The 288,358-nt window shown below is 39.7% G+C and overlaps 2 protein-coding genes across 5 annotated transcripts; one reads left to right on the forward strand and one right to left on the reverse strand.

The window, feature by feature from the left end:
- Positions 1-221: 221 nt before the first annotated feature.
- On the reverse strand, positions 222-188,786 carry EXOC2 (exocyst complex component 2). Of its 4 annotated transcripts, none has more exons than XM_073332187.2 (29): positions 188,672-188,786; positions 168,452-168,611; positions 159,097-159,273; positions 157,448-157,574; positions 146,306-146,419; positions 142,077-142,201; positions 122,703-122,783; positions 118,668-118,813; positions 118,481-118,562; positions 117,384-117,486; positions 113,687-113,805; positions 97,028-97,153; positions 92,735-92,859; positions 84,530-84,598; positions 83,633-83,790; positions 80,014-80,135; positions 69,821-69,882; positions 66,719-66,799; positions 65,415-65,474; positions 64,347-64,408; positions 62,999-63,065; positions 60,359-60,475; positions 53,425-53,566; positions 16,649-16,704; positions 12,012-12,134; positions 8,496-8,557; positions 7,410-7,469; positions 4,843-4,887; positions 222-2,024 (listed from the first exon to the last, which is right to left on the reverse strand). In XM_073332187.2, exons 2-29 carry the CDS (start codon positions 168,567-168,569, stop codon positions 1,934-1,936), a joined length of 2,820 nt encoding a protein of 939 aa, XP_073188288.1. In that variant the 5' UTR covers positions 168,570-168,611; positions 188,672-188,786; the 3' UTR covers positions 222-1,933. The 4 variants fall into 4 exon arrangements, 3 of the variants coding, with proteins under 3 accessions (XP_073188288.1, XP_073188286.1, XP_073188287.1); XM_073332185.2 differs by lacking the exon at positions 188,672-188,786 and adding an exon at positions 175,926-176,431; XM_073332186.2 differs by lacking the exons at positions 4,843-4,887; positions 188,672-188,786 and adding an exon at positions 175,926-176,430.
- A 142-nt stretch (positions 188,787-188,928) lies between these two features.
- On the forward strand, positions 188,929-191,797 carry LOC144930158 (uncharacterized). Its single transcript, XM_078851300.1, has 2 exons — positions 188,929-190,453; positions 191,146-191,797. The coding sequence occupies exons 1-2, from the start codon at positions 190,057-190,059 to the stop codon at positions 191,343-191,345; spliced, it is 597 nt and encodes a 198-aa protein (XP_078707426.1). The 5' UTR covers positions 188,929-190,056; the 3' UTR covers positions 191,346-191,797.
- The last annotated feature ends 96,561 nt before the right edge of the window (positions 191,798-288,358 follow it).

The raw sequence follows: 288,358 nt of genomic DNA on the forward strand, positions 1-288,358 counted from the left end.
AAGACTCAACTAAAAGCAAATGGCTTGGCTTAGGTTTGAAGAGAACAACCAATCTCTTGTTACATAAGGTGACCAATATAATGACGCTCTGAGGGATGTTTCTTACTTGAGCATAAAAACTTCATAAATGTTGCAACCTAGCTGATGCAAATATAAAACCTCACATATTATGTAAAGAAGGTCATAAATTCTTCAAAAATAAATTCACAGAAAGTTAATGGTCATCTTGCTTAAACACCACTTTATTATTCTGAAGTTAGTGCCTTTACAGGTCTAACAAACTGTACAATCAAACCAGAAACTGTGACTATAAATTTATATAGTCAGCTTACGTTAGATAACATATTTAGGAAAACAACGGTGGTCCAGGTAACTGTTTAATACTCCCCCAATAAGCATATACATTAAAAAGTTTCAGATTTTCATTAAAATCCTCTTAATGCTTATTTAGCCACATATATAGGCATCAAACTGTTTCTTACAATATTTCATAGTTTAATATTGAAGCTCTATATTTTATTTTTAAAGCATTTAACTGTATTGGCAAGATAAAGAATTTCTGGTGATTCATTAAAAATGTTTTGTGAATTCAAATGATGGCTTCTGTAAACCAGGCCAAAATAACTTTAAATGCATAAACAGCAGATAAGTATTGGCCATTATTTCTTTAGTAGATCAGTAAAAAAACAACAACAACCCCCCCTCCCCAAAACTAATAGCCTATACTAACTAATATTTGTTTTAGTTTATGGCATCTTTATTTCCTGTACTTTACATCAAGTCACAAGATGTGAGTCTTTAGGGTCAGTAGAGAAGCCACAATACATAGAGCTTCTAGGATTATACACCTATGGTAGTAAGAGCAGAATTTGTCTTTGGCCTGCCTAATTTCCACCCACTCACAACAGGAATTCAGTATTTCCTGATGAGAATGATACAACCAGGGAGGGATGGCAGACAGAGGGAGTAAGTCTAAAACGAGGAGGAAAGGCAGGAGAGGAAGTGGGAAGGAAGCAGGAAAATCCAGTGGCCTACACTACACTATCAGTAGCTCTTTTTTTTTTTTTTGACTATCTGAGAAGTTGTTTGCTCTTCTGGACCTTAACCAATAAAGAATATTTGATTTAGTGAAGATTTAGATGTATTTAAAATACTGCGATGCTTGCATTTACAATGCAGAGCAGTCACTAACTGTTAAGTTGCCACTGAAAAGTACTGCTATATTTCGGCTATATATTTCACTTTGACTTTCTGACTGAACTAGAATAGAGAACACAGTATTGCCCGGCCCAGGAGATCAGCTGAATTTAAAAAAAACAAGAAGTCAGATTTGTGAGCACTTGAAGACAATGGCAGAGAAATTACCTAAAGTGTTAAATTTTTCAAACACGCAGCCCCTTTCCCCTGCATACTATATTTGAATGTGTATTAGAGCCATCTGCAGGTAGTAACATTTGTAGTATGCATCTGGATAGTTTATACCAGTTGAATCTTACAACATGCCAATATACACATCTGTTCTCGTCAGCATTCCTGTGCGACCAGGGAGCTTCAAACTGAGATATTCAGAAATGTCTAACATGCCCCATTTTCAAAAAATATTTCTAACAAATGAAATATACTTTGCGGCATACACATGAAGATTTCTCTATAAACATACAGCTATGGAGAGGATATTAGAGCAAAGTTCGTCTAACAGCCTTGATAGGATGAAAAACAATAGATAATTTTTTTTTTTTTTTTACTGTGGCATTTCTAATAATTTTTCTTATTTTGAAGGATAACCACAGGAATCACACTATTGCTTGCCAGTAAATTGAACCACCACTCCAATGATTTAAGTATTCTGCTCAGTGTTTAAAGGAAACAGCTGGGAGTAATGGGAGTACGTTTAACTGTGTTCTTTTGTGTGATGCTTGCGTTTTGCTGTTGTCTATGTTTTCATCATTGCTGAAGAAGCTTGAAAGCAGGTGAGCTGCAAGTGCATACTACTTTTAAATTTGTTTAGTAGCTCTTCTAATAACCTGCAAAAAAGAAAACATTTTATAACTTTGGCAATTTGGAGTTTACAGATTTGGGGTGTTTCAAGTTAGGTTTATCCATTTATTTAGAAGGTAATTAATGTGGCATATATCACAAGCTCTCTGACCTTGGACACATTAAGGCAGTAATATTTCGGTATACATGAAATGTTAAGTTTCTCCAAGATAGCATATCAGGAGCAAACATGCCCTACTACAAAAGCAGGTACTGTAGATGCACACCTATTTTTTTAAAAAAATCCACTTATTGTGAGTAATGCAAGGAAAATCTTATTTTGTTGGGTTCAAGTTCCTCTAGTACTTTCTTATCCTCCCACAGTGTCATATCAGACAACTGGGTGCTCTGAAGTAGTTTTACATCCTTTGGTAACAGATCCTGTATAGACCATGGTTAAGAGACCAGATACTTGAACAGAGAGACTGCTGATTCGTTCTAGTATGAAAATTCTTATAATTTCTCACAATATCGCAGGAAAATGACAAATTCCACTGCAGTGACACCAACAGACACATACTGGAAGCAGCAGCTTTCAGAGAATCAGTAGCGGAGCATTGGGAATGTTAGGACCACACTGTGTTAACTTGACACTTTTTCTTACAATCCCACAAGCTTGTTCTTTTAGAATGCATCGCAAGGAGCCTGTTTTTGTGTGGTTGAATAAGATAAGAGAAAACCCTATTGAAAGCTTTAGCAGTTATTTCTGTGTTCTCAAATACATGGTCAACTTAAATCAAGTCAAATGCTGGCACTTGTTCACAAATCCATATATAGCTGATGTTTAGATGTACAGCAAGCACAAGTTATATTTAACCTGCTGCATAATGGGACAGCAAAAATTATGTGCTCATGGAAGAACATAGCCTCAGAGGTATTATCAAGTTGTATGCTTTTGCCTTCATATAAATGATATCTTCAAAAATAAATTTTCATTTAAAAGGTGACCTGCAAAAGAAAAAAGTGGGCTTCTTTCTGCCAGCCTCCCCCTCTTCTCCCCTCCTTATGGTCTACATCAGGGGTGGCCAACCTGTGGCTCTTCAGAAGTTAATATGCGGCTCCTTGTATAGGCACTGACTCCGGGGCTAGAGCTGCAGGCGCCAACTTTCCAATGTGCCGGGGGTGCTCACTGCTCAACCCCTAATTCTGCCACAGGCCCTGCCCACACTCCACCCCTTCCCGCCCCACCCCCTAAGCCTGCTGTGCCCTCGCTCCTCCACCCCCTGAGCCTCCTGCACACCATGAAACAGCTGATTGAGAGGCGCTGATCGGCAGGGCTGCCAGTGGGTGGGAGGTGCTGGGAGCGGCGGTGCGGGGCGGGGGAAGCTGATGGGGAGCTGCTGACATATTAGTGTGGTTCTTTGGCAATGTACATTGGTAAATTCTGGGTTCTTCTCAGGCTCAGGTTGGCCACCCCTGGTCTAGGTCTATTTAGACTGTAAACTCTTTTGGACAGAAACTGTTTCTTTCTCTGTGTCTGTACAGTGCCTACCACCCTGAGAAAACACACACACACAAAATAATGTGGTCTGAGCTTTTTTTTTCCTTTTTAAAGCCTGGTTTGCTACTTTGGAAGACTCTGGTGCCGAGAGACCTAGTAAAATGGCAACATCACACAAGTCAAGAGATTGAAAGCTGAGCAAATGCAAGGTGATGAGTTTTGCCATCAGGCTATTTAAAACTTTTTTATTGTTTATGTTACCACCTATTGAACTCAATGAAAATATTTGTGTCACAGGCATGACTAGAGGCCTCAGATGAGACTAGGGGTCCCACTGCACTAGGCACTGTACATACATGTAATAAGAGACAGTTCCTACATCAAAGAATTTACAATCTAACACTAGCCAAAGGATGGGAGAAAGGAAGTACCGTCACCCCCATTTTACAGATATGGAACTGAGCCACAGAGCGGTTAAGTGTCTTGTCCCAAGTCACACAGGAAGTCTGTGGTAGAGCTGGGAATCGAAACCTGATCTCCTGAACAGTAGTCGAGTGCCTTAACCACAGACCATCTTTCCTCTTCAGCTACAATGCATATGGAGATTTTTGTTAAAGATTCAATGCTGTCATCCCTTTAACTAGGTCACACTGAGCATCTCAGATTGACAAGAAAACCTCCAGCAAAACCAGGGAAAATCAGAATTCATATTTCTAAGGTAAAACTAAGCATTTTGGGGGAGGGGGAAACCCCAACACTTTTAGGCCAACATTGAAAGAAGCAAGAAAGGAGAGCTCACACAATTTTATAAAATCCTTTGCAGGCTTCCTTTCAGCAGCTGCCAATCATTTCCTCCCAAAAACAAATAATACGTTGTGTACTGTAAAATTAACAAGTGTGTGTCTTTCCCAGGATCAGCGAGTGAAAGCACAAATAAATGAATACCCACTTCCCCAATAGCCCTTCTGGGAAGGGCTACTGAGGACATCCATCATTCACACGCAGGCAATATTTCAATATTACATGGAGTGTGCTATTGGTAACACCAGCAGCTCTAAATCATTCCATAAAAAATACATTTAACATAATTATTTGTAATTTTGTCATGAATGGTGTGGGAAGTTTACAGATGTAGTGGTAACATACATGAGAAAATAATCTAAGGTATAGAACACATCCTTAACTCTCTGGGCCTCAGAGCTGCCCTCTGGGTGGAGGTAGAGCTGTAAAAACTGTACCGTGCTTTGTTTGTGAACCGCCCTCTGTAATTCAGTGCACAGTGGTTGGAAACATACCAAGCCTTATGGTTTTGTCTGAAAGTTTAATTTCGATGAACTCCAATTGCAAAGGGGAACCTTCCTTACCTTTCGTAAGGCTCCTTTCGTATCTTCAGACCCTCCTGTAGAGCTCTAAAAAGGGGGAGAGGTCTTGAGGCTTGTGGATGACAGGAGCAAGGAGTAATTGTTGGATAAATGGATGGAGGCCCATTGCAGGGAGGCCAGGTTCACAAATTTTGTAGCTGTGCAAGCATCCTTTGCTCGTGTCTACAGAATATTGAACTAAGGTGATGTCTGAATGGATTCCGTGCAAATGTTTCACACATCTTTGGTTTCATAGACAGAACACAAACCAATACCAAGTTTGTTTTTCTGAGATGTGTGTGTGTGTTGTATGTGTAAATACATTCGTTATGGGCTCAACATTGTAAGGTGCTGAGCACTCTGTCCCCAAATCAGTGAAGTGCTAATTACATACTTCACCTTAAGTGTGTGAGTGGGCCCATTTATCACATGGCATTACTAACATGCTTTAATCTAAGAACATACTTAAATTCTTTGCTAGACTGGGGTCATAGTGGCCATCATCTTCAGATCTGAATCCTTCTGGGCCCGTATCAAGGGCCCTTGCATAATACAATTAGGAGATGGTATCAGTGGCTATTTTAAAAAAAGTTATTAGTTTTTAATTATATTCCAGAATCTAAGCTTTCATTTAGGAAAACAATAAAGTTTCTAGCCCTTACAGTTGTGAACAAACAGTGGAAATGAACACAGCAACATTTGCTTGAATTTGCTGACAGCCTGAAACAATAGGTCTGGAGACATGAATCTGTCCATTCACCACAATGGGTGTTAACTCTGAAAGTTAATTATGACAATATAAATGTCAGCACTATTTCTGATTTTAGTATAAACATCAAGCTAATGTGCTTATCCACCACTGCTATATAGATACTGGTTTAGATGTAGCAGGGCAGAATACCTTTGTCAAGGGCTGCTGGGATGGGGAAAGAGGAATTCAATTTCCTCTTCTAAATTTAAAGGAGAGCTACATTCCCCTCTTATTTAAAGCCTTTGGATTACAAAACCAAACAAAACTGTCTTCCAAGTTCCCCAAGACACCAATTGTCAAAACCTTCTGTTTTCCTCCCTATTTTTCCAATGCAGTTATTGGTATTCAATAGAATAAGACAATGCAGCACACTGAAACTTGAAAATTAGCATGGAAAGCTATAATTGACAGTAATTCAAAAATAAAAGGAGTACTTGTGGCACCTTAGAGACTAACCAATTTATTTGAGCATAAGCTATCTTGAGTTACAGCTCACTTCATCGGATGCATACCGTGGAAACTGCAGAAGACATTATATACACACAGAGACCATGAAACAATACCTCCTCCCACCCCACTGTCCTGCTGGTATTAGCTTATCTAAAGTAATCATCAAGTTGGGCCATTTCCAGCACAAATCCAGGTTCTCACCCTCCGCTCCCCCACATACAAACTCACTCTCCTGCTGGTAACAGCCCATCCAAAGTGACCACTCTCTTCACAATGTGTATGATAATCAAGATGGGCCATTTCCAGCACAAATCCAGCCCCCACCCCCGATGTTCTGGTTAAACTTGGATTTAAACTTGGAGAGTGGTCAGTCTGGATGAGCTATTGCCAGCAGGAGTGTGTGTGTGTGTGTTCCGGGGGGCGGGGTGGTGGTGGTGAGAAAGCCTGGATTTGTGCTGGAAATGGCCCACCTTGATTACCATGCACATTGTAGGGAGAGTGGACACTTTGGATGAGCTATTACCAGCAGGAGAGTGAGTTTGTGTGTGTATGGGGGTGAGGGGGGGGTGAGAAAACCTGGATTTGTGCTGGAAATGGCCCACCTTGATTATCATGCACATTGTAGGGAGAGTGGTCACTTTGGATAAGCTATTACCAGCAGGAGAGTGAGTTTATGTGTGCGGTTTTTGGAGGGGGGTGAGGGGGTGAGAGAACCTGGATTTGTGCAGAAAATGGCCCACCTTGATTATCATACACATTGTGAAGAGAGTGGTCACTTTGGATGGGCTATTACCAGCAGGAGAGTGAGTTTGTGTGTGGGGGGGCAGAGGGTGAGAAAACCTGGATTTGTGCTGGAAATGGCCCAACTTGATGATCACTTTAGATAAGCTATTACCAGCAGGAGAGTGGGGTGGGAGGAGGTATTGTTTCATGGTCTCTGTGAGTATATAATGTCTTCTGCAGTTTCCACGGTATGCATCCGATGAAGTGAGCTGTAGCTCACGAAAGCTCATGCTCAAATAAATTGGTTAGTCTCTAAGGTGCCACAAGTCCTCCTTTTCTTTTTGCGAATACAGACTAACACGGCTGTTACTCTGAAACCTGTAATTCAAAAATGATACTGTATTGATTAGACTGGACTAGGGAACAGAGCGGTGACACATAAAGCCAAAGTTTCTGCTGTATAATTTAGGTCCAATGTGCCACACTGAATCAGAGCTTTGTCCTGAATCAGGGCTGCCATTCTGTGACTCACAAAAGTCAAATGCCATAACTTATTCTTCAGCACCACTATTTTGGTACTGCACTAAAAAACTAGCGCTCTTGAGAGTGGTATTATAAATGTTAAAGAAAGTGCAAGTACACTTACTTTTTGTCTGCTCCACTTAAGAGTTGCGGCAGGGCTTCCAAAGCTTGCTTAAAGCTTGAGCTGTAATGCAAACATATTTAATATTTCCCAGGCATAATAGCTCTCTCTCACAGCTCCCTCCGTATCTTCATAAATAGATACTTTAATTTATGAAATGTTTTGATTTAGCTAAATTAACACATTATCAACTCAACACCTCAGGCTTATGAATAATTTGAATATAGCCAGCCATAGGCTCAGGTAGACTTCTAGCCTGAACAAATTCCACAGCCACTGAAAATACCTGATACCAGATAAACCCTGGAGACGGACAGCAAAAGTATTTATGTAGAACATAGTCGTTGTGAGGGGCCACAGAGAAAGAGGAAGTCTCTGAAATAACTGGTCTTAGTCATTTATGGTACTATAGACAATAGTTAACAATCTGAATTCCACCCATAAGTGAACAGGAAAAAAATGAAGTACAGATGTATATGCTCTCACTGGCTTGCTGTACTTAAGAGACAGGCCACTGCATTCTATACTAGCTGAACAGCTGACTGGCATTCCAAGAGTCCTACATCCAGAGTGTTACAGTAGTCAAATGCTAAGTGGACAGAGCTATAGGTAACAGTGTCAAAATCTGCATTCAAGTGGGAAGGATACATTTTGGCTAACAGAAGATGAATGACCACTTCTTCTAGCGGGGATCCAGGAACCAGGAGGAGTCTAATGAGACCCAGAGACTGTGAATCACTTTGTTTTGATGGCAACAAGCAGGATTTTCATTTTATCAAATCTGTGTTTTTGCCAAATTGTTTTCATCCAGATCCCTATCTCTGCCAGACACTTGGAGAGCGGGGAAGTAGTACTCCCAAAATTAGATGAAAAGATACTGCTCAAAATGTTATCATAAAAGTAACAATATTTCCCATTACCAGAGATAAGCTTAATAACAGAGTTTTCAAAGTATGCCATTGTTTGAAATTAATTTGAAATAAAATTACTTTAAACAAATATTTAAGCTATATTTAGCTTATTTTAGTTTTTTCATATTTATCAGGCATTTCATTTTAAATCAACAGCACAAGCTACTTAGCATCTTACTTGCTTTCTGGCGTTAGGTATATGGCCACAGCATCTCTCAATGCACAAATTTCAAGCCTTGCCTAGAGACAGAATGTAACCATAGTTACAAATTTAAAACATTCTTTGGTTAATTAAACATATATGTCACAAAGCCTCTCGCCTGTTTTCAGAAGCAAAATATTACTGCACACTGCACCTTTAAGCAGCCTTAATAACTTCAATAACTTGTTTCCTGTATTTCTGGTTACCACTCTGCCATGTCAGTTAGGAAGTGCTGCAGGAACGATTACAAATTTGTGAAATTGAAGTCAAATTGTTTATCCAATCACTATGAAGTTGTCTCCAAACAAAGAGCCGTCTCCCAGTAACAGTACCAAAGCATGAATTCTGGTGCTCCTTTTCTGCTCTGAGATAGCATTTCTGTGCTTTTATATCTGTAGCTATTGCTTTCTACAGGTCAAGACTAGCTCTTTACAGCACAGCTTGGCCAGAGAGGAAGAAAACACAAGAGAACAAACATCGGTTAAAACACATTTTAGTCTGGGTTTTGCTGCTGAATTTATTTTCTTCTTCAGATGAGGAAGTAGATGGTTCTGCTCCACTTATCTCATCTGTCACTTTGCTGCATATACAGGCTTGGGGATTTTACCTCAGCAATGTACCTGTGTGTCAATTTCCAGCTAAGCAGGCTACGATGGAAAATGAAGTTTGGGTACATTTCCGAGGTAAAAGTGAATCAAGCAGGGTATAAGAGATCTTCTTTGCTCTCATTGAAATCATTTCCACCATGGATTTTATGTGAAGATGGTAACACCATGAATTTGATCAATACTTAAAAAAATATGCCATTTACACATTTCTTTCTAGAAATGGATTAGAGCCACAAACTTCACCATAATTCACAATCGGCTTTGGTTCAGCCCATTACAGAGATTCTGATGGATCCAGCCATGAAATGCAGAGACTGATCCAAACATAACCAAAGTTAATATAACCACATCAACTCTCTAATTAAGCTTTTTAAACTCTAACATACATATTTATTTTCAACTGTAATGAAGGTTTTTGTTTGGGAATATCTTATACATATATCATACATACAGTTTTTATTTTTCCCTGCTGGATAGGCAGCCAGCATAGGTTTGTGCTTTCAGGGTGCAGGACTTCCTGGCAAGCATTAGGATTTAGCTGACCACCAATTTTATGGTAAAGAGAAATGTTTCCCTTGTAGGAAAATGGCAAGCATAGATCGGCCTTCTCAACTTTCCTGAACATCTTGTAGGTTCTTTCAGGATGAATGGGTTAGGATTTTTGAGAGCTGGGTACCTTAGGGGCTTTTAGACCCTGGTTCTGCCACCAATAAAATTTTGAGTTACTGGGTTTTAGTGTAAAACTAAGTTGTGTAGTTTTGTTTCAGTTTTAAGAGGCAAAAGCCCACTGTGGTAGCGGCACATTATCAGAAGCCATAGTTTATGCCTAACATCAAGCACAAGGCTGGGAAGTGAGCGAAGCCTGGATATGTAGGGGGTGTCTAGATCAGGGGACTGGCTGTTAAATATAGATTGAGGCGTCTCTTGTCAAAGCTCAGTTCTTTCCACAGGGTACGGGTATTTTTGAGCAGTTTGGTCTGGTCCATATCCTACCGGTTTTGGTACAATCAATCTATCAATAGTGAGGGTTGATTATGGCCAGAATGATAGAAAGGGACCACAACTGACAAATTTTTCTCCTGGGAGAGACAATTCTTTCAGTTATGGGTTCAGGTAGTGAGTTCAATAAAAGGTGGGCTGCTTATTCAACTCAAAAGTTAATTGTGTAGAGCCTTTATTTACCAACTTTACCCGGCTCTGACAAGAAGTCCTTCCGACAAGAATTCTCCCTCAAATGATACTCTACTAACAGTACTTGGAAAGTATTACAAGTACATTTAAAATCAAAACTGTACATAAGGTTTATAATATGGTGCAATTTAATATTTAGGTTTCCCCCCACCAGATGCCAAGTCTGCTGGAGAGAACATGAAATGGCAGCTGGTTGTTCCTGCAAGTCCTAGAGAGGCTGTACGTCGGAGAGAGTACCCGCTGAGTCAAAGGGAGCTTTCTTTTTTCTTTAGACTTCTCTAGAACTAGTTCAAACGACTGGATCAATCAGGAGTGAGTAGGGCAGTGTTAAAATATCTGTTTTACCCACTTCCACGATCTGAGTTCAAAGCAGGCATTGCTACAATCTGAAAGACCCTGCCACACAGTATAGTTCATTTGTTTAAAAAAATCATAAGCTTGGTTTAAAAACAAAACCCAAATATTTGAATATAGTCCTGAGACTCTGCATTTAATAACATTATACAACTATTGTGAGTCAACTCCTCATCCCTCCAAAATCCCTTTTGGAATTTCACTAGGCTATGGAGTCTTCTGCTCCAATTAAGTTTAATTGCTAACTAGAAAGCATAAATAGTCTATGGACTCTCCTCTTTAAATGTTAAGTTGATAATATTCTACATTGTATCTTCATTACAAAGAGTGTAATATATTTTTAAAAATAACCCCATTTTTGTTTAGATTTTCAGCTGCTTTACAATTCTAAAACAAAGCTGAAAAAACAGTAAGATGGGTGTTGGCTGCAGATTTCCATTTCTTTTATCTGCCTTATTAAGAATGGATTTTAAAAGCTAAACAATCTTTTTAAATACAAGACATGGAAGAATTGAAGTAAAACCTGAATATGACGGTATTTTAAGATGTAAAATTAATTGACTGGATTACAAACAATTCACAGACCATATACAGCCTATAGGTATTCCTCAGTCAAAAGATTCAAAAGCACTGACTTAAGAGTTTTGTCTGAATAAGGACTATTGGATGTGATTCTATGAAGAATGTGATTAAACCATGTATTCTATAAATAAATGAAGCACCATAACCAGTGTTATAATTATTTACAAAACCCTAAGAGTTTACCCTTCCTTGAACCCCTTTGGGAATCTTAATGTCACAAGAAAAGCACTCAAAATAAATGGTTAGAAACAATGGGCCAGCACATATTCCCGCCCACCTCTTTTTATTAAAATACTCTGGTCACCGTTCATTTGCTCATTGTTGTTAGTAGTGGTTCATCTAATCTGAAATGGGAAAGGCAAGACTTTTGATAAATGGATCTTTAAGACCTTCTTTAATGGTAATTTTTGCAAGTGTTTCTGTAGTGATGTCATTTTGCAGCTTCAGTGAAACAGCTATGCCTTCCTCTGGAGTTGTACAATACAGGAAATGTTTTTATTCTCTCTCCAGACATTGGAATAATATACCACTATGACACATCACTACACTGGCCTTTCCACACTAATACCAATAGATTTAAAAACAAGCTATAAAATACAATTAAAAACATTATTAAAACCAAAATCTTTGCAAACAAAAATAAGAACACATTCAAAATATTTAATTGGCTGCTGTAAAATAATGGGTAAAAATATAACTTCTACAACAGCTGTTTGTTGCATTTGAGTACAAAGAGAAACTCAGAGTCTTTATCTACCTGTAAAGCTCCATTTTTACTGAACGATGACACACACTGCATCAGTCGACTTAGTTCTTCAGCAACAGATTCCACAATCTTTGACAGTACTCGAGGCACTAATTCCTTAGAGATAGTGAAGACCTGCAGGTTTTAAATCACAGTTATGAATTGGGTATCTGTATTAATATTTATATTGCACCTTAGTATGGACATGCAAAGAGTTAACCTTGATTGCATGTTTCGCTGCTTTTCCCAGAAGCACCTTATCTTCTTCCCACTGCTCAGCCAGTTTGTTCCACCTGTTATGGCTTGTCATAAACCTAGACTGAAAACTCTCTTGGACTGTCTTTTTTTATTACTTGCTTATATAACACTGAGATCAATAGTGCCTGGATTCCCAATTAGGGTCCATAGTTGCTGCCATAATAATAATACAAAATCCACCTCCTAAGAAGCTTACAAAACAACAGAGTAATAAAACAAATAGATAGGTGCTGAAATGAGATCAAACAGTGTCAGAGACCAGAAGCTTGGCAAAAAAGTAGGTTTTAAGGAGAGATTTAAAGACAATAAGAAACTGTTAATGCACTGGAAGAGGGATAATGTCTCATATAATTAGGAGAGAGAATTGGGCAGAACACGGGGCAAGAGATGGATAAGAGGAAATGAGATCGGCCCTGTAGGTAGAGCAAAGTTGTGTTAAGCCTTGACGATGAAAATGAGGAGCAGTGTGGATTACATGTGGAAAAGAGAGGGGAAAGAAAAAGGGATGGTGATTTGAGGAGGAAGTGATGTGATCAGAGTCATAAGAAAAGATGATGATTTTGGCTAGAAATTTAATTATTCATTTGTTCAGATTTCTTAAAAAAACAAGCAATCAACAACAAATGATTCGGTCTCACTTTTGCTACAGGACTTTTGCTTTATGTGAAAGTTAGGAGTGTGTCCGATTTCACAGTGAAAAACTGCTTTATAGAAATGCATAATCAGTTGAAAATACTTTGAGAAACACCAGTATGTGGATGAGTAAAACTCAAATATGAATTTAGAAACCATACCTGATTTTTCATGATATATGTGAGAGTGATGTGTCATGGATCTCACAGACTAGACAAACAGTAATATAACAGATTTGCACCACAGCCAAGGCATACTGAGCACACACATGCTGGCTATCAGTCACTCACCCTGTTAGTTCAAATAATCATCTTGCTTTTAACTGCTTTGACCCACAAAAGCCAACAGTTTTGGTCACATACAGAGAAAAATGGTAAAAGCAAAATGGGAAAAAGCCATTTCATGCAGGTGTTGCTGAGCAATACAACACAAGCATACCAAGTAAACGGTCAAAACCTTCTAATAAGAAGAACGTATTTGTACCCACAATGGCTGTTCTCAACGTTACTTTTTAGAACTCAGGAAAAAAATTCTCAGCTATAGTACATCATCACATTTTTGCAAAAACTATACTTATTTTGGTTTCAGTTGAAATTTGACTTTTAGTTAAAGTAACTATTTTTTTCACCTCAGAACCTGCCTATTGCACAGCTGATGGTTAACTATTGTTGTTTAAACTATGGAAATCAGCAGTGTTGCTAGCAAAATCTAAGACTGAGCCAGATTGGCAAAATTTCAGCAGAAAACAGTGTTACTCTTGTGGAAATTGTAAAATTTCACACCAGTGATCAAATTCACATAGTTCTGCAAGTACTTGCAAAAATGTCATTTCACACACAGAAATTCATGAGGCAAAACTGAACATGGGAGAAACAACTCGCATCCAATTCAGTAGGGTATTTACGCATGTGCCCTAATTTTAAGCAGGAGTAGTCCAATTGACACCAATGAGACAACAAACTCTTTAAAGTTAGTCATATGCTTAAATCCCTGTCTGAATCAGGACTTTAATCATCATACCTACTTAAAAGGACACAGCCAAGTTAAAAATCATTTTAAAAATTTCGTTACTTGTGTTTATTAAAACAATTTAGATTATTTTAACTGAATTTAAAAGAAAAATCTAACTTATTTTGTTTGTTCCTTTCATGTAATTTACTCATCTTGGAAAATGAAAATAGACTAATCATTTTCACTGTGGTTTATAGTTATGTTAACTCCTTCATTCTCAGGTACTGGCACAATGCTGCAGTATTTGTGCTACAGACACTGGAGGTAAATACCTGCATCAAAGCAAAAATCTGTTTTAATTGGAATTCCAAAAGCCATGAAAATATTTCAATTAGCATTAGTGTCTCTAATTAGAGAAAATATTAAAAGGAGCCTAGAATACTCAAAAGCCAATTTAAACAAGTAAAGAGGGTCTAAAGACAGAACAGTGTTATTTGTGCTATGTGAAAGAATGGTTTTGGTAATACTAATGAGAAAATACATTTTGTGATAGAGAGGGATGGGATTATTTCGAACAGGTGCTTTAACTTAAGTACTGTAGAAAATTCCTGCAATAGTCAATTTACACTTAGGTATGCATCTGCAAGTGTGCAGCTCTGCAAATAATTATTTCAATTTTCATCAGAAATTTCACATTTACTTTTTTAACATACACTCCTCCTCTCTGTTGCACGCCATGGCCCACTTTGGAAGTCTAGACGGTACATATCCGCGGTTCCCAAACTGGGGATCATGCCCTCAGCAGATGGGGTCGTGGGCCAGCAGGTCAGATTCGGCTTGTGATCTGACGCTGTCTGCCCCCAAACATATCCAGACTTGCTCCATAAGCGATACACCAGGAGACCGCTATTTTGATCTACAAAATGGTGACCTCCACAAAGTGTGACCTCACACCTACGGTGTGTGTGAGGTCACTCTGTGCAGAGATCACCATTTTGTAAAATAGCAGCTTCCTGGCACAGTATTTGTGGAGCAGGTCCAGACATGTTGGCTGTGCGGAGTTGGTTGTATGGATGCCATTTAACCATTTGAACCATCTGGCTGTGCCAGCATCTAGGGGAGGGAGACTTGAATCCAGAAGATACTTATCTGTGGGCAGCAGTTTTACCACAAGAGCATCCTCTCTGCTTGAGCCAGTAGGAGTCTGTGCTAGCTTTTTCTGAGCTGGGAATCTGCAGTGGCTTGTAAGTGCCTTAAGGCAGGGCCCATATCTTCTTTTATGCCATCCTAAGTATCCTGTTAGTACTCAATAAAGAATCATTGTAAATTGCTGTCTCTGTGCTGTAAGTTACTGGCTGACAGCGAAATTATTTGGCCTCCCACACATGTGATGACTGAGCATCTCAGCCAGATGGAGTAATGGTTTGCATCCTTTTTCCCTGACTTGGACCATTATAAAGTATGATTGGGTGTGAAACCTGTTTGCAAGCCTCATGCCATGGATTTGCCAGCAGCTGAAATTGAACAGCTTATCAACATTTCCTACGATTGATTCTTGGGAGGAACATATGCCCAATTTTCTCTCCCAGAGTTCTGGTTCACCATCAAGAATGAACATCCTGCTTTCTCAATACATGCATTGAAACTGATGGTGCCATTCATGAGCACATATTTGTGTGAAGTTGGTTTCAGCACATTTGTGTCCATCAAGTCTCAGTATTGATCTGCCACTGATGTCACCATTAGATTAGATGTGCAATTTCTACTATGCGGCTGGATTTAGAGAAGCCATGTCGTCACATACAAGTCCATGTGCTCACATAAGAGAGCACTAACTAAAATTCCTTGGATTCCTTGGTTGTTACATTGCTTTGTTGTTGTCTGGGTCACAGGAAACAGTAAGTCTCAAAATGGGGTCATGCAGGCAAATATGAACTATGTATCCATTCCAGATTTTCTATTTGTGCTTGATGAATTTCCATGCAACATGATGTACGTTTTCCCCCTCTAACAGCACATGTTCAACACTTCCCCCACACTCCCATCTCTTGAAGCACAAACTAGTTCATAGAAAGAGCACTGTATTTTTTTAAAACATGCACGGAAAGAGAAGAATTGAGTATTATACTTTGACTTTCCTCTTCTTCAGATTGTTGAAAGAAAATAAAAAGCACACACCCAGGATTTGTCTCCACAGGGAGTTATTCCAAAACTGCTACCCGTGATTAACTCCACATAAGGACACTTATTCCAGAACAAGAGTACCTTATTTTGAATTAGTTTAAACTATATTAATTTGGAAGAAGACACTCTTATTTACTCTTAGTGTGCTTTGACCTACCCTGTTTTGAAACAGGAGCAGATTAAAATGCACTAGGGAACTTTTAGGGCACGACAGCAGGATCCACATAGACAGTTAGGATAGCAGCAGGATAGCACAAAGTAGATTTACTTCCCAGCTTGCTGTGTACTCACTGTTCACATAGGTAAACCAAGTTTAATCCATGCTAATTCGGAATAAGAGTGTCTACACCTAGAATTAATCAGGAATAGTTAATCCAGTTTAAATTCACACGCTACTTTAGTCTGGATTCTCTTTCAGGGTAAACAAGCCCTAAAATGCGATATGTGGTGTTACCGATGGACGTTTATAAAATTTTCAACCACCCCCACCTCTTTAATAAAATTTGTATTTAAACACAAAAATTAAGGTGGCCTGATTTTCAGAGGTGCTCATTTCCAATGAAGTCAGCCAATTTATTTTGTTTGACACTTGTAATAATGTGAATAATCTAAAGTTACCTCACCTCTGCGTGCACAGCGATGATATTCACTAATGCTTCTTTCAAATAGTTTCTGACACCTAAAACAGAACAAAAAAGGACAGTCAATCACGATCACTGTGTTATCTTGACAGAGCTAAGATAGTCTACTGTTCAATTCTATTGCTCAATGGTAGACTTTTTCTTTTCATTTCTTTAACTAACACATTTGCAATGATAGAGGCAGAAAGAGAAAGTTCCACAGCCACATCGCCACAATCTATTTCCTTTTTCAAAATCAAATGGAGAAAGGCACATTTCCTTACAGCAAAAGGTTAAAGAAGCCAGTAGGTTCCTGTTTCAGTATTCTTCTTCTGTGTGAGAGCCTGTCTCTGATAACCTTTCAGTTTACCACAGATCCAATATTTAAAAAAAAAAGAAAATCCCCTTAATGTAAAGGTCCTGTTGATACACATACAATATGGTATATTACATGTGTAACAGGCAAGTGATGTTTTAAGACGCGAACGTAGACAACAGAATTATATAGCTTGCAAGCAGAAGATCTCATTCCTATTTCTTTTGCAGCTTCTTTGATTGTGAAATATTATCATAAATGGAAATAAGAATTCTTGTTTCTATGGAAGTGGTTTTAGAAGATATTACTCATGACACTTTATAGCAGATGTTATGCTTATATAGAAGAAGTTTCTTTGGGGAAAAAATTTCAAGCAAGCAGTTTATTGTCTAACAAAACTTTTACAGTAGCACATAAAATATTTGTTCAGTAAATCTAGAGTAACAGAACGAATCTGGCTCTTTGTGTACATTGCTTTGCAAGCAATGGCAACACAGGGACTATTTTTTTTAACGGTAGTTAATTTGCGACATAAAGGCAAGCAGAATCGTTGAAAGCACAAAAGCAGTAGAGAGAGAGAGAAGGGGTAGATGTACATGATTGGCCAGATTCTGATTTTGTTACACTAACGTAAATCCAGAGTACACTGACCCCACATCGACTTCTTTGTACATACTCCAAATGTAACTGAGATCAGAATTTTGGAGAATATTAAGGTTCTACAGATTGTGAGTTACAATGGATATTAATATTGCTATTATAAAAGTTACATCAAAGATACACTTGTAATCAGTTCATCTCATTCACTCCATCTTTCTTAGATACGTCTCAGTCGTTATAGCACAGTTCTACTTTGAAAAGTGACTCTAAAAATGACATTGAGGGAATCAAAGTGCATTGTCTCTCAACTGTCATTTCAAGTGTACTCAGTTTATAAAATACATTTGTGTGTTTATTTTATTGGCAAGTCCATCTTGAGATTTAAAAATCAGGCTGCACTCTTTCCTTCCTATCAAACCTAGTTCAAACACACCCAGAGTCCCCCTGGCACTCACCTCTGTAATCCTTATCACTCACAGCTTATTATGAAATCTGTATTTTGTGTATGTATACAAATCTATACATTTTCTCCATTATTCATAGATGGACTGAGCTGGGAAGGCTGGGAGGAGGCAGATACAGGAAGGTTGGGAGATTAAGAGAAGAAGAGGTTCAAGAACAGAAACTGCATGCCACATGAAATGGCAGCAAGTAGAGGTGATTGAAAACCTATGTTGGAAGCAGCATGAAGCTGCTGAGGGAAGAAGCCCCTCAATTAGGGAAGGACCTATAAGTAGCCCTGTTTGGGGGCAGGAGTGGCCGCCAGGAAGATAACAACCTCATTTAGGACAAGAGCAGGTCTCCTACATTCCCATACTCTTTAAATCTCACTGCGGGGGAGCATGGTGATGGGAGAGAGAAGTTTCACAGTGCTGGGCAGATCCATACTCTTGGCTAGGCCTTAAGGTCATTGGTTCTCCGGGACAGAGAGCGATGCTGAGCTGAGCTCACTGACACAGACTCCCAACATTGTATGAGGAGGAGAGAGGAGCAGAGCGAGCACATGGAGAACTCTAACTCTCTCCACCTCATTGCAAGGACACTTCCCAACTGCAGAGTCTTTTGAGAGTTCAAACTGGTCTTCTCATCCACTATGACTAGATCTCCATGATTTCTGCAGCGGCCAGTGTAGCTGACCTCAGGGCTGCCCAACCACTGATGGTGTGGCTGGCCCTGGGGACTGCCTGAGTAGTGGTCCTGGGGGTGGCCAGAGCAGCTGCTGCTTGGCAGCCCCCGGCAGCCGGTGGTGCTGGCTCCAGGGCACCCCTCTACCCCCACCACCCCCCAAGCAGTGACTCCCTGCTCCCCCCAAGCAACGGCCTCCTGGGGCTCACCCCAGAGCAGCAGCTCCCCAGTTAAGATTTAGTCAGGTGTATTTTTATGGTCAGTGACCTGTCCATGACTTTTACTAAAAATACTCCTGACTAAACTGTACCCTTAATTATGACCTTTGGTCACATCTGTATAACTCCACTCTCTTCAAATTATACTTTGAATCACACGTGTGCAATACCATCGCTCTTAATGCATTTGCACCGGCATAAAGTAACCGATAACCTCTATAATCAAAACTTAGGAGACAATTATGTTAATTGGGCACTGGACAGAACAATCACTCTTTGTTGGTTCTGAAAGGTTAACAGGAATAAAAAGATATAACAATCTATTTATGTCACTAAAGTCATACAGACGGAGCAGATCTGTTCAGGAAGAAGATTCCATTTTTACATAGTCACTATTTAGGATAGAAATACACTTCAATCTAATGATGTGCCTAGAAACAAAGGGCTTCTCATAAGCTCTATAAGGTAGAAGTGCCATCAGGCTTTTATTCATACCTCCACACATTCTCTTCCCTGAAAAGTTTTTCATTTAAACTAAACAAATAGCAAAAAACAAAACAAAAACTGTAGTGGATTAAAGTTCCCAAATTTCCAGAATTTTATCAAGCCCTCTCCACTTTTGCTCTTTGTTACAAGGTGGAGAGGTGAAAACACTGCAATACAAAAAGTTTTTATGATTTGTGAAACTGGCTGAAATAATATTTTCCTTGTAATTAGCAAACCAAAGTGGTGATATTACACATCACTACCTGTACCCTGTCAAAAGTTCACAGGCTGATGTGAGATTGTGCCATATTCCCTTCGCCTCTTTCCCTCTTCACCTTCCTTTCCCTTCTCATCCCCTACTTTCCTTTCTTAGGGCTCAAATCTGCTGTAGGCTGCATCCAGCAGAGGACAACACAATCACATACCACCAAATATAGTCTGATGAAGTGAGCTGTAGCTCACGAAAGCTTATGCTCAAATAAATTGGTTAGTCTCTAAGGTGCCACAAGTACTCCTTTTCTTTTTGCGAATACAGACTAACACGGCTGCTACTCTGAAATCTGATGAGTTAGCATACTACATCAGTTCTGCCTTAGGAAAACTAGCAAATAAAGAGGCAGACACATTTTTGCAATAGACATTGTCACTGATAATAATACCTACCAGTGATATGGAAATACATGAAGAATGAATACCAGCCACATCAAAGATTGGGATTTAGGTCCCATCACACCATACAGACTTGGGTAAAAAATGTATTTCTTTTTCACAAAGTATTTCTCAATTAAATTATACATTACATTATTCAGAGTAACAGGCTGCATTAAGCAAAGACAAAGTTAAGAAGAAAATATACAAGTTAGGTAGGCACAGTTGAGTTACGTGATGTCAGTACAAACTAGGGAAATGACATGGTGCTTGACAAATATTGTTAGCAACTGGTCCCCCTAAACCAGTACTGAAAATTTTCAAAACTCTTATGGAAAGATGACAAACAGTTTTGCACCTCTTATACTAGTAAAGACCATTTTCAATAGCTGTTCAAGGAGACTTGTTGTGACAACCATTGTCATCAATGAGTCAATTTCCAACTGTACACAGAGCACGAGCAGTTACTAATGTAAAAGGGGTGCTCCTTTTCTTCTATTTCAGGAAGGATTTTTATTTTTTCATGTGGAGACACAAAACCAAATAAATCAGGACCTGCAGGCATAATGAACAGCTACAGTATATTTTGAACAAAAAATAATAATAATCAGATGACTAGTTTTTATATCCCTGCAGCTTTTAATGAGCAACTTCATGGAAGCAAAGCATTAGCTTTTTTGTAGTATAATTAATTAAAAATATGAGCAACGTCATCCAACTGTAAATTTGTTAGGAAATTCTGTTCAGAAAGTAAAATTTCTATGTATATTGTATTTTTGTATTTCTCCAAAACTGCACTGTGACCCACACAATTATAGTTTTGGGATACCATGCTGCCAGTTCTATTATATAGCACTAAAGCAAATGCACTGTATAACCATAGGTTGTAATTAGTAGGCCAATCAAGCGAAATGTAACAACATTCTTAAATTTAAAACAGTTCTTATTTAGAGTACTGAGACAATTTCCCATGGGAAGCAAGACTAAGGGGAAAAACAATAGAAGACAGTTGGCAGTTTTTCGAAGAGACATTATTAAGGCAAAAGAGCAAACTATCCCACTGTGAAGGAAAAATAGGAAGTATGGCAGGAGACCACCTGGCTTAACCAGGAAACCTTCAATGATCTAAAAATCAAAAAAGGAGTCCTTTAAAAAGTGGAAACTAGGTCAAATGACAAAGGATAAATATAAACAACACAAATATGTAGAATTAGAAAGGCCAAGGCACAAAACAAGATCAAACTAGTTAAAGACATAAAAGGTAACAAGAAAACATTCTACAAATACATTAGAAGCAAGAGAAAGACCAAGGACAGGGTAGGCCCATTACTCAATCGGGGGTAAAAATAATACCAGAAAATGTGGAAATGGCAGAGGTGCTTAATGACTTCTTTGTTTCAGTTTTCACCAAGAAGGTTGGTGGTGATTGGATGACTAACATAGTGAATACCAATGAAAATGAGTTAGGATCAGAAGAGGCTAAAACAGGGAAGGAACAAGTTAAAAATTACTTAGACATATTAGATGTCTTCAAGTCGCCAGGGCCTGATGAAATGCATTCTAGAATACTCAACGAGCTGACTGAGGAGGTATCTAAGCCATTAGCGATTATCTTTGAAAAGTCATGGAAGATGGGAGAGATTCCAGAAGACTGGAAAAGGACAAATATAGTGCCAATCTATAAAAAGGGAAATAAGGACAACGCAGGGAATTACAAACCAGTCAGCTTAACTTCTGTACCCAGAAAGAGAAGGGAGCAACTAATTAAGCAATCAATTTGCAAACATCTAGAAGATAATAAGGTGATAAGTAACAGTCAGCATAGATTTGTCAAGAACAAATCGTGTCAAACCAACCTGATAACAAGCCTTGTGGATAGTGGGGGAAGCTGTAGACGTGGTATATCTTGACTTTGGTAAAGCTTTTGAAACTGTCTCACATGACCTTCTCATAAACAATCTAGGGAAATGCAACCCAGATGGATCTACTGTAAGGTGAGTGCAAAACTGGTTGGAATACCATTCCCAGAGAGTAATTATCAGTGGTCACAGTCATAGAATCATAGAATATCAGGGTTGGAAGGGACCTCAGGAGGTCATCTAGTCCAACCCCCTGCTCAAAGCAGGACCAATCCCCAATTTTTGCCCCAGATCCCTAAATGGCCCCCTCAAGGATTGAACTCACAACCCTGGGTTTAGCAGGCCAATGCTCAAACCACTGAGCTATCCCTCCCCCCCATGCTGGAAGGATGTAATGAGTGGGGTCCCACAAGGATCAGTTCTGGGTCCGGTTCTGTTCAATATCTTCATCAATGATTTAGATAATTGCAATAGTGTGTACGTATAAAGTTTGCAGATGATACCAAACTGGGAGGGGTTGCAAGTGCTTTGGGGGATAGGATTAAAATTCAAAATGATCTGGACAAACTGGAGAAATGGTCTGAAGTAAAAAGGATGAAATTCAATACAGACAAATGCGAAGGATTTGGCACTTAGGAAGGCACAATCAATTGCACACATACAAAATGGGAAATGACTGCCTAGGAAGGAATACTGCGGAAAGGGATCTGGGGGTCATGGTGGACCACAAGCTAAATGATGAGCTAACGGTGTAACACTGTTGCAAAAAAAGAGAACATCATTCTGGGATGTATTAGCAGGAGTGTTGTAAGCAAGACACGAGAAGTAATTCTTCCACTCTACTCTGTGCTGATTAGGCCTCAACTGAAGTATTGTGTCCAGCCCTGGGCGCCACATTTCAGGAAGGATGTGGACAAATTGGAAAAAGTCCAGAGAAGAGTGACAAAAATTATTAAAGGTCTGGAAAACATGACCTATGAGGGAAGACTGAAAAAATTGGTTTTGTTTAGTCTGGAAAAGAGAAGACTAAGAGGGGACATGATAACAGTTTTCAAGTACCTAAAAGGTTGTTACAAGGAGGAGGGAGAAAAATTAACCTCTGAGGATAGGACAAGAAGCAATGGGCTTAAATTGCAGGGAGGTAGGTTTAGGTTGGACATTAGGAAAAACTTCCTAACTGTCAGGGTGGTTAAGCACTGGAATAAATTGCCTAGGGTCGGAGGTTGTGGAATCTCCATCATTGGAGATTTTTAAGAGCAGGTTAGACAAACACCTGTCAGGAATGGTCTAGATACTTAGTCCAGCCATGAGGCAGGGGACTGGACTTGATGATCTCTCAAGGTCCCTTCCAGTCCTATGATTCTATGATAACACAGTACTTTTTCTGAATGAAATGTGTTCAAGAATAACCAAAAAAACCCTTGAAATTCTCATGGAGAATTATCAGCCCCTATTGTACAAACACTGTACATTCCACTCCCAAGGTCTTTAAACTGCAAAATCTGTCTAGCCAGAATCCTAGCTGCCACGAGCAATTATTGGTAAAATTACTTGATCAGGAATGTGTGTTTTATATTATGTTCTAAAGACATGCAGAGAAAAGCTGGTTGGGAAGATTTAAACACCCAGATGTGTACGACAGTTTCAACCATACTTTAGCTGATAGAAACTTAAAACAACAACAACACATCTTCCTATTTTGGGCCAACCACAGCAGTTTTGTACTGATGAAACGTTTGGAAAGAATCTATTATCTGTTAAATACAATTTTCCATTTTATGTCTTAAATAGTTTAGTTTGTGGCAAACAAAACCCCCCAGAAAGTTCACTTTTTAGAAAGTTTAACAAAGAATGTAAAGCTTTTGCAATGACTTGTACAAACTCTGAGAAAAACAGAAGGGAAAGATTTGTGGTTCTGAGAAGTAACAGAAACTAAGCTTGCAGTCACTCAGTGGAGTAGTAGTTCAGGAGAGGGTCAGATAAAGTATTATCCTATCAAATGTACTGCACTTGGGTATACAGGTTTAGCTGTAGAAGAACTATATCACTGAATTCTCCACAAACAACCATAAAACACACACAATACTGCATATCAAATCAATTGGATTCTGAGAGTTGGGTTTTCCAAAAGTATTCAGCTAATGTAAGTCCCCCACAAAAAACTGCTGAAAGGTAGAATTTGTGTGGAATGTATACGTATATACAAGTTGCGTATAGTTTTAAAATGATCAGATAAACATGAAAATGTTGTAACTTTTCTACATCTGTGTGCGCAATTTTAGCACGTTTTAAAAAGAAAGCAACAAAAATCTGCATGCACAGTGTGCGCTCACCTGAGCGCACGGAGTATATTTGAACTCATCAGGACATTTTCTCTATCTGCATGCAACAAGCTAGTTCTTCAAGTGCTCAAACATATTCCAGTGTAAACTGATACAGAAAGAGGATGTGAACATCAAACATTTTAACCTCGTCCACAGCCTAGAAAACTCAAAGCTCAAAGAACGTTGAATTCAGCTAAGACAGCAAGAACATACAGGACATTTTTTAACTCAGCCTAGATTTAACGTATTTTAAATGTTTTAAGATTTGAGTTGCTTTAGAAGTGATGTATAATACTGGCACAATTAGGAATTTTAACTCATTTTATTTGTCTCTTGCCAAGTCAGCCAGTCAGATCGTATGCTGTGGGTCAAGTGGTGTGAGTAAAGAAGGGATTAAGATGAACAAGTTTTATGAAAAAGTAGGTGACATCATTAAATAGTTTTGTTCACAGGTAGTAAACCATACTAGTGATGAGGGTTGATGCAATGTCAAAACTTTAAGAAGAAAGATAGAGAAGAAAGATAAACAGCAGAGAAGGACCTTAGGAAAAAAAATTACCTACCTTTCCATAATTTATTGAATGCATACGTACATTCTACTGTAGATGTGTGTGCACCTTGTGCACAGTTGCTGGAAATTTTTTCCCTCAGTAATACCTGTCGGGGTAGCGTGAGCACCCTCTGGTGCCTTGCATCACTGCACGAGTGGTATAAAGGACCTCGCTGGCCCCCCGCAAACCCCTCAGGTCCTTTTGAAAAGACTCCAATAGAGAGGGGAAGGAGAGAGGGTCACGGAATGGACATGTGCAGCACATCTTGAAGAACAGTTACAGAAAGATAGATACGCGTTTTTTCTTCTTTGGTGTTTGCACATGTCCACTCCACTACAGGTGATTCACAAGCAGTTTGAACTGGAGGTGGGCGTGGAGTCTACTTAAACAGGGACTGAAGGACCACCTGTCCAAATCTGGCATTGTGTCTAGATTGATGAGAGATGACCTAGTGAGAGACAAACATATGGACTGACAATCAGATTACTGCCCTACAAACATCTGGTATGGTTACATGAGCCAGAAAGGCTACAGAAATTTGCCTGCAACCTGGTTGAGCGAGCCACCATTTTACTGGCAGTGCAATATCAGCTAATTGGTAGCATAAACAAAGCTAGAAATCCAGGAAGAGATCCTCTGAATAGCCCTTTACTCTGTATGAAACTGCATCAAAGAGCTGAGAAAAAGACCTGAAAGACTTAGTCCAATATAGGTAAAAAGCCAAAGCTCTTCTAATATATAGAGTATGGAGCATTTCTTCCCCTTTACTCAAATGAGGCTTTGGAAAAAAAGTCAATAAACAAACTGCTTGATTAATGTGAAAATCAGAGTACTGCTGAGGGAAAAATCTCCAAAAACTGTGTATGAGGTGTGCACACACCTACAGTGGAATGGACATGTGCAATCACTTGAAGAAGAATCTCATGTTGTTAGGCAAATTCACTGTTAGAAAGAAACAAGATGGGTGAGGTGATATTTTTTTTATTGGATCAACTTCCGTTGGTGAGAGATGAGCTTTCGAGTTCTAGAATTCTTAGAAGAGCTCTGTGGAGTTGGAAAGCACATCTCTTGCACCAACAGAAGTTAGTCCAATAAAAGATACAGCCTGACCCACCTAGTTTCCTCTTACATTCTGGAACCAATACAGCTATAACACTGCATATATATAAGAAAGAAACATAGGCAAGAGTACTAACTGCTGCTGTTTTTCAATGCCTGCAGGCAGGACGTTTTGAGAAAGAACAACTCATGGGAGATCCTACAGCTGTCAACTACAAGACAGTTCTGATAATGTCTAAATCCCCACGGTTAAGGGGAATGAATCATTGACATAGAAATTAAAAGCTCTTCATATGGTTATGTAGTCAGTCCTTTTTTAGACAATTTTCAAGACTGAACTATTTGACATGCTGATGAGAAATCCAAGCCATGGTGAACTGAAGCAGAAACTGAACCTGAGTTTAGAAATGGCTACCAAGTTTTGGAATAAAAAGCACTCGGCTCCAAGGACCCAGTCTTTAGTGTAGGGGAAAGGTGATTCATACTGTAGGTCTATGCAACAACATTGGCCAGTATTCAGCATTCTTTGTGGAAAGGCCTGGTGGCCTGGAGGTGTACTAGCATATGTATTTTGGTGGAAGTAGGAGCCTAAAGATCTGGTAGTATGAAATCTGATTCTAAAGCTCAATTATTATTTGCATAATTCACTGTTCTGGGTTGTCTATGTTCTGAGCACTGAGTTCTGCCAATTATAGTTACTCAGTCTCCCTCTCAGAACTTCTTTGCCTTATTGTTTAATAATTCCCCCCCCCAATTATTATAACAAACACAGTATGACAACCCATTTGAGATGAATGTGATTCATGCGTAGTTGCACTGCTCTGATACTTGACTGTCCTTGGTGGGTTCATATGCTGTCCAGACACAAAATGCAGGACTACCATACCAGAATGTATGAAAGGAGGACTGAATGCATGTCATCATCAGTTCTGTCTTAAGAAAGTCACCTGTTCCTTGTGCTGATCTGATGTAGGTATGACAACTTTTTCCAAAAATTCCAAATAACTTTTAATTAACTCATATTAGTGCCATGAAAAATTCTCAAACTTAATTTCAGATGTACAGTTCTGTAACTTTATAACAAGCCACAGATGGCTTTTTGTCACTCAAGATTTTGTATCCCTGCTCTAAGCATTTGCAATGTGTTATATGGAACCATTAAGTAGCCGTTGGAAAAAACTGCACATATCTATTACAGTCATTAAGCACTGCTGTGTAGTTGACATTTAAATAGAAACCAATGAACGGTATCCACAAGCCATGTAACAGTTAAGATCAGAGCGTTTAAAGGAGTTGAATTTCCTTTAGACGCTGTCTGCTTCGCAGTTCAAATGGTGATAGTAATGAATGCTTAAAAATGGTTGTGGCTGGTACCATTTGCCTGATCATTGTGGACAGGGCATTTTGTTTTCCTTGTTATAAAACTGTACTATAGGCTAGTCAGTAGCATGACAAACTACTATTTATTGTTTGTATTATAGTCATGCCGCGAGGCCCCAACTGAGATTGGTGCCCACTGTACTAGGCAGTGTGCATACTGAGAGACAGTCCCTGCCCCAGAGAGCTTATTCATACAGTCTAAGGCCAGGTGGAAACATTTATGATAAGTCTGACCTCCTGCATAATACAGGCCATAGAATTTCACTCAGTATTCCTATATCAAGCCCATAAATTCTGGCTCAGCTAGAGCATCTCTTTTAGAAAATTTATAATCTACCGAGTTAAGATAGACAAAAGGTGGGAGGGGAAACAGACACACAGAAAATTAAAATGACTTGTCTTAGGTCACAGCAGGTCAGCAGACAGTCAACAGTGTTTGAATACAGAGGTTGCTCATACAATTTTAATCACAATGTGGGCATGTTAGGGTATCTAATTTTCAGCCATCTTCACACAACTGCTTTATAAAGAATGATCCAGCATTACAGAACAATGCCACAAAGCAGTGAATAGGCTCATACTGATACTTTGACATCTTCCAAAATTATAAAAGCACAACTTGCTCTGAAATTCTTTGCATCTGAATCTCTTTGAAACTAGACTGCATGGATATCAACAAAACAGTTTTTTATTTAAACATTTTTCATTCATTTTATGATAAAGGGAAATTCAAAATCAACTGAATTCTACAACATTAACATTTAGACCTTTGTCCTTTATACCAAAGTACTAATAGTCAGTTATGTGTTTATATAATTCAATACACTTTAACACTTCTGCCTATTCATAAAAGGTAAAAAAAAGAAAAGAAAAGATTCACTCATAAGTGAATGACAGGCAATGTTGTGAAAAACACAATAAATGGTAGAGACACACTCTTATACAAAATATTTCACTTCACAGAGTGGCCTCACATATACAAATTCTGAAACATGTATGAATCTGCTCTGATTCAAAGCGATGGCAATGTTTAAATTAAAGCCAGCCCTGTCATGATCAAAGGCAAAAAATTCAGGTGGCACTATAAAGGAGGAAGTGTAAAGAGTAGGAAAAGAAAGAAGGGCAGGGAAGGAGGAGTGGGCTGATGGCTATGGCACTGATAGGGAAAGCAAAGTTTTTCATTAGATATTTGTAAAAAATTGGCTGTTTATATTATCCAAAAGAAAAAAAAAAAAGAAAAAGCCCAAGACTATATTGCCACGTTGGAGTTTCTGGCATCAAAATTCTTTGAAGTTCACTCTCGTGGTTGATGTTCTTACCAAAAATCCCTCAATGTTATTAAAGTCTTGTAGTCTACAGTCACTTCTCATACATGATGTGTAATTTGTGGCATTGCTATCACATCCATACATGACAAGGACTAACAATCGTTTAATACTGAAAATCAGTGTAGCTGGAGACATTGACTGGGGATGGCAGAACTTCATGAGAATAAAGTCAGAGTGGAAGAGTAACTATTTGTCTATTGCAATAAAGTAACAAAAATTAACATGACTATAAATGCATCTAGTTGTTTTGGAGGTCCTTTTTAATACCACAAAATTATGACGTTTCCTTTTGTGGTTTATTAAGATTACATTATAATTATTCAATATATTTTCTCTCTGTGTTTGCATATGATTCCAAATACCTTCCCAAAACTTCCTAGTTTCAGAGAAAATTAAAGTTGCACTGTTAGACACCCAAAAATCAGAAAATGCCACAATTAAGGTTGCTTATAAACTAACTTTTACTCTGCTCCCTAATGCTAGTCTATTATATTACTCTTTAACTGTATGATCACATATTTCTAAAATGCCATATAAATCCTTTCCTATAATTTAAGAGCCTGGATGGCATCCTGTAATATTTTTTCCATTCATGTACACTTCTCATACACTAATTTCATTGCCAACGTTCTACAATATCTGTTTTGACACACTGCGTATATGGTAAGACCTCTTCTCTCTGAGGTAATTATTTTAATAATTTTTTTCAACACTTTATGGTATCCATTTTCTTTTCAATCAGCAGCACAGCCAACCTTTGGTTCACTCCATGGGATGAAGTGGCTACTACCGACATAATTTTGGGGCATATTATACATGCCACCATGTTTTCATTTCATTTCATGCTCAGTAAGTATGGTTTAGTGTACTTTTCATGTAAATGACCTTTATGGAGTCAGTATACAGAATGACTAGATATTATATGTGCTGCAAAGGTCGTACATAAAAAGTGTATGAGCTTATAATGAATTATTTAAGAAATAATTTTTGATCATATAATTAAGTAAAAATTTTTTTATTCTTACCGCTTTCATAGTACTATCAAAGGTTTGAAAACTATTTTCATTGAGGGATTAGACCAATCAGACAAAGGCAGATGTGAAAGATGAGGGTGGGATTCTTTATCAGTGAAGTCAGGGGCAAAGCCCTTGCAAGAAGATCAGACACCCTGCCGACACCAGCTGCTGGGAAGGATGAGGGTGCTAAGATTTGTACCAGGGTGCTGTTTAGATCTCCATCACTTGCATCAGCATCTGTCTAATGTGTCTCATCTGTATATATCCATTTTATGTAAACTAAAGTATTAATTGAAAGGGATTTAATGCATTGTTACTAGTACAATTTAGAAATTTACATTAATTTTTCAAAGAAATAGCATATATTGGCTTCAAATATTTAAGTATGATATCTTAGGAGAGCAAATGTAAAGATAGTTACCATTTCCTATTACATTACTGACTGTGAGATTATTTTTCTTCTGATGCCCTCTTTTAGAAAAATAGCAGTTCAAGTTCCAAGAAACTTGTTTATAATTTCTCAAGGAGGGATCTGGTAGATTTTTAAAAATGTTAATCTATATTTTATTTTAAAATAACTTTTTCTTCTAAAAACCCATAACCTTTCAAGGTATTCTACAAATGTGAGAATAGAATGAGCCCTAAATGTTTGCAGTCATAAGCCTTTCCTGAACTACAGTACCTGCACGTTAGTATGTCATCATATTTGACTGAAGTGCCCCCACCCACACAATGATATCATCTAACCCGCTAGCCTAGCAGCTTGATTTAAAAAAAAGTTAGAGTTCTGACTTGGAAATTCCCCATGGACACAACAAAGCAGCTCACCTCTGCTCCCCACAATAACATGCAGGTTTCTCCTTCCAAAGTGGGCTGATGGGAAATCTGCTTCAACCAATATGTCACCAGCAGTGGCCTATTTTCTTACCCCTGGTAGATAGGCCTGCTTCATTCTAATTACTTAAAATCCATTTTGTCATCATGCTTTTTGACTTCCTCTCATTAGTTTCTTGGGATATAAACTCTTCTAGAACCATGCATTTAAAGCAAGAGAGATGTGAGAAGCTTAAAATGGCATAATTACATGTGGTAGTGACTCTAAAAGTAACACAGGACTCTCAATCAAGGCACCTACTTTACTCTAACTAAAACTCCTCAAGCTATTTGTTAAGATTTTTTTTTGGTTGCTTTGGCCCCTTTTAGATTCATTATTTGCAAACTGACCCTTTTTTTAAAAAAATATGCTACTTACAAGCCGTCACCAAATACTTTAGATGAATAATTTTCACTTAATTGTTTGCTTTGACTATTCACTATGTTGCATTCAATGGTTGGTCACGCTAGTAAGGGAACAGAAATAATAATATATGACAGAGATTGAACATTTTTAAACAGGACAATAGTGCCTAGCTAATGATGAACAAACATAGTTCTATTAAAATTATTAGGAAAAAAATGCATTTTCTTTATTCAGTGCCATACAAAAATATACTTACACTACAAGCATAAGGGGTTTATGCCCCTAAATCACCTAGGTGCTTTCGAAAATTCCACCATATAGTTTTAGGTGGAAAAATCTAAATTTAATCTGAGGTCCCAGGACCATTATACCACACAAAGACAGCAACAAGCAATGGATTATGTTGTTCTTGTATTACCAATGAAACTACTGCAAGTCTAGAGGACCACAGAGGTATCATGTTCAGTGTCTTCAGCAGACTCAGTACTCCATGGATTTATGGTGCATAAGATTTCTTCTACAAATAATATTGTTAGTCTGCTCATTTTGCCACATGCAATTGTGACAGCAATTCATTTCAATATAATTATGATAGAACTATCCACAAATAAGCATAGTTTCATCTAAAAGGAAAGGCAACGTTGGAAGGAATTCAGTGGTCACAACTAATCTGGGTTTGAAAATACAACTACTTTATACATAATTGTACTATTTGCAGGCTTGTAAGAGAGACATAAGAGACACCTGAAACAACCAAAATGCCGTTAGTGCTGCAATTTGATTAAAGCAGAGAGAAAACATTTACAGACAATGACTCCAGAGCATCATTTGAACTTTCTTTTACAAGAATGTAAAACTTTTCTATGAGCCATTTCCTGCTACTGCTGAAAAATATTCCTCCTTTAAACAGAGATGGATTTCAAGGTACTGTACCCAATGTTGTTTTGATAGTAGTTTCAGAAGAAAATGTGAATGTGTGGGTAAGCTCTGGAAACTCTTTGGAGAGACTACCTACTTATCTAACCACACTTCCTGTTTTTAACCCATTTGTCCTAAATCAGTCCCTAGTCTACTGACAAAAAATAGATATAACAATGTGCTATAAATAGCTCATTAGTTCTCTTTGTAAAACTGAAAATGGTCTGATAAATCTATCAATTTTTTGTTCACAGCAGGTCCACATTAAGTAGCACACTGATTAATGCTATGGAAGGTACATAAACTGCTGGTGGTGCACTGGTTTTTGTCATAATTTGGAAAAACAGAAGATGATAACTCAAGGATCAGAGATTCAGAATGCATTTGGGATAGAGGCCAAGAGAATCGAAGGCTAAGCGTGGGTGATCTCTGCATACATTCTGAGGATCTGTACTTTGTTTCCTTTAAATTCTTCTCAACATAATTGACAGTAAGCATGAAGAAATGCTGTCTCCTCACAAATGAAAGTGAAAAAGCCATCAGAATTAACGATGATATAAAAGGACCTACATACTTACTAGCTGAAAGGTAAAGAAAGTGCAACTACCAGCAGACAGATTTGAAGGCTATCTTGCTTGGGCAAAGGCTTTTTTAAGACAATCAAAATGCAGAGAGTTATTAGGGAAAGGGGAATAGATTCTAACCTTTCTGTTGGCCAGGGGTGTAGGGAAAACACAGCCAAGGATTTCCAGAACTGAAGTCGAGTGTGCTATATCCCTGAACTAGTTCTTCCCCACTCACTTTTTTAAAGCTATGACACATTGTATTGATGTGATATATATACACCTTGTGGACGGCAGGTGGACATTTACCAGCTCATTATCACAACAATAGTTTTAAAAAAACATAAAAATGAAAACTATTATTAAGTCTGTGCTTCGTTGTGCTCTATTTTAGTTCAATAATTGAACAGACGATTATTTCAGGGTGCACAAACTAGAGTCTGCATACTTCTGTGCTTGAATTGGCTAGCAGCACCAGCGAACAGTAAGTGGTGACATTGTTGCAGCTAATGTTCTAATCTGAACATGTGCTTAAGTCTAGAGCAGAGGTTCCAAATTGTGGAGAGAGCCAGGCAGCTGTGTGAAAGTGCTGGCTCTGTTCCCTGGTGCCCAAACTAAGAAGCTGTAAAACATGGACCTGGAACTATTCAGGATCTGCTGCTGAGGCTGCTTCATAAAAGGCTTTGCCTCCTACTCCTCAAATCTGACTCATGGGTGCCACTAGAGAGAGATGCAGGGGTCAGAGCCAGACCAGCTGCCACTACCAGATCCTGACTAGTCACCAGGAGAACCACCACTATCACTACCTGATTGAGACCTGCTCCCGCCACTGAAGGGGTAGGAGAAGCAGCACTAGATGGAGGGAGGTAGGAGCAACACCATGAGGGTGCTACAATTTGAAGTGAAAAGCAGCACTGGGAGACTCTGTATGGGAGTTGTGGGCAGGGAATGAGGTCACTGGAGTAGGAATCTGAAAAGCACTGCCGGTGGGAGGAGGCCCAGGCACTTGAATGGTCAGTAGTTATGAGAGAATTTAGTTTTGTTTAAGGAGGTTTATTTCCATCTATTTGGGCAGGAGGGAAATTGCATCTCTCTCTCTCACACACACACACCAAGAATAAACCAAATTTCAATCTATTAACATGGCAACAAGGAATGAACTTGGGGAAAATATGCATTTATGTGCAACAATATATTCTTCAAATAATTTCACAATTTCAAGTTTATAGTTACATGTATAAATCCTCATCCTAACATGTAAATTAGATATCTGAGCACCAATTCCCTATCAAAAGCACCACTTACCCTATTAATAATCCATCTCTCTTGAACACACTGTTTAAGGCACAAGAAATAGGGGCTTCCAATTTTCTTTTCTCTTGTGCTATCAGTCTATTGTTCTAGCTGCTTTTTAAAAGCACTGTGATACTCAAAAATCTTGTCATAGATTTTAGAAGGTATAAGGAAAAGTGCTATAATTTCAGACTCTCTCTCAGTACGAAGTGTCGCAATCCCTTTGTACTATTGCATTTGGTGTGTCCTATGTTGGCTTTTACTGAAAATGAAAATAGGAAACGCAGTAGTAGTAGACTCCTGGCTTCAGAGAGTTTAGGAGTCAAATATGGTTTCTACAGCTACTGTGTTTCTGTTATTCCATTACTTAGGGCAGTGTTTCCGAAATTTTTCAAAGCTGATCCCCTGTTCAGGAAAATGAAGCTAACTGCAACCCTCACTTCAGCCGTCCCATGCATTGTCAAAGGACTACACTTTTTAATTTGCACATCTTCCATACCTTTCTCCCTTCCCAACACCACTTTGGAAAATGAAGACCTAAGGCCCAATCATGAGCCTACTTATATTTGTGGCGAAACTCCAACTGAATTAGTGGTGCAGGATCAGATTTCCCCACCCCCTATGCCCAAATCTGCCCCAATGAAAAAAATTTCTACAAAATACAAACAGATTCAGTGCAATGTAAACCCTGTCCCTTGTTCAAAAGCACTTCATCGACAAAAGAGAGCAGCTGTAGACACACATAACTAGAAGATACTGGAGGCGCAACATAAAAAAATCCCCCAAAATAAATTCTTTATTTAAAAACTACATTAAAAACCATCACCTCTCCTTACCAAAAAACAAAAATACTCAAAAATCCAGAAATCTATACCAATGTTTCCTTTCATTAACACAAACCAACCATAGACTACAAGAATATTCATTTCTTTCTTTCAAATCCATCAGTTTTTGAAAGCATCCTGAAGGTGTCTTTTCATGATTTTATAAAACCTAATATTATTAAAACCCTTCAATACACAAAACAGCTCAAAAGTGATATGTATTCTACTTACAATTCCCAAAGTCATTGTTAAAGTAATAACAACCTGTCATAGCCTTTGTAAGATGAAATGACAGCAATTTCAAAAATGAAAAATGAGTTTAGAGATATACCATGTTTATGAATTTACTTGGGTTGTCACTCAAACATTATGAATATTACTATAAGACATTATCAGAAAATTGAAGCCAATTGATGCAAAAAAGACCTACATCATAGAGAAAATGTATGGAACAATATGGAACTAACACTGGGTGTCTAATTCTCTCCTACATACGAGGCCACCTCAACATCTGACCTTCAAACTATTCAAGATATTTGGCTAAACTTGCTTTTGGCTAAACTTACTATCATGACTTAAGATACACAGCCCAGGTGGCGAAGAAATAGGGGTGATCTCAAAAAAGGAAATGGAGTAGAGCCATCTGGATTTCTTGAAGGGTTTATTTTAGTTTATTTATTAAATATGCAACATTAAAGTTGTCTCTTCTTGAGAAGCAAGGTTTTCCAGCAATCAAAAGGTGTGTATCTATAACTTGTTCTGTCTTTTACTGGGTAGTCTAAGTAATATCCCATTTGAACAATCCAACACATTTTTTGAAGGCTGTGCTGATGGCATTTCATTATTACAGTAGCACTTAAAGGTCCAGCACAAGTCAAGGTTCCTTCATGTTAGGTGCTGCATATGCATGTAGTATAAAAAGTCCAATTCTTGCACCAAGAATTTACAATCTTGGGCCCCAAACCTACAATGGCTTATGCATGTGTTTAACTTTAATGACATGAGCAGTCCCACTGACCTGAAGCAAATAAACAAAGGAAAGGGAAACAACAGTAAACATTTTTTCCACAGACTGGATCTGTGCACAATTTCTAGATTTATTTTTTTTGTTAATGGAGACAAGTGACCAGATCAGTGTCAGTCATCTCAGTTCACCAGCTGTCTAGCCATTATCAGTTAGCAGTGTTCTGTAGGTATTAAGGAAGAACGGTGTCTTAGGGAGAATCTGAAGGAAGATAAGAATCCTGGTTTTGAATTTGGGTCCCCTGGCAACTGCAGCAGAAGGCCATACTGTGACATTCTGTACCTCGTGGGAGCACCCTACACCACCATGTTCATCCTTATACTATGATTGTGTGGTATCTAATGCAAAGTTTGTCAAGTTGGGTGTCTTTGGAAGGCTCATGATATACTGAGCATTGTTGTTATGGTGATGTTATAGTAACTGTTGTTACAGCAATGCTATAGGTTGTAATTTCAAGTATATAGTTATGAGGCTGAAAATGTGTCTTCATGGCTTAAAATAAGCCCAGGCAAAAACGCTCTATGAGCAGAGGGGCAGTTCACACCTCATCAAGGCATGGTATGGGACAAACACAGCCCAGCCTCACAGGAACAAAGGGCTCTGGCCTAGGCAGCAACAAAAGGATCTGTTTGACTCTCGAGTGAGTCACCCCCCTTCCTTTGGTCAGTTTGGGACTGCGATGAGGTAATGCTCACCTTACTCTGAAGGGGGAGAGCGGCACAAAGACAACAGGGAAGAAGGAACAGGATAAAAGGGAGAGACGTTTGCCATGCTCTTCCGCTCTCTTCCAACTCCATCTACAGACACCACCACCAAAAGACTGAAGTGCTGATCAAAGGGGAGAGCCTAGATGAAGGGCAACCAGATAGCCTGTGGTGAGAAGCACCTAAGTTTGCTTTTATTTCATATGACCAAATCTGACTTGTTATGCTTTGACTTATACTCATTTAAAATCTCTCTTTTATAGTTAATAAATTTGTTTGTTTATTCTACCTGAAGCAGTGCGTTTGGTTTGAAGCGTGTCAGAGACTTCCTTTGGGATAACAAGCCTGGTGCATATCAATTTCTTTGTTAAATTGACAGACTCATATGGGCTTGCAGTGTCCAGCAGGCATAACTGGACACTGGAAGACAGAGGTTCCTACGGTTGTGTCTGAGACCGGAGATGTTGGCTGTTGTCGTTTGGTTGCACAATCCAAGGAGCAGCTTACATGCCAGAGGCTGTGCATGAACAGCCTAGGAGTGGGGGTTCTCACAGCAGAGCAGGGTAAGGCTGGCTCCCAGAGTCGAGGATTGGAGTGACCTAGCAGATCACCGGTCCAGATAACACCAGAGTGGAATGTCACACATACTTTCTCTTTTTCTTTGTTTACCAGATTGGAGCATTTAACATTTTAACTTTCTCTGGTAAAACCTAACTTCTTTGTATACAAACATGGTCCCTACTTCAATGACAAGAAGGATAACAATTATTCTGACTTTCACCCACTGTTGACAGCCATTTTTATTCCAGATTTCTCCGTATGATATTTTCAAAATGTAGAATCTGTGTTACAATCAAATGTGTGGTACCAGAGAGAAGGCGTACCAGTAATAATTATTCTCAAGCGTGCAGGCTTTATATTTTGTGATAAACAGCTTCATAAAAACAGCTCTCAATTTTGTCCATGTGCCTAAGAAAAGGCAACAATGACTTTATGCCATACAGCAATAGGAAGACTGTGGCAGTTTTGTAGACATGTATTATATCACTGGAGTAAACAGATGATCCTTTACACCCTCTTCACCACCTCCTCAAAAAAAAAAAAAAAAAAAAAGACAAAAAGAGTTGCTAGGTGTGCAGTATTCATTGAAGTTACACATTTATTTTGCATAATTAGACAGAGGTTAAGAATTCCCCCCCCCCCACTTTCTAGTTTCAGAGAACCTCCACTGCAGCCCTTTATATTTTGAGTGGTATGGTTTTGAAAGTGACCGGGCTTTCTTAGCACATACTGTACAAGGAAGCCTTAAAATTATTAAAGCCAAAATTTAACATTTGGAAACGATCTGAGCTTAGGAGAGATCTAAAGTAACTGGAAAGCTTAAGATTTTTCACAGTTCAAAGTAAAGAGTTTTAATAATGTTGAATTACTCTGATTCTCTGAACAAGTCCAGCATTCTAATCCCATCCAAACACTAATAAAATTTTTAAGTGTTTCATTAAATTTAAATTGCACAGTGTAAAGAAATTTTAAATTAATATAACACTTATTACAATAGGCCTGCTGTATTGTTTAGGGTCTATCAGATTTTCCGATTTAAACCCTTAAAGAGTTTACAACTTGGCTGTAAAAAGAACACATTCCAGATTGAACTTTACATAAAAGTTCCCAGCCAAAGTTTTTAGCCAAAAATTTCAACCCAAAAAATACAGATCAGAAAATGTTAAAGTACTAAGACAGGCACAAGTGATTATCCATATACCCCCACCCACTAACAAACTTTCATATTTTTACACTGATATTTGATTAGTGTCTTTGAGTATTTAAAACAGAAACCATCTTTAACATGAAGTTGCTACTGTACATGGTCAGAATATTTGTGCTTGAATGAGGGTGTATTCCCACTGATAGCTCAGGTTTTGCTTTCTACTTGATCCTGTGTTTGTCACATCACAGTTGTTGCCAGGGTAGTGAATTGTCTAGTGGTTTGAGTAGGGGTATCAAGTTTGCTAGGTTTTAATAAGGCTCTACATTGACCTGCTGTGTGGTCTTGGGTAAACCCCAGCCTCCCTGTCCCTCATTTTCTGCCTCTACAAAATGGAATAACAACTGCCTTAGAGGGGTAGTATACCGCTTAATGTTTTTAAAGCGCTTACAGATCCTTGGATGAAAGATGCTATGTTATTATCAGTGGAGGACATAAGTAAGAGTACAGAATATGTCCACTTTTTATTAACTGGAGATTAAAGGCCTAAATGATGAAACTCCAGTCTCCAGGTATTCAGCTATTACAGGTTTCAGAGTAGCAGCTGTGTTAGTCTGTATTCGCAAAAAGAAAAGGAGTACTTGTGGCACCTTAGAGACTAACAAATTTATTTGAGCATAAGCTTTCGTGAGCTACGAAAGCTTATGCTCAAATAAATTTGTTAGTCTCTAAGATACCACAAGTACTCCTTTTCTTTCAGCTGTTACAGTGATGAGGGCAGTATAAGAATCTAAACAGATAAACAGGAGACTATTCTGTATACTATTCTATTAGCACTTCGGATAGAAAGATCAGGTTATTTTGATATAGCCCACCCCGCTCAGAAGCACAAATTTCTCAAAAGAAGCAAAGACTGTATTTAGCTATAAAATGAGATGACATTTTGACTAAAATGTACAAAAGAATACTGTTCAGCTTAATGATACCATGACTGTGACACAGGGAACACCATCTGTTGGATTTGCCCTATCACTAAGTAGCAATTCTTGGGACTTTTGTTACCTGATCAGCTTTACAAAATGTACCAGGTGAACCATTACTTCCACTTCTCTGCAACTAAAAGCATTCATCCTTTGCATCAAAATAGCTCTCTTTGGTTAATTTCACTTTAACCTCAAGTTCTCTTTCTCTAACTTCACTTTCAAACTTGTTTTAGAAGATATGACATAATTTTCTTGTATCTCTCATTTCTAATAACAAGGCAATATAGAACTGTTGTATGTGCATTAGTGGTTAATTAACGTATAGTATATTAATGCAATAACATATGTACTATCTGAACAATAAGCATTACGAACTGGATTCACTCCAGCAGGTGCAAAGAGATGTATGTTGTACCCTCTTTGCCCAAAAAGAGCTTTGAACCTGATTTCTGTTAGTTTGTGCTTCCAGAACCTATGCCCTTAGTATAGCTATTAACTAGCATTTCATTGCCATTTGGGAATAATCTTCCACATCGTTTCTTATGGCTGGAATAGTCTTTCACTTCTTGTGCACCTGTCTTCATCCAAAACCCTTCTTGCAACATACTTTGACATCAAGCCTATCAGTGATAATCCACTAGAGCAGTAGTTCCCAAACTTGTTCCGCCGCTTGTGCAGGGAAAGCCCCTGGGGGGCCACACTGGTTTGTTTACCTGCCGCGTCCGCAGGTTCGGCCGATCACGGCTCCCAGTGGCCGCGGTTCGCTGCTCCAAGGCCAATGGGAGCCGCTGGAAGCAGCGGCCAGTACGTCCCTCGCTTCCAGCAGCTCCCATTTGCCTGGAGCAGCAAACCGCAGCCACTGGGAGCCGCGATCGGCCAAACCTGCGGACACGGCAGGTAAACAAACCGGCCCGACCCTCCAGGGGCTTTCCCTGCACAAGAAGCAGAACAAGTTTGGGAACCACTGCTCTAGAGAGTGTCACCCATACCGCTGCTAACTTACTTTGCCTCTGTGGCCCTTCAGCTTTTCCCCTGTATTCGCCTGCCATAGCCCCCAGGCAAAATATTTTATTGGAGAGGATGCTTCTGTCCATGTCTTTTGGCAAACACTGTGTAGCAGGTCAGGCTCCGGGAACTCTTCACATTTCAGCACCTCTCCTTAGAAGCTGAAGAACTTCGCTTTCTTTGGAGGCGGTCTGCGTGAAGTAACCTAGTCTGTGAGTCATATAATCACATTTTAAAAACAAGGATTAATTAAAAATAGAGAGGAAATGGTAGCAAAACAAAATAAACTATTTTCTCCCCTGAAAACTTCACAAAGCCTAATGAGACAGGTTTCCTTTATATTAGTTACAGAAAGAAAGGGAAAATCTCGCATCTCTAAAAAGCAAATCCCTCTTATGACCGTCCCTTCTCAGCTTGGCCCAGCCATTCTTTCTGTGTCCAGAGATCTTCTACCTCTTCCAACCTACTTATCAAGTGGTTGGTGTAGAGTTCATTGTCATATCAGGGTGAGGTTACCTTAACATTTGCACAAAGAGTGTTTTATCGGGAGTACCATCTGGAGGGAATACAGAAGTCTTATTTTGTCCCCTATGCAAGAACTATTGTCCCCTAATCACTTTTGGGATGTTCCCCTACTTCTTGACTCCAAGTCTAAAATGTCACAGGCCATCTTGGACTCTCCTCATAGTCAAGATGATTGACTTGAGATTTGCATGTCTCTTTTTCTTATTTATAGTAGTTGAATCACCCTCCTGCCTCTTAAAATCTCTGTTGTCAGTTTTCCATTGCCATGAAATTATCAGAACTCCAGCCCTCTGTCACAGCGGGAAATGTAAATGATATAAAAAAAATATAAAATTCAACTCACAAACACATTCAAAATAAATTATATGATCTGTACATTCCTGAAAACAATGCTGCCGTCCCAGAGCCTGCTCTGGACTTGCACCTGTCCTGGTACATGGAGAAGAGGGGGCAAGGACCACCCCCCCACCCCAGTTCCACCTCTGCACTAGGACAGGCACAATAGTATTTATGTTCTACTGAGAGCAAGCTTCTAGATGTTCCCCTCCATGGCATCCCTGGGGGAACAAATAACCCTCGGGGAACTGAGATCATGATGGAACTGGCAGGATGCAGAGTGGGTAACATGCTTCATCATCCTAAAGGATGGTTCTAGTTCTCTGTAGCTTCTCCCCTGAGTGGTGTAACTATCTGGCACAATGTAGACCCCAGCACTTACTGTTTTTTCTCCCCATACTACTTCCCCTGTATTTGTCTGCCACAGCTGATCACAAGATGTCGTACGCACATGTTTTTATTGGTTCTTTGTTTAAATATAATTTAGGCCCTGATCCTGCAGACTCTTATGCTTTACTGCCATGAGTAACCCCCTTAAAATCAATAGGATCAATCACATCTGTAAAGTTAAACACATGCATAATTGTTTGCAGGATCAGGGCCTTAGATTGCAATCTTCTTATGTCTTTTTGTTTTCCTGTAAAGCACCATGCACACTTACAGGGCTACATAAATAATAGTTGGCAGTATGGTAGATCTGCATCTAATCAAACAGTACAAAGCTGTTTCTAATAAGGTGAGCTTATTACAAAGCCAGGGTTATTCATGTTTGGGTAACTGAAATCCAAAAAAAGGTTTTGCTTTTGGAGGGCAGGGGGTTTCTTTAGTGTTATGGCAACTATTTACAACTAGAGAGTCAATTTTCCATGTTTCACCTAGAAGACTTTTGTTGCTCAGAAATCTAATTTGTGTTATTTAGTCAAATGCTTTCTTCAAAAACAAATGTTTGTGGAAGTGCGTGTTGTCTGATAAACTAGATTTTCACCAAAGTGATACACCTGCTTTCCAGAGCAGAAAGAAGAGCTTTCTTTCTGGGCTCTGTCTCTTACGTCCTTCCATGACCTGGTATACAGTTCTGGGTTCCCAAAATGGTTCCCTTGGAGTACCTAGCCTCTTGCAGACCCTGGCTCCAGGCCTTCCTCAGGATGCTTCCTGTGGTTTGAGCTCACTCTCAGTCTTTTTATAAGGTGTCCATTAATCTATCACCTGACCCTCGTTCGTCTGTCCCCCTCAGGCTGGGAAGAGGCTAATTAATTACAGCACAAATGTAGCTGGCCCTATTTCCCTCTGCATAAAGCATGGTTTCCAAAAAAATTAAATACAATGACATGCACTCAAATGACACACAAGCTACATACTATCTCATGTTTCAGCATGTGCTATCATCTTATTGGAATCTAACATCTTTGTGAGAGTAACCATAAACTCATATAGATTCCAAAGAAAAGGAATTACGTGAGATGATCACAATATGTGATGTAGCATTTTAGTGCGGTTGTTTAATAGAATCATAGATTAGGGTTGTAAGAGACATCAGGAAGTCATCTAGTCCAACCTCCTGCTCAAAGCAGGTCCAAGCCCAACTAAATCATCCCAACCAGAGCTTTGTCAGGCGGGCCTTAAAAACCTTTAAGGATGGAGATTCCACCACCTCCCTAGGTAACCATTCCAGTGCTTCATCTCCCTCCTAGTGAAATAGTTTTTTCTAATATCCAACCTAGATCTCCCCCACTGCAACTTGAGATCATTGCTTCTTGTTCGGTCATCTGCCACCACTGAGAACAGCCTAGCTTCATCCTCTTTGGAAACCCCCTTCAGGAGTTGAAGGCTGCTATCAAATCCCCCCTCACTCTTCTCTTCTGCAGACTAAATAAGGCCAGTTCTCTCAGCCTCTCCGCATAAGGCATGTGCCCCAACCCCCTAAACATTTTCGTTGCCCTCTGCTGGACTCTCTCCAATTTGTCCACATCCTTTCTGTAGTAGGGGGGGCCCAAAACTGGATGCAATACTCCAGATGTGGCCTCACCAGTGCCAAACAGAGGGGAATAATCTCTTCCCTCAATCTGCTCGCAATGCTCCTACTAATGCAGCCAAATATGCCATTAGTCTTCTTGGCAACAAGGGCACACTGTTGACTCATATCCAGCTTCTCATCCACTGTAATCCCCAGGTCCTTTTCTGCAGAATTGCCGCTTAATCAGTTGGTCTCCAGCAGGGCCGGTGCAAGGATGTTTCGTGTCCAAGGCAAAACTTCCACCTTGTGCCCACCCTCTCCCGCCAGAGCCCTGCAGCAGCTCCCCGCCCTGAGGCTCCCCACTGCGGCAGCTCCCCACCACCGCCACCCCCCCTTCCCCACGGCCCAGGGAGCCGCATGACGCAACTCCCTGATGTGCAGCAGCTCCCCTCGGCCCAGGGAGCAGTGCGGCAGCTCCCCACCCCAGCTCACCTCTGCTCCTCCTCCTCTCCCCTGAGCACGCCGCCCCGCTCTGCTTCTCCCGCCTCCCAGGCTTGCGGCGCCAAACAGCTGATTGGCGCTGCAAGCCTGGGAGGCGGGAGAAGCAGAGCGGGGCAGCATGCTCAGGGGAGGAGGAGGAGCAAAGGTGAGCTGGGGCGGGAAGCGGTTCCCCTGCGAGCCGTGCCCCCCTGCCTCGTTACTTGCTGCAGGCAGCGCTCCCCGCGCCCCCCTGCCCCAGCACACCTCCACTTCACCGCCTCCCCGGAGTGTGCTTTTGGCCGCCCCCAACCACTTGGCAACCTAGGCGACTGCCTAGTTCACCTAGTGGTTGCACCGGCCCTGGTTTCCATCCTGTAGCAGTGCATGGGATTCTTCCGTCCTAAGTGCAGGACTCTGCACGTGTCCTTCTTGAACCTCATCAGATTTCTTTTGGCCCAATCCTCCAATTTGTCTAGGTCACTCTGGACCCTATCCCTACCCTCCAGCACATCTGCCTCTCCCCCCAGCTTAAGTGTCATCCGCGAACTTGCTGAGGGTGCAATCCATCCCATCATCCAGATCATTAATGAAGATGTTGAACCAAACTGGCCCCAGGACCGACCCCTGGGGCACTCCGCTTGATACCAGCTGCCTACTAGACATTGAGCTGTTGAACACATTACCCGCTGAGCCCTACAATCTAGCCAGCTTTCTATCCACCTTATAGTCCATTCATCCAATCCATACCTTTTTAACTTGCTGGCAAGCATACTGGGGGAGACTGTATTAAAAGCTTTGCTAAAGTCAAGATGTATCATATCCACCGCTTTCCCCATATTCACAGAGCTAGTTATCTCATCACAGAAGGCAATCAGGTGGTCAGGCATGACTTGCCCTTCGTGAATCCATGTTGACTGTTCCTGATCACCTTCCTCTCCCCAAGTGCTTCAAAATGGATTCCTTGAGGACCTTCTCCACGATTTTTCCAGGGACTGAGGTGAGGCTGACCTGTCTGTAGTTCCCCGGATTCTCCTCCTTCCCTTTTTTAAAGATGGACACTATATTTTCCTTTTTCCAATCATCTGGGACCTCCTCCAATTGCCACAAGTTTTCAAAGATAATGGCCAAAGGCGCTGCAATCACATCAGCCAACTCCCTCAGCACCCTCGGATGCATTAGATCTGGACCCATGGACTTGTGCATGTTCATCTTTTCTAAACAGTCCGTAACCTGTTCTTTCACCACTGAGGGCTGCTCACCTCCAACCCATACTGTGCTGCCCAATGCAGCAGTCTGGGAGCTGACCTTGTCTGTGGGGACCGAGGCAAAAAAAGCATTGGAGTACTTCAGCTTTTTCCACATCCTCTATCACTAGGTTGCCTCCCCATTCAGTAAGGGTCCCACACTTTCCCTGACCACCTTCTTGTTGCTAACATACCTGTAGAAACTCTTCTTGTTACCCTTCACATCCCTTGCTAGCTGCAACTCCAGTTGTCCTTTTGCCTTCCTGATTACACCCCTGCATGCTCGAGAAGTATTTTTATTCTCCTCCGTACTCATCTGTCCAAGGTTCTACTTCTTGTAAGCTTCCTTTTTGTGTTTTAAGCTCACTGAAGATTTTGCTGTTAAGTCAACGTGGTCACCTGCCATATTGGCTATTCTTTCTGCACATTGTGATGGTTTATTCCTGCGCCCTCCATAAGGCTTCTTTAAAATACAGCCAGCTCTCCTGGACTCCGTTCCCCCTCATATTAGCCTCCCAGGGGATCCTGCCCATCAGTTCCCTGAGGGACTCAAAGTCTGCTTTTCTGAAGTCCAGGGTCTGTATTCTGCTGTTCTCCTTTCTACATTTTGTCAGAATCCTGAACTCAACCATCTCATGGTCACTGCTGCCCAGGTTGCCACCCACTTCTACTTCCCCAACCAATTCGTCCCTGTTTGTAAACAGCAGGTCAAGAGGAGCATGGTCTCTAGTTGGTTCCTCCAGCACTTGCACCAGCATGTTGTCCCCAACGCTCTCTAAAAACTTCCTGGATTGTCTGTGCACCACTGTACTGCTCTCCCAGCAGATGTCAGGGTGATTGAAGTCCCCCATGAGACCCGGGGCCTGTGATGTGGAAACTTCTGTTAGTTGTCTGAAGAAAGCCTTGTCTACCTCATCCTCCTGGTCTGGTGGTCTATAGCAGACACCCACCATGACATCATCCTTGTTGCTCTTGCCTCTAAACTTAACCCAAAGATTCTCAACAGGCTTTTCTCCAGTTTCATTCTGGAGCTCTGAGCAATCATACCGCTCTCTTACATACAGTGCAACTCCTCCACCTTTTCTCCCCTGCATGTTCTTCCTGAAAAGTTTATACCCATCCATGATAGTGCTCCAGTCATGTGAGTTACCACACCAAGTCTCTGTTATTCCAAACACATCATAGTTCCTTGACTGTGCCAGGACTTCCAATACTTCTTGCTTGTTTCCCAGGCTTCTTGTGTTCGTGTATAGGCACCTAAGATAACTAGCCGATTGTCCTACTTTCTCAGTATGAATCAGAAGGGATGATCCATTGAGTAATTAAATTTTAAATTACCTGTTTGTCATCTAAACCACAAACATACATGTAATTGGGAATCAGACAATGCTATTGCTAGTTAAGTCGATAAGCACTTTAGTTTAAGGTAACAAAATGGTCAAGAAACCTATTATGTATTTGGAAGCCATAAATACATCACAACAAACAGAGAGAGGACTAGCTACTGATCAAACACTGCCCGCGTGTTTCATATATTCAGGCCTCTAACCCCCTCCTGAAGTCCCTTCCTTACCAGATCATCCATCATAAGAAAGAAGCTTTTGGTCCTGATTTTCAAAAGGTGCTGCCCACCTGCAGATCACATTAACTTCACTGCAATCTGTGAATGCAAAGCACTTTTGAAAATCAGGCCATTTATTTCTTATATTCCAGAGAATGGTATAAGTAAGTTTTCACTGTTCACATACACTGTTTTGTTTCCTTTACATTTCCCTCTGTCCAAAGTGGCACAACTCCTCCCTATTAAAGCATGCAAACTGTCCCGCCACAAACACCAAACACCCAGGATGTCATCCCTGATTTGATCTCAATGTACAGACTATTATTAATTCCAATAGATAACTCAAAACATTCATTTAGCTGCCAGAAATGGCATGTTCGAAGCAGTCTAAAGATTATGGAGTTTTCCAGCTGAACAGTATTCTTTTGTACATTTTAGTCAAAATGTAATTACCTACTTTTGAAAAAGTGCATTCTTGCCATTACATTCTAATGCAGGGGTGGCCAACCTGAGCCTGAGAAGAAGCCGGAATTTACCAGTGTACATTGCCAAAGAGCCACAGTAATAAATCAGCAGCCTCACATCAGCTCCCTGATCCGCTCCCAGCACCTCCCACCCACCAGCAGCCCCACCGATCAGCACCTCCTGATCAGCTGTTTCGTGGCATGCAAGAGGCTGGAGGGTGGCAAGGGGGAGGAGCAAGGGCACAGCAGGCTCAGGGAGTGGGCGGGAAGGGATGGAGTAGGGGCAGGGCCTGTGGCAGAGAAGTGAGCACCCCCCAGCACATTGGAGAGTTGGCACCAGAAGCTCCAGCTTCAGAATTAACTTCTAAAGAGCCACATGTGCAACATGTTGGCCATCCCTGTTCTAATGTGTTTAAAATTTAAGTCTCCTTGTCATCTAAAATGTAAACACAGAGTGCTGATGACCCAGCCTAAACACACACACACAAAGTTCAGGTTGACAAGTACTTCACTGGGTAAGTAAGTAGTAATAAAGCTGAAATATTGACAGATTTAGACTATTGATTAGCCCGATGAATAAGATAGAACTGCTATAAGGTGTTTTTTTTTTTTTAAACCAGATTTCAACTTCAGGTTCAGAATGGATATCTAAAGCACAAGCATTATGTTGAGAATTTGTCTTCCATTTGGTAGGGTGAAGCCATCTCATACACTTCCAATGCAATTTGCACAGAAGTTAAAGTATGACAAAGAGTAGCTGATGCTGACTCCAATGAAATACAATGGAATAGATATTTTTAACTGCGCTTTAGACTAATCTCTGCAAGACAACCTGAGCTTTGGGTGAATGCTGGCTAAATATTTACTGTATAGATACTTGCATTTCAAAGCTAATTTGTGAAGGGAGACAGCTATTTGGATATTCTAGAATGATTTACTTGGAGACTAAAGGAAGGAACATTGACTTTCTAAGTAGTAAATAAATCCAACTAACTAGAGCTTCAAACAACCCCAAGATGTGTTTATAGTATATCTAAACAAAATATGAGTAGTTTTGCAATGCATAATAAAAAAATTAAACATGCTGTTCACACTAGTCCACTAAGAAGTCTGTTATTTTGTAACAAATTATTTGTGCTTCTACTTTACAATGTCAATGTTCAGCAGTAAACTCTCATATCCACGCACAACATATTTAATCATGTAACCATGATTAGCTTCTTAGAAGAATGTGGAACTTGGAATGCAGAGTATGGAACCCAGTATTAACGATTAGATAAACGATACACAAGGTAAGTATAACAAATTTGATAGGATTCTTTACCAAGAAAGGAAAAACATTTTAGCCTCAAGTGAAAATCCAAGCAAACTGATGGATTAGCCAGGGTTCCATGGTGTGGATGGAGAACACTGAGAATAAAATATATTTAATCATAGACAGCAACTGCTGAGCATTCATTTCCCCCCTCCCCCAGTTCATATGTTTCTCTTTTCATTCCTTCTGCAACTGCATTAGATTAAAAATCTGTTAGGACAATCAATTCTAGAGTGCCCTATGTAAAGATCTAAACTCCATTAGATTAAACTGGTAGCAATGTCACCACAGTAGAAGCCAGTCTTTTCTAGGCTATTGTATTCAATTTCAAAGCTCAGTGTCAATTAGAAAACTCTGTCCTTTGAATCTGCATAATAATAGAAGGCTTTTGAATTAATTGTTAAATGAACAGTAAATCTGTAAATAAATCCTGTCAATTTAATAAGGTTTACTTCATACTGAAAGACTAGCTGTAATTTACATCATAAAGAAGGTTGATCATGCCATCAATGTAATTAAAATGAGTATGTTAATATGTAGTTACTTTTTTGTGTGCAATTTTACTTAATTAGATTTAAAAAACCCTCTACAGTTAAAAGACTGTTAAGGTTGCAAAGTCAAGACACAAAATTTCAGGTATGCCAGAATTAAGATTGCCTTAATCCCCCAATCCTCCTCCTTGTACATATACATTATGATACAGTCTTTAATTACATGATCACTTGCTATTTTTAAACACAGTACCCCTGCAGACACAGAATGGATGGTGCTCACTGAATGAGCAGCGATTCAATATTTTGCTTTTTCCTCATTGTTCAATGTGTGCCCCCAGGCCTTATTTTCTGCACGTTATTCAAACCCTGCTCTGAATTATTAATTTCCTCCTGCACACTTCTATGAAGCTAATACTATGAGTATTTGACAAATATTAATGAATTTATTTTCACAACCTTCTTTGAGATAAGGCTGCATTATTCCCATTTTACAGATGGGTAACTGAAGTTAAGAGAGAGAAAGATCAAAAGTGTACATTGGATGTCCAATTTGAGATGCCTAAGGCCTGATTTTTTCAGAATGCTTTGCATCTTATACAACTTTATATACTCAAAGCACCGTTTCCAGTTACTTCAGTTGCAGTTGTGAGTACTTAGCCCCTGGATCTCAAGCAGAGCACCAAGAAAGAAAAAGGAACACATGATTAGTAGCCACTTGCAAAATGTTTGGTTTAAGTGACTTTCCCAGAATCACAAAGGAACTCTGTGGAAGAGGCAGGGCTAGATTCCAGTTCTCCAGGGCAACACTCAGCTGTCTTAACCATGACACTGTCCTTCCTGCTCCTGCAACCTCCTGCCTCGTTCACCATGCACCTTCCAATTTCTGCAACAAATGAGGCAGGAGTTCTACAGACAACAGCCTTCTTCATTACAAAACCCTGATTCATCCCCAGAGCACCATCCATCCTGTACAATGAATAAGGCAGGGACGGGTGGGGGGGGGGAGGAGGAGGAGGGAAATAGCACGTGATCATATAATTAAAGGCTGTATCACAATGCATATGCACAAAGTGACTGAATTAATGTTGCACAGGTGACCTTAATTCTGGAATTTCCTAAACTTTTGAGGGCTTAACTTTTGCAACCTTAACATTCTTTTAATCTAGGTGTGTGTAACTTCCCTTGATATTTTATAAAAGAAAACTGAAAAGACAGAAAATCCATCACACACTGACTTCTACAAACCAGTTCTTGGAAACAGCTGAACTTTTTTTGCTTAAACTTTAAAATATATATGTATAAAAAGATCAGACTGAAGCAAGCATGCAAAATGGAAAATTTCAGCCCAAACAATTAAATTTTGGCAAAATATAAGCAACTGAAAACAGGGTTTATAATAATCAATATAATAGAATCATAGGACTGGAAGGGACCTTGAGAAGTCACTAGTCCAGTCCCCTGCACTGATGGGATGACAAAGTATTATCTAGACCTGTGGTTCTCGAAGCCGGTCCGCCGCTTGTTCAGGGAAAGCCCCTGGCGGGCCGGACCGGATTGTTTACCTGCCACATCCACAGGTTAGGCCTATCGCGGCTCCCACCGGCTATGGTTCGCCGCTCCAGGCCAATGGGGGCTGTGGGAAGTGGTGCGTGCAAAGGGACGTGCTGGCCGCCCTTCCCGCAGCCCCCATTGGCCTGGAGTGGTGAACCGTGGCCAGTGGGAGCCGCAATCGGCCGAACCTGCGGACGCAGGAGGTAAACAAACTGGTCCGGCCCGCCAGGGGCTTTCCCTGAACAAGCGGCGGACCGGCTTTGAGAACCACTGATCTGGACCATCCCTGACAGATGTCTATCTAACCTGCTCTTAAAAATTTCCAATGATGGAGATTCCATAACCTCCCTAGGCAATTTATTCCAGTGCTTAACCAACCTGACAGTTGGGAAATTTTTCCTAATGTCCAACTTAAACCGTCCTTGTTGAAATTTAAGCCCGTTGCTTCCTGTCCTATCCTCAGAGGTTAAGGAGAACAACTTTTCTCCCTCCTTCTTGTAACAACCTTTTATGTATTGAAAACTCTTATGTCCCCTCTCAGTCTTTTCCAGATTAAACAAACCCAAATTTTTCAGTCTTTCCTCATAGGTCATATTTTCTAGACCTTTAATCATTTTTGTTGCTCTTCTCTGGACTTCCTCCAATTTGTCCACATCTTTCTTGAAATGTTGCACCCAGAACTGGACACAATACTCCAGCTGAATCAGGGCTAATCAGTGCAGAGTAGAGAGGAAGAATTACTTCTCATGTCTCGCTTACAGCACTCCTGCTAATACATCCCAGAATGATGTTTGCTTTTTTTGCAAGTGTGTTACACTGTTGACTCGTATTTAGCCTACGATCTACTATGACCCCCAGATCCCTTTCCACAGTACTCCTTCCTAGGTAGTCATTTCCCATTTTGTATGTGTGCAACTGATTGTGCCTTCCTATGTGGAGTACTTTGCATTTGTCCTTATTGAATTTCATCGTCTTTACTTCAGACCATTTCTCCAGTTTGTCCAGATCATTTTGAATTAATGGAAAGTGTCGAGCAACTGTAACTAGATGACACTACGAATTCCTCCCATGATTCTACTGAGACAGACAAATAATTCTGCACTGCTGAAGTTTTTTCCTCCCACACTCCAATGGCATCAACTTTTGTGACAATCTTGGGTAAAACACACAAAATCTACACATTCAGTTCAATGACTCAAATCAAATTTTTAAATCTGCATTAGTAAAAGATTACTTTTAAAAGCAGATATTAATTTCAACCAAATGTGGTATTAAAAAGTACCATGATAGCTTCATAAATACATTTCTCTCATGAATCACTGGATTAATTAACTGGACTTTTTTAATGATTCAGTATAACAGAACTGCACACTAAGATGTGTCTTGCCAGTTCCCAGTCAACTCGGTACTGTAATTTTATTCTGATCACGCAGGTTTTTGTTTTTTTAACCCCGTACCTGGAGATGAACTGGAAAGTATTAAATACTTTGTAAGTAGTAAAAGGGAAGGTCCTTAGACTAGTATTTCTCTATATTGTTTGGCATCGTTGAACTTTTAAAAATACCCACTAGTATTACTGAAAATCTACAGTGTGTAAGTTAGAGGATTTTTGCATTTGAATGGTGGATATGTCAAATACTCATATTGTCCTTTTAAGGGCAGCTTCTCCTTTTTCAGTTCCTATTACCTACGCATTTTTCTCCATCTCTAAGGGGCCATTTTTCCTGATCACCTCCTAATTTTATCTTCAAGGATAAAAAATATGGAACCAAAATTCTCTTAAATTACACTGAAGTCAGAGTAACACTTTCTCATACCAACCACTTTTCCACCAGAAATACAAAATTATCTGCTAGCAAAAAAAGGCATTACAGGAGTGAGTGAAAACCACAGCAACTCAGTAATCCTGCTCTCCCCCGCCCTCAAAAAAAGCACTGAAAAACAATCCCACCAGCAAACTGAGCTCAGTCAGCGAGAAGCAGGGCACCGTGTGTTAAAGAAAGCTAAGAACTGAGCATATATAGCAACCCATCCCATTGTAGGGGTATGGCACGACAAATGTTCTGGGTTTTCTTCCTGTCTCCATCTGCTACTTGGAGGACATACTGTAATGGCAAGTATAATACACTCCTAGTGTGATCGGCCACTATTTTAGTTCACAAATTTAACAAAGCTTAGTTTGCAAGAGTCTAATCCAAGTTATTTGTGCTATAAGATACACCAGTGCAAATGTCCTGAGTACAGCAATGCCACAAATGACAAATAGGGAGTCATGCTGAAAGAGAGAGAACCCTATGATCTCAGAGGTTCCAGAGCTCAGTGAGCAGCTATTGCAACTCCTGATTCATATATGACAACATTGTAATTTCCTGTTACTGTCTATCAAACTTTAAAAACTACTAAAAAGTCCTACTAAAATCTTCAATTTCAATACAAAGTCTGTATAAAATACTTAGCTAGCCAAAAAGTCCAAACAGCGCTGTCATCAATCACTGATTTACTGAAAACAACTAAAAAGTCACTTTTTAAACTGTGCACAGTACCTTGTTACAACTGGTTTCCATTAGATATTGACCAAGATTTTCAAAAGCGACCAATGATTATGAGTGCCTCAGTTTTGGGGGTACCTACCTGGAGACATCTTCATAGAACTTGGGTTTTCACAAAGTGCTGAAGACACACTTTGAAAAGCAGGCCTCATTAAAGTATCTCAAAAGTGGATGCCCCAAAACATGGAGGCACCCAAAACCATTAGTGACTTTTGAAAATCTTGGCCATTATAAATAATTGCATCTAGGTTAGTTATCACCAGAATGATTAAAGAATCAGAAAAGATGCCATATAGTGATAGACGCAAGGAGCTCAATCTATTTAACTTTACTAAGAAAAGGTTCAGGGGTGACTTGATTACAGTCAATGAATTACCTACATGGGAAATAAATATTTGATAATAAGCACTTCAGACTAGCAAAGAAAAGTAATACATGATCCAATAGCAGGAAGCTGAAGCTAGACAAATTGAGACTGGAAATAAGGGGAACGTATCTAAGAGAGGGTAATTAACCATTGGAACAATTTACCAAAGGTCATGGTAGATGCTCTATGACTAGCAATTTTTAAATCAAGATTGGATTTTTGTTTAAAAGATATGCTATAAGAACTATTTGGGGGGAACTTTGATGGCCTGTGTTATACAGGAAGGAGGTCAGACTAGATGATCACAATGGCCCTTTTTGGCTTTGGAATCTATGAATCCTTCTATGGTTTAATTTTTGTTCTGAACTACTGTTATAATGCTACACTTACACATTTTCTTATAACTTTCACCTTTTCAGAATTGCAGTTAGGGCTGTTAAAAAGTGACCAGATTCTTTACAAAAGAATTCCAAAAAATCCCAATGAATTTCAAAAGAAAAAATGGCAAAGTCGTCTTTCATAATTATTCCTTTATATATTAGCAATGAAGCAAAATAATCACGAAAAACATCAATGATAAAAGATGCTATAATCATTTGAGGGCATCTGAAAAGAGATTCAGGAATTGTAAAGTAAAATATCTGATAAACAACTTTAAATGAAATGTTAAGAAAAACCAGAGGAGAAAACAGTTTGTAATTAAACATCAGATTTTTAAATCTCAATTCATCTGAGCCTCTGTTAGAATAATTATTAAACAGATATTGTACCTGTTGGAATGAGACAATCTTTCCAATCAAAATATCCTGCATAAATGCCAGGTTCTAATGAGCCAACTATAGGATCTGCCTTCAATTCAATGTAAATTTCAAACAGTCTTTGATCCAACTCCTTTAAGGATTCCATACTAATCTAAAATCAAAGCAAAAAGAAAAGTACATTTATCCATTAATTATGAAAGCAAGAATTATCACCATGAATTCATGGCTCGTCTTCTCTTTGATTTTTAGGAAACATGCCATATGCTTACAACCTTATAATTTTAAACAGTATCTCTTTGACTCTAAGAATTTCCATACTGGATCACATCACTGGGCAGACTAGTCCAGTATCAGATGCTTCACAGAAAGATGAAAGAAACTCCATAGTGGAGAATCATGGAATAACCTTCCCATAAGCATAATTTCTTCCTAACTCTGTCATTTAGGTTTTGATCTGGCATCACTGAAGGCAATGGGAATTTTGCCAGTGACTTCAATGGGAGCAGGATCAAGCCTTTAGTGGTTGGCTTATGTCCTGAAACATGAATGTTTAAAACCTTTATCATATTTTTAACCCACCTAATGTAACTGTGGATTTTTTTAATTATTCATTGTATACAGAGTTTAATCCTTTTGAAAAATTCAGATCTGTGACCTCCTAGCAGTTTAGTCAAAGTTCATTTCAAGTACTATTTTAAAGTATCCTTGTATAACAAAACAATAAGCTGCAGCTCTTTTGGCTACTGTATGGAGCAGGGATGTGCTCTTCTTTCCTTTGTGCAAATACAGATAAATACAAGCACTACAATTACTGAAACCTCCAAATAAAGTAACTAAACCGTGAAATGCTCTTACAAAAAGATTAGTCAATGAGATACATGTATGTGTACGTTTCACTTGCTCGCTATATTTAAATTAAAGACTGTACCTCTTTCAATACTGTACAAGTATTTTCTTCTTAATATAACTACACAAGACAGCTACATTTTCTAAAGCAATTCCAGAACATAATGTGAAACCTGAAATGTAGACAATACTAAAAGTAGTAGAAAGCTAACATCCTGATATCACCATGAATGCTACTTAAACAAGTCATGCAGAAAATGACATGGGACCACTTGTTGACAGAGCTTATCAGATTTCAAGGTAAAACTTTTTAAATGTCACTCAGTCACTGTGAGGTTTAGGCACTTCCAGGATGAGAGGTGTTCAGGTGAGAGGAGAAGGCTCAAGACAAACCCAGGAGAACAGAAGTAAAAGGCTGGAGGGGAGGGAAGGGGGGGACGACACCTAGTACTTCACTGCCGTCTTCCCATGCAGACTTATCAGATAGGAATTCCTGTGCAGAAAACCACTCAAAGATTCACTGAATGAAGCAAGGAGGAAATCATTGATGCTTCTGTTGCTCTGCCTTCTCCTTCTACACACCTAATCTGTTCCTGAGCACTCTAAGCACAAATCACTGGGTCTGATGGTGGTGTTGATGGTGAGAGAAGGTCTCTTGAGCTAGATATGGGGAGAGAAACAGGAGTTCTGGAGGGGAATGTGAAATGGGAGAAAGCAGGTATATTGGTGGGGGCATGGAGGCTCCCAGCAGCAGAGGAGTCCAATGGGAGAAATTGGTGCTCAGGAGCAGCATACACTAGTGCTTTCCTGCTTTCTCCACCTAGCAAACCTCCTGAGCTTTGTCAGAAGTGAGTCCAACAGCTGAGAACCACAAAGGATCATAAAAAGGAGCTCAGGAGATCGGCAGGAAGGGAATATTCAGGAGGGCAGTGAGAACTGGGCTTCAGGAAAAGGTCAGGGATGCAATTCCTTACCTCCCCACCACCCACTTCCTGTGAAATTTCTGAAGTTTGCAAAGGGGAGAACCCTCACAGAGACCTACCCCACCTCTTCCTGCTCCTGCCTGTGAGAGTCTTAGGATTGGCAGCCTCCCTCAAGAACCTTTTAATAGAAAAATCTCCCCCACCGTCCCCCATGGACAAGTGGACAAGTCTCTTAGTGACAGGTTACATTTTCAGCTTTAGCTCTGTAAGGAAAAGGGATAGTGATACAAGCTAAGGTCTCTATTTTCATGTCCATGAGTCAGCTAGGAACTTTAGAATCTAAAGAACAAAAGTTTGGTCTTGTGCATAAATCTCATACTTTTATATTTCTCTGGATTTCTGTTTTTTTTTTTTGGGGGGGGGGGGAGGTGGCTACAAAATGGCATACTTACCTAGCCCCTTTTCCACTTCAGTTCATAATGTACAGAAAAATTCTACCTCAGCAGCAGATCTAACCTACTATGAGACTCACAAGGTGTGTGAAGTAATACCTTTTATTGGACCAACTTCTCTTGGTGAAAGAGAAACTTTAGAGCTCCAAATATCAATATTGAAGGACATTATCTTACCCACCTTGTCTCTCTCATATCCACGGAGTAACATGGATACAACAACACTGCAAACCACTAATTATCAGGTAGATATAGTTTTTTAGTGTGGATCTTAGGGTGGAGGTGTGGGGAGTTGGGATTTATAAGGGAAACTCATTTGTAATTTTAATTATGGAGCAACAGCTCAAATTTATATTCCCACTTTCTCAAGAATTAGTTCATTCTGCCTTTTATTTCACCCTCATCTTCATTCTGCAAGCCTTAACTGACTCCATATATTATTTGTTTGCTTCTATCCTTTCCACTTACAGTACAGTTTTGGTTTGTTTTTAGCCATATGACTGTGTTTGGTTCTTTAGCCATGAATTCTCCATTACAAATGCCCTCCCACTTCTGGAGTCCTCAAGAGTTCTAGTCTGGGTCTATGTGATTTGGAAAGCACCGTATACACTTACAAGACTCCATAAGAAAGAGATGTGTGCATTCATCTTCAATTAAAATTATATATAAATATATATGCAAATTAACGATGGCACTCAGGATCCTGGGAAGCTGACAATTCGGCCCTCTGTGCTACAAAATTTGCACATCACTGATGCAGAGCCAGGTTTTTAAAACAGTGGTGAAGTACTTTGACTTTAGTCATTCTATAGGCAATGAATGTTGTGTAACTTAGGGCCTCTCTGATGCCCACTGAACTCAATGGAAAGGTTTCCATAAGTATCTAATACACAAGGGAATACCCCTGACACACAAACACCAGAAAAAAGCATTCATATTCCCACTAACCTATAAAAAAAGAGAAGCATCTTGAAATCAATCCAACTGGTATCATTTAGCGATGAGGTCACCATGGGTGCGATTAGTGAATCTTTTGGTCTTTTATAAAAAAAGAAAGATTTCTTGTGGACAGAAATGTTTTAGACCATTTCCACCTTAAAATGAAATATTTCTGGGTCAATCAAGAAGATAATGCTAATTAGGTTAGATCTTGCACTCTTGACTGAAGTCAGGATCTGGTCTGTACTTCCTAGAACTGTTAAGTTAAAAAAATCTTTCAGGGCTTTGGCAGGTTTCCCATAAAAAGTGTTTACTGTTTTAACAGGTGTAAAACTGCTCCCTGGAATTGCTTGACTATCTCTACAATACAGTATGGTGCATTCCCTGGATTTGACAAAGACAGATTGTGCAAGAATAAATGTTACAGGCTGTGGTTGTTTGTTCTCCCGTCTAAGCTTATCTGTGATACTGCAACAAAACAGTGTAATTCTACTTAACTATAGGAGAAAGGAGATTTGTCAGTACAGACAGTAGCTGTCACTTCCTACACTTCTGTTTATCTGAACTCACTCCTGAATGGCTGAAAATAACACTTCATCTGATAATGCATCTATGTAAACCTATTACAAGAGATATGAAAGACTGAACTTACTTTGAATAAACAGAAAAAAGAACAGTGACTATAAATGTTGAGTGCCTGATGGCATTCACATGGAAATATGACTAGATGAGTCACCTCAGAGACTCATAAATCTTTAAGGTCAGAAGGGACCATCATGATCATCTAATCTGACCGCTAATCAGTCCATGAGGAATTAGTGGACATAGCAACTCCCAAAAACTACAGCTGCAGCCAGAATACTATTCTATTTTCTTTCATGGTATTTGTGCAATAGCAGCATATTGCCTAACCTCCTATAATTTATCTGTTCAGTACTTAATATGAAACATTAATGTTATTCAATTAACACTCAATGTGTGTTTTAAACACTGTTGTTTTCTACACTGGCTACCAAATGAACTCTTAGAAGGATAATCTAACTATCCATCTAGGTACTAATATGGCCCTGATGATCACCCTATGAACATCTATATAATGACCGTGCTGAGTCAGACCAATGATCCATCTAACCCAGCATCCTGTCTTCTTCAGTGGCCAGGGCCTTACTCTTCGGAAGGAATGAGTAGAACAGGGCAATTATTGGATAATTCATCCCTTCTCAGCCAGTCCCAGCTTCTGGCAATCAGAGGTTCAGGGACACCAAAAGAACAGGGTTGTGTTCCTGACCATCTTGGCTTTAGACTTTGACGAACCTATCCTCCCTGAACTTACCTAATTCTTTTTTCAACCCAATTATACTTTTAGCCTTTACATTATCTCTTAGCAACAAATTCCACAGGTTGACTACGCGTTGTGTGAAGAAATACTTTGTTATGTTTGTTTCAAATCTAGGGCCTATTAATTTCATCAGGTGACCTCTGGTTCTTGTGCTGTGAAGGGATACATTACACTTCTCTATTCACTTTTTCCACACTATTCATGATTTTATAGACCACTATCATAACCCCCTTCAGTCATCTCTATTCTAAAGTAATCTTTTTGATCTCTCCTCACATAGAAGCTGTTCTATATCCCTAATAATTTTTGTTGCCCTTCTCTATACCTTTTCCAATTCTAATATATCTTTTCTGAGATGAGACAACTAGAACTGCACACAATATTCAAGGTGTGGGTGTACAATGGAGTTATATAGTGGCATTGTGATATTTTCTCTCTTATTATCCATCCCTTTCCTAACATTCTGTTCGCTTTTTTGACTCCTGTGCACATCGACCCAATGTTTTCAGAGAACTATCTATGATGATTCTAAGAACTCTTTCTTGAATGGTAAACGCTAATTTAGAACCCATAATTTTATATGAATAGTTGGGATTATTTTTTCCAAAGTGAATTACTTTGCACTTATCAACATTAAATTTCATCTGCCATATTGTTGCCCAGTGACCCAATTTTGTGAAAATATTCACAATCAGCTTTGGAACTAATTGTCTTCAGTAATTTTGTATTGTCTACAATTTTGCTACCTCTTTGTTTACCCCCTTTTCGAGATCATTTATGAATACATTGAACAGCACAGGTCCCAGTTCAGATCATCAGGGGACCCCAATATATACCTCTTTCCATTGTAAAAACTCATCATTTAATCCTACCCTTTTTCTTCTACTTTTAACCAGTTACTGACCCATAAGAGGGCCTTCCTTATTATCACAACTGCTTACTTTACTTAAGAATCTCTGCTGTGGGACCTTGCCAAAGGTTTTCTGAAAGTCCAAGTACACTTCATCAACTGGATCACCTTTGTCCACACATTGTTGTTGACCGCCCTTAAAGAATTCTAATAGATTGTGAGGCAGGATTTCCCTTTTCAAAAGCTGTGTTGACTCTTCCCCATCATATTGTGTTCATCATTGTGTCTGATAAGTCTGTTCTTTACTATAGTTTTAGCCAGTTTGCTTGGTACTGAAGTTACACTTACTGGTCTGTAATTGCCAGGATCACTCCTAGAGCTTTTTTAAAATATCAGTGTTACATTAGCTATCTTCCAGTCACCTGCTACAGAGGCCGATTTAAGCAATGAGTTACATACCACAGTTATCAGTTCTGCAATTTCACATCTGAGTTCCTTCAAAACACTTGGGCGAATACCATCTGCTACTATATATACCATCTAGTACTGTATACATGTACTGTATATATAGTACTGCATTGTCCATGGTCATTAAAGGGTTAATATAGATTTTAAATTGTTCAGTTACTTCAATATTTGAATTTTGTTCTTTATAAAAATTTTAAAAAAAGAACAATACTTTGATGTGGCTGTTCAGGATCAATTGCTGAATATATAATGGGCACCTCATTTGCCTACATAGTCACCACACTACCAGTACCTAACTCAGCACTTTATTAAGCATTTCAGTATAGTTGAGCGTGAAGGGAGAAATCTAGAGCAATTCTGTATACTATACTAACAATGCAAATAATTTCAAACCCCATTTGAATGATATTCAAAATTATTCCAGCCACAAAAGTTCAAACACATTCACTGGAACAGCTATGAGAGTTCATTGTGTAGTAGAAGCATCAGTTTGTAGAGAAATACTCTGTACTGGAAGAGATAACATTTTACTTTCAAACAACAAACATTTCTGGAAATAAACCAACTATATGGCCATAAAGATTCTAAGTCATAACATTTCTCATAAAAAATGATTAATCATTACAAAAAGGCAGGAAAATGAGACATCTATTGCCGCCCACCTTGACATTTTCGTTCTTTGAAAAAAAAAAATCCCTGATCTAGTTTATGAACAAGAGCTGTCAAGTGGTAGAGATTACTAGATTATTTAATCTATCAAATGTATTTTGAGATTATGATCTTTTTATTCTTTGCATCAAGAAAACACAGTGACATTAAAAAGCTTTACTCAGAAATCAGATAAACATAGCCTATGAATATACAAGTCTTTAACAAGTGCTCACATTTGCTACACTATTCATTTAAACCACACACAAACACACAGACATATTAATTATTATTATTATAATTATTGCTTTTTAAATTGATGCTTAAAATCCCATTCACTTGTAGGAGGGTTAAATAATATTTATTCTGGTTGATTGTACTAATTCTTAATTTAATACCTGTGACAAGGGAAAAAAAACCTCCCCCCCACAAAGTAATGATAGATCTGTAGCAATTTCATTTTAATATTCTTGCTTACTTGAGTTATTTTTTCAACTCCTTGGAAGCTATGTTTCTCAAAGTGTTCAGCTATATTTATGAAAGTATGACGTTCCAGATAGCAGCAATTACTGAGTACAATTAAAAGCCTTTGCTCCTAAATCAAGAGATGTTTTAAGGAAGAAAAATGAACAGTAATTAGGAAATATCAGGGATAACTGTGCATTATTATGTTTATACATATTTTGATCATGGAAAATGTTTTGTCCACTTGAATGACAACAGTCATATGATAAGCATGCTGATAAATAAAATATAGCTAACAAATAGTTTTGTAAACAAAATCCTAAGAACTGGTTAACTGGATGCAATGATTCAATAAGGGCACTTTTTCTTATGGGCTTTGTTGTCTGAAAGTATTCACTGGAATAATTGTGACTAATACAGATCTGTGATTCAGCTCCCATTCCAAAAATTAAGCCACAAACAGCTTTCCAAGAAGTGGTTTCTGCATTTTACTGTTTTTTTCTAGTAACCTGTTAAAAATGATGACCACCATAAAATAAAACCAAAATCTTCACTTTCATATGAAACTGGCTGAAGAATTCAGTTTTAACACTCAAGCAAAGGAAGCAAAACAGATATTAAACAAATGCATTCCCATCCTCCAAATTAAACTAAATCAAAGACTTACAGAACTCAAAATCATTTCTGCATATAATTTGAAACATTGTAAGTCATCTCTGCTCTCCAATTATTTTGTTTTAAAAATCAAATATGGTTCAAAACAGATATTGAATTAGGTTATATCAAGACTGTTGGTCCATGAGACTGGTGCAACAATAGGTTACCTGGGAGAGAGGCAAGATCTAGTTTTTCTCAGGAGGTAATTGGTTGACAGGAATTCCCAAATTATAAACTCAGCTCTGGCGGTGACTTTTTGTGCAACTGTGTGCAAGTCACTTAAATTCCTCAGTTTCCCTACCTGGAAAATACTTTCCTACCTCAGAAGAGAGTTCAGGACGATCATTTGCAAAGTGCTTTAAAAATGAAAACTTTCTGAGGATAAAAGAAAAGGAGTACTTGTGGCACCTTAGAGACTAACCAATTTATTTGAGCATAAGCTTTCGTGAGCTACAGCTCACTTCATCGGATACATCTTTTTGTGAATACAGACTAACACGGCTGTTACTCTGAAACCTTTCTGAGGATAAATTACCATAGTGAGGTGTGAAGGAAGTCAATATCTTATTAAGAATGAGATCTGCAATTCCTGATAAATTCCCAGCTGTCTTACCAACCAGTAATGAACTACAATGACTCGTGTAATAAATGTGTACCCATTAATCTGCCTACTACTTGAATTAATTTACCATTATTTGTATATACAATATTCAACACAAACAGTCAAAATACAATGAAAAATCCTAGGCTGGTCACTTAATACTCTCTACTCCATAATACTCAGCTACTCCATTTGTAAATGGGGAATAATAACCCTTATTGATACTTGTATATTGATACTTGTAGTGTTTTGAAATCTACAGATTAAAACTCTTTTAAGTGCCAAATATAGAAATTAATACTCTTTCCTACTTTTGTTTATTAATATCTCATTTGAAGCTTCAAAATAATTCTTAACCAAATTTATTTTTCCATTGTATAAGCCATATGGGTGGTCAAAAATATTGGGTTACTGGCAATGATTTTTTTGCTGAAAAAGCACCGAACCATTTGTTTGGAAGGGAAAAACCCTCAAAACGTTACACGGACTTCAACAACATAGGAAAATAAAATAGGTTGATAAAAGTTAATTAACATTCACACAGTACTTGGAGAATTAGAATGATATAAGGACTAAATTATTATTAAATTTCAGAATTTAGAACTCTGGGTCTAATCCTACAAGTCTTTTCTTACTAATTGCAGTTAGACTACTCATGAAAGTAAGGGATATAGGTTGGGCCCTTAAACGTTTCTAAATTCTTCAGGAAATAGATTATTAAAAACATAATAAGAGCTTCAAATTCATTCTTTGAGGGGCATAACTTTATATGTTTCAGTAGCCCTTGTGCTGGGGGTATGTACTCTTTGGGAATGCATTAGTTCAAATAACTGGGACAAAAAAATGCAACATTAGGAATTTTATGGAAAAGCAACTTTTTCTAGTCTCTCATGCACCACAACACATTCTACTATAAGGAAGATGACTTACCAAAGCAAACTATATTATTTTACACATTTATCTCTATGTTCTAAAAATAAATAAATGAAATTTAATTACCTGTCTGACGGATACAGATATTCGCACTTGAGTTTTAACTAAACATCAAGGGCCAGACCCTGAACTGGTATAAATTAGTGCTACCTTCATTGACGTCAATAGAGCTACACCAGTTTATACCCATTGAGGACCTGGCTGCAACAGTTATGTTTTTAAATAAAATTCATGAGTAAGAATCTGTAGGAAATATGCTGAATACCCAACAATCCAAAGCTCGAGATACCATTATATTAGCTTTTCTGATAACCATGCAGTTAGTAAAGTTTTATATTATTTTGTAAAAAGTGACTTAGGAAAACACAAATGCATTACAAAAGACACACAGTAAAAGATAAAAGCCTTATTCAACATTTAATTTTACCCCAATAAGACATTTTAACTAGAAGCCACACTTACGGAAGATAAATTAGAGTCTTCATGAATGCTTCCAAATAAATCAGGAGATGAAATGTCAACTGAAAGACTGAAAATATTTTGAAAAAAAGTGAATTGGAGAGTATTCTTTTTACTCTAAGCATTTACAAATCAGCTATGATGCGTGCTTGCTGGAGAACAACATTTCTATTTCTCAACAACTTTCGAGGTTTTGACATGAGAACAAGGTTCCAAATGGAACAAAACCAAAACCTTTCAAACATATTTGCAAAATTGAATTGGGTTTAAATTCCATTTTTTTAAATAAAAAATATCTGGTCTTCAATTTGGGTCTCTCCCCCTGAGAGTCAGTCAGCCCACCTTGGACCTCAGAGACCTTCTTGTCAAAAATCTCATCAAAATCAATATGGTTTTGATGAAAAATATTTAGTCGAAAATGTTCTGACCGGCTGTAGTGCTGGGTTCAGCTGAAAAGACTATAGAAAAAGTTGGAGTGCTGTGTCACAGCATCTCATACCATGGAACAGAAGGCAGAATGAGCTGTAGAGCTTTTCTAAATCACCCACAAACTGATCAAGAGCTTTGGGAACAGGTACTGCCATTCCAGCAATCATGTTGGGGCGGGGCGGAAGGTGGAGTCGCACCTTTCTGCACTTTCTTTGATTTACAATAAAATAGTTTCTGTTTACTACTTTTATACACCAAATAAAGGTAAACCAAGTAAAGAGAAAAACAAAGGTGGTCTTTCAGGATACAGAAATTGAGGTTCTTATGACTCCTCAGAGCTCTGAAATTAGTGGTTGATGGAATAAAAGCAAAATTGTCAACAATTTAGTAGATATGTTGATAGGAGTTATGAACATGCCAAAGACAGAGGGCAAAGCAAGGAAAATACCATTCCCCATTGGTAGATGTTATTCAATGGCAGTGGCAACTTCTTTCATATAAACTGCTTGGAAGCTATAGCTGTGACAAAAACCACCAGGCACAGATACTAACATTAGAACAAAAAATGGGCTAGTTTGGTGTAACAGTTACAACCTTTAGAAAGATGATTCTCTTTGGGAATCAAACAGAGGGATTTTGAATAAGCTAGCTTTCATTAAGCACTACAATAGCTACTAAGAAAATAACTTTTTAATATTCATCATATTTTATTATCTTATTCAAATCTGTATTTCATTTTTTTTGGTATAAAAACATTCTATTTGGCTCCATGGCATTTTTGGTCAAAGCCAAAATTGTTCACAAAAGGTATTTATTACATATACCTCAAGAATACTGGTGAGGAAAACCTTGTAGTAAAAACCAGACAATTTTATGCTGAAATTTGCAACTTCAAATATTCCAACTGTGTTATTTTACTTACTGTGTGGTATCTGCATCACCATCAGGCTTGGTGCTCAGTTGTTCCAGACAATCAATAAAAACCTATCAAATAATAATAAAAAAAAATCTGAATTTTCCATCAGAGCTGAACTACTGGTACAAAACCTGCAAAATATTTTAATTTTTCTTAACTGAATTTTTAACTGCAGCTCATCTAAGCAGAATAATCACAAATACCCCAATTTTCTTACACCTCAAAAAACTGAAAACAGTAGCATTTTAAATTAAGCCAGGCAATGTTTTCATGATCTTGTCAGCCTTTATTTTCCTGTGGAAAAAAAGATCTGTGCTATTTCTTTGTACTATCTGTCATCTTGCTAAATGACCTCCCAAATCAGAGGACTGGGGGTCCACTGGTTTACAAGGAACATATCTTTAATGGCTTTAAAGTGCTTCAACAGAGTCCCCAAAGCAAACATCTCTTAAGCACCACTACGCATCATTTCTTTGGTCTGATTTGTGAGATTTCACTTGATAACACAATACAAACAATTGTTAAAACTGATGGGTGCTGCTTTATTATCTTAAAAAAAATTCTGAGTTATTAGTTATACATTTAAAATATTACCTCAAAAATTCGTTGCAAAGAGCACTGGTTTCTAATATGAAACTAAGGGCCAGATCCTCAGCTGTAAACTGGCATAGCTCCACTGACTGCAACGGAACTATGCCAATTTATTCCAGCTCAGGAGCTTGCCCTTAGTTTCGTATTAGAAACCGGTGCTCTTTGCAACCAAATTTTAAGTTAATCTTTTACTATATAATTAATAACCCAGAAAATGCTTGAAGTTAAGCTAATGCATCAGGTATATGCTTGAAGCGTTTAGTTTCTCTGATGAATTAGGGCCTTAGAAACCCCAGGAACCATTAAGCATCATTACCCTTAAGAGTTACTGTAATTTGAAGTTAAGATAACACTTATGTCTCGATGATCTGAATTAAACAGTATCTGACATCTTATCACCTTTTATTACTTTTTGGGGAGCAATGAATACAATATAAGCCCTTAATCACTCATTTATGATCCCCAATTCCAGTTTAAAATTACCTGCATGATACCAATGCTTAGCTGGCACACATCCTCCTGTGTTTTATGTTGCTGGAAAACCTGAAGGAACAACCATATAACTTCAGTGGAATAGCTTCAGAAGGCCTTCTTCCAAAGGAAGTGAGGAAAGGGAAGAGTTATAAATATCAAAGCTAGTTTCTCTGTATACACTGCTCTTGTGAGACTCCCCAGGGAATGAAGAGTGGCTGGTAGAACAAATCCTATGTACAAACACAATGGATAGGGCGTGTGGGCATCCTATAGTGAAGGGGAAACACAATGATGGGAACAATACTGGCACGTGATGCTAGCTGGAATTCCAGTTCTCCATACCATGAAAGTGAAACTGTGATTAAAAAAGGGTGGGAGAAAGAATAAGTGAGTGGAAGGGAAAGTAATAGCTAGATTTCCTTCATCCTGTATGTCACAGAAACTAAAAAGGGTGGGAGAAAGAATAAGTGAGTGGAAGGGAAAGTAATAGCTAGATTTCCTTCATCCTGTATGTCACAGAAACTTGGAGAAAAAGGATTGTAGCAACGTGTAGGATGGGGGAAACCTAGTGAAGCTCAAGAGAAAACAGAGAACTGGGCGATAGTAGAAGCTCTTGGGACTTCTCAAGATCATCTTTGTTAGCATGTGAAATTCATCTCATGGGGAGGGATTAATTGTGAAGTAATATCCTCTTTTGGGTTCTTCTGGGGAACCCTCATTGGGGGAATAGGATACCTTTGTTGTACATGGGACAAAGAAGGAGAGAGCAACAGCACCCAATCCTATGAGATGCTAAGCATCTGCTGAAGAATGCTCTTATGTCTTTCTGAAGTCAATGGAATCAGGTCCCGAAGGCAGTAAACAAATGGGGATAACGCTATCATGTGGCATACTGGAGTAGGGAAAACAAAGGGTTGAGTTATGTCCCAAATAAAGTCTAGTTGTGATATGTATTTATAACTGGCTCTCCAGGGTACCTACACCATAAGATCATACCTGCTGCCATTTGAAAGCTACAGGTCACAGCCTTTCATATAAAAAAATTACATTTAAGTACAGTTCACTTTTTGCCCCCAAATCTGAGTGCAATTTGAAAACTGACTGAATATTGCAAGGGCTTTTTTTTTTGGTCAAAGAGCAGAAAAAATATTGTGAAGCTTGAGTAATTTCTTAATTCATTTTATAACAGCCTCTCTGTATTATTCACAAACACTAATAATACATAATGAAAACATATTTATACAGTAATTGCTTTTAAATGTAATAACAATTTACATACAAGGAAAGAAAAAAAAGTACATAGCAAGACTTACACTGGCTTCTCCAGGTTTGCAGTCCAGAACACTCTTGAGTGACTGCAAGGAATGCACAATGCATTGTTCAAACTGGGATGGCTGAAAGTAAAAAGATTTTTGAATTCCTAAATGAATGTGCAATGTATGCTATACAAACTACTAATATACACATTTTTTTTTACAGTAATGGAGAAGATACTCATTTTTTACTGATCCAATATGGAAAACCCCCCCCTACAAATTTCATGATACATATACTACAGAAAGCCCTTGTTTTAATGATGTACTTTCATACTGAAGCAAACAAAAATAATTACACAGATCAATTTCCTTTGTAAGTATGTGAATGAGGGGTTCTTGCATGGTTTCTTCGCCTTAAGCCTGCAGTGAACTTCTTATACCTTGTTTGTGATTGCACAGATGGCTACTCAGGAAAAGTCTGGGGGTAAAATCCTGGCCCCATTGTAGTCAATAGCAGAAGTCCTATTGACTAACAGGGCCAGGATTTAAATTTAATAGGGTCATTCTAGGGCATCACAAATTCACCATTATGATTTCACTATCATGAAATCAACAACAACAACTAGTGGTGGATTGGTTTGGAAGTCAGGCAACCTTGTCTATTCAGAAATTGCTTCATGTATAAATCTAGATGCAAATGAATTGGTAGCATTATCCCTGTTAGCCAATCTCCCCTTATCCCCCTCTCTTGCTCGATATTGTGCCACTCTGGTTTGAGACCACCTGATGGCACTGGGGGGAAATTGTGTTTCCCGAGGGGAACATGAAAGTGAGAAAGCTATCTCCATCCTAGAAAAAGGGACAGCAATCCAGTTGATTTGGCTCAAAAATGGGAGCCAGAAACTTCGAAGTTCAACTCCTCATTCTGCCCTTTACCCTTTGTGTAGCTTAGGGTAAGTCACTTCACTTCCGTTTCCCTAACCTAGGACATCAGGATAACACTTATCCACCTCACATATGTGTCATGAAGATTGATTCATGTCTGTAGAGCAATTTGAAATCTAAAGCACTGTGCTAAAATGCTATTTATTCATTTTTAGAACAAAGCTCCTGAAGGCATACAGCAGAGAAAGAGAGCTAAATTGGCAGAAAAAGGGTTTCAGTGGAAAAGTAAAATGCTGCTCCTTTCATTTTTGTTCTCATGTAGATTTTTATTGCCTGCAAAGAAAATAATAAAGCTTCTCTGTACATTAACCGTTGTGCATTACAGACCCCATGGCTGTAGGTTTCTGACAACAGTATCCCAAAACATGTTTTAACAGCTGTATAAATATCAAGCATGTTAATAACTAATTTTCTTGCATGCATTTTATACATATAGTTTAAGCTTAAGCTGTCTCCAAAGGCCCTCTCTGGCCTTGTTTACCCTCAGAAATTTTGCTACGGTTTCCTATCATTACAACAACTGATTCAGATCCACCAATGGTGGCAACAATGGGATTATTCATATAAACAAGGCATTAGCAGTTGCCAATATTTTAAGCACCATGTCATGCTCTGAGCAGGATTAGATGACACCATACTTAAGATGGTGGCAGCTCCCTAAAGACCCACAGACACTAGCAATCCTCCCACTGTTTCTGCTGCTGGCAGAGCTAAACTGGTGGGAAATTTTTGCAAAAAATCCTAGGGTAGCGATAGCTTTGGAGCACAGTAAAGAAGCACTAATAAGGTTTTTTTTTTTTTTTTTTTTTTTTAGAATTATTAGTTCTACAAAAGAATGACCATGTATGTAAATCTGGATGGAAGAAGGAAATGGGGCACTGGTCTGGACTGAAATGACCAGAGAACGTTGCAATTGAGAATGAAACCCAGAAATCAGGACTCCCAGTACTCTATTTTAATAACCAGACAACACTCCTTCCAACATTATGTATATCTGGAATGCTTCACACCCTCCTACTCAACTTAATTCAAATGTATTTATAGTAACAAACAAGCACAACTTCAGGCGGATGGCCTACCGAGTACTGTCTTATATAATACATCTTAATCCTCCCACAGCCATTTCTGCTTTCTCAGATTGTTTTTAAGTCATGCCTACAATGTGCTTGTCATCTTTTAGCCATTAGTCATTACTATTTCTTTCCCGAAAGCACCTCACTAATTTATTTGAATATGGTTTCAAGTCATTTATTGTTTGTCTGTGAGCAACCTCCTAAATTAGTTGGCTCTCAGTTAAATTTCTCATTATACCAGAAAAGCAACTTTTTATATGTACTATAGTCCAGCTTCCATGGTAACGAACCCACTAAGTTATGAAGCACTGTGACGTGGACCGAACTTGTCACAACCTGAGAAAAAAACCTCTGTATTTTAGCAGAACATCCATAGCTAAAAAAGAAACTTTTTTTTAAAAAAATCTCAACACAACCTTACTAAGGAAGGTCAGTAAAAACTTTATGGGGACACATTAACCCACCCCAACCCTCTCAATTTATATACATACTAGCCTCTTCTCCATGTCCTTCTTTACATTCTACTCATATTAAAGGACCGACTCTAGCAAAGCTTTACTCACATGAGTAATCCTTACTCATGTTAGTAGTCCACTGACATAAATTGCTACTCACATAAATAAAGATTATTCACATATGGCTGTGCAGCACTGGGACCGAAGACACTGCTTTTGAAAACTCCATCTATAAGCTGAAATTTATCTAGTTTTTAAAAAACTACTTTGGACTGTGCTTATGCTGACTAACACATGTAAGAAAATCCACCAGCAGAAAAATAACTCTTGAAAGAGGGAAAAGATGAAAGAAGAGAAAAAGTAGCTTTTGAATTTGTGATAGGATTTATACCACCATGAATATTTGAGAAAGTGAGCAGACAGAGGGCAGAAAGAATTCACTTAGGAGTATAATCTGTCCTCCATCTAAATTCTAACTCACTTTAGATGGGAACTGATTAGTTTTATTTTGTACCATAATTTAATTCTTTTATAAATACATATGCACACATGTGTAAATATAAGTAAATGTATACTATGCTGCAAAACTTTTAACATTAATGAAAAGAAAAATGAAATTTACACAAGTCATGTTTACACCACATGCACAAAAAATGGGTGCCCGGAAACACACAAAGTGTACCCACCAGAGATGTTAAGCCTTCATTATCAATCACCCAGTCTTCCTTTTCAGCTAACCTCTTCACATCTGTAAAAAGAAAAGGTGTTAAAATGCTAGGTTTCATTATAAAAAACTCCTTGAACTTCACAAGAGAGAAAACCACAGGCACCTTAGTGTGATGAATAGGCATACAAGTACATTGGCCATACTTAAAAGATTTCAGCCACTTTTCAAATGACTAAGAATGGCACACACACATAGTTTGCTGCTGCTTTCTCCTTCAGAAGTAAAATGTATGGTGCATGGCAATAGTTGCATAAAGCCCACCTTTTACTGGAAAGCCTGAGGTTAAAGAAATACTGTTACAATCCTCTGTTTTAAAAAAATGGATATATCATGGCTGCGTACCCACCCATAATATAGGCATTATATTTGGGAATTTAAATGCATGTTTGTTTTATTATTCCTTGCTCAATGCAGTTAAAAAAAACAAACCATTAAGTACATAACTTAATCGGAGATCAGGACAAGTATTAAGACTCACATAATTACATTAAATATTTATAATATGTTTGGTTTGAGAGTTTTCAATCAGGATCAGGACTCCATTGTGCTAGGTGTTGCTCAAACATATATGAAAAATCCATCCAGGCTCTGGAGAGCTTATAAGAAGCAAGTGACATAAGAAGGGTAGGAAAGGGGAGAGGAAGAAGAGGAGTATAACGATCAGTTATGTACAGTTTAGGTACTTATATGCATTTGCAGGTTGCCCCATTTACCCTTCAACCTAGTCATCATTAATTGGTAGATTTGATTGATTGATTGATTGATATTATGGCAGAGAAGCATCTTGAAGTACATTCATAGCACTATACTATGCAAAAGTAGCAACTTGTTACCAACAGATCTTCTCCAGAATCTGCCAACTTTATATTTTGTTTTTGATGGTTTATTCCCTTCAGACCTTCAGCTCCAACTCAGATATAAAGGTGGGACCTGAATTACATTCCTTCTTATTCATCATCAAAAGAACTGATTACTAAATTCCAGTCAGTTACACTTGTACAAGCCTCACTGCCTTATTTGGCATTAGCATAATTTAGTTTGCATGACCTTTATTGCCAGTGATGATGCATAAGAAGGAAAGAAACCAGCTTGACTATCAGGTCCCAGGCTGAGTTTACAAGGCTGTCAACTAGAAAAACCCTCTTCCATTTACTTGTAAATTGAACACGTTTATCGTTGAACGACAATAAGCATCCCACAGAACGACAATAAGCATCCCACAGTCATTTCCAGTTTGACAAAACCTCATTCCAGCAAAAATCTATTTGTAAAATAACCACAGGCTGTATCCCTGAAAATAAGAGCTGCAATACAAGGTAAAATTATCTTCAAAACTGAATTTTTTAAACCATTAGATTACTGTTTAAATTGCATTTACCGCTGAAATTTTGTTTGCAGGTCAATAACAAAATAATGTACAGCTTAGTGCTATGACACAGCTTATATAAGAAGAGAACCCCATTACCACTGTACCATGTGGACACATTCTGTCCAAAAAAATTAAATTTTTTAAATTATAGAATAGAAAATTAAGCAGCACTGTAAAAGCACTTTCGTCCACGAAGATGAATAAACTAAAAATTATTCACACAAAGACGAGGCACAGCATAATCAAGCAAGAAAATTTCAGTGTTGTAGTTAATGTTCTTTCTTTAATGCAGATGCATCAGTGGAATAAAATTATGATTGGCATGAAATAGAAATAGGTCTTTTTAATGCATATTGCAAAAGAGGGAACTGAATTACATTGCTTCTTGTGCACCTTCAAAAGAATTGTTTATTAAATTCCAGTCAATTACACTTGTACAAACCTCACTGTCTAATTTGGCATTAGCATAATTTAGTTTGCATGACCTCTATTGCCAGTGATGATGCATGAGAAAGAAGAAACCAGCTTGATTCTCAGACCCCAGGTTGAGTTTACAGGGCTGATGATTAGAAAAACAAATAGATTAAAGCCATTACATCGAATAAATAGGATTGGTTTTCTTTTTACAAGAATATGAAGGAATAATCAATGAATGCATGACAAGGGAAGTGTTCTAGTTGGATTTCATGGGCACTAAATGGACAGTTAGTGTGAGCTAACAAATAAGGGCAACAATGTGAATGTAGCATGAGAAATCAAGAGTTAGTTAAGGGCCGTAAATGATCATCAATATTTGAAAAATATTCTGAAAATGGAAAAGATTATACAGTATAAATATCAGATATGATTATTGCTGTTCTTTTCAGAGAGGTCCAGATTCAGTAAAGCACTGAAGCACATGCCTAACTTTAAGCAAGTGAGTAGTTCCACTCACTTCTCACATAGGATTACTCATGTTCCTAAAGTTAGGCTTAAGTATCTTGGTGAAAAAATGGTTACTCACCCTTTTTGCAACTATTGTTCTTCGAGATGTGTTGCTCATATCTATTCCAATTAGGTGTTTGCGCGTGCTGTGTGCGTGACTGTCGGAAACTTTTCTCTAGCAGGTACCCATCAGGCTGTCTGTGGAGGCCCCTGGAGTGGAGCCGATATGGCGCTCTATATACGACCCTGCTGGCCTGACCCCCCTTCAGTTCCTTCTTGCCGGCAACTCCGACAGAGGGGAAAGGTGTGGGGGAATGGAATAGATATGAGCAACACATCTCGAATAACAACAGTTACAAAAACGGAGAGTGACTGTTTTTTTCTTCTTCGAGTGCTTGCTCATACCAATTCTAGTTAGGTGACTTCCAAGCCTTACCTTGCAGGTGGGGTCAGAGTCAAGGTATCGCTGACCAAAGTACTGCGCTGCTGAAGGCTGCATTGTTCCAAGATTGGTGGACGATGGCGTAGTGCGATGTGAAAGTATGCATTGAAGACCATGCGGCAGCCCTGCAGATTTCCTGGAGAGGTACATGGGCCAAGAAGGCTGTCGACGAGGCCTAAGCCGAGTCATAACAAGTGTGGATACAAACCATGATCCAGGAGGAGATCCACTGGGATGAGACTGGCAAACCTTTCATCCGCTCTGCCAAGGCAACAAACAACTGGGTTGTCTTGCGGAACGGCTTTGTGCAGTCAATACAGAAAGCGAGCGCCCTCCTGACGTCCAGCGAGTGCAGCTGCTGTTTGTGGGGGCTGACGTGGTTTTAGGTAGAAAACTGGCAGAAAGATGTCCTGGCTAACATGGAAGTGGGACACCACTTTAGGAAGGAAGGCTGGGTGAGGACTAAGTTGCACCTTATTCTTATGAAAGATAGTGTACGGAGGTTCAGACGTGAGGGCCTGCAGTTTAGACACGCGTCGTGCCGAGGTGATAGCCACCAGAAAAGCAACCTTCCAAGAGACGCAGAGGAGCCAACAGGAAGCTCGTGGCTTGAAGGGAGATCCCGTGAGGCGGGAGAGGACTAGGTTGAGGTCCCAGGTCAGAACAGGGGGCTTCATCGGGGGATGTATCTTCTCCAAACCTGTTAGGAAATGTTCCACGATGGGGTGCGTGAACACCGAGTGCCTGGAAACGCCCAGGTGAAATGCCAAGATGGCCGCGAGGTGGACCTTGAGAGAACCAAATGCCAGGTGCTGGTCCTTCAGGTACAGAAGATAATCCAGGATACAAGGAATGGGAGCCTGGAGTGGGGGCACCTGCCTTTGGGCACATCAGATAGAGAACCTCTTCCATTTTGCTCTGTATGTGGCCCTAGTAGACAGCTTGCGGCTCTCCAGAAGCACCCGCCTCACAGGGTCCGAACAGGCGAGCTCTGCCTGGTTCAACCACGGATCCTCCAGGCCATGTGGTGGAGCGACTGAAGGTCCAGGTGAAGAAGGTGACCGTGATTCTGTGAGATGAGGTTGGAAGTGAGAGATAGCCGTATCGGTAAGTGGACCTATAGGTCCATGAGGGTGGGGTATGATCACCGTCGAGGCCAAGCTGGAGCCACCAGTATTACGTCTGCTTTGTCCCTGTGGACCTTGAGGAGCACCTTGTGGATGAGCGGAAATGGTGGGAAGGCGTATAGCAGTTGACCGGACCATGGAATCATGAATGCATCTGTGATCAAGTCTGGGCTGTGGCCCGTGAAGGAGCAGAAGTTTGGGGACTTCCTGTTGGCCCGTGTGGTGAGCAGGTCGATTCGGGGAAACCCCCTGCGGAAGATGGAGTGGATGATGTCCGGACGAATAGATCACATGTGCATGAGGAACCATCTGCTCAAGCTGTCCACCAGCACGTTTTGAATGCCCAGCAGGTATGAAGCCTGGAGAAGGATGGAGTGGGCTAGACAAAATTCCCACAGGAGGAGGGCTTCCTGACAGAGAGGAGACAATCAGGCTCCACCTTGCCTGTTTATATAAAACATGGCCGTGGTATTGTCCGTCAGGACCGCTACACAGTGGCCCTGCAAGCGGGACAGAAACGCTTGGCAGGTGAGGCAGATCGCCCCGAGTTCTTTGATGTTGATATGCAAAGCCAGCTCCTCTACCTGCCACAAGCCCTGAGTCATCAGGCTCCTGAGATGAGCTCCCCAGCCCAGCGCAGATGTGTCCATTACCAGAGTCAAAGTGGGCTAGGGAGGGTGGAAAGGAACCCCGGCGCCTACCATGCGGGGATCTAGCCACCAACACAGTGTTGAGGACTCGAACCCCAGACGGCACGGTTCGTTGTCTGACTGGAGAGAGACAGGCAATACCAGCAAGGTCCAAACGCAAAGCTCTTTATTGAAGAGTGCACACAACAATAGAGAGCAGCCCGTCTCCAAAGAGAACCAGCAGCCTCTAAGTAAAACTAATAGTTTTTTATAGACAGTACTGTCGCGTCACAGATTTATTCATAAAGCAGTCCCCCGCCCTTATGTTAGTTAAAATCCTCTTTCTCTATTATGCATGCACTTCTACCCCCTTATTGTAGATAACTTTTAGCAAATCATAATGCTTCACTAACTTTCTTATCGGTATGGGTGTCAACCAGGAGACAAGGAGTTAAGAACAGACATAACACAAAAACAAGGAGTGGAAAACAGTGCCTCCGTATCTCAGCAAGACAGCTCCCAGAACATCTCATACAAAAATGCAGGAATGCAGGCCTCCCCTTTTTTCTCACTCTCTGTAACTTAAACAAGTATTCCTTCATTCTACTTTCAGAGACTTTCCCAGCAGCCTTTCTTGGCCCGACTTTGGTTCAGTTGGCATAACTGCTTCATGTGTAACTTTTCTCACCTAACAACAGGGAATCAAGGGTGTGCCTTGGGACTGTCAGCACCATGTCCAGACTGTCGCGACCCGGGCGGTACACAGACACGAGCCACACTTGCAGAGGCCTGAGTTGTAGCCTGGCATGTTGAACCACGTAAGTGCAGCAAGCCATATGACCCAGCAGCCTGAGACACTGCCTCGCCGTGGTGGTGGGAAAGCTGCAAAGGCCGTTATTATCTGCGAGAGGGCCAGGTGCCGTGTCTCTGGAAGGAATACTCTTGCTTGGTTCGCATCCAGGACTACCCCGATGAACTCTATTCTTTGAGTTGGGGTGAGGACGGATTTGCTGACGTTGAGAATGATACTTAAGTGTTCGAATGTTTCTCTGACCATTTGCACCTGTGATTCCACCTGCTGGCGAGAGCAGCCTCGAAGGAGCCAGTTATCCAGGTAAGGGTAGACATGCACATAGTGGCGGCAAAGAAAGGCTGCCACGCCTGCCATGCATTTGGTGAAGACGTGAGGAACTGAGCACAGCCTGAATGGGAGGGCTGTGAACGGATAATGCACCTTGTTCACCACGAAGTGGAGGAACCGTCTGTGAGACGGGGTGATAGACAGATGGAAATAGGCGTCCTTCATATTGAGGGCAGCGTACCAGTCTCCCGGATCCAGGGAAAGGTTGATTGTGCTCAGGGAGACCATGCGGAACTTCAAGCTGACGATGAACTTGTTGAGCTCCCTTAGGTCCAGAATGGGCCTGAGGCCCCACTTTGCTTTGGGGATGAGGAAGTAACGGGAGTAGAAACCCTTGCCTTTGAGCTCCTGGGGAACCTCCTCCACCGCTCCTAGAGCGAGGAAGGTCTGAACCTCTTGGATGAGAAGTTGCTCATGAGAGGGGTCCCTGAAGAGGAACGGGCCAGGGGGATGGGAAGGTGTGAAGGAGCAGAAGTGGATAGAATATCCTGCCTCTACCGTGCGGAGCACCCACCAGTTTGATGTAATAAGGGACCATGCATGCTAGAAGCGGGATAGATGGTTCAGGAAGGGAGCTTAACTAGCCGGGTTGTGGACTAGTAATCTGTCCTTGTGCGCACCTTCAAAAGGGGTGCTTAGGGCCAGAAGGGGTGGGGGGAAGAGGGGTTGCTTGGATTGCCCCTGTCCCTGCCCAGGAGGAGGGCGCGATGGCCTATTCCGACTATATATGTTTCTCCTACGGGAGAAGTCCTGTCTGGGCCTAGGGGGGAAACACCGCTGCTGGGTGGACTGCTGTTTAAAGGGCTTCCTTAAGGTCGCTGGAGTATGCGTGTGGAGGGACTTAATTGTGTTCCGGGAGCCCTTCAGGCTATGTAGTCATTCAGCAAACAGGCCCTGGCCATCGAACGGAAGGTCCTGAATTGTTTGCTGACCCTCCGGAGGGAGACCAGAGGATTGGAGCCAGGCGTTGCGCCTCTTTGCGATACCAGAAGCCAGAGTATGCGCTACTGAGTCCACGGCATCTGAAGAGCCCTGGAGGGAAGTCCGGGCTACAGCTCTGCCCTCTCCGTCAATGGCCCCCAATTCCGCTCATGACTCAGATGGAAGAAGCTCTTTGAACTTCAGAATTGCAGACCACAAGTTATAATTATACCTGCTCAGGATCGCGAGTTGATTAGTAATCCTGAGAATTAGTAATCCTGAGAATAAACTGAAGAATAAACTTTTCTTCCAAACATATCAAGGCATTTAGCGTCTCTTGATTTGGGTGCAGGGCCTTGCTGACCCTGCCTCTCTTTCTCATTCACCGCCTCCACCACAAGGGAGCATGGGGAAGGGTGGGTGAAGAGATACTCATACCCTTTAGTGGGAACGAAGTATTTTCGTTCAGCCACTTTAGCCGTAGGGGGAATGGACGCAGGCGTTTGCCAAACAGTCTTGGCATTAGACTGGATGGTCTTTAGCATGGGTAAGGCCACCCGAGTTCATATTCATGGCCACCCTTTGGAGGAGTTCCTGCAGGGCCCTGGGTGGTGGTCCAGATGTGGAGGTACCCGCCACCGCTTCGTCAAGGGATGAGGAGGAAGAAACCACCAGCAGGACAGTTACAGCCTCTTGATCCTCTGGAACTGGGTCCTCCCGAACACCGGGTGTAGCCTCCACCGGGGGCGGGGATGGATCTGGATTTTGTGATGGGTCCTGAGGTGGGCGGCTGAGGGTTGCCTCAAGGAGGTGAGACCCTGAACGGGACAGCGGAGGTACGCCAGGAGAGGCACCTTGGGCCTAATGGTATGCCCAAGGGGTCCAAAATTGCCACTGGGGCTGCCAATGGGGCACTAAAGCATCCTGCCTAAGGCTCCCTGGCCCTGATCTGGGTGCTTCCGATGCCCCGCCTGATCTGAGGGAGGGCGATCTGGAGCGTGACGGCCAACAGGGAGTGGTGCGAGACTGCACCCAGGAGGCCGCCTCCTCCTCCAACGGATGGGATGGGTGCCGCGAAGGGTAGCGAGGTCCAGATGGTGACAGGTGGCGCAGTGCAGGGTGGTGCCGCTGCAGGGAATGACGGTGAGATGTGGAGCGGTTCTGGGAGCTCGAGCAGTGCCACGACGTAGAGCTTCACCTTGGTGGGGAGCAGTGCCACGATGTAGAGCGGTGCCAAAGCGGGGACTGGTGTCTGGAGCGGGATCGGGAGCAGTGCTGCGAGCAGGACCGGTGCCATGCGGGGGAGTGGTGCCACGGGGTAGAGCGGTGCCGAGATGAGGTGCGGTGCCACCTAACTGGAATTGATATGAGTAAGCACGTGAAGAAGAAGTGGGGCATAGGGTGATAATCAAATAGAAATAAGGTTGTTTAGAGGAACAGAAAGAGACCCTGCTTGCTCCAGTTTGTTTGCTCCATGCTCCCTGCATTGCTTTGCATATATCAGACAGCATGAGCATCATTACATTGTCTAGCATTCTGCCCATCACAGAATAAAATAAGTTTGATCAAACCAGTGGACACCATGAGCCCCATGTGAGAGAAAAAGTTGGGGAAAGAGATCTCTAGCCCACTGATGCTAATTTTTAATACATCTTGAAAAACTGGGAAAATTCCGGAGGACTGGATGAGTGCCAATATTCAAAAAAGGACAAAAGGTATGACCGAGGTAATTATAAGGCTCACTAGCCTCAGATCAATCGCAGGCAATATAAAGGAAAAATGACTGTGGGAGTCAATCAATAAAGAATTAAAGGATGGGACTATAACTATGCCAATATACATGGCTTTATGGAAAACAGATCTTGTCAAACAAACCAAATTTCATTTTTTTATGAGATGACATGTTTGGTTGATAAACATAACTGCATAGGTGCCTAATATACTTATGCTTTTATAAGGCATTTGATTTAGCACCATCTGACATTTGCATTTAAAAAATTAGCACTATTCAATACTGGTGAAGCACATGATAAATGGATTAAGAACTGGCTAACTGAAGAAGTTGTCAAAGTTGTCATCACTGAATAGGGGAATTTCTGGTGGGGTTCGGCAATGATCTGTTTTGGGTCTGATGCTATTCAACATTTTATGAGTAATCTGGAAGTAAACAAAATCTGCAGATGACAGAGACTGACAGAGCGGTAAATACTGATGAGGAGAGGGGAGTCATACAGAGTGATCTGGGTTGCTCAGTAAGTAGGGCCCATTCAACCCAAATGTGTTTGAATCAACCCAAATGCAAGGTTATACATCTAGGACCAAAGAATGCAGTTCATACCTGTAGAATGTAGGACTGTATCCTGGAAAGCAGTGACTGATAAGGATTTAGTGGGCGAACAACTGAATGTGAGCTCCCAGTGGGATGCTCTGGCCAAAAGGGATAATGCGATCGCTGGATGCATAAACAGGGAAGTAGTGAGTATGAGAAAGAAAATGATTTTACCTCTGTATATAGTGTTGGTGATACCAATACAGGAATAATGCATCCAGTCAAGGTGACTAGATTTAAAAAAAGATGTCAAAAATTGGAGAGGGTGCAGAAAAGAACACAAAAGTGATTTGAAGGCTGGAAAAAATGCCTTACAGTGAGAGACTGAAGGAGCTCAATGTGTTTAACTTATAAAAAGGGTCAAGAAGAGACTTGAAGAGGAAGAAAACACTGAGTAATAAAGGGCTCTTTAATCTCGTGGAGTAAGGCATAACAAAAACCGTATCTGGAAGTTAAAAGCCAGACGAATTTAAATTAAAAAAAAATTGTGCCATATTTCTAAACAGTGAGGATGATTAACTATTGGAACAAACTAACAAGGGATATTGCCAATGCATCATCTCTTGAAATCTTCAGACCAAGATTGGATTTCTTTCTGGAAAACATGCTTTAGTCAAACAAGTTATTGAGCTTAAATACAGGGGTAACTCATTGAAATTCTATGACCTGTATTACACAGGTTAGACTAGATGAACTAATGGTCTCTTTTGGCCTTAAAAATCTATGAATTCACGACCCCAAAGTGCTAAACAGGACTCTAGAGACAGACAATGAGTATCCCTGATAAAACTGTAACTAAAATATTGTGTAATGTTTTTAAGATTTGCTCACTTAGAAAAAAATATCCAAGCTTGAGAATATCCAAGCTGTTACAGAACAGAGTAGCAATAATGATGATTCATTGCATGGAATAGCTGTGTCATGGCAAAAAGCACAAATAAATTAAAGCTTGTCTGGTTTGAAAAAAAAGACTGTAACCTAGTGAAAAAAGTGGCTGCCTTATATTAAAGCGTGGGTTGGGGGGAGGAGAAAAGGCTAATAATACAGGGAACAGTATTGTCAGGCAAGTATTGTCAGGGAAATGATAGAATAACCTAATAGGTCTTGTACGTTGTGATTCTGTGAATTACAGGTGACCTTATTATTCATTCAACTACCTAAAGTGAACATGATCAATTCTAGAACACAGTCTGATTTAACCAAAGAGAAAATAAAAAATCCTAACCATATGCATGTAGGTCTGCACATTTCTTTTTTTTTTTTTTATTACCTTCAGCTGTGTGTTGTAAGGTGACCATTATACAACGTACTCGAAGATCCAAAATAAGATCCTGGATGATATGAAGCATATCATTTGGTATTTCAAGTGCAGTAAGGGACTCATAACTAAGCCTGGAAGGAAAATAAAATAAAATGAAGGTTAGGTTTAAACCTACAGTTTTCTAGACAATACTGCTAAATATCACGAAATTACTTAGGAGTTTCTTTTGCTTATGTATACTATTAGTCTCTTCAACAGTAAGCTTTTTAAACTGTGTGATCATCCATAATACCATAGATATGTTTTACTGTCTAGTTCATTCATTTGTTGAACCCATATCAATGTAGAGCTTCACTGTTGTACTGTATAAACTTGACAAAGTTTAGGCCACTGATGTGCCAATACCACTGCATATCACAGTGACCAATACTGTCTTGTCGTTTCTTTGTAATTCTCCACCTGTCTGTATCCATCTGTTGTCTCTTCTTTTATACTTAGATTTAAGGCTCTTTGGGGGCAAGGACTGTCCTTTTGTTCTGTGTTTGTACAGCACATCACACAATGGTGTTTTGGTCCATGATCGGCACTCCTAGGTGTGACCATAATATAAATAGATAAAATAAATAGCAACAGAGCCTGGAGTAAAGGTAACGTGTAGATATACCACCCTAGCAGGGCATAATGGTTTCAGTGCCAGTGGGGAACACAGTTACTGTGCCACCTCTAACGACAGTACAGCATGGACTCACCCAACCCACTTAATTTCCACCAGCCCAGCACCACTGACTGGTGTGGAAGGGGGTGGGGTCATGCCTTATTCTCCCTATGAGGATTGTAGCACCCTATATACTTGTAAGAGGCAGCATTTGCCATCTTAACTGGAGGGCTGTAATTGTGCCCAACCTTTACACAGGGACACAAAGGAAGACCGGAGAAGAGTTAAGAACATAAGAATGGCCATCCTCAGTCAGACCAATGGTCCATCTAGCCTGATATCTTGTCTTCCGACAGTGGCCAATACCAGATGCTTCAAAAGGAATTAACAGAACAGGGCAATTATCAATTATCCATCCACTGTTCTCCAGTCCAAGATTCTGGCAATCAGAGGCTCAGAGACACCCAGAGCATGGGGTTGCACCCATGGCTATTTTTGTTTATCACCATTGATGCATCTATAAGAATGGCCATACTGAGTCAGACCAAAGGTCCATCTAGCCCAGTGTCCTGTCTTGCAAAATTGGCCAATGCCACGTGCCCCATAGGGAATGAACAGAAAAGGTAATCATCAAGTGATCCATCCTCTGTCACCCAATCCCAACTTCTGGCAATCAGAGGCTAGGGACACCATCCCTGCCCATTCTGGCTAATAGCCTCCAGAAATTTATCTAGTTCTTTTTTGAACCCTGTTATAGTCTTGGCCTTCACAACATCCTTTGGCAAGGAGTCCCACAGGTTGACTGTGCGTTGTGTGAAAAAATATTTCCTTTTGTTTGTTTTAAACCTGCTGCCTATTAATTTCATTTGGTGGCCCCTAGTTCTTATGAGGAGTAAATAACACTTCCTTATTTACTTTCTCCACACCAGTCACGATTTTATAGACCTCAGTCATATCCCCCCTTAGTCGTCTCTTTTCCAAGCTGAAAAGTCCCACTATTATTAATCTCTCCTCTTACAGCAGCTGTTCCATACCCCTAATAATTTTTGTTGCCCTTTTCGGAACCTTTTCCAATTCCAATGTATCTTTTTTGAGATGGAGCGACCAGATCTGCAGGCAGTATTCACGATGTGGGCGTACTATGGATTTATATAGAGGCAATATGATATTTTCTGTCTTATCGTCTATCCCTTTCTAAATGATTCCCAACATTCTGTTTGCTTTATTGACTGCTACTTCACATGGAGTGGATGTTTTCAGAGAACTATCCACGATGACTCCAAGATCTCTTTCTCGAGTGGTAACAGCTAATTTAGACTCCATCATTTTATATTTATAGTTGGGATCATGTTTTCCAATGTGCATTACTTTGCATTACTATCATCCATGAATTTATCCAATTTCTTTTTTTACCCAGTTATAGTTTTGGGCTTCACAACATCCCCTGGCAATGAGTTCCACAGGTTGATTGTGCCCTGTGTGAAGAAATACTTCCTTTTATTTGTTTTAAACTTGCTACACTGGCTGCATCTCCTTAATGCTTCCGTATTGGGCAAGAACCAGGCAAATGGAGTCACTGCCATTCTCCCTACCCCTGATCTTGAGCAGGGCAGAAGTATCAGAAATAGCTAGCAGCAGGAACCAGGCTCCAAGTGTGGGCACTTGATAACCCTCCACCAACAACAAGGACTTTTGTGGGGTTGCAAAGCCATCATCTTTCCTGCTCCTCTTTCTGAGCAGAATGCAGGCACTGAGAGCAGCCATCAGAAGGGGATGCGCACAAATCTTCAAACTTTCATCATTCTATGTGCTACTATCACTGCCCTGAGATTCTGGAATGTCATCTGGTAACTATCAACAACTTTGTTCACACCACTGCTATTGTCTGCCTAGCACGACCGCTTAATTAGTTGATTATAAGCCATCATTAGTTCACTTAACCATCTAGGAAATGAGGAATACAAGCAGTGGTCATCTGTGAAAACTCTGGTTTAAGTGACTAGCCCAACATTAAAAAGAAGTACTTGTGGCACCTTAGAGACGAACCAATTTATTTGAGCATAAGCTTTCGTGGGCGACAGCCCACTTCATTGGATGCATAGAATGGAACATATAGTAAGGAGATATATATATACACATACAGAGAACATGAAAAAGTGGAGTAAGAGGCTAATTAATTAAGATGAGCTATTATCAGCAGGAGAAAAAAAATTTAGTGATAATCAAGATGGCCCATTTAGACAGTTGACAAGAAGGTGTGAGGATACTTAACATGGGGAAATAGATTCAATATGTGTAATGACCCAGTCACTCCCAGTCTCTATTCAAACCCAAGTTAATGGTATCTAGTTGCATATTAATTCAAGCTCAGCAGTTTCTCGTTGGAGTCTGTTTTTGAAGCTTTTCTGTTGCAAAATTGCCACCTTTAAGTCTGTTACTGAGTGGCCAGAGAGGTTGAAGTGTTTTTCTACCGGTTTTAGCCCAACACTATATCAGAATTTAAGAGGAGGCAAGGACAGAATCTAATTCTCCAAGATGACACTCAGTTGCCCTATTTATGAGGCCATCCCTTCTCTTTCTTCAATCTCCTACCTCATTTACTATGAACCTTTCAACTTCTAAAACAATTGAAAAAGAGGTCCTACAGACAACAGCCTCATTCACTACACAACCCTGATTCATCTACAGAGCACTGTCCATCCTGTGCACTGAGACAAGAGTCCTGAGGAAAAAATATAGCAAGCAATCATGTAATTATAGACTGTATCATAAAGCACATATGCACAAGTAGGCTGAATTAATCTTGCACAGGCAATGTTAATTTTGACATTTCCTAACTTTTGTGTCCTTTACTTTGCAACATTAATGATCTTTCAGTTGAATGTGCAAAAAAAAAAAAAAAAAAAAAGCACAGTTTAGACTATATTATACATACTAAAGACTCATACCATACAGAACAATAGCCCCAGTTACCTTACAGTCTGGATGACATGTGTTAGCCACTGTCCAGAGAGTTCAGATTTCATCTCCCAGCCACCATACTGTCTCAACTCTCCTTCTCTGAGGCTGAATGGAAGCAAAGCTCCACGGATCAGTTTTGCCAGGGACTGCATCACCTCCTGAATCATTTTCTGTCACAGCATAAAAGAACACCACAAAAATAAATACATAGAAACTGCATCAATATTTTTAACCAGTTACATATTCATCACATAATCTAGTCTGAAATGACAGGCGTACATTTCAAATTTCACTAAGGAATATAATTTTACTTACATAGTAAACATCTACAAAACAAAGCACTACAGCACTGTACAACATAATTAAAACAAATACAATATATAAAACAAAAAAATCACTTTTACATAAACACAAACAACAGGGTCCAAATTAGGAAAGGGAAGGCAATAAACATAGGGCTAATAAGGCTCACTGCAAAAAACAACTGAAAAATAAGAAAGATTTAAGATTTTTTTTTTTTTAAAAGGAGGGATAAAAATAAAATGGATTTCGGGGGTTGGATATAAAGAAAGTGAGTTCCAAGATGTAGGGCCCACCACAGCCAAAGTGTGATCGTGTGTAGAGGCTTCAGATGTGACGGCAGGTTCTTAAATGGCCAGTGATGTGTAAGCATACTTGCCAGTACAAGATATCTGCCTTTTACTTAGATTGTAGTCTCTTGTGGAGCAAGGATCAGGGCTTTTTTTTTTTTAAGCGACTATTGTTTTTTGGGTGCCGAATTTAAAACAGCTTAAAAAAGCCTGATTATTACAGGGTCAACGTTCACCACTATTTGAAAATTAAGCCTTCTTCAGGTGTCTTAATTTGAAGGACCACCTAAATGAAAATAAGTCTGCACACCAAGCTTACCTTGAAATCATTTTGTCTTTGCCTAGCGTTCTTCTTTGATCTTTCCATTTGACCAGATTTTTCAGCAGTCTTGTAAAAATGAGAAACAATTGAAAAGTATCAGTGTCTCGTAACCATGACTTTCAATTTTAAAACCATTCTAAAAACTGTGTATCAAGGTGAAGGGGTCAAAAGTGATTAGTGAGTTTACAATGGGATAAAAGATGCTAACTCAAGTCACATCTACAAGCAAATTCTCCACAAGTCAACAAGTATTTACTTATAGTAGCTATTAAGCTGCTAGTGTTTAAGTGTGGGGCACAATATGCCATAAGAACCTAAAATAAAAGATGGAAGTAAAATAACAATGTAAGAAGTATAAGCTTCATTGAAGACAAGCAATATTTTCCTATTATGATTTTGCATTAACATTGTTAAAAGAGCTCTAAAATCCATGGCTTAATCCTGCAGTAAGTCTGCAGGAAAAGAATCTTCAAGTCCCCAGTAGGTGAGAGGTGCCTGGAGGAAAATTTGGGTCTAAAATAAAATACATTCTTTATAATGATGGATAGTGTAGAAGTACTGTGTGTTCCCCTTTTTCTTTTGGTTTAGTACTTTGTTTCAGAAGACAGAGGCCATTATTCTCCACAGTGAAGAACTAAATCATCTGTAATGGACTTACTACGAAGATTTATCATCATCTTGCTGGACAATTCACGTCTCTGAAAATTTAGAAGCACGAAAGCACATCTGCACTAGCAACTTCGGTTACAGTTGCGTGAAGAAAAGAATATGGCTTAAACAGTGCTCTTACTGTTAGCAGTTTTCAAATGCAAGTAATAATTATATATTTGTGTGTGAAGTGTGCCATAACACAAAGTAAGTTTAACAGAAAAAGCTGTTTAAAAGATTGGATTAGAAAAGTAGGTGGAATTATATAGCTAAGAACATTTGCTAATTTAACGTATGCACTGTGACACCTACTGGACAAAAGATATATTAGCAGAACTGTAGTTTGGAAAAGATACTCTTAATACTGTCCTCAAAGCAGTATATAATCACTATATTTTTTTAAATGACTAAATAAGTTTCATGGTGTTTTTTTTAATAATTCATCATTTGTTAGAAGTTCTTCAGATTATTTTTATGAATGCCAAATAAATTTTGTAGTTAACATAAAATTACCAACAAGAAATTTAAATAGAAAGTAGCTTTTAATCAAAAACACTTTAGAGTTTTTAAATTCTCTGTTTTCCTTTATTATTCTGAACTGTATTATCTTATATTAATTAGAACAATTCCTGCATATTACTGATGAAGCTCATATGTTCTTTTATGCTTTTTTTCTGATAAAAAAATCAATCATATTGAATAAACTTGTCTATGCTGTAGGTACCTTTTAAAATATTACTAAAGTTTTAAAACAGTTTTGATTGCTCCCTTAAAGCCCTGATGTGAAGTTATATTAAAGAAAAAATATAAAAGATCTTAAGATATTTTTTCCCTTAGTGATTTCGTTGAATAAAAATCTTAACCCTTTCCTGCACAGACAGACCAAAACTACTTTGTGGTGAGATCAACGGTTGTATTTCACTGTTTTGACTCCACATATGCTCCTTCATATGGATCTGAGTGGTTCAAAGAGCTGTAAACTTTTTAAGCTGTTAGAAATAGCACATAAATCTTTAACTGACACTATTCTAAGACAAACAGCCTACCTTTTTGCCAAGAAAAATATATATAACTTCACAACAGAAAATAAAACCAGCTTGTTATTTATCACTGGGTTTTTCTTTTGTATTAGAGTTAATCTATTTCAGGCTTCTGGATTTCACTCAAAAGGTTCTCAAATGGTTGTTTTCATGATTTTTTCTCTCTGTCTCCAAAACTATGGTGAACAATATTTTGTTTCTCACATGTCAATAAATAGCAAGGAAACGTAGTAAGGACATCTTCATTGATGCCTAAAATCCGTACTATTGGCAAAATTCTACAGCTTGTGGGGGTGTTGTGGCTGAAGCTCTCCTCAGGAGCGCGTAATGAGGTTTCCAAGGCCCCCATCCATTTTCAGATAGCTAGTGGCAACAAGAGCCTGCACTGTCCACAGAATTTTGGCCATTTCCTACATATGGACAAAAAAGGAGCAAAGGGATGAGGATGAGTTGCTTGTGCAGTCAGAATCTGGCCCTATTGAAGTACAGTATAGGTATCTTAAAAGTATAACATACAAATTAACTCCCAACTTTTTTGAAATGGAAACAATGTTCTGACCAGACATTATACAAGATTGCTGCATTCTCTCTTGCACTTACTCTCATAAGCAGAACTACTCAACTTTGTTTACAATTGTAAACATGGTGTCAGTGTCTCTTGAAATTTCTCACCGAGAGAAACTACATTAATTTACAGTTGAGGGTTTAAAGTCCAAATCCAATCTCTAATAACTGGAAATGTATTATTACCAAAACTGTAGTTATTTTCAAATTAAAAGCTTCAGGAGGATTCTCATTGCCTTCACGAGACTCATGACATGATTCTCTATGGAAAAAACACTGGGCAGGAGTCAAACTCCTACATTTTAATACTGCCTCTACTTCTGGATCACTGTATGACATTGACAAATGCATGTTATCTCTTTCCCTCGGATTTCCATGTATGAAATGAGGAAAACAAAATGCATCCACTTCTGAGGATTTTAGGTGAGCGGCAGACCACACCAATTTGGTTGACTTAATGTACCCTCTGTACACACATGCACATCATACATCATCATTTGGAAGCTTATTAGGTCTACTTGTAAGATGAGATATGATATGGAGCCATCATGTGGTGCTATTACCATAGAAATGGAGGATAAAAATGACACCATAAATATGTTAAAATGATCCCTTTGAAATAATTTGCATTCATTTCTTTAGTTTAATGACACTAAGTTTTACTCAAAGACATAAAATTGGATTTCTTTGTGACCTCAAAGCACCACCACAACAATCTAAACCAGCGTTTCTCAAACTGGGGTCCACTGACACCTGGGGGTCCCAGAGGGTACCCTAGAGGGTCTGCAGGCCCTGCTGATCAACTCCTCCTCCTCCTCCCTTCCAACACCTCAGGCACACTAAAAGTCCAGTTGCGCAGTGGGGCAAAGGCAGGCTTCCTACCTGCCCCAGCTCTGAGCCACTTCCAGAAGCAGCCAGTACGTTCCTGAGGCCCTGGGGGGCCGGGTTGGTTGGGGGGAGTGGATCTCCGTGCGCTGCCCCCACCCAGAGCGCTGACTCCACAGCTCCTATTGGCCAGGAACTGTGGCTAATGGGAGCTTTGGGGGCAGTGCCTGCGGGCAGGGGCAACATACAGGGACCCCCTGCAAAGGAGCTGCAGCCAGAGAGATTTGCCGGTCGCTTTCGGGAGCCACCAGGGGTAAGCACCATCTGGACAGAGCCCTAACCTCCCGCATCCCAACCCCCTGCCCCAGCCCAGAGCCCGCACCCAAACTCCCTCCCAGAGCCCAGACCCCTCACCTCCTCTTGCACCCCAACCCCCTGCCCCAACCTGGTGAAAGTGAGTAAGGGTGGGGAAGACTGAGCAACAGAGGGAAGGTGGATGGAATGAGTGGGGTGCATGACCTCAAAAAGGTGGGTCAGGGGCATGGCAAGGGCTGAGCGGGTGGGTTTGAGGGTCCCCAAAAATTTTAAAATCAAAACTGGGGTCCTCTGGTTGCTAAACTTTGAGAACCGTTGATCTAAACAATTTAAAACAAAATCTAGTAATACATTTGTATTGGTATAATTGAAATGTGATAACGCTGGTGACATTTCTGGGCAATTATCATCATTTTGTACATCATCGTGATCTCTGTCAAGAGTGAGTGGGCTACCACTGTCTTTGTTGCTTTGGCATTTACACACTTTTGTGCAGGCAAGAATGTTATGGCTACAGACACAGTTGATTGCTCAGCAACCCTTACTGGTACAGGCACAAATAAGCTTGTAGAAGGCTCAGATGCCACTGGGCCTTTGAAGAATACAAGAAGCTCTTCATCATCTTCATTTTACCTTCCATGTTGTAATGGTGATCCATTATTTGCTTTACCTATGTGTGAAGACATCCAAACCTTTGTTTGCCAAGATGCTGTTGTGACATGCTCTTCAAAACTCTCCCCACATGGTGGGTTTCTGGCCAGTGACCAGTCCTTTCTGATAGCCAGACTGAGGTGCAAGCAAGTCAGGTCTTTGTGGGGTTTTTTTCACTCTGGTCATACAGGACTACTATCAACTTCCTTGCTGCAGAATCTGCAGCTTGTCCACCACAATCTCCCAATTTGGAAGGCTCTGAAGCAGTACGATCACTTTGTTTAGACAACATTAAACACAGATTTTTTTTTCTCCTATACGAAATAGGTATGTCACAGAGTTACATGCTGTCAAGGCATGTAGAGCAGGACGCATGTTGCAGACGTCCAGCGTGAGTGCATCACAGATTTCATGCACAGATATGAAGAGATATTTGTTAGTTGTGCTGGTAATGATGGTTGTTTCGATCCACATGTTATCTAGGTGTTCTATTTTTGGAAGGTAGTGAACAGCAAGGACCAAAACATCTGTATCAGGTGACCTAATTACAATAGTTCCATTGACACCAAAAGCCATACTGGCACATACATCATACAGAAGCATCCTTGTATCAGCTTTCTCTTGAATACTGTGCAGGTCTTGGGCTTCTTCAACAGCTCAACCGGTGATGGACATTGCTGCTTCACCACTGGAAAGGTGGTATTTGTGTTGGGTGTGCTCCTACACTCAGGTGCATTTTGAACCATACATTCACAGAGGAATTTTGCAATTGAGTGTTCGTTGGATTCCATGTTTTAAAACATTTTCCCATGGAGGCACAGGGTGTCCACCAATCACCTGGTATTTCTTGCATCCAACCTTAGATCCTGTCTGGAGCTATTTTTCTGAAGTTTTCAGAGTTACTATTGTCATACCCCTCAAAGACTCCAATTAAAGAATTAGCTTCAAATCCTTTTAGGACCTGCCTCAAGTACTCAGCAGACAATTTATCAAATGTGTAGACTTTGCCTCCGGCTATCATTTGTATGACAGCCTTGGCATCTGAGAGGTACACTATAATTTCTTTGTTGCATGCTCTTAGCTCATGGATTTTTTTTCCGCTTGAGCTTTCAACAGATGCCCTAATGCAGCTTTGTCTGTTCTTACTGTTCCATCATCATGAAAAAGGGACATAGGCACAGATCCTATTGGGTGACTGAGGGTATGTCTCTACTTAAAAAGCTACAGCGGCACAGTTGCAGTGTTTCAGCTGCGCTGCTGTAACACTTTAGTGTCGACACTCACCACAATGATGAGAGAAGTTGTCTAGTCACTATAGTTAACCCACCTCCCCCACAAGAAGTGGTAGCTAGGTCGATGGAAGAATTATTCTGTCAACCTAGCCATGTCTACACTGGGGACTAGGTCAGCATAGCTGTCTGTCTCAGGGGGGTGGATTTTTCAAACCCCTGAGAGACACAGCAGTGTCAATATAACTTTTCAGTATAGACCATCCCTAGGAACAGTCGCAATTGAAACATCATCTCTCCATCTTGCTAAGGATAGGGCTCTGTGGGAAAACAATTCTGGGACTGAGAGCTGTTATGATTGTCCCTCCTTGCCAGACTTAAATTTAGTCTTCTTGGCTATGTAAGCAAATGTTTTGATGTGAAATTTCTAGACTGGGCTGAAGAAGTTTTGTGTGCCATCAGAATCAAGTGCACCTCTCACAAATCTCTCCATTTGTTCTTCACCACCACCTGCTATTTTCAGTAGTGACTCTTGTAAAACTGATGCTATGTGCAATCCTGTAGATGTGTTGATGAGTGCCTCTGGATGTGATTCAGGGTCAAATTGGTTTCTCATATTGTTGATGACATGGTTGATAAGAGCTGTAACATGCTCTTCATCCCTCTTCAGTACAGAAGCAAGGACTTAATTGTGGACTTTGTCTTCAGTACTTCTGGTTAGGCCCCTTCCTTCTCTCATAGCTTTCGCATATTCAAAATATGAAGCTCTGTACCATCATCTCTAACACTAGTACTGACCCATGCATAAGTGTCACTGAATTAAAAAGCTAGTTTCTAGAATATTTCAAAGGTTAGTACTGCATGCATAGGCAGTACAAATTAAAACCTTCTACCAGGCAGACTAGATACTACATTGTTTTGTACAAATGCTTAAAAATGGGGAAGCATTACATTAGAAATTCACGTATAGTTATATCTACCCACTAGGCAATACAAACTCCGAGAATGCAATCTACTGCTACTGGTGCATAACCTTCGGCGTGAGACTGATCTAATCAGCACATTTCAACTGAAAATATAGAAAACTATTAGAATCACTTGTGAGATACTTTGACAATTAAGAATATGCAACGTGAAAACATTTCATGTTAGTACATTGCAAAATATTGATATTCGAAACTTTTCTCACATGCTAAACAGCTTCATCATTCCTGGAAAAAAAAATTGCCCATGCAAAACCAACACAATCATTTAATACAGTCATTTTTGGTAGCTTTGACCAATAAACACTACATGAAGGTGATGAAATTAATTTAAAACAGTAAAAACTGTGGTCATAGTCATGTTGCAGTGTGTCCGCAACTGTGCAAATATGACACTTTATCATTTTGGGTACCATTGTTTCACCTCACCTACAGGTTTACAGCACCACTTGACAGTTCCAAATCATACCCCATCTAAATGCACTTAAAATAAGCTTTCAAATTATATATAATTTGACCTGATATTTTTAAGGTCAGGCTTGACAAAGCCCTAGCTGGGATGATTTAGTTGGGGATTGGTCCTGCTTTGAGCAGAGGGTTGGACTAGATGACCTCCTGAGGTCCCTTCCAACTCTGATATTCTATGATAATGCAGGTGCATAGGTTGCGTACATTAAACTCCAAAAATATGGCACATGACATTTTTCTAGGAATTAGACTGAAATCAACCATCATATTGGTAAGAACTTCATATACCGCAGCTCAGGGTCTGATGTGAACTGATGACTTAGCAATTGAAGGTTCCCTATTCTATTACCAGCCAATGACTTTCATCATCATTGGATAATGACATAATTATACTTCCTCTTCTAGGGATGCCCCACCCTTAGTATCCTGCTACTGGAAAAATAGAGAAATGGCCAGACCATTTTCAGCCTAACGTTTTCTGCCAAATACACTGTAGTTTTGTAAACTGGTGACTAGCAATTATATAAATCAAAAGATATTATATTCTCTAGTTATAATGGTTATATGACCGTATGCTATGGATATGTGAATAATTACTAAGTTATTAACACTGTCATTTTGGATGATCACTGGTTTGAGTTAGATTCCTTTTGATGATAGAGCTTGAAAAATATTTTCTGTTGCTCTGGGCATGATACAGTAATGTTACACAATTAATGGGCCAGATTTACTTAACACAAGACTGGACGAGGGACACATATAATTGTGACACATGCCACTACAGTTATTTTGCACATAGGTTGGGTACACTTGTGTGTTTGTGTACACACAATTTTAGACTTCTGTCATTTTGAAACTCTGGGTTTAAATCTATCCTCATATCCAAATTCTTCAAAGTCACAAAATATGTATGCCCATTCCAGAGCCAAACACTATCGCTCTGGCTTTGTCTCTCATATCTTTAAGATTCATCTAGTTTATCATTTCTTAAGATTACCAAACATCTTGTCTCCTTTCTCAGGTGTTGCTAAATGTAAGATCCAACAAGGGACAGTTGATTGATGATCTTGACAAGCAGGACTGAAATTATATACATTTCAATGGTTAAGAGTAGGTCACTCAGAGAACTATACTACAGTACAAAATAGTTCCTATTGTGAAGCCTTCCGTTTTTTGTTTTTTTTAAAAATAGCATCCTTACATATATGTTGCTAGGAAATTTACTGATCAGCATTCATAACATACAAAGTAGGTCCATTGCTTCATCCCAAATCAACCACCAATCAGTAGATGTACAATTGCTTATGTCATTCTACAAATCTCTGTAATCCAGAAGCTGGAAAGAAATCTTAGTCAGGCGTCTTCTCCACTGAGGTACTATACTTCTGCAGTTTCAAACTCAAATTTAAATACAAAATAATTCCTATGAGCTTTGTCTATCTGAAGACATTTAGGTTATGTGTATGCATGAACCCATACCTCACTGAAAAGGCTTCCATTCACATAAGAAATCCAAAGCTTCCAGAAGTTGGGGAGCTGAATTACAACGAGTTTTGTCAACTTTTCAACAAATGCAACTTGTTGAGGAGCTTTACAACGCCAAGCTAAGCGGAAAAGAGAAAGAATAAATAACTTTGAATTGATAATAAAGCTATTTTTAACATGCATGCTGCAGTGTGATTAAAAAAAATGGATCTATCATGCATATCTATAATTTCTCAGGTGTTAATGGCAACATTTTACGACTTGGTCCATATGGCATAGAGCTTGTGTACGTGCAAGATTTATTTCCATATATTCTTTTGAGGGGGTTGGTACTTTAAGTATAATATGTCTTCTATATAGAGGTGCTCGTATGGCCCCACTGAATTATATTGTACATCTTAGCAATCCACTATCATAAATCGATCTTTAAACCAGGCTAAATGATAACTGAACAGGGAGGATCAGAGACTTAGCCATTAAAAGATGGGGTGAGGGAGGGGGTGGAAGGAGGCAGTACAATTGTCTTGAAATGAAGGCAAAAGACTGGAAAATGGGAGATCTGAGTTTTATTTTCAGATCATCCACAGACTTCCAGTGTGATCTCACTCATCAACCTCGCCACAATTTCATTAGCAAAGCCTTAGTTTCATTCTCTGTAAAATGGGGATGGATACTGATGCTGTAGGTGGGAGGATAAATTTATTAATATTTGTAAAACAATTTGAGACTCTTGGATGACCAGTACTATTAGAAGTTCAAAAAATCATAATAAAAGTAAGTGTAGCATTTCTCACCTGGGACATGAGACCAAAAAATAAGAGAAAAATTATCTGAAGTTGCATAAACCTCTATATAAGCCTGGTACCTTATCCATCACTAGACATCAATAGAGTCACAACTTTGGGAACACAGGGGAAGAGGTGGATCTTCTCCTGTTTTCTTGTCAGGTGAGAGACGGGAAAGAGGAAATACAGGAGAGGGTGGATGAGCATGGAAAGCGGAGGTGAGATAGGAAACTTCCACCTCCAATCATGTTTGTCTTCTCCATTTGATTATCACAGCTATGTTTCTTAGCAAACTATTCTGCATTAATAAACGTTGCACGCTTTTTATGTCAGATTCCAGCAAACTATGTGGGTGCAAAGAAGCCAAAGACCTTTAAACTGATTACAAAGGGGACCTGAGATTTTTTTGTATAGTCTTAGGTCTTTCACAGATTACACAGTTAACGAGCGTGAAACTACTTTACATGATTCCATGGGAGCATGGAAGACTACTGGATAGCTTATGGTATTTGTCTTTAATCTATTACAAAAATATTGGTCATATATTGGTCATATAGCATAGAAAGTCACCAACTAGACAAACATGAGCCCATATAAAACTGCTGATTAGCACTCTGTGTCAGAGCCCCTGTGAATATTCAGCATAAAAAGAATATGAAACAATGGTATAAACTTGCAGTTAAAGAATAAAGATAAATTACAATGGTAAAAAATAGGGTTGTCAAGCGATTAAAAAAATTAATTGCAATTAATCACACTGTTAAACAATAACATAATACCATTTATTTAAATATTTTTGGATGTTTTCTACATTTTCAAATATACTGATTTCAGTTACAACACAGAATACAAAGTGTACTGTGCTCATTAAATATTTATTTTTGATTACAAAGATCTGCACTGTAAAAAAACCAAAAGAAATAGTATTTTTCAATTCACCTAATATGAGTACTGTAGTACAATCTCTTTATCATGAAAGTTGAACTTATACATTTAGAATTATGTACAAGAAAACTTGCATTCAAAAATAAAACAATGTAAAATTTTAGAGCCTGCAAGTCCACTCAGTCCTACTTCTTGTTCAGCCAATCACTCAGACAAACAAGTTTGTTTACATTTGCAGGAAATAATGCTGCCCACTTCTTGTTTACAATGTCACCTGAAAGTAAGAACAGGTGTTCTCATGGCACTGTTGGAGCCGGTGTCACAAGGTATTTATGTGCCAGATGCGCTAAAGATTCACATGTCCCTTCATGCTTCAACCAACGTTCCAGAAGACATGCGTCCATGCAGATGACGGGTTCTGCTCAGTGACCATCCAAAGCAGCGCGGACCGACGCATGTTCATTTTCATTATCTGAATCAGATGCCACCAGCAGAAGGTTGATTTTCTTTTTTGGTGGTTTGGCTTCTGTAGTTTCCACATCAGAATCTTGCTCTTTTAAGACTTCTGAAAGCAAGCTCCATACCTCGTCCCTCTCAGATTTTGGAAGGCACTTCAGATTCTTAAACCTTGGGTCGAGAGCTCTAGCTATCTTTAGAAATCTCACATTGGTACCTTCTTTGTGTTTTGTGAAATCTGCAGTGAAAGTGTTCTTATAATGAACAACATGTGCTGGGTCATCATCCGAGACTGCTATAACATGTAATATGTGGCAGAATGTGTGTAAAACAGAGCAAGGGAAATACAATTCTCCCCCAAGCTGTTAAGTCAGATATTTAATTAACGCTTATTTTTTTAATGTGTGTCATCAGCAAAGAAGCATGTCCTCTGGAACGGTGGCCGAAGCATGAAGGGGCACATGAATGTTTAGCATATCTGGCATGCAAATACCTTGCAATGCCGGCTACAAAAATGCCATGCAAATGCCTGTTCTCACTTTCTGGTGATGTTGTTAACAAGAAGAAGGCAGCATTATCTTCCTTAAATGTAAACAAACTTGTTTTTCTTAGTGATTGGCTGAACAAGAAGTAGGACTGAGTGCACTCCTAGGCTCTGAAGTTTTACATTGTTTTGTTTTTAAGTGCAGTCATGTAACAAAAAAATCGACATTTGTAAGTTTTACGACAAAAAGATTGCACTACAGTACTTATATGAGGTGAATTGAAAAATACTGTTTCTTTTGTTTATCATTTTTACAGTTTAAATATTTGTAAGCAAAAATAATATTCACTTTGATTTCAACTACAACACATAATACAATATATATGAAAATGTAGAATACCATCCAAAATATTTTATACATTTCAATTGGTATTCTATTATTTAACAGTGCAATTAAAACTGATTAATTGTGTTTAAATTTTTTTAACCGTGATTAATTTTTTTAAGTTAATCACGTGAGTTAACTGCGATTAATTGACAGCCCTAGTAAAAAATGATTCTCCCTTTACTGCTCTTTATGATGTATAAAAGATAGATTCAAAGTTTGTTACCTACCTGGCTTGTTTTTAACTCAGGAATAGAAAGACTTTATTTCTCTGCTTTTGTTGGATATTTAAGCAGGATACTAACACCACAACAGAATGAAACCTTAGCTGTAACTTCCTCAGTTTCTAAGGAAAGGGTGTGGATGTTGAATTTTTATATCAACTGTTCATCAGAATTTGCCCTTACACAAAAACCAAAATAATCCCCCAACCCTACCACAAAGTTTTTAAAAGGCTGACTAAAACTTCTCTTCCCTGTAAGGAAGGCCTGAGAAAGATACAAATTCAAGTTTCTGCCACCTGTGATCTCACTACTCGGGGCTCAATGGGACGTAGACTCCTGCATCATGGGAACTTAAAAAAAATTGGTTTTCATGCTGCCCATCCAGTTCCTGGAAGATAACAAGGAGCTTGGCTATGGACAGCCAGGTAAAACCAAGGCATGCAATCTTATTTTCCCTGGTGGGTTTATAGGATCACAGAACCAGGCCTGGAGGTGTTAAGTAACAGGGGAACATTTAAATGCAGCTGAGGTTCATATTACAGAGACCAACAGACTGATATAATAAAAATAGGAAAGTAGTCCCTAATGTGTGAGGAAAAGACTGAACTCAACATGGAAAGAGACTTTGTTGTCTTGATTGTGACTTGGATTTGGATGTAGTTTTTATCTCAGCAAGGGGAGAATGATTTGGTATGATGTTTTTTGCTTCAGGAGGAGGGGGATTTTTATTTAGGATCTTATCTATAAGGGGAGGATAACTGTCCAGTTGTGTGGGCTCCTCCTTGACTGATCCCATCTTGTAATAAGCACACACCCTTTTCGCTTTGCAATTTACCTTTAAGAAACTTCTGTCTTTATAGAGTAGTAAGGCAGAATATGAAAATAACTTTCATACATATATATTATTCTGTTACGGACTGGTGGCTCATTTTCTGTCAACATACTAAAACAATGAATATGATTACCCTCTCTCATATTTAAATATTTGGGGAACACATAGTAAAATATACCAGGCCTAGGGATTTGTCAGAAGTAGTTTTTTATTTTATAAATGAAACTGATGCTTACTGTCATCACGACCTGACTGAAAGCTGCTGCCCCTTTTCAGCGAAGCAGTCTGACTGAGATGACCGAGTGGAGACGGACGCACATCACTATCCAAGTCTAGCATGGGGCTATGTAGCAATGAATTGCCTGAAAAACAGTGACACAGTTATTAATATATTTATTTTCTTATGAAACCCCAATTTCATTTGCAGAAGGACTGTGCTGGGTTCAAAATTATGTAATAAAAATATGTCTTCAACCTAAGAAAGAAATGATTGTTCACTCTGTGCAGTAAGTACAGTTCTTCGAGATGTGCGGCCCTCTGGGTGTCCTATAGGTGTGCTTGGACTCCTTGCACATCTGATCAGAGATTTCTCATAGCAGTGTTCATTCGGCCTGCACATGTGCTCGTCAGCCCTGTGCCGTTGTTACATAGCACTGTATGAGTGAACCGCCCTCAGTTCCTTCTCTACCATGAACCCATATAGTAGAGAACTCCAAAGCAGAGGGGAAGTATGGCGGATAGTGGAGCACCCATATGGACACATCTCTAAGAACTACAGTTTACTGCACAGGGTGAGCAACCATTTCTTCTTTTTCAAGTAGTGTCCCTATGAGTGCTTCACTCTAGGTGACTACCATGCAGTTCCACTTTAAGGAGGAGGGGGGCTTTGTAGTGGAGTCTAGTATGAAACAGTCCATCTGAGCCAAACATAGTATTGGAAGCAGAGTTGTGAGTTATTGCATAGTGTTCAGCATCATATATATAGCAGCGGATTGACGTATTTCAGTAATAATGGGCATGTTTTTGAGACATGCCATACAGATGGAAATGGACCATGTAGAGAGAGTTAGTATGTCCGGAGGTGCTTGAATATTATGAGATTCATTGCAAGGATTAATGCAGTCAGTTATCTACAAGGAAAATCTTTTATTAGAAATTGAAGACCCTTTCGATCTATCTGCAAGTGAGAAAAAAAAATTTGGGGTCTTTATAGAGGTTTAGTCCAGCTAGAAGGCCTGGGCTCTTCTGATGTCAAGGACGTGCAACAGTGCCTCTTGTTTATCTAGGTGAGGTTTACTGTGGAACACTGGCAGGTGAAAGGGTTGGTTAATATGGAACTCAGAGGAGATTTTAGGTAAAAATTTGGGGTGTGATCACAACATGACTTTGTCCTTAAAAATACTGTGAAAGGGAGGCATGACATATGGGCCCTTATTTCCCCAACCCATCACACTGACACGATGGCTATTGGGAATGTCATTTTCATTGATAAATGGAGAAGTGAGCAGGTAACCATCAGTTCAAACCGTGGTCACATAAGGCATTTAAGATCTAAACTCAAACCCTAAACCGAAGTAGGACGCTTGACTGGGGGAAAAAGATTAACGATCACCCTGAGGAACCTCACTGTCATTGGGTGGGCAAAAGTGGAATAACTCTCTATTGGAGAATGGAAAGCCATGACTGCTGCCAGGTGGACTCTAACAAAGTTCATTGATAGCCCCAAACTTTTTAGTGTTAGGATATAGTCCAGTACATCTGGTAGCGATGAGGTCATAAGTGAAATATGTTTGAGGTCACACCAACAGACAAATCTGGTCCATTTTTGAGAGTATATGTAGTGAGTAACTGTCTTCTTCTGTGTAACAGTACTCTCTTTAACTCTTATGAGCAGGTCATTTCTAACCCCATGAACCATTGACCAATCATGCTTTGAGACTGGGGTGAAGGATCTTCCTGCTTTCCTGGGAGAGGAGATGAGGAAAGGCTCTCCCAGAGAGTGACTGGTGAGCAAATGGCCAGTTGTATCAGGTAAGGAAGCCATGTTTGTATGGGCCAGGTTGGAACTATTAGGATGACTCTGGCTTTGTCCTTTTTTATTTTGAGTAGAACTTTGGCTATTAGAGGAGTTGGTGCAAAAGTGTACAGTAGATCCAGTGAACAGTGAAGGTGAAAAGCATCCCCTAGGGATTGGGGACCCAGCCCACCTCTGGAGCAAAACTTGGCAAATCTCTTGTTAATCGCTGTGATGAATAAGTCTACTGGGGGAGGCACTGCTGGAATATGTAGAGAAACATGCTGGAATCTACTTCCCACTTGTGGTCTTGGAAGAAGTACCTGCTGGGTGTATACATGGTCACACTCTGAACCCCTGGAAGATAGGCAGCTGTGATGACGATCTGATTGCATATACAGGTGGATATGCACAAATTCCAAACTTCAAGAGCCTGGGCGCAGTGGGGAGAGGGGCTCTTGCTCCTCCTTGCTGGTTGATTGGTTGATACAAAACATGTGTGACATATCGTCTGTCAAGATCTTTACGTACTTGCCCCGATTACTGGTAGAAACTGAAGACAGGCGTATTTGATCACTCTGAGTTCCAGCAGATTGACGTGTAGAGTGGTTTCTTGCAAGGTTCACTTGCCCTGGGCTGTGAGTGTCCAGATGTGCTCCCCACCCTAGCAAGGATATATCCATCATTAATATGACCTTTGGGGACTTCTGTTCAAACATTGTAATGGTCTTTCCACCAATTGAGGGATTCCTTTATGCAGGTGGGTATGGAAAGTAGAATATTTAAACTGTGTCTGATGAATAAACAGTCCTGAGACACCCTTGAAGGTAGTCTTGTGTGATCTACAACGAAGGTACCAGCTGCCACATGCCCCAACAACTGAAGACCATTCTTGACCGGGGTTTGAGGGCTGAGCTGGATTGTATTGGTTATCTTGGAAAGAGCCACAAATCTGTGAGATGGGAAGGTAGGCTCTTGCCATTACTGAATTGAGATGAGCTCCTATGAATTCTAAGTTTTGCACAGGGGTTTCAGGGGATTTTTGAATGTTCAATTGTAGGCCCAATTTGAGGAAGAGTTTCATGGCTTTGGAAGTTGCATGTGAAGTTAGTTCCAGGGAGCAACACTGCAGTAGCAAATAATCTAGGGAAGGGAACACTAAAATACTTTGCCTGTGGAGCTGCACCGCTACTATTGACATGATCTTTGAAAAAACCTTTCAATTCCTTCACCATTACAGAATCCAGGTGTTATGACTCTGTAGCAGTGGGAAAGATGGGCAGGCCATGGAATATACCTGGACAACACATCTCGAGGAACCACAGTCACTGTAAGATAAGGAACTGTTTCTTCTTCTTTAAGTGCTTATCCATACTTATTCCACTGTGACTAATTTAACAGAAGTGGGTGCTACCAAATTATAGCAGACTGCCAGGTCTACTATAGTTAAGGTTAAGACTAACTTTCTGTTTCAAGCTCGAATCAGCAAAGGGCTCTAAAATCATCATGGTTACTCAGACTGCCCTTAAATCTGGTTTGCCTCATTGGGGCATATGAAGACCTAAATAGATAATCCTCTGAGAACTGGAAGGAATGCAGTTCAAGCCTGATTAAACTGCTCTTGGTTTCAGAACATTTATATGAAGATGAGCTTCCTGATGAGATGAGAGGACTTGAGTCTGTGAGTTGTCTAGCTCCCCATCCTATATTGGAGGCATTTGTTTCTAGAGTCTTAGATGGTAACAGTGCAGAGAAGCGTACTCCCTTGCAAAGCTTTTCAGAATCCTTCCATCAGTTTAAGGACAATAGGATTTCTAGGGTGACCTGCAACTTCTTCTCTAGGTGATAGGTGATGAGCGGATATACTGACTTCAAATATTCTTTCATGTAACAAAGTCTGGCATGCTGAGTTATGTAAGTGCAGAAGATCATGTACCCTGGAAGCCTGAAGCAAGTTCTCACAGATGTTGAAGGATGTACCTGCAGTTGACTCTCTACTATGCTGCAGAATCTTCTTTGAGGTAAGTAAGCTTTTTGCTGTGGCTGCGTCCAAGACTACACCCCTACAAACTGTATTCTTTGGGCTGGTCTACACTATGGGGGGAGATCAATCTAAGTTAGGCAACTGCAGCTACGTGAATAACGTAGCTGAAGTCAACGTACTTAGATCTACTTACCGTGGTGTCTTCACTGCGGAGTTGATGGGAGACACTCTCCCATCAAGTCCCCTTGTGCTTCTTGTTGAGGTGGAGTACCAGAGTTGACGCTAGAGTGATTGGCATTTGATCTATTGTGTCTATACTAGAGACGATAAATCAACCCCCGCTGGATCGATTGCTGTTGATCCAGCCAGTAATGTAGACATGCCTTTTGAGTGGGAACTAAGAGCAATTTCTCCTTATTGGCTCTAAGTCCTAGAGAGACAAAGAGACAGAGAATCTGCTCAACAGAATCAGCAGCTTGATGAGATTTCCCTTGAGTAAGCCAGTGACCCACAAATGGCTAAACTATGACTCCCTACGTTCTCAGGTAAAATGCCACTATAGCTAGACATTTGGTGAATACCCCAAGTGCCACTGATAGTCCAAATGGCAGAACCCTGAATTGGTAATTGTAGTTGCATACTTGAAATTTTAGATCTCTTCGGTGGGCGGGATGGCTGGCTATATAGAAATAAGCATCCTGAAGGTTGAGAGCTGCATACCAGTCCTGTGGATTTAGGGAGGGAATCACAGAAGCTAGAATTATCATCCTTATCCTGAATTTGCTGATGAAATTGCTCTGATGTCTTCAAATACAGAACTGGGCGCCATTTTCCATTTTTATTTGGTATCAGAAAATAGTGAGAATGTAACCCCTTCCCTGTAAATTATGGTGAGACTTGTTCTACTGGTCCAAGAGATAGACGTCATAAGGAGTCTCTGACAAGGGATGAGGAAAGTGTGGAACTGAATGGAATATCCCACTTCTACTACCTCCGTAGCCCAACAGTCTATCATTATGGTACTCTAAACCCCATGAAAAGGAAAGAGATGGCCTCCAAATGGGGCTGAAATAATAAGATGATCTATTAGAAGTCATTCACAGCTCCAACTGAAGAATAAAATTTGCTGCCTTGAGAATGCTGTCAGGTGTGAAGATTATGCATGGCAAGTCAATGTTTTCCTCGTCGACGCTTTCTTGGAGGTACAGAATGTCTGTGTTTAGGGCAATAAGACTTCCTAGGGTAAGACTGAGGCCTAGCTAGTTTCCTTGTCAAAGCAGGTGTACACCCCCTGAAAATCTCAGAGTTGCTCACAAGTCATTTTAGGAAAGTAAGGCCTCATCTATTTTCTAAGTGAATATGTCACATTTATCAAAAGGCAGGTCACATCCCTCAAAATGCAGACCCTCTATGGTAACTTGTAAGTCCTAAGATATGCTGGACACATGTAGCCAGTAAGACATTCTCATGGCAACAAAATTTGTCATGGACCTGGAGACGGTATCAGATACATCAAGAGTTGCCTTTTTAGAAGTATGTGCTACAAATTGCTTCTCTGAAATCAAACACTTTCTTTCCCTGCTGTAAGATTTGATCAGAAAATTTAGAGATGTTATCATAATTTAATTAATCTTGTTTCTCCAGCATGGGTTGGTAATTGGCTATTCTCATGTGCGACCTGGCAGATCAGTAATTCTTGTATCCAAATATGTCTGATACAAGAGCAAACATTTTTAAAATAGGCATGTACAATGTAAATGCAAACAGTTAAATTGTGCGTGTAAAATATGCAATTGCACAGACAATAAAGATCTGTCCCTGGATATTAAATTTTTGCATTCACAACTTATATGCCTATTATTTTTTTAAAAGGTATACCCAAATATTCTAATTTTAGAAAAACTTGACATCTATAACAACATTTTAGTAACATTTTTGGAATTAAATAATCTGAATGGGGTGAATTTACTCTCTCACACAGAATGAAAACCCAAACAATATAAAGGGGCAAGTACAAATTATGTAATACATTTTTCCCCAAGGCCAAAGGAGGTAGGCTATAACACAGAAGGCGTGAAATTCTAAAAGTTTAACATAATTCTTTGGTATCGGTATAAGCTTTTCCATTGACATTACTTCTAGGATTCAAACAAATAAAAAATTTATGAAATGTCAAGAAAAAGAAGGTAAGACAATTCAAAGTAATTTAGTTGGCATAAATATTTCCAGTTAAACTTAATTTAAAAAATATATTACAAAGCAACACTGTTTTCTCTAACACAGAAACCACTTTTTCATATACAGGAGAAAGTGAAAATTCCATGCTTTAACATATTGAAATAGATTTCCTGCCCTCACCATCCACACACCTTGTAAATGTGAGGAATTTCTTGTAAATAGGTAATCTCTAAAAATGACAATGCTTATTCAATTGGCACAATTAGTTAAGAAAAACAGACCATTTGCAAAATGATCTTTGGGCAAGTTCACTTAAAATAGTGTGCCTGATATTACACAGATATGGTTGAAAGTTGTAAAATTCTATTGCCACTGATACACTACAAAAACCCAAATGATTTATTTGTTCACCAATAGAAGATAGTGTAAAGAATACTCTCTTGTTCCTCTAGAAACCACATCATCAGGTTGCAGTGGTACCAGGAAAAGAAAGTTTAACACGAACTAATTTCTTAATTGGTTGTCTGACATTATAAGCAAGTATAACAGAGCAGCAGGGAACAACAGCAACACATATACCTCCAGGACTAATAAACATCTGGAGTACATTAGCAAAGCCGATCTTGCTCTGAACTGACCAGAAGATAGCGCTTGAAGACTGCATACTCAACATAAATCTTGAAAAGTGGAAGTTAACTTACAAACAAGTTTTCTTCCATATTCAACTCCTCTCTAGGAGCACAAGTACTAGGTTAGCCATGGAATATAACACAATGAATTATTTTAAGAGCAAAGTATGGAATGGAGATATTAATGTTCAGTAAATATTTAAAACCCCAAAAGAAATTACTGTGATTACAAATTTACTTTTTTCACACACATTCTACAATTTTTAACCTGAGATTCTTAGTATCTTATATTTGAATTTCAAGAAATTAAGGGATTCGGACTGCAGGAACAGGTTTTAGCTGGTGTATATGCAGCATAAATACACATTCTTGACATACAATTTTTTTTAATGTAATGTATCACATCTTTGATGGCACAGAAATATTTTGTTCCAAAACATATTATCTGTGTAGAGCATATTTGTTAGTGACTACAGTGCCAAATTGTATATTTAACTACAGGAACACAGAAAAATAAAGATTTAAATTAAAATTTACTACATTCTCCCCACCTACCCATCCAAGCTAACAGACTGCAAATGTAATTAAAGCCTTTTTATATCTACAACTGTAAAACCATGAAAAGATAAAATAAAGCAGAATTTGTAACTGAAGATTTTTATATTAATTACTCCAGGATTTTTAAAGTCACTTTTAAATATTTTCCTATGCTATTTGAATATAAAATATACTATAATATGTATTTTACATCACCTATATTTACAGTGATAAAGTGGCATAACATATGAATATTAGAATGGCTACGTTTGAGATTTACCCACACTTTGTCTGTGCTCAGAACCTCTCAAAATCAGGCCCTTGCATATAAAGCAAGTGTATGTCTTGTGAGGACATCTATTACACTTAGACATACACTTACTATATAGTAAGTAATTATGAATATATTCTTCTGTGCATGCTCCTATAACTGGGAGAAGAATTTTCTCTCTATATATTAACATATATGTATATGCTATATAAACACATTTACATACAGTACGCAATATGGATTATGCATATATATTGTATATCCAGCATGTTACTATCTGTAAATTCATTGAAGCTTTACAGGCAATATACTTAAAAAGTAGTTTTGCTGTAGTCTACAAACTGGTCAACAATTTAAACCCTGTAAACAATTACTTAATTTCTGTATTTTAAAACTTATTTGTGAAACTATTCTACAGCATACATCTGTTTCGTAAAATTCTCTGTACCTTGACTTTATTTGTTCTTTTTCTCTATAAACAATGAGATTTTGTCTCTGAGCCACCTTTAAATGGGGCCTCATTTCTGAATCAAACTGTACCAGGCATGTCATTCAAGTAAAATTCAACTAAAATTCTTTAAAAGGATTTCAGAAGAGGTATTGATTGAAGTTTGGCTCTATTGAGGATTATTTCTCCTTGGATTGAAAAAGCAACTTCTAATGAGACATGTTACAGCTCAGTTTTAGTAATTTTTCAATCTGAAGAATTACAATTTTCCTTTACAGGTTTCAGAGTAGCAGCCGTGTTAGTCTGTATTCGCAAAAAGAAAAGGAGTACTTGTGGCACCTTAGAACCTAACAAATTTATTAGAGCATAAGCTTTCGTGAGCTACAGCTCACTTCATCGGATCCACTGTATGCATCCGATGAAGTGAGCTGTAGCTCACAAAAGCTTATGCTCTAATAAATTTGTTAGTCTCTAAGGTGCCACAAGTCCTCCTTTTAATTTTCCTTTATAAGCCAAAATGCCAGACTATACTTAAACAACAGACTATTGTATATATGGTATGAATATGTGTAAAATTTAAGAGGGCTCTGCACATGTGTAACTAGGTGAATATAGTTACTGTATTTTCTCATCCTTTATGTCTCTTATAGCAAGCTTTCTCACAGGCCACAACAGTGTGAGGGTATACTGATCTATAGCCTCCGGACTCTCTGAAGGGCGGCAGACTTCCTTACCACCCTTAAACACCTTTGAACATTTTTTCCTGTGCACAGCGGGCCCTTGTCCTGTGCTACAGCCCGACCACCCACTGTTGCTTGTTGACCAAACATGCAGTGCCTGGAGCCTGCACGGACACAACCAGGATAGGATTCCTTTCAAGCACACCGCATAGAAGAATTTCAATTTGCTGAGGCAAGAAATTAAGGGAGTAGTACAAATTCCCTTCAAATTAACCTGTATCAAGAGATAAGTTACTCTGTTTTGTTTGCTCTCAATACTCTCTCATATATATTTAGAACTATGACAGATTTCAGATGGTCAGTAAGTAAAAATACAAAACATTCCATTCAAACAAAACAGGAAAAACTAGCATTTAGTAGATTGGGGTTCTCATATATCACAACTACTGATATTTCTGGAATATGTTTAAAAATAAATGGTGCAAAAAGGTTTTATATTTAAAATCGCAATTTGTATACAGAAAGAAAACAGATTTGGCATAACAAATAAGAACTTCACAAATATTTTTCATTTTCAAAACTCAGTACCTAGAGTTAGGCACCTACATAAAAGTGACTTTGTTTTTACTGGTCTATTTTAGTGGAGTTGAAGTTTTTGGCATCCTTGACAGTCAGCCCACTTTTATTTAGTCACCTAAATAAGGATTTAGGAGACTAATTTTGGCACTGGGGGAAATTCTAGAAACTGAAGCCAATGGGACTTTTACTATTGATTTCAATGTGGCCAGCACTTCACCCCAGTTTGTACATGTTCGCCTTGATCTAATTGTTTCTTTTTATTGGCAGACCATTACTGCCTGCAACATAGGTTTAAACAATTTAAACTGATATATAAAGGAATTCTCCTCCCTCCCCTCGCAAATTTCTGCAGTAAGTGTGAACAGTGGACTAACATTTAATAATAAAAAAACCCCAAAACAAATCAAACAAAAACAACAGCCCAATGTCAAACTCTGTAATATTTTAATTTCTTAATTAATAACTCATTAAGAGTTTTGCTGGACATTCACTGTCAAAAGAGTATTTCTACAACAGACAGGGGATATGGTTTACACATGAAATGGCTCCCAGCTGCAAGAAGTCTTCTTCCAGATGTACAGTAAGTGAAGGCAATAGAAGAGAACCAGCTGCTAGGATAACAAATTGAAAAGGCCCTTTTGACACAAGCCTTGCTGGCCTGTCTGCTCTAACAAAGATAGATCATTCATCGCAAGGTGAAGAGAATTCTAGTATGGTACAGAAGAAAGAGCAAAGTGGTCTAAGCATCTGCCTCCTTCCTTCACACTATGTACAGCTGCTATTATTCTGGCATCAAAAGAAAACATATATCCTTAAGACAGCACCCACAGTTGTGCACCATACTAAAAGTGCTGCCAAAATGATACAAATTTTAGCATTAAAAAAAATGGCTAAAAGTGATACATTATTCTGTTTTAAGATAGATAATGTGTTTACTTTGTTAAAAAAACCAACACACAACGTAGACAGGATCTATATAGCAACCACACACCCCCATACTGCAGCAGGCAGTTCACGCTATAATTGTCTTAGCATTTTCATAAGACTCTATTTTAGGGGTTGGAAAAATGGTTATATCTTTGCTCCAATACTGAACAACATCTTATGTGAAGATATTTTGATAAATGAAGATATTAGCGACAGTGATTTAAGATAACATTAGGTTCCTTCCCTGTTTTAGCTCACAGGATCACAAGTCCCACATAACCAATAGCAAAGATCTTCTGCAGTGTCCACAGTATGCATCCGATGAAGTGAGCTGTAGCTCATGAAAGCTTATGCTCAAATAAATTGGTTAGTCTCTAAGGTGCCACAAGTACTCCTTTTCTTTTTGCGAATACAGACTAACACGGCTGTTACTCTGAAAGATCCAGCAATAACTATCAGACACGTAGAAAATATTCTTAATCTCTACGGTTTCTTTCCCTCATATTCACTTTAGAAATCCCAGTACTCACTGTATTTTGGCACTGCTCCTGGTGCCCCTAGGCAAATTTTAAACTAAAGCTTATTTATTTGCCTGCCAATTTACTTCATTATAATATCCCTTATGTTTTGTGTACTACAGTGAGTCTGACTACGAGAAGCCTAAAAAAGTAGTGAAAAACCAAAAAAAGTGCCAAATGGTAAAGGAGTGGCCAAATGCATTTAAATAAATATTGTTTTAGAGGCAGGGGATAACTAAGGTGTCTAAGCACCAGGTTTGAAAATACCTAGACTCCTCCAAATCACAGTAGGATCAAAGCAGACTATCCAGCCCAAAGTGAAAAATCAAGTACTATACAGTTTACTGTGCAGGTAGGTGCCTTTCAGAAGATATGCAAGTCCTGTCCGCTTTGAGCGGACATTAAGATCTCACAGTGCTTTTCACAAGGCAGGTTTTAAATTCAAATAGCAATTAAAAGCCTCCTATAATTCTATTTCTCTCTATTTTGGAGAATCTTCCTTGGGTAAGATGAGCCTATAAACTAATTGAAGGGAGGGACTTTGGCTCTACCTAAAATCGGTCTTTCGACAAATCACTGGCCTGATGCAGTGCTACAAGTATTTATTTAGATTTATAAAAAGGGTCCATCCAATGCTCTGGGCAATTATTCTGTAAATGTAAAATAAAAAATACAAATATAAAGGATTGCTCATCCCACCTTCAGAGAGAGAACTTTTCAAATCATGAAAATAACAAAATAAATCCAAACCTCTCCAATCATCACCCCTTCTCAAAAGCCTAGCAAACATATAGGCTTTGACTGCCCAGAAGGTTAATTTAAGTACAAATCTGTCAGAGGAATAAGTGACTTCACAAGCAGATAAGACGACCTTGATGGGCAACTGGGCCAAAAGTTCCTAATGAGTCTAAAAGGTATTAGCAGGGGCATAGTTCCATGTTTACCTCCTATCTCTGAAAACTTATTGGAAGAGGTTGACTTTGTTTGTGGGCATGAGGTGAGAAGAACAACACTCCAGTGGTTAGGGCATTAATCCAGGATCTGTGAGAGCTGGGTTCAAGTCACTGCTCTACCACAGACTTCCTACATGATGATGGGCAAGTCACTTAGGGCCAGATTGTCAAAGGTCTTGAGGTGCTTAAAGATGAAGATAGGTGCCTAGGGGAATTTTCAAAAGTGCCTAAGTATCTATCCTCCTATTCATTTTTGAATTCTTGAGTACCAAATTGGATTATTCTATGTTTTCAAGGTGATCAGTAGATTTTCCCCTTCTGATGGAGGCACTGACAGTCTCAGTTCAGTTGTAGGCAAAAGGCGACCTTCATGTGCATCCACTAGTCATTAAAAACATGGGTAAACCTTGCACCTGACAATTTGGACATCTCTCAGCGCTTTCAGAAACTGTTTCCACAGCTGTACAAAACTCTGTTAATGAGAGTCATGGGTTCTTGTCATTGTACCAGGCTCTGCAGTTGGGCAAAGATAATTTGAAGTATGTTGCTCACCATCTGGAAAAGTTCCATGGCCTAGTATTTTTCAGAGTGCGTGGTGAGGAGGAGGGTAGTCTCTTGGTCTCATCCACTGTTACGCTGTTAAGCTTTTATGTTGGATTCGAATAATTTCTTGTACTACCTACACTAGCTTCTAGCTGCATACCTCATCAGACACAGGTTTGCTGTGAACATTGGTGATGTGCACTGGAAATGTGGCGGAAGATGTGTCTGGGCTTAATGCAGTGTCCGTTATCCACGCCATCAGTTATGCCTGAGGATTAGCATCTGATCAGTGTTGGGGGAACATAGGATGATGAGAATTGTGGTTCCTTGCAGTAGAAGGACGGGTGGTTGGCAAGCTTACTTTGGTTTGAGAGGGCAAAGGGGAAGTTCTGATCTCCAAGAACTGTCTTACCTGCTGGTAGTAGAGACAATGCTCTAGTACCTGGTGGGAGTGAATATCATTGTTGGGTTCAGTTGAGGATAAGGATCATTGTTTCGTGCATCTATAATTGCTCCTCAACTGAGATAGAGGGCACTGGTTCTGGTCTTTAAGTGTTGGAGAGGGAGCAGAGAAGTGCTGTCATCTCCTCCTGTAATCTGCTTCCCAGCTCTGTAAGCCTGCTGTGAAGGTTGCACTGGTGATGGTGCCAGCCATGAAAGATTAGTCCATTAATTTGCATGGATTTATTTACGTTCTTGTTCTCCATGTGAACATCATTTCTGAGAAATGAACTCAAAAATGCACCCAAGTACTTTAGAAATCTCCCTTCCCCCACATATTTTGTTAAGATTCTCTTTCCCTCATTGTTCCCCTTATCTCCAGCCTCAGAAAAATAAACATAACCATTTACCTAATCACCAGATTTGTGTCGTTTGTATGGAGCCTGGACCCCTCCCGTCAAAAGATTTCTTTAATTATTGCAACTGATTTGCTATTTCAGTTGTCAGCTTCTTCATCCGTGTCAGGCTGCTAAATAGTTTTACACAGTTCAGAGCCTGACATAACTTTTAATTTCAATGGGACAGTAAAATACATAAATTCACAATTTGAGCAGAGATCAGAGCACATATGAAATATGCAGGACTTTTAATTAGCCCTATTTACAAATTCCAGGAGTAAACTTCAGGACCTATATAGTATTCTAAGCTTGCCATCTTTTCCCTCTTTCAGCACTTCAAAGTTGCATTTGCAAGCTCTGCGCTCTGCTGTGGTGGCTCAGAATTCTAGCGCATTCTAGCTACCACTAACCATTACTATAGGATGCAGCTCGTCCAGCAGTGCCCAAGTAAAGAGAGTTTTTTTTTTTTTCTGATGATGGTACTGTTGTGAATCCTCCACTCTCATTTGGGATACAAAATAATATTTAAATATCTATTTAAACTACAGCATACAATAAAAAAGTCAACTACCTGAGCATCTATGACTAACTTCCTTCTCTAGTTATGCTTAGTAGAGGCTTTGAGATTCTTATAATTGACAGCAGGGTAGACTGTCAGGGCAACTCTAGGGAAATTAAAAAAAAATACATGCATAGTGGGGAAGCAAATATAATCCTTGTCTACATCGGAGAATTGTCCTGACTACAGCCACCAGTGGCCCGGCTGGTGTAGCTGCACCACTGAATTCCCTAGTGCAGACAGGCAAATCCAGTATTTACACACGAGGAGCTCTTATAGCAGTTGACACTGTCCATGCACTACAGGTTTTTATTGGCTCAAATACACTGGTGATTGATCACCAATAGCTGAAATAGGAAAAATCCACATTGTGGACAGGTCATAGAATAACGGACATGCTAAATGTCTTGCTCATCCTTGTTAACTGGGGCATTTAGCAAATAATTGTAGTGTTAAACTATTTCCGCAGCATACACCACAACTTGCCAAAAAAAACCCAAAACCCCCGAACAAAAAAACGCAACAAACCAAAACCCCAACCATCTTTGATGATCACCTCTAAAAATCCTGTTTGGGGATGTCAGCAGGGGGTTAACCAAAGGCTTTCCTGGCAGGAAAAGCAAAGGCTTTGGTCTAATTTTGGACCTGTTTCACAGGAATTTAAGAGATGAATTAGACTTGTATTAAGGCAATAGAAAATTCTTCATGTGTAACAATCCAGAGCACTGGTCTGCTTTGAAACAGATACAGTTTAGCTGCAAATTGCTTGTGACACTAACTCACTAAAAAGTTGGGAAATACATCATACTCACGTCTCTCTGTCCCTCCTACTGGTATTTGAGGTATATTTACTGGCGTTTTAACATAGTCAATCCTGGTTCAATTTAAATCTACGTATCAAATTTGTGTTTTATAATCAGTCACTGGAAGAACAGTCTGGAATATCCAATGATTAATGTTGGTGTGCTTAAGGTGCAGTAGTAATCTTCAGCTCTGTATCCCAATGTTTACAATATGAAGAGCACCATCTGCTAGGATAAGTGCATGCTATGCCTGTTAAAAATTGAAACCTCAAGAAAGATCTAATATAGTGTTCAAGAAAATATCAACCTCATGACCCACCTCTGCTGCCAAACACTTGATATACAAAAGAATCTTTATTGGAAAAGGGAGCTTTTAATAGAATACTGCAGTCTGAAAATCTGTTACCAACTTCACTTACAAAATGGCCTCTGAATGCAGTATAAACATAAATAACTTTCTTCTGTCAAAAGCCTCGTTTCTATTTCTATTGGTTGATTAGGTTTCTCAGTTTCATGCATAATCAATTTTACACCTAGAATAGGAAGACACACTTCCTGCTTGAAAGACATTTATTATAGTGTGTTTTAATCTATTTTACGTCTCTGATCACATTCATTTAAGCTCATTTAATATATGTATTGCTTGTTCCAGCCATGAATACATGTATGTGCTTTGCAAACTAAAGTTACATAAATTCCTCCGGTTTGATTCCCAGAAAGGCTGCTAACACAATAAACTGCTTAACATTAACACTGGGATGGGGGTGAATTGCTGTAAGTCCCACACCTTAACAATTCAGATAATAAGGAGGAGAAGTGTTATACATAGGTTAAGATTTTTGAGGCAAGCTAGGAAATTTGGACACACATCTTCTATTACTTTTAATTAAACATGTCTTTAAGTCTTCCAAGCCAGTGTTTCTTAGCCTTTTTGACACCAGGGATCAGCTTGCTGCCTTCCTAAACTGTGTCAGAGAGATCTCAGGTCCACAGATCAGTCGTTGAGAAACACGGTTCTAGAAAGCTTCAGAAAAAAATAGTCTCAACCTCATATTATCTTCCTGTTTTATTTCTCTGGGTAAGAAGCTAAGGGATGATTGCTCTCAATAAGTCCTCAGGTGAGATGAGAAAAATAAAGGCTACAACTATATTTTTATGTGGATCTTGTTACTTTATTTTTTGCACCTAAACTGGTGAATTCCTGAATGAAAATCTCCCCTGCTATCACTGCTGGCATACTGGCACACAGTATCATCTGCTAGGGTGGACTGAGGCTAAAAGTATATGCCGTGCCTGTTCTAACCAGATTTCATGAATTCATGGTTCTATTATCTTCACCATGTTCAATACTTTAAGTACCTGCTGAACCCTATATCTCGCCTGGTAACCTCTTTGGAAGGAGAAACACATCTAAGAGTCCTATACCAGTTCTGTGGAGCATTTCTACAATGGATACAGTTCAATGGAATTCTTGTGGTTCCGAAGAAGAGATACTTTTGGTTTGGGATATGCATGGAGTAACATTAACATGGGAGTTATCTGTCTGCCTAGAAGAGGGACAGATGTTGATATACTTACCTTGAGCAGTATCTTATTAAAGATGCTATCCAATATGTTGGATCCATATGACTATATGGATACTAAAATTTGGCCAATAGTTAATTTTCCAAGTCAAATCAAAGTGTGGTACAATTTTCTTTGGTTTCACACTCTGCAATACCAGCCTTATGACTAGTTTTTCTGGAAAGAATATTATAATAATAGACGATGTTAATTGGCAGTTGTGGTGATAAAACTCCTGGAAGCACTATATATAAAAGCAATTACTTCCAGTAGAAACACCAGTGAAAATGAAGATCACTGAGTAGTTGATGAACCTGTTAGTAAAACTGAGTAATTGGGATATTTAGACACTGTAGTAGGTTGCAGCCAACCTGCCGACCTCTAAACTGAGTCTCAATAAAAATATATGTGCAAATTCAGTATTCCACAATGCTCCGGTCTCCTACATATCCATGCATTACTGGCATATACTCTGACAATGGATATCTGTATTCAGCAATTAAAAATCAATGCGAATTAAACCCTACATGGAGAAATATTTTGAGGGTTGGATCTAACTTTAGCTGAATGGATGAAGCCTAATAATATTTTCACTATTTAATGCCATTAAAGTAAAGTAAAAAGTTGTTACAATAATTAGTTCAAACTTTTGCTCTTGTGTTTTACTACATATAACAGGTTTGGAGTATGAGAACTGCACTCAAATTAATATTTAAAATCAACCTCAACTTAAGTAAAACTGGTGAAACAGAGGGTAGAAAGCAAAACATTTCACATACACCACAGCTTGTCAAATAAAATATAAGAAACCATGTCAAACCCTTATGTGTCAAACCGAAGACTTTCAGTAAAATGCAAAAACATTCTTGCCTTTTTGATCTTTAATGTAACTCTCTTTGCAGTTGTGCATGAGTTGAAGAATCCATTTGTGCTGGGCACCAATACATTGCCACGCAGGGTCCCCAGAAGCATGGAGATCAGAAAGATACCTGTAAAACCAAGTCCAGAGATTGCAACTCAGACTTGACATATTGAAAACTTAAAATACAGCGAAGTTGAATCATAAAGACCCTTTTCTGTACTTCTTAGGGGGAAAAAAAAATCTAAAGAACTAGTAGAATTTTAAATGAGAGACATTTACACTGAAAACTAGAACAAGGTTTGCAGTTTATCTTCCTATTTAGTGGATGCAAAGCCTTATCTGACCAAAAGAAAAGAACAGAAATAGACAGAATACATATAGTTAACAAAACATTAATATGTAGCTTTAGTTATTCCTCCAATAAGGTACCTGAAACCAAGTTCCTTCTTTAATTATCTGTCAAGATCTTAGTTCAATGCTCTGTGTTTTTGTTGCAACCACTGTTGACATCATAAGCACCAGTCTACTGTATTTTCCTGCACTAGTTATATCCTGATTGTACCATCATCTCTTTAATCTTGAATGTGAATATTAATGATGAGTAAAGAAGGAATTATTGGGGGGGGGGGTGGATTGAGAGAGAGCATGTGTGTGTGGTGTGATAGAGACCAGATGTGGTTCCTTTGAAAAAAAGGCCTTAAAGTTCTAGAAAAGGGGGAGCGCATCACTAGGTATCTAGGGGAAAAAAATCAGCTGCTGTGCTTGCATCTGCATGTGCACAAATAGAGACTGCAGAAGTTCATGCCCAGCAATTCTGAAACTAAAGTATTGGCCTTCAAATGTATGTGATGACAACAGCAGCATGTTGAATAACTGAGCTGGCAAAGTGCTTCAAGATAAGTGCTTAAGTATTAGCAATTAGCAATATTATTTTGTATACTACAAAGTTTCTTATACTGTACTACCTAAACACAGAATGGATTTAGCAATGCTCGATTCCCAAGATGAAATACACTGATTTAAGATCATAAGCAGTACTGAAAAGTGCATAACCCTTTCACAAAAGCTAAATTATTACATCTGAGTAATGCTAATTGATATGATTGCAAAATTCCAACTTTCTCAAGAACTGTCTGTGGTACTTGAGACATGTAGACATTGTTTTTGTCAAAGCGGGCTCATCATTTGGACAGATGAGATACTCTTTAAAAATGAGCAGTTGTGTAAGCTTTATAAATCATGAGCTCAACTTCATCAGTTTTCAAAAGGTCTTGAATCTGCATTTGACTCAATTAAGAAAACATTTCCACTTAAAAAAAGCTTTTGCTGGCTTTGGGAAAGATGTTTAACTAACTGGATAAGGGAATTTTGATCAATATGATGCAGATATTAGTCTAAAACATGACCTACAAAAAGATAAAAATGGGTTGACACACTTTTAGTGTCTTTTTGATTAAGGCATTCATTTGTGTTTGTTTTGGGGAGCAGGAGGATAATTTGTAGTGTTTCAGATCTCATTCCCACTGAAATACTCAGGTTGTACAGAACATCAAACGTATCAACGATTTACTGAGGATAAGTGATTTTTATTCAGACTATTTTAAAGTCTTAGGGTTTTTTGTTTGTTTGTTTTAATATCTATGTAACTAAGACCACTTGGGAGGAAAAAAACCCTCTTTTACTCCGTCTACATTAAGGAAATTTGCCCTGGTATGACCATATCATTATAGTTACACCCATATAAACCCCTAACATAAACACGGTGTCCTGTGGTCAAGCAGGGCTTGCACTGGTGCAGCTTCAGCTAGTAACACATCAAATTAACTAGGACTGAAATAAGCCCCATTTTGCACCGATGCGGTGTATCCACATGTGTAACTAAAATCAGTGTAGACATGCTGGTATAAGTTTCCTTAATGTAGGCAGGGCCATTCTTAAGGATTCAACACTTCTGTCCCTTTAATGAGGGCATGAAAAAGCTCCTAACACATAGTTCTGTATCTTCCAAAGAAGCACTCCAAAAAGGGAGTAACATGACTTTCCTTTTTCTAAGGAAGACTTTTTTTAAACTTTCAAGACTATTTTATATATCATTAAAAAATAATAATAAAAGGAACATACTTCTTTGCTCCATGACCCTTCCTTTAAACACTGACATAGCAATTACATACTATTCATATAAAGAAAAGGAGTACTTGTCAATTCATCGGATGCATCCGATGAAGTGAGCTGTAGCTCACGAAAGCTTATGCTCAAATAAATTTGTTAGTCTCTAAGGTGCCACAAGTACTCCTTTTCTTTTTGCGAATACAGACTAACACGGCTGCTACTCTGAAACATACTATTCATATAGCACCCAAAAAGTGTGTTGGTACAATTCAGACACAAGAAGACTGGTCACCGTAAGAAAGAACTTACAATCTAATGATCCAATTCAGTAATGTATTTAGATCTCTGAGCACATAAGTAGTTCTATTGACTTCAATGGCTCATATGATTAAAGTTAGACACTTCCTTAAGTATTTTTCTAAATCGGAGCTTAAAACTCCAATTATGTAGCTTGTTCTGTGCACACAGAGCTCTCTACAGTGGGTATCCTGGGGTTCCGAGACTGTCTCAAGAAGTGGCTGGTGAGGCTTTTGCCCTATGTATCAAGGCGGAGGGTATGTCTACACGGCTCACGGCAACAAGTCTTCCAGCTGGGGTTGACAGACTTGGGCTACTACTACTGCACTAAAAATAGCTATGTAGATAGTGTTTTGAAGCTGTAGCTTGGGCTCTGAAGTCCACCCCACTCCCTAGGCTTCAGAGTCCGAGTTCCAGCCCAAGCCACAATGTCACTACATGTTTTTAGCATGGTAGCATGAGCCCAAGTGTGTCAACCTGAGCTGGGAGGCTCGCTTCCGCAGACTGTGTTGCAGCACCCACAGTGTCTAGGAGTCAGTGGGTTTACAGCAGGGGAACAGGGCCTGCTGCTCTTCCCAAGTCCTCTCCTGAGGATTTAAGAGCCTACCCAAAATAGAGTGGCACTGGCAAAAGGCTGCTGGTATGGGGAGTTCAAAAACACTTTCATGCTGGTATGCACAACATCAGCTTGTGCATATCCTCCCCCCTTTGGGAATGCTGTTGTAGAAAAATGTCACTGACCCTTGGAATTTCTATGCCAATCAATCTATCTGCCCATGTAATATTACTCCTTTTAATATGAACCAGTGGTAAAAGAACCAAAACGATAATCTGAAAAGTAAAACCTTTTGAACAGAAATCCAAACGAACACTTTTTAGTATTGCTAAATCCAAGACAATTTCCTTTTCATGCCGAATCAAGATGGATTATTATTAATGAATATGGAATCCATTTTAAGATCAGTGACTCCTTCAGTTTGGATTCATACTGTGATAGTTTTTATCAGAATCTTGATATAAATACAACTTTGTTTCAAAGCTTTTTAATAACCATTTAATGAATGATCATTGGGATTAAATTTCTCATTCTAGAGGAGTGTCATTTATTACACAATACAATTTATTCTTGCTATTATTTACATAGACTTGAGCCCTGGGCTGAAAAAGATAATCTCAAATTCTGTAAGAAAAAATTCAGTGTTTAAAATGTAATAAAATATTAATTGCATTATCTGGGAAATGCACAGACATGCATCTGATGTACAATATATTTGACAAAGATACTAGGTAAAAAATCACCTTATATAACGTTTTTGATCATGTAATGTTGATGGAGTCTCAAGCAATTTATTCAGAAGAAGTTCTCTTAAGGCTTCAATTCGTGTTTCAACTTCAGCATAATCTATGAAAAAAGGAATGCAGAATTCCAATATACCTTTCTTTGCCTGAAGTGTCAACTGAAAATTTTAATATTTTCTCAGCAAAAATCTCATGGCTTTAGAATAAAACTGATTAATTTTAACAAGTTTTTAAATTGTACCAGTTCTTACAAGATGAATCTTCAAATATCACCAAACTATTATGTTTCTTCTTGGAGGATTAAATTTAGAAGTTGCTTTGTTAGCTCCATGTTCAGTATTCTAGCCTGCACTATTTCCCTGTACATTAGGAGTCAAAACCTAGATTTCTTGTCCTTTTACATATGCAACCACAGGCGCCCCCCCCCCCCAACTACCATATATAATATTTCCTTAACAACTTCACTGTTGTGTTCAATTTGGATTAGTTTTGTTTTTGCAATGTCACTAATTTCACCACATGGGTGGCAACGCTCTCTGTTCATTTTCTTCTCAAATGGATTTTTTTAAGAATTAAAAAAAAGGTTATAAGCGAGTTTTATGTAGAATTGGATCTTTGTTCTCAAGAAATTTCTAGACTCTGTAATTTTGAATTAGATATTCAAAACAATCACTTTGTGTACTCAAGCAAGGTATATGTACTCTTTACTGTAATTTACATCTGAAAGAGTTCTGTAAACAATAATTTTACAAAAAATACAAGCTTTGGCTTTGAAGCTTTTTCACAAGTATGCCAAGCGAGGGACACCCTAAGCTGTATCCTGTAGTTACTGAAACCTGTTTTATGTCTAGTAATACTAAGCCTTTAAAAAAAAAAATTGGCTGCAGGCTCCTATTATATATACTACAAAGTAATATGTATCTCTCAGATGGAAAACTTGCCAGAAATATTGTTTAAAGTAATTGTTCCAAATTCTAAAGAGGGCTTCATATAAACAGAAGCTGAAGCCCACATAAGGCTTCTCACGGTGCTACATGTTCTTTATCTTTCCTGTTAAAAAACAGCAGTGAGTCAAAGTAACGGAACCCAAATCTTACATTTTTTGAACACTTGAACCTCGGTCTTCCCAAACAGTGACTTGGCTTTTTCATAGTCATTAATGACCACATCGTAATCACCCTTTAAAATAAAGGAACATTGGAGATTTGTCACAATAAAAAGATATTGTAGATTGATTTAAGTGGGAAAAACACATTTGTACTTTATTTTTTAAATGCACTGTACCTTTTGTATATTCCTTTCAATATTAAGAGGAAGGTTGAAAAGAAACTTAAAACGTTGAAGGACATTGAGTGCATTTCTTGTTGAATCTGCCTTGTCTTTACGACCCAACACTTCTTGGAATAAGGTATCTGCAGTGTTACTTGCCCCTATTTTAAAGGAGGGAGAAAAAAAAGGAAATAAAGTAATCATTGCAGAATAAGATCACTATATATTCCTCAATAGCTAATCTTTTTTATCAAAGGATACTGGATGTTAATTATAAAGTAGTGAATAATTACAGCTGATTCTATAAACTCAAATTAACACTTTAATGATTTCTGTTCAGCTATATTAAGCACGTCACAATTTACTGAAATACTATTTCAGTGCTGATCGCTTAGCTTTTTAATGTGGTGAGACCTCCGTACAATTAAAAACAACCACATTTTCCTAGTTCAAGTGCTTAACTTCACTGTGGTGATTTTATAGTTTGTTTTGGCCACCAATCTAAATTTTACAGTTAATCTATGCCTTTTAGGCTACTCGATCATCAGAGACTGGCTTTTTTAGAACAGAATATAATGAAATTATACTTGTTGAATTCCCTAGCTTCAAGAGTTAGCATTGCGGGGGAAGGACGGTTTCTTTCTTTTTTCTTTACAGCTATATAAAGCAAGTTTGGGCTTTTTTGAATTCCACTAAGAATTTTTTTACGATGGATATCCTTAGATCTTTGGCATTAAAATGCTTCATTTTAAAAAATGAATCTTTATAGTAACTATAGACACATTTAAGCAATTATATAGAGCTCCACTATTGGAACACCATTATATAAGGGTCTGATCCTGTTTGCATTGCAGTCAACAGTAAAATTCTCATTCCCTTCACTGGATGGCAGATAAAGCCCTATGTTAACAATTTTATGTGAATAAGAATGTCTACATTAATCTATTAACATTTATTAATTTTTTTCAATCAAAACACATTCTAAAGAGAATAAAATTATTTTTCCCCAATCAGACTACAAAGTGTTATATCATTTTGTACTAAAACGTTTCCCATAATTGTTTAGTACAAAATAATAAAATTTCTGTTACACTAAGGAAGATTAGTAGGGGATGTGAAATATTTACATTTTTCAACTTGTGACTTATTTTTAATTAGGCAAAAGGAAAAAAGAAGAACTGTTTTAGCCTTTTAGATCGCTGCCTGTAAAAAGTGTCTACATTATCTGGTCTAGTGACTATACTTTAAGCAAAGATGAAAAAATTACATCAGTCTCACTGGGTGGCTTGCATGCCATTTTCTCTAGTCAACACTGTGGGTGGCCTGCTCAAGTTAAAAGTAGTCTTTGTAAAATAATTGTTAAATCTAAATAATGTTTAAACTGTTGAAATTTTGAAGCTCTGACATAAAAATCTCTGTTTTTTCAGGACAGCCGTTTCTACTACATGTGATTTAATGTAAAATAGTTTAATTCATTAAAAAAAACCCCACAACGTAATATCTAACTGGACACTTAAATACCGACACTGGATAAAGTTTGATTTTTTCCAAATGCCTGTTTTGTTATATTTTCTAGTATATAAAAAGAACCACTGTTTTATTTTAAATCACAACTTGCTTATACATTCACTTAATAGTTAAGCAACAAGTCATTTATTATTTTCTGGTAATTATATTTATAATCACAAGGCATTTTTCACTTACACATAAGGAAGTTTCTTTAAAAGGTGACTAACAACTGTAGAATTGCACATGGATATTTGTCTTTAGTTTAAAAGAATCCATAACTCAAATCCTTGAAGAAATAATATGCTTTATTATTCCTCAGCACAATTTTAAGGCATTTGCATTTCTTTTCTATGGATTATTTTTAAATTATTTTTTGAGAAATATCAAATCAAATTCCTATGCAAGAAAAAGTTTCTTTTTAGTTACACAAACTGAAAAGTTAATCATTGTCCTTTGTTTATGACCTATTACAAAATCTCCTATAATACTTAAGAGTGCATCACCTCCAACTGTACCTGATGCAAAATCCAGTGCTTCAGACCCCAGGTGTTCTTAACCATTAAAAACATTGGCATATTTCAGATTGCCTGGCAGATGCATGTTTAAAAGGAGTTGATATACCTTATAAACATATTTTTTTTTCTCCAAAGGGTTAAGCTTCAAACAATCCTCACATCTTGACCTCTGAGTCAATGGGATTTTTGTCACTGACTTCAATGGGTGCCGAATCAAGCCCTATACTGAAGAAATATACTTAAAAAAGGTGTAACAGACACCTTGTCCATAAGTGCTTCTTACCAAAAAGTAAAGTAGTGACTACTTATCAGTTTTCCTTCTCTGACAGATTGGGAAATAAAAAACTTATGTGGACAGTAGAAAATGACAATCAGGTAGATACCATACCAATAAAAGGAAAACAACTTTTAAAATATACTGAATTCTTTTAAGCTACCATTCTTGATTAAACCCATCCCTTTGCACCGAACAATAAATGACTGTATGTGTAAATATAATCGTTTCTTTGCATAACATTATTCTCTTTCTTTTTAAAGCCTATGCCCTGGCCCATCCAGCCTCCATCATGACTTGCCCACCTTCACAGGGGTGGAAAAGCCACCAATTCTTTTCCACAATAAAGCAAAAGCCAATACCATTCTGAAGTGGCTGGCACAAGCTACTCTAAAAAGCTTGCTTGCAAAAGATGGACTGCATGACTTGCATACAGATTTCAACTCCACTTGCTAAACCAGAGAATGATCATATAGTCTATTGTTAATCAGAGGTCCGTCACAAGCAGTCCCTGAGAGGACACATGAATTAGTCTAAATACAGCATACTTTTGCTGTGTTTTTACTATTTTTACATTTTAAAAATTTACTTTGGTCAAAAGAAAAAAAGCTTGCACTGACTTTACATGTGGTTGGGTGTAAAGTATATGGCATTGTAGGTTGTGCCTAAAATTTTGGCACATGCATGTTTTCCTAAGTGTATCATTTTGCCTGTATGAAAAAAAACAAAACAGATGTGTAGACACAAACTGTTCAGAAAGTAAATTGCAAATACCAGGTTTTGCATGGCCAAGAAAAAAAAAGCTACATGCAAAACTGCATGTACAACAGTGTACATGAAAAGTACTATTATAGAGCCTGGGTGGAGGACTTTTTGAAAAACTATTCCCTCTCCCCCTACCCACACTATCATTGTATATTCACACACCAAAGTATCCTGATTAAAAAAAAAATCTGCTTCCATGTCACTTTTCTGATTTCATACAGCACATTCAGGCTCTCAGACACTGAGTCAGTTATCTGGATGTCATTCCCTGCTTATTGATACAGCACTAAGGGAAACATCCCTTCCTCTGTGGAAAAAAATCACAATGAAACCAAGTAAAATTATCTTGGCAAACATCCAAGAATTAGGAACTGTAACTTTTGTGATCTGGTGAAGCATGTAAAACTCTCTCCCAACTCAATCATACAATATGAGGAATACTTTAACAGGAAAGAGGTTGTAGTTGAAATTTTCAAAAGCGCCTAAGTGACTTAGGAGTACCAGTCCCAACGTGGTCTGAATGACTGAATATCAAATAAAAAATGTATTGTAAATAAATCTTACTAGTGTAAACACTATTTCCAGTGGCAGCTCTCTATTTTTCTTCTGCCACTGCTTTAATGTATTGCATTTAATTCCACTCATTGTCCTAGATACACATTTATTTTTCAAAACGTTTTTGTGTATACTTTTTAAAACCAAGATTTGTCACTTTAGAAGCAGGAAAACAATATTTACCTTAAAAGTCTCCCCTTCTTCCCCATTGTTAACCATAAATCTGATCCTGTACCTATTGAAGTTCATGGCAAAGTTCCCATGGATTTCAATGGATGCTGCATCAGGTCCCAAAAATCATCACTATGCAAGAATAAATGCCAGGACAAAAACTCACTGTTTTCTACTGTGTAACAAATTCTAAGAAATATATTAAAGCTTTCATAAAGTCTGACGTCCATAAATAGTTGCTGGTGGGAGGACAAAACTTACTGTTTAGTACATTCTCCAGTTTTTGCGTCATGGATCCTTCTACTTTTTCCGTTCCATCCGCTTCCAGTTTTTGATGGATTGCTGGAATACAATGTCTAGTTAAAATGCAGATCATTTAAATCAACGGGAATACATTATATCAACGTGACACTTTAAAACAGCTTCTCAAAAATTTTAAATTAAGTGCTATATTTCTTGCTAGACATAAGCAGCTCAAATGTTATGAGAGGCACCATGGTCTAGTGGGCCACAGGGCGAAGAGCCAGACACTCCAGAATTCTAATTGTTACATTGCCACTGTGTGACGTTGCATAAATCACTTAATCTCTCCAGGTCTCAGTCCCCCCAAGGATAATGCTATAAAATAGTATTAATTTTGTATATAGTATTTTGAAAATATAAATACCACATAAATGCTATATGTTATCATGATACTGGAATGTAGTTTGTAGGTGTGACCCTAACAGCATCCCAATGCAAGAGGCTCAATAATATCTGGTAATGAGTTTCAGCTCACCTGACCAGTTCAGAGTACCTCAATACATTAATGTTATAATCTGTATCTCATGTGTGTTATGTGAAAACTACCACCACACTGATCACTAACATTCTTGTGTGGTGTATATACAGTAAGTTCCTAAGGGACCATACATATATGAAAGAAATGTGGAACTAAAATGTGTTTACCAGACAAGTCTGGGTCGTGGGTAAACAGGTTTCTCTCAGACAAAGGATAGGTCAGCACTTCAAGTCAGGTGTCACCACAGGTGATTAGCAATCACATGTCAAGTGGCCATTCATTTGCAATGGAGAGGGCAGGAACAGATCAATTTACATTTTAGCGAACACCAGTGGGGGAAGAAACCAGCATGGAACTTCCTTCACCCCCAGACTACATGTCTCCTTCCTCAGATCTTGAACAAACTTTATTGGGCGGGGGGAGGGGAAGCAGCGGCAGGGGTAAGTTTCAGAAGAATCCATTTCAAAGGTTCACTGGACTGTAAAAGAGAGGGGCAAAGAACTGCAAGTTAGCTTTCACCTAAGACGACAAAGGAACCAAGCATTTTGTGCTAGATTCTGACAGGGGGAAGGGCAGGTGAGGTGAAGTGGGGTCAGCCATCTTGCTGGAAGGAAGTGTGGTAGGAGTCTTACCCTGAACCAAGACTGTAGTTTTGTTAAGTTTCTAGAAAGCATTTTTTACTTTTATTTGCTTGTAACCATTTCTAACTCTATCCTTTATATCTGAACTCATTTAAAATTCCATCTCCTTTTGTTAATAAACTTGCTTTACTTTTAATCTAAATCAACCCAGTGCTGTGTTTCAACTTAAGTGATAAGCTCTGCATTTTGTCTCTTCAGAGGAGCAAACAAACCTTATTATTCCTCTGAATGATCCAGGAAAGAGGTTGGCCATTGCAGAACGTAGTTTGGGAAAATGCAGGACTGGGGAGTGTTGGGGTCACCTTGGCAGGTGTAACCAAAGCTGGCGTATACCAGAGCATGGCTAGGATGTAACAAGCAGGCTGCTGGAATCAGAGTAGCTGACCAGAGCAGCTTAACACACAGACACTCAGTGCTCGCTTGTCTCCTGGCTGTTAGTGTCAGGGCTGCGAGGTAGGATGACCAGTAATAGGTGCCTACAGAAGACAAAGTGCTGAATATCGGGACTGTTCTTTTAAAATCAGGACATCTGGTCACTCTAGCTGTGAGCACAGCAGCAGAGCATTTAAGGCACCCAGGTTTAAAGACACAACCATTCAGTGGGCTGGATTACACCCCAGAAAATGACAATAGATTGAAGCTACAGTTATATTATAATTAAGGCTAAGATTCTGTCATGGTTACTTTTAGTAAAAGTCATGGACAGGTCACAGGTAACAAACAAAAATTCACGGAAGCTGTGATCTGTCTGTGACTTCTGCTGCTGAGGCTCCATGGTTTCCTCCATCACCATGGTGGCTGGGAGCTTTGGGGATCCCACTTCGCCCATGGCAGCTGGGAGATGCAGGGTGACCATATTTCCCAAAGCGAAAATGGGACACCCAGCCGCTTGCCCAAGGCATCCCCCTCTCCCTGCGCAAGGCTTTCAACCTGTCCCTGGAACCCTGAGGCGGGCCCCCTCAGGAGTCTGTCACCTGTCACTAGAACTTTGCAGGGGGCACCCTGTCACTTGCTACTGCTATCGCCTATCGCTGGAACCCTGCCAGGGCCACACTGGCCGTCAGCTCCAGAGTCCTGCAGCACCTGGGGCTGAAGCAAAAAATGTCATGGAGGTCTCTGGAAGTCATGGATTCTGTGACGTCCATGACCTCCGTGACATAAACGTAAACTTAATTATAATTAGGGTTGTCAAGAGATTAAAAAAAATTGAAATTAATCAAAATTAATTTAAATTAATGTTTATAGGGTTAAACAATAATAGAATACCATTTATTTAAATACTTTTGGATGTTTTCCACATTTTTAAATATATTTATTTTATTTTCAACACAGAATACAAAGTAACAGTGCTCACTTTATATTTATTTTTTATTATAAATATTTGCACGGTAAAAATAAAATAGTATTTTTCAATTCACTTAATACAAGTACTGTAGTGCAAGCTCTTTATCATGAAAGTTGAATTTACAAATGTAGAATTATGTACAAGAAATAACTGCATTGAAAAATAAAACAATGTAAAACTTTAGAACCTACAAATCCACTTAGTCCTACTTCTTGTTCAGCCAATCGCTCAAACAAGTTTGTTTACATGTGCAAGAGACAATGCTGCCCACTTCTTGTTTACAATGTCACCTGAAAGTGAGAACAGACGTTTGCCATGGCACTGTTATAGCCAGCATTGCAAGACATTTACGTACCAGATGCATTAAAGATTCATATGTCCCTTCATGCTTCATCCACCATTCCAGAGGACATGCGTCCATGCTGATGATGGGTTCCGCTCAGTAACGATCCAAAGCAGTGTGGACCGATGCATGTTCATTTTCATTATCTGAGTCAGATGCCACCAGCAGAAGGTTGATTTTCTTTTTTGATGGTTCATGTTCTGTAGTTTTTGCAACAGAGTGTTGCTCTTTTAAGACTTCTGAAAGCATGCTCCATACCTCATCCATCTCAGATTTTGGAAGGCACTTCAGATTCTTAAACCTTGGGTCAAGAGCTCTAGCTATCTTTAGAAATCTCACATTAGTACCTTCTTAGCATTTTGTCAAATCTGCAGTGAAAGTATTCTTAAAATTAACAACATGCTGGGTCATCATCCGAGACTGCTATAACATGAAATATGTGGCAGAATGTGGGTAAAACAGAGCAGGAGACATACAACTCTCCCCCAGTGAGTTTAGTCACAAATTTAATTAACTCGTTTTTTTTAACAAGCTTCGTCAGCATAGAAGCATGTTCTCCGGAACAGTGCTCAAAGCATGAAGGGGCATACGAATGTTTAGCATATCCGGCATGTAAATACCTTGCATTTTGGTGTTTTTGGTCCCAGACCATATGAAACCGATTTTTAAAAGACCTGTTTTTCCCCTAATTGTGTTACTACAGGACAGAGAAAATTAAAACCCTACCAGGTTCTAACTCTTTAAGTGCTTTGGAACATTGCAGACTTGATTCTGCTCACTCCTTTGTCAGCTTTAAAGTGGTGTACCTTTGGCTATGTCTACACTGCCCTGCAGTTTGGACTACAGAGATGTGAATAGCCATGCACACCAAAATGCTGCGCTATCATGCCCCAATGTGGATGCTGTGTGCGCGAATTACAAGGTTGCTAGTTTACAGTAATGCAGTCCTGTTTGAAGAGGACTACATTAATGTGACCTATGAACCTTTTAGTTCACACCCACTGCATCCACATGAGGGCATTAAAGCGCAGCATTTTGTGTGCACTGCCATTCACACCCCCATAGTCTGAACGGCGGGGCAGTGTAGACAAGCCTTTTATTGTCTTCAGTGGAATTATTCCTGATTTACACTGGTATGAGATGAGAATCAAGCACTATGAGTTTGGAATGTACTACAGATAAAGTTGTATTCTAAGTTTAAAATTGCCTGTTTGCAGTGTATTGAACAGTATACCAAAAATCAGTCTACATATTTTGATTACACTTAGTAACTACATCCTAAAGTGCAGAGGTTCCCAGTCTGTGGCCCATGAATAGGGCCCTACCAAATTCACAGTCCATTTTGGTCAATTTCACGGTCACAGGATTTTAAAAATAATAAATTTCATTATTTTAGATATTTAAATCTGCAATTTCACGGTGTTGTAATTGTAGGGATCCTGACCCAAAAAGGAATTGTGGCACAGTCACATGGTTATTATAGGTGGGATTACGGTATTGCTACCCTTACTTCTGCTGGTGACAGTGCTCCTTCAGAGCTGGGCAGCTGGAGAGTGGTGGCTGCTGGCTGGGAGCCCAGCTCTGAAGGCAGAGTCACTGCCAGCAGCAGTGCAGAAGTAAGGATGGCATGGTATGGTGTTGTCACCCTTATTTCTGCACTGCTGCCTTCAGAGCTGGGCCCTTGGCCAACAGCCACCACTCTATCGCTGCACAGCTCTGAAGGCAGCGATGAAGTAAGGGTAACAATACCACAACCCTCCTAAAATAACCTTGCGACCGCCTGCAACTCCCTTTTGGGTCAGGACCCCCAATTTGAGAAACACTGGTCTCCCCCATGAAATCTGTATAGTGTACTATAGTGTAAAAGCACACAAAAGACCAGATTTCATGGGGGGAAGATCAGATTTCACAGCCCATGACATGTTTTTCATGTCTGTGAATTTGGTAGGGCTCTACCCATGAACCATAGGTGGTCTGCAGAGCAGTAGCAGGTGATTGAGAGAAAGCTGCTGGTCTGCTGTGGTCTCATTTCCAGTAAGAGAGCAGAAATGACAGAATGAGATTAAATGAAAAGGAAATGCAGATAGTAAATTAGCTATTTTTTAAAAACTTCTTAAAATTAGGGACAGTTAAAAATATCTACACACTTTCCTAGTGTTACTTTTCCATGTAAATCAATTCCTGTAGTTGCCACCGGGAGGCTATGTGGTCATGAATGGGAGAGCAGGTGATCTATGAAACCACAAACAGGAAGGTGAGGGTCCATAAAACAATGTCTAGATGAAGATACAGTCCATACTGTGAAAGTGTTTGAGACCCCTCGCTATAGAGTACCCAAACTTTGAAATTGGTGGCTCTGTGGCTCTGCAAAAGCGAGCGGTCACACAACTGCATTTTAAAAGCTGTGGAGGTAGGGGAAGAGATGAAATCTACAAGGTACAAGTGTTTTGTCAGGGTGTTAAGAGATTCCAGAGCATAAGGAAAGTGTTGTCTGGAGTAACCTGAGATAATGGTGACTGTTTACATACATACCAGTTAGTATTTTTGTTTGGACTAGTTTTGCACAACTAGTCCAGCGAAATTACGGTACCTTAAATACACTGAACACAGTGTAGATATAAATAACTTCTCTATGCACACTCAAACTGGTAGAGAGTACAATATATTACACATGCACAATACACACCTTCACTTTCCCTATACAGAAACCATCTTTACTTTTCACCCAACAGTATTTTCAGATTTAGCTATATGTCCAATGAGGCACGTACCAAATTTTAGGTTCAAGATTCAAACTTATTTTTTAGTTTAAAGAATGTAAAAAGCTTCTGAATGATTTATTAAAATGGTGATTAAAATCATTTTTTCGTTATGAAGTAACTCAAAAATAGCTGAAACATTTTCTTCATTCACAGAAGCTGGAAAAACTCCTATTGCTCAAAGGCCTAGGAAAAGAAGAAGTGCCAGCTGGATTAACTGGATTTCTTGCCTGCCACACAAGAACAACAAAGAAGCTCAAGAATGGGGTAAGTGACACCATGCAAACAAGGGCAGTCAAAGTAGATGCCAATGAGAGGGATAGGAGTAGGCCTCACTGATAAGAGGCTCCAAAAAAAAAAAAAATCCAAAATCTTTCAGGAAAAAAGACACCTGATATGGAAAAATCGGAACCTTGGGGGGAAATGGAAAAGAAATTTTCATATGAAAAAACGTCTCTCAGAATGAACAGTGAAGAATTATTAGAGTAATATATGAAATATTGGTTTCAGAGTAACAGCCGTGTTAGTCTGTATTTGCAAAAAGAAAAGGAGTGTTTGTGGCACCTTAGAGACTAACCAATTTATTTGAGCATAAGCTTTCGTGAGCTACAGTTCACTTCATTGGATGCATACTGCGGAAAGTGTAGAAGATCTTTTTATATACACACAAAGCATGAAAAAATATCTCCTCCCACCCCACTCTCCTGCTGGTAATAGCTTATCTAAAGTGACCACTCTCCTTACAATGTGTATGATAATCAAGGTGGGCCATTTCCAGCACAAATACAAGGTTTAACAAGAACATCTGGGGGGGAGGGGTAGAAAAAAACAGGGGGAAATAGGTTACCCTGCATAATGACTTAGCCACTCCCAGTCTCTATTCAAGCCTAAGTTAATTGTATCAAATTTGCAAATGAATTCCAATTCAATATGAAATATTATTACTGCTGAACTTCAGTCCTTCAAAATGCTTTTTAATAACTAATAAGTATGCCAAATGAAGTTACTCTATTTACTCCATATAACTGTAACAGGATGTGCTTTTCACGGCCTAAACCTGCTTATTAATGATATCATGCAGTTGTGCACATCGGAAGAGATCTATAAAAAAAAGCAAAAGAAATTATAAAATGTTAGAACTACTCATATTCTTTAAGAAGAAGCAAGAAGAAAACATTGTAAGAATAAAATGGTAACACTGAAATATTCTAACAAAACAAGATGGGAAGTATGGGAATGTCATTTGAAAACGTATTAAAACAAAGAAGCTCTTCAAGAAAGAGTGATGACTGAAGATCTTAAAAGTGTACAACACACTGTACTTGACGAGGATACCTTCTGGGTTCACCTGCAGAACACACTGAAGATTCTGCAGCCAACTGCTTCTTCAATCACTGTATCTGAATCAGACAAAGCACTTCTGTCAGACATTCCTCAAGATATGACCAAGATAAAGTCAACTGTTCTGAAAATCTAAGCTCATCTCCACATACAAGTCAGGAAGATGTAAAAGTGAAGGACTTTATATGTAAATGGGAAGAATTCAGCTGTAAAGCTACTGCAAACCACTTAGATCCAAAGTTCAAAAGTAATTATGTTAGTGATAATAGCATTGTTACATCACTTGACTGGATTACTAAACAAGCTACACATTTAAGACTAGATTTTGGAAAAGCACTTTCAAATGTTGCAAAATACAGAACCTCTTCAGGTATTTGGTCCGAGAGTGCAATCGGGGAACCAAGCATATTGCTCCTACAACATGATGGCAAGGCCTCTGTACAGCACAATCACTGACTCCTTTTGCTTCTCATCTGCTTCAGATTCCTCCATCTTCTGAAGCATGAGAAAGATGCTGATCAATGTTTGGAAATACACACACAAAAATCAAGAAACATAACAACATGTGAAAGAGTTTGTTTCACTCCATGCACATCATCAGTTTAATGAAATAGATGAAGATCAAAGTGAAAGTTCAGAATCAGAATTTGTGAATTTTTGAGAGAGAGAGATTCGGATTAGAAAAGTCACAAGAAAAAACTTGAGCTATGGTAGCATTTCCAAGAGTAAATTGGTAAGTAAACTGTTTAAGTTATACTTGTTTATTTATATGATGGCTAGATTTGTCTACAGGTATGACACACTATATATAATGATAATGCACTATTAAAGAGTCTGAAGTTCACTATAAAATCTGGATATACACCCATATTTACTGAGGGTCCTTAATGTTGTGCTGTGTTAACTACACTATAATGAATATATATAAATTAGGGCTGTCAATAAATCGCAGTTAACTCTTGCAATTAACTCAAAAAATTAATTGCAATTAATCACACTGTTAAGCAATAGAATATCAACTGAAATTTATTAAATATTTCTGGATGTTTTTCTACATTTTCAAATATATCAATTTCTATTACAACACAGAATACAAAGTGTACACTGGTCACTTTATATTATTTTTTATTACAAATATCTGCACTGTAAAAATGATAAAAGAAATAGTATTTTTCAATTCACCTCATACAAGTACTGGAGTGCAATCCCTTTATCTTGAAAGTGCAAGTTACAAATGTAGACTTTTTGTTACATAACTGCACTCAAAAACAAACCAATGTATAACTTTAGAGCCTAAAAGTCCACTCAGTCCTACTTCTTGTTCAGCCAATCGCTAAGACAAACAAGTTTGTTTACATTTACAGGAGATAATGCTGCCCACTTCTTAATTACGTCACCTGAAAGTGAGAACAGGCATTGTTGTAGCTGGCGTCACAAGATATTTACGTGCCAGATGCTCTAAAGATTCATATGCCTCTTCATGCTTTGGCCACTGTTCCAGGGGACATTCTTCCATGCTGATGACGCTCATTAAAAAAATTATGCATTCATTAAATTTGTGACTGAACTCCTTGGGGGAGAATTGTATGTCCCCTGCTGTTTTACTCACATTCTGCCATATATTTCATGTTATAGTAGTCTCGGATGATGACCCAGCACATGTTGTTTGTTTTAAGACCACTTTCACTGCAAATTTGACATTGTGAAATTTTTAAGATAGCTACAGCACTCAACCCAAGATTTAAGAATCTGAAGTGCCTGCCAAAATCTGATCAGGACGAGGTGTGGAGCATGCTTTCAGAAATCTTAAAAGAGTAAGATTCTGATGTGGAAACTACAGAACCCAAACCACCAAAAAAAGAAAATCAACCTTCTGCTGGTAGCATCTGACTCAGGTGATGAAAGTGAACATGTGTTGGTCCACACTGCTTTGGATTGTCACCAAGCAGAACCCGTCATCAGCATGAACACATATCCTCTGGAATGGTGGTTGAAGCATCAAGGGACATTTGAATCTTTAGTGCAACTGGCATGTAAATATTTTGCGATACCAGCTACAACAGTGCCATGCAAATGCCTGTTCTCACTTTCAGGTGACATTGTAAACAAGAATCAGGCAGCATTATCTTCAGCAAATGTAAAAACCTTGTTTATCTGAGTGATTGGCTGAACAAGAATTAGGACTGAGTGGACTTGTAGGCTCTAAAGTTTTACACCGTTTTATTTTTGAATGCAGGGTTTGGTTTTTTTTACGTAATTCTACATTTGTAAGTTCAACTTTCATGATAAAGAGATTGCACTACAGTACTTGTATTAGGTGAATTGAAAAATACTATTTCTTTTGTTTTTTTACAGTGCAAATATTTGAAATAAAAGTAAGGTGAGCACTGTACACTTTGTATTCTGTGTTGTAAATTAAATCAATATATTTAAAAATGTAGACAACATCCAAAAATATTAAAATAAATGGTATCATATTATTGTTTAACAGCGTGATTAATCACACAATTAATCTTTTTAATCGCTTGAGAACCCTAATACAAATATGTTCATTTTTAGCACTCTTCTCTAGAAACATGAGTTTCATTTGTATCTGCTTTATAACATCAGATCTCGATTTACATATTATTTCTGAGCCCTACGGATAACCTTCCTTTTTGTTTATGAGTCAACAATGTCGATGCTTTCTATTTTCAACATTTTAATCCCCCCCTCCCATTTTAGAAATATGTCAACAGGTAAAAAAAATACACATGAATATCTCAGCGTGTAGCTCCATCTCTATTACTAGGTATATTTGTCATTATTCAAATGCAAAGAATTTATACTTACTTACTTCATAAATGTAACTAGTAGCAATCTCTATGTGATAACCAAATTATACATAATACATCTCACTTTTAAAGACAAAGTTTCATTTTGATAAGCAAGTAACTAATGCAGATATTTCAAATTTTTTCCAAAATTTGTTTTTTGACCTCTCTTCTCATATGTTTTTTCTTCTATGCTTTCAAAACATCTGGACATTTTATATCTCTAGATTCGGCCACACAAACCATATATATATGCTTGGTTAGGACCATGGCTTACCATGTCTGAGCATCAGCTGGAACATTGTTAGTGCTCTGATAAGAAGTTTGCAGTTATTGGGGCAAGGAGAGACTGAATCTAGGCATTTCAACCACAGTTGAACAGTTCAAAGGCAGTTATCTTTGCCAGAAAAACAAGTGATAGTTTAATCTGGCAACTGCAATAGGCTTTCTAGTAATCTAAACTACAATTTGATTAGTTGCTGTTTCCTAATATTAAATTGTTTTTAACACAAAGAGATGGTTTAATACTTTGTTACAGCTATGCAGGACCAGGCAATTTAAACTTGCAAGTCAATCCTTAATGTACACACTATTTTTAATACCAATTTGTACAAAAACTATGGGTTAAATTTTCAAAAGCAGCTCAGCATTGCTCTAACTCCGCTCCCACTGAAGTCAATAGAAGTTTTACTATTGATTTCCAACGGGAGCAGAAGTAGACCAAAACAGAGCTTTTGCATAGAAACTTAGTTAATTTTTTTTTTAAGTGTCTGGAACACATCAAACCAAAAAACAAACAACTAAAGAAGACAGACTGATTCAGCACAGCATAGTTCTGAAGGCCCTTGGCATAGTATCCATTAAGCCTCTGGCACCAAAGTATGCTAAGGAATAGGAAAAACTAAAATGTAAACACACTTTCCAGAATAAATGGAAACCCAAATGTCCATGGGTTTCATGTCAAAAAGACGAAATAATTTGTGTAATTTGGAGAAAACCTGAAAAGCTTTTTGATAAGGGCATTCCCCCTATGAGAGGTGTAAATTCTTCAGAATGGATCCCAGATTATGTACATGCTGTGATGCTGATCATTTGAAAAAGCACAGAAGTGTGCCACTTTGTCCTCAAGAAGCTATTACTAGATTGCGCCATAAAATGCTAAAAGATCTACAAATTAGCAACATGGTGTACTGTCACTTACAGGGTTCAGAGTAGCAGCCGTGTTAGTCTGTATTCGCAAAAAGAAAAGGAGGACTTGTGGCACCTTAGAGACTAAAATTTATTTGAGCATAAGCTCACTTCATCGGATGCATTCAGTGTCACTAAATATGATTTAATTTTCAGAAATATTTGAAATATTTTGCAACTTGAAGGAAAAACACAGCCTTAATCTTGAATCATATTGCATTAACATCCAAAACATTGCCAAACTAACTACTGAAAAAATATGTTAGCCCTCAAAAAGCATGAGATTTTGAAATAATAAATGTTGGGTTGTGTTTGTTTTTTAAGCTTTTTCATGCTTTCCCCACAACTACAAGGGCAAGAAAAAATATTTATTTATTTATGAAAGTAGAGAGTCTGAAATAATCACCTGACTCCAGGGGCTGGGGTTTTAAGAAAAACACAAACTACTGTGAGACTTGCAATAAAATTTCAACACTTGGTAACAATTCATCCATCTAGGAAGAAACTTTATATGAGCAACCGCAAAGTCTCTCAGAAATGTATGTTAAAAGCTAGGTTTATTACTCTGCTAAATGATCCACCGAAAAATCCACAGCTGCGCAATTCTGGTTATGTCAGGTTTTACAGGATAGGAAAAGTTATACTCTCTTTAGTGAATTTGGGATCTCGGACATCTCGTGATATCACATAAGGCATAAAAGCAGCTTTACAAGTTGTGGAGATAAGGACAAGAAGAGTTTGAATCAAAATTGAAACAACAATATGAATTTAAACTATGTAGTGGAGAGTATAGGCTTTCAAATGATATGTAGGTCATAGTTAGACAAGATATGTTTCTTTTTGTGGACAGCACCAAGCACAACCCTCAGCTTGATATTCTGGTCTAATAATAAGATTATCTATAGCTTAAACAATTGAAAAATAAAATTTGAAAATGGGATTCAAAATAAATTCTAAGTCATAAAACACGACAGTAACTTCAAACAATCTCTGGTGAGTTTAAGGTAATTGGGAGATATTCTGGAGGAATCGACCAAGTGTTCTGTGATCGATCATCAGGCCAGACCTCTGAAGGCTGTCACCAATTTAGAAGACATTAAGTCAGTGGCTGACACAGATCAAATATGGGTCATTCTTAAGGCACTCAAGACATACAGTTTTGGGCACATGTATTTCAGCATGGACTCAAACACCATTCTAACTGAAGTCTCTCATTTTTAAAGGAGAAATCTCTTGTTTGATACTTTGCAAAAGCTAGAAAGTGCTATGCTGGACTTGCAGCAATGAAAAAACAACTTCCCATCTGTCAGGAAGCTTAACTCTAGGATGGTACATTTGACAGGATAAACATTTCTAGAGTTTTAAAGGCAAAGCTGCATTAAGTAAATCAATCAGTCAATCAGATCCATCATCTTGAAACTGCATTTGAATATATGTATGCCAGATTCACTAGGCTGTAGCAACCACCACTCACATGGTTTTAACCTTTGACTCAACGTGATGACCTAACAGTCAAAAAAGAATTGGCCCATTATGGAAATGTAAATGTATATATTGACAATCTGCTATTTTATTAGGTATTGTGCAAAGAGGAGGAGAGTGACCAAGATGTTGGTTTTATCTGAAATGACACCTGATTACCATCAAATCCACAACAAATTACAATGCATATGCATGTTTAATTAAAAGCTTTTAACTATCAGACCATCTGCCTTTCAGGATACACTGCTCTTGATGGAAATACTGTTTTCGTTGTCCTGTAGCACAGCAGTAATAGAGCATGGGTAATGTGCAATACATTTAATAAAAACAAGCCCCACCCCCCAAGAAAGTACTCCAGTACTTGATGTAGATACTAGTGAATGGCCCAAGTGTCCTCTTACTGTCTGTACACTGCCTAGCACAATGTGGCCCCAATCTTGGTTGACCTTTAAGTGCTACCATAATATGAAATAAATAATAAAATAAATAAAATAATAATAATAATAATAATAGATGCTTTACACCCACGCAAGGCTATGCTCTACTACCTTGGTGTGGAACCAAGAACAAAACATTCATTTACAAGAGCACTCAACAGAAGGGACTAGATTAGTGCTAATCTGTATGAACATTTCAAGTCAGATGGATATTGTCCATAATATTATTTAAAGTACTAGGATATTTATTTGGATTTAAAATACACTGTTATACAGTCTCACTTCTGACTCTCAGTCTAATATGCTTCTGCCTAACCAGTGTGAATTTATATTACAGCGAGGCTAAAACTTAATATATAAGACCTAGTGACTTACACACTAAAAACAAGAGAATAATGAGTAACCCTGGGACAACAGACCAAAGCAAAACAAGCAGAATTAAAAGAATGTTACTGTCATTAGACAATAACAGCAGCAATAATATTTAATTTACTTCAGAATGAAACCACAGCATGAAAATTTGACAAACGGGTTTTCTTGTCAGGCAACCAAATTTGAAAGTTTGGCTGCCCATGGACAAGTAGGCAGAACATTTCCCCTTCCACCTTCCCAGCCAGTATACTTTTTTTTTTTTTTTTTTAAAGCTCTCAATTGTAATTCCATCCCAAAATTAGATTGATGAATAAAAACTATAGAAAATGCAGGACTTTAGAATGAATGTATCATGTCAAACACATCTGTTGCATTACTAGCGTGCTGTGAAAATACGCACAACGTACTTGGATAGCTTCAGACTGTCCAACAGGAAGGAACATTTATATGGCAGGCAAACATCAGTTGTTAGTTTCCCAAGACCCCAGACTGAGTCAGAACTGAATGACTACATAGTGGTTTCTTTTGTTTTGGAGAAACTGAATTAAGAAGTAGTAATACCACACCATAAGTTTCCTGACACTGGGCCAAATGGTGGGTTGTGGCTGTGTCCATTCCAAATCAAGGTTGGGGAGAGCAAAGGAGGGCATGATGTGGTCTACAAACATGGCTTTTCACTCACCTGGGATTGGAATCATTCTGCTCTGGGCCTGTCACTAGGTGCAAGTTAAAGTAGCCTAAATGCTGCTCTAACTCATTCAGCAACCAAAGATCCATTATGGACAACAAGGTTCACCAGGGCACAGAGATGCCCTGGCCATGCCCACTTTCCCTTGGCCACACCCTGACTCAGCCATGGGAGAAGGGGGAACCGTACCACCCAAGGATCCCTCTACTCTAGTGGGTTCTTCCAAGGGCCGATTAAACCAGTTTTGCAGCAGAATTGCACTAGATGAGCTGTGCAAAGCTGCCCTAATCAGGGTCATAATCTCAAACGATAACTTATTTTAGAATTTTTCAACAGGCAGGAAAAGGCCTGGAAGAATGATAACTGGTAATGTGACTGTCACACGCTTGCAAATTCAGGTAATGCAGTAAATGCAAATGTGTATTTCTCTAATCTGTACTTAACTAAAAAGAAATTTTGCAGTGTAAAGATTCTAAAGAGTGTATTTTAAAATATATATTAGATTACTATCTCTCCAGAATCTTTTATCGTGGTATGTGGTCTGTCAAAGGCAATAAAACATTATATCTTTACGATGCAATGAACAGTAGCCCCGTTTGGAATGCTACTTTCTAGGTTACCATTAGTATTATGGGAAATAAACCAGCTACATAACTGATGCTGACAAATGGGTCAAGTCGAGGTGAGCCTCGTTCCCCTCAGCTCAGTTTACAGCCTCCTTTCACTGACAAAACAAACTTCCTGTTGAACATCTCCTCTATAGCAAAGTTACTGTCAAACTGTCAGCAAAGCTAACGGACAAAGAGACATGGGGATCTGATAAGGCAATCTTATTTTCCAGGAAATTAAACCAAATAACAATATGTCCAGCCTACTTGACCTCTTATTTTCCTTAGTAAACATTTTCCAAATTGCACAATGTAATGAACAGCTCTTGGTACAACTCTTTTTTACATTTTTCACTTATTTATTTTTTGTAAAGATACATTAAAATTGATGTAAAGATTTCATCAGTTTTGATAGTCTACTTAATAAAGTAAGCAAGCCCTTACTAACAGGACCAGTCACACACAAATCTGTGAATAACTGTAGGCAAGATCAGGCCCTTTATCTTAAAAAACTGTTAAAAATGTAAGCTTAAAAATGTACAAACACACTTGTTCTTCCACTTTATAGTTAAATGAAAATACAAAACACCTGGGGTCAGGTGACATAGCATTCTATTTCTCAATGAAATGTGGTGATTTCTTAATACTGTAGATTTCACAACAAATTACAGAGAGTTCAAGAAAACAAAGCAAAAATGACAAAAAAGACCGATTTAAGAGGAAAAATTAAAAAGAACGAGAAGTAGGTGGCTTTGTTAAACAGAAAAAAGGTGGACATGGTAATAGTTTATAAATAATTGAGAGGAGTAAACAAAGTCTGGGAGAAAATTGTTTGGGGATAATATAAGGGTATTGGGATAAAACTCATAGGGAAAATTTAGACTATCATGAAATGCCTCCTGTGGGGAGGCTATTCCACAATCTAATGGATTTCCTGTCAGGAAGTGGAGGAAATTCAATAAACGCAGGACATTTAGACTGTATTGGCAGAAGAGATGGACTAGATGTGATATAATATGTATTTTCTCTCTCTAGTTCATGTGATACTTTGACAGCTAAATAGTTTAACAGATATTTAGTGAAGCAGTTTGCAGAATCAAGCTTATATTCATTAAGGATTACATTGAAGCCACTTTTCAGCTTTAAAATATCAGCTGTTTCTGATGTAGCTCAGTTTAAAAACAAAAAGACGTGTTTAGAATTTAAAGGAGGAAAAATATTACATGGAAATTCCACTGTACTTGCATGGGAAGACACCACCAGCATTATAACTCCATATGCAAATTAATACCAAATAACCTACAACATCAACAAATAATAATAAACTCCTACATTTAAGTGTAATGGGGCTCTGTAATTGAATATAAACAACTCTGATGAAGAGATTGGGTTGAAATGTTCCATGCCAGGTCTCTGACTCAGGCTGAATGTTTTTGGAAACTTTCAGCCATTTCTGAGAATGAGGCTACAGAAAAATAAATTGTTTTGTCCATGTTAAAAAATTCTGGTAACCTTCTCTTCGAGAAACTCAAGCGCCCCCATGCTTTGGTGCAGGAACTTGAAATTTGGTCAAAGGGTAGCCTTTCTGTCACGGATGTGCCTTTTGCCATCCCTGTTAAAATCCACCCATAATTTGGCCATGTTATATGCCTTTCAAAATTTTACAATTTGCACATGCTCATAAATGCTAGAGTTTAATAGCTAAAATCTCCAAAGATTTTGTCCATTCTTGGCACGCTACTGCTCAGGCCAGCAGGATTATCCCTGCAATTGCAACTCTGGGATGCTGCAGGCTGTTTTGGATTCTGGTCAGGAAATGGAACTGAAAGCCGGGAGGCTCTCTCTCCTGAACTCTGAATGCCCTCCCCTACTGATGCCAAAGTGCTGTACAGGGAGTTGCCTGATTTGAATGCAGGCAGACAGGAGCCAAACCTGCCAAGAGAAGAGTGGGAAAAGGAGTGTGATAAGGAGGGAGGAGACTGGAACTGGAAGCTGATCGGGGTGGGAGAGTAAGACTGGGTATTGGGATGGGGGTACTCTGGTACTGGCTGGACAATGAAACTGGGACCCAAGAAGGAGAAAGATGGAGGCAAAACAGATCTGATGAGAAGCCAGGATGCAGGGGGAAGAACTGGGAGCAGCTGCATAAAGAGACTGGGTCAAGGAACAGCAGCAGAACAGTGACAGACTGGATGAGGAGTTAGTGGGGATGGGGAACATGGGAAGGGAGGCTGACTGAATGCTAGGGAAAGAGAATAGCCCGTAACTAATGCCGGATGGAATTTTTCAGCCAAATCTTTTAGTGAAAAATGCAGATTTGGTGTCATAAACAGTCTGCAGACTTCTGTCAGTTTTACCAAATTGCTTTGATTGGGGATGGGACAGGGGACTAAAAACATTTTAAAAAAATGTTTTGACATTTTTTAAACAAAATGTTTCTATTTTTTGGTTCAAAATAACTTTCAAAATTTCATTTTTAAAAAATTAAACGTTTACATATAGTCACAATCAAAATGAAATTATTTTGTCAAAAGGAAACGTTTTGTTCTGCCCTAAGTGACATTTCTGATTGTTCGAAAATGCCAGCAAATCAAAAACTAGTTATTCCCGTAGCTCTAATGGTGTCCTCCCCAAGAATTAGTTTTAGAAATCAAATACAAAACGTCCTCCAGTTCTAATGCTACAGGTCTAAATGCAAGGACGAGATTCAAAGCCTTCAAGATGCTAATTTTCAACAGCATCAGGGTCATTCTTCTCCTCTCAATGATTTTTTTTTAATTCACTGTTTACACTGGCACAAACTACAAGTCTGTTTCCTTTTGAATGCTCATTAGGGGTCTCTAGGAGGAAGACACAAACCACGTCACTGATGATAGGCACAAAGTGACACCAAGATCTGCAGTACTCTTCTATTTTCAATTCATAGTGCTTATGATACAAAAGCAGCTGCACTAAGACTTTTTTTTAGATGGGGAGATATGCCCCTAAAATGAAAAGAAATGAAAGCACAGAATGAGTTCAGCTAAAACACTCTGAATGAGGCTACTAGAAAGCTGCAGAATACCAGCTGAAAAATGCAGCAAGGTGTTACGCGAGCAACTATTTTTGTATTCAAGCAGACACTTTTTAAAATGAAATAAATGATGCTCTGCAATTTTCCTTTTGTTTGGCTAATATCTGTAAAATTAACTTGTAGTTTGGCTGGCTCTCTGACCTCTTTATCTCTTATGAAACTGGTTTTAAGGAGCTTGGACTCACAAGGAAGGGACAAGAGAAACAACTGCAGACGAGTTTTTGGGTCTTACTGAAAAGACACACACTTTAAGATACACCTCTACCCCGATATAACACGAATTCAGATATAACATGGTAAAGCAGCGCTCCGGTGGATCAAAGGAAGTTCGATATAACGCACTTTCACCTATAACGCAGTAAGATTTTTTGGCTCCCGAGGACAGCGTTATATCGGGGTAGAGGTGTAATGCATTGACTAGTCTGCAAATCCCCACCCAGACTTCACAAATCAGAGAAAAGAGAATCCCCAAAATAGTCTTCCAAGAGGTCACATGCAGAGTTACCATATATCCATCAGGACTAGTGTTTTGTTGTTGTTGGAAAAGTGTGTCATGAATTGTTGAACTGGAGTGGAGTATATTTTGAGATTATATTATCTCTACAGCAAAAAGTATTTGGGTGTAATCATAGGGAATTAAAGTCAAATTTTCACATTAACGTGTAGATTTAGGATTATTTACAAATTAGGATTTCAGATTTGCCCAGGTGATTTCAGATTACTGAAAAAAATAAAATGATCTATCAGCATTTTGCATGTAAGAAAAAGTCTGTTACAGATGTTGTAAGTAACAAGTCCTCTAAAATGACATGTCAGCATATTCTTTCCTATTCCACTTTTGTCTGCAACTATTAAACACCTATGGCAGTTACTAGATCCATAAACACAGTAACACACTATAAATGTTCCACAAGCACAGTGTCACATTTCTGTGATGCACTTCCTAAAGAGAACGAGACCCCTCCCCACCTCTAAAAGCTATTGAAAGCTTTAAATGTGGTCATTAGAACCACTGCAAAGGTAACCAGAACCTGACCAGCAGTACTAGGATCCTTTAAAATGATAGTAGTGTCACTACTCTACTTTTCTCTACTTAGTTACATCATTCAAACCTGCCACCAAAAGATTTTGTCTCATCATTTCTCGTCTTATTAAAATAGCCTTAGGCCAAGATTTTCAACTGAACAGTGATTTGGGAGTGCTCAGATTTGCATGCTCATCTTGCAACACCTTAAAGGGCCCTTACTTTTCGGTGGGTGGATGGGTTCAGCGAAAATACACCTCTCTATCAAATCGGTCACCCCAAAATTGAGAGACTAGAGTTCTTTTTGAAATTCTTGGCCTGATTTCTCAAGTCAGATCTTACTGTACACTTGTAACCATTTCAATCTAAATTCAGGATGAGACACCACAGCACCAGACTATTTTCCTTAAGTCTGAAATTTATCTTCTTTCTGTCAGCTCTGGTTCAGTATGTTTTCTTGCTCTTCTGGATTTCATTAGATTATTTCATACTGTGGATTTTGCAATCTTCCTGGAATATTTTTGATACCTAGCAGGTTTTCTGATGTCCATCTTTCACTGATTAGTACATCTAGCTGGCCAGTCCTATCTTGAGACCTTGATCATTTGGAATTTTAGGTTAGTCATAATCTATTTTCCTTCTCCATACTTTTTTACTTTAAAATGAGTAAGTTAAAATAGATTTTCTATATGAATATTTGATTTTTCCTTTATATTCCTGATGATCATTAATCAATTTACCTGACAGGGCATCTTGTGCTTCAAAAAAAGTGCTGAGACCTCCTTTCACATATGCTAGACTCCCTTCATTTTTCTTGTTTGCCTGCTTCTTCAGATTCATGACTGCCATTTTGAGCTGATCAAAACTGAAATTAAGCAAAGAAGAAACATTGTCATTGATACAATGAAAAGGGATTGATACAATAAAAGTAATGTATTAAAATTTAGCACACAGGACATTGTAATTTACAGTATTTTATATCACAGAGTATTAGACAAGGGAGAGATTTATTAGGTTATCTGGTACACATTCCTGCCAACGAAGAACTGTTCTCCATGTAACATTTCTAGAGTTCTGCACAATCTAGTTTTCCCAAATAAGGGGCCTCCAACTCTTCTCGTAGAAGAGATTTTCCACTGCACAGGTTTCGCAGCCAGGAAGTCTTGTCTGATACTGATCCTAAGTTTTCCCTTTCTAAATTTCACCCTATTGCTCCAAGCTATATCCACTTACAGAAATGTGCCCCATCATTTCTCTGTCAAATCCTACATAATTACTTGCATTTACCTCTCTTCTTCTGTGTACACTTAGCCAAACAATGTACATTTAACTCTTTTAAACTCGACCCCATTCATTTTTTGTTTTTAATTTCCGAAGTCCCTCAAAATTTACCAACATCTTCCTGATAATGAGGTCCCGAACTAAATGCAATTTTGCACCAAAGCCTTCGAGAAAAACACATTCCTGCTCTGTTCCTTTATGCTTTTGCACATGCAGCCTACTGGTTTTTTTTGCTACTATACTGCATTGCATAGTCATGTCTAACTAGCTGTCCAGTGTCACCCCTACAGTAGATATATTTCCATATTACTGCTCCCCAGTACTCGTAGATTTCTTATCCGTTTTTGCTTTAGTGAAATTTTTAAATTGGAAATTTAGTTTCAACTAGCTTTGCTTATTTTCAAAGTAATAATATCTGTAATTCATGATTAACCACTACACAAATACTATTTGTTTCTTGTATTCAGGGAAAAGTTATCACAAGTTATGTTACTTAGTCAGTCACCATTAGTAAGCATGGAAATACCAATTATAATTAGAAAAAAGTGTGATTTTTCAAAGATATTTCAATTTTTTTAAGCAACGACCGCTTAAGGAGACAGTGAGGGATGGAAATTAAAAAATCCACCAATGCAGATACACCTAACACAATAGTACCAAAAACTCCGTCAGTTTAAAAGTGTTAGTAAAGGATTTGTTGAAAGAACAAACTAAAAAAACTAACTAATTTGAGCTCAGGCAGTCAGAAAGTGATCCCCACCTGCTGCGAGACAGGAAAGCACTGGTGCACTGTGCAAAGGCATTTCCCTTTATCCAGGGATGATGTCACAATGTTTTGCTTTATTTCTCGTTTCCATTTGCTGGTCAGAAATCATATAACTCACTGTCTGAAATGGCCTATTTGGGTGTACAATAAGAACTTCTTACTAGCAGCACTTTTAGACTGCTGGGCTCAACAAAATCAGTACAGCTCTCTTTTGACTAATATTTCCCTGTTATTTGATAAATTAATATGAAGTCTTAAGAATTTGTTTATACTTGTTATGACGTTCTGTCAGGAAAATAATTGTAGGGTGAAAAAAATGTGAATTTCCTTCAAGGAAAAAATCATACATAAGCTAACCAAAACATCAGTGTTCCACAAATTCAGAGTTCCCGCTACCTCGGGTTAAATAAAGGGCAGGGACATTAAGGATATGCTGTGTTCTTCTGAAAAACAAAAACACAATCAAACAAAAAAACCACAACAGCACAAGTAAGGTACGTGGGGGCCAAAATAATGCCACCTAGTACTTATATAGTGCTTTTCATCAATAAATTTTAAAGCATTTTACAAAAAGGGATGAGTATTCTCTCCATTTTAGAGATGAAGAAACTGAGGTACAGAGAGGACAAAACTAAAATTTTGAAAAACCTTAAATGACATAGCAACTTATGTCCCACTGACTTTCAGTGGGACTTAAACATCACTTTGGCATTTTTGAAAATTTTACTCTAACTGTTGTGTAACCTTGGGAAAACTAAAGTAGTAGTAGCACAGTTAGAAACAGGCATCAAGAGTCCCAAATCCCAACCTTGTGCCCCATCATTTCTCTGTCAATGAAAGCCTACCCAATGGAATCTTGTTACATTTTTCTTCCAATATTAGCTCAAGGCAGGGATCTGTCCTTGATTATATCCCTCCTTCTTAATTAACTCTTAAGTCTTCTAGTTCTCATTTATGTACTTGTTCTGACTACCAAACAAACTCCATAACTTCCTAGGACTCAATATCTGAAACTCTGATGTTCTGCTCCACCTGGGTAATGTCTTCTTTGTCCCATGTTTCTGAAATTTCTAGCCTTGGGAAAATAGTTACAGATCCAGCAGACTCAGAATTATCCTTAATCCGCAACTTTGTCTATCAATCTATAATCACCTCTGAAACATCACCAAATCATATCTATCATTCAAGTCTTCCTTCTTGTTACCAGTCAAAGAATATTTGCATCTTTGCCACTTTAAATTTTCAGTTTTCCCTCACTTTGCCCTACCCTTGTTCCTTGTTTATACTTATGAGGAGTTCATATGGTTCAGCAAACATGCAAACAGAAAGTGCTTTCCATTTAAAAATAAATCAATACAAAATAAAGGTGCACTCTACCCCCATTCCATTGGATTGAACAGAAATACCTATGAATTATGGCTTCAGTCCAGAGTAGTGGACCCAATGCAAAAAAAACAGCTTAATGGGATACTGTAAATAAAGAAAGCTATACAACAATAATTTGTACTACACTAGAACCATTTTGTAGAAAGTTGTGACAAATTATTTTCGAAAGACAGAGTCCATGCCTTGAATTAATATTGGCAGAAAAAATGTAACATGATGCCACTTTAACATAAGGCTTCACACATGAATGCATCATTAGGCACTGATCCAACACAACAATGTGAAACAGTTAAGAAAGTATGCCTATGTCAAGCTACGTTGTTGTCTATGTAGTTACTTATGTTTTCAACTCAGGGACAGCAGCATCTTCTCAATAGCCACAACTTCAGTATTTTATTCATCAACATACTGTTTTATTGCAGAGTTGATTGTGGATTCATTCTGTTGCTTACATTCCAGCTAAATCCTGGTAAACCAAAAGATAGATTCCAGGTCCTGTTAACAGTTCCTGAATGGTAACCACAAAGACCTATTTTAGGGCTCAAGTCTACAATCTTTACAATGAGTGGTCCCACTGAGTTACTATTCACTATAAGTAAAGATGCCCGAATCAGGCTCGTAGAGCTTAGACTATTAATGAAAAGTCATTTTAGTAATTTTTCCTCTCAAATACTTTTATTTCAAATACACTCTTCTTACACATGTTTTGGAACATACTGTTCCCTTGCTACTGGAACAGCTCTTTTGTCTTACAATTAGAGATCTTTCCGTCATAGTTTCAATTCAGAAGTAAATGAAAAGTATTCTAAGCCCATCTAAACAACTGGGCGCTTTTCATTTAAAGTGTTCATAGCCTTCTTGGGTCCTGGTAAACTGAACACGTTCTCCCACTAAAATGCAAGAGAAAATTACTACACCAAATGAAGTCTTTATTTCAATACCTGGTTTCAAGCTAATATCATTATAAGAATGTTAAAATTCACATTTTTTTAAACAGCGCTCCATCCTCCATTACATCTACTGTAGTGAAAAATTGCAGAATTGTGTATGTTCAGTTGCTTATGCAAAAGCCATGTAACTACCATGATCCTACGCATGACCAAAATTCTATTGAAATCAGGAAACACTTTCCACTTATTTCAATAGGCTTTGGATTAGGTGGCTATGAGAGCAAGTTCTGTGTACACAATTCTGAAGGTCTGCACACAAGCAAAAGCTATAAGTTGTTCTTCCTAAACATTATGATGGAGTCACTGGCAAAAATTTCCAAAACTTCACCCCATGAATCTCACTGGAGGGTCCTACCTTTTTCTATTACAGCATTTCACATTCCTGCTGATTAAAAGCCTTACTGTTTTGTACTACGTGTCTGTACATTGCCTATCACAATGGGGCCCAAAATCTGACTAGGGCCTGTGGACATTACTGCCGTACAAACAACAATTCTTCCACTACTACCACCATTGAGATCTATGATGTACAGTAGCAATACAAATACTGTTGGATGTTTTAAAAACATTGTTATTGTCCACAAACCTTGTTGTTGAATGGTTCTCAATCAAATACCATGCAGCGGAGAAGTTTTCACTAGTGAAATCGGCACTCATCCCAGGAAACAGTACCTCCAAATCCTTCTGGGGAAATCGCCCTCTGAAAAAGGCAAATAATTTATAAAGTAAAGTGTTTACTGCCAAAAGGTTATAAGAAAAATTACTACATAAAACAACGGCCCATGTTCCATTCTTCAAATCATGACACTAAGTAGTAACAGAATAAAAACACAGAACTGTAACAACCTAACAAAATAAATCTGGTACTAATGGTTCTAGGGTAAATCCAACACATCTAGGAAAGAGGCAATTGAAATTAAAACGGTAAATTATTTTTGGATTTTACTAATGTACATTGGAGTAGTAGATTAAAATGGTGCTACACAAGATAGCTGCAATTCTAACAGTAAACAGTATCACCATGAACATTCTTTACAATTAAGTCTGTTACCTCCTTTTTTCACTTTTAAAATGTCTGAATATTATAATTTGCATTTAGAAATCATATGTATGTTTGTTGATGCAAATATTTTTTTCTCCTTTCTTGAAAAAGAAAGCATACGTCAATTTATATGGCCTTTAAAATATTTATGTTTAGTAAAAGGATTACTCTAGTTAAATAAAGACTGTGTGCTACGAAGGCAAGCAGAAACTTCCAGTTTCTTATTTCAAACTCTCTCATAATGCAATAAAACAAAATGTACAAAATGAGTACTTAGCAACTAAACCCCAGAAAAGTGAGAGCAAAGCTCACCTTTTGCTGTAAGTCTTTTATGCCCTTTATTTTTTTCCAATATCAGCATTTAGATAATAGTGACTGGTGGTCCCTAAGGGCCTGATCCAACTCCCATTTAAGTCTATGGCAATGTCTCTCTCTCACGCATTGTGTGTGTTCAGTACGTATAAACACACAGCATAGATATGTATACATGAATGAGTATACACTGCAGATATTCAAACTCACATTACTTCACGTAGAAAAATACAAGTAGAAAAAAATCTTTTATACTCATTTTAAAATAAATTAAGACTTTTGCCTATACCCACAAAAGTATGGAAAATTCATACATAAGGTTAAAACCTTCAACGGATAATAAGCACCATAAGACTAAACTGGGTAGCATTCAAAATGGTGAAAGTTGTGAAATTACACTGATCTTTTTAACCCCCAAAAGTGAATGTCTAGACTTAAAGTTTGCACCAGAATCTAACATATTTTAAATGTGGGTGGTGGGTAGATTTCCCATTGTATGTGTAAAATAATGTCTTTTGAATTTCATAAAAAATCTTCCCATTCCATCCACATTTGTTAGAAGTGCTCCATTTACATGATCTTATCTGTATACAAAACATTTCAATTCATTTATTTTCATTTACAAAACAGGGCCAGACTTTGTGTTAACAAGTTTCAGCCTAAACGGAACACAGACTCACAAAGTTATGAACCAATGGGAAAAAAGTTTCAATACATCTGATTGGTAGGATAAAAATAATCTGAATTCATGGATGTGTTGTCCCATGCACAATTTATTTTTTAAAAATACAGAATGTAGAAGGTTAGAAGGAAACTTCCCTTATGTTCAGGTTATTTCATTTGAGGAGCTTTTTGTTTGTTTAGTTTTTAGGGAGGGAGGTTAACCTTCCTTTGAAGCATCTGATACTGGCCACTGTTAAATATAGTATACAGTATTGTCCTAGAAAGACCACAGACCTGATATTACAATTCCCACATTCGTATGAAAAATCGTGAACACTGACTATCTTTCATGTTGGTTTAATCTATTAAGAGGTAAATCCTGGACTCTATGTCCACCCAAGTAAAGGAGATTGGTGCAGGGTGATGGAATACTCTCTGTAGGCAGCCAATTAAGCAGTAGCAAAATGGCTCCACAACAGCGTTAGTGCTACAGTAGCCAAGTAACTATTGCAACTCATCTCTTTCCCCCTGCTCAGTGCATATTTAGATCATTTATTCTAAAATCAAATAACTTTAAAATCAAACCCATTTTTCTCCCATTCATAAACATGTTCACAATTTGTCAAAAATTCCCAAATCAAAAAAATCACCTGAGACACTCATCACTCGCAGTTCTCTACTCACAGCTGCAGCCAATCATCAGAAAATAATTCAAAACTCTGCCAAAAAAATTTAAAAACTCTTGTCCAAAAATGAAGTAATAAATGCAGACACAGACTTGAAATAAAATCTTCTCTGAAGCATATGAACTAGACAAACTGCTGTTAATCCGTGAAACACACAGTACAAATAAAAAGCACACTTGCAGGACCTTGCACTTAAAATTAAACTGGCAAGATCAAAAGGAAAATGAAGAAGACACTGAATATACAGCAGGCTGTTGGAGAGGATATTAAATATGTATCAACAGCCATTTCACTGGAAATAAACATTACAATGAGAAAGATATTTTAAAAACAAACTATTGGTAAGCATATTTCAAAGAGGAAAGAGGACTACAAAACGTGCTTCCAGGATGAACTGTTCTAACACATTTATTTTAAAAGTATGCTGAAAAGCAAAATACAGATTATAATGAACTAGTGAATCCAAGATAGGTATTTTAAAAAAAGTTGAGAATTGCAAAGAAACGTTATCTTTGTTCCACCATACCTTACATCCTGAAGATTATTAGCACCAGGAGTTGCAAAGGACACCACCCTTTGGCACACATTTTTTTACTCTACTGAATTAACACAACTAGGATTGTCTAAATTATTCATTATTATTAAAGTGATGGGGTGTGGGAGAGAGAGAACATGAGAAGTGGAAAGAAGGGGGGGGAAGTGCGAGAAGTAGAGATTGCATACAACATGGTCCAAATTAGTTTTCTCTACCTTTGGTGAAAGAATTATGTGGAATACAAAAATCCTTATGCGCATGCAGTGAGACGCATTACAGTACTGATATGATTATGGATTTTGTGGATGCTAACTGTACTGCCTGGGAAATGCTGATGTTCAGGTGTACTTGACAGTAGCCCAGTGTTATACGTCTTCAAACAGGAAGGACACTTTAGGATAAGAATTTTTACAGTGGGATGATCACTGAGTGCCTCTTAACCAACAAAATGTATAGGATCACTATAATACAATATAGTGCTCACAAAATACATAAACGTACAATCTCAGCCCTTGTGGTCAAACAATAAACAATCTAGCTAAAGATTCATCTTTCAATGGCCAAGAAAGAGAGTCAAACTAGACATTCAAGTACTGTATCATCTCTTAATGCATACATTTAACAGCACACAGGGAAAACAGGATTTATTCATGCGCATCAAAGTAGGATATACCTTCTGAGAGTGTATCGGAGACAGACATCTGACTAAAAATGAACCAAAAAACACCTTTCAGAGACAATACTTATTACTGCAAAATATTACTGACATCTCCCTTTATATCATACACAAAACCAAACAAACATAAATACTGCTAATATAACCCTTAGCCTTTATTTCAATGTACTGTACTCCCTCCAGTTAGTCTGTTCAGGCTTAAAAAAAAAACAAAAAAAAACCAAGTCCCGCAAATTGGTTTGTACACTCAATAGACAAAGAGCCTGAAAAAACTCTAAAAGTTAGTTGTCTTTTAGTTTATTTTAGTGTGACATTTGGCCACATTGAAAAATTCTAGAAGATTTTTTGTTTGAAATGTTTATTTACTTATTTTGGATTATAAATTAGATACATACAAAGACAACACCACACAAATATGGATAAAACATAGACACTACATATAATAGAACCACAGAAATTAATGGGAGATGCATAGTAGATTAACAAATTTTGCAATTTATAGAGTAAGTTTATATATACTATTAAAATAAGAATACATCATGGAGTACTTTGTCCACTAATATTATGAAGCAGAGTTTAATACATCGTAGTAGCATGTTTTACAAAATATTTTATATCTTTGTAATGAGCAGAGTGCCATAGTAAAGTCTAACAAAACTTTTTTGGGGAAATGGAGTAATATCACTGGCTGTTTTTGTAAGAACTACCAAGTTTGTAGATTAGTGAAGAAGTGAGAATTAGTAACATTCCCGTCTTCATGACATGCTATGATAGAAAAACTGACAATCCAAATAGAACTCAGGAGAATCAAAGAGCAAGGTCTGGGTAGAAGTATCCAAAGAAACTGTCTCTGCACACATATCGTGTATGTTTTCATTCCATTCCATTGACAAACTGGTTTTTAAGGACTTGCTTACTACCTCAAAACACCCTGGCCAGGCAACAAGAGCTACCACTACTGGGAACGGGATATTCCTTTCTTTCTTAAGTGAGGAAAGTAGCGGTGATGACAGCAGCACATTGTGTGGGGCACATCACAAAGGAACATAAAGTGAGATCATGTTGGGACCATATCAAGGTGTCAAACACCATTATGCATCTAATTTACCATTAAATCTAAATAGAGAGAGAGTATGAGAAATAACTTTAAATGCTTTGGTCATTGGGCAGCTGTAATGACGTAATTAACATCCACACACCATTGTAGAGGAGATCACTAGGATTGGGCCTGTTGGACTTTGTCATAATAGAAAAAGAGGGGAGGCGGGTCAATCTTCTTTGATGACCCGCAACTTTTGGATTTTCTCCCCCTTGATTGATATCAAAGTCCTTCAATGAAGGTAAAGATTTTGCTATCAAGGCTCTTTACTCCTACTGAAACACCTAATTTGGTATTACAGCCTTGTTACCTTTTGAAAATAGTCTTTTTTACTGCAGTGCTTGGACTGCTTGGGTTGAAGGGTTTTAAAAATAAAAGCATTACAACTTTATACAGTTTATATCTTAACTAAAACAAAAGTTAGACTGAGATTTGAGTCATCATCTAGACCCCACTTCCCTCAAGTGTGCTGAAAGCATGCTCCTAACTTCTCATAGTGCGGTACAGGTCCTTGCTCCCTGTTAAAATGTATATTCATGCATTCAAAATTGAAAATATGTCTAATACAGTTAACATCATTTATGCCACATCTGCCAAGTAATCCCAATGTTACTGCATACTGCGAGAACAATAAAAAGGAGTTCTTGTGGCACCTTAGAGACTAACCACAAGTACTCCTTTTCTTTTTGCAAATACAGACTAACACGGCTGTTACTCTGAAACCTGCAAGAACAATGTCCACCTAATTTTATTCTAATTTCATGTACCTAGGCACATACAAACTCTTCTCGCAAATTCTGTTACCAAGTTTGTGCATGCACAGACACACAGACTATTATTATTTATAATAACCACAGAGGTCAATCAAGATCAGACTAGGCTCTCTGTAAATATAACAAGTAACAGGCACTGCCTCAAAGAGATTACATTCTAACTTAAAGACACAACAAGTAAGTAGAACAATAGGTGGCAATGCGTACTAATGAACATAGCTAGTCTATTTGCACAACTTAATGCTTCTCTCTCATATTTAGGGGGTTTATTTTAAAGATATTTTTTACAAAGTATTAGCTATCCAGTCGTAGATTTTTCAGCGTACGTAACAATATAAACCCATTTAGAGACTAAAATCAGGCCCAAAATCTGGATACAGTCACTAAAAGGTAACTTGAACTAGATTCCAGAGGACTTCATAGGTCAAGAGGAGCAACTTAAAATAAACACAGATTCTGAATGTCAACCAGCATAAACAAGCCAAAACTAGAGTTACTGTATGAACTTGCTCTGTCTGGTAACAGTCAGACTCCTAGAAGCAGGATTTTGTACCAGCTGTACTCTGTTAATCGTGCATGCAGAGAGACCAGCAAAAAGGACACTGGAGTAGACTAAACAGGACAAATCCAAAGTGTTAACAAGGACCTCTGCAATAACAGGAGAGAGGCCATGACTCACTCTGGCAAAATGTGACACAGGGCTGGTCACAGCACAGACAAGATATTGAAATGTCAGAACAGCTTCTAATCATAGGAGAATGCTGTAAGAGAGACTCAGTGAAAGACTGTAAGAAAAGTAAGTTGCTAAAACTGATGGCTCAATATCATAAGCTATAACTAATATGTTACAATATTTGTACAGCATAATAATACATGGCCACTTATATAGCGCTTTTCATCTGCAGATCTCATAATCTGTATAACTGAATGCGGCAGCTTGCAAAAGGGACAGCAGAAAAATTTAAACTTCCATTGCATATCTGCTGCTGTAAATTTCAATTAGCCGTGTTCAAGGATGAATTTATCCACTGAAACAGCCTTCTCTCATATCACAATAGAAAACTGACATATTCCATTAGGTGGCAGTGTAAGATCAGTCTGTTACATCTTCCCGTCTGAAATGTTTCAGAAGCTGGCCGTGGGAAGATGCAAGCATCTGTACTGAGTGGGTGGATACAGAGCTAATGTGGAATGTACTTAGCATGTCAACATTTGCTTTCATGTACGAGACTGATCCACAGTGACGACCCATGCAGCATGCAAAACAACAAACATTACTCCAAGAGAATTTCTAACCATACTAGATACAGTTAGGTATGATTGCAGTTGTTGCTTTGCAATTGCATTCATTTTCATGGTCTGGCAAAGGTTACATAGAAAAAACTGTAGTACACACTACCTTGTTCAGCTGTTTGGACTAGGTATATCTATTGATAGAGCAAGTAATCATTCAAAACAAGTTGTCTGTAGGTCTGAATTTCATTAACATTTCTCCCACTTATCATGAAATAGATATTGTAAATTCTTTTCTTTTTCTGTTTTAAAATTCTAGGCATTAAATCATTAACCCCAATCTGTTCTTGTAAAAATATTCTAAATGGTAAAAATCAAACATACTTCACCACCACCCCTTTTTATTAATATGTTACTTTTCCCTGTTTTCCAGCTCTAGGCCACTACTTGGTACTACTTCTTCTGCTGGGTTTCTGGCTGCATTTCCATAATATCATAGCCAGCAACACACCTTGGAAAAAAATCAGATCTACTTCGAATTTCAAGCCACCAAATAAAAGTAGAAGACACTTAACTCAATTTCTGTTGAATTCTTGCTTTACCTTTACAAGGTGCTGGCTACACTACAAAGCTAGAATTCAACAAGCAGACTCAATATTTTCAACAAACAACAAAGCCTGGTGAAGAAAACACACTAGCATGCACTTGAGTTCCAAAGCTGGGTAACAAAGCCTCTTCTAGTTTGAACCTGCTTTTATGTTTGAAGTTATAAAAAAAAAAAAAAGACCTGACAACAGCAGAGAAGAAATCGTCTTAGGAATGTATATTTGTTTGTAAATATTGCATCAGCATAATAAAGTCATGACTGTAACTTTTTATCACCAAGTCCTGGTCTCCTTGCAAAATGAACTTAATTTTTTTTAGGCACTTAGTTGCATTTTTATAACTACTAAGGGACCATGTGTACAAAAACAGCAGTTACGACTTTAAAAATATGAAGGACTTAACAGTCAAAGACTGCCAATAAATACCAATTATTAAACTTGCGGGTTGAAAGATGACAGCTTGCATGCTGGGTACACCCATAAAATATTTATTAAATCCTGACTCAAGCAAAAGCAGCAACAACTCTCACTTTCTTTTTCACATTCAGACAGACTGGTCATGAAGACAACATGAAACTCCTACTTATATGTACATTTCTTGTATGTACACTACTGCTGTAAAAAAAAAAGTGACTTATTGAAATCACTGACAGCAGACTCATCTGGCTTCAGAAGGCATTCCCACCACTATTATCAAGTAATTCATTATTCAAAGGCCCTTTTCACATAAATAGAAATAATTTGGGAATTGTTATGGGTTATTAAATTCCACTTTTTCTTATCTGCTGATTATATACCTGAAAGGGGGTTCCAAAGAGGATGGCTCTAGACTGTTCTCAATGGTAGCAGATGACAGAACGAGGAGTAATGGTCTCAAGTTGCAGTGGGGGAGGTTTAGATTGGATATTAGGAAAAACTTTTTCACTAAGAGGGTGGTGAAACACTGGAATGCGTTACCTAGGGAGGTGGTAGAATCTCCTTCCTTAGAGGTTTTTAAGGTCAGGCTTGACAAAGCCCTGGCTGGGATGATTTAACTGGGAATTGGTCCTGCTTTGAGCAGGGGGTTGGACTAGATGACCTTCTGGGGTCCCTTCCAACCCTGATATTCTATGATTCTATGATATACACAAAATCAAATACGTTTTCCCCATTCGTACAGATGGTTAAACATTGGGTTTTTTTTAAAGCTAAAAAGCCATTCCTAGGGCTTGAGATGTTTTATCATTAAAACCTGAGTAAAATATTTGGAGCCATCTTGAAAATACCAATCTGTATGATTCACAAAGCATGATTCATTTCAAAATGCATTTGCATTGGACAGGGTCCCACAAATAATATTTAGAAAACCACATAAGGCAACTTTTTGTTTAAGAAGAAGAAAGCATAATGCCTGTTTTTTTAAACACACAGGGCAGGTGATTTAGTCATTTCACATCATTGAACCAGCTTTTCTGTCTCACATGCTATTCTGGCCTGATCCTTTTTTCCCCTGTGTCTTCACTCTAGTCCTCGTGCTTTCTGGTCCCTCTTCATCTCCTGTTACCCGGCCACCTCCCATTTTCTCTCTCTTTTTCACCCCTTTTCCTCCACAGCTAGTCCTCTTTAAATGCTTCTATTGTCTACCATTATTAGCCAGGCTAGTATGCTGACATTTCCCGCCACCTCTATCAGGCAGCAAGCCAAGCTGCCCACAGAGCATGTAAATTCCACAAAGTCAGACCAGTGCTGCACACCCATGGTACATTCCTAAAGCTTGAAATTAAATCTGAGAAATGCATCCTAACTTGTGTGGGTGTTTAAATAATTTAAGTGAGTCAAAGATGTTGTGTCACCTAGTTCATCTTTCTGTTAATGCAGGATTGTTCTTTATTGTACTAGGCTTACTCCTAGTCCAGTTTTAAATATTCCAAGCAATGGGGCAGCTCACACCACTTTCACTAAGATTCCAAAGCCTAGTAAAGTTTATCATTAGAAAGTTTTATGCTTATAGCTAGTTGGTCTAAGATTTCCCTTTCTTAATTTCATTGCATTAATCCTAATTGTGCCACCTCTCCTCCCTAGATGGTTATGCACTTCCCGTATTTGCAGACTTGTGTCCCCACTTAATCAATGGTTAGCTAAGCTATAACTATATAGCTTTCAAAATATCCTTACAAACCAATCTTTTCAACGTCACAAACATTTCTGTTGTCCTTTGAATATCCTCCAGTTTGTACAAATAAATAAATAAATAAATAAATACATAAAAACTTTCTAGTAAGAGGTGCTCAATATTAACCACAGAATATTCCAGTTACTGTCATGGTTATTACCTCACTGCTGTGTCATGGAATATCTCAACACTTGGAGCCCAAAACTATATTGGTCCTTTTTGCTCAGATGTCTCACTACAAATTTGTTTTGAATTCTGTCACACCTAAAGATAAGTCTTTACCAGCATTATTACTTCCCAGATTCCTCCTCCCCATTACATATCTGTTTTTGGGATTATAATTTCCCAGACGTACCTTGTATTTTTCTAAAAGAATTCACCTCGTTATTTTCTGCCCAGATCTTTTAGATCCTATTATTTTTGTACCACTCCCTGCACACTAGTAACTGTACATTTTATAACATGCTACCTACTACTACTACTACACAATTAAAGAAGATATTAAGTAAGACTGGATCCAATACTAAACTCATCTGTACCCTTCTAGACTCCTCTTTCAATTTAACATTTGTTAAATTACATCCTTTGTTTACACTCCCTTCAGGCAGTTGTCAATCCGTGTGACAGTAATCATAGCCAAGCTGATCTGAATTCATTTTGACAGTAAGGTTCTAAGACTGTATCCGAGGGTTTATCAAAATAAAGCCAATCTTAAAAATAACCAAGTCATGAGCAATAAGCAGCACTGGTTTATGAAGACTAGATCTTGCCAGACAAACATTTGTTTGGATACAGTTACAAAACTGACAGATGAATGGAAAGCAGACAATGTAATAGATTTGGATTTTCTAGACATGTCATGATTACTCTCTCAATATTTTACTAGGAACAGGATTCAGACTCTGAGAGAACCGTAATTGCCAGGATTTAGGGTAGTAAGAATTCAAGTATTTTACAGAAATAATTGTGGAAATGAAGATATTCAAACTTGAATGATGATAATTATTTAACAGAAGATTTTATCCATCATGGCAAGAATAAAGGGACAATATCCTAATTAAATCCCAAATGCATACATAGTCATGATAACCATTTAAAAAGATACACTGTCAAATCTGAGAGACGTCAAAAATTAGAACTTTCAGCTTTCTTGATTCACAAGTGTGCATCATGCTGCCCCATTCTTGTGCGAAGGAGAAGATACTGAAATAGTTCATCTCCTTTGCTACTCTGAAGAACTGGACAGAGAGATAACAAACAAATCATGCACTCCAGACAGAATGGATCCCATAGTAAAATAGTCTAATTTTAAACAGCCTTTGTTTTTGAAGGGGCTGATATCTTACTTCCGAGGAACTTTATTTCTAAATGCTATTTTAGGTTTGTTTATGTTTTGGGCACTGGTAGTGTCCCTTCAAAGTCCTATGATAGATTTATAATAAGGGAGTAAGTTTATTACAGAGCAATTTTATAAAGTCTACAGTATTTGTGAACAAAAGCCAAGGGGTTTGTGGTTAGAAACCAATATTAATGTTTCAGTAAAAGTAAACTAGTTGATGGATACATAAAACATATTTCACATTGCAATACAAGCAAGAGATATCTATCTAAACGTGCTTAAAAGCCCCACAGAACTCAAGCACAACACAGAGTTCTATAACTGCAATGTATAAACCCTCAGACCCTAAATTATTTGCCAATCCCAAAACTGTAAACATCACAAGGTTCAATGAACTAGGCCCTCAGATTATCTGACGTTCTTATCAATCACCCAGTAATACAGACAAAAATTAGGATTACCAAACACCACTGAATACTAGATATTGTGCCATCAGCTAATTGAATTTTCTTGTCTTTCCCCACCCTCTAAGCTGTTAAACTTTTCTGGAATTCATATAATGATGTATAGAAAAAACCACTAAGAAAGTGGATTAAAGGCATTTGGTACTCACTTGTCTATCTCAATACCAAGCGGATTAGCTGGACGTAGAGACAAGGGGGGAATCCCTTTGTTCCTGTCAGTGCGCGTGTCATAATAGTTCATTTCATCAACCCAGACAGCAGACTGATCCAAGATACCTAGAGAAAACAAAGCACATATCCTTAAAACAACAAAGGCTGTCCAGCACCATCAACTTCGGCCATACTGAATTAATTTGAAAAAGCCTGAAAAATATAAAATGCGTGCCTATGTAATATTTTGGAAGATACAGAGCAAAACAACCTGGATACAATTATGCTAAACTATTTGCTTAGAGTAGCTGGAAAGGTATCAATGGCAGGGCATCACATCTTACATCTCACAGACTGCACTGTTCTGTTTAAGATACAAAATACCAACGCAGACAAGTTAACAGGCAATAATAAAATAGCACTTTTCAAAGTCTTTTACTCATCACCTCCAACCCTGTCACCTGCCAGAGACACCAGCAGTTAATGTGGCAGTCTCTCTTTTCATAGATTTTGGGGAAGATTCCTCCTTTTTCACCACTCAGCCAGAACAAAAGTCAACTCTGGCCACAAGTCCCTTAGCTAGCAAGTTCCCCAGTATGTGGCAGTCCTCAATGAGCGTAGAGCAGAGAGAACTGGCTTCCTCCCAATAGCTCAAGCACAGGGAGCATGTCAAGGTCATGGTTCAGGGAAAGGAAGGCAAGGCAGGGCTGCTCCAACCTGCACTCGGCAGAGAATCAGCTCCCTTCTCTGATGCACCCAGCTGAAGCTGGACGCAGCAGAGAATCTGGCCCTCAGTCTTTTGCTGTTTGGCAAACCACAGATTTCTTCCTCCCCCAAGACTTCCCCTTCCCACGAGTTTCTAATAAAGTTTGATATATTAACATTTAGATTGTAAAACATTAGAACAGCTCTGGGGAAAGTATGTGTTATTTAACTGCCATCGGAACCATAGAAAACAAGAACCTAAACTGTTGCTTTTGTGTAGACTCTTATATAAACAGTGCCTGTCCTAATTTCTCAATGAGCTAGATTGAATAAAAAAAATCTAGAATCCAAAGGACATTTTTGACAGGATTGTAGATGAAATTTGGGGTTAGACTACTTGACAACTTTCTTAATTATTAAACAACACACTAGAAATATCCCCAGAAAGGTCTTTTTTGTGTGTCTTACTGAGTATTAGTTGCTAATGTTGCTTAATTATAACAGCGTCCAACATTCAACTCCTTTTTTAAAAGGATTAACAGTCAGAAGGAGCTATAGGTGTACTGTCCACACATTCCTTTTGTGTCTTTTACTGATTCATTAGGCTTAACAGCCCATTAAAGAACTGGGACTATCTTTTTTGCAAGCATTAATATCAATTGTAAAGGGTAGGAGTGTGTGAAGGAAATCAAAAAGTTTTCACTTTCAGAAAAACAGGTGCTTTCAATGACCAATGTATAAGTATACCTAAAAGTCAGATTTCAACCCAAAATGTGTATTGTTAGTATATATTTTGCAAGTACTAAACAAGTAAAGAGTGACTAAGGAACAACTACCAGTGGGTTAAATTTTACAAATAAATGTTATTTACAAAACCCAAAACATCTAGTCAATTTTTTATTATTTAGCAAAAATAATTGTAAGTTTGAATGAGGCAAAATACCTATTTTCTCGGGTTTCAGGAGTTTGAAGGAAACAGTTGAAGTTCCTCTGCCACCGGATTTTGTAGTGACAATAATGTCCCCCTTATCATTTTTAGCTTGTCCCACTCGACACACTATTTTACTGGCAGACATCCATTCAGCAGTCAGGAGACAGTTGTGTCCGCAGATTGTTAAACCTGGAAATCAAAGACTTACTGTGAATAAAACTGAAGAAAATATAGTCTGTCTTATAATAGTTAGTTTTCTGTTTATCTAGACATGTTATAAACAAATAAATGAATTCTGCCAACCCTGTCTTTTATAATTTAGATGGATAATACTGATGTTTATTTTTAAGCATTTTTTCTTATTTTTATGCATTAAACTTTCACAGTTGTGGAAACTTATGGGTGGTGGCAGTCAGACAGTTATTTAATGGCAAATAGATTCAAACTATTAAGTGTTATAAACTGTTAAAATACAAATGGTCAACATCACATGTCAAAATATACAAAGTAAATATCCTTAAATCAACAAATCAGACCCATTATTACTATTCATTCCCTAATCCATTTGTAACAAGTCTAATTCAAAAATCTAAACAATTGGATTTTGGCTCTAATAAGTTCTCAAGCAACATTTTTCATACTTTGCCTATCTTTACATTTTGATTACCATCAATGTAAATATTTGTTGTGGGTTTGTGTATGTACAGTGAAATCAATGTTTACTGACATTTACTGATAAAAATCTAATCCTTCCAAGTCTAGTTATAGATAACTAAAATATAAAATACATCTATGAATATGTAACTCTTCTATACCACTTTGTAGACCCAATAAAGTAAGGAAATCATGAGTATATTTTTCAAAAGCACATAGGTCACTTAAGAACCTAAGTCCTATTGATTTTCAGTGGGAGGTAGGAACTTTTGAAAATAGAACTTAAGCTCCTAATCATTTAGGTGTTTTTGAAACTATTTCTCCCTACGTACTAAGTGCATTGCTGATTGGCCTCTATAGCCTCACAACACCGCACAAATATTAAATTATTCAGTATTCAGGTATAGGTGTCTAGATTAGCTCCTGCCCCAGTACAGATGGTACATCACTGTAATCAGACAATGCCAGGGTTTTGTTTTTTTTTAAATTGGGTTGGTTTGTATTTTCCATTTCTAGAAACTCTTACCAATTTAACAGATACTTAAATGAAAAAGGTCAGCATGTGACGCACAGCCCCAAACATTTCACATTTTCTTTTCTCATAATTTAATTCTCTGACCGTACACAGCGGACAAATTTGGCAGGTTTGAGGTTTTTATCAGATAGCACAACATCTCTACCTGGGCAAATTCATTTTTTTTTAAGGGGACAAACTCTTGTTACCACAGAGTGGAATATTCAGAAAGAATTATTTTTAAAATGTACAGGGATGGTAGATAAATGACATATTTTTTAAAGGTGACCCTCCACTGCCTTCTTCATGCTATTCAGCAGAATGGTAGCCAATACTGATTGCAGTACCTCTCCAGTTCATGCACTGAATGAGAACACCCTTTTTTGACAATGATGCCATTTGTGGAATATTACTAGAAGCTATGGGATACTAAGCTGATCAACATAATAAGGGAGTTTGTATGATGGAAGCAGATGTGCAGTGAGGTCGCATATAGGCCTGGGTGACTATTGTGATATTGTGACTGGAGTTGGACAAGGATCTGTGTTATTTAACAATCCTCTTTGAATTAGCACCTGACTGGGTGACGAAGAGGACAACAAAAGGCACTATGGATGGTGTAAAATAGGTTAGCGGAGATAAATTACATGACTTTGACTCTGCTGATGACATTGTTTTACTAGTATGATGTGGAACTGAATGATCCCCCTTACATCAGATGTACAACTGGAAGCAGCAAAAATTGGATTGAAAGTAAAAAGTTATAAAGGTCAGAAACTGGACAACAGATGCAAAGATGTATGTGGATGGAAAAGAAATCACACAGGTAGAAGAAAAGGAGGACTTGTGGCACCTTAGAGACTAACCAATTTATTAGAGCATAAGCTTTCATGAGCTACAGCTCACTTCCTCAGATGCATATCGTGGAAACTGCAGCAGGCTTTATATATACACAGAGAATATGAAACAATACCTATTCCCACCCCACTGTCCTGCTGGTAATAGCTTATCTAAAGTGATTTCCAGCACAAATCCAGGTTTTCTCACCCTCCACCCCCCCACACAAATTCACTCTCCTGCTGGTGATAGCCCATCCAAAGTGACAACTCTTTACACAATGTGCATGACAATCAAGCTGGGCTATTTCCTGCATAAATCCAGGTTCTCACATCCCCCCCACCCCCATACACACACAAACTCACTCTCCTGCTGGTAATAGCTCATCCAAACTGACCACTCTTCAAGTTAAAATCCAAGTTAAACCAGAACATCTGGGGGGGGGGGGGTTAGGAAAAAACAAGAGGAAACAGGCTACCTTGCATAATGACTTAGCCACTCCAAGTCTCTATTTAAGCCTAAATTAATAGTATCCAATTTGCAAATGAATTCCAATTCAGCAGTTTCTCGCTGGAGTCTGGATTTGAAGTTTTTTTTGTTTTAAGATAGCGACCTTCATGTCTGTGATCGCGTGACCAGAGAGATTGAAGTGTTCTCCGACTGGTTTATGAATGTTATAATTCTTGACATCTGATTTGTGTCCATTTATTCTTTTACGTAGAGACTGTCCAGTTTGACCAATGTACATGGCAGAGGGGCATTGCTGGCACATGATGGCATATATCACATTGGTGGATGTGCAGGTGAACGAGCCTCTGATAGTGTGGCTGATGTTATTAGGCCCTGTGAAGGTCGAAACAGCAGACTGGACTTCTACATAGAGTGCTTCCGCCGACGTGCACGGGCTGAAATTGTGGAAAAGCAGCATCACTTGCCCCATAACCTCAGCCATGCGGAACGCAATGCCATCCACAGCCTCAGAAACAACTCTGACATCATAATCAAAAAGGCTGACAAAGGAGGTGCTGTTGTCGTCATGAATAGGTCGGAATATGAACAAGAGGCTGCTCGGCAGCTCTCCAACACGAGTTTCTACAAGCCATTACCCTCTGATCCCACTGAGAGTTACCAAAAGCAACTACAGCATTTGCTCAAGAAACTTCCTGAAAAAGCACAAGATCAAATCCGCACAGACACACCCCTGGAACCCCGACCTGGGATATTCTATCTACTACCCAAGATCCATAAACCTGGAAATCCTGGGCGCCCCATCATCTCAGGCATTGGCACCCTGACAGCAGGATTGTCTGGCTATGTAGACTCCCTCCTCAGGCCCTACGCTACCAGCACTCCCAGCTACCTTCGAGACACCATTGACTTCCTGAGGAAACTACAATCCATCGGTGATCTTCCTGATAACACCATCCTGGCCACTATGGATGTAGAAGCCCTCTACACCAACATTCCACACAAAGATGGAAGCCGTCAAGAACACTATCCCCGATAATGTCACGGCTAACCTGGTGGCTGAACTTTGTGACTTTGTCCTTACCCATAACTACTTCACATTTGGGGACAATGTATACCTTCAGATCAGCGGCACTGCTATGGGTACCCGCATGGCCCCACAGTATGCCAACATTTTTATGGCTGATTTAGAACAACACTTCCTCAGCTCTCGTCCCCTAAAGCCCCTACTCTACTTGCGCTATATTGATGACATCTTCATCATCTGGACCCATGGAAAAGAAGCCCTTGAGGAATTCCACCATGATTTCAACAATTTCCATCCCACCACCAACCTCAGCCTGGTCCAGTCCACACAAGAGATCCACTTCCTGGACACTACAGTGCTAATAAACAATGGTCACATAAACACCACCCTATACCGGAAACCTACTGACCGCTATTCCTACCTGCATGCCTCCAGCTTTCACCCTGACCACACCACACGATCCATCGTCTACAGCCAAGCTCTGCGATACAACCGCATTTGCTCCAACCCCTCAGACAGAGACAAACACCTACAAGATCTCTGTCAAGCTTTCTTACAACTACAATACCCACCTGCAGAAGTAAAGAAACAGATTGATAGAGCCAGAAGAGTTCCCAGAAGTTACCTACTACAGGACAGGCCTAACAAAGAAAATAACAGAACGCCACTAGCCGTCACCTTCAGCCCCCAACTAAAACCCCTCCAACGCATTATTAAGGATCTACAACCTATCCTAAAGGATGACCCAACACTCTCACAAATCTTGGGAGACAGGCCAGTCCTTGCCTACAGACAGCCCCGCAACCTGAAGCAAATACTCACCAACAACCACATACCACACAACAGAACCACTAACCCAGGAACTTATCCTTGCAACAAAGCCCGTTGCCAACTGTGCCCACATATCTATTCAGGGGACACCATCACAGGGCCTAATAACATCAGCCACACTATCAGAGGCTCGTTCACCTGCACATCCACCAATGTGATATATGCCATCATGTGCCAGCAATGCCCCTCTGCCATGTACATTGGTCAAACTGGACAGTCTCTACGTAAAAGAATAAATGGACACAAATCAGATGTCAAGAATTATAACATTCATAAACCAGTCGGAGAACACTTCAATCTCTCTGGTCACGCGATCACAGACATGAAGGTCGCTATCTTAAAACAAAAAAACTTCAAATCCAGACTCCAGCGAGAAACTGCTGAATTGGAATTCATTTGCAAATTGGATACTATTAATTTAGGCTTAAATAGAGACTTGGAGTGGCTAAGTCATTATGCAAGGTAGCCTGTTTCCTCTTGTTTTTTCCTACCCCCCCCCCCCCCCCCAGATGTTCTGGTTTAACTTGGATTTTAACTTGAAGAGTGGTCAGTTTGGATGAGCTATTACCAGCAGGAGAGTGAGTTTGTGTGTGTATGGGGGTGGGGGGGATGTGAGAACCTGGATTTATGCAGGAAATAGCCCAGCTTGATTGTCATGCACATTGTGTAAAGAGTTGTCACTTTGGATGGGCTATCACCAGCAGGAGAGTGAATTTGTGTGGGGGGGTGGAGGGTGAGAAAACCTGGATTTGTGCTGGAAATCACTTTAGATAAGCTATTACCAGCAGGACAGTGGGGTGGGAATAGGTATTGTTTCATATTCTCTGTGTATATATAAAGCCTGCTGCAGTTTCCACGATATGCATCTGAGGAAGTGAGCTGTAGCTCACGAAAGCTTATGCTCTAATAAATTGGTTAGTCTCTAAGGTGCCACAAGTCCTCCTTTTCTTTTTGCGAATACAGACTAACACGGCTGTTACTCTGAAACAGGTAGAAGAGTTCAGCTACCTGGGGAGTATGATGACATTTGAAGGGGACTGTGAAAATATTCATACAAGATTAGGAAAAGCAAAGCAAAAGAGGTCTTTTACATCAAACTAAACTATGTGACTGTACTGAGCTCACTATTATACAGAGCAGAGACAACGGCTAACACAAACAGATTGATGGGTAATCTCCACAGATGGCTGAAGAAGATATTACACATTTTATGGAAAGACAAAACAATAAATGTAAGAGTAAGGAAGCTGACAGAGCAGGACATGTTAGAAAATATCAACAAAACAGAATTCAGAGCCGTGTGATATATGCCATCATGTGCCAGCAATGCCCCTCTGCCATGTACATTGGTCAAACTGGACAGTCTCTACGTAAAAGAATAAATGGACACAAATCAGATGTCAAGAATTATAACATTCATAAACCAGTCGGAGAACACTTCAATCTCTCTAGTCACGCGATTACAGACATGAAAGTTGTGATATTACAACAAGAAAACTTCAAAACCAGACTCCAGCGAGAGACTGTTGAATTGGAATTCATTTGCAAATTGGATACAATTAATTTAGGCTTGAATAGAGACTGGGAGTGGCTAAGTCATTATGCAAGGTAACCTATTTCCCCTTGTTTTTTCCTACCACCTTCCTCCCCCGCCCCCCCCCCGACGTTCTTGTTAAACCCTGGATTTGTGCTGGAAATGGCCCAACTTGATCATCATACACATTGTAAGGAGAGTGATCACTTTAGATAAGCTATTACCAGCAGGAGAGTGGGGTGGGGGGAGAGAAAACCTTTTGTAGTGGTAAACACCCATTTTTTCATGCTTTGTGTGTATAAAAAGATCTTCTATACTTTCCACAGTATGCATCCGATGAAGTGAGCTGTAGCTCACGAAAGCTTATGCTCAGATAAATTGGTTAGTCTCTAAGGTGCCACAAGTACTCCTTTTCTTTTAACAAAACAGAAGGCTCAGGTGGTTTAGACATGTACAACATATGGAAGATTGGAGCAAGTGTTAAGCAAGCATTGTACCTGTGGGAGGAAGGAGAAAGTGAGGAAGACCAAGGAAGAACTGGCAGAAGACAGTGACCTAGTAAACTGAATGTGCTGGCATCACATGAACTACTACAAAACTAATGAGTGACCGTAATCAATGGAGGAACTGGATTCCCAGATGTGTCAGTGGTACCAGAGGAACTAAGATCTAAAGTAAAGGTGACCAGCAGAGAAATAAACCTTGTCTCTGTGCAGTTGTGTGTTATTGTTTGGGGGCACAGGGAGGTTGCTTTTTTGTGATAAATTAACAAGATCTGAATGAATAAATAAATAAAAAAGAATGGTTTTATGTTTGTGTTTTACCTTCAGAATGTATGAAATATCAAATCTTGTCTTTTCTGGCTTTTGCCCATGGTTTTTTTTGAAGGACTAAAATAAGAGCCTGGAGTGAAACTTTCCTCAGCCCTGACTGAAAGGTGTGAGAGTTGAATCTTTAACAATGAACTTTTTCCCAAGTGTGTGATAGGAGTCTGAATTAAGTAGGTGCTAAAAATTAATAAAGAAATCAGACTTTGAAACCTGGGAAATTGAGAGGGAAAGTGATTTTTAGTCACTGTTTAAAGACACTTGTTTTATGATACAATTGCCCCTAGTTTGTCAAGTATACATAAAGTCTTCCCACAAAACCAGGGTAGACAACACCAGACTTTTCTAGTGTAAAGACTAACAAAGGAAAAAGCATTTTTTTTTAAATTATAACATTCAGAATGTCTTTATATATCAAAAGAAGCAAAAAAGAGCACCCTTTTTCCTCCTTTGTAGATCAGTTTTAAGATTCTCTCCATAACAGTCATTTAATTACTATTTAATTTAACTTGATGGAATAATTTAACTTTGGATTTTCAGTATAACATGCAGGAAACGTTTATAATTGTGCAAAATCGTTTGAAGAGTTCTACATTATTTAAGAGTTTCTTTCCTGCCTTCAATTTTATTTCTTAAATAATTACTACTACCCAGGGAACATGAGACTTAAGAAGTCCACTAACTTAAAAATTAGCTATGATCCGCTTCACATCACAGAATAATAAATGACATAGCACTGTAACGTATGTACTCTTCATTAATGTTTTGCATACCACACTAAATATAGTAATGGCACAGGGCTAAAACTTTAAAGCTGACAAAGGATCTCCCTCGATACATATTTAAATCCAGGAACAAACTTTGTTCCCAAATGACAGAACCTCCTTATAAATGAAAAGTATTTTCTTAAATTTTCTGCAAGTGTTTTTAAAGGTTCATAAGTTTCAAAGTCACGAGTGACTTTCAACCTGGTGGTCTTTAACAGAATGACGTAAAAAGGCATATTCTCTTTCTTCATACATGTGGTACTCAGTTTATTCCCAAGCATACAATATTTTCTACTTTTTATTGAATTGTAACACTTTTTGGCAGAGGGTGGGAAGGAGAGTTTAACTGAGGTTTATAAAAATATTAGGCCTCAATCCAACAAAGACTTACAAGTGTGAGTACTTCCATCGTGTATAACTCTTTGCAAGACTGGGACCTTAGGACTGGAGCACATGACTTATGAGAAGAGACTGAGGGAACTGGGATTATTTAGTCTGCAGAAGAGAAGAATGAGGGGGGATTTGATAGCTGCTTTCAACTACCTGAAAGCAGGTTCTAAAGAAGACGGATCTAGGCTGTTCTCAGTGGTAGCAGATGACAGAACAAGGAGTAACGGTCTCAAGCTACAGTGGGGGAGGTTTAGGTTGGATATTAGAAAAAACTTTTTTATTAGGAGGGTGATGAAGCACTGGAATGGGTTACCTAGGGAGGTGGTAGAATCTCCTTCCTTAGAGGTTTTAAGGTCAGGCTTGACAAAGCCCTGGCTGGGATGATTTAGTTGGGGATTGGTCCTGCTTTGAGCAGGGGGTTGGACTAGATGACCTCCTGAGGTCCCTTCCAACCCTGATATTCTATGTCTATGATGCGATAAAAAACCCATGGCACTGAGTCTCAGAGCTCAGGTCAGCTGACATGGGATCACAGCTGTGGGGCTAAAAATAGCAGTGTAGACGTTTGGGCTCAGGATGGAGCCCGCGCTTTGAGACCCTCCCCACGCATAGGGTCTCAGAGCCTAAGCTCGAGCGCAAGCCAGAACTTCTACACTGCAATTTTAGAACCCTACAGCTTGGGCCCCGCAAGCCCAACTCATCTGATCCGGGCCAGCCACAGACGTGTAGATGTACCGTTCAACACCCCCCAGAATAAGCTAAATGTGAAATAAGGTAAGATAAAATTTACTATGACTTTCAACTCTCCTACATCAACACAGAAGACGATTAGCAGCAAAAATTTGAAAGAAGACTTATTTACACTGTAAAGTAATGCACGATTGCCCAGGTGTATTATTGGAGGGTGTGTGTTGCGGCATACTGTGACTTCAGGTGGCAACACAGAGTCCAGATGAATTAGCTGGAGTGCTAAAAAGTACAACAAAAGTTGTGTATATATAGTGCCTTTTACCTAGATATCTCAAAGGTTTTTTGTTTGGGTGTGTTTTTAAACAAATATTCACTAAGCTTCAACACCCTGGTCAGAGCAGGAAAACATTATTACACTCTTCTTTTTAGATGGCAAACTGAAACAATAGTAAAGTTAAACAATTTGAACACAGCCACACAAGTCATTGACAGAGTAGGGAACAGAACTTGGGAGTTCTATTTTACAATCATAGGGTAAAATCCTGGTTCCACTGAAACCAAAGACAAAACTCTCATTGGCTTCACTACGGCCAGGATTTCACCCATGGACTCTAACTACAAGACAAACCACCTCTGGCATAAGTAATAAGGTATACATATATTTAAAATGTACATTACCAATTCAAAACCATCCTTCCAAACTCATGGGGATAATTGTACTACCCATTGTGTATTTCCTCTGAATGTAAAGATATCAGAATCTGTCACCAACCAGCTTATTGAAGTCTAAAAAATGTGGAATGCATCAAACCATTTCTCTGAATTTACCTATGAGGTCTGTTGGCCCAGTTCCCAAGTTTTCTCCTCTAATTGTGACTTTTGTCCATGAGATGCCTTCATTGGGAGAGATCCCAGTTACAAGAGGGGGCTGGCGTGATCGAGACATGGTATTTTCCTCCTGTGTTTGGAAATCCAGTAATGCAGCAATCTGTTCAACAAGGAACAATAATTGAATAAATATAGTATGTAGGTTTTTTTACAAAATAATTATACCAAAAACTGAAAACATTAAAATTGTAAAACTAAACATCTTTTAAAAATGTTTTTATAAAACATAAACATATAGTTTTCACCACACATTACTAGATGTCCTTGCACTTACACGTATGTATATTCAATAACTCCAGTTCTGAATTATAAATAAGAAAAGAAAAACACAAAAAAAAATACATTAGAAACAAATCCATTAACATGCATAATGGTAAGTCAGAGTACACACGTACAGGGTCATAGTAGTCAGAATTGGGAAGAATCTACTCAATCAAGTCCATCTTTGGCTTAGATCAGAGGTACGATACTATGTACGTTCACAACCGTAACATCTCCCTTCATGGGGAGGGAAAGGATTCCTCAGGAGTAGTTTAGATAAATGATGAGCATTTATCCAAAATGGAAACCATTCTTACGCTGAAAGCAAGAGACAGCTCCCGATACCGACATAAAGGAGAAATCAATATTATCAACATCATCATAAAAAAATCCTATCTGGCCAAGGACAATAGACGCTTTGAATATGTATTTAAACAGCACATGAAATTATTTGAGAATCATTTCCGGAATAGTGTCATTTTGCATTTCAAATCAGGAGCCTGCCTGAATCATTTCAGTTATCTCAGCAGTCATAAACACTAATAAAAGTCCTGTGTCATGCAATTCAGCCTTAATCCAGGATTAATTCTGATACTAAACGTCTTGTTGTTTATTAGTAACTTTCATTTGTGCTGCTTTACAAGCCAAAAAGCAGATGCACACGGCTTGAAGTAACATTAGCTCCCACTGGGTTCTTTCTGCAGCTGCTGCACAGGGATTCAGTCCAAAGAAGCAAATAGGTCCTGTAGTAACTTCAACAGTAGAGAAAGGGGCAAGCATACCTGGGTTCAGGGACAGTCATCCACATATGATAACTCCTGTCTCAAGAAGGATCACTTCATCTATTCTGTGACCCCCTTATCTTGCCAGGCAGGACAATTTTTTTTTTTAAACTCTGAGGGGAAACCTCACAGGATTTAGTCCCCCTCTGCACTCCTTTCCCCAGTTGCTCTTGGGGAGAAGATGATCTGGCATCATGTATTTATAACAGGAACTTCTCTAGTCTAGGCAAGCCAATAACCAAATATGACACCTGAAAAAAATGGAAGAAACCTTTCAGCAAAACTTAAATAGATGCTAGTGAGAATGTGACAGGATGTGATCCATGACAAATGACTTCTGAGTAGTCCAAAAATATATTAGTTCAAGATAATATATTATGAAAGCAACAAAAGCACAGGTACAATATAAAAGTCAGCCTGGTGGCTGTCCAAAATGGATTAAAGCTACCTGTGCAACCTTAATTCAGCCTCTTTGGGCATATGCATTATGACTAGGGCCCTACCAAATTCACAGTCCATTTTGGGCAATTTCATGGTCATAGGATTTTAAAAATAATAAATTTCATGATTTCAGCTATTTAAATCTGAAATTTCACAGGGTTATAATTGCAGGGATCCTGACCCAAAAAGGAGTTTGGGGGGGGTGGGGGGGTGTCACAAGGTTATTGCAGAGAGGGGTTGCGGTACTGCTACCCTTACCTCTGCACTGCTGTTGGCAGTGCGGCTGCCTTCAGACCTGGGCAGCTGAAGAGCGGTGGCTGCTGGCTGGGCAGAGCTGCCATCACCAGCAGCGCAGAAGTAAGGATGGCCTGGCATGGAATTGCCTCACATACTTCTGCACTGCTGCCTGCAGAGCTGGGCCCTCAGTCAGCAGCCGTCACACTCTGGCCACCCAGCTCTGAAAGCAACAGTGGAGAATTAAGGATGGCATAGTATGGTATCGCCACCCCTACTTCTGCACTGCTGCTGCTGGGGCACTGCCTTCAGATCTGGGCACCTGACCAACAGCCGCCAGCTCTGAAGGCAGCAGTTTATCCAATCACAGACTATTTTTTCGACGGGATTCCTACCTCACTCAATGCACAGGATGGACAGGGCTCACTTAATGAGCACCTATTCAATATCTCGTTTTCCCTTCGCTGTTCAATGCGTGACCCCAACCTATGCTTACTACACACTATTCAAACCCTATTCTGAAGACAGGATTATTAATTTCCTCAAAGCCTTTTCTATGGTGCTCAACACTACAGTATCTGAGTGATTCATAAACATTAACTAACTTTCACAACACCCAAATGAGAAGGGGTATTATCATTCCCATTTTACAGATGAAGAGCTGAAGTACAAAGAGATTAAGATCAAAAGTATCCACTAATTTTGGTAACTAATTTGAGATGACGAGGACATGATTTTTCAGAGTACTTTGAACATATGAAGTGCTATTTAACACTAAGTACAGTTCCCATTCACTTCAGTTGCAACTGTGAACGTTCCACACTTCTGCAGATCAGACACCAAGATCTCAACTCAGGCACCCAGAAAATGAGGAACTCAAAATTAGCGACCACCCATGAAAAGTTTGGTTAAGTGACTTGTCGAGCATCATATAACAACACTATGGCAAAGACAGGAATAGAATCCAATTTTCCAGGGCAGCAATCACCCTCTCTCTTTGCATCCCGTGCCTCATTCATGACACACCACCCATTTGCTACCACAAATGACACAGGGTCCTACAGACAAGTCTCCTTCACTACACAACCCTGTTTAATCCACAAAGCAGGCCCATCCTGTGCACTGAATGAGGTAGAGGGTCTGTGGAAAAAATACTATGTAATCATGGGTACAAATACAGAAACTGTAACATGATGCATAGAAACAAGGGGGCCGAATTAAATTAAATATATAATCCAAATTCTGGCATTTCCTAGCCTTTGGGGGCCTGGTGTTGAAACCTTAATTTTTTTTAACACAATTTTTTAGTGTGTAATCGCCTACATTTTTAAAATTTGGGTGGATTTTCAGAGGGACAGCAAAAAGCATATCCCCTTAGAAATTCTCCTGCCAAATTTCAAATTGCTGCAACAAACAAGAAGAGCTAGAACTTCTCTGTCATAAATATAAAGGGAAGGATAAACACCTTTAAATCCCTCCTGGCCAGATATAAAACCCTTTCACCTGTAAAGGGTTAAGAAGCTAAGATAACCTCGCTGGCACCTGACCAAAATGACCAATGAAGAGACAAGATACTTTCAAAGCTGGGGGGGAGAAACAAAGGGTCCTGTTTGTCTGTGTGATGCTTTTGCCGGCACCAGAGCAGGAATGCAGGTCAGAACTCCTGTAAAGAGTTAGTAAGCCATCTAGTTAGATATGCGTTAGATTCTGTTTTGTTTAAATGGCTGATAAAATAAGTTGTGCTGAATGGAATGTATATTCCTGTTTTTGTATCTTTTTGTAACTTAAGGTTTTGCCTAGAGGGATTCCCTATGTTTTGAATCTGATTACCCTGTAGTAAGGTATTTACCATCCTGATTTTACAGAGGTGATTCTTTTACTTTTTCTTTAATTAAAATTCTTCTTTTAAGAACCTGATTGCTTTTTCATTGTTCTTAAGAGCCAAGGGTTTGGGTCTGTGTTCACCTATGCACATTGGTGAGGACGACGTTTCCAAGTGGGCACTTCCCCTGTTCTTTGTGTAACACTTTGGTGGTGGCAGCTTTTAACCTAAGCTGGTAAGAATAAGCTTAGGGGATCTTTCATGCAGGTCCCCACATCTGTACCCTAGAGTTCAGAGTGGGGAAGGAACCTTGACATCTCAATAAAAAAAGGTGTAAGAATTTTTATTAACATGGGCAAAACAATGTATTTTTCACTAGCCTCATTCTCAGAAGTGGCTGAAATGCTTTGAATGACATTTTCCAAAAACCTCAGCCTGAGGAAGACACCAGACATTCATAATTTCAGCCAAAATAGTTACAATTTTGCAAACTTATAACCAAGTACCAAGTGAAAATATGGTCTTAGAATGTGAAATGCAGAGCAACCTTAATAATAGGAGGTGCTCCAAGCTCTGTCTCTAATAAATAAGATGTTCAAAGGTTAAGTACCTGCTTATCCTTCCTGACAAGTTTTGTGCCTATTGCCAAGTTTAAAAATACTGGTAACATAGGAAATTTTGACTACATGGATCAAAGGTAGTAGTTATCATAGGCCCAGATTCATCCCTTTCTGTGGGAACAGATCCAGGGAGAAGACAGTATTGTCAGTCGAGGAGATGGAGTTCCTTCCTCTGAAAAGCTGGCTTTGGAAACTACTCTGAAACTTGAAAGATAACAGGGCCATCTGTGAACAAGTTGTGTGTTGTTGGTCCCTGACAGACTCCCCACTCCTTCTCAGGCCCAGAGTTTGATGACTCCACTAGAGACATACAGAGATTTTTCCAGAATCAAAGAATCATCAAAATGTAAGGATCTCGAGACGTCACCTAGTCCAGCTCCCTATGCTGAGACAGGATAGAAGAGAGCTTGCAGTCTAGGACTGCATTTTTCTCTTTGAGTGATTTCCATAGGGCCAGAAGGAAAATACTGTGCATTCTCCAGTAGCCTGCCCACCTAGTCTCTATCCCCTCCATCCGTGTGAAGAGAGCTCCACAGAGTATAGAGGTGTGTGACAGTGCCATGGAGGTAGCTAAGCACCCCACTTCCGCAGGAACTGGAAGACAGATGCATGGATCTGAGTGAGATCATCTGGACCATTATATTTATTGGACACATTTTAGAGAGATTTATATAGAATTTTAAACCAATGATCAAAACACGGGTCAAATAGGGGACTCTTCAGAGCCTCGCTAGTAATGTGGGGAAAATCTCTAGAAGACAAAATGAAAACTGAAAAAAACTATTTTGTTATTGCTTGATTTTTCTTCACCAGAAAATGTTTCCAGTTTCTTTTTACTGGGGGTAGTGCATCTTTCAAAATATCTGGGTATACAGGTAATGTGTTGGAATTAAGACTAAACTCAAAAGTAATATTAAAACATATTTTGCTGGATTTCAGAAACTAGCACTTGATCTCTTTCCGTGATGAGCTGAATATATGTAATAAAAATGTTGAGCCTTCTGAAGTCTAATATTTTTTCTAAAATATTTCTATATTTATTACAGAACTGCTTTAAAAATACTTCACTGGAATAGGGAGCCTGAAGTAAATCTTAAAATGTTACAGCTGGACTATAGCATTCAGACTGTCTATAGAGTAGTTGAGTTTTTATTTATAACAATTGGCTTCATTATTTCACAGAATAGGTAAAGGTATATAAATATATATCCTCCTAGTGACAAAGATTGAGCAAGTGCTTGGGACCATTCCACTAAAGAATGTTTTGTTCTGTATTTCATAGAATCATAGAATATCAGGATTGGAAGGGACCTCAGGAGGTCATCTAGTCCAACCCCCTGCTCAAAGCAGGACCAATTCCCAATTTATGCCACAAATCCCTAAATGGCCCCCTCAGGGATTGAACTCACAACCCTGGGTTTAGCAGGCCAATGCTCAAACCACTGAGCTATTCCTCCCCCCATTATTATACATTTAGATGTATAATATTAAACAGAGAGCACGAGAGAAAGAGAGAGCGCACACACGTATGAAAAAAAAAAATGTACCTAGGTCTTAGAGCATTTATATAAAGAAACAGAAAGATGAAGAATTGTATGGGTTTGTTAACTACTGGTATAGAAGGGACAATGTAAAATAAAATGTTAAAACAGTATTCTTCAAGGATCCCAACTACTGCACAGATATCTACTAGAAATACCACATATAATATTATAATCAATTTGCCAAATCTCTACAAGTAATAGTTGTCATTGCAGTTAACCTTCCAATAAACTTGACTCGTGAAAATAATACAGAAATTATTCTCTCCATTCTGCTACCTTGGGCTTAAACTGTGCATTTCTAATTCATGGTTCTACTACAAAGTAGAATTCTGGTTTTACTTCCCATCCCCTCACTTCAGTGACTATTTGCCAAAATACCCAATATTTAGCTGACTCTCTCTAAGTCTGCCCTAACACATGGACTTTTATTTTCTAACTGATTCCTTCTGCAAATGAAGACATCATATTTCTAAGATGGATGAAGTGATAATCAAGTAGGGAAAGGTAAGACTGTCACTTTTTAAAAAGGGGACTTAATGAAGGAGGACACAATGGATTGTCAGAAATTAACAAAGAATAAAAATATTTGCATTAATTATTAAAAAAAGCAATATTTTCAGGCTTTCTAGCATTATTGCAAATGTAAAGACCTTCATCGATTGGCACTTATAACACTGACCATTAACATAACACACAGTATACTGAATGGTATTTTTTGGTCAGCATTTCCTCACAGGAAGGCCCTTGTTCCACATACAGCCCAACTGACTAGCTAGTCTCAATGGGGCATTGCGTTGTAAGGGTCATCAGACATGGATCCAATTGCAGGATCGAGCCCCTAATATAGTCAAATCAGCACAAACAAATCACAAACAAAAAACCAACTCAACACCCACTAATCTTCAGAGTCAGAAATTTCCCATCCAAATTCAGTAAACAATGAAGCGCTAACAGCTATATTTGAGATCGTAAGTTCTTCTGTGTACAGTATAAAAGAACTTTTCAGAAGGTCCTGAACAGAAAGTACCTAAGTAGTCTACTTATCCCTAAAACTAGAATAACATGAGCAAGAGCAATGCAAGTTTCCCCACACTGCCCTGACAATGTGTCTTGATTGTTACACACAGGGACCACTTCTACTGGCAAGAAGGAAAAAGAAATTACAGCAGTTCAAGCCATTTGGTCATTGGCATCCTTGCTAAGACTCTCAAGGGTGGTTTGTATGTATGATGTGAATACCTGTCCAGCAGGAACTATCTTGAGACCACCCATTCATGTCACATAGATCAAAAAAGCCGTTAGCTAAAAATGATTCTAATTCAGTAGTCACCTGAATTTGAAATAGTGACCTATAGTTAAAAAACCCAAAAGATCACGGGTGTCCCCAAAATGCTAGTTTCTAATTTTCTACTTCCTTTAACTTATTTTTAAAGAAGTGTAAACTGGAAACTAAACATGACTTTTATAATTCTAGGAAGAAGCACATTAGGAAAATACTAAATCATAGCCAGAGTCCATACCTAGGGTTATAATTATAAATGTAGCCCCAAATAGGAAACCCGGCACAAAAATTAACTCATTTACCAAGTTTATAAACACTGGTTGAAATAGCACAATTCTCTCTCTTTTTATTATATGTGCCCAACACCATGCTGCCAGCAACTGGAAAAAAGACATTTCCCAATTTTGTCATGTTCTGAGCTTTTGTACCTTTGGTAGTCTCTCAGCAACAAACTCAGAGCCATTAAAGACCATTGTTCTTTCCTGTGAGGCTTAAAAAAATATAGCCTCTACAAAAAACCTATTTGACTGAAAAAATGTTCAGCCAGGCTTTTTCCAGCAATAATTATCACTTTGAAGTTTAATTAGTTAATTTCCCGTTGTCTCCATTATTAAAAAAAAAACTGTTTTACAAAACTGCTGTCGTACTTCTGAGAGGAGTGTTATTCATTAACAGATAGGATGTGGAAAGACACGTTTCTCAGCAATATTTTTTGCTGAGGAGTTAGTCTTATTGAAGAAATTTCCTTAGGACCCTTCTTCTTTGTTTGATTTGGACCATATTCCTTTATTATAGCAGTTGTCTCTTTTTTGGTATCTTGAGAAAACAAAGTCACAAAAAAGGTGTAATCACATAGGTGAGGTGGCATACACATCACTTGCTTGATTGCTTTCCATGACTGTTTCCAGATAAGTCTTTTTGATATCATGTTGGCTGTCATAATTCTTGCTGTGAAGTGCAAGGAGCTGAGAACCATCCACTACAAACAAAACTATTGGAGACATCTTTCAAGCTGAGCACAATCCTTTTCTCTTTAAATGAATTTCTCAAGTAAGTTTTCTGATCACAAAAATATGGGGCCCTGGCAAACCACACAGAAATAGCAGAGGCTATCAGATCTGCTAAGAAAGCTATTTAACCTTTGGGACTACTCTGAGAATTCTGATTCACTTTCTAGGACAAGCTGGATGGCCAGATGGCAAGGGATGTGAGAGGATAAAGGAATTGTCATAACTGATCAGACCAGTTTTGTGAAGCAGGATATTGCTGACTGCTCTGGAGGCATTACCAGAATATGAAATAATTTAGTCATAGTTGTTCAGGACTTCGATGTATCATGTCGTCCATTGGATTCACATGTGGACAAAGCTAACATGAGAATGACTGCAGACATTAGAAGGCAACTTTCTGTACCCAACATTGGAAGAGGAGGATTAACAATTAGATTTTTTTGGAGTTTTGTCAATAGAGAAAACACCAATTAAGGTATCATAAAGATGAACTCCAGGGGGGCTTCTGAAAAAATAAAGTCAGTTGGTTCCAATTACTGAAAACCCAGTTAAATTAAAGTCCCCAGCACTTTGCAAGATGAAATTTCTCACAAGCAGTCAACCTGAAAGATTCTCTCTCAGATGGAAGAGTAATACTGGGGTCACAGTGCATTGCTGCAGTCATCCAGCAGAGGGAATCTGAATTCAAAAGAGGAAATTAAAAATAAGCCTTATTTGCCATCATTGTGGTGGAACAAGCACATCTACCGCATAAGCTATGCCAAGACCAGTACATGTTCATGAATGTATTTTAGTCACAAAATACCTAATGAAAAAATTCCAACATTCATAAAAATATTATTGTTCAACCAGTTCTGGTGCAAGGAACAGCAGGTATGCACAGCATGGCATGCTTCATTTTCCAGAGTATTCATCAGAGAATTAGTTCCATTAACTGCCTTCTAATATACAAGGAACTGCAAATTTGGAAGTGATGTGTTAGGGACCCCTAGCTCACTGATATCAATTAGCAGTTACATGCTCTCAACAGAGGCAGACTTTTGAAACACACTTTAAAAAATACAAGCCAAAAATCCTTAACAGATTCCATAAATTAAAGAGTCTATCATCCTGGTTAACTATGAAACATACTTTTCCACCAAACAAATCTAATGTATTTGTTTAATACATAAAATGCCAAGTGTCTCTTGGAGAACACTGTGATACAATAGAGTCAATGAAGAAGCATGGCAAATGACCCAGAGGGGGACACTGAGATGATTTACTAATAAATTCCTTAGATATTTAATTCAAAGTCACTGCAAACCAATGAAAACCACTACTGCACCCTTTTCTGTGCTTTATCTTCCCAGCAATGTAAATTCAGACAGACAAGCTACACAAACCAAGATTTAAAAGTGGCTAAAAAGCAACACAATGAAAATAACTGACATTTATTAACCCCTCTGGAGATCTTCAGTGCCCTAGAATTTCCACAGCCTTCAACACTGCATCAATAATACAAAGTCTAATCCTGCAAGCCTGCCAGAAAAGACTGGGAAGTGAATAAGCTAAACAATGCTGAAATTCCAAGTGATATTAAGAGTCCATGCATGTTTATTTGTATAATAAAAGAAGACTTGTCAACTTAATCAAGAAATGCTCATGAATGTTATATTTTGTGGAAAAAAAGTCTTCAAAACACCGCTAAGCTACTTATAATGAGAAGATGAATAAGTATAAAATAAAGGGTAATATCACCATTACATGGAAATAGTAAAGCCTCATTTGCCTTAACTTGTCATATCTGGCACGTTGAGTCAAGCCAATATTAACATTGACAAACATGTTTATTTACAGGACAATGTCACATACCAAAATCAATTTAGACTTTGAAAATATACATTTGTGGGAAATGGGGGACAAATTATGGAAAACAAAAATGTGATTTTATATTAAATGACCTGATATGATGCCTTATTCTGTTGTTAAAGGAACATGTTTCGGTCACATGATCTAGTCAGCCACCAGATCTATATGTTAGTTATTTTATCTTTCAGGGTAGCCGAGTAATGCCCATTCAATAGTTTTGTTTTCACAGTGTACTTGTATATCTTAAAACTCTTGCTTTACTTAACCCAAAAAAGGTATATCTTCATGGCCATATATCTTGACATAGCGAAAGCAAAATAATCACAGCATTCAGCAATGTCATTAAGATTTCTGAGTCACAAGGGATTAGAAGTCTGGACCTGAAGCAGATGCTGTGAAAGCACTTGGTAGAGGAGTTCAGTGCATATTTCAGACTGCACTGCAGCTGCAAGGGATTGACGCCGTTAACTGTGGAATCAAGCTCAGGAGAAACTCCGGGCATAGTTCCGGCATCCGAAATAAATTAAAGTAAACAGTGTTGCTCTCTCTCATCCACCCTGTTAGCAGCCTCTCTGCCGAGCTGGAGACCACACACCCAGACCACACAGCACCAGCTGAACTCACTCGCACGCAACATCTAGGAGCTGTCACTCTGCTGCGGTATGAAGAGGAAAGGGGTGGGGGGGGGAGGGCGGGAGTGTGTGTGTAAGAAAGCTGCTTGCCTTCTCCTCCTATCCTTGCAGCTGGCTTGTGTGTTGTGAGGTTTGGGGAGGAAGGAAAGGAGAAAGAAGAAATCCATAATCCTTGCTGAGAAAACATACCGATAATGGCCTTTTGTAGTAATGACTTGCACTCCTCTTGTAGCAGTTTAGTAGCTGATGAAGGGTTAACATCAATTAACCTTCTATCACATGTCAAAAAAATCTTAGGCTCATATCAAATACTAAATTGTAAATACTAAATGACTGCAGTATGTGCAACAGATCTATCTGGAGAATGTGTGTCAAATATTCAAATAAAGTACTTGACATGTTTTATATTTGAAAAAGATTATCACAAAACAAACCCCATTAACTAAGGGCCAGATTACATTACCCTTATTCAGGGCTTGTCCACACACAGAAGAGATACACAGCTTTAAATTCCATCAGTTTCGAATCACACCTTTAACTAAAATCGGTCCAATTCTGTTCTTAGACCAAGCCTCACTTTGAATAGTACCTTATACCACAAGGAGTCTCACTGAAGTCATTGGGGCAACATGTAATGCAAGGTGTCACTTAGTGTAAGAATATCTCAATCTGGTCCTATGAGTTAAGGCTGCACAAGGGCATACCCCACCAACATAAACTACTGAAAACAAGGAAATTACCCTTTCAGTGGTCACACTTAGAAAGTGTCTTTTGTTGTGACAGATTCGACCACTTAGCAGATATCCTCTACTGTTTTTTAAGACGTGGGGGATACCACTAAAACCAGTATCTGTCAAAACAGAAAAAACTGAAGTGAGACCATTTAAAAACCTTTAATACCTTTCCACCCTGGGCACAATTCACCTTAATCAATCCCACGTCACCCCTAACTCTACTTCCTATCCACCATCCACACCACATATTCCTCCTCCCTCAAACTCACCAACAAACACACAACCTTAACTTTGCCCATACACACAATCCAACATCCCATATCTACTCAATCATACTTTGGCCCTACCTCAATCACCTGTCCAAATCACAACCTACATACTTCACCCATTCATTCAGCAAAATCACACACACAAAAATAAAGCTCATACTCTTTTATTCTTTCCACACTACAATAAGGCCTATACCACAAAACAAACTCAGTTTCATAAACCAGGGTTATTATGGTTTGCCCTAGCATACAAAATAACCAGAAACACTCACCAAGATTTTATGAAATGCAACACAAAACATACTGCACAATTTATTTCATAAGCATGCTTACTTCCCTAAATACATATTGTCCAGATTTAAAACTTTCAATCCTACAAATATTATACAAAAAACAAAAACATGAATCCCAGTCTACTAACTAGTTAGACTTTTCACTGTTTTGTGTCTGCCCTTAGATAGAGAAACACTTTCACCACTCCTAACCTATTATGACATTTCAACCAAACCAATCCAAATTTGTTTTAAGGCATTCTTCATTGATGCTGAGCAGGCTTGAGAGAAGTAAAGGTCTTTTAAAACTGGTCAAATACTGAACTCAAGTGCCCCATAATCTACTATTTGACTTCCACAAATTTCTCCCATGTTGATGCCACAAACTGTGAAACAATCTCTTTCACAAGCAGAGAAAGAATTATCATCTCAAATCAAGATCATCAGACTATTCCCGACAGTTTACGTTTTACTTTAGAACAGCCTGTTTTCAATGGACATTAGTCCATTAAATCACTTGTTTCCTAACCCTTCTTTTAATTTGTCTGACTTAACGTGTTAAAATACATGTACTGATATTTGGTAATCCCTAAAAATACTAATCACCCATTTAAAGTATTGATCAACAGCTTTGGCATTTACTAGTTAGATGAATTTACACAGTAAATTCAGTAACATGAAGACCAAGCCAGCCATACTGTCAGATAGCTCACAAGCTTTCTATAAATTTCCAGACTGTAGCAAATCAAACCCTCTCCTAATTTAAGACTCCACCTACTTCTCTCCAACATCCATTGAATGTTTATTCCATTCACTAGCCTTCCAGTCTCCAATCACTAGTGATTCTGCCCACGCATCCCCTTTGACTCAAGGCTTCTACAATTCTGTAACTTTCTTACTGTTTCCTAATAAACCTAACAGTCTTTACAAGAATGTTAGTGTTCTCAACAATCTCCTTTCAACTTCTTAAATTAGTTAAACGTTCTTATTCACGGACTGAAATTGGAGCCTGATGTTTTGAGTATCAAAAAATTTCAAACATGTTTATGTAAATATATTAAGAAGTTAAAAAAAATGAAATAAATAAATCCCACTGGGGTGGGTTTTTGTTTGTTTTACTAGAGCAAAAAATAAAACACCAGAGGTTTTTCATAACCTCATGTATCTACATACACTATTCTTCAGCCAAACATTATTAGTCATAAAATAACCACATCTATACAATTAATATGGCTGGAGTAAACCTTGTGTTGGTTGGTGAAGATATAAATGGCGGGGAGGCTGATAAAGTAAAGTGATGATTGTAGTGTGGTGTCATTGGTTCCTTGGTTTTTACTGTTTGCATTGGTGAAAAATGCTCTAGTGTAACTTTAACTTAAAAGTATTTTGCACTCCCCCAATACCCCATGCTTGCTACATGACCCAGATTCAGCAAAGTACTTAGGCATGTGCCTGACTTTTAAGCATGAGTAATCCCTATGCAACATGCACTTAAATGCTTTGCTGAATGTGGGCCTGTACGCACAGATATGCATATATGTTTCCCTGAGTATAACACAGGCAATATGTCTGCATTAATATTGGAGGTGGCCTGTGTGCTCCCAATCTGTAGCCCGAATCTTCTATCTAAAAGCCTATCTCTCATGTGGTTATGGAGAACTGAAGCTGTCTGTGAAGAATGAAAGTTCGTCGCCTTCCGTGACGATGAAAAGGGACTATGTTATGATAACAAAAGCATACCACCCTTCTTTATAGTTTCTTAAGATTATTTGTCAATAACATAATGTTCATTTTTGCAGCATGTACGAATGTGGAGAACCATTTCAGCCACACACACCACCAGACATTTGAAAATTTTCAATAATAGCAATTTTAAAGTAGTTAGATTTTTAAAGAGAGACTCTGGACTGCAAAAATTCTTTTTGAAAATTCAGTGTGTCTATATTCACCATTAGGTACTCATCAGTGGGAAGTTTTTATTTTATTTAGAGATTTAACTTTTGTTTAAGTGAAAAGTCTAACCTTAACTTTGGAGCTGCTATAAGCCTCTTTAGATATAGAGCAGTGGTCACCAACCGGTCAATCGCAATCTCCAGCAGTGTAGCATGGCTGCCGCTAAGGCAGGCCCCCTGCCTGCCCCGACCCCACGCCGCTCCCGGAAGCAGCCGACGCGGTCCTTGGGGCGGGGGAGCAGGGGTCTCCCTCCACATGCTACTCTTGCTCGCAAGCACCACCCCTGCAGCTCCCATTGGCCAGGAACGGGGAGCTGCAGCCAACAAGAGCTGCGGAGACAGTGCTTGCAGAGGGGGCAGCGCGTGGAGCTACGTGCCCTCCCCCTCCAGGGGCCACAGGGTCATGATGGCCCCTTCCGTGAGCAGCGTGGGACCCAAGCAGGTAGGGAGCCTGCCTTAGCCTTGCTGTGCCGACGACTGGGAGACACTCAAAGTGCTGCCCAATGGGAGGCCGCACCCCAACCCCCAGCCCCCTCCCGGAGCCAGCACCCCGCATCCCCTCCTGCACCCCAACACTCACCCCAGCCCTGACCCCCCTCTCAAAGCCAGCACCCCATACCCACTCCTGCACCCCAAGCCCCAGCCCCGAGTCCCCTCTCAGAGCCAGCACCCTGTACCCCCTCCTGCACCCCAACACCTTGCCCCAGCCCAGAGCCCTCCTGCATCCAAACTCCCTCCCAGAGCTTGCACCCCTCACCCCCTCCTGCACCCCAATCCCCTGCCCCAGGCTCAGCCCAGAGCCCACTCCCACACTGCAAACCGCTCAGCCCCAGCCCAGAGTCTGCACCCCCTCCCAAACCCTAACCCCCTACCCCAGCGTGGTGAAAGTGAGCAACGGGGAAGGAGGGAGGGAGTGGGGCAGGGCAGATCCTGGGTTGCCCTTAAATTCAAAAAGTGATCTTCGGCGTAAAAAGGCTGGAGACCACCGATATAGAGTATACTGTTACAGACGTTATAACACAGAGTCAGTAAAGCTCAACCAAAAAGGGTTAAAAATATACCTGTACATACTTCTAGGGGCCTATACAATCATTTAGGTCCCAATACTGCAGTCAGATCCAAGCCCCCAATTCAATGCAATCTGATTCTTGTATACAGTATAGTGCAGAGCCACACTGACTCTGCAGTTCCGCACATGCACAAGGTCTGGCTATATTAATCTGATTGGGAGGTCAGGACCCTATTTTGTTGTCAGTTTTCTTGGATGTTGATAGAATATAGACCTCTTCAGGGCTTTACTTCACCAGGAAGCTCAATCATACTTAAAACTGGGGGGGAAGGGTTATTTACTTTTTTGTTTGTTTTTTTATAAACACAACTGAGTATGGTCCCAAGTGCCAGAAGGGTTATCATGACTACCTGACACTGCTGACCACAACTTGTTTTTGTCTACATTGAACAGTCAGTATCATGTCATTATCTCTATTGTTAAAAAAAAAAAAAAGAGTTTAAATTATTCGGTTTCCTACTGAAGACAGTGCGTTAGACACATCCACAAATAATCTAAAAATGTGTATTTTTAAAATATATTTACTCCAGTTTTGACCTTAAATATATATATACACACACACACACACACACACACACACATCAAATATAGTGGTGAGGAATATAGTGTTGCTTGTTTTATTTTGTTTGTTTTAAGCGTGTTACTGATATGCAGTCTAGGACGTTAAGATACTGTAGGTAAATTGAGCCTTTCCATTATAAGCCTCTAACTTCAGGAATTTGTAATCTAGCATTAAAAAGTGTATCCAAGGCTGACTTTTGGCATGAGATCCCAGAAGATAGGTAGCTTTGCCTCTATCAAATTTTGAGGTTGGGGGAACATGCCGCTGTTTTTGAGATATAGAAATGTAAACAAACAGATTAATTTTCAGATTACTTTTATACTTCAATTTGAAATCTGTTTTATTTTTGCAACTGATAGTTTGTAGGTTGTAAACACAGACTAGTGCCTTTGGCTACACTGAGGTTAGGAGGATGGAATGTGAACTCTACGTCTTTAACTTTGAAAAGTTACCACTATGCATATGCACTACCTAATATCCAAAGAAAAATCATTTTTTTATTTTTAATCACACTTACTTCGTATTATATTAAAATCACTGCCTAGATCATCCCCCACAATCAACATGTAGAGGGAACCCTCCCAGGGCAGTTCTTCTTCCTCCCACAGCACCATTTTGCTTTCACTTTGGAAGGCAATCCATGAGCCCACAATGCACACTGCAAGTGGGGAGTGAAGTAGGTAGGCCAGTATGGAGGGGGGAAAGTGTGGATAGACCAAAGGCAAGGCTAGTGATGGATGAACATAATTTCTCTCCGTATCCACCAGTATATTTAGGGATGGGTCAGCTAAGGCCTGAAGCTCTGGACCTCCAAACAGATGTCCCTGGGGATCCAGTAGATTTGGGGAAGGTGGGCACAATAGCTGTTCCCTGAGTAAGAAAAAGTCACCTCCTCCCAACAGTAGAGGGATCCTCAAGAAAATTTCTTCCTCAGGATCTCCTATCACAGGGTTTATCATGGGAATGGTTTGATCTGGTTCATTGTTGCTACATGACACTGTCGGATACACTATCATATGATGACAAACCTCATCTAAGAACCAGTCCATGGGATCAAACCACTACTTTTTAGAAAAAGCAGCTGGATAAGGCTGCACAACAACAACTAGCTTTTACATAGCATTTTTCATCAATATATCTCAATGTGCTTTTCAGAGCAGTCAGTATCATTATTCCCATACAACAACTAGGAAAGCAGAAAAGAGGTGAAGTCACTCCATCTGTGAGCAACATACATTTAGAGAAAACTGACAAGATATGTATACATGCTAGCCTTTCAGGGTTTGTCGCTCTGGGCAGTATCAATCCTTTTTGCTTTACAGGCCTGTTTTTGCTGGAAACAGAAATGCAGGGTGAATTATAATCCAGGTTGCTTTACATAAATTGACATAATTTAGCAGTTGAAATAATGCAATTTTAAAAACATCTCTCACATTCAACCTTCTATCTTTGTCAGATATTCTGAACTTTATATTTAGAATTTTAGCAATAAACCAGGATTTTTGATATTTTCAGATTTCAGCATAAGTAGAAATACATTTAAAATAAGATTGAAATTAAATCTGATTCATGTTTTTTGAAAATATGCTTCCTTAAACTCCCTGACTTCATAATTATTTAAATATTTTTTTAAAATTAGTTGAATATGCTACACACTGCTTATTTTTTGCAATTTTCATCATGATAGGATTAATGATGTAGACTCTATCATCTAATCACCTATTTTATTTACTACTTTGATCAAATTTACTATGCTGGGTTGTCTAACACAGAAAGGAATACAAAAATACAATCAGATAAAGAAATGTATAAATCTGGACTATGGCAAGACTGTCCGTATATTTTAAGTCTGAAAACCTGTAATATTTGCTTTTGCCTGAACTACTGTCAATGCTGGTCTGTAAACATGTTTTAGGACCATGAGAAATCTTAAAGACCCAAAAATTCTGAGGTTATATCTACACAGCAAATTAAGATGTGGTCGTAAAGCAAGTCAGCATACCCACCCTAGCTTTAATCTAGCCAGCATGAGTACCCACAGTAGTAAAATATGACAGCACAGACTTCAGCAAGGGCTAGCTTACCCACGGTCCCAGCAGGGTTGTATAGTGGCAAGTAGCCTGCACTGAAAGCCATGTCGCCACATCTTTATTACTACTGATACCTACACTAGTTAGATTAAAAGTACAACTTCATTTGCTGTGTAGGAGTAACCTAAATGATAGGCACTTTGTGAACATTACTAAATTAGAGGAACAATATTTTTATTATATTCTTTTCAAATCACAATGTTCTGAATATTTCATGATTTAATACAAAACATTAAAAGCTTTACAAGATTTTAATGAAGATTAGTAACAAGGAGTGAATTGGTGGTTGGAAAAGGAAGAAGAGATACATTCCTGCTTAGCTAGTAGAAGACAAGCTGTTCAAATCACTATTTTCATACAACGTCTCTATAACAAAATGGGGGAGCAATTTGGCCAGATAAGTAGTTTTCTGCCTGAAATTTGTCATGTGCGATATCCTGTCAACATCATTTTTTGGGGTGGAAATCTGGAGTTAATTAGATATAGCATTTTAGAAATGCAGTACTTTGAAAAGAAGCCACTTAAGTTTTGAAAAATTGTACACTGGGGAAGGGGGATTTATCAAAAGATAACCTGGTCTGAAAGACTCATCTATTTAATTCATTGAAAACGATTTCTTCAACATGTTTTCCTGGATGAATGGATAGTTAATTTTAGTTATTTACTACAGTCTTCTAAGCTTCTCAGAAGTCTATGAGCTCACCAGCAGACTTTAGAAAGCTTGCAGAAGAAAAGGTATTTACCAACACCATGAAACAGCCAAGTTTGAAGGACTTTTTAAAAGTCTGCATGTTTAAATGATGCTATTAGAGCAAGCAAAATATGCTAATTAACCCACCTGTGATCAAGGATATAATCTAATTAATACACTTGGTAAAGAATATACAGGGCTACTACCATTTTTATCTTGACAGATTCATCCAAAAAAATTCACACACACACCTTTACAGCCCAGCTCATTGAAATTCTGCTTCACTGGAAATGCCATCATTTCAAAATTTGGTTTTGGTCCACTTCAGACTGAAACCAATTTTTTTTTTCTGAAAAATGGTGTTTCCCAAACAAAATATGCTCCTTGATGCCCACAGCTGCTCAGTGAAAAGGACATAATTGTTTCACCACTGCTATTCAACAGTGGGCATCAGTGAAACTGACATGAATCGTATCAGCAGCTGCTGCAGACCTTGGCCCGGATGCAGACTGCCCAACGGCCAGGGACCTCAGGGCTTTGAAACTCCTGGACCAGGTGACTCACTGGGCTGCCCTGCTCCCCCAGCATAAGAAGTCAGATCCCCTGAGGGTCAGGCAGCCAGCTGGCCAGGGAGTCTGGAAGCCCTGAGAGCAGGGGTTTTCAGAGCTTCCAGGCTCCCTGCTGCAGAGCCAAGGCTCTGAAAGTTTCCAGGCCCCCCATGCTACTGCACGAAGTCTGGAAGTAGTAACAAGGACTCTTCAACTGTAGCTTACAATGAAGAGCAAATACCACTACTTGCCTGTTTACCATGTTTATGGTGCCTTTAGAATGTAAAGTCTTTGTAGTATCAATTATTTCACCTTTCAGTGAAGAATACATCTGTAGTGACCGACATAATAAAAACTGAACAAGAGCTTCCATTTAATTTGAAAACATGTGGTATTTTTACATGGACCTCCAAGATTTGACATCAAGCAGGTGAAGAGGAAAGTGTTGAAAGCATCACAGAAATGACAGCACATTGCAGCCTCAGCTGCATCCTTCAGGTAGCTTCTGCAACACATTGGTCAGTGCCCAAGTTGACAAAATACCAATGATTCTGTAGCCAGCTATAAGGGCATGTCTACACTACATTGTAAACCCAGGTCTGTGGGACCTGGGCTTGTGAACTCAGTAGGTATGTCTATCCTGCAATCAGACACCGGTGGCTGGCTCCTGCCAGGTGACTCACGCTCACAGGGCTCAGGATAAGAGCTGTTTAATTGCAGTGTAGACATTTGGGCTTGGGCCGCAGCCCAGGCTCTAGGACCCTGCAAACTGGGAGGGTCCCAGACCTCAGCCCAAACCCAAACATCTACAACACAATTAAACAGTCCCTTAGCAGGAGCCCCACCAGCATGAGTCAGCTGGCAAAGGCCAGCCACAGATGCTTAATTCCAGTGTAGACATACCCAGTGTTTCCAAGCCAGCGCTCAAGCATCCACACCACCGTGCAAATGTGGGTCCCACAGCCGGACCCGGGCCTCACAGCCGTGCTAACTAATGCACTAGGCAGACCTTCAGAGTCGGTTCTGCGGCTTGGGCCGCGTCCACACGGCAAGTGACAGCGCTCGGATCCGCAGGAGAACACGCTCTGACCCGGCCCCCCCGCAGGGCCCTGCGCTCCTCCGGCCTTTCGCAGGATCCCCCGCGGGGCCCGGCCCAGCTGAGCCGGGCGGAGAGAAGCGGAGCCTCCGGAAGCCCCAGCGCCCCCCCCCCCTCACAGTGGTAGTGGTGTGTGTGGGGGGGGGAGGGGTCCTGGCCTCCCCCGCACAGAGCCAGCGCCCAGCGGGGGGCGGGGTAACGGGCGCGTCCCAACGGCCCGATCCGGATCGTTATTGTCAACGGCGGCAGAGGCAAGGCGGGTCCGCAGTGAGACTCGCCCCCCCCCCCAGGGCAAGAGCCGCAGAGGCACGGGGATGGGCTGCTCCGCAGCCCGGAGGCAGGTCAGAGCCGGCCCGCGCTGACCTGCAGCGAGAGGAGGGGGGAGGGGCGTCACTCACCGGCCGCCGCGCTGTTTGTCACCGGCACGGGGCAGCTTCCCTCCCGGCAGCACCTCCGCCTCTCGCGCGGCCAGCCCGCCGCAGTGGAGCCAGGACGAATCGATCGCCCGAGAGACGGAGCCGGAGCAATCGAGCGGCAGCCCCGCCCCTCCCGCTCGTGCCGCGGCTTCCTTCTCCCGGCCCCGCCCCTGAGCTCGTTCTCCTCCCCTCCCGGCCCCGCCCCTGAGCTCGTTCTCCTCCCCCTCCCACCAGCCGCGTCCCTGCGCCCTCAGGTGCAGGGCGGGGCCGCTGGGGTTACTGGGTTTGAGACAGTGTATGGGGGGCGGGGAGCTGGGGACAGCAGAGCGGGCGCTGTCCAGCCCCACAGAAGGCTCTTCAAGAGATACGGTGACCGAGGACGAGGGGGGAAATGCTGCTTAGAGACGGAATAAAGTAAGAGAAAGAAACAAAGCAGGCGCTGGGCCCCGCTCCTGCCAAGCTCTGCCAGGGCCTGCAGCGCCCGGGCAACCTGCAAAGGAGACTATTGTTTTGTTTCAAACTGGGCGTCTGGCTTGATTTGTATAAACCAAGGCCTGATAAGGGTCCTGTTGGGGAGGCAGGAGGTTGGATTTTTATTTTTTTTTACCCATGTCCCAGTCTTCATCCAAAATTGCACCTGTCTAATTTAGCCATTTTTAAAAAAACAGTTTTACATGAGCCTGGTCAAGCCCCTGTAGGGAAGAGGTTCTCGACCTGAGAAAGTTATATTGGTTTGACTTAAATCAGTTTTTAAACCACTGTCATTAATCTGGTGTAAACCAAACTAAGAGTGTCCATGGAAGGATTTAAGAGGTGCTTATTGTGATTTAGTTTACATTATTTTAATTAAAATAAAACAAAATAAGGCCTTGTCTACACTGGTAAGATTCTGCGGTGTAACTCCCGAGGTGTACACACAGCCAAGACACTTAGTGCATAGAAACTGTGCAGTTGCCGCGCTGTGAAAAAACCACCCCGACAAGAGGCATACAGCTTACTGTGTCGGGGCTACAGCACCACGGTGTCAGTGTAGACACCCTGGTTGACAGTGTTGCAATTGGCGTCCAAGAGGTGTCCCACAATGCCTGTTTTCGCCTGTCGTCATTGGTTTGAACTCTACTGCCCTGCCCTCAGGTGACCAACCCTTAAATTCCTTGGGAATTTTGAAAGTCCCCTTCCTGTTTGCTCGGTGATGCATGCAGTGCTCTCAGCACATCTTTCCAGGTGACCACGCCTGCTCCACGCACCAGGCGATACCCGCTTGGAGCAATGCTGAGCTCCTCAGCATTTGAGCAGAGGAGGCTGTCCAGTCCCAGCTGTGGTCCAGCCATAGGAATTATGATACCTACGGACAGATTTCACGATGTATGGCAGAAAGGGGCCACGACCAGGAGACACTGCAGTGCAGGATCAAACTGAAGGAGTTGCGGAACGCTTACCACAAGGTGCAGGAGGCAAACCACTGCTCTAGTGCTGCACCCACAAGCTGCCGGTTCTACAAAGAGCTGGATAAGATACTTGGTGGCAACCCCACCACCACTGCAAAGACTACTATGGATACTTTGTTGGCTCATGAGCCAGTTGAGAGTGGACAGAGCCAGGAGGAGGAAATCTTGGACAAGGATGGGGAGGGGGACCCAGCAGCAGAGGACGACTCGGAGGTCAGAGGTGCATGCAGCCAGGAGCTCTTCTGTATTCCAGAGGAGGCTAGCCAGTCACAGCTGTCGGAGTTTGGTGAAGTGCAAACAGGAGAGGAAGCCCCTGGTAAGTGGCTTTGATTTTGGGACTCACTGAAGCAAGTTGTTTGAGGCAGGAGGGTTGCAAAAAGCAGGCTTGTGTCTGTATGATGCACGTACTACCGCATGCCTAGTCTGAGCAGCGAAACAGGGTGTTGATTGACTCCCTCACTTCATGGGAATCTGCCTCAGAGATCTCCACGAAACTCTCGTGGAGATGCTGGGCAATCTGCTGCCACAGGTTCTTTGGCAGAGCCGCTTTGTTTCTTGCCCCATTAAGGGTAACTTTCCCACGGCACTCTGCCATCACTGGGGTGGGGACCATTGCTGCACATAGGCAAGCCGCATAAGGGCCAGGGCAGAAGCCGCAGTCTTGGAGAAGATCCTCCCTTGATTCCCTGCTCACCCTCAGCTGCGAGATATCTTCCATAATGAACACAGCCTCTGGAAAATGTGCGGACAGTAATGATTATAAGGCTCCCCCTACAGTGCTGGCTCTCCCCAAGAGGCACATGCTTAGTGTACAGTATGGTCCTGGAACACTGATTGCCCCTGCCTCTGTAGTTACTCACCATTTTGGGGGTCTTGTGGCTCATGTGTGCTTGCCTGGGGTCAGCCAGTTAGTGGCAGGTATGTGAATAGTGGCTGTGTTTTAAATCATGAAATCTGTGTGTTGCAAACAATACTGCTTCTGTAAAATGTTGCATTTTGGCTTCACAGATATGACCTTGGGAGCCCAGCCTCCCCCTTTGTTATCACCAGCTGAACGGCTGCGCAGAATTAGAAAGTGGCCACGAAGAACTAAAGAGGACTTTCTGCATGATGTCATGATGCACTCTGTGGCCAAAAAGCAAGAAATTGAAGGAGTGGCAGGACAGCGAGAGAAGGGACCGAAAGGACAACGTGGCACACCAGAATGAAGTCACAGAGCAGCTTTTAAAGGTTATGGAGCGCCAAGCGGACACGCTCCAGGTGCTACTAGCACTGCAAACTGAGCAGCTCCGCGCCCGCCCTCTCCTGCAGCTGCTGTTGCAAAACACTTTCCCAAGTGCCCCCCCTCCCTCCGAACATCGCCAACACACTCTTATCAACCTCCTGGATCCAGTCTGTACCCACTGCATTCCACTCCTGCCCCGTCACAGTCCAGCCCTGTGGACTCCCAGTACCCATTGCACTCAACACCCCTTCTTCTGCAGTTTAGCCCTGCCGAAGAACATTGTCCGCTGCACTGTACTCCAAAGGACAAGGTTGCATATGATACCTGGACGTACACAAATGTTTAACCGTCCTGGGACCCCACTTCCTCCTGGGACCTTCCCTTCCCCCAGCCCCCATAGTGTTGATGTGTTTTTTTGTTTGTCTCGCTCTTCTGATTGTTGTTTTTCAATAAAAGAATTGTGTTGGTTTGAAAGCAATCTTTATTCCATTAATTGAGAGCAAACAGAACCCTGTAAAGCAACAGGCAATTTTCTTAAACCTTCACTGTGATTGATGCAGACGATACACTATCACCTCCTCGCATTACAAGCACTGCACTCCCGAGCATAGCAACAAATATTAGTGGCTTTCAGCTTCAAATTGCTGCCTCAAGGCATCCCTGATCCTTATGGCCCTGCACTGCGCCCCTCTAAAAGCCCTGGTCTCTGGCTGTTCAAATTCAGCCTCCAGGTCCTGAGTCTCTGCGGTCCAGCCCTGAGTGAAGCTTTCACGCTTCCCTCACAAATATTATGGAACATCCAGCATGCAGCTATAAGCATAGGAATATTGTCATCAGCCAGGTTCAGCCTCCCATATAGGCAGCTCCAGCAGGCCTTTAAACATCCAAAAGCACACTCAACAGTCATTCTGCATTTGCTCAGCCTGTTGTTGAACTGCTCCTTGCTGCTCTCAAGGTTCCCCATGTATGGCTTCATAAGCCACGGCATTAAGGGGTAGGCAGGGTCTCCCAGGATCACAGTGGGCATTTCGACTTCCACTACAGTGATCTTCTGGTCCAGGAAGGAAATCTCTGCTTGCAGCTTCCTGAACAGGCGAGTGTTCCGAAAGATGTGTGCGTCATGCACATTTTCCAGACCAGCCTGCGATAATGTCCATGAAATGCCCACGGTGATCCACATGCTCCTGGAGAACCATAGAGAAATACCCCTTCAGATTAATGTACTTGGTGGCTAGGTGGTCTGGTGCTAGAATTGGAATATGCGTGCCATCTATCACCCCCCTGCAGTCAGGGAAGCCCATTTGTGCAAAGCCATCCACAATGTCATGCACGTTGCCCAGAGTCACGGTCTTTCAGAGCAGGATGTGATTAATGGCCCTGTACACTTTGGTCAACATGAGTCCCATGGTTGACTTCCCCACTCTGAACTGGTTAGTGACCAAACGGTAGCAGTCTGCAGTAGCCGGCTTTCACAATGCAATTGCCACACGCTTCTCCAACGACAGGACAGCTCTCATTCTAGTGTCCTTGCACCACAAGGCTGGGAAGAGCTCATCACGCAGTCCCATAAATGTGGCTTTCCTCATCCGAAAGTTCTGCAGCCACTGCTCATCATCCCAGATGTGCATGACAATGTGATTCCACCACTCAATGCTTGTTTCCCGAGCCCCAACGCAACTTGTTTCCTGAGCCCAAAAGCAACGTTTCACTGTGATCAGCACCTCCGTGAATGCCCCAAGCAATTTCGTGTCGTAGCTACTATGCATGGTGAGATCAATGTCGAACTCCTCTTGCCTTTGTAGTTTAAGGAATAACTCCACTGCCACTCGTGACATGTGAGTGAGAGGGAGTAGCATATTGGTCAGTAGTGCGGGATCTATTCCTGCAGACCGAAGAGGCAAAACGCACAGTACACAAACCATTGAAAGATGGTACCAAATGCAGACGGAAACACAGGGATTGCTGGAATGCAAAGCAATGCATCACAGAGCATTGGGACAGGACCCGGATGGCCCGGAACCCCCTCCGCCTTCCCAAAACTCTTAGTGGTGGAAGAGGAAGAGATGTTCTGTGGGATAGCTGCCCAGAGTGCACCGTTCTGAATACCCCTGAAAGTGCTGCAAGTGTGAACACGCTATTGTGCAGGCAGCTGACAGTGTGAACACACAACAGCAGTTTCCCTTCAGCGCTCTCTGAGTGGCAATGTAACTGCCGGTGATGTAACTCTGCCTAACATACCCTAAGTGTCCACACTCGTTTAACTAAATTTGTTTTAAAATCACGCCAGTAGTTAAACCACTGCAACTTTCTCATGCAGACAAGCCCTTAAATTGATTTTTAACCTGGCTTATATCTATTTATCTTAAATCTTACTGAATAAACTAAATTGATATAAACCAGATTTCAATCAATTTAAGTGTTCACACAGGGATTTGCACCAGTTTAAGTAAGTAGATTTACAATGCTCTTTAATTAAACCAGTATGTATAGACAAGACCTTGGAAGTGTCATTTCTGGGCTTCCACTGGTGAAGGTCTCAGTGAATAAATATTTTCACATCTTAAAAGAAGAGACAGGGCTGTTGAATCCTTAACAGAAGCTTTCTTTATCCCAAATATTAGACACTTAAGTTAAATAGCAGTTAAAAGAGAACAAAAGCAGTTTTAAGCTGTCTGACTAAAAATCCTTCCCCTTTTAAATAAATCAGCTTTCCATCTCTTAGCTTTTATGAAGTCATCATTGCATTAGTTGTTCACTCAGACTTAGACAGGATCTGAATTTCTACTGTTAAAATTATAAAGAAAAAAACCCATCTTCAGGCATTTTTTCCTATATCATAAAGGAGTGAAAAAGGAAATAGGTTCAGGGGTTTTGTATGGTTTATATTCTCCTTTGCAGGTTATCTTTACATTAATGCAAGAACTGAAACTGGTACAAAACACAGCAGCCCACAGGCATAATGCTTAACTTTATGCACCTGAAGGGTCCCATATAATTTCTCAAGTAGTTTAAAGTTAAGCATAGGCCTACACATTTGCAGGATCAGGCCTGTGGTGGGATCCACAAAGGGACTTAGGCATTGCAATGTTGAGTGTCACAGTACCTAACTTTTAGGTACCTAGAAAAACACAGAAACAATAAAGCGAAGTTAGGCTCCTAGGATCCCTGTACAATGAATAGGGATTTGCCTGAGAATGGGATTTACAAAAGCCAGCATGCTAGCACAGGGCACCCTAAGATACGCAGTGAAAGATGCTGATGATAGAGGTGTTTGTTAAGTCCTGCCCATTTCACAGAAATAGGCATCTAAGTCTGGGCTGCATGGAGGTGCATAGCTCTGTGATCCAAGAACAGGGGCCTGCTACGTGGAATTGGACAGCTTAGATGCCTAAACTGCTTCTTGAGGGAGTAAGTTAGGTGTCTGTCTCATGCCACATAAAACAAAGAATGAGATGATGGAGCCCATCATATCACCTGGGACTTGCCTACTTGAGAGATGTAAAAATAAAGAACATTTTTTGGGGGGTGAGATAGGAGGGTTATGTTATTTTCTTTATTTTGCTGGGATTTTAATTGGGCATGTGGTTACAAAAGCCTAAGTAGAATTAAACCTAAACAGAGAAAAAATTAAACTAGAAAGAAAAACAGGAAGAACTGAAAAAGGGAAAAACCACTTAAAGTTATACTACTGTCAAATAAGGCCCAAAAATTTGTTTTGTAAAAAATCACAAAAAAAGTTTACAAAACCTCCTTGGCCTCAGATGCTATCAGGCATAATAATTCCTATGAGTAGTTCCATTGATATTAGTTAGACTTGAGGGTACTTAACTCTTCTAGAGGATTGGGCCACAATAATTCACCTAGCAATGAAGTTAAAATTAATTGGCTGGTAAATTCCTTATTTTGTCCTTTTCCTCATTTAAAGTCCTGTACTGCATCTGCTTTAGTCTAATTTTTTAGTATTATTCTCCAGTGGTCAGTAATTGATTCAATAATTTCTTTCACTATCGGAAAGCTATAGTATTCTCTTTGGTACCTGAGCAAGACAGATCCCTATGATGATGTAACGTAACTTTGGGATTTTTTTTTTAAAGTTTAGTCACCCATGAGAGGTTTCAGAGTAGCAGCCGTGTTAGTCTGTATTCGCAAAAAGAAAAGGAGTACTTGTGGCACCTTAGAGACTAACCAATTTATTTGAGTATAAGCTTTCGTGAGCTACAGCTCACTTCATCGGATGCACTATTACCTTATTTTCAGACTGTTCATCAGTACATTTTGCTTGTTTAAAAGGATGTTGTCCAACAATACCACTATTTTCAAGCAAACCAAGGATTGATTAATCCAGGGACGCCTCCACCCAGTAGACAGCACTTGAGCCCTGATCCTGCAAACTGCTCCATGCAAGTGGACGCCTGTGCCCACAGAGAGCCTCATGGACTTCAGTAGGGCTCAATGCAAGGGTTTGTCCATGCAGAACATTTTGCAATGTTGAATTTAGAATTGAATCAAGCTGCAAACTTTGGAAATGGATCCAAATTCTCCCACAGTTCAGAGTTGTTTGGATCTGGATCTGGATCTGCATCTCTACTGGAAATACAAGTATTCTACAAGTAACTGATTTAAAAAGTATCAGGGGGCAGCCATGTTAGTCTGTATCCACAAAATCTTGTTTTTGATTTAAAAGGGGAAAGGAACTGAATTTCAGAAGTGTCGCGCACTTAACGCCAAATGAATTCTATGAAAACTACAGGAATGTGGAGCCTCTGAAAATCAGATCCAATGTCATCTTCATTTTAAGGTTTATAATAAAATTTGCCAATTAAATAACATTAGCAGCAATTTATGGCCAAATCCATGTCCTGATGTGACAGCAACATGGAATCCAGTCCAAACTGTACAGCCCGGTTGAGCGCTGCAACAACAGAACCCAATGCTAGGTCCTGAAAGGGTATATGCTATGCTTCCTAACAGGCATGTGGCTTTTCCTCAGATATGCAACTTCTCTTGCTCCCCAGGGTGGAATTTATTACTCTGACCCACTTGGGTAACCTGAAAGTATGTCAGTGAAGCACTGTTCATGTACAGTGCATTTCTGACACCCCCCACATGTGGTTTTCCCAGCTGATGGTTATACCCAGAGGAACTTAAAGTGGCCACGTTGTAAGCACCCATCCAACAGCTCCTAAGCAAAACAGCAACGGAATGTAGATAGGGCCTATTGGGCAGAAGAAACCACATCACACATACATGCTTCCAGGACAGATGGAGTAAAACAGTAATATTGACTATCAAATTTAAATTGTTAAAAATACTCAAGGTAGTATAAAGAGATTAATCCTTGTTCTTAAAAATGGGATGGAAAAGTGGCAACTTTAATACACTATATCTTGCTGAACAGTGAAGTCTTACCCCAATAAGGGTTACATAGAACAACAGTTTGCACTTACTGTTTTCTAGTCTGTTTATGTAGATTAAACAACACACTACCTCTGAGAGTTAGGTAAGCATTCTTAAGATTTTTAAGGCCAGAAGGGACCGTTATGGTCATGTAGTCTGACTTCCTGCATAACACAAGTCATAGAATTTCAGCAAGTAATTCCTGCATCAAACTTGTTGGGGACACTGGGGCATGGCCACTAGATAACTCGAGGAGATGGAAGACCACGAGTGTCGATGAAGCCCCCTCGCACTAGGCCCAGGTGTCCTTGTCCCCCAATCCCGCCTGGAGGCACTCGCAGCTGCTCTGCGTACTAGGCCCAAGTGTCCTTGGCCCCCCCGCCTGGAGGCACACACAGCAGTTATGCTGAAAATCTGCAACAATATGTTGCAGAGTCAGACTGCCTGAAACAAAGCAAGGCCAAACAGGGGAGATATGGAAGAACAATGCTGAATAAAGCAGCTTTATGTATAGTTTAACAAATGATACAGAGAACCAGGGAACTAGCAGGGAACTGGATTGGCTAGCTATATGGATACTTGGGGCAGCTTGCTATTGGATAAGTGTTAGCCGACGGCCAAGGATGTTTGGTGAGGTGCCAGCTATGCCCGTTTATACCATCCGTGACTTTAACCGCTAGGACGCACTGTCCCTTCGCGGCGGGCAGCCCGGGCTAGGCTGACGGATGCCCCAAGGTCCTAACCACCCGTGACTTTAACTGCTAGAGCTCAGAGCTCCTTCGCAGCGGGCAGTCAATACTGACTGACAGGTGCCCCAATGGCAGCACTAAGAGCCTCTCCACACCCGTGACTTTAACTGCTAGAGCTCAGAGCTCCTTCGCAGCGGGCAGCCAGGATTGACTGACAGGTGCCCCAAGAGTTTGCCCCGTGGAGGCGGCACAACTCAACGCTAGGCTCTTAGTACTCTCACCTAATGGCCAGGCTTTAGAGCCAAAACGGCTGAGGTTCTTTAATTGTGTTGGCTGCTTTACAGTAAACCAGAGAAAACAAGTCAGGCTTATGCATAAATGGTTACCAAAATTTATTAAGCTAGATTCTAATCATGTGGTTACAAAATTGCTAGTGCCTACTTATTTAAATGTAGAGATGTTACACACACAAACAAGTTACAAAACTGAAGCCACAATCCCAAAGAAAGAAAACAAAGTATAGAGCTCTATTTCAAAATATGTGTACACTAAAGATAGGAGATCAGGTGTGGGTGCTTCTTACCCTCCTTGCATCTCTCGATTCCAGCGGTGCCAAGCCAGGATCGGTCACTCAGTTCCGCGGAAAGACGAATAAGGGACAAGGCGTAGGGACCCTCTTAGCTGCAGAAGCCTTGGGAGGCTGTCACTTATCTGACCAGCAGATAGATAGTGAAAAGCACTCAAAAAATATGGTGCTGTAGGTCCCCTACTTATACCTCTGTACTCCTTTATTCTCTTTCTCCTTTCTTATGCCAAATTGAGGCTGGTCTGTCGGGGTGACGCCAGCTTTTGCAAGAGTAGTTTACACTTGCAAGGGAGAGAAACAATAAGTTTCGACTACTGGACATTTCTTTTATCAGGGTAAATATTTTCCCACCTAGGATGTTGGTGTGTGTGCATCACGCTATTTAGTAGGGGCTAAGAGCCATGTCTGTCACAGGGCCTCTGCCTGCTGTGAACTTAATCGTTGTATCTGTTCCCAGAGGCACATTGTAGCAGCACACCTGTGCTTTCACAGCTTCAAAGGCTGTGCTGGAATATATGTTAAGTGCCCTGTTCCTGCTTCCTCCTGTGTTTCCAGCAATGCTGGTCTGGGGGGGGCGGGGGGCTGGCTGTCTGGTTACAATAAGTATGCTGGGAAAAAGGATTATAAAAGCCTGTATAACTTCCTGCTCTGTGTACAGGATTTGAGATTCAAATCTCCCTGTACCTTTTTGAAGCTTCAAATAAACTTTTCTGCTTCTCCACCCCATTGTGATTATTGGGTGTAGCACACCGGGTAACGAACCAACTTCAGCTGTTGTTTAGCCTCTTGGCACTGGGTGCCGGCAACAAACTCATACCTTATAAGTGGAGCTAGAACCAGTTTCTTAGAAAAACATCCAATCCTAATTTGAAGGCTTCAAATGATGGAGAATCCACCACAATGCTTAGAGAGTTGTTCCAAGGATTAACTCATTTCTGACACCACCACATGTGCAAACTACGGCCCGTGGGCCACATCCTGCCTGCTGGACCCTCCTACCTGGCCCCTGAGCTCCCGGCCCGGGAGGCTAGCCCCCCTCCCCTGCAGCCTCAGCTCACTGCGCTGCCAGCGCAATGTTTTGGTCAGTGGGGCTGCGAGCTCTTGCCGGGCAGCGCAGCTGCAGACCGCGGCCTGACCCAGGGCTCTGTCCTGTGCGGTGGCGTGGCTGGCTCCAGCTGGGTGGCACAGCTGCCTGTCCTGGTGCTCTGGGTGGTGCGGCTGTAACGCCGCCAGCCATTGGTGCACCAGACAGCGCTGTAAGAGGCAGGGGGGGTTGGATAGAGGGCAGGGGAGTTTGGAGTGCTGGTCAGGGGGTGGGGGTGTGGACAGGGGTCGGGGCGGTCAAAGGACGGGGAGCAGAGAGGTTGAATGGGGGCAGGGGTCCTGCGGGGGCAGTCAGGAAGGAGACGGGGGGTTGGATGGGGTGGTGGGGGCAGTCAGGGGCAGGGGTTCTGTGGGTGGTCAGGGTACAGGGAGGGGTGGATGGGGCAGAGGTTCCAGGGGTCTGTCAGGGGACAGGGTGGGTTGGATGGGACAGGAGTCCTGGGGCGGGGGAGCTGTCAGGGCATGAGAAGCAGGGGTGGTCAGATAGGGGGCAGCAGCCAGGCCACACCTGGCTGTCTGGGGAGGCACAGCCTCCCCTAACCAGCCCTCCATACAATTTCAGAAACCTGATGTGGCCCCCAGGCCAAAAAGTTTGCCCGCCCCTGGATTAACTACTCTGTTAAAAAAATGCACCTTATTTCTCAAATGAATTTATCTAGCTTCAGCTTTGAACGATTTGATCTTATAATGCTACTAGCCTATTATCAGAAATCTTTTCCCCATGTAGGTACTTGTAGACTGTGATCAAGTCTTCTCTTAACCTTCTTGTTGATAAACTAAATAGATTGAACTTCTTCAGTGTCTCACTGTAAAACAAGTTTTCCAGACCTCAGATCATTCTTGTTGCTCTTTTCCAAACCCTTTCCAATAGGTCAACATCCCTTTTTGAAGTGCAGATATCAGAACAGTATTCTAGCAATAGTCTTGCGAATGCTGTTTACAGAAGTGATACCACCTGCTGGTCAATATTGCTAGACAGTTTTCAGTTAGAGAAAACTGAGTCATAGAGAAAGGCCTTTGAAGGCTCCAATTTGGCAGGGTACTTAGACCATTGAAACCACATGCTTAAAGTTAGGCACATGGCTAACAAGTACCTTGTGAATCAGGGCCTAGGTAACTTGTCAAAGGTCAAAATGGTAGAACCAGGAATGGAACCAAAGAGCCCCAACTCCTAGCTGCCTGCTCTAAGATATCCATACTTACTGTTCACACATTTTGTGGTCTCACTGGTTTTACCTCTCTGCTTTTTCTCAGGATCAAATATGGAGGGCTAAAACCAGTGTTCTATGTTTTTGTAAATGGGGCTTTCAGATACTGGCATATATTTGCTAGAAAATTCATGGAATATTTCTCCAGAGTCAAATTTTTAAGCTCCCCCCCACCCCGTATGTTATATTATGTTTCCTAGAGATTATCTGCTTTGTGAGTCTTTGTAATAGAAATTGACTAGATGTAAGGCATGAAGCTGATATCCAGGATGAGATTTTTTTTAAAAAAATCTGGCTTTTATTCCTTTTTTTTAAACAAATATGTACTGATAAATTCTTTGACCTTGGCAGTGCTTTTCCCAGTAAATATCAATTTAGGCCAGCAACTCTAATCGTAAAGTAAAATATAGTTATGCTCGTTTAAAGAAAAGAGAAAAAGAAGCATTACTGATCAGTGCTTGCCCCCCAAATGATTTCTGGCATGTTTTAAAAGAAACAGAATATAAATTAATGCACAAGCCATTTTGAATTCTCTTCCTGAACAAGTAGTCAGTTTCTCCACATCAAACAGAAAGCGTAGCCTTTTGCATTTTTAAATGATCTTTAATAGTATACAAAATTCTCACACTGCTTTCCTTTCTTGGTTTGCAGTATACTAATTCTTTCCTTTAAAGACCTATCCAAGGAATCTGTGCACTACTGACCCAGAGGCATTGTTTCTCTAAACAGCATCAACAAAACAAGTTGTTCATTTACTTTGTGCAGCTAAAAATACTGAATTCTGTATACTACAGCTCAGTCAAGAATGTCATTAGTCTATGTAAAGTAGGTTTTATCAGTTCAAATGCTACTTCTTGGAAGCAACTTTCATCTGCAGCCTTTATTTTTAAAGAACAAAGCAGACATATAAAGCTGAAAATACTTAGAAATGTCCCATATTCTTTCCTCAAAAGGGAAAGCCCTACCAAAAAAACATTTCACATTTTGTGACACTGGACCTCAGGGTAAAATGTGCTCCTTCTCCCCTCCTGGTATGCAAGGCCAAACTGTAGCGGAACTGCACCGGTTCCACTGTTACTGGAATAAGCCTGAGAGGGAGAACATTACAATCTTCTGTGCAGTGTAAAGCTGTGCTAGGTGGTAGCTCTCTGAAAGTATTTGCACAGGGAGGATTATGCACAGGACGGGAGTAGAGTGGAGGCCAATTAGTCTATATACTGCAGATCTATTGGCCACAACATTAGTTTTAGGGTGGTGCAATAGTGGCTGCGTTTCGCACAAGTGATGTTAACGTCACTGTGTGTCACATTTTACATTCTTCCTTTAGAAAATAATGTAAGTAGAATTGGGTAACATCTTAATAGCAAAAAATAACTTACTTTGCATAGCATACCATTTACAAACATAACCGTCAAATTACTATGTATCTCAGATTTGTCTTTCCTAATCAGGATTATTTCATAAAATAATTTTCAGTGGTTATTACAGTGTAACATCAGCATCTCAGGAACCTCATACTTTAAAACTGAGCCAGTTTGATTAGGCCTTAATTTTGCACGTGCTTCACTCTACACCCTTTGAACAGTTTCCATGGACTTCATTAACTACTCATAGTTCATAAAGTTAAGTATGTGTGTAAGTCTTTGCAGAATCAGGGCCTTAGGTTGCAAACTCTTTGGGGCAAGGTCCGTTTTAGGTTATACATGTGCAATGGAGCCCTGATCTTTAATTGTTGGTCTGTATGTGCTATCACAATACAAATAATAAATATTTATTACTGAACTCATCAAAAATTGTGTTTTCCTCCAAATAAATAAATAAATACATTCAAAAGAAAAAAGGTTTTGTATTTTGAAAATTTTCCACAAAATATTTTGTGTTTTTGACTAACTGAAATAAAAATGTTGTGTTTAGTACTGAACATTTTTGGGAATTTGGTGTTTCATTTCTCCTTCCCTCCTCTGTCTCCCCCTATCCCCCACTTTAAAAAAGGAGGAAAAAGGAGTGGGGGAGGGAATGAAAATATTCATTTTGGTTGAAAAGTAATTTTTCTTCAAAAAAATATTTAGCTGAAAAATTTTCAAACAACTCTCATATAACCATCATTGTAAAATGAATTTTATAAATATTTATAGGAGATTAAAATGTGTGCCAGTTTGGTATAATCAGGGATCATTTGTATAATTACAAAAAAATTAGAACACATTTAACATTAAAATGTGAAATTGAAACATAACTGATCACAAATTATTACATGTGGGGCCTGATCTGAAGCCCTTAACGTAAATGGTAATGTTTGAGTTTAATGAGCTTTGAATCACACCCTTAATATTATTATTTATTTTTAAAGAGGACCCAAAAGGTTGTAGAACAATGTATATAAAATATGCTTTATTTATTGTTTAATACTCTCAATAAATGTTCTCCAGACTGAATCAAATATGATTTAAAAACTAGAACAGTTGTAATGATCAATTTAATAAACTTTGCTTTAACGCAAATTTAATTTCACCAGAACTTCAGGTCACTCAAGCATTATTTAAAGTTCGATTTCAATGGGAGTTTTCCCTAAATTAAAGACTATAAGATTGGGCCCAAAACTAGAAATGTTGGTAGGACAGCTCCTGCATTATGGGTGCAGGATTTTGTAATGTAATAATTAATTGTAGGTTAAATACAACTCACTATTGAATTCTAAACATAGAACAGACTGTTTTCAAAATGTATTTGAAATGTATTTCTCCATCGACAACTTTTCCCAAAACTCGATGTGACAAACTCATCCCAGCTGTAACTCCATTGAAGTCAGTGGGGGATTAATTCGACACAATCTATTTAAAGATCCAGAGACATTTATATAGCCAATATTCTTTTAAAAATGTGTGTTTAAATGTAGACTGCTAAATCCTTGTTTAGTGCTGGGTCCTGCAAGGTGCTGAGCACTGTGGCCCTGATCCAAGAAGGCATTCATACACATGCTTAATTTTAAACGTGAGTAGTCCAACCATTGACTTCAACAGGATTACTCCAATGCTTAAGAGATTTGCTGGATCGTAGCCTTAAATAAGGCCCCTGTCCTGAAAATGCTTAAGCATGTGCATAACTTTACTCACAAGAATAATCCTGTTGCAGACAATGTGCTTAAGTGTTCGCAAGATCAGAGCCAAAGTGGCTTGATTTTCAAAGGTGCTTAGTGTCCATCGGATCCCATTTAGGAGCCTAAATTTACTTACACATTTTTAAAAAAGAATCCTGGCCATTATTTGGAAATAATTATGCCATATTTTCTGCGTTGTTTGCATTCCCAGTTATTATTACAGGACTTTGTTTTTCAAAGGTTTCTGCTTCAGAGGCCTGATCCATGTCCCCTTGAAATAAATGGGAGTCTTTCGATTAAAATTTGAAAGAGTTGGATTAGGCTCCTGCTGCTTATTCTCAATCTAAAATCATAAAACTCTGTTGGTACCAATCACAGCTGGTTGATGTGGCCATTACTATGAGAAGGCTCATGCTTCAGGTGATGAATAAACGGCAGGAGCAGATTAATTCATGAGAACAATCTCCTGGTCAGTTGCAAGTGTCCATGGTAATAATGAAGAAAACAGATCATATGCAGCATTAGAAGAATCATTTCTAATTGGAATCACTTCCAGGAGGTATCAGCTGCAGTTTAAAAATAATAGTTTTTAAATCTTGATATGTAATCTTAAAATGTATATGATATATGGAAATCACAGTGCAAAAATACCTTTTCTCGAGTCTGTTATGTAGTTTGCAACTTCCAACTGAATTGTAAAAGAATATTAACTGTAGCATACAGAATATTCACAAACTTGACACAGTAATATAAAGTAGGATACACTTGGGTAGGTGGCTTCTTCCCACCTCCGAGCAATCATTAACGGCCACAATCTGCCACTTCTCTGGAGGGCATGCCTTAAGGTATATCAAGTTTCTTTTAAAATAGAGTTGGGCAGTTTAGTTCCAAATCTGAACTTCCCAACTGGGGGGATGCTCAGATCCCAGATTTTCATTCAGGCTCATTATAAAGCAGAAGTGGGCAAACTACGGGCCACATCCGGCCCGCAGGACCCTCCTGCCCGGCTCCTGAGCTCCTGGCCCGGGAGGCTAGCCCCCGGCCCCGCCCCTGCTGTTCCCCCTCCCCCGCAGCCTCAGCTCACTGCGCCGCCAGCACAGTGCTCAGGGCAGCGAGCTCTTGCCGGGCAGCGCAGCTGCAGAGCCTGGCCTGACCCGGGGCTCTGCGCTGCGCGGTGGCGTGGCTGGCTCCAGCCGGGCAGCGCGGCCGTAGCACCGCCAGCCACCAGCGCTCCAGGCAGCGCGGTAAGGGGGCAGGGAGCGGGGGGGGGTTGGATAGAGGGCAAGGGAGTTCGGGGTGGTGGTCAGGGGGCAGGCGTGTGGATAGGGGTCGGGGCAGTCAGAGGGTGGGGAACAGGGAGGTTGAATGGGGGCAGGGGTCCTGGGGGTGCTGTCAGGGGACAAGGAACAGGGGGGGATTGGATGGGGCAGGAGTCCCGAGGGGGGGGCAGTCAGGGGGTGAGAAGCAGGGGGGGGTCAGATAGGGGGCAGGGGCCAGGCCACACCTGGCTGTTTGGGGAGGCACAGCCTCCCCTAACTGGCCCTCCATACAATTTTGGAAACCTGATGTGGCCCTCAGGCCCAAAAGTGTGCCCGCCCCTGTTATAAAGGTATGTAAGTGCAGTGGAGTTGGAGCTGATAAGGATTTGAACTTTCTAATGTGGAAGTGGAGAGGAGGTTGGATCTGGAGTTTTGGTTCAAATCCATCTCTAGTCAAAAATCGATATTAAATTTTGTTTCGTTACCAGCACTATATAAAAATAATGGTCAGTGTCTGATTCAAATCAACACATTTCAGTTATGGGTAAAATTCCAGAATGACATGCTATTAATAATTCAGTGGGGGCGGGGAAGTTTCCATTTTTAATTTTTTTTTATGCATAACCTTTTTTCATCAATTCTGAAATATCTACATTCAGATGGAGGGATCTATTATTTGGACACACTCAGATGCATAACTCCAGTTGATGGCAACTACATTTAGAGTTGAGCATAAATGTAAGAACAGATTCCAGCCTCTGCCTTGTACCTGACATTTTTTGACTCAATCCATCTCCAAGTAAATTGTGAGAGATAAATCAACATCTTAATGGTATATTCGTTGCTCATCTTTTCTTTGCGTCCATAGGCCAGTGAAGAAAGTGTGATTCTCAAAAGGTTGTTTAATGTCAAACATTCCAGTTAGTCTATTTAAAAAAAAAATCATCAGTGAACTGCTAACTGGTGGGCGATTACATTAAATGTCAACTTGATCACATGAACATTTTATTTTTGCATAAAATTCAAGGAACACTAAAGATACAACAAAACAACAGGCAGAAAGAATGTGGTTAAGTAACAAAGACACACACAAAATAAAAAATTGGATAGTTTTTTTTGTTTTGGGAAAGGTAGAGGTGGGGTTACTTGCAATCTAACACACACAAAAGCAAACCTAAAGTAGCAATGGCACTGAAGTTGGCTTTTGTGGAATTACATTCTTGCAGAAATCCATGGAGGCAGAGTCCAGGACTAGGACCATTGCCAGTGGCATATACAGGGATTTTTTCAAGCAAAATCCCAACTATGTAGCTATTGAACTCTACAAGACTTGCAAAGAATATACTGCATATTATCTTTTCATTTCCATGGCATCTGTACATTTAAACTACTCTGTCTGTAGAGATAGTAAATTATAATGATATATGCACATTTAAATTAGTGTGATCTTGCAAGACAAACAAAATACCAATTACTTATTTTCCATTATATTTTATAAAAGGATTACTACAAAAATTAATCAAAGGTATGCTGTCTTTTTTTTTTTTTTTTGGTGCTTTTTCTCATGTTGCAGGTTTTGAAATTGAAACGTTGCACTGCTGAGAAAGTGCCATGAAAATATAACCCACTGCATTCCATGAAAATAAATAAGCAAGGCCACCCAAATTTTCAATTAGTGCTAGTGCAGAATGCAGGAAATGGCTAGAGAACCCTCAAAGGCTGCCTTAGGCTGGGTCGTGGATACGGAACAGTGACAGGAAGGTTTGAAGCAGGAATACAGGCTCAGTGTGAAGATGGCTCTTCTCCAAGGAAAACTGCATGCTAATAGGTTAATACTGATTTCCTGAAACATACAGCCTGGGTATTACAAGCTGGAATTTACATTCTGACAAAGGCAATTGCTGATCCTCAAGACTTTGCTTTTTTGGTGATGAAACAACACTAGAAAGTTCAAGCTGCATTATATATTTTATGTTTTAAGCTTATTAAACATTCAAAGTCCAAACTGTGCACATATTTTTGAGCCACCTGAAATAGCAATAGCCTGGCTAGTTTGTGAAAAATAGGGAACAATGTTACATTTCAACATGTCAGGCTTGATTGAAAGCATACTGTCAGGAGGTATTGACCAATATGGGGCCATGCCACTTTAAGGATCATTCTGCTACAGTGGATGGATGGAGGCAGACCCCAAATATACAGTCAGAGAAGCAGAAATCTAGCATTTTACTTTTAGCAAAAGCTACACACCAGCACATCTGAACTAAACTTAGTTTTTATTGTTTCAATTAAAGAATCGGTCTATATCTATTTTAAAGGATATTGGTATGGAACAACCCAATCCAGCAAAATATTTAAGCACATGCAAAACTAAGCATCTGAAGAGTTAATCACTCCCAATGAAAATGAATGGAAAGATGAAAGATTCCCATTGGCTTCAGTGGGATCTGGACCGGACCATAACTCTGAACGAAACAGGCTTATGCTGAAAGAATAAATTAATATGGAAAGGAATTTAAATGGAAAGAAAGAGGCAGTGACCTCACGGATCTAATTGGTGGTGCTCTACCGTATTCACTCTTACGTTATCATATCCCATTTATGCTGTGCTTATCAACTCGGGCCTACACTGCAGCATTGCATTATAGGAGAAATGGATTCACAGGATACTGCAAATAGCTGTTGAAGTACAAATTTACAAAAGCAGTGCAACAATGGATGGAATCCTAGACCTAATAAAGTAATTGGGAGTTTTGTCATTGACTTCAGTGGGGCCAGGATTTCACCCAATCTGTCTATATGTTAATATCATTAGCTCTATTTATTTTAGGAGGGTTACACCATTACATTGTCTTTTGCCATTAGAATAATGGGGCTTTAGTCTAAAAGTCCTCAGACAGGCAACATTGCACTTCAGTCAATGGGAGTTTGGCCCTTTGACAGGGCCTGGAAAAATTGGGTCCATAGTTACCTTTATACAAAGAAAAAAATAGAAGCTGTAGCAAACTCTTTACACAAAATGAAATCAGGGTGTGACATTGCACTCCATAATGTTTTATGAAAATATGAGTGTAAATCTGATGTAACTGGAATATGCTTAATGCAAAAGGTCTCTTGTAAGGTATCATCACAAAGCTTATGATCTACTGAGTGTGGTCATCCTATTTGTTTGCATGTGTTATTTCTGTGTCTGGAGTTAGGAGAATAAGATATAAACTTGTATTACTGATGTAAACATATTAAGTGGAAGCCATTAAGGGTGCTTCAGAATCAATGAACTGTGAATGGGTTTGTTTACCTGCAAGCCTTCCTGTGTACCTGTGGGCCAGCTCCTAGGTAATGAAGAATGAGGTCTTACAGTGACATGTGATCATGTCACCTGAACTGGAATCCATCTTAAACTTGGTGCTTTTCCATTTAGAAGGAGGGGTAGGGACCCAGAGAGACAAAAGATTCCCACCTTGTGCCAAAGCTATAAAAGGGGGTGGAACAGAACAAAGGGGGTCCCACTCATGAGAAAGCCCCTGCTTTTCACCTAAGATGCCTGCTGGAACTAACAAGGACTGTACCAGGGGAAAGGATTGAGATTTACCTGTATTCAGTTTCTTAATGTATTAGGCTTAGACTTGAGTATTTTGTTTTATTTTGCTTGGTAACTTACTTTGTTCTGTCTGTTATTACTTGAAACCAGTTAAATCCTACTTTTTATACTTAATAAAAATCACTTTTGTTTATTAATCAACCCAGAGTAAGTGATTAATATCTGGGGAGCAAACAGCTGTGCATATCTCTCTACCAGTGTTAGAGAGGGCGGACAATTTATGAGTTTACCCTGTATAAGCTTTATACAGAATAAAACGGATTTATTTGAGGTTTGGACTCCATTGGGAACTGGGTGTTTGGATGCTGGAGATGGGTGCTGAGCAGTTTTTGGTTAAAGTCTGCAGCTTTGGGGGCATGGACCAGACGTGAGTCTGTGTTGCAGCAGGCTAGCGTGTCTGGCTCAACAAGGCAGGCTTCTTGAGTCCCAAGCTGGCAGGGAAAACAGGCTCAGAGGTAAAGTCAACACGTCAGGTGACAGACCACGGGGCGGGGGGGGGGTCTCTGTGGCCGAACCCATCACACAGGGGTTCAGCAATATTGACATAATTGCTCTGCATTTAAGCCAAAGTTTGTCAAGCCTAACAAAAAACAAACAAACAAACAAACACAAAAAACCCTACCCTGAATCCCAACCACTCCCAAAACACAATAACATGGACTTGAGTGTTCTGAGAGAGAGTAAGAATCCATAACATTTTAGCTGGATAGTAAAAAGCCTTCCACCTCTCCTAGGGAAATATGTTGTAAAATAAGCTTTTTAAATTTTTAAATTCTGAAAAGCTTTGAATATTTTGGGTAGTGTGTCATACATTGGATTTTTTTTTAAAATAATTATATTACAGTCTAAATTGCCAGAGCAATTAGTTGAGCAAGGAAGGAAGTGGTGGGAATTGTGTGCGATTTAATTTGTTTTCACATTTAATTATACAGTTTTTGGTTACACATGATAATTATTTAATCAAATGTAATTTGCCTTGTGGTAACTCACATCACATCGAGAAAATAAAAGGGGCTGCCAATCATTGCAGAGCAAACAAAGCCATTGGATGACACAGGGATAGTTTACTTGTCTGTGTTCTTGTTCCTGTGAGCTGCATACGGTACATTCTGAACACTATGTTTATTCAAGTGGCCTAAGGGTAACAAAATGGAACAGGCATCGATTCAGGAAAGCACTTGAACACATGCTTAAATTTTAGGCACTTGCATGGCTCCCATTGACATTAATAATGGAATTCAAGCACATGCTTAACTTTGCATTTGATTACGGGCTATCTTGAATTAAGATGTTTTCCTAAATTGATTGCACAATTTTTATGAAAAGGCAAATATTCCTGATTGCTGATAGGGTTTAAAGACATTCATTACCTTTGTCTTTGAACAGAAGAACCATGATTTAAAAAAAAAAAAAAAAAAAGGGAGATAGAAAAGTCCCTCTCCACAAAGATTCTTAATGTACAGTATAACCACTAAAAACATTAAAAAAAAAAAACTTTAAAGAATCATCACAATGATACAATATAAAAACCAAATAAAATATTAGAAAGCCAAAGTGACATTTGTTTTAGATGGAATTACTGTGGTGTTCCCTATTGTAGAAGTGAAATTAAGAAACTGAAGCTGGAAGAAAATATTTTAGAAACCACCCCCCAAAAACCCTAATTTTCCTGGTTTGAAATCTGATCTACTGTACAGGAGTGTCCAACATTTTAAAAACAATACTTTGAATACCACTGGTTTAATTCTAACCATATTTCTATAACAAAACTATGCAAGCTTCCAAACTCAGCCAGGGGCAGTGGAATCAGGAGGACAAGGAGGCCTAGTGCCCCCTGCAATGGAGATATTGTGGGGGCTCCACCCCCATATAAATTTGTGTGTGCCTGGGGGAGTTAGGGGAGGTGAGAGTGGGACCTAGAGGGGCTGGAGTGAACACTGTGGGGTCTGGGCTGATGCCAGGGAGCAGGTAGAAACCCCTGAAACCCTCCTTCCCCACCTGAAGCCAGCTGCCCCCTTCCCCGCCACAGAGTCTCAGTATATCCCCTTGCTTCTCCTCCTCCTATCCCTCTACCACTCATTTGCAGGGTACTTCTACCCCCCTGAATTCAGCAAAAGACTAATCTGAAGAAAACAGAGTCTTCTGAAAGGCTCTTAGGGCTTGATCCTCCAAAATGCCAAACACTGTGGCTCTGATCCAGCAAAGCACTTAAATACCTGTTTCAATGGGAGTACTAATGTGCTTAAAGTCAAGCATGTGCTTCAATGCTTTGCTGGACTGAGGCCAGAGTGTTCAGTACCATACAGGATTAAGTCCTTTGCTGGCACTCTAAGCATACAGGCTTTGAAAGTGTTAAATACCTGAAGGTCGGCATGGCTAAAACAGACCTCAATCTTCCCTCCAAGGCCTACTTGCTATCTCCTTTCCTGATCTGTGTGGACAACTCCACCACCCTATTTGTCACTCAGGCCTGTAAACTGGCCGTTACAATTGGGTGTGTCCACATTTGAGATGTGGGAGGTATGATTCCCAACTTCTGTAGATATACCCACGCTAGGTCTGCTCAAGCTAGCCTAAAATAGCAGTGTGTCCACAGCTGCAGGGGTGGTGGTTCGGGCTAGCTGCCCCAGTACATACCCAGAGGACTGGGGGCAGCTAGCATGAATCATGCCTCCCAACTCAAATGTAGATGTTCCCTTTGACTCAGCCCTCTTTCTGCGTAACATCTCTAAGATACAGCCTTTCCTATCCATCCACTCAGCTAAAACTCTCATCCAGGCTCTCACCATCTCACAACTCAATTACAGCACCACCCTTTGCTCTGGCCTTGATAAATACAACCTTGCCCCATTAATATCCATTCAAAAAGCTTCTGCAAGGTCATCTTCCTAGCCCATCATTTTGACCATGTCATCCCTCTCTTTGCATCCCTCCACTGGCTCACTTTTAAGGCCCTCCATGGTCTATCCCACCCTACCTCTCATTTGCTATTGAAATGTTGACTCATGCCTCCAATCAGCCCATGATGCCAGCTTCCATCACCCACATGTTAAACAAGCACCTTCGTGCTTTCTGCCATGCTGTCCCTCATGCTTGGGAGGAGCGCCGCATAAACATCCACAAAAGTATTGTCCTAATTATTGTCTAATTATTGTCCTTCAAAACCCGCCTCAAAACTTAATAATGGTGGGTTAGGCTGCTGGTGTGCTGAGACCACTGCCTATCATGCCAATCAGTACTATCTTGTTGTACTCTCCTGTTGGTCTATCTGTAGCCACTCTTGTCTTATGCTTAGATTGTAAGCTGTTTGGGGTAGGGACTGACTTTTTGTTCTGAGTTTGTACAGTGTTTAGCACAATAGGGTCCTGATACAACACCTAGGCGTTATGATACATATAATTAGAACTAACATTTCACATAAAAATTTTACATACCAGCTGTCTGTAGACATAATTGTATACAACAATATTGCACCAGATACCTGCACATACACTTATATGCAGCAATACTGTAATATTCCATATAATGATTTTACCGGTGTATATTGTTATGTAGAAAAACAAAACACAAAATACTTATTTACATATGCATGCCACACCTAAAATCTATATACTTACTTGTATACATTTATCATTGAGTTCCCTATAAATATCCATCTAAAACAGAAATAAGCATTTTTTTTTAAAAAAAGTATGTTCTACACTTGCCATTTACTGGAACAGAAATTGAAGTGGTTGGCTATTTACAGGAAACTGCACGTGATTTTAGAATGACAATTGTATTTATACAGCTCAGAGCAGTATCTGAACAACAGAACTTTTAACTAAAAGTTATTAGGTAAAATCCTGACCTCATTGAAGTCAATGGGAGTTTTGCCATTGATTTCAATGAAGTCAGGATTTCATCATACTTTATTATATAATAGGTTTTATATAGACTCTTCTTCTAATTCAGAATGTGGCATAAGTAACGGTTTCCGATAGCCAGTGTCCAAATTATCCAATAATATCTGCTTAATTCAATCAAGATAAAAGGTGGAAATCATGTTATGTTAATATAAATGGATTTGTTTCCTGAGCTTTAGTCAAATGGAACAAAAGGATCAAATTAACCAGGCACTACATGGTAATAATTGGAAGGCATTATGGGCATAATCCTGCAGTCTCTGCTCAGGTAAAACTCACTTACCTAATAATTGTTCCCACCTTCCCTCCCCATAGTCACCGGATGCCTAAAATAAAATGGAAATGATACATTTCCGCTTTGCAAGATGGAAGAGCTACAGATAAAGGCACTCAGGAATACCCTGCATGCTGGAGAACTTATGGCCCCATGTCTCTTTCTGGCCATGGACACAGATACCGGGAAAAAATCATACTGGGATAGGATCTGATCACAGACAGAGGGTGCATTGCCCCCAAACATTTATATTTGAGTGTGTGGTTGCAGATGGGAAAGGATCATCAACCTGCAGCCTACACACGCCAACAGCAGTCATGGAGCAGATGCACACCAGCAACTACAAGTCGAGGCAAGATTCTGATCTTCAGCTTCACATGCATATGACTGAACACACATGCTATTTAGTCAGGCTCTGTGCTCTTAGAATTCTACCCATTGACTTCAATGGAAGCAGGATCAGAACTGGCGGGAATTTTTTCAGCAAAACATTTTTCAGTTGAAAAATGCCAATTTGTCAAAACTGAAACTGGTTGTGAAACAATGTCGGATTCAACAAACCTCCTGACTCAAAACATTCTGGTTTTCTGGTTCTAAACAAGATTTCATTTAGAAATTTATGATAATTCGACAGAAAGAAACGTTAAAAAAATAAATGTTGAAACAAAATGTTTGAACTGACACAGATTTTTTTTCTGTTCATGAAAGTTTACAAGCTTTTGCCTTTTTGTCAAGATGGGAAAAAGTTTTAGATGGGAAAAATTTTTGATCTCTCAAAAATATTTTTAGGCTAGGAAAACCATTTCTCACCATCCTCTATGTTTCACCTTTTATATTATGTACATTTGTAGACCCAAAAGTGATATGGCACATTTCTACATGAGCTCTGTTTTCAACTGCAAAAAGGCATATCCCCGCATTGAGGCTGGGGAGATAGAAACTTGTTGCTGAGTAACACACTTTCTCTTATGCTCCCTTCTCTCTCTATCATCTGAGGCTACGTGACTGTAATGGCAGTTTGAAGTGAAAAGTCTGACTCTCCATATGTGATGTGATTACCTACCAGGAGGGAAAAAAGAAATCTTCAGTGATATATTCTATAACAGGACATTATGAGGTAATTTAAAGTATGGTTCAGAATTTAAAAAGGCTATTAAGAAACCACTGCATAGTTCATGCAAGCTTTGAACACAATCCTTGATTAATCAGTACTGCATTTTCATTGAAAAAAACCAAAAACCAAAGATCAATTATTGTATTTCCACTAGAGCAAGCATATTTGTTAAATCATTCCATGGCATGCTAACCCCTTTGGTTTCCAATATAAAGCTCTTGGTTTTGAAACTTCATTATCTGGACAGCTTTTCATAAATGCACTGAGAATTAGCATTCAAGACATGGTCCTATCTTCAGATATATGAACGCAGATCACAATAAGTGGAATAATCTTAATGTCTGAAGGGCTATCAGCAGCCTAGCTGTAATGTTTTTGCTTGACTGGAATTCTGTTGTCTCTAAAGATGGATTTAGCATAACTCTGTAGGTCTACACCTAGGCTTTAAGTTCCCTCAAGTGTGTGAGTCTGGAGGGTAATTTGATCAAAAGCCTTACCTACGCATGGGGTGGTCATATTCTACCTTCTGTAATGGATGTATCTGAAATACATTTCTTAAATATAACTATTTCCATAGACTATGTATCCTGTGACCAACTCAGCCATAGGCAGCATCATTTCAATGGGTGGTGGGTTTTTTGTTTTTAAATATGCCACTAGTAGCCACCATCTCCTCTCTGGGCACCTTTACAGAGGGTGAACTGAGGCATAGAGAGACTAAGTGACCACCCCAGGTTACATAGGAAGTCCATGGTAGAGCAGGGAATTGAACCTATATCTCCTAGGACTTAGGCTAGTGTGCCAGCCGTAGGGCCATTCTTCCTCCCCATACACTCTTCTTTCAAATACAGCCTTCAGTAAAGCGGCATATTCTAACCACAGACTTTGTGAGGACATCCAGTAAAGTCAATGGGAGTGCTGTGCTTAGTACAAGAGTATACGGCCCACAGTAAATTGGTAGTTTCTTATATCAACTACATTTCACACATCTTTCAGCCAAGTTCAAAACACAGCCCTTTGAGCGGTCATATGAATGTATGAAAATCTTTGATCACTGTCTATGATAGACATATGAATAATATTAGGAGAGGGTCATATTTTCTGCTTGATCTTTGATTAAGACTCCCATGGACATCAGTGGGCCTTGTGTGTGTAGAGGGAAGAAAGACTAGGGGCTAACATTTTGAAGCCAGGGTGCCCAAAGCCAGGCTCTTGAGCAGAAGAAAATGTGAGTCTGGAACCAAAACTGGTGTGTGGAAAACTAGGCCTAATTGGTGGACCAAATAATGAGGGCATGGACTTTGTGGGGAAAAGACAGAAGAATAGACGGGGGCTACTGGAGGAAGCTTCACCATCATGGCTGCCACTCTCACTGTTTTCTGGAACACAGGGCCTTCATCACCCTGATCCTGAGAGATGTCCTGACCAGATTGGGCCAGAAGAGGGATACAGCTGACATCACTACTTCTACCAGCTCCAACTGAATCCCAAGCATCACCTGGGATAAAACAGGACTGCAACGACAACTCCAGCCCATCTCAACAAACTTCTTCTCTTTTCCCCAAAAGGACAATTATTACCATCTTTAATACTATCTAAGAGACTGTCAGACAAGGGGGTTTTTCTTCTAAAAGCTCTCTCCAGCTAAAGAGAAAGGGAACAAGGGATGATGTTAAAAAGAAAGCCTTACTCAATACTTTACATTTCAAATGCTTTAACTGTTTTTCCTTCTTTTCTGTATCTTTAATAAAAGGTTAAAAGAATTTTTAATGATGTGTTTGCCATAGTAAAAGCAGGCTGAGGTCTCTGTATACCAAACCCCAGATCTTGTTTAACTCTGTTTAACACTGGGCAGTGACTGAGTTATGTTAACACCTTTGGTTCACATAGTCCTTCTAAATTAATGCAACAGCTCCCAGGTTTGAAAATTTTGGCCATGGTTTTTAGTCAGAAAATTAAATATAATTCAATGCAAGTCAGCAACAGGTTTAAAACAGTCTACATTTTATATAAACATATAGGGCCTGGTTGTCCTTTCCCTTATATCTGTCTAAATCAGGAATAGCTCCATTAAGCTCAATAGAGTTACACTGGTATAAAATCAGCATGAAAGCAAAATCAGTGCCATGGTGCATCATGTGTGAGAGAACCCACCAGTCAAACAGCATAACACAGATATTAATAGTAGCCATTTTAATGAAAATGCAGCCACCAAGTAGTTTTAAATGCTTTGCTGCTTCTTAATGTATCAATGTGCACTTCAAGCACTTCTTCATTTAGTGGATACGTCACCTTAGAAATACGACATTTCAGTGTAATGGTTAAGAAACTTCTCCAAGTAAATCTACTACAGAATAGAGGTGAGCAGAGAAGGGGTTACCCATACAGCCATCTACAAGTATATCAAAGATTGTTTATTTAGCAGGTTTTATGATTTTTTGGGGGGTAGAGATGTATGTAATAAATAAATAAATAAATAAATAAATAATACTCAAAAAGAAAAGGAGGACTTGTGGCACCTTAGAGACTAACAAATTTATTTGAGCATAAGCTTTCGTGAACTACAGCTCACTTCATCGGATGCATTCAGGTTCCCCCCCCCCCCGTCCCCGAATGAATCCGATGAAGTGAGCTGTAGCTCACGAAAGCTTATGCTCAAATAAATTTGTTAGTCTCTAAAGTGCCACAAGTCCTCCTTTTCTTTTAGCGGATACAGACTAACACAACTGCTACTCTGAAACCTGTCATTATGCAAGGCACTGAATAATACTCAGTAATGTTCAGATTTTCAAATGGCCACCAGAGGGAGCCCATAAACTCTCATGAACATAAGTGACAGAGGCACATTGAAATGGACAAGAAAAATCTAAATAAAAAAATGGAACATAAAGGGCTACAGAGAAACAATAAACTATTTTCTTTAGTGCGCACCAAGTTCTACACAGCTGCAGAGTTTCTAGAAAATGACAAAGCTGACTGACCATTATGCTGCTAAAGCAATTTTTTAAAAGTTCCATGCTTTTTGGTTATCTATTTTGCCATAATTAGCATTCCTTTTAAAAAATTATATATGTATTGCTTTTGTTTTGGAGAGTGATGTCAAAGCAAGTAGATCTGGATAGAAAACTAAAATGCAGTCACCTGTGGAGTTTTGCATACGCAAATGGATGCATTTTAGGAAACCATTTGAAATTCTGGTTCTGAATGCACCGCTAATTAAATAATAAAGTTCTGATGTGTCAGAAAGTAATCGACCATAAATTAAGATGAACTGATGAATGTTTGAAAGATGAATAAGTCATGAGGACTTCAACAGTCTGGAATTGTTGGTTTATATGATACATAATAACGTTCAAGGAACAGGCTTTCGTGCTCCTTGAGAATTGTACTTCCCAGTGTGAGCTCATTATAATAAAGCAGGTGTAGGCCCCAGTCTTGCCATTTGCAACATGACAGCAATCGGGACTCCACATAGGTGCAGGGCTCTATATACAGGTTATAAATTGTCACATTGGGCCATAGTAACTAGTAGAGAAATTTAGATTCTTTGGATAAAGGGATGAACACAATCCTACAGAATGCTGAGTCCCTTCTACAAGATGCTTAGCACTCTTAAATATCATTGACTTCAGTGAGTAGTGAAAGAACTCAGTTCCTCAGGATCTGAATTTAAATATTATATACGATTTCCATAAGTATCTTTGTTATGTAGGTCTGAATCAAAATGAAAATCTTAAGGTAGAGCAAAACCTGAAGATAGAGAAGACAGTTGACTGATAAGATTACACAGCAGTAGACATTCTTGGTTATGATGTGTTGGCTTCTTTTCATTATAAAAATAGAGCCAAGCAAAAATAAATTCAGAGAAGTCAGAACCAAGAATTACGAGTCTCAGTCCATACTAATCATCATAACAGGAGTCCGGAAGTGTCCGCAATGTGCTAGATGTTTTCAAAACATAGCAGAAAGGTACAGTTTACTACCCCAAGAAGCTTACAAGTGTAATCTCCACTACGGTATAGTTATCACCTGCGCTGAAAACTATATTCAAAATAAACTGCAACATGCGGTTCATATTTGGCTGTACCCATATGTCATAAGATGTCTATGTGATTTAGTTTTTGGAGGTGGGCATTAAGTGATATTACGTAATGCTTCTACAGTAGTGCTTATCGCTCTATTTTCTGTTTTCACAGTGAACGTTAGTGTTTGCTGTAACCCCAAAATTGCATCACCACCAATATATAAATTAGTTTTTTCCCCATTTGTTCAATCTGTGTTGCATGTTGCTCTGGGGATTTGCTTTACATGACAGGTACAATACTTAAGCTTTGGATGCTTGATTAATGTACATTGAAAAATGGGCTATTAATTAATACAAAGGAAAAACTATTCTTCTAGTATTTGAATGGGAACTACTCCTATAGTGCATATTGCAAATATGTGCAAATGATAGTACCTACAGTAGTTTTGATCTTAACCAAACCAAAACAAAAAAACAGAATACAGCACATGAATAATTACTCCTTGCTTCTCTAAATTATGCGGCCCTTGGAGTAGCTTACGATAGAGAGGATGCAAAGATGACTTAAAGCCATTTTGCCCACACTATCCCTCCAGGAGGCACAACCCAGAATCTCAGCTAGTGTATTCATCCATCCTATTTGTAGAGTGACCATCACATTTATGGACCAAATACATATCAGTTAAACAAACTACATTATTAGAACACTGTAATTAAGGGGGTGGAGGAAAAGAGAGTTTGAAATCCCAGAAACTCCTAGTTAAAGTTTCACAAAGCCCTGATCGTTACAGCTTCTTCATTAGGGGGAAAAATAGATTAAAATGTATCTGGCCAAATTCTGATCTCAGTTATACCGGTATAAATGCCAACTAAAACCACAGAGTTCAATGGAGTTTCTCCAATTTACACAGGTATAACTTTAAATCAGAATCTTTCTCAGTGTTCTTACCTCCTTGATTGGCACCTAGAGTACTAGTATTAAGAAATACATTTTGAGAATTATGCAATATGTTTTGTGTAACTGAGGATATTGCCAGGTATTCTCTTATTAGGGATATATGACGATGATAATAATACTACCAAGCTCTTATACAGGGCTTTTCATCAGTAGATCTCAAAGTAGCTTACAAAGATCAATATCATGATCCCCATTTTACAGATAGGGAAACTGAGGCATGGTGAGAGGAAATGGCTTATGTAATACCACCTCATAAATTAGAAGAGAAGTGGGATTCATGACAGGGTGCAGTTTCACAATACTCATAAAATTGAAGCTGTCCAAAAAGAAATACACAAGCTATATACTTGATTTAAGATTATCCAGAAGAGGAAGATGTAGAAAGAAAGTTTGTTAATCAGTAAGCTATAACAGGCCTTTAAGGCACTTTGTGTGTGATAAAATTCATCCCTATGCAGAAAGCCAGTTAGAGGCCTATACACCTAGTGAAGTCGCAGTTGAGCCTTCCAAAATTGGGCTTAATTAGTGTACAGGATGTTTTTATGCCCTCTGCACAGGGGAGAATTTCATCCAGACTTCATAGTCCTGTGAAGAATTATCCCTTTAATAATAATAATAGTAAATCTATTTAAAACGGCAAAATTATTCCAAATATTTTTTGCAAAATCTTAATATCCACCTACTTTTCCCATCTGTTCTTTGGGCTCCTCAGTCATGGACTCCATTGTCAGCCCCGTTCCCACCACTCTGCACAGTGGAGGGGTCATTTGTCTGGAACTTAGTCCCTGTTTCTCTTTGAGCCCATACGTTATTTCTTCTTCAAAAGCTTCTTTTTTCCTCTTTAGAGCATGACTGATCCTTTCAGTAAAGTATTTTCTGAAACTGTGTATTAAGGTTTGGACCCACCAATAAAAGGCAGCTGGAAAATATCATTTGTTTTCCTTTGATGCCACTAAACAAAAAGATATTAATTAGAAGACCGATTGTGCCCCATTTGCTCATGCAGAGTCACACTGGTGTCTTACTCAGCTGGGCAGGGAAGTAAGCCCCCTTCATCTCCCTCTCAGCCCTGACTAGACTCCAGCCATAGGAGGGATTGTGGGGGCTGCCTGTTTAATACTCCCCATCGGTAAATGGGCAGGAAACTAGTGGAGAGGGGCAGAGAACAGGAGGAGTCCAGACTTTGCTCCACACACTTGTTGGCCAGAGTAGCTGCCCAATGCCTGGGGGTTGGGGAAGGGTGACTGAGCTACTCCACAGTATTGCCAATCCCAGACATTCCAGAAATCATGAGTCAGGCCCCAAAACATTGTGATTGGCTTAAAAATCATGAGGTTTTTAAAGCAGAGGTTCTTTTTATTTGCTTTCAGGGTTCACGTTTTCAGGCTTCTCTCAGCAAACAAGGTTTAGAAACATACTGTTTCTTGAAAATGAAAGCTGAGATTGTTACTAAATCACATGATGCCAGGAGGTGGGCTTTAAAAAAAAAAAAAAAATCACCAAATAGCATCAGACCTGTGATTATTCCTGGCAGGAAAAGGATGAAGTAACTCATTCTCCATCAAAGCATGACAGGGGAAAGAGGGTGGGGGGACTTGGGAAGAATTGTGACTCAAATCACAGTTTGTTCTCTGGTCTGCTCCTTTGTGAAACTATAGGGTCAGTGGACAACTCACAGGGCAGGATACTAGTCAATGTGAGTGCTGTAAGTGGAATCTGCCTCTGTGTGGTTAAACAGAAAAGAAGTCGTTAGCTCTTTTCAAAATGTCAGAGAAAAGTATTTTTCCTTCATTCGTCATACCAATTTGTTTTGCCACCCTTCTCTCCCTCCACTCCCCAGCAACCTGGTTTAAATCTACGCTATTTTCTGCTACATAAAACTTTAAAATTTGTCTGTAAGACCTTATAAAGTTTCTCAGCTGGTGTAAATCAGGAAGGCTGCACTGAAAGTAGAGCTATGCAGATTTACACCAGCTGAGGATCTGGCCCACAAATCTTACCATAAGGCCAAGTATAAAAAACCCCCACAAGAGTTTTCTGTAACAGTGAAATTACAGTCTTTCAACAGTTCATGCTGATTGTGCCATCTGGCACGTGATTTAAGTACTTAAATTAAGCATGCAAATCAATGCAGTGTTGAAAGACATTACATAAATAATATTTTTCCACTTTCAAGCATCTTAACTTTTTTATGGCCCAAACTCAAAAGGTGCATGGAGAAAAACTATATGTGCAGATTTCCATGTGTCATCCTCCTTTTACAGGACTGCACCCTCTGTATATTTTACCTCACCAGCGATGGAATTTGCTCTACACACACGCCTCCAAATCACATGACATGATGCTATGTAGCTTCAGTTTATTCAAAAAATGATCATTAGTGCAGTTTAATTGGAAATGGATGAGAGGCATTTAAAAACCACCAACCAACATGTTCCTCCATGTTAAAATTATTTCCCCCTATTCTAGCAAAGAAGGTGTAGAAGGAAAGGCTTTTCCATTCCCAAAGGCTGTGGAATCGCCTCTTGGAGGCTACTGCTGTGTTATTCACTTAGGGGTTGTCTATATGGAGAGTTATTCTGTCATATTTATTCCTGATTAATAAGAGCATAACAGGAAGCCTGTTACTCTTGAAGAGCTAGAGCCAACACAGCTATGGAAAGGGAGCAAGATTCCATTCCTTCTTGTGCATTATCAATATCAGGGGTGGCCTGCATGCAGCTCCTTGCCTAGACACTGACTCCGGGGCTGGAGCTACAGGTGCCAAGTTTCCAATGCTTACTGTTCAACTCCTGCCTCTGCCACAGGCCCTGCCCCCACTTCACCCCTTCCCCCAAGGCCCTGCCCCTTCCCATCCCCTTCCCCGAGCCTGTCGTGCCCTCGCTCTTCTCACCCCCAGAGCCTCCTGCATGCTGCTTGAGGCTCAGGGAGGGAGGGGAGGCGTTGATGGGTGGGGAGGCTGGCAGGCGGGGCAGGGGAGCAGATGGGGGCTGCTGACAGAATACTGTGGCTCTTTGGCAATGTACATTGGCAAATTCTGGCTCCTTCTAGGGCACAGGTTGGCCACCCCTGATCAATAGGATTGTTTTCAAGTTTAATTTCCAGTCAGTTACAGCTGTGCAAACCCATTGAAACATACTCCTAAATGTATACTAACAGACATCTTACATTTTCTGTTTTATTTATCCTCCAGGTAAAGAAAAAGCAAACACGCCTACTAAACTCATTTAAATAACAATTCCAGAAAGACAAACCAGTTGCTGGATTTATTTTAAAGGGAAATATTAGCTTAGATGTACTGGGCTTGATTCAGCTCCACTGGCACTAGGGCAGCTATGTTTCAGGGCAGATAGATTCATACTGAAGGACGACAGGCAAAATATTTGTGCACTAGGTTTTCTTGCCCAGGGAGCCAACTTTAATTTGTGGCTGGGGCTCCATAGGAGACCCATTAGCGGGGACTGGCTTCTAGCGATCCTCATTCCAAGTCAATTGCTCCATTCCTGCTTCTGCATGGTTTTTCCAAAGCTGAAGACCTGGTGCTCCTCCTGGTGTGATCCAGGGATGAACTGAACTCATTGAATATTTATTGCTTGCCCTTCATTTAGAAAAAAAAATCAAAATTCTAGAAAGCAATAGAATAAGGTTATAATCATAAATGTGCACTTAAAACACACAGGTGGGGTGGGTGTGCAGGAATCAATAGCATGTTATGTTTGTAAAGGGTCTGCTCCTTTGAAAAGCAGAGATGACTCAATTTTAGAACTAGAATTTCAAGAAGAGATGAGTTATTTCAGGAGGAGAAGAGTTACACACCCTCTTGCTCAGGTAATTCTGTTTATTCTGTGTAAGGAATCTAGGACACCTGTGTTAGTTTAAAAGCTACTATATATACACAGCATTGACTGATAAATTTTGGCAAGTTGCACCTGTTATTTCCACATGTGTGCACTAAGAAAATACTCAGTGTAAACATTGACTTTGAAGTAGTATCAAAAATATTTATGATAAAGTATAGTCCAGTATGTTAACCTGCTAAAACATACAGCATGTTGGCCTTGTTCTATGTTTCTTTAAAGAAACAAAGGAAAACACGAGTAGTGAAACCTGCCTTGAACACCACCTCCAATAGCCAATCCTTTTTCTTAAAGGGACACCACTGACTTGAAAAAAAAAATCACTCTTCTGTCTGAAGTTGTTTTACCTACTCTTGTTACAAGTAACAGCTAAGATTATCAGAACTGAAAGAAATTAGAGGAAGTTATATTTCCCTATTTTTCTGTTTATTTTATTCATTTGACAGCCCTTCGTATATAGTCAGTTTATATCCTTAGTGCACACATAAAAATGACACTTAGAGAACATTAAAGATCACAAAAGTCAAGCAATCAAAAATTAGGCAGTGCCAGAAATTAAGGATGTTTGTGCAATTTGAATCTGACCCCCTTAAGTGTATTCATTAGGATACAGTCTTTAATTATATTATCACATACTAGTTTTTCGTACAGGACCCCTGCATCATTAAGTTCACAGGATGGATCTGCTCTGGGGATGAATCAAAGTTGTGTAGAGAAAGAGAGAGACTTGTCTGTGGCACCACTGCCTTGTTTGTGGCAGAAATTGGAGGGAGTATAGCAAATGAGGCATGGGATTGCAGGAAAAGAAAGGAAGGTCTCATGGTGAAGGCAATTGAATTCTGCCTTGGAGTACTAGATTCTATCCCTGCCTCAGAATTCCTATGTGATCTGGGCAAATCACTTAAACCAAATTTTTCACAAGTGGTCAGTGTAGTGCCTGAAATTAATTTTAACTTCTTTTTAAAAAAAATTGACTAGATTTCAAGTTGGTGTTCCTACAAGTACCCATTTAAAGATATTCCCCCAGAGTTTCCGTCAAATTTTGTTTCAAGAGGAGTTCTATGAGCAACCATATATTTTTTGCCTGCTGGGTGGTTGCTTAACACAGGTTGCACTGTATTTCTGTAGTTAACACCAGTCCATGCACACAGAACTAATTTGGTACTGGGACTAGTTTGTTGTCCCAGATGCAGTTTCTCCTGGTTGAACTTGGCCACTAGTATTCTAATTGCTGAACTTTTCCTTGTTCTTACTGTATTTTAAAACATCCCTGATTAGTGTGGTCTTGAAATATCAGTTAGTTCATATGCTGTTGCATGAACAGTGTAGATGCCACCAAACGCATTATGCACCTATATTCTGTCATGTAGGATGCTGCAGAGGAACAGATGTCAGTTGACACCATCCAGTGATTATGTTTTAGGTCTTCTGGAGGGTCTTTGCATCCTGTATTCATTGGGTCAAAGTCAAAGGTGATTTTCAGAGGGAAGTAGGTAGGCATTTGGAGCAGATGACCATATCTCCTAGAGAGTACTGTGCAACCATTTGAGAGAACATGACCCATTTAGTTAGAAAAAGGATCGCTTAATTCAATTTGAATTCATACCATTTTGTGTGTTCGGTTTGTGAAATACGTTCTTGAGGTGCCTCATTACTGACAATACTTATACAGGCTTTAAGTTCTTTCTCAATGTCACCCATGTTGTTGACAGAGCCGAGGGAGATGAAATTACTGACAGACATTCTTGACTGGGTAGTTGATGATAGATGCTAGAGCTCACTGTGTTCAAAATTACCAAGTGGAAATTTTTTTTCTTTACCCCAATTAATGTTCAGGGCAGTTTTTGCCACTGAGCTGTCCAGGGCTTTAAGTGCCGCAACCTGCTCATCCATTGATTCAACCACTAACACAATAACATCAGTGAAGTTCCTAGGTCATATGCCTAAAATGCATTTGCTTAGTATCTGGCCCATAGTCAATGATGGCATAGAAGAGCCCTGGCGTGGCAACACATCTTTATGAAACACTTGACCTAGCTCAGAAGAAGATGATTCTTTTCCCACTTACAAGAACATAATGTGAGGAGTCATCTGCAGAGTTTGTGCGGGAGGCCTGTGAATTTCAAGGTCAAGCAGAGCAATTCTGTGTCAGAGTCAGATACAGTCTTGATATCCAATGCAATGGGAACAGGGCACTTCAATTCTCGTGCCTTCTTGATAAGTCCACACTGTGAAAATTTGCTCCATCATGAAATGTCCAGAAGTGAAGTCAGTTTTTTGTGGTCTTATCTTGCTCCTTAAGATTTCAATGGCTCCGGTCAAGAAGACAGAAGACAAAACTTTCCTTGGGATGGATAGAAAAGTAATTCCAAGATAGTTACAACAGTCTTGTTTGTTGCCTTTGTGTGTCCAAATAATCATTTGGATGGGATCGACTCCATTCTCCAGATGTTATTGAACAGCATCTGTGGCCACAAAAGAATACCTGGCCCAGCACTTTAACAGTTCCACAGATCCTGCTGCTTTATTTTTCTTAAGCTTCTTTAAATAGCATCTTGAAATATCCCCATTGAATACTGTCTTGAAACTCACCTCTCTTACATTAAAATAATCTCAGTAAAAGTTTCAGTTGACTCCGAGATCTACTCTGTGCTATTAGTTCTTTGACCATGCTGCACAGCTGGTAAGGAACTGGGATCCTAATGCTTTGCTTTCAAACAGCAAAATCTGCTTTCCTCCACTTGCCAGGGCACCCAATTACTGGAGGATGCTTGCTTTCACCTTTGAAGGGATGTATTGTTATTATACACACATGCTCATACTCAGTTTTGTGTATTGGCTTAGAGTTCTTGAGTTCTTTCCTGAAATATGTTGTTACTAAATAAAAATAAAACAATAGGGGCCATGATCTCCTGTTTAAAAATCACATCATTCTGGGCATTGTCAGCAGCTCTGGAGGGTGTTTTAAGCCATTGTCCACACAACAGGTTTCCAACTGGAGCTCAAGAAGATAGTCTTCTACCGCTGCTCGGGCATATCTGCACATGGAGATAGATACTTTAATGTGAGAGCCATGCCTTTCATTGGGCAAAGCAACCTAAAATAATGAACTAGTGTTTGGGGTACAGACAGCCAAAAAAGTTATCCTTAGGCAGCTTTCAAAGCACAGAATAATAATAACCATATTGCTGAATATTTCATGTTACTGAATTATCATCAATTTGGGTGACTAAACGGTATGGGGAGCTGCTGGACAAGGTGGTCATTTTCTGGATTGCTAACCAAGCATTTATTATCAAATGTTCAAATCCAAAAGAGCTATGAATCCGATTAGAGCCTTTCAAGCTTACCCTTTGGGAGGCCACATCTGCTTCAGGAAGTGAGACATTCTAGGCTTTGATAACACCACTGCTGACACTCTTTCCTGTTTGACTGGCAGAAGTTCAGGTAGCTGGTTTGAGAGGTGGGATCCAGAGCCCATAGTGATGCTAAATGGCTATAGACTATAGTTTCTTGAGAACTTTGGCACTTCTGAAGGCCCAGTTCAAACTCTGGGTTTCTAGTTTGTAATGAAATGGAAACTCATGGGAATTGTGTCATTTCGAGTTTTTTAGAACCATTTCACAACATAGGTCAGATGCAGCCTTGCTTCAAATGGGCACAATTCCACTGAAGTTAAAAGAGTTCCATGAGAAGTGATTTAGCCTCCTGTGCAACTTTCACAATAAGATACTCAAGTTATCTTCTGATTAATTTCTCACTCAAAAGCTTTCAGTTTTACAAGACAAATACAGTGTTTGTCCTATGTTTGACAAGAAAATGTTCAGTTGAAGAATCATAGCCCTGTAAGATGTTTCAAGCCCAATAATCTTTTGTTTACATCAGTCAGTGATCAATTACTGGTCATTTTCATCATAATCCTAGATTGCTTTGAACCACTCAGTAGTAATTCTAGCTTGCTTTCATCCTTCCTGTGGTGAACATATACCAATAATTAAAATCTCTCAGCAGAAGAAATCAACATAATTTGGAGTTTTAAGATTGTAAAGCTGCAAGAAATGGGCCTGTATAGAATTGTGAGAGCAACAGCAGTGACTAATTGTGAGAATCTCCTCCAGCATTGGGTGTTTTGTGTCCGTGATGAAATACTAGTTGAGTGACCTCAGCCATTTTAACTCTCTGGGTGCCTACTCTTTTTGTTAGAAAAAGGTCCCCTTTCATTTAGTTACTGAGCCAGACAACACAATTAATTATGGAAAGATGGGTCTAGAGTTGCTGAGAACTTCATTGATAATATGGAGAAAAATCTATATAGGTACTTATTATGCAGTATCAGTGAATTTATTCTCAGAATACACCTGTGAAGTAGCTAAGTATCATTATCCTGAGGCAGAGATTATATGACTTCCCAGTCACACAGGAAGTCTGTGGCAGAAGTGGGATTTGAATGGTGCTCTCCTGCATCCTAGCCCAGTACTTTAACTGAAAGACCATCCTTCCTCCACATAAGTCATAATGATAAAAATCTGACAACTGACTGGTCTGCATCTTGTCATCTATTGTAGTCAACATAGCTTTGCATCACATGGGTGGGGCTAGTCAGAGAGAGAGGACAAGTAGTGAGCATAATGGTGGAAGGACTGGGGGAACCTAGCAAAGGCTGACATCAGGCTGATGTTATTCTTACTAGGTCTTTAGTAGCTTCCACCATGATGATTTATGAGTCCAGCCAAGTGCTGAAAGAAAGAAATGAGGCTTAACATTAGCTTTCTAAAGACAACAATTATGTCCCTACAGAGGAAGGGCATAAATGATGGATAGATGTCTACAGATAGACGACATTAGCAGAGAGATACTGAAAGTGGTGCTAGGTTTGTATATATACAGTACCTAGAGAGCTCTATTAAGAGAAAGGATGAGGAGAGAAGCTGCAGAAACAAAGTGTTCCTTGGAGTCCCAAAGCTTAAAAAGCACTTTGTAAGAGGAAATGTGTATCCAGTGATAATGAAATGAGATTTGACGAGGGTAGTTCCAGCCATTATTGTGTCACTGTGGCATCCCTTGTCCCTTTACTGAGCTGTATGTTTGTTATACTGATAACTTTAGTAATGCAAAAAGCACTAAAGTATATAAGCCAGTTAACAGCAGCCTGAATTAAGTCACCCGCCTCCCCGCAAAAAGACACAGTTATATCAAAAGTCTATCAGTTTTATCTTCTGTGCCCACTATTGCACAGGTGGCTGGTCCAAAGCCCACTGACATGGAGTCCTTCCTCTTACTTCATTTGATTTAGCCCATTCAAACAGCGGATTATTTCAAGGTGAGTTATGAAAGGAAGATTACTCTTGGCTTTATATTCACAAAGGCAGGTCAATTTAAAGACTGGCAGACACATCTGTGCAAACTCTGCGGTTTGGTTCACAAGAGGTTGGCAGCAAATCAACACCTTCACGTACGCTTGGATTCTGGAGTTCTCTGAACTCCAACCTCCATGGGAATGTCCCCCACTTATCCCCCAGCATTTCCAGAACTGACTAGAAACATTGCACTTCTCCTTCCTTAAAACAAACATCTCCATGTTCAGATAAGCAATTCCCTTCCTGAGTCTGAGGGGGTGGGAAGCCATTTCCCCCTCAGCTGGCTCTGTGGCAGGCCAGCTAGCAGAAATAAATTGTTTCTAAATAGGTTTCTCGAAAATCCACATCATGTCAGATCCACAAAGTATATTCCAAAAACAGGGTTGAGGGTTTCAGGTATATTATTGTCACAACCCTACTCATCTCTGTCACAATGCCTACAAAACATTTGAAAATAGTTGTGCAGCTGGGCCTGATCTAAACTCCACTGAAGTCAATGGGAATCTCTGCTGACTTTAGTTGTCTTTGGAACGGGCTTCCGGGGTACTTCCCCCTTTATTGAAATAACCATAGACATCTAACTGTTAACTTGTGCTCCCCTGTTTTGTTTCCTGTAACCACCTGGTGTCTCTAGTTATACATTTGTATTGTAAGCTCTTTGTATGCACAGCGCCTAGCCCCAAGAAGCCCCACGTAGGCATTAGGACAATACACACCATTAATGAACGACTAGTAGAGCCAGCAATTAATTAAAAAAAAAATCAAATGTCAATACATTTTTTAATTTTTAAAAAGAGAAAAATTAGTACCTTTTAAAAAAATTTCTTTTAAATCACAAAAATTCTCCATTTTAGTATTTTTCATCAACCGTGGAGCTGGTTGATATTTTGTTAATTTTGAACTGAAAAGTGGGGGAATACCTATTTTTTCCCCGTTTATTCTGGCCAGCTCTGCTAGTTAGATTTCTGCTGCCTCTGATGTGTATTTTCAAAATAGCACCTATTAACCTCCCTTGGGGTTATTTTTAACATTAACACTGGTGTACTAACAGCTTATGCTACAGATTGGCTTGTAAGGGCACATTTGATTACTTCACACCACCAATACTTGTTTCCCTGGTGACTTTGTCCTCAGCAAAATACACAGTCCCAACAGCTGAGAGTGTTAATTAGGAAAGAGGAGGTGACTTTGATTTTTCACTTTGCATGTGAGTGTGTAAAAAAAAACATTATTCCAAAAATGGGCTGGTATTTGAAAAAAAAAAATGCTCTGAAGACATGAAGCCAAATAAGGACTCTCCCAAGGGACCAAACAAAATCAGAGTGATCAATAATGTAATGAGAGAACACTGAGTTAAAAAAAAAAAAAATCACTACGGCTTCTTAAAAGAAATGAGCTCTCTTTATTGCCCTGTAAACCTGTGAGGGAGCAGACCACTGGCACTTCAATCTCCTTGATTTGGTCAGGGACTGTAAAAATGTTGACATTTTCCCTCAACCTTATAAGAAAATAACTGTGGTGTTAATGGATATATTTTTTTTAAAAAATGCATGGAACATGTTTTATATTTTTAACTGCATCAAACTAAAGAGTCGAAAGGAGCTGAGCTACACAAGGAGGTTTCATTCACAAGACCACCACTCTGGAGACTTAGATTTAAACCCAGTCTGCTGCTGGTCATAAGTGAATCCGGACCACATTGGGAGCGGCTCTTGTGCTACAGTGCAGGGAGAAAGGGGCCGGAGCCTCCTTCCTTGCCTGCTCCACAGAAGTGAAGTTCCTGCATTCACACTCATCTTGGGTAGGTGCAGCTTCCTGCTAATCTTAACATGGGCCAATGGCTAAATGCCACAGTTTGGGCCATTGAGTTTCAGCGATCTCGTCCTAGTTCCCAATGCTATTATTTTCTCTTATCACAAACCACCATGCAATTCAACATGAGTGGCAGTCCTGCTTAAGCAAGGCTTCATTTTGTTTTTAAAGAACAGATAAGATTAGTTTAGAGTATTTTGTTTGCCTTTGCGGTAGATGGGAGGATGCCATACACAGTGATGTGTTACTGGCAGTTGCATATTTGTGTAGCACATTATCCTATCCTAGTGCACACAGTAATGACGGAGGACAACACTAAATGATTTTTTTTTCCCATTGTAGGTCCCAAACCCTTGCTCTCACACACAGCTTTACTAAAGTCAATGGAACTCCGCACAGGTGCAAGCATCCTCCTGCATAGATCTCATTGCAGGATCAGGGCCTGGAGCCTGGAGCCTCAAAAAGGTATTTAGGTGCCTAACTCCTGTTGTTGAGGATTTGGGCCTACTTGCTTAATTTGTACTGAAATGTAGCTAGAAGATTTGTTAAGAACTCTGATTTTCAGGTAGTTGTTTCCATTTTACGCCCGAAGGCTCCGATCCTGCAAAAACATATGTATGGGCTTACCTTTACATACTGTTAGTCTATGGGTCTACTTACAGTGTGTAAAATTAAGCACACGGGTAAGTCTTTGCAGGATCAGGGCTCAGAATAGTAAAAATAATGCCCTTGGAAATCCTGCAGATGTCATTCTCCAGGCTAGGTAATTTTCATTCTACGTTAAAAGCAAATCTTTTTAACACTAACAAGTATCAAACGGAAAGGCTCGTAACATTTTTGGCTCCCTCCACTTTCTAGTATAATTTTCTTGGATTCAACTGCCTTTACGAATTTTACATAAAATAAAGCTGCAGGGCACTGATGCCTAATTCTTGCTCTGTAAGAGTAAATAAATAAAAGCACTAATGAAAGGCTGTTAGTAGGATTAAATGCTACTAGAATGCATTTATTTCAATTTATAATGGCTCACAGTCTGGAGACTGTTCTCTTCCCATTCTAATGCCAATTAAGAAACAACAAAGATTTACAGATGAGTTTCTTTGTTTCACACACACTTGAAAGTGAGGGGTATAATTTATGAAGAGTTCAAGATGCAAACGTTAACTATCTGACTTGCCTTTAAGCGAGCAGAGCTCTGAGCATGATAGAAATGCTGACTGGAAGAAAGCACATTTTTCAGGCAGGTAGAACTGAGTTAACATCGCAAACTTCTGAAGACTCCTTTCATATAAATCTTTCTTAACGTCCAACCATTTTTTTTTTGCTGTTCTTGCCAAACAGGTACTTTCAGACTTACTTTCTCATATTATTTCCATATGGATGGATAATCTCACAGAGAATCTCAAGGGAAATCAGGAAGCTGGTTCTAAGGTTAAGCATCTTTTAGAACTGAGGTAGTGGTGTACTGAAAAAATCACAAGGCATCTATTTGGAAAAACACAATGCTTAAGCCAAAATTTTGCATAGCTCAGTTTCCAGACTTGAATATAAATGGAGTGTAGAAAGTTGCAGCAGCAACGTGTCATCTTTAGTCTGTTCCCAAAAACTTGTAACTGGATTGGTTCGCTACAGTTACATAGGATTAATGGTACTAACAGGTCATTTTCAGAAGCAGAGTCCACGCTTTCATCCATAACTGGATAATATATTGATCAGTGTATCAGAGTTGTGAACATGGAGAAGTTTAAAAGAGATCTCCTGAAATATGATCCCCTCTCAGTAGATAGGTTAAAAAACCATCTGTGTTTGTACAGTGCCTAGCATAATGGGGTCCCGGTCCATGGCTGGGGCTTCGAGGTGCTACAGTAATATAAATATTCATACTTTTCCAGGAGACAGAGAGTCTTTTTCCAGCTTCATAATGCAAGCACTACTACCGATACCCTGATCAATGGATATCTGGTGTGCGCCATTGTTTACGTCAAAAAGAAAAGTTGAAGATCATGTTACTTTCTCACTCAGTGACTGATGGGAAACCATCATTTGTGCTTTTTGAAGAGATTCCTTAATTTAATTTAAGAGTAGAAGTCTCAACATTACTGCACTGCAGCAACTGGAATTGCAATGGTCAAGATCCTGTAGGCATGGTGAAAAAAGGGCAGGAACTTTTAAAGTGGCACACCACTAGAAACGACCATTCTCAGGGATGCTAGTCTTTAAAAAGGGAGTAGGGTAGAACCTCTCAGACAGATGAGTTCAAGGAATATGATCAAGGTGAGAGGCTCTACTTTAAATAAATGTCATTAATCTGAAGAGCAGAAATGTGGTCTTCCTCCTGAAATTGCTTTGGAAGTAGATGAACAGTATAAAATGATACAATGTGAAAATATCAGTGGCTGCATCCTTTTGCACTGAAAGGGTTCCAGGAGCAGATAGCTAGCTCAAGACACTTGGAAATTACAGTTCTGACAAAAGAAAATATTGATTGGACTTGACAGCAATTATTGTTATTATTATCATCTTATTTAAGTACTGTTGGTGCTCTTAGTCAGCTCATGGATCGGTTGAGTTCCTCTGGAGGGACTCTTGTCTTTGCATTTTGTTGACATGTGTGTGATCTAGGAGAAAGTTCACAGAGTCCAAATTTCAAAGTTGCATGTGGAAATATTTACAGAAAAACAAAATTTTAAATTTTCACTTGCAGATATTTCAGCACAAGCTCTTGGATACTCATCATAGAACCATAGACTTTAAGGTCAGAAGGGACCATTATGATAGTCTAGTCTGACCTCCTGCACAACGCAGGCCACAGAATCTCACCCACCCACTCCTGTAACAAACCCCTAACCTATGTCTGAGCCATTGAAGTCCTCAAATCGTGGTTTAAAGACTTCAAGGTGCAGAGAATCCTCCAGCAAGTGACCCGTGCCCCACGTTTCAGAGGAAGGCAAAACATCCCCAGGACCTCTGCCAATCTGCCCTGGAGGAAAATTCCTTCCCCACCCCAATATGGCGATCAGCTAAATCCTGAGCATGTGGGTAAGACTTACCAGTCAGACACCCAGAAAAGAATTCTCTGTAGTAACTAAGATTCCACTCCACCTAACATCCCATTGGGCATATTTACCGCTAAGAGTCAAAGATCAATTAATTGCCAAAATTAGGCTATCCCATCATACCATCTCCTCCATAAACTTATCAAGCTTAGTCTTGAAGCCAGATATGTCTTTTGCCTCCGCTGCTCCCCTTGGAAGGCTGTTCCAGAACTTCAGTCCTCTGATGGTTAGAAACCTTCGTCTAATTTCAAGTCTAAACTTCCTGGTGGCTAGTTTATATCCATTTGTTCTTGTGTCCACATTGGTACTGAGCTTAAATAATTCCACTCCCTCCCTGGTATTTATCCCTCTGATATATTTATAGAGAGCAATCATATCTCCCCTCAGCCTTGTTTTGGTTAGGCTAAACAAGCCAAGCTCTTTGAGTATCCTCTCATAAGACAGATTTTCCATTCCTCGGATCATCCTAGTAGCCCTTCTCTGTACCTGTTCCAGTTTGAATTCATCCTTCTTAAACACGGGAGACCAGAACTGCACACAATATTCCAGATGAGGTCTCACCAGTGCCTTGTTCACCTTTCAGTGTGACCCGTTGTAGTCTCTCCCCTTTAACCAGTTCCTTATCCACCTTTCAATTTTCATGTTGATCCCCATATTTCCAATTTAGCTAATAATTCCCCATGTGGAACCATATCAAATGCCCTACTGAAATCGAGGTAAATTAGATCCACTGAATTTCCTTTGTCTAAAAAATTTGTTACCTTCTCAAGGAAGGAGATCAGGTTGGTTTGGCAAGATCTACCTTTTGTAAAACCATGTTGCATTTTGTCCCAATTACCATTGACCTCAATGTCCTTAACTACTTTCTCCTTCAACATTTTTTCCAAGACCTTGCATAATACAGATGTTATCCACAGAAACAATACCATGTGTCTTACCTGACTAATCACAACTAACCAATGCAATTTGAATAGTGAATATTCAGAGCCATTAACAATCAATTCAAAGTTAAAAAGCTTTGCAAAAACATTCAAATAATTCTGAATGACAAATATGAGGAAATCACAATCTGCTTGTGTATATTCACTGTGCACAGAAGTGATTGAAATGATCAAAATGAATTATTCCTATAGAATAGTATACTGTTGTAAACAAGTTGGTCACTCTCTGCGCACCCCTTCATGACCATGGTGCCTCTGCACTGCCCTGCTCTCTATTTATTCTCCCTCTTCCTGGCCTTTTTATACAGGCGCCACACGCTTGCTCATCCAATCACCACCCTTATCAGGGTCTGGGTTTATTCAGACAAAATCAACTCAAAAGTAAAACTCAAAATCCTGAATCTGTCCTGGGGCCTGGCTCTTACCACAGAGCATAGATGAGTGAAATGGTTCCTTCACAGTCTTTTTTTTTTAAATCAGTTCTTAGGAGGTGACCCACTGTGGGGTTCAGCTTGGTAATACCCTGCTCCAAGCGGACATCCTTGTAGACTTCCCAGTCAACCCTTTAAGAGAATTGCTTCATCTGTCTTATAAGGAACCAGCTGCTTGAGGTTCCCTCTGCATGCCAGCTATCTCTGGTTGGCTCATTTTGCAACCCTGCTCCAGGCTTCACCACTTCTGCAGGCAGCTCCCTCACTCCCTCTGCTCTCCCACAACTGTCAATTTGCTGATATACTTAATTTCAGGAAGGATGATATTTTACACATAAGGAAAGCAGTAATTATGTTACACTTAATAAGCTTCTGCTCTTTTTAACATAGCCTCTTTTCTTAGACCATGAGCCAGCAACAGGATATAACCCCAGGGATCCTTTGGAGGATGGGAGTTTGTCTTCTTTCTTAGTCTAATTCATTGAATGACCACTAAGGAAATATTCTGCTGGCTGAGAGGTTCTTGATGACTCCTTATTCACATCCTGTATCATCTCCACAAATTTAATTTGTCTTTCCGCCCGCTGATGGGCACTAGACCCACTCTAGATTGGCACAGGAGAGTCACAAAGAACAATTTTACTTAGTAACTAGGTGTTATTACTAGAAAAACAACTCCTATTTTTATTATTTAGGTTAGATTCAATCCTGGATTGGCAAGAGTTTTCTATTATGTGACGATAAATAAAACCCTTTTGAAATAATATTTTTGAACTCTAATAGCTCAAATACTACTTTTATAATAAAAATATTAAATTTTATATAGTTGAGAGCCTGTGTGAAAATTTTCAGTCTGGAGCCCATTTTTGCAATTAAATAAAAAACCCAAGAAAAGTAGCTTATGGTGTAAATGCTCATAGACCTTTATCTATAGAGAAAAGAATGACATTACTATAATGCCATTTAATGTTTCTTGTTCCTTCTAGGAACAAACCCACACCTACAGGTTTGAATTAACTCCCAGTGTTTAAATCTGTTGTTAACGGAGGACAGATTGGGAAACAGCAAAACCTTCTCATTCCATTGCTACTGAAGATATCCTGATGCCACCTTTGCAATTGGGACCACTTGGCCTTCTTATTAGTAACCACAATAGACATAAAGGAATTGTAAGGGCCAGATTATGGCCCAGATCCTGTAATGAGCTCTCTACAGGCAAATCCCTGTGCCTGTGAAGAGCTTATTGCAGGACTATGGGTATGTCTACACTGCAATTAGACACCCACGGCTGGCCTGTATCAGGTGACTTGGGCTCGCAGGGGTTGGGCTAAGGTGCTATTTAATTGTGGTGTAGACACTTTGGCTCAGTCTGCAGCCCAAGCTCTTGCAAGGTCCTAGATCTTGGGATCCAGCTGGAACCCAGACATCTACACCACAATTAAAAAGCCCCTTATCCCAATCCCCTTGAACACGAGTCACCTGGCGCAGGCCAGCTATGGGTGTCTAATTGCAGTGTAGACATGCCCTGTGATCTCTGCTGAAGCAATGTAAATGTGGAGTACCTCCTTTGCAGTCAGTGAAGTTACTTTGGATTCCACCCATGTATTGTAGATACGAATCTAGCTCTCAATGGTCATAGAGACTTCCCTGTTCTCTTTTAGGTTCTCCTTTTCCTCCAACTCATAGCTGAATCATGCTGGTTTTGTGTCAGGTGGAATTTGTGTGTGGAAATCTGCATTGCTTGCTACTGCATGTGGTATAGCTGTTTTGTGGATAAATAGTGGCTCTTAAACATTCTATACTGCAGTGGTTCTCAAACTAGGGCCACTGCTTGTTCAGGAAAAGCCCCTGGCAGGCAGGGCCAGTTTGTTTACCTGCCGCATACGCAGGTTCGGCCGATTGCGGCTTCCACTGGCCATGGTTCGCCTCTCCAGGCCAATGGGGGCTGTGGGAAGCGGCGCGGGCCGAGGGATGTGCTGGCTACTCTTCCTGCAGCCCCCATTGACCTGTAGCAGCGAACCGTGGCCAGTGGGAGCTGCGATCGGCCGAACCTGTGGACGTGGCAGGTAAACAAGCCAGCCCAGCCCACCAGGGGCTTTCCCTGAACAAGCGGCAGCCCTTGTTTGAGAACCACTGGAATACTGAATGTGTGACACTTTTCAGCAGCACTAAGGGCCTGATTTAACCCCCCTATTGAATTGAATGGGAGTCTTTCCCTTGTCTTCAAGGAGACAGAATTTGATGGGGTTTATATTTATCACTTTAAAATAAAAACTAAATTAGTCTGAACTGGCAATACAACTGAAAACTGAGCCTGACTGTCATTCTCATGGAACACTATGAAAACTATAAATAATTATTGAAAATTATGAATGATTCATTAATTTTTAAAATGGTGATCATGGTATTCATGTTGACTTTTGGTATCATGGACAGTGTGTATGTGTGTGAACACAGACCTGGGTACAGTATTTAGCATTCCAGATAGACTGGTTTTACACAGGGGTAAATCCACTGGTTTCACTGGAGTTACTGATGATTTACTCAAGGGTAAATGAGAATCAGGCTGAGCAACTACATACATTTTTCAATGCATAATTTTACTCTGTTGTAGGAGCTAGAGCTAGTTCATTTTTTTTAACCAAAATACATTACTGTTAGAAAATATGGTTTTGTCTAAAGTGACATCTTTCATGGGGGAAATGTAGCTTTCAACTACATTTTATTAAAATTTTCTGATTGGGAGAATCTAAATGAAAAAGATGTATTTGATAGGTCAAAATGTTGCATTGTGATTGAATTTTAAAAAAAATTCCTATTTCAACATTTCATTAATTTTTTTCATTTCATGAAAAATTTCAGTATTTCATTTTGTCCTTCTGATTTGGAATAGAATATTATTTTTGGAGTGTCAAAATGTCTCCTGAAAGGAAAAATCCATTTTACAGACACCTGCAGCAGGAGCCATGAATTACCCACTCCCCAGAATTACAAAGTGTGGGGTAAATACATATATGACCATTTATTAGGCTAATATATACTTTTATTAATAATAATAAATAATAATAATAATTTGAAAGGCTGTTACTAGGACTCTTTTCTTAGCAATGTTCTGCCTCAGCTAGTATTTTCCTCATTCTGGTTGACGCATCATATCATAATAGAGTCTTTGGACATTCTATATAGAGTCCAAAGAAATAAATTTAAAAAGAAAAATAGATCAGATTTAAAATAATTTTAAACACATTGTTTTTATTCTATTTTTATTTTTTTAAAGCAAAACTAACCAGAAGAAGGGGGCTTGTCCAAATTTTTAATAGTTAATGTTGGCAAAATCCTATTTGCCTTAATCATACAAACCCTGATTCAATAGGGTACTTAAGCATATGCTTAATTTTAGTCAATGGGATTACTTTATGTTTCAAGTTAGGCATGTGCTTAAGTACCTTGTTGAATTGAGGGCCACCTGTAATTTCAGTGGAGTCAATGGGACTGCTTGTATGGGGGTAAAGCAACTTGGATTCGGCCCCACGTATAGAGAAAGAAGCTTTGGATTTTTGACAACATTCTCGGGCAGAAATTCCTTTCTGAACACTGAGTTACAATTTAAAGAGTCAAGTTATATGTAAAAAAAATCTTTTAAATGTCATGTATTATAATTGACTGGTTCTCTTGACTAAATCTATTTCATGACAGGGAAATCCTATAGAAGAAAGATTGTTTTAAAATCCCCACTAAATGGTACAGTACTATATGCATTCCCTACTCCAGCCTCCAACACAAATCAAAATCTTTGAGTTATGGATAATGCCCAAGGCTGGAAAGAGAGCCAAATACCTGCCATCCTGTCCTTTTTCATTACCCTATGGGAAAAGGAGAAAAAAAAAAGTGCCCTACTGGGCCATTCAGCCAACAGCCCACACAAACCCACTGTGCCTCTTTACAGCAATGCAAGAAAAGGTCTAGACTAGGGGAGGGAGAGGGTTTGGAAAACTCTGTACCACAAACTATTGCAAAATGCTTTACAAGCATTGAATGGCAAAAGGAGACTCAATCAATTGCTGGCCGTGATATTAGTCTTGCATTATTCAACCACTTCTATGCTATTAACTAATGCACTTGTGTCGCTAAAAGTGAAATTCCTTTTTGTTATTGTTGCACTCCTTGTAATAATGGAATTACCGATTTCTTTTAAAACCTGTTTCGTGCTCTCCAAAGATGTTTATTTTTTCTATTTTTAATATAATGATTAATCAGCTCTAACAAGCATCCTCCAAGCCAAGTTATTGCTCAAAAAACAGCTGTTTCATAGTTAAATATATCCTTATTTCATCAGCTTGCTGAGGATTTGCTGGTGGCTTGTCTTTAAACATTTCACTGATAGTGAGAAAGTCTAGTGCTTAATCATACTTTCTGTTACAAAGGCTACATGGTTTTAAAAAAGCACATAGCAAAAAAAAAAAAAAAAAGAAAAAAAAATTGAAAGAAAGCTCTCCCCACCCCCGAATACCACACATAAGGTTACTACCAGATGTTCACTTTACATCCTGCCTGGTTAAAAAAAAAACAACAACTTTTTTTATTCAAAAATGTCAATATTGTTTAACAGCAAATGTAATATAATTATAGTATTCAATAAACATTTAACAAGACACAGGCATTTTCGGCAAGAAAATATTACTAGAGTGAACCTTTTAGCAGTTAAATTAGTAATTTCTTTTATAACATCTGGTGCGCAGTCTCTAATTTCTAAAGTTTTGGAAAGAAAAACCATTGGGCAGATTTTGAGTTATGAATAATTTGCCAGTTGTTTACCTTTATGCCAATCTTATTCTTCCCTGCATAGATGCAATTGAATACATTACAAATGTGTTTTCCATAAAAGTTCTAAGATTTTGGGAGGGGGTGGTGGAAAATGAATTAAAGCCATTCTGGCCATCTAAACTCATTCCCATTTCTATCATCATTCTCCCCTGACACCATCATTAGCCTCCCACATGGAGACTAGGGTCTGATCCTCCAGTCCTTAGAGTTACCGTTTTATATGCACAATGATTCTGACCCAAAGCCACTGATCTCAGTGAGAGTCTTCCTACAGACTCAGAGGGCTTTGGATCAGACGTAGTGCAAGGAAAGTACCTCTGAAAATGGAATTGTAATGGGTGCACATTAGAGCAGCGAAGGGCAACGTCAGCCATTGGATAACATACGCTAAAGAAAAGCTATTCAGTGCTAAGGTGAAAAGTTCCTTCCACCTGTTGCCCCTCTGTGGGGATAGCCAAAACACAACCTAATACTTTGGCTGGGCATTGTTTCCTTGGAATTGGCCCTCCGAATAGGAGAGGGTCCTAAGTGTGTTTCTTAAATAATATCCCCAATATTTCTACCTCTATCATTTTCCTGGTAAAGCAGGGGTTCTCAGACTTTTTCATAGTGTGGACCTTCTTAACAGGATGATGATTTTGTAGACTACCTCCACTCCCATTCGCAATGGAATCCTCCTCCTCCACAGCCAACAGAAATTGCATAACACCACTCTGGTAGGTACAGAAATCGCCTACATGAGAAGTAAGGTTAGGAATGTATCTGTAACTGTAATGAAATTTAGCAGCTGGAAATAAGGCAGCAGCACCCATGGTTCCCTGCTTGCTCTCTGCAGACCAACAGCAAGTCCTCCACAGACAACCAGTTCTCTACAGACCACATTTTGGAAACCCCTGTGGTAACTCATTCTACAACTTGTTGATTTCCTGAATGTAGTTTACTTCTTAACTTTTGTCCCAAATACGTGATAATCTTAATGTTAATAATATTTAACTGTTTAACTGTCAGATCATCCATCTGTGGGCAATTTTTGGCCACTGCATGGCCCAGGATCGGTTTATTATCCTATTCTATCTGCTACATTGTTTATTATTAAATCCTAAAAATGGCACCTGTATGATTTATCTATATGCTTCTACAGTATACATTCGTTTGTTTCACTTAGGGTCAGATTCCTATTTGCTGAGTAAAGTGTTACCCGATGTGACTATGGTTGGCAGAATCTGGCCTTTGCTCATTTAAAATGTTTGAACAGCATTCTCCCTGCAGGGCCGTCCCTAGGCGGGTGTGGGGCCCGGGACAAATCAGCCTGCATGGGCCTTTAACATTTTTATACAGGTGAAATCTGGTGTGGGGAGGGGACACCAGTGCTGGGGGGTGAGGGACAATGGAGAGTCACAGAGTGGCACCTGTGCTAGGGGCGAGGGGGCCCTCTGTGCTGGGGGGTCCCAGAAAAAGGAGGGGTCCAGGGTGGAAGGGCAATGGATGCAGTCAGCCTGGCATTGGCGTGTTCCAGCAGTGCTAGGATGCTGGCAGCCATGCGGCGGCAGGCGACACTGGGAACTGGCAGCGTGGGACGGAGCAGGTGGGCTGGGGTCGCTGCTGCCGCTATCAGACACTGAGCCCAAGGCCCGCAATGCCGAGCAAGAAAAGGAAATACAATGTTAACGCTCCGGGCTGGCCTAGCCCCCCGAACTCCTAATCCCATTCCCTGGGCCAGCCTGGACCTGTAGGCACTCCTAACCCCACCCCGCTGGGCTAGCCGAGCGGCCCCCCACATAATACACGCACACTGAAGCACGGTGCCTGGAGCAGTTGCCCCAATTTGCCATACCCAAGGGACAGCTCTGCCTCCCTGAGGCCTGATCCAACAACTATGAAAGTCAATCAGAATCTTTCCACTGACTTAAATGAGATTTGGGTCAAAACTGAAGCTGGGTGTTATATCTGAATGCAGGACATAATGCTGGATGGAGTGGCTCTGTGACCTGAGACAGCACTTCTTGGGATAAAAGAATTGTCTGACAGGAGAATAAGATTTGCTGGATTAATAAATGATTTCAGACTTCAGAGTTATGGGCAATAAAGTCACATGATTTCTCTTTTGGAGAGGTCAGGTTTGTCCACTTTATACTAGCCCTGGCAGTCTGCCTCTTTAGAAAAGTAGGGTAGGGAACTATCGTACTTCAGTATTTTACATTTGGAGGATGGGTACTGAAATTTTGATTATTTCTATGTTTATCTGAAAATTGGTCTTCTATGCTAGAGAATTTTTCCTATTAGCTACTGTGTTTGCCTCTTGTTTTTGTTCCTTTTACGATAGCTGGTTTATACAGGCCCCAGGACATACTGAGCACTAATAAGAAGTGATGAACGCCCTCAGCTCCCATTAAAACCAAGTGAAGCTCAAGGTGCTCTGTGCCTTGCAAATCAGGCCCTTTGTGCTCACATGAGAGCTGGACATATCCCACTCAGACTAATCCTTTAAAAAAAAAAAAGTAGTGAAAAAGAATTACCACTGACTGAAGTTTAAGTGGATGATAAACCAGTTTGTTATAATACTTTGATTTACTGCTGTATGATGAATCAATCATATAGGACTAGCTTCTACCCCACTTATTCATCCTGAGTAGCACCTTGATGTCAACGAGACACTTGTTGATAAAGGCACTACACAATGTGAGTAAGGGTAAGTCTACACTACAGCAGTTACAGCAGCACAGCGGCAGCTATAGCGTAGAGCGGTGGTTCCCAAACTTGTTCTGCCGCTGGTGTGGGGAAAGCCGCTGGCGGGCCGGGCCGGTTTGTTTACCTTCTGCGTCTGCAGGTTCGGCCGATCGCGGCTCCCAGTGGTCGAGGTTCACTGCTCCAGGCCAATGGGGGCTGCTGGAAGCGGCGTGGGCCAAGGGGACTTTGGTCTGGAGCAGTGAACCACGGCCACTGGGAGCCGCGATCGGCCGAACCTGCGGACGCGGCAGGTAAACAAACTGGCCCGGCCCGCCAGCGGCTTTCCCCACACCAGCGGCAGAACAAGTTTGGGAACCACCGCTCTACGCTATAGCTGCCGCTGTGCTGCTGTAACTGCTGTAGTGTAGACTTACCCTTACTCACATTGTGTAGTGCCTTTATCAACAAGTGTCCCGTTGACATCAAGGTGCTACTCAGGATGAGTAGCACAAGCGGCAGAACAAGTTTGGGAACCAGTGGCATAGATTACACACTTTTGACACCAATGGTAGGGGGTTTTCTGTTGATTTATGTAATCCACTTCTCCAAGAGTTGGTAACTAGGCTGATAGAGGAATTCTTCTGTCTACCTCATTGCATCTACAGTGGGATAGGTCAACCTATTTGCGTCACACAAGTTGTGAAATTTTTCCACAGCCCTGAGAATGTAACTAGGTCGAGCTATGTTTTAGGGGTAGACCAGACCTCAGAGTGGCAGGATCTTGCCCTTTCTTTTGTTAGAAAGAGGCCTTTTCTGATGAATTTGTCACTTAACAAAATCAGCTACACACTATGTAATCTGAACTGAGAAACACCTCCAAAGAGCACCATCTCTAATGAAAAGTGTCCCTCAAGGCCTCTAGGAAGTAGAGCTGGCCTACTTCCTGATAAGCTCAATAAACTTTTGCTGTTTTAATTTTTTTTTTAATTACCCCATTTTTCAACCAGCTCAGTCAAAAAGCTTTCTTCAACTTTTAGTGAAAGGCTCACCTTTACTAGAAAACTTGCTGTGTTGTATTAGGTACATCACTTACCATCTCTGTGACTCAGTTTCACTATTTGTAAAGTTAGTATCATACTTCCCCATCTCACAGTGATGCTGTAGGATAAATTAAATTAGACTCTGTAAAATGTTTGAGAACTTTAGAAGGCAGGTGCTATTTCTTAGACGGAAGAAGCAAAGTATTAACAACGATACATTTAATTGTTTAGAAGTCATATTGTATGCATAATGTGCATATGGTGTGCCATATTCCAATTCCACTTACTTTACTGTAGCTGCTCTGGATTTACAATAGATTCTGTCCCCCTGTGGGTTTTCCATTTGCTAAAATTACTTGGGATCTGGCCCATGGGATCTTTCTTTTCCTATCAACTTATGTTAAAAACCAAAGAGCAGACACAAATAAACCATGCACATATTTTTATTTTCTTGGGCCTCACTGCACTAGCTGCTGCACTCTCAGCCTTCCTTTAGTTCAGGCTAATAGACAGACAGCAATAAAAGAGGAACGAAAAAAATGGAGCCAGAAGCGTAAGCTACAACTCCTTTCCCCTGCGTGAAGATTCTACAAGCTGGATAATTTCTTCTACAGTCTGAAACTCTAGTGCCAACTGAATATGAGGATGAAATATCCTAGTGGGAAATTCCAGATAGTATCAAAGGTTACATGCAGCACAAGCCATCTTCTGACTCATGAGGCTAAATTGTCACTAGACAGGTCATGGACAGCCAGACTGAGTAGCCAGAGCCAGAGTCTGCACTAATGAGACAGGAGTCAAGAACTGGTTGGGTCAGGACATCGGGAGGTCAAAAGCAGGAGATCAGAATGAGTCAGGAACCAGAGAGTCAGGCCAGGTCAGGATACCAGGGAGTCAGAGGCAGGAAACAAACTGGACACCAGACCCACGAATCAGATGACCAGGAGTCACTCCAGATTGGGATGCCAGAAAATCAAGCCAGGGGGTGGGAGCAGGAGCACGATGGAGCCCAGTTATTCAGACAGTTTTCTTCTTCCTGTTGCTGGTTTAAAAAGGGCCCGTGGGTCAACCAGCCACTCTGGGACTCAGCCAATCAGACCTCAAAGCTTCACACTGGGGCTGGGCTTCCTGAGTAACTGTCAGCGTGGCTGCTCCTGTGGACCTGGGGTCGAGACCTCAGGGTCATAGCGTCACCCCCTTCCCACCCTCGGGGTGTGCTCTGGAAGGCAGAAACCAGGACAGGAGCATGAATGTTTTCAGCTGGCTCCCAAGTGCCTTCCTCCAGGCCATGATCTTCCAAGTCACTCAGGTAACACAATTTGCCCTGCTTGAATTTAGAGTTGAGGACTTTGTGAACAAAATATTCCTCCTGACTCTGTATTTGTATATATGGGGAAGTGTGTTCTTGGTGTATGGTTTTAGAAGTGAGATGTGGAATATGGGGTGGACTCCAAAGGATTGAGGGAGATGGAGCTGAAAAGGTGACCAGGTTGATTTGTCACCAAATCCGGTATGGGCCAAGGAACTGGTAGTCTAGTTTCCAAGAGGGTCTGTCCTTGCAGAAGTGTGTGTTGAAAGCCATACCTTTTGTTCTACGGAGTATGAGGCCATGCTGTCTATGCTTGTCCATGTGCATTTTGTAGTCCTTCTTTGTCTTTTCAAGGTGTCCCTTTACATTTTCTTAGATGTGATAGATGTGTTGTACTAGGTCCAAGATGGATGGGTTGGGGGGTAGATGTGGGTAAAATTGGGTGTGGTACCCATAATTGATAAAGAAAGGGCTGTGGATGCAAAATCCACATTATTGTAGGAGAACTCTGCATAGGGTAATAGTGAAGATCAGTAATGCTGGTGATAGTTGATGTAGCATTGTGAGTATAGTTTGAGGATCTGGCTGATTCTTTCCATTTGGCTGTTTGCCTGAGGACGGTGGACAGATGACAGGTATGTGTGGACTCCTAATAAAAGTAGGGCCTCATGCCAGACGCAGGCTGTAAACTGAGGTCCCCAGATTGAAGTCACATGATCAGGGAGGCCATGAAGATGGACTAGGTTGTTTATCCAGAGCCAGGCAGCTTCCTCCATGGAAGGGTAAAGTGAGCCATCTTAGAAAAGCGAACTACCACTGTCAGGATTGTCGTCAAACTACTGGATTCTGGTAGTTCCACAAAAATAGCCTCCCAGGGCCAAGATGGGGTGTCCAGGTTCACCTCAGTAGAAGCACATGCGGCACTGGTGGCACCATTCCTCTTCTTTGTGTGTGAGTCACTGACGAGCCAGATCAGCTTCCGTGGGTTTGGCAGGTGATAGAGAAGCTGAGGTCATGGTATGCAGGTATGAGGGCTGAAGGGAACCTCTTTTCCCTGCTCTTCTTTCTTGCAGAAGATTACCTATGTGGATGGTGAGATGCACAAGGGCCTGTAGGCATCTCTACAGCAGCCGGTTAGTCTTTGATTTCTTCCTGCAAGCCCCATCAGAACTGGTATAGCTGTGATGCTTCACTCCATTCTGTACCTACTATGAGTCAGAAGTGCACTACATAGAAGCTACTGTGCCTTGCCCCTGCTGGAGTCCCCTCAGGGTGGCTTTAGCTGTTCAACTTGGTGTGGGTCATCGAAGATCACGGACATCGATTGGAGAAAGCCATCCAAGTTCGACAGCACCAGGCTATCGCCTTCCTACAGTGGGAGACCCAGTCTAACACATCTCTCAGCAGCCTGATTACCAAGACCAGCTTAGTCCAGTCAGAGGCATAGGTCCAGGGATGCATCAGAAACAGAAGGCGGCATTGGGTCATGAAATCCCAGAACTGCTGGCAGTTCCCATCGAACCATTTGGGCAAAGGGTAATGCAGGCCCCTGTTTGGGGCAAGTCTCTGTACACTGTGTTCACAGAGTGGTATTCTTGGCACTGAGCTGTCTTGCTTGCTCCTGCAGCTGCTAGTTGTCCAAGGTCAGCTGCACAACTTGGGCCTCCACCTGCAGGTGGGAAACCCATTTGGGCAAGTCGATACTTCTGGTGGCTGTGGTGGTGCTGCTGAGTCCATCCTTCTCACTCTGGGCTTGGCCCCTCAGGGTTATTGTGGTCCAAACTAGCTGTCATGGCTGGGTCATAGGCAGCCAAACCTAGTAGTAGGAGCCAGAGTCCACAGTCATGCGATAAGATCCAAGAGTCAGCTGGGCCAGGATACCAGGGATAAGAAGCAGGACAAACTGGGGATCAGAACCACAAGTTAGATCCTGTAGCAGATTGCAAACTCACGGGCACGGCACCTCCTGCTGGTCAGTCTGGGAATTAGCTCTATTTCCAGCCTCGGACTGCCTCTTGCTGGCCGGTGTCTCTCTAGCCTTAGGCCCCATGTCCCTCCTTGACCTTGGTGCCCCTTACCGTGGGGTTCTGCCCACAGCAGTACCCCCACACTCTGGATCTCCCCTCCCAGGGGAACCCCCAACCCTCTACACCCACCTTTCCTCAGTGGCTACTGCCAGTTGTCACCTGGCCCCCTTTCTCTGGGGCAGACTGAAGTCTGTAATGACCACTCATCACTGGCAAGGGGGTTGGACCAGCTGCCTCTGCCTATCCCTAGGCTACACCTTTTCAGCCCTGGTACCTCTTTAGGCCTTAAACAAGGTCTCAGCCTGGCAACTCCCTAGCTCCTCTTGCCTTTCCCCAGCACTGCTCTGCATCAGGTACCCTCCATTCCCAGGCAGCTAGGCCCTTCTCCCTCTAAGGCGAGAGAGAGAGACTTCTTCAGCTCCTGGCCCCCCAGCCCTCTTATCAGAGCCAGCTGGGCCCTGATTGAGCTGGCCACACCTGTGGTCAGCTACTCCCTCAGCTGCTCTCACGCCTTTTATTCCAACTGCAGCCCTCTCCAAAGCTGTTTTTAACCCTTGTTCTGCTGGAGTGGAGTAGTCCCCTCACTACAGATCCCATGAGTCATGCCAGGAAATCAAGCGGAGCGAGCAGGCGTAGAAGGAACAAGGCACACAGACCAAACAGGGTGGAGCCTACTTGTTCTGACAGCTTCCTGTTCTGTTGCTGGCTTTAGTAGGGCCAGTAGGACAGTCAGCTGCTCTGAGACTCCACCAATTGCAGAGCCTCATACTGGGGCCAGGCTTCATGGGTCCCAGGTAAGCAATTGTCAGCAGGCTGCCGGTTGGTGTGTGGCTCCTCCCATGAACCCTGAAGACAGATTTGTGGGTCACAAAAAGTAATTTGGAGAAATAGGGGATTAAACCCTGAATTTGAAAGCTCCTTTGGCCTTATGGAATCATGTCAGCTCATACAATGTCACTGCAAGAGATTTGCTAATGATAACATTGTTTGGTCTGTCCAGAATTAGTTTCCTTACCAGATTTTTCCTGCTCTAACTACTATGAACAGGCTTTCTGCACCCAGAAGTTAGTGGACCTCATTCTTCGCTCACTGACACCTGTGTAATTCTATTGTCTTCAGTAGAGTGACTCCTGTTTTACCTTGGTTTAACTTAGGTGAGGATAAGGATCAGTATATAGGCAGATCAATTGATCTTACCTCCAGTCCTCAGATCTGCCTGAGCTGTGTTCTGTGCAGGACCAGGTGAGAGTGGGGGAAGAGCAAAAAGTGGCTAAACACCACCCAGGGGCTGACTTGACTCCTAGTGTAGGGGGGATACGTATGTCTACAAGCAGTAGAGTGGCACAGCTGCCACACAGACACTACAGGGTGGGAAGGGAGATTTTCATCCCAGTAGTAAATCCATTCCCTCAGGAAGAGGTAGCTAGGTCAATGGAAGAATTCTTCCACTGCTCTAGCAGGGTCTACAATGGGCCCTAGGCTGGCTTTACTATCTTTCAGGGGAAAGAATTTTTCACACCCCTGAATAACGTAGTTAGGTTGACTTAAGTTTTAGGCACAGACCAGCTCTAAGTTAGAGGAGCCTCACAAAAGGCTGCTTTAAACTCTGTGACTGGTCATGATCCCTAAGGAGCAACTATGCCAGGGTTGCCAGAGTGCAGCAGCATTGTAACCATGCCTTCAGAAACACCCTGACACAGCCTCTATGTGGGATGAATCCCAAATTGCCGGGTTAGATCAGCAAGAGGACCGGCACTGGTGTCCAGGACCTAGCCTTTAAGTATAAAATATATGGAGTCCTCCCTACCTCCAAAATAGGCCTCTTAACTATGTAAGTCATTTATTCTAGGCTGCTACGTGCTGAATTTTAAGGAAAGAAACCTCACCAACCTAGCTCTGAATAATGAATCCCCATAAGTTCTGCAGATTTTACAGCAGGAAACACTTATCTTTTTACCAAGACTGGCGTTTGTAGCTAATGTATGAGGAATGAGAGAGACTTTAGGGAAATAATTCTTCACAGTTTCACCTTTCTGTGAGCGGGGAGAAATTTTAAATGGAAAGGTCTTTTAGTTTTGGCATTGCTGTTTCTTTGATGCTGTTTCTTTGCTGGAGCGGATCTGGGATGTGACACACAGTGGTCTAAGTGCTTCATCCAGCTGCTATATAAACAGAGTAGTTAGTGCACATTCTAAAGCTGTAACATTAAGTAGAATAATGGACGATGGCTTTTGATATCTATGTAAACCATGAATTTTATTACAGAGAATTACCATGTTAATTTAGGAAAAGTAAACAAAACCTAGTGCAAAACCGATTCAGTGTATAACCTAACTTGCCTGGTGCCTAATGAGGTGACAGTGATGGAATCAAAACAAATATCTTTACATTTCATAAATGTAGGAAAAAATACTTGTGTTTAATCACTGTCTGAGTCATTGACAAAGCTGGCACCCCCAACACTGCAGATTCTGAAGTTAATGTGACTACCTTTCCAAAGCAGTTTGGGATATAGGCTAAACTCTAATGGACCACCGTGGTTTGCATTGAAACAGTGCAGACAAACAGCAAATTAATATAAGAGTTGAATAAGAGTTTTCACATACATATACAAATCTATCCTGTACATTGGAGGCTTCACATTGTCCTGAGTTATGATTCCTCTGTTCTTATGTAAACTACTAAGGACAAAAGGCCTCATACCGAACTGCTTCCACGGGCAAAATTCCCATTGATTTCACTGAGAGTTACGCCTGAGGAAGGAATTCAGGATTGGATCTTGAAATAACGTTCTGTTACTGCCATCCATTATGTATATAATTTCCATTCAGTCAGCTAAATTCTGCTTATACTGGCATAAGTTTACATGCAGGTCCCCTGAGGTGGAAAATCCTTCAGGAGGTGATTTAGCCACAATGCACCCTCTGATCAGTAGGGAATGACTGTAGTGCCAAAAGTGGGCAGCACTGGCCAGTAAGAGGTGCAGTCAGGGCAAGTGACAATGAGCCGATTCTGTACATCTCCATGGGAGTTTTAACCAGTAGGCCATGTAGCCATAACCTAAAGCTACCACATAGCAGAAGACTGCAAAAGAAGTGAATCTTCCATGGAGAGGCCAGTCTGTAAATCACTCTTCCCTGTGCAAACTTGGATGAACCTGTCCTTCTATGGTTAGTAGCAGGAGGTATATGTATACAATCTCTACAGAATGTTGGTTGGAGGTGTAAAACAGAGTAATCCATTGTTCACTGGATAGAGTGTCTCCCCCTCTAGTGATTGGCCCACAGAGGGGATTAGTCCACTACAGCTATCAGAGGTTCTTCTCCCGCTTTCCTTAAGTGGTATAGGCTCATGATGTTAGTTCTGCAGAAGCAGGTTCACTGCAAGTGATGTTTGAACACTTATTATAATAGGAAAAGCAATACTGTATTTAGTTGTAAATTACCGGGATATAAACACAGTTAATCATAGGTGTGGTGGATGTAGCTTGAAACTGTTCTGCCTTTGTTTTCCCATGTACTACTCTTTTACATGCTTAAGAGCAGTTTAGCAGAAACCCTTTTCTTCTCAGAGTTGTCTTGTTAAAAAATCCCCAGCACTGTAGGTGTTCTCACACACAAAAATGTGGATTTGTCAAAACTGAAACTGGTCATGGGAATGGGTCGGTTTGATAAATTTCTCAACTCAAGTGTTAAAGAGTTTTAAAATTGTTGAAACATTCATGATGACTTTTTAAAACGAAAAACAATTGTTTTCTTGGTTCAAAATGACTTTTCATTGAGAAATTTAGGCTGAGTTAAAGTTTTAACCAAACATTAAAAACAACCCAAAAACAAAGAAAACATTTTGCAATAACCAAAACAAAACATTTCAGTTGATCCAGACTGAAATTCTCTTTCATTTGTAGGTTCATGAACATTTGAGATTTTTAACTCTGTCCTGATTTGGGATGGGAAAACTTTTCAAAATCTTGAATATAATCCTGGGAAGAGAAAACAATTTCCCACTCAGCTCTAGCTACTAACTGTTGCAGAGGAGACACATGGTGTGATTTGTCTCCTGGAGACTTGGATTTTCTTCCACTTTACTCAGATTTTATCTGAAGTGATTTAAAGTGAAAGTCTCTCATATGCTCTTTTTGTGTAGAAAGAAGGCAGTAGGGTTTGAGGGACCACTCATGCAGTCTGATATAGGAATATTGGAATTGCTATGAGTGGATAAAGATAAATAGCCTATGGCAAACTAGAGAGACAAGCTAGGTGAGGTAATATTTTTTATTGGATCAACTTCTGTTGGTGAGAGAGAGACAAGCTTTTATGGGAAACTGACAGAGTTATGACTGTACAAGGCCAAAATTTGTTAGAAATCCAGGGTGTTGGTTTGTTATCATCAAACATTTGAGTATTTGGACTGTATCCCTTTTATGGTTTTGGCAAGACCTACTCATTCTATTTAGAACCATTTACAGATGAAGGAAAATTATTAATCTCACTTATTATTGAAGCAATACACGAAGTTAATTAAGTCCAATTTGCATGAGGTTTTGCACACACCTAGATTTGAGTACAAACTTGGGAACAGACTTTGAACTGTGTAGCCTTTATAGTCAAAATTTTATTAAATTTTTCCACATAAGTCTTGCTATGTCTTTATTAATAGGAGATTGTTCCTGGGGGTAATTGTACTCTTTGAAATGCCCATTCTTGTTAACCCAATTCTTTGTTGTCTAATGGTTAGAGTGTCTGCCATATAGTTCAGAAGAGGCGGGTTGAAGTTCCAAGATGAATGCATTTTTGATTAGAATATCTTTTATTTGCTCAGCAATAATTGATCATTACATTTACAACATTACCATTATTATCCCCAAACACTTTACATTGAATTAAAATATCGAAACAAGCCTTTTTGTTGAAGCAGCAAATTATATTGCACACTATTAAGTCTCATTTTACGAAATGTCAAAGGCACATAGATCTTGGTTGTACTCACCATGCTTTTCAACTTCATCGTCTTTATATTGAATTCAAGTTATTTTTTCACTGTAGTTTTCAAAATGTTTCTGTTGCATCAGGGAACTGGAAAGCCCCTTTGTGACTAATTTAACACCTATAAATTGCTATGGCTACTAACCAAACACTGTAGATTGTAAAAATGAAAGATATTTAATTCATCAAAGAAGTGAATTCAGTTCCAGTGGTTGTGTCTTTTATTAAAAATTCTATTAACTTTATTCAATGCCATTCCAGATCAATGTGAATTTACTACTTTTCATAGATTTTTAAGGCTGGATTATGTTAATCTAGTTTGATCTCCAGCATAGCAAAGGCTAAACCTCACCCAGCAACAACAAGGTCTCTCACCAAAGGCTCTTAAGCAAAATAAGCAGTCATGGGATAAGAGGGAAGGTCCTCTTCTGGATCAGTAACTGGTTAAAAGATGGGAAACACAGGGTAGGAATGAATGGTCAATTTTCACAGTGGAGAGAGGTAAATAGTGGGGTCCCCAGGGGTCTGTACTGCGACTAGCGCTGTTCAACAGATTCATAAATGATCTGGAAAACATGGGTAAACAGTGAGGTAGCAAAATTGGCAGACGATACAAAATTACTCAAGATTGCAGTCTGCTTTGGACTTCGCTAAGAGTTAAAGGGATCTCACTAAACAGGGTGAAGGGGAAACAAAACGGCAGATGAAATTTAATGTTGAGAAATGCAAAGTACTGCACATTCAAAAATATAATCCCAACTAGACATACACAATGATGGGGTCTAAATTAGCTGTTACCACTCAAGAAAGATCTTGGAGTCACTGTGGCTAGTTCTCTGAAAACATCTGCTCAATGTGCAGTGGCAGTCTAAAAAGCTAGCAGTGTTAGAAATCATTAGGAATTTTTTGTCAAAACCATTTTTTGTCAGAAAATGGTGATTTGTCAACCCCAAAACTTTTTATGGGAACATATCAGTTTAGAAGAAGCTTTCATTGGATAAGGCTTCTCAGGTGGACTCTCTGGTCGTAACTGGAGAAAGAGAAACCCACCCAGGCACCTTAGAATAACCAAAGCCCATTGATTAAAGCATTCACCTGGGATGTGGGAGACTCAGGCAATTTTTCTGAAATCTCAGAATTTTCTGCAGGCTAGGAAATACGTTTCCTGCCCAGCTCTACATACAAGGTCAAGTTAGAAAAGCCAGTTTCACCATATAAAGATGATCAGCTCAAATAAGGCACAGTAAGGGCTGATTAGGGGTCTGATCCACAGCCCAGTTCAACGGGAGTCTTTCCAGTGAGTATAACTGTCTTTGAATCAAGTCTCTAGTCCCTCCCTTCCGCAAAGTAGAGCTTCGACGTGAGTTTATGACCACCACTAGAGGTCTGAAGTTTGCCCTTATTGCATGAGGCCAGATTCTCAGATACTATGGTAAAGGGGTCCCTAAAAGTACTTAAGCTAAATAAACAATCTCAGCACCTGTACATTTGCATAGCTCCAACACCAATTAAGGTCCTATTTCTGGATTTTGATTTTGTTTAACTTTAAAAAGTCAAATGAAATACTAAAAATCAGGGAATATAGACTTAAAAAACCAACAAGCATATGCAAAAAGCGGATTCTTCATTGCCTTGCACCTGTGCAAAGTGAATGTAAAACACCAACACTACTGAAAGTGAGGTGAGAATGTTGATTTGATAGCAGCTTGCATCCACTTTGCACAGGGATAAGAAAAGGCACAAGGAATAAGACAGGAGAGAATCAGACCCATGGGCCTCATCCTCAGCTGGTGGAAATCAGAGAAGCTCCACTGATATCAGAGGTACATGATTTACACCAGTGAGGATCTGGCCCAATTTCTCAAACTTTTACAATAAATAAAATAAATATATTTATCAGTGAACAGCTAACTCCCTTCTAACATGGCTATTCATGGTCATGGGACAAATGCTGTTGTGTTTCACCTGGACATCACTGGTTTGGCCCATTCTACTTTAGGAAAGCTTTCAAAAATATTGTTGCAAAGATACTTACAAGTAACTGATGGGAAGGTCAGAGGAGAGATTGAAAGAGAAAGTTCGGAGTGGAAGAACTGTATCTAACAAATTAAACATGAAGAAAAGGAGTACTTGTGGCACCTTAGAGACTAACAAATTTATTTGAGCATAAGCTTTCGTGAGCTACAGCATGAAGTGAGCTGTAGCTCACGAAAGCTTATGCTCAAATAAATTTGTTAGTGCTTAATTTCAGGTTTCAGAGTAGCAGCCATGTTAGTCTGTATTCGCAAAAAGAAAAGGAGTACTTGTGGCACCTTAGAGACTGTTTCACACTACAATTTCTTCCCCTGAACTGAACCAGAATGCTTTAAAACATCCTTCTTACCCACTATTCCCCAGCACACACACACCCTCAAACCATTTTCAAGACCTGGCAGTCCCACTCTGTCCTGGGCCCATTGTATTGTTCTATCAAAATATTGTACATATTGGGGCTTTTTCCTCAGGGGCACACAAAACATTCCAGGGCACCTCTGATTGGAGAGCACCCTGAACATGTGAGGTATGAATCCCATGCAAGGAGAACATGTACTTGAACTCGCCAAACCTTGTAATGGAATCGGCAAAAGTAGAGGGTTCTCAAGATAAATGGTGGCGAGGAGGAGGAATTCTGTAGGTGGGGGCAAGGAAAATGAGGTTGGTTCAGGGAAATAGAATGCACTTGGGAGGGAGAAATAGTAATCAAACATTTTGGACCCTATGGATTGCCACCAGTTAATGTCAGTTGAAGATCTGGCCCCCGGACTTTTGGATGCATATCTGAACAAACTCTTGTGACCTTTCATACTTTGCCCATCACTACTGGAGGAGACCAAATATACTGGAAGTGTCATTGCTATTCCTGCAACTACAAACAGGCCTCATGCCCAGCTGGTGAAAATCAGTGTAGCTCTCTTGGCTTCAGTAGAGCTAACCTGGTGTACACTAGTTGAGGATATATCATCAGCTGCCCTGCTATCTTACTAAGAACAGACTTCTTTGTGTTGTCTTATTTGAGGGACAGACCCTATTTGAGGGACAGATCCAGAAGCAGATCTCCTATTAAAGTCCAATGGTAATTTTGTGCCAAAACTGAGGGTAAAAATATGACTCTTTGTATATTATACAAGTACAGCCTTAATACATTCATCTGCAGAATGGGCCTTTTTTTTTTTTTTTAAGTAGAGGTAATTATGATGCATTTCATCTAAAAGCCAAATAACCATAGTGGATGGATAAGAGCCAAGAGGACCCAAAATGACCCTGTCAGGCTGAAAGAGGAGCCTTCTTTTTATGCCGCTCTCAATAATCCACTGCTGGATTTAGAAAAGGCCTAGTAACAACATCTAGAAATATTTGAGTCAGAGATAGGCTTGAACTAAAACACAGGGGCTCAGATTCTGAATCCAGTGAAGTCAATGGCACAACTCCTTTTGACTTCAGTGGGGCCAGCTTTCACCCTGTATCGAATGCTCCCAGACTTTGAGAAGTCTTTGGATCTGAATCAGAATTCGCAGGTTGAGCCCATCTCTGCTTTTACTCTATTATACCCAAATACGTACAGTTCTATAGTCACCATATCAACTAGGTCTTCTGACGAAATGTAAAACCAGCAAGGAAAAAGGAAAATCACTGTCCTTCCCGGGCAACAAGCAGCATATGCTTCACACAAAGGATGCAGCCATTTTCCAAATGGCTAGCCAGGCGAGGATTGTATCATGGCCAGAGATATTCACTTCATTCTCCTGATTTATTGGAAATGGGTCAGGAAAGTCCCTCGAAACAAAATACACAACACTTCGAGTTAAAAAAAAGAGCTTGGAATACATTGAAAGAGGAAATAAGACTGTGGGAATGCAACTGGATTGAGTTCTTTGAACATGAGTCCAGAAGGAATATTAATTATCTTTACATTTGAGACCAGACTGTGGGATCTCCTTTACAGCAAACCTCCTCAAAAGTAGTAGAGAACCTTGGAAATGACTGTGATGTCACAAATGCGGCAATCTCACAGAGACAGACAATTTATGTACACAGACAGGACATATCTTGGCAATCAGCAATTGCCAATGATTGAAATAGATAAATTATGAGAGAGAAAGGGGAGGCTCTGTTCACAATATGGACCATCTGCTGCTGTTGCTTGCAGCTGCATAGATCTAGTTATTCTATTGGCTTCAGTTGAGTTACTCCAGATTTACACCAGTGTAAGAAAAGATTTTGGCCCTATGGGGCCTAATTCTCCTTTCAATTACACACACTTTATACCACTGTAATTCTGTTGAATTAATTACAGTTACTCCTAATTTATACTAGTATAAGCAAGACTGGAACCAAGCTGTATGTACTGAGAATATGCCTAAAGCTGTATATTAATCACTGGTACTTCACGAACAATGATTTTGAAGATACCTGCAAGCATAGGTACTATAAAACTTAATAGATCTAAAATTCTCTGCCCCTCTTCTAGGACTTAGTATTAGGTTTGATCCTGGATTTTACATCAGTCATTCCTGATCTACACTGGTGTAAGTGAAAGCAGAATCAGTCCTAGAATTCTCTTTAGAATGGTTAAATAATGCATATACGCAGCATCACATTTTAGCTGGGATTTTCCATTTGTAAACCCTCTTCTTCTATTTCCTTCTCTATACCCAATCATTTGTAAACTTCTTTCTTTCTGCAATTCTTGCTCTCTCTCTTATGCTAGGAACTTATAATAATTAGAGAGCTGCCTGGGAAAGGATTCTCTTTCCCACAAAAAATTTCAATTATAACAATTATGTTTTCAAAAAAAGGTCCTTTGAAAAACTGACCAATTGGTCTTTGACTATCAAAAATTGTTGACTTTCTGAAAAACCAAAACATTCGGGGTTGTTTTTTTTAATATATAAAAACCTCAAAAATGTCAGTGAAAATAGGATTTTTCCCACCCCCCAAAAAATTTCCATTTCATAGAAAGGCAATTTTCCATTAAAAAAATTGATTATTTTTTATAAGACCGAATAACAATGTTGAGGTGAGGATAGGCTTTACCTGCATGGCTTATACTACAGCACCAACTGCACAAAGAGTATGTACAGAGTGATTTCTCTCTCATTGAGAGCATCAGTTCTTCTTTTTATGCATTAATATTAATATTTTATTTTATATACTTATTCTTTCATCAGAGTAAGAACTAGTTGAACACAAATTTGAAATCATGAGCACAAAAAAGTTCAAATAAATAGACTACATATTTTCTATTGTCACTTCAGCTGGAATCATGATATCTTCTTGTATTTTGTATTAAAGAGGAGAGATCACTTGAACTGAAGTATAAAATGCAGATATAAACAATGTAGCAAATAACAAACAAGTGTGTGTTTGTGTACCTTCTCTGATTTTGCTGGGATGGGAGTGAAACTATAACCAGCACTGCCTTTAGATAAATTTTTTGAAGGCACAGTATTAAATCCAAACAGCAGGGGTCACAAAAGAACCCTCAATAATATTAGAGCTTTCCAGATTCTTCACAGGGTCTGTTTCAATGTTTTCCAAATCTCTGTGTGTGCGCGTATAAGAATAAGCCTATTTTGACTAAGGACTTGATCCTGAAATCATGTGCATATGAGTAATCTAGCGGTTGTTTTTTAAATAAGAATTTTAAAGACTCAGATTCCAAAGCCAGAAGGGACCATTGTAATCATCTAGTTTTACTTTCTGTATAACACAGGCCATAGAACTTCCCCATAATAATTCCTAGATCATACCTTTCAGAAAAAACCCAATTTAAAAATTGCTACTGATGGAGAATCTACCATTACCACTGGTAAATTGCTCCAATGATTAATTAAGCTCACTGTAAAAAAAAAATTATGCACTGTTTCCAGTCTAAGTTTATCTAGCTTTAAGTTCCAGGCATTGGATCATGTTATACCTTCTCTGCTAAATTGAAGGGCCCATTATGAAATATTTGTTCCTCATGTAGGTACTTTGCACTGGGCCTTGTGCAATGAAGTCCCTGAGTATTACTACAAATAATGTATTTGTAGGATCAGGCTCAAACTGTTCAGACTGAAGTGGTTTCAGTAAATGATCTTGAAAACTATGCAAATTTGGTAAGCATTTCCATGCAAGTAGTTTGAGGCATTTGTGTCTGTAGAAATGGGATACCAAAAAAAAAAAAAAACCACAACAAACTTATGGACACATTGTTTATTACTCAGTTAGAACTTACTCCTTTGTGAGTAAGTATTTCATCTTATGCACAGCCTGATACAGGAGTCCACAGGAAATTTTACCTTCTATTTCAGTGAAGTTTCAAAACAGAGCCAGTCAATTTCAGATAATTTCTTCTCTCTGAAGGCCTGATACAGTTTCCACTGAAGTGAGAGCAGAGGAGGTACCAAAAACTGGTAACTTCATTGTTTTTGGTTTGTTTTTCTACAGTTCAAAATGTTTGCTCCCAGGCTATATGTTTTATCCTTTTCTATATTGTTTTGTTTTAGATCAAATGGTTCAGTGAACTTAAAAATAAAAAGAAACACTGCCAGCCCAGCTGCTCAATGCTCAGGAGCACAACCCTACAACAACAACCCTGTATAGTCACACAATGGGAAAGAAAGGCATCTATAGAAGTGAGGAAACAGATTTCAGCTTCAGGCTTCGAGGGGGGTTAAAACAACAGTGAGTTAAACATGCGGCCTTACAAATTATGAAAATATCTTGATCTTTATATCCGTTAAATCTGGGTCAGGAGTTACAAAATTAGAATACAAAAGTGTTGCCTCTTGTGGGTTTATCGGGGTCTGGCATAATTAATATTACACTACTAGTGTGTGCACTTGCATTAAAAACCAAGTTTTTGTGTACATTGAGACAGCAGCATTCAGGCACCGATTCAGGAAAGCATCCTTAGTTAGGAAGGGCACTTAAGCCCCACTGATCCTTGAGCCCATGGTAAAAATATTAAGCATGTGCTTAAGCATTTTCTTGGTTTAGGGCCAGTGTGTCTGGCTAAGAGCAATAACCAGGTAATTTTAACACACACTTGACTGTTTTCTGTGTTTTAATATTTCTTAATGATCCTTTCATCCGAATAATACTTAAACCACAACTTTAAAGTGGTGAAAATTCATTTTGAAAATCAAAATTTTAAGACAAAAATAGAAATTTGAAATTTTCTGACTCAGCTCTAGAACTAGGTGAAAAATGGGACAAATTATTACATAGTTTTGCCAAAATTCTGAATTTTTCCAACCAGCTCTAACAGTTCTATTCAGGTGATATCATATTGCAAATTTCCTGTAATGAGAAATCTTTCCACCTTCAACATACACCCCCATTGTAATATCTATGCAGCTGTGAATATAATATTGCTTATCATGCAGTTTGCATTTGAAGGATCAGCCAAACATAATGCTTCAAGTAGATATAATCTATATCTATTAGGAAAGCAGTATCTATGTAAATTAGCATAGCTTCATTGACTGCACTGAAGAGGATAAATTGGAAGTCATGTTTTCCTTTTGGAAGGCTGGGAGAAGTCAATCTTCAATTCTGTTACCTTGTAAAATGATAGTAACTCAAATATCCAGTCTCTCTCCCTCTGCCTTATTCCTCCCCACACTCAGACACACATAAAATGAATGACTGAGATACTAGCATGAATCAGTAACTCTATTTAGGGCCTGTCTACATTAGAAAAATTTGAAAAAATTCTCATGGGTGTAATTAGTTGACTGTAGTTACACCAGTGCAATTATCTTTTAGACAGACAGGGCTGAAATGGGCCAGACCCTCAGCTGGTGAAAATGACCACAGCTCCAAAGCTAGTAATATGGTAAGTATATAAACAATGCAGCTATGCCAATTTACATCATCTAAGGGTCTATCCCCTTAAATATGTATTGATTCAAACTTATGTCACAACCATTCCTTGTTCTGTGTGCGTCTATGTACGTGTGTGGTTAGTTCTGAATTACATAGCAACAGATAGAGACAAGGACTTCCTCCAGTCTCCCAAAACTGGAACATGACCTCCAGTGTTCTTGTCCCTTGCAGAAAGTGTGCACATCTCATGTCCTGCAAGACTAAACAGTGGAATGTATTTTCAGTTTGTTTCTCCAAGATCTTTTAGAGCATGACTATAGATACCTTCTCGTTCTTAGGCCTCCACTCCAAGACCACCTCCATGCCATCTATTTTGCACCTCTCTTCTTGTCCACAGCCTATGTTCAAAATCATTCCTTTCTTCCAGAAATCTTGCTCTCCTCTTATTCCTTTCCATTAGAGCTGTTCAAAAATGGAAGTGAGGAAGCAGAGGGTGAGGAAGACAAAATTTCATTGGAAACTTTGTCAAAATTTCAGTGAAACTTTTCAGTAAGCTTTTAAAAAAAATCAGAAAATTTCAAGCAGTTCTACTCTCCATTCTCTCTCTCTTTTTTGGGGGGTGGGGGGAGAGGGCTCAAGGCTGAGGTACAGCGGAGCATGGGCAAACCCAACCTAAATAGGGTCTAAGTGTGCAGATACCTAACAGAAATTTAAAAAGAAAAGTTGTTGACCTACTGATTCACTCCCCACCCCAACCCCTGTTGCTGTCAATGCTCCTAGCTGTGATTCCCAGACACGACAGGTTGTAGACTGACTTCTCCTGGTCTTCAAGTGAGAAAGAAGCCCTTCCCACAACAATTTCCTCCCATGGGGAAAGAAATGCACCCCTGCCCAAGCAACCCATATCCTAGGTAAGGGATGTCTCTGTCTGAAAAGCCCACCTGTAGGGCTGGGATGGAAAAACGTGAGCCCAACCAGAAAGGGGGCCAAGAGAGATGGATGTGGAAATATAAATGTGTGTTGATACACATGCCTTTGCGTGTATAAACACTATGTAGGGCTCTTACTGAGAGATATGTACCAGATCTTCTCAATCAAGACAAGAATATGATCTTGAGCTAAAATAGGAGGATGATCAGAGGCTAGAGAGAGGAGAATGAGGTCCATGTGACCTGGCTGCTCAGACAAACCAAGAATAGCAAAGCTACGCTACTGGAGCATGAAGCAGCTCCAAGGAATTGAACAGCTATCAGCACAACTGGCTGGGAGGCTGTGCCAGAGATCCAGATGTTGGTGTTAGGGAAACATATCTACTAAGGTCTGCCATCTGGATCCCAGGGCTGAAGTGAAGGAAAAACACAAAGTATGGTGAGCAAATGGTTCTCTGGATGCCACGTCCCACCCTTCTTTTTAATTAGTTTAGAAACATTCTTGGAGAGTTAGAGTGCTAAAAAAGCAAGTCTTAAAACATGACCAAAAAATGCTTTAGAATATTATTTATACATTTACAGAAGACATGTGTCTCTTATTACAAGTTTTTATCCTTAGTTCTTATGAGAACATTGTTTGAGAGCTGGGACGTATATACTGAAATTAAACTACCATAGGATATTATGCATGCATACATACTATAAATATAATGACGAGGGAGTTTCTAATATGTAGTTTTCATATAGGTGGTAATATTATGCTTGAACCTGCTCACAATTAAGTCAGTGGCAAAAATCCCATTCACTTAAATGGAAGCAAGCAGGATCTAGCTCATTAAAGCTCTGGTTCAAAGAGCATTGAAGACAATGAAAAAATGCCCATTGAGTTGAGCAGGCTTTGGATCAGGCTCTAAGAGTATGAGTTAAACAAGGCTCATTCAAACCACTTTTTCAACAGAGTCACTTAACAAAATTTTCATTGTTTTTAGAATTATTTTTGCATTGCTGAAATCAAAGGGCTTGCATGGATTTAACAGAGGGTGTAATTTGATTCTCTGCTTCTTAAGCCTTCTTCCTATTTCGATTTTATGCTTCAAAAGGGTCCACTAATTTTGGGTACCCAATTTGGTACACAAGGGTCTGTTTTTCAGAGGTGTTGAGCACCTGAAGCTCCCACTGAATTTAACTGGAATTATGGAAGCTAAGCATCTCTAAAAATCAGGCTCAAAGTGGACATCCAAATGATCAGCCACTTAAAAATGAGGCTTTAATTTGTAAAAAAAGAAAAACTGGCCTTGGTTCAAACAAAGCTCTTAAACATATCTAAAACCTTAAACCCGTAAATAATCCATCTCTATTTACCAAAGTACTTCAGAATGTGCTTAATGTTCAGTGCTTTTCTGGAGATTGGATTACTCACATGATTGAAGCTAAGCTTGTGCTTTTAATGCTTGCCTATATTAGTACCTCCAAAGAGCTCCTAGGGCTGAAAAAAGAATTCAAAAAGTTTCATTGACAAATTTAGCTTCAGTTACACCTGCGGAAGCCTTACCAAGTCAAATGAGTTGCAAGGAAATAACTGAAGGCCTGATTCTCCCGCACCTTGTGCCATGAGGGGTTATCGATATCTGTGGAAAGTGGATATAAAATGTCACTACCGACATGAGGGGACAACTCAGATGCGGTGGCATTTCATACCCTCTTTGCACAGGTGAGGAATCAGCCACTGAATTCAACAGTTGGCTCAATATCCCACAATAAAATAAACCCTCTGCTACCTCCAGGTTGGGCAGACAGAGCAGCATTTGGTAACGTCACTGCATGGAGCTCTGCAGCTGCTGCACAAACACTGACGAGTATTTTCAGTTCTAACAATTTAACCTTTTATTTCCTTTTACTAGTCGACTTGAGCTATAACAAAAGGATCCTGTGAAACAAACGAAAATCAGGCTTTTTTTTTTTTTTTTAAACTTCACCCTGTAGAGTGGTTTTTACTGTAGTGGCAGGGAACTATTTAATCAAAATCAGACTGGGTAGAAATCTTAAACATTGTTTCAGAGGGTTACAAGTGCACTTTAATGGTGATGTTTAGTTATAGCGATCTTCATTATGATAAAGGAAAGCAGTACCCAAAATACTGGACATTTAGGTCTTTACCATTAATAGGAAGCCATCCAGCAGTGTTCATCCCTGTTAGAGGTAGGAGCCCTTGCTAGATGCTGAAGTGATGGTATTTCATGGCAATTTGTACACTGGAGATTAGAGAAATTTATATAATTTTTATTTTTGCAGTGCTAGAAAATTCTTATTGTTGTAGTCCTCAGTAGCTAGGTTTTTAATGAAGTGCCCAGTCACTCTGGGGGGTCTAAGCTTCTGAGTATCAGTGAGAACAAACCACTGTTTTTTCAAGCCTATAGAATAGAGTGATCACTCTCGTTACAGTGTGTATGGTAACATCCATTGTTTCATGTTCTCCATGTACATAAATCTCCCCACTGTATTTTCCACTGAATGCATCCGATGAAGTGAGCTGTAGCTCACGAAAGCTTATGCTCAAATAAATTTGTTAGTCTCTAAGGTGCCACAAGTACTCCTTTTCTTTAGGATAGAGTTTCACAATACTATTTCTGATAAGAATCCCTGATTAAAAAGCTAGAGTTATGTGACAACAGCTGACATGATCTAGGATATAGATTTTATCTAGCACAATGAAGATCTTGATTGGACCCTTGGGACCATCTGTTAATATTAAACAACGAATATGGTAAAATTATGATAATAGAGCACGATGCAAAGGTTATAATAATTATTTTAGTACTCTCCTCACACTTACACATTGAAATTTGTCTCTCTCTCATATCTTCCTTAAAGTGAGCTGAGGACTTCACTGTATGTATATCTGTTCTTTTATCTTTGTGATTACATTCCTAGGTTTGCCAAACTTTTAGTCCTCTGATTCAAAGTTTTGAGAAAAATGTAAAAGGTAGAAAGAGGGAATTTACAACAGTGCCCTTCAGACACACCAAAATAGTACAGAGTTTACATGAAAACATGGTGTGAGACTGTTCAAGGAGTGTATCTACGCCATGATACATTCCAGTCCCTCAGTTTCTACACAGTTCAACTATGCTTCAAATGATTAGAATCTGAATTGAAAGCAAATTCAAAGAGTGGGATTAAATAACCTCTCTAAAGTATTGTGGCCATTTTTAGTCTGCAAGTATCTTGGCCTCCTTAGTTGGTGCCTTGAAAATACCTTAGAACAAGTTACATTTGGTTTCTGACTGTAGTAATTCATGGTCACGTATCATACAAGTAGACAGCACAGTCATGAACCAGCCACATACAACAGGAATAGAACTCATAATAACCTTCAGCTTTCAAAACACCAGCCTCTATCCTGAGAGCTAAAAGAGCCTCTTTACTTTTTCAGTCAAATAGAGAGAACCTTACATAAACACTCATGAATAGCTCTGGCATATTCATTTTTGTACAGGGCAAGGTGCAGACATAAGAATGCATGCTACCCCTATTCAGAATGGAGTCCTGGGTCTGCCCTTTTAATGCACACTGTGGTTAGAAGCTTTTTGTATCTTAGTTGTTGCTAAATGTTCTGGGAAGGTTTGTGCATTTTAAGCAGAGGTCAAAGACACTTTTGATTATATATTTTGTTGTACTTGAAAGGTTCTTGTTACAATGAAGGAAGGAAGAAAAGGATTCTGATAACTGGACCACCACCTGAATATAAGGACCCTAATTCCAAATGTTACTTCAATCCAAATATGGGCTTATTTTTCCATCCAGACTCAGAGAGGTGCAGTGAGGAGGTTATTTACTTTCCTAGGAGGTGGACTGGGTATAACCGCTCCTGTTATCACTGCTATGCAACTTATACTTTTCTTAGGGCTGGCTGAAAGATTTCCTTTAGAACTGTACTGGTATGGCAACTGTACTGAAGGAAAATTGGTTTTCTGACAAAACAACTTTTTTCATGTAAAGTGTCTGCTTTCCATAGAAAACTTTGATTTTTCATCAAAAAAAGTTCCTGAAAAGTGAAATATTTCAGTTTGGCTAAACTGCTACAGTACCCCATGGGAGCTGTAGTTTGGGTACCTCAGGTCCCTATCTTCTTCTACGGGCTTGGCTCAACAGTTGGACATCTCTCATGATGCATCCTGGTCAGGGACTATCATGATGCATTGTCACCTCTCTCCAAGAGATGAGACCACGATGCATAATGGGAGACGTAGTCTGATCAGGAAGTCTTGCCTATATAGGAGAATGGGATCAGGAGGGAAGCAAACTACAATTCCCATGAGGCATTACAGCAGTATTTCTGTATTCAGCCAAAATATTTTTGTGTTCAAATTTTTGAAAATTGTGAAGAATTTTTTTTTATTTTCCTCACATATGGAGAGCATCTCCCCACCATAGGGATTTAGATTCTTAAAAATGAGTGGGGGAGGAGGGAAGAGAGGAAAGAAAGAAGCAAACACAAAAACTCCACCCCTCGGGAGTGTATATTATTCTGTTTTAAGAGTGTATGTCCTGAGAGAACTCTGTCATCCCCATCCTTAAATAAATGTTCTACAGGGAGATGGGCTACAGGGAGATATGTTTTTCTGCCACACAGGCAACTCATTTGGAAGTACCATGATGGCAGAAGACGAACAACAGTGTCTAAACCCGGAGTGACATGCCACATCTAATCAAACTATTTCTACTGCAGAAGAAAGTGTTATTCCTGTTTTCAAATATTTGTGAGGAGGTCAGACACTACAGTGAAAGGGCCATGTAAGTGCCACAATGGATAGATGGTGATAACGTAACACACAGATGGGCAGTACTTCTAGGAACAGTTTTGTTCAAATTGGCAATGCTCTTTGATTCAGAGCTGTTTAAAAGCCTGAATTGATGCTGGGCTTTGTCTCAAAGTATCTCAATGCACTTCACAAACCTCAGCACCATTGAGAGGCAACCACCTTTGAGTGGAGAGGTAGTAACCAGTTTTGTCAAAGGACAAAAAAGGCAAGTCCCTGTTTTTACAAACAGCACTAATGGAATTTTAGGGTAGGATTTTCAAGCATGTTCAGTATTGACTTTACTCCCATTGAAGTCAACGGTAAAACCCTCTTTGATTTCAATGTAAGCAGAGTTGAGTTAGGCCAATGCTGAGTGCTTTTGAAAATGCAATCCTCAACATCCACATATCACAGAGTTGTTAAACTTTTATTCAAAAGACCAACACAGTAATACTCATAGAACTCCATTTATTATCCCTAGGTCAATCCTGCTGAAATGTATTTATAATGGGCCTATCACATAATAGCTCAACATAAACTTAAAAAATTATAAAAGCCAAGTGATATGGCTGTAGACATAGCCCCACTTCAGCCTAATTACTTTCCTTATCCGGAGAAAAATTCTCTGCTGACAAGAGACCAGATGAAATGCATGCACTTTAAACCATATCTCAAAGACTGCCCAAATTAGGTGAAGCAGACTGCAGGTCAGAGCAAGGTCCGAAGACGAGAGCCTTCCTCAGAGAATGTTCTTGCACGGTCTCTTCAGAGACCAAGAGTGTTCCAGTCAACTGTAACTCTGTGCTGAGACAGAGGCAGTCTCAGCCAGGTAGTATTTTGAGATTTTATATATTTCAAAGTCAGAAGGGAACATTATGATCTAATCTGACCTCTTGCATAACAGAGACCATGTCATTTCACTCTGCAGCTAGCCCAATAACTTGCAGTTGAACTAGACCATATCTTTTAGAAAGACAGCCAGGCTTGGTTTAAAGACTCCAAATGGTGGAGAATTAAGGTGCTGCAAAATTGAAAAAATGTTAAAAACACAAAACAAAACACTGACAATTTCAAATATGGGGCTGCAAACAAATAGAAGTTTGCACCTCTGGTTCCAAGGAGTCAAGATATTCCAGACCCTTTCCACTTCTCCTGCTCATTTCCACCAGCTTTGTCATCTACCAGATCTTAACACACACACACACACACTTTATTGTACAGAGTTGTGATTTCTTCTGGAATAGTTAGGAGATCTTTCTACCTCCTCTTCATCCAGTGTGTTCAGATAACAAATTTGGAATAACAGATAACAAAATTGGAATGTTATCAAAGTATTTTGCATCTTCTGAAAATTAGTATTGGGGGCATGGACAGAACAATCTTCCTGACTCATATGCCATGCAAATTCTTTTCTGAGCTTTTGTAAACCCTGGACCATGATGTGGTTTGTGGTAAAACTACAAACTGGGTTTAATCCTTGCATTCCTTAGCCATTCTTGACAAGTGTGTATCTGTTTATATGAAAGACGTTAAAGGTAATCTGATTCATAGTATAAATGTACCACTGTGCATTGCTGAATTGAAGTTAGTAAATCTATATTAAAAAAATTGAAGTTTGCAGATTGATTTGGATTAACCAGGTCTGAGTGGATGGTAATCGCATTCATGTGATTCTAAACAGCAAAGGCTGATTTCCATGGCATTAGAACCTTTGGTGTTAATATCTAAATTGATTAGGGTATTTTTTCAGGGCTTCCTAAACTTTTTCATTAGGGGCCCCTTGTTTCCATTAAACATGTTTTATGGTTATGGGAATTCCAAACTTCACTCTAAATCAGCTGTATCAAGAGGCTTTTTAGCATTTCTTTGGACTCCTGTCTATGGCCTCTGCAGAATTTGTCTGCTGCTCCGTCGGGATTCATTAACCAGATGTTGGGGGCACTAAAGTATTGAACATACAGCTAAAACTTAAGGCATTATTCTTGTTACAGCTCTGATGTAGGAAGCAGGTTTTAACAAAATGATTATGGTATGGTAAATGCATGTTTCAGGCAGCTCTAAGGCTATTTCTGAAGTAAGGATAAAGATGAACTCTACAGTACCTGTGGCACCTTAGAGACTAACCAATTTATTTGAGCATAAGCTTTCGTGAGCTACAACATCACTTTTCTTTTTGAGAATACAGACTAACACGGCTGCTACTCTGAAATCTACAGTACCTGTATACTTTACAAAATCTAGTTTGCCCTTTAAGATCATGCAGCTTTTTTGGCTTCCAAGAACTGGCCAACAAAAGGGATTATTGACTATCTTCAGATGTACATGAATGACTCATTGGTTTCACTGGGTACCACGAACATGCTATTGAAAGCAAAATTTGTTCCTTTCTATACATCCATCTCCAATGATTGTGGTCTGCCAGATATAGATTGTGAGGCAGGGAAGTGGATGCGCTGTCAGAAGCCTTGCTGGTGGACTCTGTGAGGAGGAGTTCAGCCAGGGCTTATAAAAAATAAAGCAAACTTGCTGTGGAGGAAGAGGAGTGCACCAAGTGAAAGAGCCCTTTAAAAATAGTTATGTCAGTGGGCCCCTTGACAGATGTAGATCGTGCATTCAGTCCTGCCTCTTGGAACACGATGCCCACAGCAATGGTTCTCAGAGAACCAGCCATCATGTGACCACAGAAACAGCTTTCCAGGATGTGACTCACGGTGCATTTCAGAGTGTAGGAGTGAACATTGTATTTGTAACACATTGCATTCTGAAAAATGATTAACTGTAATAATATGAAATTAGTGGCATGAAGTTTCCTCTCTTCCTTGGTCATGAACCAAGATACAAGTCTGAACACCACATTAAGGGGCTGGGGCTATTGGGTTTGCATAGAGTTATCAGAGATCCTTTGGGAATGCCAGAGGAGCTAGAAAAGGCTTTGATTATTTAACCATTCCAGTTCAAGGGATATGAAATCCACCTTTTCTTGTTTACTTACATTTTAGCAAACCATTAATAAGCATATTTAAAATTGAGTAAAATAGCATAGGCACTTAATGAAAATTTGGTACACATCATACTGACCCAGTGGAAAGAAAATGTGGGTAATTATTTTCTTACATTAACTATATTACATTTCCACCAAGATTACTACAAAAAACATACCAATGTGGTTTAGAGAGTTTTTAAAAGTCTGAAGAATTCTGATTATAAAAGAGCTGCAACTATTCTTATTACATAAAGTCTTTAAAGAAAAGAAGAAGAATTGATTTGCACTGGATTCTAGTGACTAGAACAATCCAAGTAAACCCAGAAGATCTGCCGATTATGAGAAAGGTCATGGTATCTTATGTACAATACTAACTTGGTTTTCACTGCAAATGATTTTGTTGCTGAGTGCATCCAAGAAAAATACATTACCGGAGTACTGTAAATAGATCAATATGAACAAAACAGTCTGACCAGCGGGTAGGGCCTGGGTTCTCTTCCCAGCTCCGCAACCATGTGCGAGTCACTTCACCACCTGGTACCTCAGTTTCTCCACCTGTAAAATGGTGATGCATGTTCTGAGATCTAAGCACTGTATAAGAGCTAGGTATTATCACTGGTCTCCTGTAAAATATTTGAAACAAAACATTTCTCCATTTTCCACCCACGGTTTTCTAACCGTTTGCTTTTTGGAGGAAACATAGCTGGGGAATCTTGTGCTTCAGCAATCACCAGCTGGCAGAATGGTCCCTTTCAGATGATTAATGCTCTAGATTATGCTGCAGTTGAACCAGCTATAGGACTGGGGGACCAGAAAGGTAGCCTCTGCCTGTCCCTGCTTCAGGTCCTGCAGTGAGTAGAGCTCAGCTGGATCTGAGGAACTGGTCCTTAAAGGCTGTGTCACTAAAAAGAAAATGCTTCTTTACTCACCAGTACTGACTAACAACATAATTCCTAATGAAGCGTTGGACACTGTCCAAGGGAGCTGTACTCACCACTGGATGGCGCCTCCTTCTGGCAGTTCTGGGGTTAGATCCACCCTGTTCAGCACCCCCTTTCTGGTCTTCCAATGCGCAGCTCTGCGTCCACTCACAGAGCCACAGTACGGCCACTTTGTGACTCTGCCCTCCAGCCAGGTGACACTGTGTTTTCTCCTTCAGGGAGAGTCTTTCAAAGTCTCTTTGTATCAACAGCGTCAGGCAGTCCTCACACCTGCTGCCTTATGTCACTCCTGCAGTGATGCAGGTAGTCTTCCCCTTCACTGCTGTAAGCAATACCACTCTGCAGTGGATCATAGGGGAACCCAGCCCCACCCTCTGCACTAGGTTCCACTCCAGAGCACTACAGCAAGCAGATAAGGTCTGGGTCTTCACCAACTTTACTGCCCTTGCACCTGGACTACTTTCCTCCAAGCTTTCCATTCTCCAGCCTTCCTAGTCAGACCCTTCTCTCACTGGCCTACTAGCTAAACATTTTCTCAGGGGGTTCCTATCTATCTCCCTCTTCAGTGACTGACTGACTGCAGGCTTCCTCTCTACAGCCTCTCAGGCTGCTGGCTTTATAGAAGTCCCGGCTGTTCCCTCACAGGTGAGCTTCCTTCTAATTAACATCCTCTACTCAGCCTAAATCTCCCCCATTAGCAGCTTATTTGGCTGATTGGACCAACCTGGCTCATTTCATCTATTTCAGGCCCACTGTTGGGAGTACATCCCATCACTAGCTATCAGACTGATGACATATAGACAATCTCAAAGACTACCATGATGAGTAGAATGGTATAAATGACTAAATAGATCAATGTCTCTTAGGTATTTTTAAGGCATCAATCACTGTCATATCTGAACACCAGCCACACCAAATACTAAGGGAATGCAATGAACTTGAAGCTGTCATGGACCTGCAATACCCTGGAGGCTCTTGGGACTGCTTGATGGCTGTATGATGGGCAAAACCCATGCGAAAAAGCACTAAAATGTATGCAAGGATACTTGACTTGGAATCTAATTTTATTTCCAGATACAGTTTTTTAACTATACTGACTATGCATTGAATATGACAATGTTGTTGTAATGAATAGCGGTGAAGGCAGAGATGAAGTTAACTCTTTGATCTTTGGGTCTCTTTTTACTCATATCATTGCCTTCAAGGTTTGGGAAGCTGGAAAATGATCACATTCATCCCTGGAGTAAACCCTTTAAAGTCATCAGGGATGAATTTGGGCCTGGACAGCAAAGAGCCATTTCTCAAATGCAAGAGCCTTTGAAATCCTCACGTCAATGTGTAGACAAGTTCAGAGGCTTCAGTCAAATTCCATTCACCGCAGATTCTGTGGTCAGGAAGCTAGAATCAAAAGATACTGATGGCAAAGCTAACAAGTCTGTCCATACACCTCAGAGTTAGGGAGTCTCTGTTGCCAGCCCTGCCTCTCAGTATCTCATTTTCCTCCACATAATCCTGAGAATAGCCATTTAGGAGAAGGAGGAAAGGGCTGAAGGAAGGAGGCTCCCATGTTCAGCTCTCTTAAAGGGACATACCTACAACAGCAGAATCAGTCAATACATTTTGACACGCACTGAGCCCTAAAGGAGATGGGAAGACTGTAAATCAAATATACATTTTAAAAATGGAAAAAGTAGTTTACATGACTTCAGCTAACTTGAAGATGCATAAAATGGGCAAAGAACTCAGTGCATTAGGAGCACTTTACAGAGCCTGAGCCATGCTGCAGAGAGGGAGCAGCAGTGCCCGCAGGCGTTGGGCCTGATTCTTCTCTCCCTTGCGTACTCGTTTACACCTGTGAAATGTGGTGTGCTCATTCTGATCAGGCAGCAGTTTACACTCACTCTGCAACGGTGTAAATGACTATGCCAGATACTACGCATCTGGCCCATTGTGTCTTTGAAAGGCCTAATGGTGACTTAGTTCTAATGATGGTGCAGGGAACGAAACTGAAAATTAGGGAAGTTGTAACTGTTTTAGCCATAAAAGGGTGGTTGTTGTCAGGGATAAGATTGAATTTGATGAGTTTCCTCCAACACAAGCTGCAATTAAGGCATACACTGGGTTGGGGTTTAACATACTGAGTGGCCTTTCACCTCTTAAGTGGAAAGAGAATGAAGGTGCACTTCCTGATCATTATTTCTTTTAAATACCTCTTTTGTTCAGCTTTTCACTCATGGTGTGTCTCACAGCCATTACTGTGTGTCACCTAGAAAGCCCTAGTTTACTTTTCACTACATGCCTTCAATATGAAAATGTTTCTTTAATTAGCTATTAAAGAGGTGGTCAAAATTCAAAAGCTAATGCCTAAATGCAATTCAGAGTTGTCTAGCGGCTAGCACAAAGGACTGAGTCAAGACTGAGTTCTACTGCCAAGTTGGCCACTGTCTCACTGTATGACTTTAGTTGTTACTTAGGCCAACATTTTAAAACTTGGCACTTAAACTTAGGTACCTAAATCCAGATTTAGGTACAAAATAAGTGGCTTGACTTTTACCCACATCTCCTATTGACGACAATATGAATTATGCTATTTTAAATGAGAACACAATTTGGCCTTAACACAGGTAGGTGTCCTGGCTCAACTGGTAATTATTACCTGGCATTATGGGTGATTGCCCAGAATGAAAATATTCACAGGGAAATAGAAAGACAGCAATTCCTTAAAGGAAGCTAGTTTTACTTAGCAACACAAAAGAACAATTACGATTTCCTTATTCAGTTGGTAACATCTTGTCAACCTTAAAAATATGAATAATGAAAAAGAAAGAACAGTTGCCACATTGAAACATCCCCAATCAGTAGAAAATTTGTAGCTGCATTTTAAAGGTGACCTGCGAAGAAAATTGTGGTAAAGTGCATTTTTGACCTTTTCTGTGTCTTTATGTTTTTTAAAGAAAGTATGAAAGAATTTGTATTTCAGCTTGATTTTCACCCCAAAAATATTAGGAATGTCTGTTTTTCCTGGAGGCCTTGTTGAGTGTCTCAGAGGGGAATCAGGAATAGAGCTGGTTGGAAATTTTCCATCTATATGGTTTTCCAAAATTTAGTTTTTGTCAAAATCAAAACTTTCTGAAAAATGTGTTGATTTTTTATTTTAAAAAAAGATACAAAGGATTTAGATAGAGTTTAAATGTCTTGTTATGACATTTTGGGAATAGAATGTTTTTTTTTCAAAACAAAACTTTTGAATTTTTTTAATATAAAAACATTTGTAGAAGTTTTAAAAGGACAAAACCAGAACAAGAGGTTTTGACTTTATCAAAATGAATTCTTTCAATTGATGCCAAATGAAAAATATTTTGGAAGTTAGTTTCATGGGAAATTTCAGGTTTTTTCCTTTCTTTCCAGTTTAGAACAGAAAAAATAATTGAAATCACAAAATTTCCCACCAAATGGAAAATCCAGTTCCAGCCCAGCTCTAATCAGGATTTTTTTTGCTCCTCAATTGAAGGAATCTGGGAGAGTGAATTTAACAAAACATGCTTTCGCATCAGCATTTATTGGGCAACAGCTCTGTACTTCCCTCAGTGTGGGTCCATAGAATCATAGAATATCAGGGTTGGAAGGGACCTCAGGAGGACATCTAGTCCATGTTTATGCGCATGCCAACACAGCAGCTGGGACTGTGCTTCCCAGTTAGTGTAGACAGACATATGTTAGCTCTGCTTGAGTGAGCACACTAAAAATTGCAGTGTAGGTGGGGGCAGCAAAGGAGGCAGCTTGGGCTAGCCACTTGGGTGCGTATCCAGGGGGTCAGTACTCTCTGGCAGCTAACCCAAGTTACTGCCTTTTGCTAGCCCTAGCTATGCTCTTATTTTTAGCACTCTAGCTCAAGGAGAGCTAACATGTCTGTCTACCCAAGCTGGAAGCAGCCTCCCAGCTGCAGCATTGATGGACCCAGGATGGTACCATTTGACCCACAGTGTTCAAGGACTCCAAATGCCAGATTACCTTTTCTGTGGTAAAATCTCAGGAAAGCTCCGGGGAGGCATGTAAATGGTGCAAAGTTCATCTCATATTCTCTACTTGAGAAAATGGAGTTGGGGGCTTCCTACTCCTCTGGATTCTGAGGATACAGGGGAAGGGCACCCTAAGATCTGCAGAGTCAAAACCATCTGCACGGACAGCTGGCACTACCATGCTGAGCATCAGTTCCTGAGTGGCAAGCTACTTTGGCTGCTCAGAAGCAACCACATAGGAGCTCCAGAGGGAATTAGTAAAAGAGACCCTATTTGTATTAACTCCGGAAGATTGGGCATGTGATGTGGAAAGTGTCCAGTCCCCTTGTCCTCTCCCAACCCCACAGAGTCGGGGACTGTGAATCAGGAAACCTAGGCTCCAATCCACAATTTTAGTGCTGTTGGACTGTGACACCCACACAGAGCCCCACTGAATCCATTTGGTTCTCAACAGGTGCAACAGTCCACCTGCATGCAACAAGTTGCAGGAATGGGGCCCTAGGTTGTATTCCTGACATTGTCACTGATCTGCTGTGTGACTTCGGGAAAGTTACTGAACTTTTGCGGGCCAAATTCACATCTGGTGCAAGTCCGCTGAAGCTAATGGGGTTACACCAAGAATAGATTTGACCTTCAATGGTAAGGTTATTCATAAAATAATAATAATAACTAGAGCCACTTGCATTATTCATTGCTAATAATTTATTCAATGAAGTTAGGGTTTTTCTTCAAATGAATTATTTGTGAATGTTTTTCCATCATTAAGATAGCTCAATAGCTAATATTTGGTAAATAATTTAGTCAACAAATTATTCCATCAAACACTAAATAATGTGATTAGTTAGTTTTTAAATGATCTCACCAGTATTACTACTTACCGACTTCTTATTACTTAATAGTAATACTGCTTACCTATATCACAGTGGTCCTGTGAGACTTAATTCATTAAAGCAATGAGTTTTACACATTAATTTTGCATTTTGTAAAAAAGAAACACACAACAAAACAGCAAAACTTTATTTTTTAATTTGCTGCCTTTCAATTTAACGAAATATCTCATTGTCCTTATGTTAGGAGAGGTTACACAAGGCACTTGATTGCCTTTCTTCTTACCATTCATTATTTTATAGCTCTCGAGCATTTCTCGTCTTTTTGCCTCCTCTTTAAAGTAAAGAGACACAGTATTTTCAATATCTTTTCATAAGAAAGACATCCCATGCCTCAGAACCTATCTGAGCCTTCTCTAAGGGGCAACTGACTGGTATAGCCTGCAAAAGCTGTTCAGGAATAGCTCCCCAGGCCCGGTTTTATTCCAGCATAAGAGGGCCTTTTCCCCAGTTAGTTTAATCTGCAAGTGAATTAAGAGCGTGCACTATTATTCCAGAATAACTTCCCTGTGTAGATAAACCCTATTTCTGCTACATCCTTTATGTGCTAGGGTGACTAGAATTGGAAACAGTATTCCAGCTGGTGGCATACCACTGATTTATATGATTGGAATTTTATAGTTGACAATATCCCTTTTATGTGTAGTAAAGCCCTTCTGAATCCTCTGATGAAAAATGGTATTTAAAGATACAGCAAGCTGTTATTAAATTATCCGTGCATTGGTGGGACAATATTGCCATTCGGATTTACACAGAATTCAGGACCATCATTCTTGTCTATTAGTCTGCCTCTTTGTGCACCCCAGCTGTAAAACACTGAAGTCATTACTGAAAACTGTTTTCCAGTTGTGTGGCTGGAGGTGGGAATAAAAGATCGATCAAAAGAGCAACGCTTTTATTGCTGATAGTTACTAACATGTCTGGGTAGCCCAGGAATTATTTTAGGGACAGTTTCTTTTTGAAAGAATTAGGCACATGAAGAATGTGCTGCTGCCCAATCTTGGTTAAGTCCAAGGTTTTGCTGTTGCTTCTGATTGGCCATGTTACTGAATTTACCCCCAAAAATATCTTTTATCCATTGAAAATTCCTTAGGTGATTCTCACAGAGAGGAAACCTTTTTTTAATGGGGTAAACATCTGAAAGTGAGCCACTTTTAAGACAAGACTTCAAAAGACATGCATTTGTTACAGTTGGCTTTGGTCAACCAGCTCAGAATGAAGAAAATTATCCACAGTTTGGAAAGACCATTCAGTCAGAATCAGCTGGGTTTTTTCCCTTAAGATCCAGCGTTCAACTTGCCACATGATCTGTATTTGTTTTGATTGGTGGTAAATACAGAAAGGGTCAGAATTCATTTCAAAGTAAACCTACGAGCACAAGCAGATCAGAAAGCTCTGGGAGATTGTCAAAAAGAGATTCTAAAAAGCATGTAGATACTGTTCATTGTAAACACAACACTGAACGAGATATGTTTAAATGCTTCAAGTACTAATCAGGAAGTAGTGCAAGTCAAAATGTTCATTACTATATAGAAAGCTGCAGAATGAAGAAATAGCAAAATATAGGTAAGAGGAAAGCTGTAAACTGTATTACTGCAGAGAGCAACAGTAGAAAGGTAGATTTATTGTCAGACTGCACAGATTTATGTAAGAGGGTTAAATTAAAGTTTGTAGGCTGGCAAAAATAAATGAAGCAGCATGTTTAATGCATTCACTAATACCTTTTAAAAATTCAGTAAAAAAGCACTCTCTTTAGGCTTTTATATTAGTCCCACCTCCAAAAAACCTGATAGTAACTTCAGATTTAGTATTACTCAGGTGATTTCCTGGGTATGGTTGTAATATAGAGAATCATGTTGAAATTCATTGTACAGTATGTCTGTTTTTAAACACCCAACAAGCCCTACTGGTATAGTAATGAGAGCATTGCAAAAGTCATAGATGACAGTCAGAGAAGTAGATAAAAGTATAGCAGCTTTGATCATGCAATTCATTATGCAGCAGAACATGAAAGATCTTCACACCGCAAGTATGAGGGTGGGCAGCAGAATATGTGTGGCACAAGCAAGGCCTTATCTGTATTCAGAGTTGCACCAATATAACTTTAAATCAATTTAAAACCTGATTTAGTTAAACTGGTGCAAATCCCTTTGTGCTGTGTAGATGGTCTTAGCTGGATATAAACCTGGCTTATTTTGTTATAAACCAAGTTTAAATCAACTTAAGAATTCACACAGGGTTTTGCATCTGTTTAATTAAATTGGTTTTAAATCACACCTCTAGTAAAATCCTTCCCTGGAGATTGCACCTTGCTGCAGCAGAAGGCTTGGTGTTTCAATGATCCTGAGAGCTATTACAGTAGGAGTTTTTAACACTTGGTTAAAGAGTGACCAGATGAAAAGCAGTCCATGGGGACTCCAGGTTAGGGGTTCAGCGATGGGCTAACAAACAATCACTGTAAAAAAAATTAAATAATAGAAACATAACAAGGTAGCCATTCCAGCAACCAGCATGCCAAAGTAAAGGACTCTGTCTTGGCAAAAGTGACAAGTTTGGTGAAAGCCATCAGGAAGACAAGACTGAGGACTAGTCTACACGGGCTGCTGCAGCTTTGTAGAGGGTGTTGTGGCAACCAGGCAAGGTACTAACAAACTTCAACAGGACTTTATTTTTAAAGTGGAAACCTCTTCACCAAGCTGCTGCTGCACCCTTGGTAGCTCTCACTCCGCCTCCCCAACTTCCCTCCCTCCTTCCTGTTTCCTGTCCTTTCAGACTCCCAAAAGCTAGTGCTCCCAGTTCTAATAATTACAAGTAGCATCTAAACACCACATTCCCTCCTCTTTTAAGAAACTCTCCCAATTAAAATAAACATTGTTGTTCTAACCACAGGAACAAACATGAAACAAGACACTGTACTGTTGGCAGAAATATTATACTGAAAACACTGTACATACTACATAACATAGTCTCTAGTCCAGACAGGTGGTCATCTGGGTCTGACAGGCCGTCTCTGAAGTGTTTTTTCACACCCCTGGGCCAGAAAGTTTCAACGCTGTAAATGGCCAGTGTAGACAAGCCCTCAAATAAAGTGAACTATGAACACAGGTTTCCACAACATTTGAATAATGGCTACAACCACAAAAGCCAGACTGGTGATGAAAATAATGCGTGAATATAATTTGGAAATCCTTGGAGTATTTGCATGTCAATGTCTACACTGGCACTTTACAGCGCTGCAACGGTCTCGCTCAGGGGTGTGAAAACACCCCCCCCCCCGAGCGCAGCAAGTTTCAGCGCTGTAAAGCGCCCGTGTAGACCGTGCTCCAGCGCTGGGAGCTACGCCCCTCTTGGAGGTGGTTTTGTTAGAGCACTGGGAGAGCTCTCTCCCAGCGCTGCGCTGCGACCACACAAGCCACGTTAAAGCGCTGCCGCGGCAGGGCTTCAGCGTTGCCAGTGTAGACGAGGCCAAAAAGTAATTAAAAAATTAAAATAAAGTCCTAATGTGTTCAGGGAGGCAAGATGGTTCACACTCAGAAAGAGTAGCATTAATTATGGCTTCCAAAACAGAAAAATTGCTTAAAGAGTGGGAGCCAATGAGCAGCCAATTGCTCTGAGCTAGGTTTAGAAGCACAATACCTGAAAAACAATTATACAATGTTAAGTACCAATCGTCAGCGACAGCGATGAGAACAAAGATCCATTCCACAGTTGTCTACCAACTCCGATGGGCAATATTCCCAGGTGTGATATCTGCTTAGTAAAGGGGACTTCCATGCCCAGGTTGGGGATGACAACATTGGAGTGGAACAAGAAATGGACAAGCACGGCCTTTGGTCCCCACAATCACAGTGGTGAAAAAGTGGTCAAACTGTGCCTGGTATCAGGGCTTATAATTAATGGAATACTATTCTCTCCCAGAAATATCCAAAAAGTGACTTGGATTTCCCCAGGTAGAATCACCAGGAACCAGATTGACAATGTACGTATTGGAAGGAAATTTAGATTAGCTCTCCAAGACATCAGAGCATACAGAGTGGCTGACATTGGATGTGAGCACAATTTATATATGGCAAGACTGAAGATCACACGTAAGAAAAGTAAAGCTCCCAAAAGCACAAAGAAAATGCAGAACAAATGCTTAAGAGACAAAACATTACAGCAGCAATTTCAAATTGAACGGAAAAACAGATTTTAGGTGCTACGAGACATAGGGTATGTCTACACTGCAATTAAAAAACCCATGGCTGGCCTGTTCCAGCTGACTTAGGCTTGTGGAGCTCTGGCAAAGGGACTGTTTAATTGTGGTGTAGACATCTGGGTTCTGGCTGCACCCTAGCTCTGGTATCTTCACACCTTGTAGGGTCCTAGAGTCGAGGCTGCAACCTGAACCCGAACATCTACACTGCAACTAAACAGCCCGTTAGCCCGAGACCCATGAACCTGAATTGGCTGGTATGGGGCAACCACAGGTTTTTAACTGCAGTGTAGACATACTCTAAGGTCCATCACAAGACGTCAACATTGACATGTCAGGATTCTTTCTGTGCAAAAATATCACAGATGCTGCAATTACAAAGTTGGTTTCCAGACAAGCAACCCTAAATTCTGGATAAGGGAGGATACTGGTGCTGTATTCAAGAAAGGAAACAAGCCAAAACAAACATTAACTCCTTGCAAACACATCCCCAGAAAAAGTAGTGGCAAAAGAATTGTATAAAACAAAAAGGCAAAACTGTAAGAAGCGGCATGAGAAGAGAGAAGAGGAAACACATGGGTAACATCACCAAAAAAGCTGAAGTGGCTGCTGAAAGAGGTGATAGTAAAACACTATCAACTCAACAAGATTCCAGCTGGCCAGTTTGCACCAACTGGAGGGCCTGTTAATGATAAAGAGGAAAAGACCTTAACAGAAAAAGAGCAGAGAGAGTGGCGGGTGGGCAGAGCACTCTCAAGAGGTGCTAACTAGATCTGCCCCATAAGAAGCTATTGACTGACAAACAAATTAAACATCCAGGACGAGACATCCAAACATCTCACATCCTAAACAAAGAAATTAAGATATTAATAAAAAAAAAAACAAAGTTAAAACCAAGAAAAGCTGCTAGCAAAGACCAAATCACCAGGAAAATGTGGAAAATTTCTGATGTTGAGAGTATCTGTAAAAATTACCAAACTTTTAAACAAATTATGGGACCAGGAAAAGCCTCCAGAACAATGGGAAAATGGCATTATAGTCAAATACCCAAGAAAGATGACCTAAGCTACTGCAGTAACTGGTGAGGTGTTACACTCCTTTCAGTGATTTGTAAAGTATTCTGCCGTATCATTTTAGTCTGACTAAAGGAAGTGGTCGAAGCAATGCTAATAGAAGAACAGGCTGGATTTTGAGTTGCAAGATTATGTGGCAACTAGATTTTCATCAGAAGAATAATTATTAAAGAGCGCATCCAATGGCAAAATCTAAACATAAACTGCATAGATTTTCAGAAAATATTTGACAGCCTGCTCCATTGTGATTCATTCTGGAACATCTTGATGTATCAAAATGCAGCTTGCATAGTTAAACAAAACACCAGCTTGAGCAAATGATTCAATCTGACACAGGTGTCAAACAGGGATACATTCTCTCACTTGTCTTGTTTGGCACTGCCATTGACTTCAGTATGAGAAAAGGTGTAAATGGATGCAACACTGGCATTGCATGGCTCAACAACAGTACAGTAGGAGATCTCAATTTTGCTGGCAACATAACACTTCCCAGTGACAGTTCAATCAACATACAAGCAAAGACCAAAAGGCCGTCCAGCATCACAAAAAAAGATCAGATTAATAATCAGCTATGGAAAAAAACCTAATGAGAACCCCAGCAATTCCCAGCTCACACACTATATTAGAAGGCAATGGAACATAAGGGGCAAGTTAGTTCACATATCTTGGCAGTAACACACAAGTCAGCGGAGATATCCAGAAAGACATTATGTCACAAAGACAGCAACTACATTCACTGGCTTCAACAAAATTTGGTCATTGAAAAATCTACAATTTTGAAAACCAAACCATGAATCTTCAACTTAGATGTTATTTCCATCTTAACATATGGATGTGAACGTTGGAATTCAATCAAGGGCACAGATAGATGTCTAAATGCCATAGAAGGCAAATGCCTCAGGAAAATGCAATGAATTTATAACAAATGCTGAGTCATGCTAGTAAATAAACACAACTATGACATAGTTGGCATCACAGAGACCTGCTGGGATAATACACATGACTGGAATACTGGTATAGAAGGACCAGCAGGGAAAAAAGGGAGGAGGTGTTGCCCTATATATTAAAAATGTGTACACTTAGACTGAGATTGAGATGGAAATAGGAGACAGATTTGTTGAAAGTCTCTAAGGATAAAAGGGGTAAAAAACAAAGGTGATCTCATGGTAGGGGTCTACTACAGACCACCTAACCAGGAAGAAGAGGTGGATGACGCTTTTTTAAACAGCTAACAAAATCATCCAAGGCACAGGACTTGGTGGTGATGGGGGACTTCAACTGCCCAGACATCTACTGGGAAAATAATACAGAAGGGCACAAATTATCCAATACATTCCTGGAATGTATTGGAGACAATTTTTATTTCAGAAGGTAGACAGCTACCAGGGGAGAGAGGCTGTTCTAGCTTTGATTTTGACAAATAGGGAGGAACTGGCTGAGAATTTGAAAGTGGAAGACAGCTTGGGTGAAAGTGATCATGAAATGATAGCGTTCATGATTCTAAGGAATGGTAGGAGGGAGAACAGCAAAATAAAGACAATGGATTTCAAGAAGGCAGACTTTAGCAAACTCAGAGAGTTGGTAGGTAAGATCCCATGGGAAGCAAGTCTAAGGGGAAAAACAATAGAAGACAAAAGAGTTTTTCAAAGAGACATTATTAAGGGCACAAGAGGAAACTATCCCACTGTGTAGGAAAGATAGGAAGTATGGCAAAAAGATAGGAAGTATATCACCCTGGCTTAACCAGGAGATCTTCAATAATCTAAAAATTAAAAAATAGTCCTACAAAAAGCGGAACCTAGGTCAAATTACAAAGGATGGTAATTACAAAGGATGGTTTTCACCAAGAAGGTTGGTGGTGATTGGATGTCTAACGTAGTGAATGCTAGTGAAAATGAGGTAGGATCACAAGAGGCTAAAATAGGGAAGGAACAAGTTAAAAATTACTTGGACAAATTAGATGTCTTCAAGTCACCAGGGCCTGATGAAATGCATCCTAGAATACTCAAGGAGCTGACTGAGGAGATATCTGAAATTAGCTAATATCTTTGAGAAGTCATGGAAGACGGGAGAGATTCTAGAACACTGGAGAAGGGCAAATATAGTGCCAATCTATAAAAAGGGAAATAAGGACAACCCAGGGAATTACAGACCAGTCAGCTTAACTTCTGAACCCAGAAAGATAAGGGAGCAAATAATTAATCAATCAATTTTCAAACATCTGAAAGATAATAAGGTGGTAAGTAACAGTCAGCATGGATTTGTCAAAAACAAATCATGTCAAACCAACTTGATAGCTTTCTTTGACAGGGTAACAAGCCTTGTGGATGGGAGGAAGTGGTAGATGTGGTATATTTTGACTTCAGTAAAGCTTTTGATACTCTCTCACATGACCTTCTCATATATAAACTAGAGAAATGCAACCTAGATGGATATATAAGGTGGGTGCAAAACTGATTGGAAAACCGTTTCCAGAGAGTAGTTATCAGTGGTTCATAGTCATGCTGGAAGGGCATAACGAGTGGGGTCCTGCAGGGATCCATTCTGGGTCTGGGTCTGGTTCTGTTCAATATCTTCATCAATGATTTAGATAATGGCATGGAGAGTATACTTATAAAGTTTGCAGACGATACCAAGCTGGGAGGGGTTGCAAGTGCTTTGGAGGATAAGATTAAAATTCAGAATGATCTGGACAAAGTGGAGAAATGATCTGAAGTAAACAGGATGAAATTCAATAAGGACGAATGCAAAGTACTCCATTTAGGAAGGAACAGTAAGTTGCACACATACAAAATGGGAAATGACTGCCTAGGAAGGAGTACTGCGGAAAGGGATCTGGGGGTCATAGCGGACCACAAGCTAAATATGAGTCAATAGTGTAATGCTGATGCAAAAAAAGCAAACATCATTCTGGGATGTATTAGCAGGAGTGCTGTAAGCAAGACATGAGAAGTAATTCTTCCGCTCTACTCTGCTCTGATTAGGCCTCAACTGGAGCATTGTGTCCAGTTCTGGGTGCCACATTTCAGGAAGCGTGTGGACAAATTGGAGAGAGTTCAGAGAAGAGCAACAAAAATAGTTAAAGGTCTAGAAAACATGACCTATGAGGGAAGATTGAAAAAATTGGTTTTGTTTAGTCTGGAAAAGAGAAGACTGAGAGGGGACATGATAACAGTTTTCAAGTATGTAAAAGGTTGTTACAAGGAGGAGGGAGAAAAATTGTTTTTCTTAACCTCTGAGGATAGGACAAGAAGCAATGGGTTTAAATTGCAGCAAGGGAGATTTAGGTTGGACATTAGGAAAAACTTCCTAACGGTCATGGTGGTTAAATACTGGGATAAATTGCCTAGGGAGGTTGTGGAATCTCCATCATTGGAGATTTTTAAGAGCAGGTTAGGCAAACACCTGTCAGGAATGGTCTAGATAATTAGACTTGCCATGAATGCAGGGGACTGGACTAGATGACCTCTTGAGGTCCCTTCCAGTCCTATGATTCTATGATTCTATGATCAGTAAATTCAGCAAATCCTAATCTCCAAAGTTATCCAAAAAAATACGAGAATATCTGGGACACATGTTAAGAATGAAGCCAAAGCGTCAGCCATCACAGGTGTGACATTGGATGGGTTACAGGAACATGCAAAAGGGGCCAAGTGAAAGAATCCCTCTGAACAGTACAGAGAGGAAAAAGCTATGGGACATACAAAAAGCAGCTCAGGATAGACAAGGATGGTGAAGCTTTGTTTGTACCTAAGCTATGTTTGACAGAGCATTAAGGATTTAGATTTTGTTAAATCCCTGCAAATTTGATTGTAGCCTAGGTTTAAAATTAAGAAGCAGGTATAGTCCTTCAGGGTGGGAGGGATAGCTCAGTGGTTTGAGCATTGGCCTGCTAAACCCAGGGTTGTGAGTGCAATCCTTGAGGGGGCCATTTAGGGATTGGGGGAAAAAATTGGGGATTGGTCCTGCTTTGAGCAGGGGGTTGGACTAGATGACCTCCTGAGGTCCCTTCCAACCCTGATATTCTATGATTCTATGACTAATCAGTAGTATATTACAAGCCCCTGCTTGCTCATGGTCTTATTTGCACAAATACAGAGTAAAAGGGGATGATGTGTGGATGTGAATGAGCACACATGAGGAGCTAATGAAAAATAACTCTTTCTTTCTCCATTTTAATCCCTAGGCAGAAGTCACTTTGTGGCTACATAGAGCACATGGTAATCACCAGTTCTGTATTAGTGGGAGTGTTGCTGTCTTTGCTCAGCACTTTATACTTTGCTTTTATCCTTGATATTCTTAGCACCTAAGGTGTGCAATATAGAAGAATGTGTGCAACATACAAGCTCTTCTCTACTCCCTTCCTCCAGGAAATTAAGAGTACATGAATATTTTCAAGAAGGGTATAAACAAAACAATTATGCCACTCATTAAATTCACCATCCATAAGCATTTTCTACTCTCATTGCAACAGCTCTTACCGTACCTGTAAATCGTTTCTGATTCAATAGGAGGACATTTCAAACCAAAACAGATTGCTGTCATAATCAGCTCACATTTGGCAAGCTATTCTTATAGGACTTTTATTCTGAAGCAGGAAGGAAGAGGGTGTTAGTTTGGTATTCATTGTGGAAAAGTGAACTCCGACTGTATTTCCGTGTAGCATAATAGAACAGTAAACTATTATTGACTCATACAAAACATTCCCATGCAGTGATTGTTACTGAGCTGATCACTACTGCTTAAAAGTCTCCTACTTTTATGACTCTTGATCTATACTTCACTGTAGCCATCTCCCATAATATGCCAGCCTGAGTGCATACATTATATCCTGGAGTTCTCTGAGGCATGGCAAGTGACATAGTCTGCTCATTTTTAGCCACTTGTTAGTGTATGAATGCATCATTTGAAACAATTATGTGTTCTAGCTAATCCCCCAAACTATGCCTAGTGATTGGATAGCACCAGTCTCTCAGTCAAGTGACTACTCCCTTACTTTCATGGAAATCCAGGCTAACTTGATGGGGTTGTACCAAGTCTTATGTAATAGGAATTTGGCTCATCACCTTGTAAACATTTTTACCAACATGATTACAAAGCGATACCATACTAGAACCTTTCTTTCAAAAAAACCTAAGCGTGAATGAGCCATCACTGAAGCCTGAAAATTAAGGTACCTAAATTGTGTTGATTGTGTATAGTATTTCTTGAATTCCAAACTAAGCACTCCGAAAGCAGAACAGTAACAGAATAAAATAATCTCTCTATGGGTATTATATAGGATCCTGCTCGTTATTTTTAGATATTAGAATGGAATTGTCACTTCCACACTTACATGTTGAGCCAGTGGGTAAATCCTTTAACTATCTTATTTTTTTCTGGAGCTGACCTCCAAACTGAACCGGAAATCCCTTTGTAAGCAAATTCCCATAACCAGTCCTCTTGGTGTTTAGTCTGCATTGGATTAAGTAGTGACTTGCTTGTTCCTTTGATTGGCAACTATAGTACTAGACAAACAAATGTACAGAACAAGTCTCACCAGAAAAGTCCCCCAATCTGCAGCCTGTTTCAGCTTTATTTGGACTGAAACTTGATGATAGCTCCACTTGACAGGAAACACTCAGCCCTCCTCTCTAACATGGCACTACCAGGAGGACATATTTTCTCACAGATTGAGTAGCAGAGCTGGAGATCGAACCCTCCCCATTGCATGTCTCAGGAATTCTTGCTGTTGTTAAAGAAGGACACGGACAAAAACTGTTTATTTTTTCTGAAGTTAAAGTTAAATTGTTTGGTTGATTAAACGCAACAGGTTAAACTGCTCATGAAATTGGTGAGATAAGCAAAAGCAGTAAAGTATCCATGACATTTAGCCCTGAAATTGTGTAGAATATGAACGTTAAAGACAGAGCATTTGAATAGTTTAACATGTCCAGTTCGTTGCTGTATTAGGCAAAACATGCCAATTATTTGCATTGCTGTAGCATCTGTAGGCTTCAACTGAGATCGGGGCCCCATTGTATTGTACAAATACATAGTAAGAGACAGTTCCCACCCCAGAGATCTTACAGTTAACCCTGACAAAGGCTGAGGACACAGAATTATCATCCCAGCATTACTTAACACATTATATTGTTTTACAAATGGGAAACTGGGTCCCAGAAAGATTAAGGGTATGTCTACATTGGTGGCTGGCCCATGCCAGCTGACATGGGCTAAGGGGCTTGGCTCGGCTCAGGGGCTTTTTAATTCGGTGAACATGTTTCGGCTCCAGCCTGTGCTTGAACTTCTACACCACAACTAAATGGCCCCTCAGCCCAAGCCCCACGAACCTGAGTCAGCTGTCACAGGCCAGCTGTGGATGTCTAATTGCAGTGTAGACAAATCCTAAGTGATTTGCCAAAGGTTACACAGAAACTGTGTGAAAGTGAACCCTGCTGCCCTGAGTCCAAGTCCACTACTTTAACTGCAAGCCATCCTCTCTGTCTCTCTCTCTCTCTCTGAGGCATTGTGTATGAAGGTAAGGCGGGCCAAATCCTCTGCAGTAACTCCAGTAATTTCAGTGGAGTTACGCAACAGAGTATTTGTTCCACAATCTCTTAATCACCTCAGAAAGCAGTTCTGAGGACACAGCTGAGTGCACTGACAAGCTTTGTGAGTGAGGATTAACAGGTTGCCATCAGGCAGCTTTGATAAGCACTTGTAAAAAGAGATTTATGTTAAGAAATTCCACCAGATCTTCTTGATAAACTCTTCCAAATATAATTCTCTTTGGCGCTGGAGTCTGTATACACCTTTTGATAAAGGCATTCATTGTTTGTAGAACGCCGTTTATTACAGCCATACTGTACTTAAAATTGTGTCATTGCTCTCATTATAAATCCCAGTGCAGTTCAGGTTGTTATAATTCCATTGTAAAATTAGCTCCAGGCAGAAACTTGGCATTGAAGATCTTGGTACAGCAGTGATTAAATTTAAAAAATGGGCTTGATAGAATGTAATGAGTTCATACATTAGTCTTTTGCTTCATGAGTTCTGGGGACTGGATGCTTATGAGCTTGCATTATGTTTTCAGCCTCATCCCTACGGACTGTGCATATCACTAAACCACCCCCAGTGTTGGCCCTGATTAGTACTCTCAGCAGAGAGATGAAGTGCTGAATAGGCATGGAGAATTAACTCTCCTCCCTCTTTTGAGGCACATTGGAGATGCCGTGTGGTTAATGTGGAACTACCTGTCCTGTGAATTAAATTTCCTGGTTGAGAATTGTTTAATTTTTTTTTTTTGGCTGAAAAATGCCAGTTTATCAAAACCAAATCTTTTCACATGGATGTTGCAGTGTAACTGAAACTTTCCACAGGTCCAGGATGGAGGGTGACATAAGTATTCATTGGATCAGAGAGTGACTGACTGGATAGCCCCTGAAAAGGTTGGCCTATTCCAGGACTTCTCCCTCTCCTCCCCTCCCCCCTCCCCTACCCCCATCCCCACCACCTTATCTGTTTCTCTCTGGCTTTTAACAAACAATTCCAAAATGTCTTGGGTTCATCCCAATGCAGGGAAAAATTTTGAAATCTCGAAACTTTTCACAGGATGGGAAAAGCATTTCCCATCCCATTCTAGTGTGGATATGATTTCACCTCCTAGTGCTACCAGTCTAACAATATTTGACAAATAAATTAACTTCAGAAATTAATTGAGAGTTAAAAGACATAAAAGAAAAGAAACTGACTAAGTTTGGATGCTCCTGGGCAATATTTTCTCTTCATTAAAAATAAAACATGTTGTAAACAGCAGGTTACCAACAACAGAGGGATTTGAAACCATGTTGGCACCTTTTCAGGGAACTGTGAGGTATGGGCCTGAATGTGAAGAGCACTGAACCCTGGGAAAGAGGGATCCAAACTTAGAGATTAGGTCAATTACTAGTTTACACATAGTTCTTGTTAGAACCATAGAAGAATCATAGACTCATAGAAGATTAGGGTTGGGAGAGACCTCTGGAGGTCATCTAGTCCAACTCCCTGCTCAAAGCAGGACCAACCCCAACCTCCTCCCCTTCTCTTCTGCAGACTAGATAAGCCCAGTTCCCTCAGTCTCTCCTTATAAGCCATGTGCCCCAGCCCCCTAATCATTTTCATGGCCTTCAGCTGGACTCTGTCCAATTTGTTCACATCCTTTCTATAGTGGGGGACCCAAAACTGGATGCAATACTCCAGATGTGGCCTCACCAGTGCCGAATAGAGGGGAATAATCACTTCCCTCAATCTCCTGGCAATGCTCCTACTAATGCAGCCCAATATGCCATTAGCCTTCTTGGCAACAAGGGCACACTGCTGACTCATATCCAGCTTCTCATCCACTGTAATCCCCAGGTCCTTTTCTGCAGAATTGCTGCTTAGCCAGTCAGTTCCCAGCCTGTAGCAGTGCATGGGATTCTTTGTCCTAAGTGCAGGACTCTGCACTTGTCCTTGTTGAACCTTATCAGATTTCTTTTGGCCCAATCCTCCAATTTGTCTAGGTCACTCTGGACTCTATCCCTACCCTCCAGAATATCTGCCTCTCCCACAGCTTAGTGTCATCTTCAAACTTGCTGAGGGTGCAATCCATCCCATCATCGAGATCATTAATGAAGATGTTGAACAAAACCAGCCCCAGGACTGACCCCTGGGGCACTCTGCTTAATACCGGCTCCCAACTAGACATCGAGCCGTTGATCACTACCCATTGAGCCCGATGATCTAGCCAGCTTTCTATCCATCATCCATACTTTTTAAACTTGCTGGCAAGAATACTGTGGGAGACCATATCAAAAGCCTTGCTAAAGTTAAGATATATCATGTCCACTGCTTTCCCCATATCCACAGAGCCAGTTATCTCATCATAGAAGGCAATCAGGTTGGTCAGGCATGACTTGCCCTTGGTAAATCCATTTTGACTATTCCTGATCACCTTCCTCTCCTCCAAGTGCTTCAAAATGGATTCCTTGAGGACCTGCTCCATGGTTTTTCCAGGGACTGAGGTGAGGTTGACCGGTCTGTAGTTCCCCAGATTCTTCTTCTTCCCATTTTTAAAGATGGGCACTATATTTTCCTTTCTCCAATTGTCCAGGACCTCCCCCAGTCACCATAAGTTTTCAAAGATAATGGCCAGTGGCGCTGCAATCACATCAGCCAACTCTCTCAGCACCCTCGGATGCATTAGATCTGGACCCATGGACTTGTGCTTGTCCAGACTTTCTAAATACTCCTTAACCTGTTCTTTCACCACTGAGGGCGGCTCAGCTCCTCTCCATACTGTGCTGCTCAGTACAGCAGTCTGGGAGCTGACCTGGTCTGTGAAGACAAAGGCCAAAAACAAAAAAAAGCATTGAGTAATTCAAATCATCGGTCTCTAGGTTGCCTCCCCCATTCAGTAAAGGACCCACACTTTCCCTGACCTTCTTCTTGTTGCTAACATACCTGTAGAAACCCTTCTTGTTACCCTACACATCCAGTGCTAGCTGCAACTCAATTGTGCTTTGGCCTTCCTGATTACACCCTGGCATGCGCAAGCAATATTTTTATACTCCTCCTAGTCATCTGTCCAAGTTTCCACTTCTTGTAAGCTTCCTTTTTGGGTTTAAGCTCACTGAAGATTTCTCTGTTAAGCCAAGCTGGTCACCTGCCATATTTGCTATTCTTTCTGCACACGGGGTGGTTTGTTCCCATGCACTCAATAAGGCTTCTTTAAAATACAGCCAGCTTTCCTGGACTCCTTTCTCCCTCATATTAGCCTCCCAGGGGATCCTGCC

The sequence above is a fragment of the Lepidochelys kempii genome, chromosome 2 (genome assembly GCF_965140285.1).
Source record: "Lepidochelys kempii isolate rLepKem1 chromosome 2, rLepKem1.hap1, whole genome shotgun sequence".
Classification (NCBI taxonomy): Eukaryota; Metazoa; Chordata; order Testudines; family Cheloniidae; genus Lepidochelys; species Lepidochelys kempii.

What these genes read in the sequence shown, in the direction of transcription:
- EXOC2 (XM_073332185.2), bottom strand. Translation starts at nt 175,970, where the DNA reads ATGGTCTTTAATGGCTCTGAGTTTGTTGCTGAGAGACTACCAAAG. An exon ending in TTGAAAGGAATATACAAAAG is followed by an intron (nt 118,563 to 118,667) that starts GTACAGTGCATT and finishes TTTATTTTAAAG; the next exon opens with GGTGATTACGATGTGGTCAT. An exon ending in TAAGCATTGGTATCATGCAG is followed by an intron (nt 64,409 to 65,414) that starts GTAATTTTAAAC and finishes ATTATTTGATAG; the next exon opens with GTTTTTATTGATTGTCTGGA.
- LOC144930158 (XM_078851300.1), top strand. Translation starts at nt 190,057, where the DNA reads ATGGCAGAAAGGGGCCACGACCAGGAGACACTGCAGTGCAGGATCAAA. An exon ending in AACAGGAGAGGAAGCCCCTG is followed by an intron (nt 190,454 to 191,145) that starts GTAAGTGGCTTT and finishes TTGGCTTCACAG; the next exon opens with ATATGACCTTGGGAGCCCAG.